This window comes from Rousettus aegyptiacus, unplaced genomic scaffold, assembly GCF_014176215.1.
Source record: "Rousettus aegyptiacus isolate mRouAeg1 unplaced genomic scaffold, mRouAeg1.p scaffold_m13_p_10, whole genome shotgun sequence".
Taxonomy (NCBI): Eukaryota; Metazoa; Chordata; class Mammalia; order Chiroptera; family Pteropodidae; genus Rousettus; species Rousettus aegyptiacus.
This window is the reverse complement of record NW_023416285.1, coordinates 27,220,961-27,487,544: the sequence shown is the minus strand read 5'-3', so window position 1 is coordinate 27,487,544 and position 266,584 is coordinate 27,220,961. Positions and strand designations below refer to the sequence as shown.

The window sequence follows — 266,584 nt, the reverse complement described above, 5'->3', positions numbered from 1 at the left end:
CTTTTGACTGTGCACACTGATCTCATTTGCAAAAACCAAATTTGCTTGTGAGATCTTGGGCAAGGTATTAAACTTCTCCAGCCTCAGTTTCCTCATTTGTAAAGGCGTGGTGGGGGCGACCTATCCCCCAAAATTAGTGAGCAGGTTAAGCGAGTCACAGTGTTTAAAGCAGCCAGTGTGGTACCTAGCCTATTACAAACTGGGAAACATGGTCCCGGCTGGTTAGAAACACAGGCTTGGGAGCTCAGGCTGACCAGGGCACCAATCTTGCCTGTTTCCTACCTTCTCTCTAAAATGAGGATAATCATTCATTTATTTACCATATATATATGTTTGTGTGTGTGTGTACATATATATACATATATATATATAATTTGTATTCACCACATATATATGTGTGTGTATATATATATTTGGTCTCTAGTCTGGACCATATGCTGAGATAATGCTGAGTTACAACTATAAACAGATAATAGTCTCTATTATCTTGGAAATTATAATTCAGTAGGGAGACAGAGACAAAAACAGATTATGATATGGCATGTGAAGTTCTAGGAGAAGCGCAGGGTGCAATGAAATGCATGGGAGTTAGAGTCAGCCTGTGCTCGAGGTGTCAGGGCAGGCTCCCTGGAGGAAAGACTTCTAAGGTGAGCACTGTCCATGAGTGGGAGTGATCCAGGTTGAAGAGGCATGGGCGAACAGGCAGGGGAAAGAGTACTCGGGTCTCAGAGTGTTGGAAAGGTTAAATACAACAATGAATGTGAATTGTAGCAATTTATGTGGTAGTGATTTCCTTATTTTAGAACACTTAAAAGATGTGTATTTTTCCATTTGCATTTCCAGCTTCAGAATGAATGTTCCCGATTAACTCACAAGTGGTTTTCTGAGTCTCACCAGCATGATTTTATAGATGATCTTCTCAAGAACCATGATCCTGCTCTGACTGAAGCCCTCGAGCAGCAGCGCAAAGGATGCTGTCCTGCCCTTCCCTGTAGATGGTAAGTGGCAAGGCCTCAGCAAGTGAAGGCAACAGAGGCTGGCAGTTTGCTGAGCCTGCAACAACACATTCAGAGCTCCCTTCGCTAGCGGTTCCATTACTTTTCAGTTCATCTGAAAAAAAGAGAAAACCTATTATTTCATTATAGTTAAGTGGTCAGATCATGTTCACCTTGCAGACAAAGACTGGTGGTGCCATGTCTCGCTTCTGCTGCCGCTCTCTTGGCAAGTAGCCCGTCTCTCGACATTTCTCTGTGATGCTTCAGAATAATTTCTCTTTGAACCTGATTCTCCACACGTACCCAGACATTAGGGGAAAATGGTATTCAGTGCTAGGAATAACATTTTAAGAGAGGTAGGAACAAAATGAAGTATGTGCTCAGGAGAAGGGCCCAGACCGTGAAGAGGCTTGAACCACGTTAAATGAAACCCAGTCCTGGGCCACTTTGTCACTTGTATAGAAGGAGGCAGTAGTTGGCTCTGCCAGGCTATGTGGGAAGGGTATACAGTGAGGATTTCACACTAAGCCTCACAGTCTTGTTTCATTAACAGTTAAGGTGGAAGCTTTTGGAAAAATCAAATCTGAAATTGGAAAGTATTATAAAATACTGTTTGTGAGGATATAGAACCATGGTGTTCTCATCCACTGCTGGGGGAAGTATAAATTGGCACAATTCCTTTGAAAAAAATGGATTGTTTAGTAGACGTGAAGATAAATCGTCCCTGCATCCCAGCAATCCTTCTTGAGAAATTCATGCCCTAAAGTATATATACATATACATGAATGCTCGGAGCAGCATTGTTTCTAATTACCCAATGCTGGAACCAACCCACATGTTCACTGAAAACAGAATAGATAAATAAGTTTTGCTGGAGTTATATGATGGAACATTATACAGCAATGAGAAAAAAATATTGTTATAGGCAACAGTGTGGATTCTATAAATATAATATACAAAAGAATCAAATTCAAAATAATACATATCGTGTGATTGCATTTCTATAAAGTCCAAAACTAAGGCAGACTAAATTATTATTTTAGGGATACCTAAATACGTAAGCAGTGAAACTGTAACAAAAAGCAGGGAAGTACTTATAACGGAAGTTGGGAGAGTGGGGAGGGAGGGCATTGTAATTGGGAAGAGACACCTGGAAGCTTCTGGGTCTGGCAGTCAATATTCTATTGCTTGACCTGGGAGAGGTCTGTTATGTGGGTGTTTGCTTTATAATTATTTGTTAATTTTATATTTCTGTTTTATCCACATTTCTGTGTGTAAAACAATGCAAAAAAAAAAAAAAAACACCTATGATCTTTTAAACAGTGACCAGTAGAGTAAATCATTAATAAAATCATTCTCTAATGGACTTCCAGAGTGAAAAACTTTCTCAAAGGGCCTCTGTTAGGTGTCTAATTTATCTCTAAATTCAAGACCTTTGGATACACTGGCTGTGCTATAACCAGGAAGGGCTTCTTTCCGGAGACCTCAGATAATCTGGCTCTGCCTCTGAAAAAACATGTTGGAGGGCTGGAGGGAAGATTTTTCCTCTTTGATAACCTGCTGCTGGTGAACTAAGTGAACTGTTGGGATCTGGTGTAGAGCAGAAAGCCAGTGTGTTTCTGAAATGAGGAGACTTGTTTCTAGAGAAACTTGGAAACATTAATCAGAGTCCCAGGGGAGGGCTGCCCGACAAATTGTTTTTGCTTCTTGTGCAGAAGAAGAATAAAACCTGAAATGTGACTTGAGTTTCATTCTTGTCTACATTTCAAAATCTATTAAAAAATAAAGCAAAATTAAAAACTAATTAAATGCATGTTAAGGTGGCTGCCTTTAAAAGCATTGCATGTTGTGCATTTTTTTATTACTCGTATTAAGGACCTCATGGTTTCCTTAGTCTTAGTAGATAGAAATTTTCAAGCACAGGTGATCAGATACCAGAATTATTCCTCTTGGAACCCTTTCTAAATATAGATAGATTGGCATCTTACACTTTATAACATATTCACGTTCACATACGAAGTTCATGTTTATATGACCAAAAGGCAAAGAATGACCAAGAATCAGAGCAACCATAATCAGCTCTAGCCAATCTAGATAATACTGATGGCCCCGTTCTCTATTTTTTAATTTTAGAAGAAACTTGTAAATGTCATTGCATAAGTGGATTCGACTTTTAGAAGTTGGAGACTGTAGCTCCACGCATATCTGAGCTTCTAGACAACTACAGACCCCAATGTGTCCCAGACTAAATTGGCTAAAAGGGAGCCATCCATCACTAGAGTTTCATCACTGGGGAAGAACTAACTCCTCACATCTTCAAAATCAGTACTCACCATCTGTGTTTCTATCAGTTGAACCTTGCTTTCTTTAGCAATGATGATTCCTTCTGTTTGTTTGTGTTTCAGATGAATCAACACTCATGAAAAAGCCGGAGTGTTTAGAATATGGCCCAGAGGCAGGTGAGGGCAGCTGTCTAACCAGAGGCCTAGGCCTGTTGGCAGCTGTATCAAACATTTCCAGGCCCAGGATGTTAGGATTTCCCCTACGACTGAGACACCTGCAAGTGAAAATCAGTTTGGGTTCCTATGTCCCATGATTTCAAAACTGATTCAGTGTTTATGTTGCAAAGTTCACGCTCCAGTTTGACTTTGGTTTTCTGAGGCTGAGAAAAACCCTTTGATATAAAAGTCATATCTGGGATTCTTTTAGGTCAGATGGTTGCCATGTGCCAGATCACGTTAGAGCAGACCTTGATTATCCAGAGTTTGACCAGCAGATTACTTGATAAGATATTGTTCTTATTTGACAACTTCTGGTTGTGGCTGGAGCTCCCCACTTTCCTTTCCTTGGTAGGCTTATCCCTGTGTTCTGCAGGGATCTCACACCCCTGGAGAAAATGTGTGACTATCACAAAGCTCTACCAGCTTCAGGATATATGTGTATATACACTGCAAGTTCTTGCCACAATCCTCTAAAGTTTTGTTAAGTCTCATCCAGCCCCATATGAATTGCTACATTTATGACATCTGTGCTTTGTTTCAGCATGCATTTTCACAAAGTGCAGTTTTATAAAAGGAAAGTATATGTGTGGGCTTCTAGAGCCTCCTTAAATGGGTCAACAGTAGAATTTCCCAAGTTTTCACATTTTATGGTTGGATTTCCTCTGCTATCCTGTAGACAGCGGCTCTTCACCAGGTGTATGCTGAGCCCAGCTGCACACAGCACACAGGGCATTGCTCTCAGCTGCCCTCTACCCTCACTCTCTACAAACACTTAATGAAGAGAAAACTTAATTAGAGAAAATTATTTTAGGAGCTAAGTGCTTCAATTCCCTCAAGCGTCCAGACCTAAGTAACAGTTTGTAGGAAATAAGTAGAGAAACATGTTAAACAGCACCAGGGAAAAACAATCCAGAATGTGGGCAGCTATAGATCAAACAACCTGGTTTCCTCAACAAATTGTAAGGAAAGAAAAAGAAAAAATGTAATTTATGAACCTTACTTATTTGTATCCTAATTTAAATGTATCAACTACGAAATAAAATAATAAGAGAATAAGAGAAATTTGAATTTCACCTGGATATTCAAAGATATTAAATAATTATTAATTTTTTATTTAAAACTACATTTCTTCAAGATACTATAGACCAGATTCATATTGGTTTAGACATTTACTAATTAAAAACCAAAACACACAAACAAACCTCTATGTTAAGCACTAAACTATGCCTCCTACAAATTCATATGTTGAAACCCTAACACCCTTTAGGGAGGTAAAGTTAAATGAGATCCTAAGGGTGAGGCCCTAATCTGATAGGACTGGTATCTCAAAAGGTAGTGACAGCAGAGCAGTTTCTGCCCAAGTGTATGTAGAGGGGAAAGGTCATAGGAAGATATAGCAAGAAGGTGGGAGACGAAAAGCCAAGAAGAGAGACCACAGCAGAAACTGAATTGTTTGGAACATTGACCTTGACTTCTTGCCTCCGGAATTGTGGAAAAAATAATTTGTGTTGTTTAAGGGGCCCAGACCGTGACAGTTCATCATGGCAGCATGAGCAGACTAATGCACTGTCATCTTTTTCAAGAAGCTACCGTCTTCTACATTCTATTTTTGGTGCTAATGTCTCAGGCAATGCACAGGGTTTATTTCCTTAAGTTTAATGATGCTAATCGCTGAATCCAGTTAACAAGTATAAGAACTCACTGTGTGTTGGGAATTAGTCTAGATGCTGGGACTATGGCAGTGAATAAGACAGTATCCCTGACCTTAGGGAATTTATATCCTACTGGAGAAGAAAGGAAACAGTATAAAGGAGGAGACTTTGGTGCCCCAAAGCAAGTCATATTTCTCCCTAGAGATTTAAAAGTTTTTTCCATTCAATTAAAGGAACAAATCAATGAGCATCTTTATGGACATGTTAACCAGGAACATAACCTACAGGAAGAAATCTTTATCTTTCTTTTTTTTTTAAGTGCAAAAATTTAACACAAATCTAAGTTAAATGAGATTCACAATCTACGAAAAAGCTAAATCCAACAGTTTAATCAAAACTATCTGAGCAAAAAAAGGTATTTTCAGGGAGATTATGTAACAAATATCTTCTCAGACCAACACTGGAGAAGCAACCTGGTCCTTTCATATGACAAATGGCACTCTGAGAGCCACCGCCACCACACTATAAAATCACCCTCCAAAGGAGCAGATGTGTCAAACATCACATGACCATGGTAGCATCCTGGAGGATGCCATGGTCAGAATGCATCAGTTTCCCTCTCTTCAAAACACTGAGACACAAAACAAAACCTGCAGGTCCTGCTTCAAGCATAGAACCGTGAAGTGAGTAAGCCGCGACTGTCAAGATGACCTACATCATGGCAAGACATGATGGAAAATAAAATTCTAACAATGAGCCTTGCTGAGAGTCTTTAAAAAAAGAAAAAAAAAACTGCTTTCCTTAAATGATTCCTAAGAAAAAGAGAGAAGATAGGATTCTAACCAAATGTAGCCTCATTTCCATATCTGAGATTAGTTTGAATGTGGTAAAAGCCATGATTTTTAAATCCATCCAAACCAAGAGACCAGAGATAGACATGTGATCCACAGAAAATCCCTTATGGGCTGGGCAATGTCAGAACAATTTAATTAGGGTAATTTGGCTGCTCATCTACCTGTTTGTGTTGTTCTCGGATCCATTCTGCCCCATTCTCTGTTCCAGTTTCATGAAATAGATCAGTTGCAGCTCCCGGGCTAGAATCTGGGATGGCATGGTGTACAAATACAACCTGGTATATCTTTTTCTGTTCTTCTATTTTAACCAAGTTGTGTCTTTATATTTAAAGAGGAGTTTCTGAGAGTAATATGTAGTTATCTTAACTAACAACCTCTTTCTTTGAATCGGGTTAGACAATTTAAATTTAATTCAATTATTGATATAGCAGACTTTAAATATACCAACTTGCTATTTGTTTTCTATTTTATCCATCTGTTTTTTGTTCCCCCTTTCGTTTTTTTAATCTGCCTTATTTTAGATTATTTGAGTATTTTTTATCGTTTCATTTTATGTCCTTTGGTGGTTTCTTAGCTATAACTCTTTGGGTTTTGTTGTTGTGTATGGGGTGTGTGTGTATGATACATTTGATCACAATCTAGCCTTATGTAGCATATCGCTTTATGTGTAGTATAAGAACATTACAAGAGGAAACTTCAATTTCCTTCTCCCTGCCTTTGTGCAGAGGTGTCATACGCTTTACTTCTACATATGTTATATACCCCACAATATATTGTCACTATCCTTGATCTAAAATATCTTTTAGAAGATATTTTTAAAATGAGGAAACAGTACTTTATATTTTACCCATTTATTTACCACCCAGTGCTTTGTATTCCATTCCGTAGACCCCGATTCCCATCTGGTACTGTTATCCTTTTGCCTGCACGACTCCTTTAACACATCTTACAGAGAAGGTCTGCCAACGAGACACTCTTTCAGGCTTTATATATTTTAAAAGTCCTCATTTTGCTTTTGTTTTCAGAAGACATATTCACTGGGCATGGAAAGCAATACCGCCTTTTGTCCTGCATTACTTCTAAAGATAAATCTATTGTCATTATTTGGTCCTCTGTACATAACGTCTCTTTTCTCTGGTTGCTTTTAAGGTTTTTCTCTGTACCAATGGTTTTATGCTATTTGATTCTGGTGTGCATTAGTATAGTTTTCTTCATGTTTCTTGTACTTTGGCTTGTTGAGGGTCTGTGGGTTTAGAGTTTTCACTGAATTTCAAAAAAATTGTTCATTATTTTCTCAAATGGTTTTTTGTTTCTTCTGCTTTTTGGGGGTGGGGTGGGAATCTCCAATTACAGGAAATATCAGACCACTCAGTTGAAGTTGTTATTGTTCTTTTGGTTCAGTCTTTTTTTTCTTGCTGTCTTTCATTTTAAAAAGTTTCTGTTCTTGTCATCACGGTTATTAATCTTTCACTATTCCGTGTCTAATCTGCTTTTATATGATAATGCTTCATCTTAGGTATTGCATTTGTTATCTCTAGAAGTTCAGTTTGGGTCCTTTTTAAATATCTTCCATCTCTCTCCTTAACATGCTCATGCTTTCTTGAACATATGGAATATAGTAATAAATATTTTAATTTCCTGCTGTACTGCTGTATTAATTCTATCATTGTTTCTCGGTCAGTTTCAAATTCTGATATTTCTACTTATTATGAATCATAAATTCTTTTTGCATGTCTGATAATTTTTCATTGGACACCAAACATTGTGTTTTTACCTTTTTATGGGTGCTACATATTTTTATATTTCTTTATATAATATTTGAGCTTTGTTCTAGGACTTATTTAAGTTCCTTAGAAAGAATCTGATACTTCTGAGGGAGGGCTGAATTTAAGCTTGCTAGGTAGTACCAGAGAGGTCTTTCATCCTGAATACTCTGTCCGATGCCCCATTTGCTATGAGGTTTAGCCCCTGGTTAGTGGGAACATGAACTGTTTGTCACCCTTATGAGCTGTAAGAATAGTTTCATCTGCTTCTTTCTGATACTTTTGTCTTGGCCTCTAGTAGTTTTCTCATAAGTATGTGCTAATCAGTACTTAGCCGAAGATTCCAACTGAACTTTCTTCAGGTCTTTGGAGTCCTCTCCGTGTGTAGCTCTCTCCTCTCTTCCATTCTGTCATGTGAATTCTACAACTCTTGTCTTCCCCCAATTCTGAATTCTGTCTCAAGTCAGGGAGACCACTGACAGTATCCTTCCCTGTGTCACGGCCCAGAAATTCCCTAGGAAGTAAGTTGGGGTAACAGTCCCCTTCTCTCTGTGATTGATGTCCTGCCTTATCAATTGATCAGTATCTAAAAACCTTTTTCTTTTCACATTTTGTACAGTATTTTCATCATTTGATTAGTTTCCTAGGGTTATTGAAACAAATGACCACAAATGAGGCAGCTTAAAACAACAAGTTATTCACTCACCATTCTGGAGGCCAGAAATCTGAAATCTACGTGTAAGCAGGACTACTCTCCCTCTGAAAGATCTAGTGGAGAATCCAATGCTTACTTCTTCCAGCTTTTAGTGACTGTCCTGGCATTCCTGAACTATGGTGGCTTCATTTCAATCTCTGCCTCTGTTTTTATATCACCTTTTTTTTCGTGTGTCTGTGTTAATTCTTTTTACCTCTCTCTTCTAACAAAGCTTGTGACATTTAATAATCCAGGGTAATTTCCTCATCTCAAAATCCTCATCATAATTATATCTGCAAGAACAATTTTTTTCTAAGTAAGACCATGTTTACTAGTCCAGGGATTAGGACTTAATATCTTTGGTGGTTATTATCAAACCTATTACAAGATGCAAGGGTAAATTAGGCCCTTGTTATTCCATTTTGACCAGAAGCAAAAGTCTAACAGGGAAGTATAAAATGAGACAAGAAAAAAAGTGTATGGAATGAGAAAAGAATAAATCCTGGGGATTTCCTTCACCATCATTTGTTTAACTTTTTTTTTTTTAATTGGATGCCTAATATGTGATAGAGACATAGGATTGAACAAAACATCCTTGCCCTCATGGAGCTAACATTCTAATAGGAAAAGATGCTAGTAGATGATATATATAATCTTCACACAGTGATGAGGGGTATAGAAAAAAATTAAGCAGGGGAGGGTATGAAATGGGCTCTAGGAATGAGGGAAGGATTACAATTTTAAATAGAATAGGCAGTGAAGGTGGTATTTGAGAAAAGACCTTATGGAGGTGAAGGTGTAAAGCACGTAGATACCTGGAGAAAATATTTCAGGCAAACGGAATAGTAAGTGCAAGGGTCCTGAGATGAAAGTGTGCCCGGTGGGCTTTCAGAAACCGCTAGAAAGCCAGTGTCGGCAGGAGCAGAAGGAGCCATGCTGAGAGGCCACATCAAATCGGACAGTGAAGGCTGTTTGGCTTTTACTGTGAGTGACATGGGAAGCCATTTGGAGTGTCATGATATGACTCAGACTTTAAAAGGATTCCTTCGACTGTGGTGTTGAAGATAGACTGCAGAGTCTGGGAGCAGAAAGATCTGTTAAGAGGCAACAATCCAGGATGACAGTGGCATAAATAGGATAGTGACAGTGAAGGTGTGAGAGGTCATTACATACTGGACTATCATGAAGGTAGAGCCAAAAGAACTTGCTGATGGATTACGTATGGAGTGTGAGACAAAGAAAGGCATCCAGAACAAATCTTTTAGGACCGAGCAAGGGAGGGATAAAGTTGCTCCTAGTTGAGATGGGGAACATGGCAGGAGGGGCAGGTTTAAGAGGGAAGATCAAAAGTTTCTTTATTGGATATTTAAGTTTGAGATGCCAATTAGACATCCATTTGAGATGTCAAAGAGACTATTGGATGTACTGAATCTGGCATTTAGATGACAGGTTTGTTTTGGAAATATACCTTCAGGAGTCAGTTGACAGCAAACAAAAAGGAATATAACACTATCAATTTAATTTGGGAGCTGGTAGGTATCTTCAATACTCCTTTATTCTAACCTGTGGGGTTTTGTGGAAAATGTTTCCAAGCAAATAATTGTTCTGCCCGTTCAGTGCTCACTGACAAAACTAAATTTGAAATATGAAATAGAGTACAGAATAGAATTAAGGTCTAGGAAGTGCTGTGGTTGGTGAGAGAGAGAGAATCTGAAATGTATCCTAAATTAGATGAATAAATCCTCACGAGATGGAAATACTGCCTCTATTTTATATAAGGGGAAACTGACTTTCAGAGAGGTCAAGTGAGATGCCCAAAGTCACAAAGTCAGTGAGTGTAGGGCTGGGAATGGAAGCCCGGCCTGGCTAACGCTGGAGCCCAGGTCCTTCCTATGACCCTACAAGGACTCCCAGTCAAGCAGTTAGTTTAAAGGATTGGAATTACGGCATTTTCTAGGCTCAGGGCACACTTCTATATTTATGAGGTCCAGCTATCCCAGGCAAAGACTGTTTTTCACAAAATGGGGTGAGGGAAGTCATAACTGGAAATATCCATTACTTGATAACTGTTTCCACTATTAGTCTGAAAATAAAGGGGTTGTTGTACATTTTGCTGCTAGGTTACATGAGATCGCAAATGAGTAAAATATAATTAAGGTTGATTAGGAAGAGGCACATGGAAAAGGAACCTAGTTCATTAATTAACATTACTACTATTGATACCAGGCCAGAAAGCCTTTCAGCTTAGAGGCACGTTAGCCAATTTAAATAAAGTCTCTCAAACTCTAAGCTACCTCCCCTACCTCCCGCCCCTATCACTGTGCTCTGCCAGAATATCAAGGCCGTTTGTCAGGAAGAAGTATCCTGGTGAACAGGGCAGCTCTCTGTCAACAATGAGCCTGCTTATTCTTCCTATCTCTCTTTCTTGGGTCCTCTATGAAAAGTGAAGTTGTTTATTATCTATCGTAATACCTCAGAATCAAATGTCAGCGACAACAATATGGGAGGATAAGAGGGCTCATTCAAGGTGAAATGGATGATACTGTTTGGTTTGTTTATCACACAGTACAAGGGGAGGAAGGAAGGGGAAATAGGGAAGATGGAGTTATGTCCTTTACAAAGAGACATGAGTGAGCATGCCAGAAGCCTTCCCTTTCTAGAACACCAAAGAAGCCATTGTTACCAATCTATTTTGGCCTCAGCTGGAGACACCTGATCCCGGTTTAGAAATTTATTTCCATGGCAGAACTAAAGCAATCTGTCCTGACACCCAGGAGCCTGGAGAGCACACATGCTCTGACAGCCCTGTGCTTGGGATCTGGGCTCTGCTGAGTCTCCAATACCTGTGGCGTAGGCTGTGTCCGTTGGGGTGGCCTTCGCTGGATACGGCGACTCTTGGGTTTTCAGAAGTTCACCTGGAGGTGCGACGTCGTGGCTTACTTCCTCTCTCCCTCTGGCTCCATTTCATTTAGTCGCTTTTCCAGCATTAAGATCCCCTCACTGAAATGAAGATGACAGGAAGGAGATATTTTTGGTTTGGGTTCCTGAAAGGTGGGAAGTTGGAAAGGGCCACTCGGAATGAAATAGGTCTTTGGGGCTAAAGAGATTGGAGACAAGGCCCTAAACAGATCCCGGCATTGGGACAGATTTGCGTCTTGACTTTCTTGCTACCTGGTGTAGAAAGATCAGCTGAAAATTGGTTAGGAAAGATGGCAGGCAAGATAAGGTGAGGACCCAGTGGCACAAAGCCACATGGGACAAGAAATAGTGGGCGTGGAGCCACTGACAAGAATGTTAGTAACCTTGTCTCTTGCTTCCCCGGGGGGAAGGTGATACACTCACTTGGAATCAGCACTGACGAATGCCTGGAGATTTCACTTCTACGCTGAGGGCGTCTGGGGTGAATTAATGTAACACATGATACCCCCAAAGTTACTTTTCTAGAAAAACACTCTGGGGAACAAAACGTGCAGAGACTCAGTAGCTTAAGATGTAACAATGTTCATGTTAAACTGACATCCTGGGAAGGAGGCAGCTCTATGAGATGAGCAGACGTTCAGAGTGGCTCCGGCCATGCCCTGCCGAGGAAGCAGGCCGCGAGCTTCCTGGCAGCCCCAGCCGAAGCCGTCACCAGCTCTTTTGTTCAACGAAACCGAAGGGTGCAATTAACAATTTCCATGACTTTTGGGCTTCGTTGCCTTCAAGTTACAAGAGGGTAAACAAGTAGGAAAGAAAAGGGAGACGCCAATGCTTTAGAAGTTATGACCTTCAAAGGAGGAGGAATAAGTCCAACCACAGGAAAAGTGGTCAGAAATGTGATACCCGTTTTGTGAGAGCCCAGGAGACTCCAAATTGCCAAACCACTGTATCTGAGGAAGCATTGCTGGAACTGAAGCTTCCAGAAACTTTGAATGGCTCGTTTATTTTACTGGGGCTGAAGCTGATGGGGTAATTGTCAGGGGAGGCTGTGGATTTGATTGATGCCTAAGCAAGCAGGCTTTCATTGTCAGCCAGGAAGCCCTCAGTAATTACCCACTGCAATGAGCCATACAGGATCGTGTGTGTGTGTGTGTGTGTGTGTGTGTGTGTGTGTGTGTGTGTGTGGTGTGTGCGCACGCGTATGCGCTGAGGGTGGGGCGTAGGGGGAAGGATGGCCCCTCCGGGCTTTTAAATCCAGGCCAAGATTTTTCTTTGCTTAGTGTTTATTTCAAAGAGTCATCACAGAGAGGGAGAGAGGTGAAAACATCAAAGTTTTCTACGTGCTAAACCCTGTACTAAGGACAAATTTCCATTCCTCCCATAACACCAGATTTCCCAGGCTTCCCCAGTCTAACAAGATTAGATTAATGGTACTAGCCCAAATATCTATCACAAGCTTCCCCCCAACCCACTAGAGGCACAGCCCAGAAACTCCAGCTCTATTAAGGTCTCACTCAGTTTTGGACACCCGCTGGCAGGGTCTCATGTGACCTCAGGAACAGCCTTTTTATGCTCTTCTATTCAGAGATCCCTGTCTGGGGACTCAGAAGCTTCCCTAGGGTGGCCGTGCCTCTCCTCAGCAATCATGGTTCTGGTGGTCCCCTTGACAGTCCGGATGCCTGTGTCAGAAGGGGTCGCCTTCTTCCAGGGGCCAGATCAGCAGGGCGCTAAGGAAGTGCTGCATTTTCTGGAGCTCTCCCTGGGTGAAGGCCGCCTATCTCCCCTATTCTGTCACTTTTGCTTCCTCGGTGGCCATGAACAAGCTGCCAACTCATGCATAACCTTGTGAGAACATTTCTTCATCTTCTGCCTGGAGCCCCCTCTTCTGATGTAGTGCAGATGAAAATTCAGGAGGCCGACATTTTAGACCAGTGCTTCTCAAACCTGAGTACTTATTAGTCACTTGAAGGCTCTGTTAAATCCAAGAAGGTTTTAGTAAGTCTGGAGCGGGACTCAAGATTTTATATTTCTAATGAGTTCCCAGGTGGTGCTGACGCTGCTGGTCTGGGAGCCACACTTTGAGACCCTTTGTTTTAGATCAGCGCTAAGCTACCTCAGGACCCCGTCCCAGCAATTACCTTGTTAGTGGCTCCTGCCCACCAACAGGATGAATATGCTTAGACATGCATGGACCTTGGCAGTGGGTCCAATGTGGCCCTTCCATTACCACTGTAGAAGATGAGAAAATACTGACCCTCCCAGATTTTTCTTTTAAAGCAGACATTACTTGCTTGCACTCTGGCAATTTAGGATTTGACTTAGGAACGTCAAATTTGCACATTCCCTACGTATGAACTGTTAACCAACAGCTTTCTGGGGTGGGGGTGGGGCCCCCTGAAACGCTGAAGGATGCTCATTGTGTGGCCTTTACTCTCTGACTACGGAAATCATTATATTTGGGGCTAGCAAATGTTTTTGTTCTTGGCGAACTGGTAAAGTTACTGATGGACGGGAGTTCTGGAGGGTGAGAGAAGAGGGGCTCTAAACCCAGGGGGAAAAAATGGGGGAGGAGGGGACAAAATGACGGCTTCTCACGTTCGGCCTTTGCAGAGCACTCTTGGGACTGTGGTACACCCAGTACCGTGGACCCGGGTCTGGACCCCCATAGTAAAGTGAGTATCGCTATTAAGCAAGTTGTCATCTTTTTTTTGCTGGTGGAAGGTCTTGCCTTCAATTTGTAACAGTGCAACATCTGTGAAGCACAATAAAGCTTAGCAAAATAAAATGAGCACTCCCGTAGTCTCGTCGTGGATTAAATAGGCTGTGAGCCACGGGTCTTCCTGGAAATCTAACCATGTGGAACATTTCTGTGGGAAATGTGTCACGAGAAGACACAAACTAACTTACCTTCCAAATGGAACTCAACTTGCTGCAAAGAAGAGATTCCAGTAACTTGCCAAAGGTCTTCTGTCCTAGACGAACGTTCTTTTGCTCTCCTCACTCCTCACGCGGTGCAAGAAGCCTGAGTTACATCTGACCTTTGCTAGGCCATCAAATCATCGCTGGTACAGTTGGGTTTCTCGTCTGTTCCATGGAATCACAGACATCATCATCGTAGCCTCCGCTGGATCTGAGATTGATCAAAGCTGAAGCCAGGACGGAGAAGCTAGGCTCCTGGAGACAGCTCATGTGTGGTGCGAAGTTTCGTCTTTTGGTCTGTTCCAACTTTTGAGTTTGGCTTGAGGTGACTCTTGGCAACAATGGGACAAGAGCAGAGCTCTGGGAAAGGAAAGGCGTGAGAGCTGAATCTTCCAGATTGCATCAACTCCAGGGATCTTCAAGTTAATTTCATTCAACTCTTCTGCTCTACAGATGGGAAGACTGAGGCCCAGAGAGTCGGAGTCACCACACAGCCTGAGTGTGTCCTCCTGGGATCAGCTTAGAGCTTCAGCATTAGAACTGCCTCGAGCTACCCAGCGGTCCACCCACTGGTGCTTGAGGAAGGTAGCCGGTGCTAGGTGAAATAAGGCTATGAAATACTAGGTTAATCATTAAATGGAGGGATACCTTCATAAAAGAATCTCTTTAAGCTTTAGTATGAGATAGGTATTCTGAATCTCCAAGAGGTAGGTCTTTTTTCCCTCAGAGCATTTTCTAGAAGTAACACTCCATGGAACCCTTTTCGGGGAATGCTGTATTATGGACATAGTTCTTCAAGTCTCCTGACTGGATTAGTACCCTTTAGAACACATTTGCCTAAGATCCTGGGTGGACAAGATGCACTGGGAGTAAAGTTGTCAGGTAAAATACAGAATGTCCAGTGTAATTTAATTGTTAGGTGAACAAATAATTTTTAGCATAAGTGTATCTTATGCAGTTTTTTGGGACATACTTATGTTTGAGACTAAAACGATTATTTGTAGTTTATCTGACATTTGAATTTAACTGGACATCCTATATTTCGATTTGCTAAACCTGGCAGTCTCCCCGACTGGGAGAGCCTTCACTACTGCTGCTCTGGAGATTAGAGCAGGAAGAGAGGGAAGCAAGAGCCTCCAGCGGCAGGCGGGCTGGTCCTGCTGCAGGAAGGCACAGAGCACAAGCACAGGGAGAAGACCCCCCTCCCCCGTGCTCCCTGCCGAGGAGGGAGCGCAGGGGTTCCTAACCCAGTTCCTAACCCACGCAGATGTTCTCCAACAGGAGTGGCTACTGCCTTCCGGAAATTTGTAAGGGCAGTTTTGTTGTGATCGGAAAGTCCTGCTGGCCCTTAAGGGACAGAAATGCCTGATGTCCTTAATGTGCATGGCAGTCCACTGTTCACTCCACATGCCTTTTTAGCATCCTACCAGATAGTCATATAAATGTATTCTCACCTCCCTTTAATCCAAAATTACTTATTAGAGGCAGGCGCAAGCACCTAATTGACTTCATGTCTCCTAGGGTGGTCCTGCTTCAGCATTTACATGTTGACATATTTTATTAGGAACTAAATTCCTTTTTTATCCTTTATACTCTAGTTCAGACTACATATAGTATGTTTAATTATTCATGCCAGTAGGTGATATTATCTATGATTTTAATTTCAGGTGAGTAAAACAGGTGTTAAAAAAATACAGTTAACCCTTGAACAATGCAAAGGTTAAGAGAGATGCCATCTCTGCCCCACCCCCCGCTCCCCGTGCAATGGAAAACTCATGTACAACTTTTGGCTCCCCCAAAACTTTACTGTTGATTAGAAACCTTACTGAGAGCATAAACAATGGATTAACACATATTTTATATGTTATATGTATTATATACTGTAGTCTTACAATAAAGTAAGCTAGAGAGGGAAAAATACTATTAAGAAAATTATAAGGAAGAAAAAATACATTTACAGTATTTATTGAAAAAAATCCACATATAAATGGACCCACGCAGTTCAAAGCCACTTCGTTCAAAGATCAATCGTATATGTAATAACGAGAGGACATCTGTTTGATAGAAATGAGAAGCACTAATGCGGCCACATTGCTTTTTTTGGCTTTAGTGAAGCCACGAGTTCCTGCTTCTTGTTCATCGATTGCACTAGTTAGGATTAGGTTTAAGCTGCATATAATAGAAAAATATAACCAACCAAAAACAGCGACTTAACAATATAGGTGTTTCCTACAGAAGACGCTCCGTGTTAGCCAGAGGTCGGGAGGCTTCCTCCTTCCAGGTCTCTTCTCCACGTGGTCCTTGCGCTCATCGTCAAGACGGCTGCAGGAAGGCCTCTGCCACTTGGAACTCTCCTTTCTGGAAGCCAGCCTCCATTCCGAGGAGGTCACGCAGCCACATGAAAAGGCCCGCAGGAGGGACCCAAAGGGCCCCGCCAACAGCCTCAGCGGAGCTGCCGGCCAGCAGCTTCATCCGTTGCCAGCCAGCGACTGAGGCAGCTCTCAGCCAGGACCCTGCAGCACCCCAGCCGTCAGCACGTGAAGCCGGAGGACCGCCGGGTCACCTCATAGAAATAAAACAAATAGCACGCCACCAAGTGTCATTCCCCCTGCTTGAGTTGTTAAGTCGTGATTAATAACCCAAACGACACTCCTTTATTCATCCAGCACTCTTCGAGGTGCTGAGGATCCAGGAGTAAAAGGACAAGAAGTGCCTGCCCTCACCAAGCCTACCTTCTGGCTGCCTCCTTCTCTTAAGCACGTATTTCAAATCTTTATTATTTTCTTCAAACCACAACCTCCCTCTTATTTTACAGAGAAATTGGAGACTACTAGGTATGAGTTCTTCCAACGTCTTTCTCCCACACTTACGTTCGCCCAGATTTGCACCATCTTCCCCGCCCTTCTCTGCACCCTCCTCCCCTTAGCCCGTGACAGAAGCGTCCCTTCTCCTGTCCCCTGCCAATCCGCGTGCCAGCCTTCCTCTTGTATCTCTAGCTTCTTCAGCTCCATGAACTCCATTCGCTCATGATGTAAACAGATCTTAGCTCTTCTATTAAAAAAAAAAAAACTAACAAAAAATAAAAAGCTGCTCTTTAGCCTTATGTTCTCCATCTAGCTTCTGCCTTCTCTTTTTTCCTCTTCTGGAAATTGCAGTCTTCTCACTCTCTAATTTTTTTTTCACTTTCAGCTTACTCCTTGATGCACTGCAACCAGCTTCTGTTCCACTGAAATTACTCTTAGTGAAGTCACTGTATATTTATCAGGCATCTACTATGTGCCAGATACTAAGCTAAGCACTGAAGCTAGAGAGGGCCACAAGGTAGGCTTGGCCTCTGGTCTCTTGCTGCGAGAAATCTAGTTGGGGGGACAGATTTTAGAGAAATTAACTTGGAAATAGATATACAATTATAAATTGGGGCAAGCGCTTTGAAAGAGAAAGGGGAGGGGGATGTTCTTGAATAGAATGGTTAAGGAAATTCTTTATGGGGAGGTGACATTTAAGCGGATAAAATAACCATTTCGTAATTCCTTACACGACCTGACCTTTCGGCAGCATTCGACATGCCTAACTGGCCTCACTGTTCTTTTCCTCTTCAGCTCCAGACTCTTGTTGTGCTGATCTCTTTCTCCAACCCACCCGCCCCTTTTCCCTCTTTCTCTGCGCATCTTTATTAGGTATTGTTCAGGGTTGCATCCTGTTTCCTGGTCTCACTAACCTTCTCCCCAATCGACATCATTCACATCCATAGCTTCAACCATGACCATTGTGCTGAAGCTCCCAAACCTGTATGTCCGGCCCAGATTGCTACCCAAGCCCTTAGCGCATTTATCCAGCTTCCTTTCAGACAACTAACTCCACATGGGTTTCCACCAAGCAGATCAAGCTAGAGCTGAACCCAACCTCCTCTCCCTACCAGTCCATGTCTCGGTCAGCACTGCTTCTTGCTGAGGCCTAAACCAGGGAGCCAACCTAGCTTTCTCAGTCCCCTCAGCCCCCACACATTATTTTTAAATCACTACGTCCTGTTAACTCTATACCCTTAATGTCTTCTGTCTCTGTTATTCCATTTCCATCCCCATTGTTCCTCCTCTTGTGTAAACACCTTTTCCCCATAACTGTTTTTCCTCCTCCAAGCCCCTCCCCCACAGTGACAGAAGCCTTACTGGACTCTCTGTCCTTGAGTCTTTCCTCCTTCTATCAAACATCTTCTCAGCTGCAAGAGCGACACATCTAACGTTTACAACTAATCACATCATGCTGGTGTTCAGAATTCTTTAATGGCTCCTGCTCTGGGTCTTACTCTATGCTTTAGTTTGTGCCCCTGCACCCTTAGTCCTCTTCTGGCCACACCATGGAGAATGTGCATAATTTGAACTTGTAACCCCTAGACCCTGATCCAGGAATCCAGAGCGCTGGGATTCTTTGTGCACACGATGCAGAAAAAGAATCTCCATCTGCATTCTTGCCCAGGCCAGGGAGGTGCCCAGGGCAGGCAGGCTGCCCCGCCTACGTTCTCCACTCCTTCTATCATCCCAAGTTCGCAAGTAAGGAGAAGTTAAGACTGGAGGGGGTAAGGTCCTTGAGTGGAGGAGGGAGGGGAGGGAGGGAGGAGGGAGGGAGGGAGGGAGGGGGAGGGAGGGAGGGAGGGAGGGAGGGAGGGAGGAGGGAGGAGGAAGGAAGGAAGGAAGGGAAGGAAGGAAGGAAGGAAGGAGGGGGGGAGGGAGGGAGGGAGGGAGGAGGGAGGGAGGGCGGGAGGGGAGGGAGGGAGGGGAGGGGAGGGAGGGAGGAAGGAAGGAGGAGAGGACAGGAAGGATAGGAAGAAGGAAGACGGAAGGGAAGGAGGAAGAAGAGAAGAGAGAGAGAGGGAGGGGAGGAGGGAGGGAGGGAGGGAGGGAGGGAGGGAGGGAGGGGAGGGAGGGAGGGAGGGAGGGAGGGCTGGAGTGAGGGGAGAGTGAGGTCTTGTGGGGTATGGAGGGAGGGAGGTTTCTTTCTTTCTGCTTTTTTCTTGATTTTCTCTCTTCTTCTCTCTCTCTCTCTCTCTCTCTCTCTCTCTCTCTCTCTCTCTTTTCCTACCCACAATGCCCTCTACTTCTAGCTATCAGGGTAAAACTGCTATTTCTCATTAGGTTTCAGAAAAAGGGTCTCCCTGCCCCCCAACAAACCCAGCAGTGTTCTGCATTCTTGCTGCATTTGGACTCATCTCTGGCTGGCCATGAGTGAATTTCCCCAGGACACTGCTGGCAGCTTTTCCATTTTCCTTGTATTTCCTGGTCCATCCTTGGCTTGTGGACACCATGAACAACAACAAAAAATTACCTCTAGTAGCCAAAAAATCCATTTTGCTTGCCCAATTTCACCATCGCTTACATTTCAATGGCAGAAGAATTTAGAAAAAGGACACACCAGCATGAGCATGTGGCATCTTTTATTATTAATAACATTAGCTACCCCAGGTATTGCGCCAGGCTGATAAGTAACATCATCACATTTTGATAAGTTAATCTCATCCAGAAACACCCTCCCAGACACACCTGGGACAATGTTTGACCAAACATCTGGACACGTTCCTTGTAGCTCAGTAAAGTTGACACAGAAGATAAACCATCACATCTGCCTGATAATTAAGTGTAGCCTTAAAACAATGTTCTAGAACAAGACCAATCAGATTAGCATTCCCTCCTTCTGTGGGGCGGAACAAGGAAGAAGAACAGGCCAAATGGGTGGGGTCCCTCTTCCCCGTGTCCATGACTCTTTCCCCTCTCTAGATTTCTTTGAGGATAAGATGAGTAGCATTTTCATTTCACTCTCACAGAAACTAGCACACCGTCCATACAGAAGTGGGCTTCAGTGAGTGTTTATTGAATGAAGAGAATCGCTGTTCACAACATAAAAAAACATCAGTCAGCAATGATTGACACCAGGTATGTGCCAACACCCGGGATCTGCAGTGGATGATATTAAAGAGATAGTTGATGGTCCATATTATAAGTGTTGGCACATACAAAGGAATTTTAAAAGAGAACAGTATCATATCTATGTGGTTCAGGCTGCAAATGTCCTGTGTGCTCAGCAAAAGCTGGGCTCAGTACCACCCTGTTAGCAAGGGCTGTCCCAAATGAGACCACTTCTCATGGCGGGGGGACTTTAGTGTTTTGGAGTTAATCACTTTACCACTTACTGAATTGTGACCTTGGACATGTAGTTCTGCTTCCTTCAGCCTGTTTCCTTATCTGTTAAACAGGAGATTGATCAATGCCTCCTTTTCAGGCTAGGTATGAGGAGTAAGGATAAAAATGGTTGTAAGGCATGCAATAGTTAGCACAGAGAACATGTAAAAAAAAAAAAAGGTAGCTATTTTTATACTTTTTATTGTTAACCTACCAGAGGAGAGCTTTTCACCGTATTATTAGTTCACCCTTAATGTCTCCTTGCCCGAGGTCTTTTTCCACCCACTATGTGGGAATTAACTAGCCAAGACATAAAAGTGCTAAGGCTTGCAGTGGGCATGATGTAGGGCCAGAGAGGAAGAAGGAAAGAGGGCCCTTCCCAGCGTTGGTTTACCCTAAAATGAGGGCTGTAGGGAGGGCTGCTTGTGCTAAACAGCCATGAGCTGCATGCTATGGAACTCTGTGCAATTCTCGCTGATCTCTGGGGAGATAGCCCCTGTTTGCCAAAGTTATTTGCCAGATGTCCTGAGAGCCATCAGGCGTTTGCATACTGGAGACACAGCAGTGGCCAGTGGCTGCTGCTACACCACTGAACCTTTACAGAAAATCAATTCTATGACTGTGATGAGCTGTGCAATCTTGCCTTGATAAACTACCCCACGGGCTCATACCTGATCCCATGAATCCTCAGAGTTAAAATAATAAATTATTACCAATATCAATAATTAAGCAGCAGAAAAAAGATTTATCATAGCGCATTTGTGCTCAGCAGCCTCGAAATCAGTGCAAGATCAAGTTCTCTTGGAGACGCCTGGGGAGACATGCTGTTACTACCTGCAGCGGAATTAACTCCCTGTGCTTCCAGGAAATGGATAATCAGTGTAGATTAAGGGCAAAGGCAAGAGAACATGCTGGCAACAGGCAAAAGCTAAGAGGGAATTTCAGCTTGCTGCTTCTTATAATGACTCAAAATAGGATCTTTGAAATTATAAAGTCAGAGCTGGTGTGGGTAGCTTATCAAGGCAAGATTGCACAGCTCACTTTTATGTCTTGGCTGAGTAAAGCAGACGGCCCTCCCCAGTGTGGTGGGCCCATCCAGTCGGCTGATGACTTATGGAACAAAAAGGCTGACCAAGCAAGAGAGAATTCTTCCGGCATGATGGCCTTCAGAATGGGGACATTGGCCTTTTCCTGCCTTTGGACTTGAACTGAGGCGCCAGCTCTTCCTGGGTCTCAAACTTGCTGGCCTTTAGACTGGAATTACATCAGTTCTGCTGCCGCTCCAGCTTGCTACTTCACCCTTCAGACCTTGGGGCTGCCAGCCTCCATAACTGTGTAAGAAGCCAGTTCCGTGTATATGTGTGTGTGTGTGTGTGTGTGTGTGTGTACGCGCACTGGAAAATGAAATTCCAAGATTTAGATTCTGCCCTGGAGCACAGAATATACTCCATAGGCCTTGAGTCTAAGCTATGGGCTTTAACTCAGCTTTAAAAAAGCTCTGAACTGGGGAGTAGTAAGTAGTCCTTGGCCCAGCCATAAATTAGCATTTTGGTTTGCACTTGGCTTTTATTCTTGGTATGTAAATTTCATTTGGGAGCTTAGGCGAGAGAAGGGGAATTGGCAAGGAATTTTAGGTCCCTGGCTTTATTACCAAAAACAAAGAACAATAATAACAACAAAACTACCAAAACTACTATCTGACATAACCTACTAGCTATATCACAGAGGCAGAGCAAAGCATTATCATGGAAGCACAAGCCATAACCTATGGGCCCTCAGGAAAGCACACTTTTGACTTGAGGGCATTGAGGAATGTATGTGTTTTTAGGTCTCTTTTCCAACAGTAATTTAAAAAATGCCCTTGGAATATAAAGAACATTAAGAGCTAAGAAATGCATATGATAGGACGTAGTTAGACTGTGTCATCACTGTTTAAAATGAGACTGATACACAACCTGAGAAGCAAAGCCAGAAACTCTGGTCATATCTGCAGGAAAAAATCACTTCTATTTATCTGTATAGAAATAGATCTCCATCCACTCATTTATCGATGCTCTTTATTAATCATAATCCTTAAAGTCTACTAAATTCAAAGAACTTCTCAGATATCTATTAGAGAATGTGATAAACCACATATATAGTTTTGTACCCAATGAGTCTAGACATAGCTTTACAAAAAAAAAAAAAAAAAAAAAAAGAAAAAGAAAAAGAAAACAGGGTCACATTCAATACCTCTCTAAATTTATACTCCAAACACTAGTACTCCAATACGCTACTTATTAAAATATTTGTGTCATAATGTGATTCAACCTGTTTAAAATGGGCACCACTCTCTCCATACACTGATTTTGGGTATATAATCAATTGACTTCTCCCCTCCACAAGGAAAAAATGGCTGTGGATCTCACACAGATGCTATGAGTAGAATGACCTTCAGCAGGCAGGAGATAAACAAGAGCTGCTTTTCATCTCCCGACCATTGATTTTCTGCATGGCACAAAGCTGCTTTGAAGTCCAGGAGAGAGCTGCAAAGGAAAAGGGAGATAAAACTGAAGGAAAGGGCGGATTTGAAATAAAATTAATCTCTATCATCTAGGTGTAGATGGCTATTGGTAAAGCTGAAATGGCCAGGTTTTATCCAGAGAATTAAGATTATTGTAAAAAGAGGGTGTTTTAAGTTGGTAAAATTGTGTTAGGTGGTGTGCGAAACAAAGAGAAATCTGAAAGGATCTTGGATAAAAATTTTAGTTCATCAGAAATAGTTGCTTTTAATTAAACATTAGCAAGCGTGCAGTGTACAATCTCAATACTGCTCACGAAGTCTTTCCTTTTGTTTATGTTGATGCAACATAATAGAATTTTATATATGGATTGTAAAAGTAACTTTTTTATGTTGATTTCTTTAAAAACAACATAACCAATAAAAATTTTGGCTCGATGGTTTTACAGAATGGCAATGACTTCTATGGAAATTATAGACATAATATATTTAAATAATACATTTACAAAATCCTTTCTATGAGCTTCAACACAAGCCTGGGGGATGGGCTGGGTAAATGCTATTATCCCCATTTTGTACACGAGAAAGTAGAGCCTTCGAGAACACATGCGAATTGCACAGGGATACACTGAGAGTAACAGTGAAGAAGCCAGAAGGATCCAGGTTCTCCGATTCTTGGTCTCCTTCTCTTCCTGCAGTCTCCCTCTATTTTGTGATTCTCTGAGAGGAAAACTCTCTTATGTCTCCTCTTTCTGAAACATGTATTGTTTTCTCAAGGTGGTCTTTTGACAATGTACTCTTAATGTGATACTACTGGGATCCTGAAACACACTTATTCTCAAGATGTCTGGGGAGTACATTCTGACGTGGGAAATGGGGAGGGCTTGCTCTGAAGACAGCCACAGTAGAGATTGAGCTTCCTAAATGTTGCTACAAGAAGCAGATTTCCCATAATTCTGGTGGGCTTAAGAGTACTTAGTGTTGTGAAGTGAAGGATGCTTGAGAAAGTTCAACCCCTCTCAGCCATGAACACTAAACAATTGCCAGCCAACCTGAAACCCCAGGCCAGTTCTTCCTCATTCCAGCCTTCTAAGATCTGGGTAAACGACAATACACATGCCATTTGAGGAGAGAGGCGTCATGCAGGAGTTAAGGTTTCACCCAGCCTGAGTAGCGGAATCACTCATGTGCTCTCACAGGGCAACAAAACATGACCTGGGGCCAAGACAGGTTAGGAAGGGGGTCCATGTTGGGAATGCCAGCCACCGAGGTTGTCAGTGGGAGCCTCTTGCAATTTACTGATTTCATGTGGTTATTTTTAAATAACTGATTTGTACCAGATGTTTAATTTAGCATTTTGTTCAGATTCTAAAAGTTACCTTTTTGTTCTAGCTGGTAATAAAGTATACACCTAATAGTACACTCACAAAATTTCAATCAGGTTTTACAATAAATGCCTAGCAGCTTTTTAAGGTCCTGGGTAGGACAAGCTAAATAAAAGTTCTAAATAATTGGAACAAATAATATCCTATTAATTTATTGTTTTTGATTTAATAGAATTAATTTGGCTGACAATAATGAACTTTAATATGAATTTTTATATTACTTCACTTAGTCAAAAGGAAGTCTTATTAAATTTATTTCAGAGTGTCATACAATTATTTATAGGGTATTTAATATAGTCAGCTTCTGTTTGAGCTATTGTCATCTTTTGGGATAGTTTCTGTACAAGTATATAACACCTTGTGTATGTAAGTTTTATAAGTCATCACTGAAATTTTAAATAGTTGTTACATTGCTGCATGAAATTCATGTTAAAAATGACATTTACAGAATTTATATTGAATGAGTGGGTTAAAATGCAAATTATTTATTAAAATCATATAATTATTTCATTCGCATATATATATACAGTTTTTAAAAATATGTGATTTATAAGTAGACATTATCTTGGAATACGTGCTTAAATGCCCTATCAGCACATTATATTTGATAGATTTTATAAAATATTAACCAGCAACCAGATAAATATCTACAAGTACATTTACTTCTGAAATCTGAACTAGTCCTTGTCCATTCCCTGGGATGTTGTTAGACTTAATCTGCTTAGAATGCATATTAATTAAAGTAATGTAAAAGGAGGAGTGGTATTTAAAAAAATTACCTTGTTACCAGGAAAATACTCAACTCATACTACTTTTAAGTGCCAAATGTTGGTATAAATCAAAATGATTATTCAACATTAACAAGGCACGTTGATATTTTAAAAATATTGTTACAAAATAAACATAGATAAATCACAATTTAGGGGGACTATACAGCATTGAGTTGTAGTAGCCTCAAAGTAGGGTTGAAAAATTTTTAACACTGATCAATCTGTCCAAATAATTTGGAAAATAAGTAACTGAAACTAACCTCCTAGCTCTGAATCAGTATTTTGTGATAGCATTTGTTTTTTGTTTGTTTGTTTGTTCGTTTTTTAGCTATTCGGAGGTAAATGGATAAATCTCTGGAAATGGATTCTGCCTATTTACACCAGTTGCTCAGAGTGAGCCTGCATTCCAAGCGAATCTCAGAAAGGCCCGTGCAGAACAGTCATAATGACCTGTCATCTTGTGCTGACATACATTATTAATAATAATGTGTGAGTGCAAAGATTGTTTTTAAATCTCGCTACCCATTTAAAAAAATCAAAGATTCTCCTTCGTGGTTGCACATCACTATGCAAATTACCCTCTGCATCATTTGGCCTCAATCCAGTAGCCTTATCCTCACATGCCTTTTAGATCTTCAGTGACTGATCCTATATGGAGTCCATGGTGATGATGCAGCACACATGGAATTATTAATGATATTAAAGATAATTTTAGAAAAGACATGCTATCCGACAAGTAATAAATTATCAGGATAGCTTACCTCAGAGCATAACGTAATTTAAGTTAGCAAATGACCTAAATTACCTCTATTTCTTCTTTCTTATGATAAATAAACCTAGAAACTACTTACCCCTCTCCTACCTTGGCTTTTCACACATGACCGGAAAGCTGATACGAGGACCTTCCCAATTCTTTGAGCCTAGTCCCTAGTTAAAACAGAGAAGACAAAGCTTAAAGGCCAACTTTGACCCCACATCTCAACGATTTGACTTGAAGAAAGAGACACCATGTTCTTCACCTGGGGTGTGTTTTCTGGATAATGTTGTCTTGGAGGTAAAGAGGTAATTCAGTGCATAGCAAGAATTCCTGAGAACAGTGGTTCTCCCCTTATGCTGGATACTTAACTGCATTGTTCTTTTGGAAATCTTTATGGGTAAATATGGTAGAGGTGATGAGAGTGCTATCTGCTGGGAACTAATATTAAGTGGTACTTCTACATCATAGAGCCAACAATGAGCTTAATTAACATTTTCGGTGCTTCATCTTTGTATCCCACACGTCATAGAATACAGGGACCAACTTAAAGTTGACTTGTAGTAAATGTGTAATGAGTTGAAACTGGTGTCATTTAACTTCTCTATCTGTATGTGGTAAGCAGAGAAATGGATTAGGAATCGGGAAAGCAGAATTGTAATTTTGGATCTTTTACTAGCTAAGTGAGTTTTGAAAAATCATTTTACTTTTCTTATTGTTTGAAATAAGAACTTTAAAAATTCCTTTTATCATTATGATTTGTAATCTTCATGTAGTATAATGATCATAGGTTAAAACCAGTGTTTTGCTGATAAATAGTATAGATTGGCTTTCTAAATAGATAGAAAGCTGTGATTTGTGATGTTTGCCTGTATTAATGGTGTAAACACTCCTGCTCTGGCCAATTTTAACCTATTAATGTGAGATCACTGAACATGGAGTTGGAAAGACATGGGTGCATTTAGTTCTTTCAAGCCTCTAGGAGCCGGTTCCAGTGCACCATAAGCCTTAAAATACTAAATAATTCTACCCTAAAGGACTGAAAGGTATGTTAATATAATTGAGAAAAATTAATAACAATGGGAAACAAAAATAAATTTCCAGGGTTAATGAGAAAATTAACACATGGATTGTCTCAGGTTTTAATGCTTTAACTAGTATTCCCAGTATTACAGTTTTTAAGGATAGTAGGCCATGTACTGTTTTTAAAAAAAGTCACAGATATAAAGACTGTAATATTTTCCAAAGTTTAATCTTTTAATGTGGCAGAAAGCAATATTTAGAATCCCATCTAATGCTTTAAATGCATTTGTTATAGCTCTTAGATTAGTCTTAAGCCAAGAAAGGGCAGTGTTTTGACCTCCACTGCCCAGGGGATTATTACATTATATCTAAGACTGTCGGCAATACAGTGCCTTGGTACCCACCCATGCACTGTTCATTGGTCACAGTGAGCATTAGAACATAACGGTATTATTGAAATGCAGACAATGTAACCTAAAAATGGGTCTTCTGAAAGGTGTGGATACTAAAGAATATCAATTCAAGTGGAGACATTAGGCCTGAAAGACATAGAAGTTACAAATATCACAATCTATCTATAGAACCCTGAATTTGCCAAGATCCTAATTTACACTTCATGTGACACTTTTCACAAGATAATAGGAAAATTACTCAGAAAAGATATAATTCATACTTTTAAAAAAATACAGCTAAACTTTTAAATAGCTTATTAACAATGTGTACTATTCTAATATTAAATGAGACAATAAAACTGGAATACGAAACCTAAAGGTTGTGTGAGATCAACTGCATATACTAAATTTCTAGTGTCAGGCAGTCAAGGTTTGTAATGTTTCCCTGTTATTTTTTTCACATAAAATCTAAGATGGTAGTTGTGATCAAATACCCAAACAAAAATGTATTATAAATATTATCGTTTTGTTTCCACTCTTCGGCTTAATGAATGTTTATCCAGAAAAATGTGCTATTTGGTTAACAATAGGTATATATAAAGCCAGCATGTATATGACTGAGAGGACTGATTTTGATAGAGTGAAACATCTACCGACTCGAAGGCTGTTAAAGCAGCAGTCTTCTTTCCTCATAGTGGATTTCACCAGGAGAGACCATTGCATAAGATACTTTTGAGACACTGTACCACGCTATTGATATCAACCCCTAAAGAAATATTCTTTAAAAGAACTATTTGGAGGTGGGAACAGAGAAGTTAAACAAAGATCTAGCACTATCTATGATTTCCAAAAGTTTGATGTAATTTGTTGCTCTTATTTTTAAATAGTCAGGTGAACACAAGCTCTACAGCCTGTTCTAATTTGGGGACTTACCCCAGCCTTTCCGTTGAACACCTTTATCTGTCTACAACGGATTAGTCTTCCTTCACTCCGAAAACCAGGCCATTACAATCTCCCCTGCAGCTTTCCTGATTGGGTCAGAAGTTATTCCTAGTCATTTCATGGAGCAGAGTTCTTTGAGACTGTCACTTTGTAGTCTTAATACCATCTCCCTACCAGAAGGCTCAACTGTGTCTTCCATTCGCATGTTAAAACCTCTGTCCCTAGGGCCTTTCTTGATACGTGATATCCCATGGGCCTGATAGTGTTTCAGTTCCTTTTCACATCTGATATCAAGGAACTTTTGTTTATTCTTTTCAGTTTTGGTAAAGTATTAGATATTTTTAATATCCTTTGTTAATCTAGCATTTCTGTGAAATTAGAAATTAGGAAAGGGATCCAATTACCTTAGCTTACCCTGTTGGAAGGTATCTGTTCCAACTTCTAGGATTATAAAACTTTAAGAGCTGGCTGGTATATTAGAGATCCTTTCTTTACTCAGTAAATTGAGATTTCAATTTATTTACATCATTAGGTACCAGGTAAGTTTGGCACTTGAAAATAAATTACCTGGGCTGTTTTAATTTTTTTCTATTCATATAGATTATAAAATCCCTAAGCTAGATATTCAATTCACTTTTATTTTATCAATCCTCTCCAGTGCAGTGGGTTGCTGAAGATAACAAGAGGTATAAATTATAAATTATGGTCTCTGACCTTAAAGGGGCTCATATTTTAATATGGGGCCCAAATGTGAACAGACAGTTGCTGTAGTAAATGATGTAGTAAGTCTATTACAACACGCATGAACGAAATGCTTTGTTAGATTTGAGGCTCTTAATGCAGCATGGGGAAGTCAGAGACTGAAGGAGATGCTACTGGTGTGTTGGATTATGAAGACTTTATTAGTGTACGTGTGTGTGTGTGTGTGTGTGTGTGTGTGTCTATGGGGCTGGTAGTGGTACTAAGGGCATTCCAGGAAGAGGAAAGCGACTGCTGATGCCAGAAATAAACAATGCCGATACTGATAGTTTAGGAGTCAAGTAACATAATTAAAAGGACATCTACAAATCATGGGTTACACAGGTTTAATTCAACGAATAGTTGTTGACGTCAACTTTCTTGAAACTACCTGCCATCAAATAACATATTTTGCATGTAAACATGGCAGTGATTGTATGTTCTTTCTTTTGCTATTGAGAATATTAAATATTATTCATAATTTCAATGTCTAAAAAGCTGCCAGTTTTTCAAAAGTCTAAACATATCAGGTTTTAAGGAAGATTAAATACAAAACTGTGATGCAGGTTGGCTACTTTATCTTCTCACATCACTCAGGTCTTCATCCTCTCCCAAGACCTACCACCCTGTTCCATCCATTTCCCCTCCTCTCCAACCTTCTTCGCTTCCTCAGAAAGGCAAAGTTAAAACTCAGAACCACTCCTTCCAAAGTGCTGCATCATGACTTTAAAATAAGAGAAGTCATCAAAGATTGACAGAAAGAACAGGAGAAATTGATACTTCCCTAAACAGGGTAGATGAGGATCCAAAAAGGATGTTAGAGAAATTGTAAAATTTTGTTTTCTCATTCTCATGTTTTCTTCGTATATAACACAGGGGTCGCAGAATGATGTAACTATTGATTATGTCTGTGTCTTACACATAGTAGGTAATCAAAACATGTTTGCTGGATGACTATAACTTAGTTGAGCAAAACAAACAAAATGACATGGTCCCTGGCAACTTGATATTCACATGCAAGAATGGAGTTGTACACCTATCTCCAAATACAAAAACTAAATCAAAGACCTTGGGAGGGGTGAATGGGGAATACTCATAGGTCCAAGATTTCTTTTTTGGGTGATAAAAATGTTCTGGAATTAGAATGATGATTGCACAATTTTGTAAATATACTAAAATACACTGAATCGTACATTTTAAAAGGTGAGTTTTAAAGTATGTTAATTATATATAAAAAAAAATAGATGCAAAATCCTCAAACAAACAATAAAACCATAGTTCAGAAAATTGAAATGAGGCTCTTACTGAGGTGTTCTACCCAGGTAGACTTAACACTGAAGAAGAATATAAGTTAAAGGTAAAAGAACATGCTTTAGTTAAAATAAAGTGAAGACAATCAAAGGTGTACTCTATTTCATTAATTCTAAGATGCACTTTTTTTTTTCACATTTATGAAATAGGAATGCATCTTAGAATTGATGTGTCACAGTTTATTTGGCTGCATTATTTTTCCTTCATGGTACATAAAATGTGGTGTGTCTTAGATTCAATGAAGTATAGGATTTAATTTTTAGAATAATGTGGCAGAGCTTGCTACCTGCTACCTGTGTTCTCTTCCCACACAGTAATAAATTTCTTTTTTAGCTGGGTAAATGGCCACCCAGTCAAAGACCATCTTCCTAGTTTTCATTATAGCCAGGTGTAGCCATATGTCTAAGTTCTGGCCAATGGTTTGTAAGCAGAAGTAATGTGTGCAACTTCTGGTTTGTACCCTTATAACCTCTTTCTTTCCTTCTTTTTCTTCCACACTCCCTCCTCCTTCATGCCCTTCTTTCTAAATTGGAGATATAAGGGTGGGAGCTGAGCAGTCATCGTGATCTGTGAGACAGAAACTATGTGTTGAGGGAGGTAAAGCAATGAGGAAAGATATCTGAGTTCTTCATGATGATGAAACCAACATACTAGCCCTAGACTGACCATGCAGACTTTTAACTCAGAAATAACATTCTAGGTTGTTTAAGTCACACTTAAAGTCACACACTAGGTTGTTTAAGTCAACTCTGCTACGGGAGTTGAACAAATATTCAATCTAATATGAATGATTTCACATTTTAATTTTTCTGGAAGTAGATTATGATCATTTTCTTTTCCCTCTAAGCGCGCGCGCACACACACACACACACACACACACACACACACACATGCACACACGCACACACACGCACGCTGTCGGGACCAAAAATGAGTTACCAAATGTAGCATTTACTTATATGGAATGTACTGTGAATAGCTTTTCACTTTTCATTATCATGGAAAGATGATTTCAGCCCACATTCAATCTATATTCCTAAATAATACCTTTGTTAGGACTATCTGTGCAGTGCAGTGGAAGACAGCTTCTTCAGTGCACATGAGGTTTCTTGATAATGCTAAATCTGCTTTGTCAGCTAAATTCCTCTGGCTTTTTGTCACAGTGTGCTAAAAATACATGATCAGATTTCACTGTTAAGAAAATTCTTTCAGCAATACATGTACAGTCAAGTTTCTATTCTAGCTGAACATTTGGGTCATGTGGTTTAAAAAAATGTCTCACGACAAAACTTTATGAAAATGCGACAATCCGGAAGTCTAGCTCTCAGAGTGGCAAGGCTGCGAAGCACTGCGCCACTGTAGGTCTGTCCTTTTGACAATCGTACTCTTGGTTCTTCATATTTGAGGAGACGGAACAGTGAGCAGACCTGTTGGCTTGATCTTATTAATGCCACCATCTAGAATACAGATTCGTGGATATTTCATCTTCACAAGATGAGCTGCAAACTGAAAAAAAAAAAAAAAAAAAAGGGCCAAATTTATAGAGGATATATGAAATTTGTATTTCTTCCATCCCATTTTTTCTCAGGAAGTCAAGAATGAAACACCTCTTAACAATACTACTGCTGCCACTGTTGCATCAGTGAATCATTGAGTTGGTTTTAAAAATAAATTAAATCACTCAAATGTTGACCATTTGTTATACTACACAATTAATGTGACCCTTTAGTTCTGTTTTAAACTTGTTTGAAAAGGCAACAGATATACATGGTAAACAAGTCAAATAGTATAAAAGGGTGTACAGTGAGAAGTAAATTCCTCCTACCTCTCTTCTCAGTCTCACTCTCGACGGGTCATTGATATTCTTATTTTTCATGTATCCTTCCAGTGACAGTCAAAACATTTTCAAAACCATATTGAACAATTTTTGATATCATTGCCAACTTATTAGTTATTGCAATTCCATGCACAATGTTCCAGAGAGGGCCTATAAACTGATTGTAACATGGTTTTGGAATAACCAATGAACAATTTGAGACCATAAACATAAATTTGAAAGACTGATCCAAGAAGTCTTCTAGATGTCTAGCAAAACAGGACTGTGAGAAGCTATCAGGACACACAAATCTCCCTGACCTGGCCCAGGTCTACCTGTGTAGGGTCACTGATTATCTTTCTCCGTTCCTTATGTTTTATGATGAAGCTGTCTTAAACTGCCCGAGTCCCCTGATAGACAAGATAGCTTTAGAGTTCAGAGCCTTTGGTTGCACAGGTCACCCTCTCTTGGGAACATGCTACATTCCCCCAGCTCTTGCCCCTCTTCTGTCCCTCCTCAAAAGCTCCCCACCCCCAGCCCCATCTGCCCAATTTCTACTTATTTCCCTACTCAAGCACTTCTTTCTCTGGGAGGCAAGTCTCTACTAGGAGCCTTTCTTCTCAGCCTCCAAAATCTCTACTGCAAATACCTATCTTTGGCTTACTACACTTATTTAAATTGCTCATTTAAGGGCCTGTTTCCTCCACTGAGCTGTAAGCTCCCCTAGGACTGTGTTCTGTCTCTTTTTATCCCTAAGTACCTGGCATATGACCGGGGCTCAATATATGCTCGTTGGACCGAACTAAATTAACCTGGGACAAAAGGATGAAGTAAGGAAGGTTTTCCTCGACACTCTGACCATTTTTTCTCTCTTCCCTCCACTTGGTAGTGTCCCATTCCTCCCCTTACATATTTGTGTCCTCATGTTCTTTTCAACTCTTTCATTATAATCTGCTTTCAGACCCTGCAAGAAAAATGACTAATATCTGTTCACAGTGCTATTGCTTCTTGGGAATATTTGGAGCTTAATCGATGGTGAAGTCTCAAGCCTGTAGTCTAGACTTTATGGTTCAAAAGGATAAACTGAGTGGTTTAGTCAGGATTAGCTCAAGGCCTTACCCTCAGAGATTCTGCTTTATTGTTCTGAGGCTAAGGAATGTGGTATTTGTTTTGTTTTTCACAAACACCACCAGATGATTCTAAAGCAGGTATTTTGTGGACAATATTTTGAAAAATACTATCCTAAACCAAAGGGATAAAGGTATCAGTATGTAGGTGAAATAGATGTTGCTGGACTGGGATCTTAGCAACCTTCAAAACAACTAACATAACTAGATCTCAATACTGCTGAGTCCACTTTCTTCTCCATCATTGTCTACAGTACCTTTACAGAGATTTAAATGGCTGTTCACATTTCTTTTAGAGCCATAGAGGATATCTTTAGTAGTAATTAATGTTGAAAAAAATCAGTGCACCTGTATTTCAAAAGGTTATCAAGGGACTAGAATACGAATGTGAGCTCTCCTTTATCCTGTTCTTCTCACTTATTTCTCTTTGAAACACTACCCCCTCCCACCCCCGCCACCATCCCTAAGAACAGAGGCACCAAGTTCATCCACCCTGAGTCATGTGCAGGCAGCACAGTGTCTGGGACCACATAATTACTGAAACATCTTGGCTTCGTTCTCCCACATGCGGCAATACAATTACCATTTAGGCCGGAATTCTAAGATAAACATACCATCATTCAAAAAGTTTGTGTGGATAAGCAGTGTTAGCATTAGTATTTTTCAAAACACTATAGAAGTCAGAACATGAGTAAGTAAGGACTTACTGTACATTTATCTAATCTCTCTTAAACTATGCTATGAAGCTGGAAAGAGTTCCCACTGTTCCTGTAAGGAGGGACAGAACAACTAGGCTGCTGCGGAGCTGGAAAATGGTAAAGACAAAGCGGGCAGAACAGAGTTTCTCGGAAAAATCGAGATGCTGCTACGTGGGAGGTCGAAGAAGAAAAGCAGAAATAGAGTACGACAACATGAAAACAGTTTGGGTGCCTTGAAAGAAAAGGCAAGGCTGTGCTTAAGAAAAAGAGCACATGTTGAGTTTTCAGGTTAAGACTGTGAATTCTGTCTTTGACCCTCCGCTTGTGGTTCCAATTATCTACGTTAAATATTGGCCTCAAACAGTGAGGTCATCACTTCATCTTTTCCACTCCTATCATGGAAACAGGCCCTCCCCTCCCCCTATTTATTCATTTGTTCATTCATTTATCAAGCAAACATTTCACTGAGCACCTACTAAGTACCAGGCACTGTTCCAGTTTTTGCAGTCCTTATAGTTCAGCAGAGGAGATAGTAACACGCAATATCAAATAGCATGGATAGCTAGTACAAAAGCAGTTCAGGGTACCTCTGAATGTGACAGGGGTTGGGGGACATGTTCCACTCCCTCCATCCTCTTTCAGGACTGAATCCAGGTGTGATGGCCACAGTTGTTACATTGATCAGGTAGTGTTCTCTGTGGCTATAGTTTCACAGGTTAGGGAGTAAGGAAGGGCTGTGAATGTAAAGGGGTGGTTGCCACCTGTGAAAAAAGCCACATCACGCATGGAGAAGATATGTGGCAGAACAGGGGAAAACCAGGCATGCGGAGCTTGGGGTTTTGTCCATCTTTACACTCTACCTGGCAGGGCTTTGGCAGCTTTAGTGAGTGTACATACAGGGTATTGGACTTTGTTAATTAAGGGCCTGTTGTAGACGGCAAGCTGCAGCTTTGGGAGAGGCCTGGCTTCAAGTGGAGACCGCAAACCTAGACCTACTGAGCAATGCCCTTGGAAGTGGCAGGATAGCATATTGGCCAATGGTTATGAAGCCGTCAGAATCATCTGGCTGATTTTAGTAAACAGTGATACCCAGGCCCACTCCAGACATGTAATACAAGTGGAGTATCTTCGGATTGAGCTCAGGTTTTTTTTTGTTTGTTTGTTTTTTCAGCCTCCCAGGTGATTCTATTGCATAACCAGCATTGAGAGTCATTTTATTAAATAATGAGGTTCATTTGATCAGGTTTGTCTGGGACCTCAAAATGCAATTTTTTTAAAGTATAGTCCTGTGTGGAGAGCAAGTTACTTTGTACCAAAAACAGCTAACATGTTTGTAGGGCTGTAATGTGTGAGACTAAGTCCTATACAGAGAGAACGGGGTTTCTCGAACTGCACAACCAACTGATACAGGGCAACATCCTATGTGGAGCTGGCAGGATCTGGTATTTGCTGGGATAGGATTTCGGGACTCGCAGCCTGCAGGGGCAGCTGCATTCCTGGTGGGTGGGACTCCCATGTGGAGAGGCAAAGCTCTTGGATTGTTGTCATTCCTCTGGTTAGTAGGGTTTGGGGGCGGTGTTCATTTCTAGGGCTTGGGTCGGCATACCTCAAAGCAGCACTGTCTGGAAGTGGCAGGACACCGCATCTTGTTTTCTCTCTTTATCTGGTATCTCAGTTCGATCTAAGAGGCTGGGCTGTTTGTCCAGAGAAAGTCAAGATCTGCCGTAGCAGAAGAATGAGTGGAGGAAAGGGATTTTTGATCTGGCACAGCACAGTGCAGGTTAACTGAGGTCAAGAAATTAAGGTGACAGTAGTTAAGGTTTAAGAGAAGCAAAGAACAGGCTTATGTTTATGTTGTTTCTCACTGGGTGTCCTGGGACACAAGTTTGGGTAGAACCCACAGTAGCAGCAGGAACTTAAGAAAACTGGGCTTTTGCAAGGTATCTGCAAGGAGCGCGCGCACACACATACACACACAATGGAATACCAGTCAACTTCGAAAAAGGAAATCTTCCATTGTGACACATGGGTGAACTTGGAGGACATTATGCTAAATAAAAAAGGCCAGGCACATAAAGACAAATACTATATGATTTCCCTAATATGTGGAATCAAAAATAGTCAAACTTACAGAAGCAGAGTAGAATGGTGATTGCCAGGAATGAGGGGATGCGGGGAGGAAATGGGCAGATGTTGGTCAAAGGGTACTAAGTTTCAGCCATGGAAGATGAAAATGTTCTAGAGATCTAAGGTACAACATGGGGACTACGGTTACTGCATTTAACAAATATAACAATACTGTTGAAATTTGCTAAGAAAAAAAAGAAAATGGTAACTGCGAGGTGAGGAATATGGTAATTAGTGTGCTTGTGGTGATCATTTCACAATGTGTATACGTATCAAAACATAAAGTTGTACACTTTTAATATATAATTCCTATGTGTCAATTTACCTCATTAACGCTGGGAAAAAAAAGTGCTACATGAAGTGTGAGACCACTTTTCGTAGTAATAATACCTAATAACAATACTTTCTTATTTCACTCACAGGAGTAAAGGTAGCAGCAGCAGGGCAAAACCAAGAAGGTGAACACAAGGTCGGCGATCATCTTGTACCCTAACACAGGCACTTGTGATGAGTAAGGAACAGGGCAGGTAATATCAGGATGTTATATACTGAAAAATGGTTAATTATGTGAAAAGAAAAAAAAAATGAGAAAGTTTACAAAACAGCTACTACATGGTCTAGACTTTCTGATCCATGTTTATTTTAAGGATAACTATTCTAATGGTGTCTGGGATAGTCAGAATCCATGCTATAGTGTTCATTAGTCTTCTGTTCTTGGAACCAATCTTTGGGATTAGGAAATTTGATAGTGTTAAGATTTTATCTTAAAAAACATTTTAAATAGTTTGTGTTATATAAGGGAATATATAAATAATTGTAGGGCACCAACTCAATGTGTTTTCTTGTTTTAATTTTCTATTGCCTATAGTTTATGTCTATGTTTCATCTCTTCCCATTTTCTGTCTCTTTTTGTTAATAAAAATGTAAAAGAATATATAAACACAGACAAGAATGGCATAAAGAGCCCTTAGGTAACTAACCCCCAGCTTCAAAAATTGTAACTCATAGCCAATTTCCTTTATTTCTCCTACCAACTCCTCTCAACTACATTTATTGTTTTCATATAAATCCCATATATCATTTAGTACATAAATATGTATCTCTGAAATAAAAAGCTTTATAAAAATATATCCACAGTACCATTATCACACCTAGAAAACGTTAACAATAATCCCTTAATAGAATTAAATATTCGGTAAGTGCTCGCATTTTTAATTACTTCATAAATGTCATCTATTCATCCATCCATCCATCATCCAATTATCTATATTTGCATCGAGATCCAAACAAGGTCCACACACTAATAAATGTCTTAAATCTCCTTTAATCTTTAGATTTGTGCTTTTTATCTCTTTTCATTTCTTTGCAGGAAGCCTATTCCCTCTTGATCCACTCCAATTAGACTTCTGTCTCCATCACTCCCCCAAAATACTTTTATAAAGGTCAGCAATAATCTCTACTTTGTCACATTGTCAAATCCAGTTTTTAAGACTCAACTTGAATCTGACTTGACCCATGAGCATCACCTTACACATTTGATCATACCCTCCTCTTTTCCAAACTCTCTTCCATTAGCCTTCAGTATACCAATCTCTCCTAGTTCTCTTATCTTACTACCTTTGGTGGATTTTCCTTATCTTCCTGACTTCTGTCCCATGTCTGTCTTCTGGCTTCTTCCCTTTATTTACATGTATCCCCGAAGTGATTTCAGCTAGACCCATGGCCGTAAGTCCCATCTATACATTGATGACTTTAAATCTATGACTTCAGCTTCTTTCCTGAACTCCGAATTTGCAAATCTGGTTCCTTAATATCTCCACTTAGATATCTAATAAGCTTCTCAAACCTATCAGTTTCAAAGGAGAACACTTGATTCTTACCCTATTTCTACCTCCAAACCAGTTCCTCCTATAGTCTTCCCCAACCTAGGAAATAGCAACTCCATTCTTCCAGTTGTTTAATCAGCAAATCTGCATATACATTTGTTTCTTTTTTTTCTTCTACTAATGTACCATGTCATCTTTAACTTTCAAAACATACTCAGAATCTAATCACTTCTCATCACCTCTCCTACTATTCTACTAGCCCATGCAACCATTGTAGATTATTCCATGTATTATCCTAACTGGTCTCTCTTGCTTCCATGCTTGCTCCAATGATCTAATCACCACACAATGTAAGCGATCTTTTTAAAATGTAAGTCAGATCATATAATCTCTCTTTTCAAAGTATATCAATGGGGTCTCATTTTATTCAGAATAAAATCTAAAGGTTTTACCATGGTCTACGAGGTCTTACAAGATTTGCAAATCTAAAAACCCTTCCTCCAGCCTTAGTTTCTCTAATCTCATCTCGTAGTCCAGGCTACCATCACCTCTTAGATAATTTAATAACTTCTTGTCTAATTGCTTTCGTCCTTGCTCTCTACAGTATTCCTCTACGTGGCAACCAGAATGATTCTCTTAAAAGTCAGATCATATAAAACTCTTCGTTCCCTGTGTTCTAGTGGCTTTTCATCACACTCAGAATGAGGGCTTCTCTGATCACCTTATAAAGAAAATAAGCTACCAGTACTCTTTTCCTTCATCCTGCCTTATTTTTCATTTCAGCATTTATAACCATGCAATATGTGTGTATTTATTGACTGCCTCTCTCAATATATTGTAAGCTCCACAAACTAGGGACTTCGTTTTACTTATTACTGTTTCTACAAAGCCTGGAATAATACCTAATACATTGCACTTTCTCTAATACCCGCTGAATACTTTTTGAGCATTTACTGTATCAGGCACTGTGGCAGGCACTGATTCAGCTGCCTTACCGCCAGAGGAGGAGGTAGAAAGGACTTCAGGGCAAAGTAAGGAAACTGTCTAGTTGGTTCTGGTAAGAGCCAATGTTATTTTCTTTTATCCTTTACTAACAGGGCCTTCACTCAACTCAACTAAAAGAAGTAGATGAGTTTTAAAAATGTTTTTTTAAATCATCTATAAAAAACACATTTATGCAAAAAAGTATTGATGATGAAGTTTATAAAGACAAGTAATAAGAATAATAAAGTGTGACAATTTTAATGTAGATGTCCACAGAGAAGTCAGATAAGAGACAATATCCTCAGTTCATTTCCACAGTTAAGCAACTGAAGTAGCTGAAAGAATTGGAAAAGGATACAAACAAACTTTCACTCTATACTCTTGGGCTCCATGCTTACTTCTTAGCCCCCGTTCTCTCAATAAGTTTTGCAATTTTTAATGATATTCGAACCAGTCAGGAGGTATGTGAACAAAAGTTAATATTTTTATGTGTAATTATAAATTTCCTTTTTGTGTCTTCTATTTTACTGTTATGTGTAATTCTAACAAAATCTCTTCTAACTTCTACTCTATTGTTAGCTTTGTTGAAGTCCCAATAATAGATTTTTTTTCCTTATGTGTCAAAAATGGTGTTTTCCTTTCCTTCCTCTTCTATTTTCCTTTGATCTCATTTTCTTTGTTGATCTCCTCTACCAAACACTTACACTAAAGCATTTTTTCCTTACTTATAAGCTAGTTTAAAATGGACACAATGTGTTTTTACAATTTACTGGAACAGATGTAAATTATATTTTTTAATGGTCTTTCTACAATCTCTTGTTGACACTATCACCAGGAATTTGTCTTCCTTTCTGGATAATGCATTTACAGGCTTTTGAATTTAATTATAAGAAAGAAAGACCCTACATCATTTTTCTGTATTGTAGAATACTGTTTATTTCATAAGTAAAGAATTCTATATATATATATACCTAGTTTTTACTCTCCTTTGAATTCTAGTCTGAACTTCTAAATGCCAGCAGCAAATGAATAGGACAAACAGAGACTCATTGACTGATATTTTATACTGATCTCTCATTAGCACTTCCAATTCAGTATGTCCAAAATTTATCACATTCCCTATAAATCTACTTTATTTTTCTCTTCCTTATCTCTGTTAACTCTATCAGCATGTACTTAGTCACATAGCTGTGTCAGTTCCTTCTGCGATTTGTCTGGGATCCATCCTTTCTTTTCTATTCCTCTGCTCCGACTCCATCTTTGATCCCAGTTACTCCTGAATTAGTTCCCAAGCAGTTTTTCCTTTTCCATTTTACCATTGGCACTCTGCTGCCTACATGGTAACATTATGGAAGACCCTCAAGAAATCCCGAGATCCCAGTCACTACTGTATACTTTTTCCTTCCTATGTCATTAAGCAAGGTGAGTCAAGATCTGCAGATTCCTTCCAAAGAACAGCTTGCTTATCTACAGTCATTGAGGACAATATGTAGTACCTAAAAGCTCTTACTGAAAGTTTCGTTTTGATAATGTTAAGTCTAAAGTGTCTTTGCATTTTGAGGGCAACAGAAACTCTTTTCTAGACTTATGGTTGCTTATTTTTATATAAATACAGCACTATAATGGTTAATGAGAAGGTTGTCCTTTAGTGTCTCAAATAAGGTAAGAGAAGGTAGTGACAGGACATTACTAGATGCCTTGAATCACACAATAAAAAGAGTGAGGCCATTTCCTGAATCTCATTTTGAAAGTTGCAGAGCTTTGGCTATCAGTCTCAGACAAACCCCCTCTGCTGTCTTTTCCCCAAAGCCACCTGAGCTTTGCTAACTCTCAGGGCTTAGTAACTATTTAGATGGAAATCGCAAGCTTGAAACAGAAGGTCAACATAAAGGTAGAATGTGGGGCAAATATGGCATTGAAATGAACTGGGAGTATAAAAAGAGAGAAATTCTTTAACTGGCCTATGGTTACTGGTATTTTAAAATTTCTATTTCAGTGGGATCGAGGGCAAAAGAGAGGGAAGAAGACACTTTAAAAGTAATTTTCCAAATGACTTTCTAAAATGCAGCTGGTTTTCACTTTGTTTCTTCAAGACCTTTACTATATCCCTTATGCTTAAATATGAACTCCTTAGTGTGGCATTCAAGGCTCCCTATAACCAGACTCTCTCCCTATCCAGAAACAGCCTTATCTGCAGCTAAAATGTTCTTCAGAGAAATCCTGTGCTTTCCAGTCAGCCTGTGCTATTTCTCTCCTGACTATGGTGCTCCTCCCAAAACTTTTCTTCACTGAAATTCTACCCATAATTCAAGATCCAGGTCTATTAACACCTTCTCCTTGAAGATATAGGAATCCCTCATTTAACTGGAAGAAATTTCTTCCTTTTAACTGACTTTCTAGAACTTCAATTATAAATCTTTTATAGTACACGCCACATTCTGCTTTGAGTTTTAATTAGTTGTATACATGTCTTATTTTCCTAAGGAGATTGAAAGTTTTATGAAGGCAAGAGACTATGCCCTTTTCATTTGTTTCCTCATAATAGATTCTATCATGTAGGCACTCAATATTTGTTGTCCTGAATTAAACTACTAGTTAATATTACTATTTTTTTTCTTTTGCCTTCTTCTTTTTTTTTTTTAATCAATTTCTGCAAAGGCACAGTTGATTGCAAACTATTGTTTTTCATGTGTTCATTCATTAACTTAGTCATTAATTCGACCATCAAATATTTATTGAATGCTTCCTATTTGAAAGGAACTATGCTAGGGCCTGGGGGTATAACAATGAATACAATATAATCTCTGTCCTTAGTGAGCATGGAGTTTAGTTGGAGATGCAGATAAGTGAACAGGCAATTACAATGGCATTTGATAAATGCTACACAGAACCATCATTCATGGTTGTGCAAATTATGTTTTGCATGAGAGAACGTGGAAAAGGGGTAAGTGGAGCATGACATGTAGCCAATCATCTCCCCAAGCTTTGTGCCCTTACATGGTGCTATATGCTTCTAAAGAAAGGATGGGATTTTATCTAATGTACACAGAAACTCTATATATCACAGTAGTCTCAATGCCACTATAAGAGTAAGTAAAAGATTTTCTATGAGCACTTGGAAAAGGCACTTAGTTCCAGACTTGAGGAGTTAAGAAAGAGTTCCATGAAGAAATGGCCTTTTAAGACCAATAGGAGTTACCCAGGTGAATAGAAGTGAGAAGAATGCTTCAAACAGAGAAAAGTACAAAAAGATAGTATATAAGGAACTACAAGTAGTTAATAATGGCTAAAATCTAAGGGGGTGAGGGAAGCCCAGTGACAGATGAGTTTGAGAAAAAAAGGCACAGTCCAGATCATGAAGGACTCTATAAACCATGATTAGGGCTTGACTTTTATTTTGAAGGCAACAGGAAGTCATAGACGCATTTTGACAATGATCAGATTTACTTTTCAAAAAGTTCACTCTGATTATAGGGCAGAAATGGGGGAAGGAAGGAGACCACAGACAGGGACATTGCAAAGTTGCAGTTAAGTCAGGCATGAGAAATTAGTGATCTGAGTGAAGACAGATGGGTAGAAGAGAGAATTTCAGACTTAGTGAATAGGGTGGTAAGACAAATAATGATTTTTCCATATAATTTGTTGCTACTAGTCAAGAAAGTGAGAGAATTTACTATTTTAATCAAACAGCCTGGGTAGTATGGAGGAAATATAGGAACTCTGTAGTTAGACAGCACAGGGCTTGCATCAGGGCTCTGTCACTGGTTCACTGTGGGATCTTGCATAAGTCACTTCACCTTTTGGCCTCAGTTTCTTTACTTGTTAAATGTGTAATAATAATATACTTGAATGGTACTTTTAAAGTGCTGTTGGGAGAAATAAAGTCAATATTGTATGTGGAAGTGCCTGACTCACAGTAAATACTTACTATAAGCTAATTTCCTTTTTTTCCTCTTTCTTCCTTTCTTTTCTCCAATAGATCCTTTAATAGGAGAGCCATTTGCAAGGACAGCTTTGAAATTGTATAGATTTAAACTTAAAAGGCAGTTTTGTCCCCAATGGGATGTAAAGTAGGGCTTTACAGTGTTCATGGTGAACTATTTATAATGGAGAAGTAATATATACTAGTAACTCTTATAGTTTACTAGATCACATATACTTTTGGCAATCAGATGAAAGGTATACATCAATTCTCTGCAAAAAAAAAAAAAAGACAAATATGGACAATACTTTACATAGAATTTCAATTAGTTCAAAGACCTTCTAAAACTCATGATGGACTCAAGGTTAAAAAAGTTTCCCTTTATACTAATTCATTTAATATTAAAATTTATGTTAGTTGATAGTGACCTAGTGTTTATGTATATGGCAATTGGGATTTTCCTGTAGCTTTATAGATCAGTGTTTAAAAATAGCTTATCCTGTCATACAAGTCCTGCCAGCAATGGCTACCTGGAAATTTTTTTAAGTTGACATTAAAAAAAAAATATGAGAAAACAATTTTAGCTGTGACAAAAAACAATTTGTTTGGAAACAGTTCTTATTGAAAAAAAAAAAGTATACTGGCTCATATTAGAGGAAAGTATCTTCTGACAAAATTCCATCATCTAATACCATCATCTATCAGGGTCTAAAGACCCTGTGGTACATTTTCCTTTGATCTGCAATACTTGGGACTAGAATTTCAGCAACAATCATTCATTAACTTATATTTACACAAGACAATTGAGAACAGTAAACTCATACTGTGTCCAAGCCACTAGTCATATTACATGGGTATACTATTCTCTGAAAAGAATGTACACAGTAAAAACTCAGATCCAAAACAGTTAGGGCTGTGATGGATCACTGCCAAGTTCCAACCTCTGTAGGCCAAGCAGGAGGGTAATTCTGGTTCGTTTTTATTGAGCCACAAACATTCCTGGGGTGAGGAGTAATTAATTAAATGGTGGGCTGTGGAGGGCAGGGTGGGTATGTAGAATAACACATATTGAGACAAAATAACTTTATCCTATGACAGGCCATGAATATAGGTGCCAGAGATCACAGATTCAAATGATGACTTGGCAGTTTTTCTGGGAAATTAGAAATGAGCTCCCTCTGTCTTTTTAAAAACTGCTTGTATACAAAATACATCTAATAAACATGTTAAAAAGCAGACAACCAAAGTCTAGATTAGGTGTTTAAAAGTTTCTTTTACTACAACTCCTACCTTGCTGTTCACTTCACATAACTTTTGAAAAGTTATGAGGATAGGGGACTCTGCGACCAGTTTTAGTTCATAGGTCTTTTAAAGTAAGTTATCTTCCATCACTTAACAAATGCAGAGTTATATAGGATAATTTTCACAAGCCTCATATAATGTTTACTGTGCTCAAGTTGCATTAAAATATAAAATGTTTTCTACAATCTGACATAAATCCACAGACTAAAACACTTGCTGACAAAAACGCAGAAAAAAAGTTAAGAAGAAAGCCAAGTTTAACCACAGCCAATGCTTGTAGGTCTAACAAGACCAAGAAAGAACTTCCTTGCATATTCGGAACTCATAAAGGAGATTCACTTCCCATCCTTTATCAAAATTCTGAAGGTACAATTATGAAAAGGCCAATTATAAGACAGGTAAAAAGATCTCATACAAAGTAGTTTAAAATGATCATATTAATCTGAAGAACTAGGTAGATACTAGCTAGAGCCAGAGAAAGTAATTATAGAGACAATACATATATTAACTTGGTTTAAAGTGTTTCAGAGTCATTTGGTCACCTGAGCATGTACCTGGAGTAGGATAATCTCTGATGCTTGGGACCAAAGACTAGAAGAGGGCTTGCGCAGAGAGGAAGAAGAAAAAAAGGACTGGCAAACGGTAAGTGCTACCAGTAATTATCACAGTATCTTAAAATTGGTTTAGTTTGGTTAAGAGATCCAGGAAGCAATGGGGTAGGATGAGAGTATGGAAGCCTCATATTACTGCACAACAAATTAACTTCCCACCTAACATCCAAAGACCAAATAACCTTGGCGTCTAGGGGAGTGTAAGTGAACACAATTGGAATATTATCTTTAAAAACAGCTGTAACAGTATGCTTTGCTTATTACAAATCTGATTATTTTCAGTTGAAAACAGATGCCATATTTTAAATTTAACCTTTACGTGCCACATGTAGAAAGCATGATTCACTTGTACTGTTTAGTCACAGAATCTCCACAAAAATTGTCTCATCTAGGTTTCTGAGTCTAATGTTAATCAGACATACATATGTTTTGCTCTTTTCTATTTTGGGGGGGGGAGTTGCTTTTTTTCTGTTTTAAAGAAAAGAACAATAGCACATATGGTTATTACTTGCCCGTGGCTCTTATGTTTTCAAATAAGTATTTCTTTTGATGGCAAAAGAGCACTGATTTAATGCAAGGAATATAACTTGGAAGGGTAAAATCAGCTGTTCCTAATATTTTCCAAAGGGTTGACAAGACAAAGTGAAATTCGAATATTCCTTTAATTTCTTTCTTAGATAGCCTATTGAATGTGATACACTGGCAGGGATGAAAACTTGGTTCCATAATCACAAAATATAATCTCGATAGAGAGTAATAATTTCTAAAGTCTTATGAGTTTCAGTGACTAACAGCAATCCAGTTTTTCTTAAGGACTCACTAAAGGTAGAGAAGCACCAATTGGAATTTCATTTTGTTCTAGTCTATGTTGGCCACTTTCCAATCTGAGACCCGTTACTAGCTCTAGAGATGAACCCCAGTACATTAGTTTCTCACAGGGGAGAAAAAATAACCCAATAACACATTAAAGCATGCTATGGTGCTAAGTCACTATTCTTGCTACACATTATAATTTACTTCGAGGGAAGAGGCGGATGTATGACGGTGTTTTGTCAAGCCAAGACTTTGACCTTAGGCTTGGGAGTAGAGTAGTGTGAGTAATGGTTGGTAGAGTATCAAAACAAACCACATATTTCCCCCTAGATAATATTTGATTAATTTTAAAACTCAAATTTTCTTTAAATCTGAGTAATATGCTCAAGAATATAACAATGACTCTTCCTATGGGTTCAGTTAATCAATGACATGGATAGTCGACCAGGTTTGCCTCCCCCATTGATTTGAATACTTACTGCCTTACTTCCCAGATTTATACACTTGCTTTCTGAGATTAAGTTAGCACATTTCAGTCTTGTAAGCAGTATCTCTTATGGGACTTTCCATATATATCACGCTGGCATGTTTTCCTTCTATGCCCAGGAAATCAAATTCTAGTTAGCAATCAAAGATGCAATTTCTCATGTGAGTTTTAAAAAGATTATTGTTTGTAATAAGACAAAAGTGAGCCCTGCCATGTTTTCATTTAAAAATGTGACACAAAACTTGAATTGATTTTACCCTTGTTTTGATATATAGATCTTCCTACTCCCATCAACACTACCAACAGATGAAGTCTGTGTTTGGCTTGTCAAATTAAACTTGGCCACACAGTAGCAAGGATCAGCACAAAAATCTGATCTACTTGTGGGCAGTAGCTCCATTTCAGAGACTCAGGACTCAACTTCATTCACTGTCTGACTTTCCTTGGTGCTGACATGGCTTTGTTCACAAAATATCTGAAAATGCTTGATTATATAATAGCTCACTACTATATTTAACCTTTTGGGGAAGGTGAATTAAAGATTAACTGACAAATTATATTTAGTAGGACTTAATTCTGGCACAGAGAAGCATCTACATGGGACTCTAATTAAACTAAGGTCTTTGTAGTTCTCCTTTTTTGCCTTATTCTGAGGAAAAGCAATATTTTATCTCAGTAAGAAATGGCACATTGTAAAGGTTTTCTGCTGTATTTAATGTAGAAGATAGGCCAAATACAAACATCTTATGAAGTGGTAACTGTAAAGAAATTACCTCATAGCAATAAGTTGCTAATCAATTGTAATTATACAAAATAGTTAATGAGTACATAATTAAAATGATACCATATATCTTCTGATTATAGTTATTCAGGTATATGAATAAATAGTATTTACCAGATCTGTTCTGTCTCCTATGTGATTTTAGACAATATATTCAATACATCTGGTCATTTAATTCCTTCATATTTGCATTACAAAAGATGTTCTGGTCCTAATTTGTATGTCAAATGGGTCATTTAGTACTATCATATACTAGACAAATGGTTCATTTCCTCTTTCTTGCAATCATTCAATGATATTTTGCAACTTGTTAAATTCAATATTGACAGGCTTTTTCTTTTATTGAGTTATACTTTATTTAATATTTTCACGAGTTGGATTTTCAGTCTAGCTCTTTTACCAGGTCTTAACAGAAGATGTAAAACTAGAAAAATTACAATCAGTGCCTACTGTTTTGCAAACAAAAAAACCTCCCAACTCTAAATATGAGTTTGACATAAAAATCATAAACATTTGCAAAGAAAATCTGTAACTGTGCTGACGAGAATTGGCGCCTCTGCTTTCTTTCACAGCATTCAACTGTGGCTTTCTTATTCTTTTCAAAGTAAGACCACCAGCTGCCACCTGCCAGCTGCAGTGCACTGATTCGACTTAGAAAAAAACTGCTGCTTGTTTGGAAATCACTTCTTCTTCCTCTTCTTTTTCTTTTTAATACCCATCCGGGAAGAAGATGAGATCTGATCAGAACAGCTCTTAATGAAAATTTTCCACTGGTGTCTGACCAAAAATTGTAGGGCTCAGATGAACCAGGGACAGTGGAGTAACCTACATACATCAAACCTTAGAACTTTTTAAAAATTGAGGTAAAGTATACGTGACATAAAACCTGCGATTTTAACAATTTTAGGTATACAATTCAGTGGCATTAAGTCCTCTTACAATGTTTTACAACCAACGCCATTGGTTATTTCCTAAATTTATCATCCTAAACAGAAACTCTGCACCCATTAAACAAAAACTACTGTTCCACCTTCTCCAAGACCCGAGCAGCAATAATCTGTTTTCTGTCCCCATGAATTTGCCTACTTGAGATATTTTATATAAGTGGATTCATAGAATATCTGTCCTTTGTGTTTGGCTTATTTCACAGTTTATCTATGTCGAAGCATATATCAAAACTTCACTCCTTTTTATGGCTGAATAATACTATATTGTATGTATATACCACATTTTGCTTATTCATTCATCTGTTGATAGACACAGATTGTTTCCACCTTCTGACTACTGTAAATAATGATGTTGTGCATATCGGCATACAAATATCCAGTTGAGCCCTTGTTTTCAATTCTCTTGGATATTTACCTAGAAGTAAAATTGCTGGCTGTATGATAATTCTGTTTGCACTTGAAAGAACTGCCAAACTATAACACTATTTTCTACAGAAGTTGCATCTTTTACATCTCTCCCAGCCATGTACCTGGGGTTTCTAATTTCTCCACACCTTTGCCAACATTTGGGTGTGAAGTGGCATCTCATTGTAGTTTTGATTTGCATTGCCCTAATGACTTATGATGTCCGATAGCTTTCAATGTAATTTTTGGCCATTTGTATATCTTCAAGAAATTACTAAAATGTCTAAAAAGCTGTGTATTTAAAAATTTGTTGCAGGAGTTGTTAATGAGTATATATACATAACTGATATTTGTGTAGTGATTTTGTATGCTGATATTAAATTCTTATCAGATATGTAATTTACAAATATTTTTTCCCACTTTGTGGGCCACAAAGATTGCTGGCCACCACCAGAAGCTGGGAAAAGACTAGGAAAGAGTCCACCAGAGTTGCAGGAGGACATGGCCCTGCTGGCACCTCGATTTCAGACTGAGAGCTTCCAGAATAATGAGAGAATAAATTTCTGCTTTAAGTCACCCAGTTTGTGTTACTTTTTACTGCGGCCCTGGGAAATTAACACATATTCCAATTTTGATTTCTTTTCTTCTTTTTCTTGCCTAATTGCTCTGGCTAGAATTAACAAATCAAAAAAGAGGGAACACTTCCTAACTCATGCTATGAGACCAGCATTATTCTTTACCAAAGCCAGACATAGATACAAGAAAATAAAACTATAGAAAAATACCCCTGATAAATATTAATCCAAAAATCCTCTTCAAACTACTAGCGAACTGAATTTAGGAACATATTAAAAGGATTTACACCATGACTAAGTGGAATTTACGCTAGGAATGCAAGAGTAATTAAATGGATGACAAACAATCAATACAATATGCCACATTCATAGAAAGAAGGGGAAAAAATCACATTATCATCTAAATTGATACAGAAAAGGCATTTGACAAAATTCAGCACCACTCCATGATAAAAACATTCAATAAACTAAGAGGAGAAAAAGGATTTCCTCGGCATGACAAAAGGTATATATGAAAAAATCCAACTAACAATACTCAATAGTGAAAGACTAAAAGCTTTCCTCTAAGGTCAGGAAGAGGACAAGGATGCTTTCTTTTGAAACTTTTATTCAACATAGTACAGTTTATACTTGTTTTCAATGTTTCTGTGGATGAACCAGATAGTCCAGCTGCCTATCCTGCCATTCTGCTGATGTTACTCCCAAATTCTGACCTTTTATACTATCATCATATATAAAACAGTACTTAAAATTCACATATACACAAATAATATCCTGGAAAATTATTATTTAACATTTTAGTTCTAAAATGTTCTCATTTACTTAAAATTGCACATTTACTAATTTACTATATTCACTTTCCCTGAAATAGGTGTATTTAGATTGTTCCCTGTCAGGTGCTAGATATAGTCACATAAAAGAGGAAAGAGGGATTTATGAATAATAATATCCACTCAGATATTTAATTAATATGGTCAATTAAACTTCATCATCCAGGGTGACCTTTATTTAGTGTCAAAAGCCAATGTTACCATTAGTTCTACACTTCTGAGACAAGGAATACTGGATGCTTAAAATGGCCTTTGGCTAAAAGTATTAAAGTCTTCATTTGACTATATTTCTGGTGATCACATTTCTGGATTATTTTTTTTATGCAGACATAAAGGAATGTACATATTACTGGGGAATATTTTATCTCCACTGCTGATTTCTTTGAGGAGAAAATTTTTCTAAGTATGTTATTGACATTTCTTTTTGTCTCTCTATTTGCTTTACCCTGAAGTGATTTATTTGATTGGTAAATTTGGGAAGGCTCAGTGCTGCTCTTCTTGGGAATAAGCTGCCTGAAGGGAGAAAGCTACCTGTGCTGCGTTTCTAGGAGCACATTCTTTCCTCCCTTTAGAAAAAAAGCTGTCTTAGTTGCATATTGCCTAAATCTAGATATGTTCTCTAATTCTGGGGGATTTGTGAGCAAGCTCATTTGGCTCCCAAACTAAACTATATTCTCCAATTTGTCTCTTATAAAAAAAAAAGGATGATTTTTTGATGTCCAAATGCTACTATTTTATTTATCAAATTTTCTTAGAATATAGCCAGGGAGAGGGAAGCCAATTTATTGTGTCATATACTCCTATCTATACATTGACATCTTTCCTGAATTGTCTATCATCAAAAAGCTTTGAGCCTATAGTAAACAAAACTCCCAAATTCAACAAATTCCATCATGACCAGCTTTCAGAGCCTCTCTGATCAAGCCCCAATGTTTTTCTCAGATAGGAGGAATTGAAGTTATTTCTTTGCAATTTCAGAAAGCAGTTTTAAAAATAAAAAAAATACCTGAGGCTATTAGGCTATTATTTGGGTTTTTCTAAGCTTACTAATGATCCTAAGGCAGTACACAGGAAGAAAGCTTGAATCCTTTTACTGGGAAAAGGTGGAGAAACTCTTCGGTGTAAAAACGTAGACAGATCTGCAAGGCTCATTTGATCTATGACCAACTCCTGAAGGAATACACTTTTAGAAAATCTGTTATAATAGGCAAGTAAATAACTCATTATTATGTGCATATGACATTTCTGAATGTACTTACCTCTGCTGTGTGCTTTGCCACATGCCCCACGACAACAATGACCTTCCCTTTGAAGCTCTGGAGCATAGCAGTGTAAGGGCTCTGGGTGAGCTCCCCTTCTGCAGTGAATGCAGTGCTGAATGGAATGTTGATGCTGCCTGAAATGTGACCCCGAATAAAACTGAGAAGGAAAGTTAAGGAAACCATTTGTGTGTAGATTTAAGTGCAAGAAATTCACAGAGGTAATTGGTTCGCAGAAGATAGTACTATTGAAATCAAACACAAATGAAGACCAGACTTGAAAATTCCCCAAACAGAAAAAAACAGTTTAGTCATACAAGTAAAGCTTAATTTAGCCTATCTTCCAAGACAAGCAAGGCTAATTTAACCTGGATCGCTTCTTGCTTATGCCTCTGAAAATCATATGCAAAACTTAATTGTTCCCCCAAATTTATAAGAGGTAACCACTAACCAATTCCCTTTCATGTAAGAAAATTGTAATACTGTGACCAATCAATGGAAACTAGTCACTGCTTCCACACTATATAAGCTGCTTTATAACAATATCCTTCTGAGCCTCAGCCCAGGTTTGGTTTGAGTGCTCTTGGTTTGCAAATGTCTTTTTGGTATGTGCACAATAAACTTTTACTAATCACTGCATCAACGATTCATTGGTTTTATTTTATTTTATTTTTTTTCTAAACTTTTGACTTCTAGACATTTTCCATGCTCGCGTTATTTTATCTAAATAAGGTGCCCCTAAGGAAAAAAAAAGTTAAATCTTAAAATGTAATGAAAAAGAGAAAGAAAGCAGACTGGCCGGAGATGTAATGAAGGCTTTCCTGATTAAAGGGAGCACTGTGAAAGTGGTCAGCATGCAGCAAATCAATGGCAATCGCATGGGTTGCACAATATTCACGCTTTTCTGTTCATTACTATGATTATTTTAAAACTTTAAAAATAATATAGCCAAGTCTCAGATATAATTTGATACTGCAAAAGCCTATCTACTTTGGACAAACAATTAGTAAATGGGACTCAGAATCGTTAGAGGTCATCAGCACTGGTCGGAAACCCTGGTTGTCACTTTATTTCTCAAGGAAATTTAGCTGACATTTTTATTCTTTTCAATGTTATGGTCTCTAAAAGGAATTTTTTTTTTAATTTATAAATTTGCACTTTAAAAGGGTTCTGACAGTTTCATTGACTATTACTTTTAATTTTGGAATGAAAAGCATATATTAGCTTATTTAGAAATATCTTAAGATCTTAAAGAAAAAAAAATACGTCCCTCCCACCCCAAATAATTAAAAAGTACAATTAAAAAGATGACAGCACTCTGATACATGCTAGTAAACATGGTTTTTCTCTGGTAACTGGGGACCTTACCCTGTCTTGCAGCAAGTTGTTCCCCTCCCCTAAAACATACTCGGCCCAACATTCCATTTGGCAGATATTACCAAAAGCATTCAAGTATGTGCTTATAACAAAAATAAAAACAAAATTTGACACCTCAATGTAAAAACAGATCAGAAAAAGTACATTAAAAATTTTTTGTGTTACAAGTTGGATTATTAGAACCGTATTAACAGGTAAGGATAATGTGCGTTATCTTCTAGGTTTCTAAAATATGAAGACTTTCTTGACATAATGATATTTCCAGTACATGCACCATACTTTAATCAAGCAGATAAAAGAAGTGTCAGTACTAAGAACAATATAGGTACATTGTATAGGTAAATTACATAGGTAAATATTCATATTTCAGAAAGATTCTTTACAAAAAGATTTTAAAATTCCTTTAAAATATCTGACGGCTCAAAATTGAACACAGAAGTAATCTCATATTTTTCTAAATCCTAAAAGAACACAGCATTTTTGTTGCATACCACACTTAGTGACATCATACCTCTATATACAAAGTACACCAGCATTTCACCAGACCACTATGAAGTTGCCACACCTTTTACGCTGGCCTGTTAGTTTACTACGTTAACTAATTATAATTAGTGAAATACAGCCAGCACAAAGAAAAGGCTGAGTCTTTAGAATGTCAATAGCCACAGGGAATATAGAATTAAAACCACGGTTTCCTCATATATAATGTAATAAATAGCATTAACTGTTAAATAGTGCAGCTTTCTTTGAATGGCATCACCATCCCCCCCGCCCCCCATCAGCCTAAGACTTCATTGTTGACATCTCATCAGTGGCAACGTCCAGCATTCAACTGCACTAATAAATCCCATCCTCGCATCTCTATTCCCATCACCACTTGCCCATTTCAGACACTCGTTACCATGAGCTTAGACTATGGCAGCTGCTTTCTGTTTTCTCCAACTCTCATCTTTTCCTTTGGAAATCCATTTTAGTCACAATATTGTTAGATTAAAATTTTAAAAGAAGTTCTGATTATAACATTCCTGTTAAGAAACTTTCTGTGGTTGCCTATAGGACAAAGCCCAAATTTCTCAGTTTAGTCCTCATGAATAGGACTTAACTACTTTAATTCCAGACAAACTGAATCACATACTATTTCCGGTATATGTTCTGTTTGACTCCTATAGTTTTCTCTGCTTAAATATGTTTTCTCCATATTTTTGAGTGTTTAAATATTATCCATCCTTCAAGTGTTTCCTCCATAAAAGTTTCTCTTCCCACAGTATCTGTATATCTCTCACATTGGCAATTTGATCTTGTATAAAATATACTAATGTACATGACTTACATCAACACTTAAAACAGTTTATAGGAAGGATCTATATTTATCGCATCTATGAAACTCATAATGCTTAATGTAGTGCCTAGAATACATCTTACATATTTGTTAAGTAATGGACTTCAGAATTGTGCCAAACCTGGAGTAACTTGTGTCAGTGACAAACAGGTTAAATGACTGGCCTTCCTAGCTAGACCACCACTACCTCAATATAGAATTCTCTTTTGTCAATACACAGTATAAGAAAAAAGAAATGGCAACAAAAGTAATTTCTCCAGATTACTCCAGCATAGGTACTGGCCCAAAAGACCCAGTAAAACTAGTTTATTTTAGGGCAAATCCAGAGACCTCACACTTTGTGAATCTAACTATGGAGAGATGTTTATGCGCATTTAATTTCCGGGTGATTCCACCCTTCTAGCCTTGCCGTACCATTACCACCACTCTCATCTCTCCCCCACGCTGCATTGATCTCTCAAATCAAATCTGAGCATGCCACTTAACCTGACTGAAATTCTTTAATATTTTCTCATGGCCTTTGGAATAAAATCCAAGCCTGTCAGCATGTTATGCAACATTCTCCATGAAGCTGCCTTTGCCTACTTTAGTTTCATTTCCCCCCTCACATATTCCAGCTACGCACATCCAGAGTACTTGTAATTCCCTGACTGTGTCCTCCTCATCTTTTCTGTGTACCCAAACAGTATGTCCTCTCTTTCAATCTGAAATATCCTCTTTATCTTCATTGCTGGGATAACTTCTATGTGTCTTTTAAGATCTATGTCAGGCATCACCTGGCCTAGGTAACTATCCTTATAGTTCATGGCCTTGTGGGTATGCCTCAGATATAGATTATTTCACACCATATTATAATTATCTATTTAATGTGTCTGTTCTAGCCACAAGACTGTGAGCTCCTGGTGAGGAGGTGCTCTGATTTAACTCTAATTTCCCAAAGCAGATCCTCAAACAAGAATGACTGGCTGATTGAATGAGACTCTATGGCACTCAGGACCTGTGGGTACCGATGGATCTCAGAGTAAATAGGAGCTCTTCAACAGTTAATGCGCTCCTCACATCTAACTATTAATCCAGACAGAGGAGACATTCCTTGGCAGTGGCTATTGTGTACTCCATTCAGACATAGGAATACAACTCGATGGAAATTTTAATTCTAGTAGTTTAAATGTAGATCTAAAAGGGATAAAAAAAAAAAACAGTAACAACAAAAAACAAAACCCTACTAAACTTCTTTATTATCTATCCCGCTCCAAACACAAGTATCTCTATATTATTTTGAAGAAATTTTTAGAAAGTAATTCTTCTGGACAGACAAGAGCAATATTAGCATTTGCTAATGATGAAAAACAGGATATAATAATAATAAAAACTGAGTATGTGTTTTTAAAATTTAAAAATTAAAGCCTGATGTTCTTTCCTATAGCTTCTAATATTAAAAAGGAAAAAAAGTAAATAATTCTCTTTGCCAAAATTTTATCTATAGCAAGAATGACTCAAATGCCCTCAAGAACAGCAATACACACTAGAGAAACACAAAAACCAATAACTACCCTAATATTCTGGTTTTGTTTGGAAATGTTTGGAAAACATTTTAAGGTCTCTGGTATGTAATGTTATCTTATGAAACATTATGTAAGTCTACTCTGGCATCCAGTTTGAGAGTTACTTAGCTATTTGAATTCAGAAAAATCCCAGATATGTTTTTTTTTTTAAAATACCAAACACTCTAAATCAAAAGGAAGCAATAGGAATAAGGCAGTACCACTTTTCACAACACATGTGCAAAGGATACTCTTCACTATTCCGGATGTCAACGACCAGGAGCTTTGGTTTACTGGACTTTGTCTTCTTGGTAGGTGTTTTAAAGTGGCCTGTCACTGTGAGCTCACACAAGTCAATCAGGTCCTCTGCTGAAATCCGGGGTGAAACTTCTGACTTTAGGTCATTTAATGGGATGGATTCTCTTGACTGAAAGAAATGTACCATAACACAAATATTGAGAACATAATAAAGTGACAAATTATAGTTAGTATAAAATATCTCCAGGATTTTTATATCAATCATTATAGCATATGGGGAACAGGAAACTATCTTGCAGTCTACTGTGTAACTGTATTCCTTACTACATAGGTTTACTTTTTCATTAGTCACACGTATAGGAAAGCATTATTCTTTTGCCTACCATAAGCTCCTGGCTTAAACGTGATAGGAACAGGTGAACAAGATTTTTCCTTACAAGAGCACTGTGTATCTTTAAAAGTGGCTCTTTTAAATACATTTCACTTTTCTTCAAGTATAATTACTCTTGTTAGGAGCACATTAAATACACTCGGCTAATATGAGAAATTGCACTGCAACTCAGTATACATACTAATTAAAGAAATGGTTGTAATATACGTATTGGACTTCTATAACATAATTTATGTTATATATGAATGGTTGAGTGGAAATTAGATTGTCAGAGATGGATGAAGAGCAACATAATGCTCTCTTTGATAGTAAGCTAAATTGACAATGTAGCTTAAATTGTGAAGGAGGTAAAATAAGACTCCAGACTATCAAACCAGTACATTGGTATCTGTTATATGGCAAAATACTGATTCAGACTAAGGGCTATTTACAATTAACTCCATGTTATTTAGGAGAGAGAAAGATCCCCTCCCCCCCCCAATTAAAGATTAATGCAACATAACTTAACATAAATTTATTAAGCACCAGTAGTCACTCTTGAAAACTTATTTAACATAACTTGAGAATTTAAAAACTTTCAAAATTCACTTCATTGAAAACATGGGGATTCAAAAGAAAAAAATATATATTTAATAAGCTTTTATAATTGAGTCTATCTCATTTACTCATTTTTTTTTGCTTTTCTCAATTTCATTGTGGGATTCCACATTTAGAATTTTCAATTTAGAATTTCAGGGCAGGAGAGAATAAAGCATATGAATCACTCATCAGACACACATTTTGGAGTGTGAATGTCACCTCTCGTCCCTTGGGTTTCCCTATGTCATAAATTCTTTGGTGGCAAAGCACTTGTTCTCTCACTTCATTACCTTTAAGCAGAAATGGAAATTGCTAAGCTTTATGGGGTTTTGGCTCTTAATAAAAAAGAGGCATTAGGAATTTTAATTTTTTAATATTAAGAATTAAAGCTATTTAAACATTTTGGAATTAAAAGTGCTCCAGAAAGATGAAAGCGCTTTCAAATTAGCAAGCCATACAATTAATGCTCCTGTCCTTTTTTTTTTTTTATTAAATTGCAGTCTCTATAGGTATTTTTCCCAGAACTTCAAAGTCATACATTTATAAAGATAAAAAAGAACTTCTGATTACCCTAGCTCTGCTTTTAGTCATTCAGTTATGAATGTGGCATTTCAAACACAGGTTTCATTTGAACAAAAAGTGTGCCCTGGTTGACGAAGAGGATTTAACTAAAGTATTCTCTATGAAGAACTGACTGATTTAAGAAAGATCTGACTTTGGCATTAGTTCCAATCAAATGCATCATATATGAAGGGTTTTTCAAAAGAAAGAGCAATTGCTATATAAAATGATAAGAACAGAAGGAGGGTGTAATCATTGAAAAATCCATATCTTCTCCAAATTTTATAGGTATATATTAGTAAAGAACTTTAATGTAATACATGCAAGATCCTCTGCAAATTAATTTTAGGAGATTAGTAAATTAGATTTAGGACAAATTATACTACTTTGCTTTTTGAAGAAATAATGTTAGTACAGAATGTAGTTTTTCTTTTATTAGACAGTTTTATATGCAATTTGACTATTCATTGTATAATTTCCACTTAGAGGCATAAAAATAAAACTTTCTCTGTACAACTTTTGTCTAATTTAATATCACTGATATTATTAGCATTGTCCTGTGTGGGGTTTTAAAATCATGGGACTTTATGGATAATGCAGAAGAATTTAAAATAACTATAGAACAACTCTGGAAACATCTATTAATTTATCAATTCTGCCCAAGAACTAGTATATACCATGCATATTAAGCTTAGATGTCCAAGTATTAGAAACCAATTTATCTGAAAACCACTTTAAAAAAATTCATATTTGATTGGCAACCCATTCAGTGGTCATACTGACAAAAACCATCTTTTAGTAGAGTAGGCTCTTTGAATGGCTATATTAATGATATATTAATGATAATACTAACCAAGCAAGCAAAATTTGGTAACAAGACAGGCATTTTGTTGTGTCCACAATTAAACTATTGGGAGAATAACTCTATCATGATTCATTGGAGTCTGAAATTGTAGACCTAAGTGAGAGTATGCCTATATACCCTTATGCTGCATATGTAACTAGCAACCGTAAGGGCATAACTTTATATGCTTATATTTCATATGTAAAATCTCCTAAATAACTACAGAGGCATTTTAACTATGAGAATGCAGAGCTGGCATCTAGAACACTTTCCCTGTATTTTCTGTCATGGATCCTGGCACAAACTTCAACCAAGCTACCCAAGACAGAAATCTGGAAATCATCATAGACTCTTCATCTTTCTTCATTCCTCATTCCCTTCTAACATACCCCCAAGTGCCACCAAAATCTCCCTCAAATCTCTTCCCTGAATCGTTGCTCTATCTCAGGGCTTCATCATCTCTTACATGGGCTAAGAAGTTGTCTGCCTCTCTCTTCATCCCCTTTCTTTGCTTCCCTCTTCACCTAAAGTCATTCCTCTTAATTCACCTTTCAAATATCATTTGAAGTAAAAACAAAACTTTGACCATGTAACTTTTATAATTAAAAACCTCTCAGTGGCTTCTAGACAATGATAGAATGAAATTCAAATTCCTTAGTTTAGCACATAAAGCCCTTTATGTAATGATCTCTGTCTAGAGTAGGCAGGAGACCATAGACTTTGGAGTTAGACTACCTGGATCCAAATCTTGGCCACTCTACTTATTGGTGACTTTGAGTATTATATTTAACCTCTCTGCCTGAACTCTCCTGGGTTATGTTAAGTATTAAATGAGTTAATCTATAGAAAACATTTAGAATGGTGTTTCATACACTTTAGGAGTTCAATAACTGTTTGCTACCTTTGAACTCTTTTCTTACCCCTCGCCACCTTGTATTTTATGCTTCGGCATTAGCAGACTATTTGCCTTTTTGTACCACCATCTCTTTGTACATGTTTCCTCTGCTTAGAATGCAACACCTTGCCCATCTAATGAATCCCTGATCACCTTTCAAGTATCGGCTCAGACATTACTATCTCTGTGAAGAAAGTCTGTTTTTAACTCCTGACAAACTTATTTACTCTTCTGTATCCCTATAGGTATCTGGTACACATGTTTATTAAATTGGGATTATTCACTTCCCATTAGACTGAAAGCTCCCCGAGGATAAGGAAAATGGCTTTTACACCTATTTCTTCACTAGAAGCCAGCATATTACCAGACATATAAAATGTATTAAAACATATTTGTTGAATATAATGAATAAAATAATATTTATAAATCTTTTATTACTTTTCCTGAGTAACTGTGGTATGAAGTATGTATATGTTCCCAAAATGACATGTATTGACTTTCATCATAGTAATTATTATATTTGTGATATATTGTCTGTTTCTCCACTTGACTTACAATATCCTTGAATGCAGGTTACATGTCTTTTCATGTTTTTATCTTCAAAAGCTAGCACAATGTCTGGCATACAGAACTCAATAGCTATTTAAATAAATAAGTGAGTAAATAAAATGAATGAATGAGTGAATAAAAGTATGATTAAAAACTCTCCAGAGCACAATCTATTCTTATGTCTGGATTACTAGACTAAGTCTTCAGAGAAGGCAAAACATCAGATTCTTTGTTGCCTTAGGGCACTGTGATGGCTAATCAAGAACACTAAATCCTATATCTACCTCAGTAGTTTCTCACAGTCATCTGCCCATTCCTTAACTGAAAAAATTGAAGATGACAGTTGCTACTACATAAGCCTTGTAAAATATGCTCTAATTAGTTGAAAGAAGCTAGTGAATATAAAGAAGGCAAAAATTAAACAAACACAAAAACACACCATCCTTAATGGGCAAAATAAGTCCATGATATTAAAACATTAATGAAGGAAAAAATAGACAAATACTAGAGCTGATGTTTTGGGGAAAACCAATAAAACTAGAACATCTGTATGTGAACTATATGTGTGCATTTGTGTTTTTATATTTTTTCATTTCTAATGTATAAATAAAAATATTAAGAATGGAAATATTTGAAAATAATACAATATTATGTACCAATCGATATTATTAAATTATTAAAATATTGATCCTATATATTATTCCCCAAAAAGCAGAGAATTGGAATATACCGGTATATTGATTAGCCTAAGCTGAGCTGAAAAAATGATAGGTAGAAAAACAAAAAAAGAATGATATGAGGGGTGTGTGTGTGTGTGTGTTTTCAAAAGTCAAAGAAAACCTGAATAGACTTTGTAAATACAGGTACAATTTTAAAGGTTTCAAATGATTACTTAAGAGAAGATACCAAATATATTTTCCCCTCAAACAATTTTATGTCATTTTAAAAGAAAAGGTAATCCTTATGATATATTAATTGTTCTAAGGCAAAGATGACATTGAAATAGTCTCAGGCCATTTTTATGAAACTACCTTAATACTTTAATCTGATAAAGATAGCATGAAACACACACACATACACATACCAATATTCCATATGAATATAGATTTTTAAAGAACCTCAAAAGTAGAAAAGTGAATGCAGTAGAAATTTATAAGGATGACATACTATTATAAAGTAGGGCATATTCCAGGAATGAAGGATGGTTCAGTATTAGGACAATTTTAAAAGTAATTCATCATCTTTAATTAGTCAAAAGATACAAAGTATATAATTGTCACTATAGATGTAAAGCCATATATAATAAAACTTCACGTTTATTACCAATTTTAGAAGAAGAAAAACTCACGGTAAACACAAATCTGAAGGAAAGTTAATTAGAATGGTAAAGGATATTCTTTAATACAGATTTTCTTTATCTCAAATATTTGACATTCTACTTAATGACGAACCACAGAGGCAGATTTATTAAAATGAAAATGCAGAAATATAGGTATTGGCATTATTATTTTTGTTATGGAAGTTGCTATAGATACAATAAGAAAAATAAGTAAGGGGGTTAAATATTGGAAAAGGAGAAAGAAAGTATTTTAGATGATATAATAGTCTTCTTCGAAAATAGTCCAAAATAATCAGAAAAACTGGTAGGAATTTGGTAAGGTTTTAGTTACAACATACATACAACAAAGTCATCAGCTTTTTTTATGGCAGCAGCAGCCAGTCAGAAAATACAATGGGCAAAAGCTTTCATTCCCAATATCAAAATATTCCTCCAAAATAAAACATTAAGATATAAGTGGATCACATTTAAAGAAAATAAAACATTTTCATGACGCACATCTGAAAAACTGAGAGACATAAGATGTTATCTGGAAAGATTCAATATTATATAAACTTTATTTTTCCTCAGAGCAATGCATTAATATGTTACAATTTTACCAAACTCTTAAAAAGGACTTTTACAATTTTGAAATGTAAATTCTAAAGTTCATTTGACAGACTAAATAGGTGAGAATGTAAAGAAAAATAAAATATGCCATTATATATTAAAACTGTACAAAACTCACACTGTATGGTACTGTACCTGATAAGACTAAAAGATTAACAGAACCTAATGGGATGCATAGAAACAGACTCAAATACACATAGGTATTTGGTAAAAGAACAAGATGCCATGTCAAATCACTGAGGGAAAGGATGTATTATTTAGACTATAGTGTTGGCATAACTTGTTAACTGGAAGAAAATAAAATTATGTTTCTATCTTACACTATATAGCAAAATGATTTATATGTGGAATAAATAATTATTTATAAAAAGTGGAATCACAAAAGGATGAGAAAAACTACTAAGGTCTAGAGATATTTATAAACATATATCGAAATATAAGCTCTTAAAGAAGAGTAATAAATGTGAAAAATAAAAATTTAAGATGCCCTTAATATATAAAGAGCTCTTTCAATCAATGAGAGAAATCAGTAAGAGAAAAATCTGTTTTGTTAAAAAAGATAGGAGGGAGATGTGAATATGTATGCAATAACAACAAAAATACAAGTAGGTAATAATGCATTTTTTTTTTTACCTAATAAACACAGAAATATAAAAACAAACAAGCGCGCGCACACACACACACGCACGCATGCGTGCACACACAAAGAGGTAAGTGTTCTAAATATCTTTTTTCCCTTCTAAATTCTCTCTCCACTGGATTCTACCTTGCTCTCTGCTCTAGGAGGCAACTTGCTTAGACTACATCAAGAGGGACCCTAGGGCCTCTGGCTCTCAAGTGGGTACAGACAGTAGGGAGACTGAAGATATTTATCCCCTTGGTTCCAGACTTGAGAAGTCACCTTGGCCTGGACATGTTCATTGACCAAAGTCTCAAGATAGCCTGCTCTTAACCTTTATGCTGTTAACCTATTTCTCTCTCATCCCTTTCGGCTTCTGGATGGAAACACGGCTGTAGCTAATATCCATAATTTACTGCATAATCTCATGAATTTTAGTACCTATTCCACTATCATTCATGTAATTATTATTATTTTTTTGGTAAAACCTTCTTGAATTATCCTCATTTGAGAGTCTTTGTTGTTGGTTGATCTCTGACAATAAGGATGTAGGGAAGAACTCTAAAATATACATGTTTTAAATGTGTTAATCAGCATAAGCCTTCTGGAGAAACAATTGGTAATATGTATTTAAAAACTTTCAAATATGCACAGCTTTCAATATAAAAATTTATTTTTAGAAATCTGTTCATGGCTATAATCACAGCCTGTAAAATGACACATAGAAAAAAATGTTTTATCAAACATTGTTTTTGTAAATTATGAAAAACTATAAATGTCAATACATAATAAAATAATAGGATAAGTGATAGAAAATTTATGTAAAGAAATATGATTGATCCATTAAAATTATATTTTAGAAAAATATTTCTTAATAGAGAAAATATTTAGGATATATTATCAAGCAGAAAAAGACCCTATAACATTATAAATTAACTATGATACCAGTTTGAAGAGGTATATCATAGTGTATACACACACACATACACAGAAACTATAAGATGTTATCTGTGAGTTAGTAGAATTAACTTGACTTAAAAATGCTTTTCTGCATTTAACTTTTATTCATTAGGTATGAACTATTTTTGAAATATAAATTTATAAAAATGTAAGATTTGTTTATAACGAGCATTATTAAACAACTATCTTAAATATTTTATATCATGAATCTAATCTGTCGGAAGACAATTCTTATCAAATGTTTACAGCAACACAAAAAATGTTTTACAAATGAGAAATCATGGCTATCGTCACCATTATAGGCAATCAGATCTGGAACTAAAAACATGTAGTGATGTTAAAGAGCAACAATCTAATCACTATTATTCTTAAATTCAGATAAAATATTAAAATTATAAAAAAGACATCAGGAAGTAGGGCAGGCATTCAAGTTTGGAAAGGTGACACACAAAAGCTAATAACAGACAATCAGATAAAAATTTTGAAGTACACTGAAATGTTTCAATGGTGAGAATTCCTCTGCATGCCCTTTGCATGAAGAAATATTTGAATAAATTGATGTTTGTCTACCTCTTTGTCAAATGTATGAAGAATTCAGAGAAAATGGCCTGTTGGCTACATAAACAATATTTAATATAATTTGCCAAACTTCTGCCACAAATGTAAATTACATCATTATCACTGAATATAGTATTTTTCCTAGTTTAATGTAAAATAGTGAAAATTATCTAGTAGATTACTGCCTAAATGGATATTTTTTCTCAGCAGCAATTTTCTTTCCTTTGAGTAATATCTTTGATCCTGCATTCAGAATGAACTCCATATGATCATACTTACAATGTATGCATATTAGCAGGTTAAAAATAAAATAACAAACACCCCTCCTTATGAATGAAAGCAGTTTTCATGTAATATATGCTTGTGTGTGAGTGTGTGTGTGTGTGTGTGTGTGTGTGTGTGTGTGTGTGTGATTAGGGGTATGTGGGAGAGATAAAATTTTAACACATAAAATTACTTTTCTAAGTCCATTTGGAAATTAAAGATTCCAAAAGATATTTACAGTACCTGGGCATAAATGAGGCTAGTGTGTTGCTTTCAGGAGAAACATTAAAAATTTGAATTTCTTGAACTTTGAAACTTAGACACAGGATGACCTCAGAATGTCTAGAATACAGTTTGTCATTTTAAAATCTCTTCACTTTGAGTTAATCTTGGTGTATGGTGACAGATAACAGTCTAGGTTCATTCCTTTGCATGTGGCTTTCCAATTTTCCCAGCACCATTTATTGAAGAATCTTTCTTTTCTCCATATTGTATAATTTTGGATCCTTTGTCAGAAACTATTTGCCCATATATATGTGGGTTTATTTCTGGGCTCTCAGTTCTGTTCTATTGGTCTGTGTGTCTGTTTTTCTACCAATACCATGTTCTTTTTATTGTTGTCGCTTTGTAGTGTAATTTGAAGTCAGGCAGTGTGATACCTTGGGCTTTGTTTGTTTTTCTCAGAATTGTACTATCAGCTACTTAGGGTCTTTTGTGATTCTATACAAATCTGATGATTTTTTTATTCTAATTCTTTAAGAAATACCATTGGAAACATTTATTTGTAAAGATACCCTGATGTTCACTGCAGCATTATTCATGGTGGCCAAGATATGGAAACAACTGTAGTCAGTGCCCTTCTGTAGATGACTGAATAAAGAAGATGCGGTACTTATATACAATGGAATATTACTCAGCAATAAGAAGAGATAAAATACTGCCATTTGTGATGACATGGATAGATCTTGAGATTATCATGCTAGGTGAAATAAGTCAGATGGAAGAAGTAGAGAACCATACATTTTCACTCATATGTGGGATATAAAACTGAAGCAACAAATTAACAAGACAAACAACAGAGACTCATGGACGCAGACAACAGTTTACTGGTTACCAGAGGGATGGGGGAGGAGGGGAGACAGATCAGAGTAAAGGGGTTCAAATTATATGGTGACAAGAGGAAATGCAATTTTGGGGGATGAACACACAATGCAATAATATACATATGATGTATTACTGAATTGTACACTTGAAACTTATATAATTTTGTTAACCGATGTCACTCCAATAAATTTAATTAGAAAATCTCCACTGTGAAAGCAAAGTAACATTTACTAAATATCTACTTTATAATGTAAGAATTTAAAATAAGGCAGCACAGAAAGTGACATACATTGTATACATTTCCTAAACAGAGAGATCTGAATTTTGAGCAAAACCATATTTTAAAAAGACTTAAATTTCACTGGATTGGGACTAGAACATTAACTGGAATACTAAATTAATTTATAAGAAAGGTGGACTATGAATAAAAAACTATAAAAAGTAAAAGTAGGTTTCCTTTGAGGCAGAGAACATCACAGGGCTAACCATGTATTAAATAATGTATGTTTCAACATAGTAAATGTATACTTTTTCTTGAGGGAGATTTGTAAAAGTAAAACTCAAAGATTTTTCTTCAAGTGACATATGATGTTTCTAGGAGAGGGGCTGGATCAATATAAACATGCACATGACAACACAGAGCCAGGTACATGAACAACTGAAATTTCTTATGTTCCTTTTATATTTCCCATATCAAGTATAATAGTGCCTTGCTTTAAAAAAGGTGCTAAAATGTTTGATAAACAATATACACACGTGCAATATTCTAGATAAACTCCATTTTAAAGTTGTTAAATCTTGAAAAATGTCTATATCCCCCTTTGGCCTAATATAACTTAATATGCAATAAAAAAGTAATCTAAGAATAGAAAAAAAATTTGATAAAGGAGTTACACACAATATTTTTTGTGGTGAGGTAAGTCCTTAAAATACTACATAGTGACTATAAAATGCACAGATATATTTCAACAATTATATACCCTATTATATGCCGGATATGCTCAAAAGTTTTGTTTTTATAGAAAAAATAAAATAGATATTCAATTGCAAAACAAGATAATAAATTTATTGGTCAAAACACATGAGGCTACTTTGATTGAAATGATAATAATGCTATAAATGGTAAGAATAGCATATGTAATCAAAAATTAACCAACAAATGACAAATGAATATATAGAGCCACATTTGGTACTAGCCTTTCAGGAAAGGTAATTTAAAATTACTTATATATTATTAGAAATAATGATCTTTCTAATCAATCAAGATGCAAAAACTTTCTTGGTATTTAAAATTTAACTAAAATTTATTTTTAATATTGATTGGTAAATTTTTGTAAGGCTTTACTGTTCTTCAAGTCTAGTCATTTTTTTTTTCTAACTCCTCAAAATTTCGGGATTGCCTAGTCCATGATTTTATGTGATACTTCCACTCAATGGTGAACAAGGACTTTAAACATAACTCTGGCTTAAACTAAAAGTTTGGCAGTTTCTGACAGGACTAATATCTTTTGCATATATAGAAATTAGGACAGAGCCTAGATTTCCACTTGGTTCCAAAAGCTGAAACATAATGAAGAGAGCTAAGGAGTCCTACTGAATATCAGTACAACACGTTGAAAAGACATTTGATAAAACTTTTAAGAAATCAATGCACTACACTTACCTCTCAAGCCAAAAGACAGCAAAACATTGAAACAATCTAAGGTAAGATAAAGATGTCCACCACTACCATTGTTATTTAGCATTGTTAAGAAGAATTAGCTGAAACAATTACATAATAGAACGACACAAAAGGTATAAAATTGAAAGAGAGGCAGAATTATAAAAAATTGCAAGTAATATATAACTGGAAAATCTGACTCAACTGAAAACTCGTTACAAATGACGAGAACAATAATGTAGCTAATAAATAATGATGATGATAATGATAATGAAAACTTAGAGTGTTTAGTATGTATCATCAGTGTTCTACATATATTAACTCAATTTAATCTTCCCAGTAATCCTATGAAGTATTTAATATTATTATCTCTATTTTATGAGCAACAAGGAAACCAATTACATAGCTGGCGTGGCAGAGCTGGGATTCAAAAATTCACATCTGTGTTCTTAATCACTACGCCAAACTGCCTGAAAAATCAACAATCTTTCCCTATATTTAATAAAACTAGAAAATAAAATGAAATAAAATGCCCAATAATAACAGCAACAGAAAGCTTAAAATAGAAATAATCCTAACAAGAATATGCAAGAGAAATAAAAAATGCCATAGAAGAGCTTAAAAAGAACATATGAATAAATAGAAAGATATACCCTATTTTGGCAAAATAAAACTCAATATATGCCAATTTCCCCAATTTAATTCAATTACACACACACACACACATATCTCAAAAGGATTCTTTAGGGAGGGGAAAAAAAGACTAATTTTACAATTAATACAAAAACATAGTGCCAAATGTACCATATAATTATAATTTAATATAATATTGCCAAATACCGGAAAGAAAATGAACTAAACATGAATACAACTAAAAACAAGAATTCAGAAATGAATATAAACACATGTGGGAATCTAGTTTATTATAGGGCATATTTAGAATCAATGGGAAGCATTTAATTTATTTAAGAAAACCAATATTAATATTAAAATAATTCAAATATCTATTTGATAAGTATAAAAGTTTAAAATCTATAACTTAATTCAAGTCCATAGGACTATACTTGCCTACTCTTTGCTAAGTTTTTTTTTTTTTTTTTTACTTAATTTCTGTAGGCTTTCTGAACAATAATGTATATTGAGATGAATGTATTTTGGAATAATTCCAGTTTAGCAATGCTTCTGATTTGCTCATTTTGGCTTTGGGGAGGAACAAAGAAAGAAATAACCTTTAGCAATGATTCCCCAGAAGATGTGTGAATGCTGCAGATAAAAGCTATTTTTTTCATTATGCACCTTTCTTCATTAAATTCTGTGTTAGCACCTGTACAAAATCGGGTTAAGAAAATGAATTTTTTTGTAGTAGGTTTATTTCTCATATAACATGACTTGTTTATTTATTTTGCACATTTTATAGGATATCCTGTGAGGAGGGCTGGAATAAACAGGACACTTATACCCTGGGATTGTGAAGGTCATTAGATTCACTGAATCCTGTATGTAACAACTGCATCTGTTGTTGCTAGCCTTTGTGCCAGAATTGTGTCAGAATCCATTTCTCTTTAAATGCCATAGAATGTCACTGATACATAAAATGACATCCCTGAACTTTGAGGTTGCATAAGGGAGATCTCAGTACAAGACCCCAGATATTCATTAGCAAGTTGGAATTGTGCTATCTGTACCCATAGCTCTTCGTGAAGAAAATATATTCTATAGACTTACTGGTGGAAAAACATTGCTACAGGAGCTGTCTCAAATCAATAATGAATTAAATCAGGCTGCAAAGGAATAAAAACTGTCACCATCATAACCTTCCTAGCACCTGCAATGTGGATATGCTAATACTGTGTCAAAGCACAGCCTGATTGTCTTTTAAAAAGTGTACATTGTCCCAGATCAGTTCAGCTGCTACCTTGGGCCTATCCTAAATAGGATACTCTACCATATATCATAAAAATTGTTATTTTCCCCAAGATGATGATAACCCATATTTATTTTCTTTTTTTGTGTTTCCCATCAAGAACTTTTCCTTAATACAACACTCTAGGCCAGGAGTCCCCAACCCCCAGGCTTCAGACTACTAACAGTTCCTGGCCTGTTAGGAACCCAGCAGGAGATGAGCGGTGGGCCAGCAAGCAAAGCTTCACGTGTATCTGCAGCCTCTCCCTAGTGCTAGCATCACCGCCTCAGCTCCACCTCTGATCACCAGGCATTAGATTCTCATGGTAATACCAGTCCCTGGTGCTGAAAGGATTAGGGACCGCTGTTCCAGACATCTTCTAGTGCTCATTCAGGCATTATTCAATTTCTGTCTGAGTTGGCATTTTTTTCTGCTTTTGTTTCACTTGCTGTGTCTATAGGACACTGTTCCATTCAGAACAGGCTTATGTATAACTGAAATTTCTACACTCAGAAAGATGGTGTTAACTAATTAGATGATTTAGAATGAGAAGACCCAGAAATTTCTATAACTCAGAAAAAGGAAGCATCTTTAACATGAAACTATAGATTTAGACTCCTATCTTTTGTAAAGAATAACTTTACAAAAAAAAAAAAATAGCGACAAGATATACAACATGTAAATGTTTCAAGCTTCACAGTGCTGCAGATAAACAATTAGATTTAAAAAAAAAGAAAAATATGAAGGTCAATGAGAAAAAGCAGTGATAAACATGCATCACTAATTTAGTTTCTTGATTTGGAAATAAAGAATTACCCTTGAGTTATTTTATGAAATTTATTTATTCATATTGTTTCACTCTACAAAAGATTTGAGATTTGAGTTCAGTTTACCCTTCAAAACAATCTAAAACATATTTTTATCATTTCTTATACATTATTTCCATCTGCCAAAATAGTTTTCTAGTGTGTTGAATTAAATTACACCCAAAATTTGGAACTGATATACTGTGGGAAAGAAAATTTATATAAAATGATAATAATTTTACTAACTCTGAACTGCAGGGACTCTGTTTTAAATAACAACTGAGACTGGAAAATGATTAGCAGGGTGGTAATGGGGGCAAGGCTGGAACATTGCTGATTTTCTTTCCCTTAAACTGAACTGAAGATATATTCCCAGACCTTAATTAGCAAGGTACAAAGATGTAGTTCACAGTACTGTGAAATGAGAACTGTGAAAACCTCTCTGTAACTGAAGTAGGTGCTCAATAAATGTTTGCTGAATGATAAAACAGTCAAAATTCTCTTAAAATGATGACGGAAAAAAAGTAAATTACCAGTTTTTTTTTTTTTAATAATTTTCTCTTGTTTTTCTTTAACTCCTACCTACATTTCTCTTGCTTCTTTACAGTTTTTCTCTTGAAGAAGCAAAATTGTTCATATTTTTGTTTTCGGGGACGGGGAGAAAGGTTTGTCACTTTCAGTTCCTGATGCTTTCCATGTTATGTGAAGACTGTGTTTACATTCATATGTACTCATATGTTAACACCCTTAATTATTACTTGGATCACTACATACATTGAGTTGATTTAATAGGGTTACCTTTCACTGATTTCAAGAGAGAAAACATCATAAAGTGTTAATAGGGAACATACGTTTTTGAGTCCTAGATGAATTTCTCACTCTAATTAATTTCTGCATGAACAGCTTTTGAAAGTCTGGTGTTGTAGGTTAGTATCTCTGATTAGGAACTGTTTTTGCAAAGCAGAACAAGAAGGGGTGGGGGAGCCAGGGAGAGAGAGATTTATGAGAGGGCAGTAAAGACAAAAGAAGAGGCTCACAGAGTGAGCAGGCTAAGATTGCTGAGTAGTGAAACAGGCTGTGACTTTGGTTCATGAAAGGAAAGTTAACTTGCTAAAAAAAGGTTATACATAAACAATTATAAACAAGTAGATTAGTATAAAAAATACACTAATTAAAAATATATGAAGATTTTTAAAAAGTAACAATATAATCATAAATATGAATGTGTTATCACTGAGTGTCCTGCTATAAATAAATATTTTTGTTTAGCTTCAAAGTCATGAGAAATTGTATGTACATATCCTGTTAAGAATGATCTTAGGACCTTAGTAAAAACAGATTCTAGGAGCCAACACTGAGAGATTGATTTAGTATATATGGTATGTTTGTAAAGTCTCAAATATGCATTCCAAACAAGCATTATAGAACATTTTGAAGACTATTTTTCAGATATATTGTTTTGTAGAATAGAGTAAAACATTAATTAGAATTAATTTTTTGTTAATTAACTCAAAAGTTTATTATTAGGCACTATTTTTTGATATGCCATGCACTATAATAGGCATTGGGGATACAGTGGAAAACAAGAGATAAACAAATAAGTGTATAGTTATAAATGTAATGCATGCTATGAGGGAAAAGTAGATAGAGTTAGTATGCATAGTTAGATGAATAAAGAGCTGTGACTATGAAACTATATGTTTTGTTCAACTGAGAGTTTAATAGTATAACCTTATTTGTGGTAATTACTTTTAACTGAATATATATATATATATATATATATATATATATATATATATATATGTATTGAAAACACAATATTTCTAGGGCACTGAATTGGGCCCTGGAGTAGGGGAGAGCATCTAGAATAAGAATGGTTCTTTCCCTAATAATACCCATAAACTATCAGGGAAGAAAATATGTTATTATTTTATTTGTCAAGAGGCTACAAAGCATCAGGCATTATGCTAGGCAATGAGAACACAAAAATGAATAAGATACAGTTCTTACTCTTCAGGAATTTAATAAAGAAAATGAAGGAATATATAAAGAACTTAAGGCAGATTATCTATCTATCTATCTATCTATCTATCTATCTATCTATCTATCATCTATCTATCTATCTACCTACCTACCTACCTATCTATCTAGCATTCCTAAAACTGAGAAATATTAAATGAATAGAAAAATCAGAAGGAAAGAGACTGATAGCAGAAGTTGGTAAGGTAGGCAGGGGAAACATTATGCAGGGCCTTGTAGGTCGTGTTAAGAATTTTGAATTTTATTGGAATGATAATGAGAGAAGTTTTGATAAAAAAATTTGGCTAAAAAAGATTATGCTAATGGTGGGCCCAAATCCAATATGTCCTTATAAAAAGGAAAATTTGGACAAAGACATCCACAGAGGGATGACAACATGAAGACACATGAGTAGAAGATGCCCATGTGACAGGAATTATGCATTTATAAGCTAAGGAATACCAAGGATAGTTGGCAAACACCAGAATGTAGAAGAAGCAAAGAGTAATTCTTCCCTTAAGCTATCAAAGAGTGCATGGCTCTGCAAACACCTTGATTTTGGACTTTTAGCCTCCAGAAGTGTAAGACTATAAATTACTATTGTTTTAAGTAAAAGAAATAAAAAAGATTATGGTAGCTAAAGTCTGAAGAATGGATTAGAGAGAAATAAGAATGGATGTAGAAAATTGTTTAGGAAAGCAGGTAAGAGATGAGGTGAACTTGACTTAAGTGATAGCATCAGTGATAGAGAGAAGTGGACAGATTTATGAATATGACCTTTTGATTGACTGAATATGCAAGGAGAGGCAAGAGTCAAGGACAAATTGAGATACTAACCTTGAATAAGTGGGGTAATGATAACGGTGGTTACCGATACGGGGAATGCTTGAGGAGCAATAGCTTTAAAGGGGAAAAGGAAATAAATTGTTTTGGACATGCTGAACTAGAGGTTGCTGGTGAAACATCCAAGTGGAGTATTGTGTAGGCACTGGATATATCGCTCTTTTAGAAATAATGAGAGAAGTTGGAGCTGGAGCCACTAACTGGAAGCCATGGCACCTGTATGATTCAAGTAGATAAGACTGTCTAATATCTGTCTTGTGGGAGAACAGAAGGCGGCCTATACAGAACCCTGAGAAATGCTATTATTTAATGACATAGAAGGACAGGTAATGACAGTGAAAGATATTGAGTGGAGGGAACAAAAACAAAAGAAGAAAACAAGGAGATTGGGATATACCAAATGCTCAGGGAAAATAATGTTTGAAAAAGAAAGAACAGGTAATTGTTCTGAAGGTTCCTAAGAGATCAAATGAGAGCATGACTGAAAAGAATGTCTACCTTTTGTTGGGGGAATGGAGAAAACAGAATACAAAGTGAAGTGAGTGAAAGAATAAGATACGTGTCCTAGAGGGTAAGATATATACATTTTGTGTGTGTGTATAAGTGTGTGTGTGTGTGTGCGCGTGCAAGGAATAGAATGATTCAGTCATGCAAATAAAAACCTACTGTAGAGTGGTGATATTCTCTATGTTTAGATTTACATGTAATTGAAACAATAATGTATTCTCGCGAGTACTTATTTTTTAAAGATGTGGGGATATTTATTACCAAGAATTTAAGAAATTTTCCTGGAAGTTTTAATGCAGCTCTCGGGTATAAATAGCTAACTGAATAATAACTGAATAATTTGGTAACCTCATGATCATGGGAAATGAATGAAAATATGACAGGCTATTATAAATAATAAACAAAAGATAAATTATATGTAAAGAAAACAATTAGCTATACTATTAAACACAAAAAAATGACATAGTATGTATTTCAAAAACAATAAGCCTTTTTCTATAAAACTTCATTTTCCTTAATGTGATATTAATAGATATAGCTTTTCCACATAACTTTTACCCAGCCAATCCTTGATGAAGTGTCTGATTCTGACGAACTACTCAATGTCAGCTGTTCACTTAACTTGAGAAACAAGTTCTCATTAATTCTCTCCAACGTAGAGGATTTCTCTCTTTGACTACTGGAAATAAAAACCTGACTTAGCTTAGAGGCAGATCAAAGATATTCTCCTCCGAGGATCATCTCTGCTTAGAAATGACTGTTCACAGCAAGATTCCCTTTTTAACGTCAGCCATACTTCAGAAATCTTGTTGTTGTACTTATTGTCCTTTCAACCAAGCAAGGCATCACTTGCCATAAATTCAGAACTTCCACTAACACTCTTCTTCTCAGCATAAGGGCTCATAATTAATTAAAATACAGAATAAAATCAACTCAAGTTCATAGAGTTTAAGAATATGCTTCCCTGGCTCTGTCATTTTTTGTTTGTTTTGATAGTTTTTTTCTCCTCTCTTCTTTCAGTTACTTATATAGCCTCATCTTATAAATAAGAAGTCAAACATTTTCCTCCATGATATTTACTACAGAGTGAAATGTATTTTTGAAAACTGATCATGTAAATAAAATGTAAGAAAAATTAAATACAACTTGCACACACAATATGATGATATCACAAACAAGAAGAAAAGATCTTTGGTAGGCTTAGACTGTAGAACCCAAGAAAGGTACATTCAAAGTGAAAGATGATTAAATGCACGATTACAATAACTATATTAATTGATTTAAATTATAACTTCGGATCTGTATATTTTAGAATGCCTTAATTTTACTGTGAATAATTACAACTACCCAGCTTCTTTCAACTGTTTAAGTATTTAACATTCACAAAGTAGCAAGCTATGTGTTATCATAAAATCTTAGCCTCTGCATACCTAACACACCAGAACATTAACAGTGGAATTCCACAGTGCTGCAAGTTTCTTAATTAGCAGAGGAAATGCGATCTATTCTAGTGAATAGACTTTCTACCAAAGTACAATATGCAGGAAGAGTAAGTAAAACAAAATTAGATGAATATGCGACATCATTTTTATTTTCCATAAATCTTTTATTGGGGTAGTATTGAGATTGCTCATAATGATAAAAAAGGAATTCTTAATCTCCTTTACTTTTCTAGATCCTATCTATCATTCAAATGCTACCTGAAATAAGATGACTTGATAAGAACAATTGATAAATATATAGTGTGTGTAAGGCATTATTAAAGTGATAAGAGGAATATCTATTTTAGCTGTACCTCACAGGTTCTCATGTGTAGGCTTCTCATATTTTATTCTAGATATTTCAGAATTTTCATTTGGTACATCTTTCTTTTCTAAAGAGTTAAAAAAGAGGGCACTTATTTTACTCTATTTTTGATTTGTTTATTTTTTAATTTCTACATGGTAAGAAATTTTTAAAAATCTCTTATTATTTCCAATTTGACTAAATAATAATCTACATTATTTCCACTTCTTAATTTTTTGCAAAAGCTCCACAATCACTTGAAAATGTTTATTTCTGAGTATAGATGTATAACAATATCTTAAAAATAACAACTGTCCAATAAGTATTATATACACAGAGCAACAGTAATATCTTTTCACCAAATGTAGATGGTAGTAATTCAAAGACTTAACGAGAATTCAAGAACTAGATCAATTCTGTAAAAACTGCTAAATGATTCTATGATGTTTTAAATCTCAAAGTAAGTATGAAAGACAATAGCAAAGTATAATGTAGCTTTCACTGTCATAATACTATATACTCTCAAAAATAATCTAAATCTGATAAAAACAATAAGTAACCAAACAGAAAATAATAAATTTAATGATAAAAATAGCTTCTGGAATATGCACAGCCACCCACATTCACAACAGTTCCATTGTATTCAAAATAACTAATTTCTCTGATATACTTTTAAGTTGCTTATAATTTCTTGAAACTGAAAATTACACATACTATCCTATTGTTATTAAAGCTAATGTTGAGATTAAATCAGTAGCAGTTAATTCATCAGCATTTCAATGGTGATGATAAAGTACTGCCAGCCACCTCATTTGAATTCTAAGAATTTCTTACCTTTCTCCAAATTTTAAGGTCAAAACATTAAGTTATAATGCCCATTTCCCCTTCCAATAGTTCCACTCAGTGTTTAAAGATTTATCTGAACAGGCAGGCACAAATATACATTTATCTATTTAAATAAACACAATAGAGCCTTGGTAAATAATCTCAGAATAAGCAAAGAAAAAACAAAACAAAACTCAGCCTGGCTCAACAATGCTGTACTCTCACTTTCTCTCACTTTGGTATATATCTTCAAGTACGAATATACTGAAAAAATATGCCAAAGAACAACTAAAGAATGAAATTTGCTTTCTTAAAATGTAGATTGAGAAAAGGAAAGGAAGAAGAGGTTGGTAAAGGATCTTGACAATTATACAGATAACCCGTATGCCCTAGGGAGACATTGGTGGTGAGAGACAGAGCTTTCGTTACAAACTGAGGATCACCATGTTAGGTAGCTAGTCAGACATGAGCAACAAGGGGGAACATAGGAATAGGGGCTCAGCCTAGAGATCGCCCAGAGCACACGAATGTTAGTAGAATTCTGGGTAGGCACATGCGCACTAGGCAGAGTTATATATTGGCCAAGTGTCGATCAAAATGACCTCACTTGCCAATCACCTAGGAATGCCTTTGGAACCACCCTTCACAGTCAAAATACAAGGCAGACATTCCCACTTCTGGGTCCTTTTTGCCCTTTGGGGCTCCCCTCCCTTTTTGCCCTTTTGGGTTCTCTCTCTTTTTGGTGGCCTTTTGTGGGGTTTTTTTGCCCCTTTCTAGCCATTTTGGCCCCTTTGTGTTGGTTACAGCGCTGGAACCATGTGCCTCCTTGGAGTATACTCTGTCTTTCTCCATGGGCCTCCATGGCATTTTTTGTCTTTCTAAAATATATTTTTAATAAAACTATTAAATTTCAATGATCTGTGATTCTTCACTGCACTATCTGAGGAAAAATGCTAACTACGGATCTGCGCCATCATTATCCCTCTCCTTCTCCCCTAGTGTTGGGGCGACACCAAACTCTGATCAGGCCCAATGGTGACAGCTTTGTGTCACCAAGGGAAAAACATACTCAGCATTAATGATTTTCTATATTAGGAGAAAGCTAATTTCAATAGTTTTCTCTGCTTGTAGAGGTACAAAGTACGTATAGTTGTTAGAACAATATTAAATGTTCCCTTGAGTATGTAATTTTTTCCGTTCCTCTCTCCATCCCGATTCCCTTATGGCCTAAGCTAATTTTCAACATGATGACAAATATCACTATCCATATATTCTAAACTTAGTAGTTCACTGATTTATTATAACTAGGAGTTCTTTGCCATATCTAACCAGTAACAGTTCATTAGTGAAGATGGTTGCTACCTGTACAGAGAACAAAGTGAAAGGTGAAAAATCAGAGTCAATCTAATTTATTGATTAATTAACTTGTTGGTTGTGGATGTTAGCCAGTGTATCCCTCAATCAACTCTCTATTATATTTAAGACTATAGAAACCTCACGTTACTGCTAGAAAATTTTGCGTACTGCAATGTTAAGACGTGGTACCTTTTGCTCTTAAGAATTTGATTGCCTTTTGTGATATTTTATTTCCTTCTATTGCTTTCTGATAAAAAAAAAATCCTCTGCTTTCATGGAAGATTTGAGAGAGGTCGAACCTTATATTAGTAAAAGACATCAAGAATATAAATTTCAAAGTTCTTTCCTAAATTCTCTCTCATATGAATTAAGCAGTACATTGGATATGTAGTAAAATAAAAGAAATAAAAAGTTTTGCTGAGAAATAGAATAAGCTGCTGCTTGTCTCCTCTTGAATCAAGTATTCAACAATGCTGTCTTTCACTGTTAAAAAGAGAAAATTCTCTAAATGATGTGCATATTTTACTAGTAGGTCTGTATACAGAAAATATATAAAATATATTCTAAAACTAAATATAAATTACTTTTAGATTATATTTTAGATGAAGTTCATTTGCATAATCAATATTTTTCTCTCATTATTATATATAAAATTCAACATTGATACTATATATGTATAATCCTTTATATGTTCATATTGTCATTTAAAATGTGAAAAAATATACTATGCACAAAATACTTTTTTACGTTATTAGGCATTAATTTCATAGTTTAAAAAAAGACATTTAAAATACAATATTATGTACAAGTATTCTGCTATTTGGCTAACCATCTGATTATTTACAAGGGTTTAATTTATCAACATAACTTTTGATAGGGTGATTAGAATTCTTAATGAATTCCTTAAGATGTCTGTCTAGGAATTTTCTTTTCTAATTCTCTAAACTTGGACTACTGGAGAAAAATTCATGTTTTAATCAAGGAAATCAAGTTCTTTTGATAGACTATCACTAAATCCAACTGCTCATTTTCTTATGCTGAAATATTTTCAACTTACTTTTGGGCCAAGGTTGGGTGTTAAAAATATACACATTATGGAAAAAACAAATTTCAAAAGATAGTATTTTCTATCAAACTTCTTTATTTTACTTACCTTCTATAGGGCTGACCAATTTTGTCCTATATTTAATTACAAGTTTCCAATCTTCATTGTTCATTAAAACTGTGCCCATTGCTCTAAAGTTCCAGACTGCTTATAAAGACATCATTAGATAATGATATTACAATATAAGCAATAAAGAAAATAGATGCAAGGCTAAACTTTTTGTTCTTGATTGATCTAGTGCTCTGAATAATTGTTTAGGGACAAATAAAATAATGTACTTGAGTACCTGACCATTACAAAGCACTGTGGTGTTATTTTTAACTATTCAAGGTATAAAAAGCAGTGGTGTTGTTATTAAGATGAAACTGTAGACTGACATTTATATTAGACTTTTAGAACTTAAAGTATGAAAATATATTTAAAGTTTTTATCTACACTAAACTCATCCTTAATCCCCATTTAAAGTACAGCTGTAAATTGAGCATAATTCAATGACTGCTTTGCTTACTTTATGACAACACTATATGCGAGTAGTTAACACCACACAAATAAAATAAAATAAAATTTATTTAATAAAATTTCAGGCTAGTATATGTGTTCATAATCAAGAACTTAATAATTCTTACTTATTCAAAGCATAAATGTAGCTAACTAATTATACCAGTCCTCAATAAATTAATATAGTGATTAAAGGTTAACAAAGAGTTAAAGAATTTCATAGATTTTTTTCCAAAATATATTCAATTTAAAGAAACCCAATTCATTGTATTCATCAGTTATATAAATATGTGTGTGTGTGTGTGTGTGTGTGTGTATACACACACACACACACACACATATTTATATTATATATATATATATTTTTTGGTCAAGCAGAGTCTTAGCTATTTAAGGAAAAATAGATTGGAAAGACATTGGCATAAGATTAAATAATTCTTCTGTCAATTCTTTAGTGGCTTCAGGATCAAAATAGTATTGAAACTAAGTCGTAAAGATCAAAGTAAAACCTTAAGCTGAAATTACTAAGGTAAAAGTTCCAGAAAGATTCCTGCTCTGGAGAGCCAGCCTCCCTTTCCCTTACTCCCCTTACTGTTTGTAGTGACTGCGAAATGTAAAGTGATAGTAATAAAGCTAGCACAGCTGAGGGGAAATAGAAGAATATCAGAACATCTCTTTTTTTGTACAAATTATTTAGATATAAAAGAATGTCATAAAAATTCTTGACTAATTTTCAAAGTTGAAACATTTAACCTTTAATTACTAAAAAAGGAATACTGATTATTACCATTTTTGAGTGCTTATTATATATTAGACACTGAATTAAGTGCTTTACATTTATTTTTCTTAAAATAGCCCTGCAAGGTAGGAATTATAATTATGATCACTTTTACAAACAGGGAACAAGAGAGGTTATGCAAATTACTTAAGATTATAAAGCCAAATAGGAGCAGAGTTGGTATTTAGAAACAAGCCTAAGAGCAAAGCTCATGCTTTTTCTACCACAATGATCTTCTTCAGGGAATAAATGATAGATGCATGTATAAATTAAAATTAACTGGAGTTTTCCTCTCATAGCTGTTTTCAAGCTTTCATTCTACTAGTCACAGAGTGTAATTTATGTTTCAATTTAGAAAAGCTGTTTTTTATCTGTTATAGAATCTGACATATAAATATATACTATATAAATCAGGATGATAATTATCCTAAATTTAATAAATATGCTGTTATAGGGCATGCAATTATTTTTGTATTTACTTTCTATTATACTAACATTTAAATACAAACCAAGACTTCGAATAAACAATTTTACAAAATTTCAGATTAAAATGTAAAAATTTTAAAATATTTATATAAAAATATATGAACATAAAAATTAGGTAGAAATTTTAAAATAATATTTTGATAAAATAAGCATGGTGATTAAATAATTTTTAAAAACCTATAAACTTATAAAAATTTACTCAAGCTCAGATGTTTTATAAACAAATTTTACTCAACCTGTAAGAAACATTATTCCTATACAAACTGACTACACAGTCAAAAAAAGGAGAGGCAAATATAATCTTATAATTGAAGAATGAGAAGGACAGGAAAGAAAAATTACAGATTGACCTTACCTATGAATATTGATGAAGAAATTCAATACTAGCACATACTAGCAAACTGAATACAGCCCTTAGTTTTTTTTTAGTGACCTAGTAGAGTTTATCTCAGGAATGTAAGAACCATTTGGTATCATAAATTTTAATAATGTAATATTTTATCAAATTAAAGGAGGAAAAATGATCGTAATCAATCTTTATTAACATAATAAATATTTGACAATATTCAACACCTAATCATGATAAGCACTCTTAGCAATATAGAAAAATAAGGGACATTCATTACTCAAGAAAGAGTATTTATCCAAAACATCAAATGTATTGAAATCCAATTTCATGGAAATAAGATATTATAGTACTATTAAAATATATGCAATATATTAATTATCATAACTAAAACCTTAGTTGACCATTAATAAAGCCCTATGTTTAGAGAGAAGAACAATGTTGAAAAACCTGAATGGCAGAGTTTTCCAAAATGCGATTTCTTTTGTAAACCAACAAAAAGTGCACATTCTTATTCTATTATCAACTCTCAGTCTTTCTCTATAATTCTTTGCTTCAGTAGTTCTCTCTGTATGTAACAAGTCAATCCAAAAAAAGATATATTTACATAGAAAAAAAGTAAAACTTGTTATTTGAAAGAATATGTCGAAACAATCTTCCTAATTGTATAACTAAATAAACAAAAAGGTTTTCTGAAAGAGTTTCATGAAAACAATCACATTTAGAAAATAGCTTTGTTAAAAGGACATAAGTGGTAATATTATTATGAGTAATAATGATATCAAAATATACTAATTTAAAAATTCATTTTCTTTTAGAGTTTATAAATGAAATCTGTAAATACATACCAGATCTGTTTTTAGAATATCTGGACACTCCATAGAGAAATAAGGTGTCGAACTTTTGAAACCACTGTTATCAGAAGCTGGCTTTGGAGGCTGAGCATGCTGTCTGTAAGTAGCACTTTTAGGAGTCCAACAAAACAGGTTGATTGATTCTCGCACGCAACGTTCAATGTCAATTTCTAGATAGAAAATTTAAAAAATATATATATAAAGAATTTGAATTGCTATGTTTATGAAAAAAATCTTTTCTAAAAGCATATATTCAAATATAGCAGGGATGATAATTAGAAAAGATGTCAGTAAAAAAAATAATGTCAATATTAATTAACATTTTAATGAATGGGAAGGTGGGGATAATTTGTATTATTATATATATACATATGCATACATTTATGTATGTAAGCATATGCATATATTCTGTTTTATTTATTATTATCTACATATATACATACATATATAGTATATATGTTTGTAGTATTTAAACATCATGGATATAACATCTACTTAAGAATCTACTTCATTTACTCTGATAATATTTTCACTTTTTTGAAATAAAATAAAATATGTTATTTCTTACATAATATCTAAAACAGAGTTAAACATGTTTTGAGACATGGGTCTATTTATTTGAGCAATGGCTAATCTAGTGAAATGTATTTTTTAAAAAGCTCTATGACATTATGCACTTGGTATTCTACAGAAAGAAGAACACAGACATCAACTAGAAGAAAAATCAAAGTTTAAGACAGGTTCCTCTACTCTGCTTAAGAAGAGAGACACTCACTTCATTTTAGAAAATTTCCAATTAATATGGTTAAAATAAAAATTTGTAGCAAAAGAGAGAAAATGCTGTCTAAATAGTTTATCTTTTTCATACTGTTTATTTAATTTCCAAAAGGTAAATAATTTTGGCCTCCCGATATTTGTAAACACTGCTCGACTCAGTTTGACACACATTTGTCACCCAGTAAAAGATTGAAGTCGAATCAATGGTCCAGATCAGAGGTTGTAGTTCAGTCCTTAAGTCACTGGCAATGGAAAAGTCACTTGCATCTGCTTCCATAACACCCTACTGACACCATAAAATGTTTACAGTGAATCTTAAAAATTTACTGGAATCCACCCAATTCCACCCTGATTATCAGTACTGGCAGATATCTCATTCTCCATTTACTTAACCCATATCACCTCTTAACTCAAAATCTTTCCAAAGCACTTTATCATTACCAAAATATTATGCAAAACTACTTTGTAAACTGTACATTAAATATGCTATTAGTCTTAGAAAGTAATCTCATGCTAGGGCATGACTGTTTTCTCTCTTGCATCATAATTTTGATATAATGCATTGTGAATAAGGCATGTATCCTGGATTATGGTTTCCCAGTTTTAATTCCAAGATCCATGAAGTACTTGTGACTCTGGTAGAAATAATGTCTCTAAATTTTGGTTTCTTTATTCTCATCCATTACTATCCTATCTCTCAGAAATACTGAACTATTTTCAAAATGATAAAACACATGTCATCATGTTTCATTTGGGTGGGAAAAGGTGGAAAAGCTATCTCTCCTGAAGCCCTCTATTCTCTTGTTTCAGTGGCTGTGAACTGCTTCCTAGATTAGTGAGCAGCTGTTGTCCACTTCTCTTTACAATCACCTAATTATCTTCGGCTCTCCCCTATATCTAATTCCCAATTTTGGTAAGACATTATTTATTCTTTCTTGATTTACTCCATAATTTTGGTGGAATACATTTTCCAGAAGCTTCTAAGAAAGAGTTCACAGAAGGCAAAGTATTTTGGAATCTTCCGTGTGTTTTAACATATTTATTCTGTCCTGGACTGATAGTTGGACTAGTCATAGCATTTTGGGTTGAATTTGAGTTAGGAAAAACATAACTCTTCTTCCGCCAAGTCTGATATAATTCTGATTTGAGATCATCTGTATGTGATTTCTCCTTTTCTGTATACTTTTAGGATCCCTGGTATTCTGAAATTTCATAATGATATACATAAGTATATATCGTTTCAATGTAGTAGGCATCTGATGGTACTTTTGCAATCCTTCAGTTACAGAAAAAGTTGATGTTTGTGACAATCTCTTTTTCAACGTTCTCTTCTTCTATTAGAAAAATTTTGATATACTACATTAATTTTCTAATAATTTTGCTGTTTCTTATTACTTTTATATGTATTTCTGTTCTATCCTCAAAGAGATTTCCTAAATTTTATCATCCAACTCTTTTATTGTAAAGCTCATTGAATTTGTACATTATTTTTTAATTTCCAGTAAATCTTTTTTCTATGTTACTTAAAAGAAAATCTGATTTTTCATAGTTGTAATATCTTCTCATAATTATGTTTCTGAAGATTGTTTTTTAATTCAGTTGTGCTGGTCTGTGTATTTTAGTGGAAGGCCTTCCTTATAGGTTTGGTGATCTATGACTCTATGTATTTAAAAAAACAGCACTAAAAATATTGGAAGTTTTGTATATGTGGGCGGGACTTGGTGACTGGTAGATTTACTATACGGTAACTCAGTTTTCTGCATCTCTTTTCTCAAACATAAAAGAGGGTTGATGTTACTTAATTCTTGGTATAAATAAGACTATGCCAGCACATAGTAGGAACCCAAGGTTTTACAAACTTACAGATATATAAAACACATGAAATATTTTAGCACCTCCATTAAATTTTTTTTTTTTTTCAGCATAAGCCTTAAATCCCAATTAGCCTGCTCTCTTGTGTTAAACACACTTGGAGTATAGGCTAATTTTCTATTCTGCACTTGGTAAATTTCTCTTTAGAAAGAGATTATCTTTTTAAAAAATAATTTTTACCTTTCAAAATCCAAGGACTTGTTATATTCAGCAATAAAAAGAAATGAGCTATAAAGCTATGAGCAGATATGGAGGAAAAAGTCTGAAATGGCTACATATTCTATGACTCTGCTTATATGACATTCAGGAAAAGGCACTACTATAAAGACAATAAAAAAATCACTGGTTGCCAGAGGTTCAGGGGATGAAGGACAGGAGGAATGAACAGATTAAATACAGAGGATTTTTAGGGGGCTGAAACTGTTCTGTAAAATACTGTAAGGGTGAATACATGGCATTAAGCATTTGTCAAAACCTACAGAACCGTTCAACACAAAGAGTGAGACAGTGTAAACTACAGACCTTAGTTAATAATAATGTATTGTATTGGTTCAATGAATATAAAGCATTAAGGCAAGATGCTAAATATAGGGGAAATTATGAACAGGGAAGGGGGAAATATGGGAGTTCTCTGTACTATCTGCTCCACTTTTCTGTAAACTTAAAACTGCCTTAAAATAATTCTATTCGTTAAAGAAACAAAAAACAGGGAAAGGAGCAACATTAGGAAAAATGACAGAATAATTAGCTCTAAGGTACTTGTTTCAAAAAACTTTTTTTTTCTTTCTTAAAAAACTAATGAAAGAATTTTAAAATCTGTAATTATGTCATCCCTCTATTAACTGGGGTAACAAATTACAGCTTCTCATCCACATGCAAAGAAATACCATTGTCAAAAAATATTATCATTTTAAAAAAAAATTCCCACTGGATTTTACTGGACATAATTCGAAAACTGGATTTGCAAGAATTAAAATATTTATAATTTTATCCTAATTCTGTAATCACATGATAATAGGAGTCATTGAAGATATTTTGAAATATCTTATTTTACACAAGGCATTTAACATATTGCTCAATTTGACTAAAACATATCCATTTCCATCCAAAACATCAATCTGTAGTCTACAATAGTATGATTATTGTTTCATACAGCCCTCTGAGATAATAAACTCATGGTTGTTCCTGTGAGGCAGTTGGGGAATAAGTAGCCAGGAGAACTGCTAAGGAAAGAAAGTAAATGATTTTGTATATCAAACCAAAACCATGAACTATGAATTGCTTTAGAGAAGATAAGTTGTAGAGATAATGTCTTGTATTTCAAATGAATTAATTTTTTAAAAAATCAACTTTTTATTTGCTGTTCACTAAGAAAGGACTCACACATGTGGAAAAAAAAGAAATGGCTTATATGTTACTTGAAGGTTTTATCTAACATCAGGGTACTGTAATTTCTGTAGATAAAAATAAGCTTTCTAGGAAGTCAGATCTGGACTGATGAAGCTACCGGACTGAATCATTTAAAACTGCTCATATGGAACTGTTTGACCTACAAAAACTTACTTTTGTAAACAAATGGCATGTTTTCCTATATAGTAAAACATACTGGATTTGGACTGCAAATGCTAGTTACTAACTTATATAATAATGAGCATTTCACAAAATCACTATGTCTGTTATTTCAAGAGCAAAATGGAGATAAGAAAATCTACTTAACATAGTTGTGATATTTATACCAGATAAAAAATTTAAAAATCTTTGTAAACTCTAAAAGTGATTAAAAGTTGTTATAGAGATTTTCTACATTGGCCAAATTTTCTGTCCATAATCCAGCTTCAAAATAAAGCTTACAATAGGAGAGTTAGCAATGTACAAACTTAGGTTTTGGTCTAAATAATATTTCCTTGTGCCAATGTGTCCATAAAAGCCACCCTAGTGTTTATGTAATTGAATTGAACTAATAATGAGTTCTAACTATATTCAAGGAATGATATTAAGTGCTGAGGGACCATAAAGATGAATGATTGTTGAGAGATGTTGAAGCTTGGTTAAGGCTAAGAGAGATTCCCACTGAGCACCTTGGGTATCCAGCTAAAGACCTCAACAAGCCACATTCTTAGATTAAGTCAAAAATTAAGAGACTCAACTTAACAAATAATGAAACCAAATTCACACAAACAAAAAGACCTGCCAGTTATTTAACTATCTAGCAAAACAAAACACAACACTCTTTAAAGATGATAAAATCCAGAATCCTTACAATGTATCTTTATCAATATCTACTATATAATAAACAATAACTAGAAACACAAAGCAGAGAAATGTGACCTATAATGAAGAAAAATATAAGACAATAAAAATAGACCCACAAGATGATTGAGAATTGGAAGTAGCAGACAAGGACTTTAAAGTAAATAGAGAAATGCAAACAAAAAAAGAACCAAATCGAAATCTTAGAAAAGTATATATTTGAAGTGGAAAGTTACTGAAAGGTCTTAAAAGCAAGATAAATGCAAAGAGATCTACACTGGAGCACAACATAGTCAACCTGCTAAAACCCAAAAATATAGAGGAGACGAATCTACAGGAGAGAATAAAGAGTACTAATTATGGAAAAATATGGTGGTAAATATAAAAGATTATCTTTTTGCTTTTCCTAATATGTTTTAGAGACAACTAGCCAAAATAACAGCATTATATTGTGAAATATAATACAAATATAGATGTAAAATATATAGCAACAATGTTACAAGATATGGAAGGTAATGAATCACACTTCTGCAAAAGTTCTTACATTTTCTATAAAACTATACAATACTGACTCTGTGAAAGCTGTGATAAATTCAAAATGCAGATTATAGTTCCTAGAGCAATAACCAATATAATTCAAAAGGCACAACTAAAAGTAAAAAAAAGATATTAAGAAGAATGTTAAAAATATTTAATTAACCCAAAGAAGCCAGAAGAAGAAGAGACAGAACAGATGGGAAAATTAGAAATAAACCCAAGCATATGAATAATCATATTGAAGGTAAATGGACTAAACATTCTATTTAAAAGGGAGTAATTATTAGATTGGATAAACAGAATAAGAAATATCTATATGCTTAAATTATATGTCTAATTCTATGTCTTGACAACTATGTCTGAAAGTAATACATTATATTTTATTTTTTAAAAAAACATTTATTTTGTATAATAATCCTATTCGAGACCTAGAAATCTAATCTTTTAAAGTTATCTATTTTAAAAACATGATTTCTAAAGGAAAATGATTTAAAGAATACATGCCTAAAATAAAAAATATTCTGTTGCCAGAGCTTTTTATCTTAAATAAAACATATGGCATTTTTTTTCCTATTAGTTTTTCTATTTACATTTAATGTTAGTTTAAATTATTATTGTTTTCAAGTGTTTCCAATATATCTTTGTTAATTAAGAATATCTTTTATATTCATTTTTTAAATTCCAAGGGTGTTGCTTTATTTCAATGTATATGCATTATTAAGTATTACATATTTAATTTTAAATTAACAATACAAATAAATATTTAAAATATTTTATTTTTTGCTTTTTAAAAATTTATTTTTCTATTATACTTGATATGCAATATTATATTCGTTTTCGGTGTACAACATAGTGATTAGACATTCATACATCTTACGAAGTGATCATTCTAGGTGTACTACTCATGGTACCATACATAATTATTACAATATTATTGACTATATTCTGTATGCTGTACTTCACATTCCTGTGACACTTTTTATAACTGGCAATTTGTAATTCTTAATCTCTTTCTCTTTTTCTATCATCCCTCTAATACTCCCCGTCTTATCTAGTGACCACCAACTTGTTCTCTGTATCCATGAGTTTCTGTTTGTTTGTTTCACCAATTTTTATCACCACCATCCACTCCAAGCATCTCTCTCACCTACTCTGTGGCCACCCTATTAGCATCTTACTTACATTCAGATGGTTATGCAGTTGCACACTTCTGTGTCATCCTTATGCTGTTTTCTAAGTCTCCAGTGCTTTCTTCCCATCCTCCTACAGGGCTGGTCCTATGTCTTATCTTTAAGGCCCCGTGCATAGTATTGTGTCTGTTATATAATTGAGTTTATTAAATATGTGTTGAATGAATAAACTGATTTATCCTAAGGTCTCATAGAAACTGACCGAATTTTTTGACAACTAGTTCATCTACTTTAGGTGATTCACAGCTCAAAAACAATGCAAAGTTGGTGAGTCTTATTAACAAATATCATTAAATGTTTTCCCCAAATAAATCTTTGCTTCCTTTGCCCTTTTGTCTTAATCGTGGTATTTTTCATAAGCTTACATTTATTGGGGTTTAGCCTTACTGACACTATTATTAAATGATATTATATTTTTTGGATGATTCGTCCTTGTTACGATGCTCCTTTTCAGATTCCTAGTTCAATTCATGCTTTAAACATCATAAAGGTCACACACAAAAAAATTTTCTTGTGCTTCTAGCAGGTAAAATGGAAAAGTAGCCATTTTAAAATATGCCCAGAGAATTCTGTTCTCCTTAACAAAGTCTTCCCTCAAGGGAAACTATTTTACCGGAGCCTAAGTGACCTAGGGGAAAGGAAATACTCAGCTCTAGCCCCTTATAGGCTGTTACATAGGGAAATAAAAATACCCAACTCCAGCCCCCTCTAGCCTTCCTGACTCACCTAAGAGGGGCAGACACTGAGAAGCACTTGTGAAGGTCACAACACAGGGGCACAGACTTGATTAAATACTGAGACCTAATCAAAGGTCTACAGAACACTTGCCCTGCCCTACACGTTACCTACACATCAGTAGGGGTCCTGCATAATAGGGGAATACAAATGAAAGAACTGCATGTCTCAGACCTAATTTAAGAAGGAGTCTCCCCAAAGATAACAGAGGAGACCAAAAGAAGGATATCAGAAGAAAATTTAGTCTCTGACTAACTTTCAAATTGTACTGGTCATTTTGTCACTCAAAATCTCTAATAGTGCCTCAGTTCTCAATCTAGGTGCCCATGGACATATTAAGCACATATCTAAAACTTTACTCTTTCCTAGTACCATGCCTACTCACCCATTCTCTTATGTGCTCCCACTACTTATCTTAGTTAAGGTACAAAAATACATCTTCATGCCTAACATTCCACTGGATTCCAAATCTTATTGATTCTACAGAGCAATTTTGAGAGGGAACTTGAATTCTTTCACTGAAAAAATTAGAAACTAACGTACAAGTCAATCAAGTAACTCACTGAAACCAGGAGGTAATATCGCATGTGATTAAGATAACCCAAGTTAGAAGTATCAGCCACAGTTACAGGAAACCAATGGATCCTCTTTAAATAATTATCAATGCTCTGGGTCAGTACAGAATATGATAACCCAGTAATAAGATTAATTATTAATTATACACATACATACATATACACTTATTACACACAGATTCCTTGTATGAAGTAAATTAATATTTGTTTAATGAACAGACATTTTCAACAACACAATTTTGGTTATGTAGTCTAAAGGGAGAATGATAATATGTAACTGGCTCCTACTTTAATTCGCTCAGCCTTTCAAATCCATGATATGTGCATGCCATTACTGGCACAATTTGCTAAGCATCTATCATCTCTACTGCTTAATGCCTTCGATGAAGTGAGAAATAAATAGGAAATGCAATAAACATTACTGATATATGGATACTTAAACAGTTTTCTATTTTTAACATAATGGTCTTCATCATTTAGCAGCTGAGTGGATAGATACAATGATGCAAAGCAGCTGGTGTTGATAACCACACACAGCAACTTCAGAAAAAAAGAACAGTGCAGCAGCTTGAAAGATTTAGCACCAGGTCAGTAGCAGCCATTGTTTTCTTTTTCTTTTACACTTAATGGTGAATCAGAAATAAAACAGGAGTCTGATTTATTTAGACAACTAAAACCTTGTAATCAAGTTCAATAGTATTTTTAATGTGACTGATAAATGTTTGTATTGAAGGACTGAAATGGTTTGAAGTTTTCGAATTCAAAACCTTGCAATAAAAGAAAATTCTAGTTATTTGCTTTACATTATATAATATTTAATAACTAATCAATAATAATACTGACATAGTCTTCTTCTTTTTCTCTATTAGTTTGTTTTTATTTGTTTTGACTCAGCACACTCACTGCCCATTTAGAATGGACACGTGTTATTTTTCATTTTATCGAAAATCACCATTTAAGCAGCACACCAGATTACTTTCATTTTTTGAGTAAACATATAGGGCTAGGTAGAGGAAGAAGAAGAAATGGTACCCATGAGTATTATATATTATTAAAATATGAACCATATATGGACAATATATGTTAAATGTCACTTTTGGGTATGATACATTTTAGTCCTTACATGATCCATCAGCAATATATATAGGGAAATTTTCTGACTTTTAAAAGTTTTTGCATTTGATTACCTTTAATATACTTCAAAAGTGAAACATTTTTGTATATTTTAAGTGTTTTTCAAAGCCAAGATACATATAAACCCTCAAGAAATTTTGAACTGCTAAAAAAAAAGTTCAGAAAGCAGAAACCTTTGTCAATTATAAAGCAAATAACTCTTCTATGAAGAGCCTTCCTATTAGATTATTGAAAACTTAAGACCAGGTTTAAGATGTATTAGTACTCTAACCTACTCTCAATTTTCAAGGCAAACAGAAAATTCCAATCAACCCTGATCTTACTTTTCATTATAGTTGCCAGTACATAAAAAGTCTTTATTTCCCCTCGTTTATTTTTTTAAAGTCTTTAAAAAAAAAAAAACTGGTTAGACATTTATAAATTTTTTTCTGAAGTGATCCCCCTGATTATCTAGCAGGCACCTGGCACTACACACAACCATCATGATAATATTGACTATATACTCTATGCAACACTCTAAGTCCCTGTTTTGTAACTACTAATTTATACTTCGTTAAAGACTAAAAAGAAGTCTTTCTTTTAACTTTATAAACTATTTACATATTGCAAAATTAGTGGTATGCTTCAAGATCAACAACTAGATCAGTGTTATGAGAATTCTTCCAGCTTCCTAAAATTATCTTACAACTTGAGACTTTACCAGTCATTCCACTGACTTTGTTTTCCATGAACATTTATTTTCAGCTTAGAAGTCATGTATTCTAACATCTGTTTTGAAAATTTCTCCTTTTCTGTAAAATAATGCAGCATCCCCATCTATTGCCCCAAACAAGGCTGATATAACCTAATGAGAAAATATATTTTCAGTTTTTATTCCAGTGACTATACAATCATGGTAATAAGATGAAGTTAACTACTCTCTCATTTATCCTTAACCAATTTTAAACTATTAATTATTTAATACTTGGTGGTGAAAAGGAAGACCATAGCTAAAATCTCTATAATTTAATTTCTGTAATGACTGTCCTTTTGCAATTCCATGAAAATGCACTTAGAAATAGATATGCATTAACATCATATAGGTACGAACAGAAAACGTGAATAATTAGTGGATGCTCAGATTCAGGAAAATGGTATCAAATCTCACTGGGATGAAAACACAAAACCTTTCTGGAACAACTGTACTACTATTGCTCTATTCCTCACCAAATCGGTTCTCCATTCTATATCTGGCTAAGGGCAGAAGAAAGGAATCATGGATAACTATTGGGGCACTTATGTTAAGAATCCTTTGCTTTTGCTTGTGATAGAGTTCCTTGAAAGGAATGTACAGAGACCAGAATGCTTAACAAATATCTATACAGCATTTGTATTTTGGTACTTGGTGTTATTTTCGGTGACATTTTTCATTCAAAAACATTGAAAAGAAAGAAAATACCTCTACAAATCTATTTTTTAAATTGTCCTAATGTGGCCTACAAGATCCTGCATGATTATTCTTTGTCTAGCTCTTCTTTCTCTTTTCCAGTCATGTTTCCTTTTGCTCTAAGTACTCTGTTCCAATTCTTTGAGTTGTCTGGTGGTTTTTGAACATTTTCTTCCCTCTGTCTAGAAGGTTCTCCCCTTTCTCCACTTCCCACACCCCAGTGTCAATTAATTCCCTAAGTAACATCACTTACGTAGGGAAGGTTTCCTAACTCTTCCAGACTTGGTAGCAGCCCTGTTATACATTTCTATTGCTTTCTGTAGCACTCATCACCATTAGAACTATTTATTTAATACAGGGGTCAAATTATAGTCTACTGGATACAATCAGTTATATTTGGCTCCAGTTTTACAGTTTTTAAAAATCTGAGCCACTGTTTATAATTGGGAGATTACACATATAGATTATGGTAACCCTATTCATTTATATCTACCCCTAAACAAAAGCAAACGAACCTGTTAATTAAAAACTCAGATCAATTCTCAATGCTCTTCTTTTCCTCTTTGTCACCCCAAGGATTATCAGAAGTACCTTCAAAAACCTATGGAATTTCATAAATTGAATTAAACTTCCTCCTTACTCATCAATTTCCAGTTCCATCTTGAAGATAAATAAAGAAATAATGTGACATGCCTGTAAAGAGTTTGCATATTTTAGTACTTTGCTTTATTTCTGAGATTTTATACTTTGATTCATTTTGTTTCAGTCCCAATGTATTTCTATGTTACTTAAAAAAAAAAAAAAGCCTGGATTTACTATAGATCTTAGGCAACCTGGCACATAAGCGTGTTGCTCAAAAAATGTATTGCTTTCAAGAAATATTCCATGCTATGCTACGTAATGAGAAAGACTGCATTATAAAAGTGCAGTCAGAACAGTTAAGTAACTGTTATTGCATTAGTGCCTAGTTACTCAAGGCACTAATGCAATATTTTTGAGGAACCAGTAAAGTATTACATAATAGTGAGATGCTACCAGTATTTTTCATGTATGTTAAAAATGAATCCTATTGTATAGTATACAGGTGATACTGAAATAAAATTTTCTAAAATTTTATTTAAAACATTTCCTTTCAATTAAGCTTCTATATTAAAACATATATTACACAACTCGGATTTTTCAACCAAATGCTAATTTCTTCCTGCAAACAGAATATGAAACTTCTCTTATGCTGAAGTCCCTTCACTATACTCAGTATTTTCTTCTAAAATAGTTTATAGATACATATTTCTTTTTCTTAGTATTAAGTAACTATTTTAATCTATAATAGTAAATTAAGTGTTTTCCCACATAGATTTCCCAATTTCTTTCTATAGGTTCTCTAAGAAAAACTTCTTTCCTACTTTTAAATATTCTTATCTTTGAAGATGCTCAGGGATACAATTATATGCATTCTAAGAATTCATTTCAACCATATATAATGGTATAAATGTTTTAATTAATTTTCAACTGTACAAAGGAAATGTACCAACAAAACAAAACAAAAAAGCATTTAAACATTTCAGCCATGATAAACTCACTCTAAAATTATTACCATTTTGATTTTATTCAGATTATCAGATTCTTCTTGAAAACTGCTTGGATATAGCCTCGAAAATCTTTTTTAAAAGTCAGTCACATGAACACTGTAGCAGAATAAAATCAGAGAGAGCAGGCTGATGGATCACAGACCTCATCCTGTAATGGGCTTGAAGGGTGGTAACCTTGGAAACTGTTCTAACACCAGTGGCCAACATCCAATATTGGATGGCGCTATGAAAAACTCAGTATTTCTTCCAAAATACCCTGCCACTATTTTTAGATTGAGCAATGCCAAGTGTACTGCTCTCATAGTTATTTCCTCTAGTATTAAAATGACACACATACCAATACATGTCAGTAGTTTTAACAACATTTTCTAGCACCACTTGTACTTCCTTGGAATGTAACATCACATATATCATCTGCCACAAGGGAACAGAAGTTGGGAATAATTTTTGGCAAAAATAATAATGCCTTTACTATTTGTTCTTCAAGAATTAAAGGGTTAGTATAAAGTGAAAAAAAAAAGGAAAAAGGAGAGAGGGCTTACAAAGATTGAATGTTACGTATTCTTTACAGATTTAAAATATTAAATACATGTACTTAAAAAAATAGTTATTCATACTTGGTACTGGGTTTTGTCAGGTACATTATGTGTATTATCTTTAGTACTCACCATTAACACTAAAGTAGATATTATTATCTCTCTCATACTGAAACTTTCATAATATATAAAATGCTTTCCAATGAGATTAAAAACTTGTCCAAGTCCACAAAGCTACTATATTCCAGAGCTGGAATGTGAACTCGTATCTATGCCACTCTACAGACCACTTTTTTAGCAGAACAACACTGAAAGTTTCCCGATCCACACAAGTGGCGGTGCTAGGACTCAAACCCTTATCTGTCTTGACTCCAAAGTCTGTGCTCTCTATCCACTATGCTATTCTGTCTCCGAGTAGTGAAAAGAGAGATTTTTCTTAGTCATAATCTACACTTAACAATGAAGGCTTACTTGACTTCTTATGTAATTCCTCAATTGCTTTTGCTAACAAGGAAATCTATATGACTGGAAATCTACCTGTTTCAATAATTTATAGCAAAAGCCAAATGGGTGATTGCTGCCTCGGCTCCACCTCAGGTCATTGGGCATTAGATTCTTATTAGAGCACTGGTCCCTGGTGCCAAAAAGGTTGGGGACCACTGCTAGGCTACGAGGCCTATCTTTGTAGAAAGAAACAACTAGAAATGACTACTTTTTAAAAAGCAAACCTATTTTGTTCACAAGGTTATCAACAGGATGGTGCTGCCATCATATTACTGTCAATAAATGCTTTGAACAGTGAATTTGAAGTGAATTCTTCAGCAAAGAATCTAAATTTGTTCTGATTGCTTACTTATGCCTTTAAACTCAGTAAAGTGGGGATTTCAATAAAGTACAACATATTTAGTGAATTGATGTTAATTCTAACCTATCTTTCTAACCTACCTTATCTACAAAGACTGCCTCAAGAATTAAAATCAAATATAGAGTTTATATATCAATCCTTTTTTGTAGACTTAAAAAAAATTAGCTTCTACATTTCAAATTGTATTTTAAGCATATACCACGTAATGCTTTGCTTAGAAAATGTGCACTCAATATGTTTGTGTGTGTATTAATCTGGATTCACTTTTTAGGACTTTCCATGACCACTTCTCAGTTCCTTAGAGGACTCAACATGATGAAACACACATCTCTAGATCTGTTTAGGAAAGACATCCCAAATAAATGTGCTCTGATTAAAAATAAAACAAAACACAGGTGAACTTAAGGGCAAAGTTTGCATTTAAACTCGTTTTTTTTTTTAAGTCACATTTTTCTTACAAACTTTTTTCTTCCCTAACATAAATCACATATATTGACCAAGAGTTATCACTAATCTGTCTATACAATATGAAAACAGATTTCTTTGCCAGTGTTTAACTGAAGCATTTATGTACAAAGTTAAAAAGGCACTATATTTGCTAGACTTGAAAACAAAAAATCAGCTTTCCTAATATATATGTTTTTAGAATTGACCAGAAAAATTCTTTTAATACTAATTAATCATCTTGTTTACTTTGACATGTTGGATATAACAGGAAAAAATCTTCCAGGTACAGATAATTTTCCTAGTTCGAAAAACTAACTTTTCTGTTAATATTCAACACCAAAAGAAAAATAAAACATTAACTTGATTTTCATAAAGATCTCCAAGAAAAAAGTAATATAAGAACTAAACTACTATTTATTCATATAAGAATAATTTAATTAAAATTTAATAAGTTAGAAAGCTGATGGTGATATTTTTAACTTTGAAAGAATAAGGAAGGAGAAGTTTTAAATAAACCTAAGAAATTTTGTTATTTTCTCAAAGAGGATGATTTTTACCAATGGAGAAGTGGTGAAATACCAGGTACAGATAATCTACTAAAAATAAAAATCGAAGTACGCAGCAGGTTTATTATTCTTCTTGAGAGTGCTTAATAAATAATGTACCTTTCTTTTATTCTTTGGGTTTTAGGCAAAATTATCTTTTGAATAACTTCATTATGAGCAGTCACTTGTGCCTGCCTGAAAATATAGAGAACAGCAATAAACTCAGAGGAAGGGCTAGAGCCAACGAAATGCTATTTGAAGAAAATGGAATTCTTCTGCTTGAAAAACATCTTGGCTTCTGTAAAATGTAGTTTAGTTTTTTATTCCATAGATTGTTATATCCTAGGTAACCATGTTACTTTCATCTTTTCAACCATAGCGTCAAAGCTTAGATCATAGTTGCATTCCATATTTCAATCTGAAGCATTCAACTCCCAGATTTACAAATTCCTCACTTGTGAATACAATATTTAGCCTGGCTTATTACCCTGCACTGCATCATGTGGAGTTTCCCTGGTGTGTGATTTGCCCTCCCAAGAGGATAGTGTTTCCTTTTCTCAAACTGTCAAATTGTTAGCAAGAAGCTATGGATAGGAGAGAGTAAAGAAAGTTCCATGTCAATTAAAACTGTATGAACATAGATTCTCAAACCTCCTCCCAACTGGCTTTTATTTTCTGTCTATCAGCTGAAGATTATAGATCTGTCCTAAGCAAAAAGGCAAATATGGTGTTGCCATCAGCTCTTATACCCTTTTGGTGGCATCACTGACATGAAAGTAAACCATAGTGAGCTAGAATGACCCTGTTTTGTATCTACAATGATGGGCCAGCAGAAGAGGCAGTATTCAAGGGAGAGAATCCCAGAGAGGGATGATGAGGCTCAAACAGAAGAGATTCTGAGGGCTTAGATGATTATTTGTATAAACTGTTATAAGAATGTCTCATTATCTTATAATTAAATTTCATTTAGTGATTCCATTTACATCTATACCTGGTAAATCCGAGAAGAGAAGAATGCACTCATTAAAACCGTTAGCCAAAAGCCGGTCCCGCAGCTGCTGAAGAATTGCTACTCCGATACAGAATGGAAAAGAGGAATTCCCAAGTAGCAAGGTATCCCAGAGGTGGAAAATTTTGTGCAGTGGAAATACATCTGTAAAATGATAAAATATAAATAAATTATAATAAAAAATAAAATAACAAAAATTGAAACAATAACAAGCTGCTTTACTAGACACATGACATTTACCTTCTGCTCAAAACTATTATTTAAAAACAAATGTAACCAAATTGTTTTTATAAAACACTTATTTGGCTTTGTAAATTTATTGCAAACTGATAATCAGCTTGGTCAAATAGATGACTTTTCTAACCTTTGTTATAAATCTTGGTATAGATGCTCCATACATTACATTTCTTCCTAGAATTTTCCAGTTACACTATTCTAAGTTTATTTGTCTAGAAGAACTTTAGTACTGTTTTAGATTCAGTATTGTTGTACTTCTATTATGCACTCCAAATAATTGTTTTATTAAATTCACATAAAAAATCCAATTAACAATTTTATATTTTTTGAAACTTTTTTTTTCATTTAACAATACTGTAGGTATCTTTCCAGACCAATGCATACAGATCTACTTCAAATATTGTATTCTATTTAGCATGTGTATATATTTAAGCAGAATAAGTACTTTATTAATATTTATAACTGACTAAAGTATTACACGTTCACATATCTGTTTCATTTCTAGTGGAATTCTAGTTTAGGAAATAACAAAAGTATTACTTATTAGAAAATCTCTAAAAATTAAGCCTGATTTGGTTGTAAATGTTACCTTCCAAAACTTTATGTAACTATTATAGTTAATGTTAATTTCTTTTTCAATAGAGGGCAGAGATTTTATGAATGCCACAACATATAAGAAAGGTTTTCATCCTATACAATACTCTTTAATATTCAGCAGTCAGCACAATTGAAATTATTTTCTACTCAACTCTATTACATTAGAATCATATAAGAATGCTTATGTAATTAAATCTGCTGATGCTATTGTAAATATAATATACTGGGGAAGAATGGAGCTGTCTTTTTGCTAACACAGTATCAAAAGGAAAGGGAAAATGATACTTACGAGTAAACATGGTGAGAAACCAAGGAATGGCATAGAGCTGTGAGTGGAAAAAGAAAGGAGTATAGAGAATGGATGGATAGAAGGAAGATAAAAGAAATAATTAGAATGATTATCAATAAATTGAATGGTAAAGAAAGTTCTACATTTAGGTCTGCTACATTGATTAAAATATAAGAGACTATTATAATTATTACCATATATATTCTATTAGGTGATGATATCTATTACAAATGCTGCAGATGACAAGGGTTATTCAACAGAATGTCTTCATTTTAGCAAAAGATACACTCAAGACTATGCCTAATCCCAATACGATACTAGTATGCTAATTTCAAGTGTAATTTTCAGATTGTATAAAAAATATTCTTGAGATTTAAAGTGGTCCTCATTAGTGCTGGGTTATCCTTACTGAGTATTTTTGAGACTATATGAGATGATACTTAATAAATATCCAAAATGTCTCAAAAAAGGTGTAATGAAGCATATTCTTTCTGAATAGGAAGCTTCATAACAGACTAAAAGCAGTAAGATCAAAAAATGAAATAATTTGGTCCTTTAGCTGAGTAACAAATTTATTTTCCTAAGTTTGCTGTGTAGGCATAAACACACAATATACACACACATTTAATTTTGTGAAATTCTGGAAGAAATCATTTTTAACTTCTAAAAGTAGAGTAAAAATCTTTGTCAATAGCAAGTATCAAAAATCTATAATAACTTATGGAAAAAGATAAAAAGCTCTAATTTTATTTTACTTTCTGCATCAATATAGGCTTCTATTAAAAAAGGATTTCTGTACTACCCATCAGGTTTAAACAAATACTCTTTTAGAACCTATTAGTTATAAATTTATGAATTCCATATGTCTTTGCATTGCACATAATTTAGTATTTATGCCATCAAAATGCCAGTCAAGAAATGTAAGTATAAATATACACGATATTCAATCCTAAGTACTATATGTGAAATAAAGCCCATTGCTCTACACAAGATCATCATTTATAGATGTTGACACATAGACAGTCTTTTTAAGTGACATTACAAATGGGAGAACTGAGGAGTACAAAGATATGTGATTTCACTGTAAAAAGTATGAACTATAGAAAACAATAAAATATAACAAAATTGAAACTCTTTGGCATAATTTAAGTTTAAAAACAAAGGCGGTAGAAATTAGTTTCATCATTAATATTCAACTTTTATTTCTTTTAAGGACATAATATATTTCATATTTCCCTCTACACTTCTGATCAAAGCCTATTGTTTGTCATTAGAAGTCTCTCGGAATTACTTCAGCAAATAGCTAACAATCCATTTTTCCACATACTGAAGAGGGTATGTATATGAGGACACTACACAACACAGAGAAAGAACCACTTGAAAGAATCAGAGGGAAAACTCACCAGACTCACACAAAGTCAGGAACAATTCATCATACCGACATCCAGAATGAAAAAATAAATAAATAAAAATAAACAGAACAAAACAAAAAAACCCAGTAATAAACAAGGTATTAGCATATTCAAAGAATATTGCCTTAGCAATGGGGCAACATTATGCTCCCAAATTATATTGCCCTGGTCTCACTTAATAAACTTTAAAAGCAAACCCTTGAATGGATCAAACATTTTCAAAGTTACTTAACTGTACCCCAGAATAAAGCTAAAGAATACTTACAAGAATATAAAAATATCCAATACTCAACAATGTAGATTTAACAATAAACTAGAATCCAGTAAAACATACCAGTAGTGCAAAGCAACAGAAAGAAAAAAAAATCCATAATGAGGACCAATATCATTCAACCAAAATGGGGGCAGAACTGACATATATATTTGTAATTGTAGGCAAGGACATTAAAATACTTTTTATATCTACATTCCATATATTCAAAAAGCTAAGGAATGATCAAACACATTAAGTAGAGACATAGCAGATACAAAATAAGAATCAAATCATACTTCTACAGGTGAAAAGTGTAATGTATGAGATAAAAATACACTGAATGGGATTAACAGCAGATCGCACATTGCAGAAGATTGATGAACTTGAAAACAAAGCAATAGAAAGTATCCAAAATAAAACAAACATGAAAGGAAAAAAGAAAAGAAAAGAAAAAAACCCAACGGGTCCTATGCATCAGCGAAGAACATCAAGTCGCTGAATATATGTTATTGGAGACTCCAAAGGAGAGAAGATGGGAGAGGGAACCAAAAGTATATTTGAAAAAAATAGTAGCTGAGCATTTTCCAAATTTGATAAAAACTATATACAAGAACTCCAAATCTCAAGAACATAAAGAAAACTGCACTAAGGTATGTAATGCTCAAATTTCTCAAAATCAGTGGTAAAGAGAAAAATCTTACAATGTAGCCACAGGAAAAAAGATATCAATGAGAAGAATATTTTCTTGTCAAAAACAGTGTACAACAAATGACAGTAGAGAAAAAATTTTAAAGTATTAAAAAAAGAACCAAACCTTTTGACTTAGAATTATATGCCTTAGCAAAACTATTTTCAAAGACAAAGGTAAAATAAAGACTCTTTTGCACACACAGAAGCTGAAAGAATTCATTACTAGCAGTTCCACACAACAAGAAATGCTGAAGGAAGTCCTGCGGGCAGAAAGAATATTATACGAGATGAAAATCTGGATCTACGCAGAAGAATGAAGACCCAGGAATTATAAATATGTGGTTAAAGACAAAATACTTTTATTTTTAAAAATCTTTTAAAAATTGAATTTTTAAAGCAAAAAATATAATTTATTGTGGGGCTTATAACAAACACATGTAGATATAAAACGAGGAACAACAATAACATAAATGCCAGGAGGGGGAAATGAAGGTATACTGTTGTATTTATACTTTATGAGAAGTGGTATAATATTACTTGAAAGCAGACTGTTATGAGTTGAAGTACAGTATAAACTAGAATTTCTTAACCTTACAACTATTCACACTTTGGGTTGGAGAACTCTTTCTGGCAGGAAAGTCATTGTACTTTGCATTTTAATATTTTTGCAGCAACCCAGCCTCTACCCACTAGATGCCAGGAGTACTCAGGTAGTTTTGTCAAAAATGTCTTTTCAGGAATTGCCAAAAATCCCCTGAAAGGCAAAACCACCCCCTCCCCCTATTCAAAGACCACTGTATAAACCCTTCAGAAATCAATAAGAAAACACAATGAAGAGGTGTAGCTAATATTCTAACAAAGGAGATAAAACAGAATCACACACATACAAAACATCCAATGAATCCAAAGAAGGCAGGTAACAAAGGAAAAAGAGAACAACGAACTGATAGGATCAATAGGATAAAAATAACCAATGGTAGATTTAAAGGCAATGATATTAATAACCACAATAGTTCTGTGATGGTTAATTTTATGTGTCAACATGGCTGAGCCAGGGGGTGCCCAGATATTTAGTTATCTGGGTGTGCCTGTGAGAGTGTTTCTAGATGAAATCACATGTCAATCAGTAGATTGAGTAAAGCAGATTGCCCCCTAGTGTGAGTGGGCTTCATGCAATTTGGTGGAAATCTGTATATAATAAAACATGGAGCAAGAAATTCACTCTCTCTGCCTGATTGGATATAGCGGTGAACAAAGCATAGTTCCAGCCTGTAAGGGGCTTACACTTCATTAAGAGCAGTAGATGTGCATTATATACTCTCAATCCACTCCAATTAAGTTCTTGCCTCTATCTCACCATCAAGACTGCTCTTATCTTGGTCATCAAAGATGTCTGTGTTGCTACATCTAATTCTCATTCTCAAACTTTTTTTACCAATTAGTGGAGTTTGACATAATTGACTACTTTCACTTTCTCAAAACATGGTTTACTGTCAGTCGGCATCTGACTGTTCTTTCTCCATTTCCTTTGTTGGTTTCTCTTACCTCCCTGACTTAAATATTGGTGTGCCCCATGTTCAGTGCTTGGACCTTTTCTTTTTTTCTCCAAATGATTATATACAGTGTAAGAATCCCCATATTTATAGCTCCACCTAGACCTCTCCCCTGAATTGTAAACTCATATGTCCAAATGCCTACCTGACATCGTCACTTGTGTATCTGACAGATATCCATGTCTCAAACTGAGCTCCTGAGATGTCTTCTAAAATCTGTGCCTTCAAGTAGAGTCTTCCAAATCCCAGTTAATTGCAACTCTATTTTTCCAATTGCTCAGGTAAAAAACTCTAGAATCATTCTTGACATCTCTTTTTCCTTCTTTGTACATTTGTCACCAGTAGTCCTGCTGGCTCTACTTTCAAAATATATCTAGAATATGAAACTTCTCACCACTCCTACCCTCAATTTTCTGATTCATGCCACTATCTTCTCTTGCCTAGATTATTTTACAATAGTTCATGATTTAGTCTTCTAGATTCCATCCTTGCCCTCCTTGGCTTTCTCTTGACACAGCAGCCAGAGTGATCTTGTTATGCTAGATCAAAACATTTCACTCCTCTCTCTGATCAACAGCATCCAGAGGCTTTCTGCCACTGCCGCTATAAACTAAAGTCCTAACTCTGACCTCTAAGACTATGTAATCCGGCCCTCCAATTACTCTTTGGTCTCATTTCCTTATTCAATGGGCTCCAGTCACATCATCTCCTGGCTGCTCCCTTCACATCCTTGGCTTACTTCTACCTCAGGGTTGTAGCACTTGCTGTTGCTTCTGCTTGGATTGCTCTTTCCCTCAGTCCCTTAAGGCATTTATTCAAAAGTCACTTTCCTGTGAAGATTTCCTAGGTTACCCTTATTTAAAATTCAATTCCTCTCACCTGAACACGTAACATCTACCTCACTGCTTTAGTTTTTTTTTGCCCTTAGTACTTACCACTACCTAACATAATTTATCTTCTTTATTATCTGTCCCCCACTAGATTATAAATTCAACAAGAATAGAGATTTTGTATTTTTTTTTTTCACTGATGTACCTGGAGTCTAGGAAAATGCCTGGCACATTATAGGTACTCAAATATTTATTGAAAGAGTGAATGAATTATATAATGAAGATAACCAAAAAGGATAGATTAAAAGATCCAGAGTCATGAGCTATACGCTTCCTCAAGGAGTTTTCAAAAAATATCAAATTATGAGAAAACTAGTTAAACTTCCTTAGTTAACACATTAAAAAAAAATCTTTCATATTAGTCAAAAGTATTGAAAAAAACTTGAAATTTTAAATTATATACCAGTACTTTGATAATTATGAAAAGTTATTACAAATAAGTGAAATGAAGGATATTCAATGATATGCAAATAATTCAAATTGAATTAAATTCCTTATTATATAACAATTCCTAGGTGCTCACCAACACCAGTCACCTCTTACCAACTAAATTAAAATCAGATGAATAATAGATAATATAGTCTGTGAGACCGTAATGCCTGTTATTTATTCTTTCTATATTTTCCCTTTTAAAATCTTAACTGATATTTTTATCTTAAATAATTTATTAGGATATTGGTACATTTCATAATACGGTCTTATACACAAAATGACAGAAAATAACATTGAATACTAGGCTGGTTTGGGTTTTAATTTTTAAAACAGCAATTAAATAATGAAATATTTTATTACAAATATAAAAATATATAAAATTAATTTTATCAAGTTAGAAAACATTCTCAGCTATTTTGTGATTTAAAGTTGGAAATTGAAATCCAAGGAAAAGAAATCATACATGCTTTGATTATTTTCTCCAGATCATGAAATTATGTACCCTTGATTTGCCATAGTACTAGTCTGCTAAAAGAGTCAGCTTAGTAAATACTGCCCCCTAGCAATATCAAGAAGAAATAATGATATTTAGCATATCATGAGGTTTTTCCATATGGGCTGGTAGTGTCAAAATTAGAAATATCAATAGGTAAAACAAAGGCAGGGGGCTCATTAATTTGATTTTGAAGAGCAGAAAATTATGGCTCAAAAACTTGAAAATCTATAAAAATAAAAAATATTTAAAAAGGAAATATTTCTTATAAGTAATCTTATGAACCTTTTGTCAAACAGATTTTTATTGACAAACATGCTCTCTCTCTCTCTCTCTCTCTATATATATATATATATATATATATAATTATATATATATAATTATTACAGAAGGGAGTTCTTCTGATTGACTTTCTTAATCAACCTTCTTATGTCCATACCATATTTTGTTTACCTCAAGTCAGACATTATTTTTATATTTAAATTACTATAAGCCATTTATTCTTATATTTAAATTATTATAACCCATTTATTTACTGTAAAATACATATCGACCATTAATTTGATGCCTTGCAATGATTTCCTGCATTAGGGAAATGCAGAAAAGGATGCCTACAAACCAGCAGGTTTTCAAAGTGATAGAGACTATTGTATATTTTCTTAAAATCTTGAAACTCTGGACTTTGTGATCTGGTAGTTACATATCTCTTTGATAGTTGCGAAGATTAGTTAATGGATCTAAAACACCTGACAAAGTATGTGGCATATATCAGACATTGGTACAGGAGTTACAGTCATCATTAATAACAATATGGAAGCTTCTGTAATAGGTAATCTCATGAAGCCATCTAACAAAAGATATACAAGTTTTGTTAGAATAAGGAGGGTAGGGCTAGAAGGTAAAAAGAAGAGAATCCTAAGCTTGAGAAATTGCAGATGTTATTTTACAGATGGAGGTAAACTCATTTAAAGCTAGGCATAGCCTAAGAAGGCTGAAGTATATACCTCCTTTGGCTCTCATAATCAACATTCTTCAATTCCATTTCAGTTCTCCGAGTTTAAAATATTTCAAATATTTTTACGTAAAATCTTTTTCTACTTTCCAAATTCTCTAAAAGATCCTTTTATGTTGTCTAGATCTGACTACTGTCCTTTTACCTACATATAGTATAATATGGCTTGAACAAAAAATTCACAAAATCAAGAAAATACATGATTTGTATTCTAATTTACTTATTTCCAAAGACCATTATGTTTTTCAACAATGAATAAAGATGATAGCTTATGCTAAATAAGGATAAATTCAGTGGAATGGGAAAGGGTTTCATGTAAATAAAAAAATATGCAAAAGCAGTAATACAAAGCTCTCCTTAGTTAACAGTATTCCCAGTCTTCTACTTTTTGGAATCTTGAGGAAACACCCTCAAGTACAAAACCTGTCTTTATTTCCATAACCAGCAATAAGGCCCCAATAGTCATTAAGTGAGAATTATAAATCTATAAGACAACGAAGTAATTCACAGAACCATTTAGAATATTTTAAATAGAAAAAAATTTATGTTCTGATATTTTCGTGAACCAGTAATCCTGAAGCAAAGATCATCTGTTGTTAAAGCATCCAATACTACTGTATTCTTATATAAAAACTATGATGCTAGGTGCTATGGGAGATGTAAAGCACTATGAACACTTGATTCATAGTATGAAAAGACAATTGAAATAAAGGAGTCTAGAACAGACTGCCTGGCACATTAATGACTATATTGACTCAATACCATCTATACTTTTCCAGGGTCAAGTTTATAGACACTCAGAAATTTTCATATATGTCTAAATCACCTGGCATTCTACAGATTACTAATCATAGATCTCCCAATGATATTGTAAGTTTTTGCTTTTTTTTATACTCTGGTGATATGTTTGGTTTAAGACTTGAAACTTAGATCTAAGTCTTTCCTTATCTAATTTGTGCTCATATTACATCACCACCATTTTTTATAAAATATTTTTATTTATTTCAACTTATCTGAGGTTCACAAGAGTCCTGTGAGCAGTCAAGGTAAGTACTATTTATTTTTCCTAATTTATTCATGAACCACCCGAGGCTCGACGTAGGTCACTATGTCCAAGGTCACAGGTATTATATGTTATAAAGCGGGCACTAGAATCCAGAACTTCTCACTGCTACTCTATTGTTCTTTACACAACATAAGGATAGCAGAGAAGATGGAAATGAGTTATATTTTTCTATATTACCTGTTAATATTTTACAATACACTCTATACTGTGGGTAAATTACCTCGCACACATACTTAGTGTGAACACACCCAAAAAGCCTGCTTTGTAATTTTATTCTTGGATCATTCCAGAGGAGTACTGTTATAGAACTTCCTATGATGAAGGAAATGTAAAAAAGAAAAAAAGAAAAAAAGGACAAAGAAAAAGAAAAAAGTAAAATAAAAAAGAAACCATTTAAAAAATCCTCAGTCCTAACACCCTCAAATTATATGTGCTGAACATTACTCTTCATATATTTCTGTGCATATAAAGCTAAAATTTTAGATAAAGTTTATAGAAAACATAACCTTGCTATATTACATTTGCTATTTTTTAGAAGTACTAAATATAATGATACTTAAGAAAAAACAAAAAGTAAAATTTCTGTTATTTTACCATAAGCTATATTAGTTTCTGAAGGTCAGTTAAAGTTGAACTACATTTTCAAGCTTAAGTATTATCTAGTAATTACCAATTTTGAAAGATGAAAAAATTAGTATAGTACATTTATACTTTCTATCCCTTCTCTGATTTCTAATACCACAAATTTTATATACTACTTTTACATCATTAAGGTTTATAACATTTACATTCTATGCTATAACATAATTAGCACAGCTGTTTAGTATTAGTCCTATATTTAAATGGTTTAATGATCTACCCTGTCCTTTTAACCAGTTCCTTGGGTTTAAATGGTTTAATGATCTACCCTGTCCTTTTAACCAGTTTTACTCAACATCTTCTTGCTTGAATTTCATCATCTGTTTTTATTTTTATATTCTTTAAAATAAGCTACTAAGGGTTGTATTGCCTAAACTCTTGCATGTTTTAGAATGCCTACTTGCCACATTTATGTTTGAAAGACAACTTGGCTATTATGCATTCTTCAGTCTACTTTATCTCAAAAATTTATACACCATTCTCCATGAATGTTGCTGTGAAATCTTACCTGAAATCCTCTTTGCAATTATTTAAGTATATTTATCCTTTCCATCTTATTCTGTATGATATCCTCAAAACTATTCACTATGTCATTGACTGGGTGTATAATTTTATTCTGGTTTTACTGTTTTAATGAGACTACTAATATATTTTAAAATTTCTCTGGGCTTTATCAGTTTACTTTTCATCTCCTTTTGTTGACCTGAAATCTATTTTTTGAACTCTTTTTTCTTTGGTGAGCTCATTTTTTAAAGTAAGATCATGTCTGTTATTTCTGTGAGATAACAGAATACTGTTTTTTATTTGTTTTTTTTTTTAAGTGGTTATTTTATTTGTTTCCCTTTCTCTCTCTCTCTTTTTCATTATTTATTTTCAAATGAGTCCAGCTTTCTGTTAAAAAATAAATGTTAGTGTGGTAGAGGGACAGAAGTTGGGGAAGGCGGTTTACAATAATCATTCAACACAGTTGCCTATACTGTATCTTGTTAACCTGCAGGGTACCTTGAACTCACTTTTAGATTTTGAGATTCTTTTTTGAGCAGTTCTAACTATTTGTGAGGATTGATATTTCATGATTTTTAAAGAAGAACAAAAAAATAATGAGAAAATTTACCTATTCTTTTGAGGAAAAGATTAAAATTTATTCTATGATTACCATATAGTTCTATTGGATACTTGTCTAACTCTATAATACATTATTAAAATCTTGGTGATCTTATATTTCTTATATCATGAAATATTTTGTTCTATTATCAAAGGAAAAATTATTCATCATTACTCATCAGCTACTCCCAACTATACTAAAAAAGACTAAAAGACTAAAGTAATAATAATAAAAAAAAAACAGAATGATGGAATTGCATAAAAGGATGGTATGGTATTAAAATAAATCATCGCTATTATATAATCTTTCATTTTCCTTATTGTGTATTACATTGTCTTTCAAGAAGATATAAAAATGTATGGAGATACCATTATTACTGCCTATAAAGTTTTTAATGAACACAGAAGAGAATTCAGAATTTTTCATTTTCCACCATTACTAGCAAAGAAAAGAAAACTGACAGAGGATAATACCTCACAATTATTAGGCCAACCAGAAGATTAGTAGTTGTATTCTAGACTCTAGTAAACTAGTAATATTGGTCATATAAGTGAAATTTCAAAGTGTAAGCACTCTGGTGATGAAATCTTAGATGAAATGCCTTAAACACAAGAACAGAGCAAACAGTAAGTTAGCCATTCATTGGGAAAGAAAGACCTCATCACATAGTATTTTGCAACATCAACCTGAACCATCCTATTTTTCTAAAAAGATGTGTGAGAGCAATCATTAAATAATATTTCTGCAACAATATTTGATATGATTTAAGTGGACAAGTGCAAAAGGTAGATGTGTTTACAATGTGACTAGAAGAAAACATATGATTAGAAAGAAAAATAAAACTTTAGATTTATCATTCTAATTTGTGCTCATAAATCTAAAAATGAAAATATTTTATAATTATGGGACAAAAAAAGATAGCTGTTTTTCAACCAAGTTATGAACTCTGTCAATGTTTTGTCTTGATAATTGTGTTTTGACCATGCAAGCATTAGAGAATCAGAAATAAGCCAGAATCTATTAGAGATGTATTTAAAATCTGGAATCGATCTTACAAGATGAATATGCTTCATCCAGGTTCATGCATGACATGAGCAGAAAGTTCAAAGGTTATTACACATTTCATATATATATATATATATGAAACAAACAAATAAAAACAAGTTAAAATTCAGACATATATATATATATATATATATATATATATATATTTTTTTTTTTTTTTCCAAAAGAGGAATACGAAGAATAAAATTTGGGTGTTGCTATATTTAAATTTTTACTAAAATTTTTAATAAAGTTATTTTGTACTATGCCTTTTTTCTACTGCTGCAAATTATTCAAAAAATGACTTAAACATACACAAATAATTAAAAAGATCCATTGGTCCAGATGGCAAATGGTTAATTTTCTTTTCTGTGTATAACAAAGATTACATTAGTTACATCTTTTGCAAATAATGATTTCCCTAAAAGAAAAAGAATCAAATAAAAAATAAGTTAACTGCAAAAACATATCTATTTTATTCTTACTTGACTGAACTGAAAAACTATACAGTAGATTAATAATAAAATCATTTGGACGATTTGATGATTCTGTGATCTACACTATCATTTTGGGGAAGGATTAGCTATACTTCCAGAGTATCTTTCAATCATCTCATTGAGTCTAAAAATTTTTTTCAAGGAAAATTAAATTCAATTTACTTTGCAAAAAAGACTTTAAAAGACTGTGAAAATGCCATGCAGTGCTTTTGGGGAGATATAAAGTACCTTAAAAACAAACAAATAAAGACAAGTTAAAATTCAAAATCATAAGTGGCAATCTCACTAATTCAGAAAAACAAGAAAGTTTTTGTTATTAGTTTTTATTGTTATCGTATCTCCTCAGGCAAAGTATTCATTAACTGAGGCAGCAAAATAATATGCCCATTATAGCTTGTGATAATGCTTGTCTAAATGTAAATTATATAAATATAACCAAAGAAATAGTGCAACATGATCAGACTCTAATAAATAAAATTACATCAATAACAGTTAACCCATTAACACTTACTGTGTACCTGGAACTGTGTAGAAAAGGTTCTATGTATCATCTCATCTAATCATCACAATAATTCAATGAGGGAAAATTTATTATAATCAACATTAACAATAAGAGGACTGTGAATAAGAAACTAACGTAAGTATTTAGCTAGTAAACTGAAGAATCAGGATGAGAATCCTGGCACATTTGACACCAGCATATGAGTGCTTAGTCTCTACACTTGCTTTCTCAAATCGTGGTCACAGATCCCTGGAGATGCTCAAGACCCTTCAGAGGTCCATGAATGCAAAGCTATTTTTGTAATAATACTAAGATTTTTTTTTGGTCTTTATTACTAAATAAACATTTGTGCTAATGGTGCAAAACCACTGGTGGATAAAACTGCTGCCACCTTATCGGAAATCAAGATAGTGGCACTAAAGTCATATCCTTATGAAGTAAAAATTATTTCATTAACATATTTTTAATGTTTCATGAAACAAAATGGGAAGGATGCATAAAGCACTTGTGCTGTGTACTGAAGTACAATGGTTATCTTGAGAAAAAGTGCTTGGACAATCATTTGACCTGTAGGTCAATGCAGGTGTTTTTTTTCAAGAAATAGCATTTTTTTACTTGAAAGAATGACATATAAACAATGATATTTTTTTTTCAAGCTTGAATATTTAGCAGACATTTCTTAAAAAAATGAATGACCGGAGCCTGTCACTTCAAGAAAAATTTCTAGCTTGTCAGATGAAGATTGGAAGTTTGGAAAAACACATCTGCCATTCTGAGCTTGGCAGCTTCCCAATACTTAAAGACTTTTTGGATGACATCAGTAGTGATATTAATAAACGTGATTTTTTTGTTGTATAATGACATGTTTCATAGTTCAAAGATATGCATAATTCAGTGAACCAATTATTTACCAAATGATCAACGCAAAGCATTACAAATGTTGCATGGGTGAAAGAGCCATTCAAAGTGCAAGATAAAGCGATGTAAAGGTATAAAAATTTCATTGATATGACTTTAGATTCTACATTGCAAATAAGCTCTAAGAAATTACCACTGTCTGAAAAGGCCCTATGAAACTACATGTCTGAATAAGCCCAGATTTTCTTTATATACTTCAACCAAAGCAATCTATCAGAACAGATTAAATTCAGAAACAGATATGAGAATCCAGATTTCTTCTATTTAAGTATAGATTGCAAAAATATTATACAATATCGCTTGTCCCTTTTGTTTTGTTTCGTTTTGAAAAACAATTATTTTTCAGAAAAACGTTATTTTTGGTTAGCATGCAATGGTTTTGTTCTTGCCACTTTTAATAAACTAATACATAAATATTTTTAAATGTCTCAGTAAGTATTCAGATATAACCCACATGAAAAAACACTCCCTGTGATCCTTGATAATTTTAAAAATGTACAGGGGTCCTGAGACTAAAAAGTTTGAGAACCACCATTATACTTCCTTTCACATGACTCTCGACCAGTATAAGGATATATTAAGTTGGACAGTATGGGGATTCAAGTGAGGATTTACTAAATTAGAAAACTTGCTGAATATTTAACTTGTATATATGTGTTCTTAGAAAGAAGAAGTTACCAATATAGTACTTTATCGTCTCTATGGAATCGATAGGCCTTTGTTTTCTAAGATATGGCCCTTTCTGAAAGCTAATTAAGCTCTATAAGAAAAAGAGCTCAATAAGCCTTATGTACTCAAGGGCCTTAGAGAATCCAAGTTCAATAGAATGGAGTTAGGACTAATGTCAGGGACATCACAGCAGTAGCCAAACAAAAGGATATCCTAGCACACCACAGATATACTAGGACAGGTTAGTGGAGATTCTTGTTATGGAAGGTTCTGAATAAGGTTCATTTCCTTATTTATCCTGCAACATCTTGATAAAATCTAAAAACTTCATTGTCAGTAGTCTCCTCTTTAGATTAAAATCTAAAATTTCTTTATTTAACAATAACACAAAGACCAGCAATGAAAGAACAACTGAACAAATGAATAAAGAAAACAAATAAATATATAAATATTTCTGAGCAATCCTTTCACATTTTCTGTTAGTACAAACTCAGCTGAATATAAATTCTGAAAATGATAGTGATCAGCTTTTATAGAAGGAGAACATCAGTAGCAGCACAGGCATCTATTAAAATTGCAGTTAAAGGACAATGATTTTGCCAGTGTACTTGCTTATCACTGAATTTGTAAGATTTATCTTTAGCAGTGACAGTAGGTTCAAAAAACACATAAAGAACTAAGATACAGTATCATTTCTCTTTACAACTTTTCATAATTTGCAAGTTGAATGCTATTCATAGCACTTCAGGAAAACAGTTTCTTTAAGAATAAAGAAGCATACTTTCCTGTTCTCAACGCGAAGGCCTGGTATATTTTCAGAAGCAGAAACATATACCAAGACAAAAATGATAAAAATCACCCTGGCCTCAATTTTTCCAAATACACATTACTCACCCTATTTATATGTAAATCATAGAACTACCATGACATAGATAATCTAAGCATCACATCAGTACACAATATTCCTAACTATTCAAGCTTTAGCAGTGTTCAGTATTCAGAGTTCTGCGACCAAGGCAAATGCAAAGCCAGAAATCATAATCTTTCCTGCAACGGAAGCCTGCATTTCAATGATGGGAGACTAATGAGGGCTTACTTTGATAGAATTAGTTATTGAACAGGAGACTCAGTTTGGGATCTTATTACCAAAGTGACCACCTTTCCCATTGAGGAATCATCACTTGTATTGACAGAGACACAGAAAGTGCCCTAAAAAATTAAAGGTAGAACAATGAAGACAATAATTCAAGAGGGGAAAAAAGAAACACTGCAGAAACTAATGAGATGTAACTAAAAATAAGTGATTATAGAGTAAGAAAAATGTTAGAAAAATTCTCCGTTTCATTACACCCCCTCATACAAATATTTGTCAATAACCTCTACATTAAAAACATGAAATCTGTTTTCAAAGTTAAATTTAAAAATAGTTTCAACATTTTCATATTGTCCACAGACTTAAGAAACAGGCCAACAAAACAATAAAACAAAAAAAACAAACATAAAAAAAAACAGGATAAAAGACTTCAAAAAACAATCTTCCTATTAACAATTTAATTTTCTTTTTTAAATACCTTTTGTCCATTCCCTATGACAAGAGACAGTGGTAGAACCATTCCCCAGAGTGTAATTGGAAATACATGCAGAGTCATTTTTCAGAAATACATGCAAGCATTTCATTGTTACAATGATTTTAGGGTTACTGCAGGTGATCAGTAACAGGGGGATAAGGATGCTCAGCATTTGTTATGTACTGAACATTCTCATCCCACAAGCAATTGTCCCTCATCCTGCAGGACTTATGAATGTCTCTTAAGACTAAGCACACTACATATAAGAATAATATTATTTTCATAGTAATACTGGTATTGAGAAGTTTTTATAAGGAGTTACACAAAAATGCCCCAGTAATTATAAGAGGGGATCATAACAGAAAGGGAAGCATAAATAGGATAACGATATTCTGTCAAAATTATTTAATTAACTCACACTGTGTTAGCAGAACATTTAACAGATATCAATGTACTCTCCACCCAGAATTAATATTTTGCCATGACTGCTTCAAAAAATTTAAAATCAAAATAATATTATCAATAGAATGGAAGTCTCCTTTGTAGCACTTCTCAATTCACATTCTCTCTTTTTAAAATTTATGTTGCACTTTCTATAACTTTTATAAGAATTCCTTTCAATATGGAAATTATAAATATGACATTCCAAATATAGATCTTCTAGTCAATCTAGAGTTTACTTTTATGTATGGTGTGGGGTTGAGCTTTGATTCTCATCTCTTCTCCATATAGTTACCTAATTATATCAGGGCTATTTATTCAATAATCTTTCCTTTTCTAATTGATTAATAAAGTCATCTCTGTCACATACTAAATTCCATACATGAGATCTGTTTTGTGCTTTCTTTTCTGTTTTACTGGTTTATGTTAATATCACTACATTAATTTTCTTTTGGTTAATATTTGCCCGATATATGTTTATCTCTTTTTTGGCAAATATCTTTATATTTTTATGTTTATCTTTTATAAATAGATATATAGATGGATTTTTAAAATTATCTGAAAATTTCCTTTATCAGGTAATCTAAATAGCTTATGTTCTTTCTATGTTCTTTGTTTTCACACAATTGGTTGGCTTTTCATTGTTCCGCACATACCCCTTTAATTGACTTAAAACTTATATGTTCTCTTTCTATTCTTTTAGTGATTACCATTAAAATTTTAATATGCATTCTTGTACTTCTGTATTTTTTGTGAACAGAGGCAGTGACTACCCTTTGTCCTAGATTATCATTTCAAATATGATTGTATAAAAATAACCTTGGAAAACAGAAATAGTCCCTATGCAGCAAAGGACAGATTTTCCAATAGCCTTGGAAGAAAAAGATAGTTTTTTTCTGTCTTCAGAGCAAAGAATGGGTATGCTTACTCTTAATTTTTTAAAAATTCAAATTCCCTAAGATCAAGATTTCTCTCCTATAAAGTAATACACTGCACATGCAGGTATCATCTGAACCCTTTACTTTATCTCAGTGGGATTTGGGGGCAAGGAGAACCAACAGAAATATGCTAATGTTCATGCTGCTTGCTATGCTTTGAGTGATAAAGTCCTTTGTCTCTGACCCCAGGAGTCTTGTGTATCCTGCCAGTACCCATGAAACAGTAAGTGGCTCAGTTACTAGATTTTAAATGAGGCAAAATCAAGTCCCAGATCTGACAGAATCCCTGACTTGATGTCTAATTATAATAAGCATATTTATTTTACTCTAGAACAATGAAAAAAACATTAGAAAACTAGTTTATGCTAAAGTCTCACCAACTCTTAAACCTTTCATACCATTGTCATCTAGAATTTTATTTCCATCTTGCTGTTAGCTTTTTCCAAATTAATTTTACATATAAACATTTAATAGTCATTGTTTGATTAGATTCACAGACTTGTGAGGATTAGATGAAAGGTGTTTAAAGAGAGTGGAGCAGCTCTTGGTGCACAGTAAACACTTAATAGGTGTTCAATTATGCTTTTACAATGTTTTCTGCTCACCATTGCTTCTTGCACCATTCAGACTTCAATTTTTCTAAATAACTAAAGCAAAGATAAATGACTTTTTCTTTTGTGATTCCTTTCTTAATATCGTCTATATTCATGAATATGTCTAAGGATTTAACAGACTTTCATAATTCTATATTTTTTATTATAAATGGTTCCCTCAATCTATAACACTGACTGAAACAATGTACTTTGCTGTTCAGCATTGAGCACAATTAGATGCTTTCGAAAAAATTTCCGAATGTAATTATCTCTTCTTTTAGTCTGTTCTTAGTTATTAATATTTTTTCCCTCAAAATCTAACACCATTACCGACTCAGTAGTCAGCACCTCTATAATTTCTTCAATTCTAGCCATAAGATTTAATATAATATTGTTTTGTATTAGACCTCACATTTATCATGTAGAACAAGAAAGTTGGAGCTATATAAAAATGAATACTTAATATAAAAATACATATACTGGTTAATTTTTTATAAAGTTTTTCACTTGTATCCATATTATAATTGGGCATGTCCTTATTTTATATCTGTTTGTTTTATAATCTGTGCATATTCTTTTTGGAGCCCTCATTGAGTAAACCATGCATTCAACTAAAAGGTATTTCTCCATAACCCTAGAAACAAATGACAATATATATGTTAAGGATAGTTACTGTAGGCCTGATGATCACATCACAGTAATGAGTAATGAACTAGAAGTAAGTACACCTATGTTTTAGTCTCCATTCTCCCAGTGGAAGATGAACTAGACTGGGGCCAGAGGGTTGTCAAATGATGTAAATTAAATTTTTAGTTCTGTGACTAGTTTTCTTACCTTCTCAAACAATAAATTTCTTATTAATTAAACATCTGAAGTTATTTGTTTCCATACACCTTACAGATTGGTTTGGAGAATCAAATGAAATAACATTTATGAAAGTATTTTTAACTTCGAAGCACTCTGCAACTATTACACTATAAGTATTACTCTTAACAATTTAAATGTATTAATGGAATAATAATATAAACATTTTTTTCACTCCTTATCTTGACCATTTATATTGGTCTCCAGAAATAAGCCTTAAGAGGAAGGGAATGATGAAGAAACCAAGGTTAAGAAAGAATAAGGAGCTCTCTACCTCAAAAAGCATTTTTGAGGTATACAAAAACATGTGATACTATATTCCAACTTCCTCTTAAAAGAGGCTTGGTTCCACGTCACACACCGCAGATGAATATCAGGCTAAGCCACACCCAAGTCGACTCTGACTTTTAGCTTAATATGAACTACTGAGAAGCTAATGAAGTAAGCCAACATCTGGCAAAGCTCTCAAGGTAACATATCAAGCAAAACAAAGAAGAAGCTACTAAAGAATTCACTAAGTTCAAATTTCCTACTTCTTCAAAAAATAGGCCCAAATATCATAAAATCCAAGTAAAAATCCATAGCACAGTTTAAAATAACACTACCACTAAAGGGTTTTTCAAAATAATTTGATAGTATCAAGTATGTTAAGGAAAATAAGACACTTCCCCTTAAAGAGAGAATATGGAAGGTAACCACACAGACTTTATAACAGAAGGCTATAATTAGTAACAGAAACTTGTTAAACTATGGACCTCTGATAACAAAACTAAAAACAGAACTCTTTTGTACTGTCAATTTCTTCTTTATCTTTTACCTCATATTAATTGATGCACCAAGTACTTACATCTGGAATAAATCCAATCTCATTGAGATGATTGCTCAGCTCTGGATCATGGAAAGCAATCATCTGAGAGAACACAGTCAGATATTCTGAAAAGACAATAAAGTTTAAGATAATCATTTTTAGAGTACCTCAAATAAATATTAAATTCACATAAGTTATGATTTTATCTACATTTTGAATGAAATTTAACTTCATGAAGAAAACAAGTTTTAATAGATAATTTTGTTTTGTTACCACTTTAATCACTTACTGCTAATTATCAAATACACCAAAAAATTATGATGTAACTTACTTTCTATCTTCAGAACTATCATTTCTCAAATTACAAATTGTACACATGATGAACAATGCTTTCCTATTAAGTTTTACAAATACATTTTCTCTAGTAATATTAAATGTCTCACATTTATTTTATGATCAGATGGTATAACAGATAAATAAGAAAAAACACTTTATTAGCAGTAACAAATAGAATAATTATGCCTCAGATTTGTTTATATATATATACATATATAGGCATTTGTTCCAGTTCTAATTTCTTACCATTCAAGACTCGGCATTTGACATATTAGGAATAAGAATTAACATGATGTTAATCAGAAAACAGGCACACAGTCAGTAATTATGGGGTTGAAGTGGACTATGAAAAATATTTTTTTATTTTTTTCCATTCTTTCAACACTTTACTATTATTGCTGATTTACTCATTATATACTAAAGAACATACTTGTAATAAGCTACTCAAAGACAAGTAACCATAATTTTTTACATATTAAAACATATTGCAAAAAGCTCAACTTTTTTCTTTTTGAGATTGAAATGACAATAACTCAATGAAAATCTTCCCTTAATAATTTCAACTCCTTTCTTTAATAAAGTTATAGCTCTATTTTTCAAAAAAATTATTTGGTGAAAATAAGCTCCAAATATGTCTGCCTTTTTGGTCAGTTTTTTAAATTCTTTTTTTAAAAAATATATTTCAAGAAATAGTACAAAATCCTTGACAATCTGTTAGTACAAGTAGCTTTCCTCTATTTTTCTCAATTAAAACTTTGCTTCTAATGACCGCAATGTATTTTGTAATTATTTACCTATAAGCAACATCACATATTTTATGAACAGGAGCATTAAGATCAAAAAAAAAAAAAAAAAAAAGGTGAAGTGGTAGTGTGTTCAATACCATGATAGAGCTAAATTCCATATCTAATGTGAATTTTTACCCATGGGTGCTGGATAAAGAATATGTATTTGATTAATAATTTTTCATGATGTGATGTTCACTCTAATGCAACAAAAATCTTTCTATCTATTCATTGTCTCACATTTACCTCTGAAACAAAAAAAAAGGTACAATTCATACCAGCTTCAAGTGTTATAGATTAAAATAAAGATCTAGGACATATCCCAAGGTCCCAGAAAACTTTGGGGTTTAACTTTAACTACTTTTTATCTCCTTCCAATTAGCAAAGATATGTTTATAGTTCTAATTTACCTAGTAGCCAGAGGTATGTAAGATGAACAATCATATAAATTCAACTGCATGTTGATGAAAGAGTGTAGTTATTAACTTTTTAAACACATGCTTGATTTTAAAACAAAAAGTCATGTCTCAGGCAATTTTTCATAGCTATCCTCCAGTTTATTAAGTAACATTCTTATTTGAGCCTGATAAAAGATAATTACTAGGTGAGATTACATGACTAATTCAGGATCCACTGAGGAATCCTAGCCTGTCATGAAAACATTTTCCTCGTGTTCTGCCGAACATTCATGGCTGGGTTTAAATATATGTTATAAATAATACACACAAATAAATATGTGTAAACATTTACATTATGTGTAATTATATATCATATTATTTAATATATGTATATATAAGCTAAAAGACTAGCACAAGTTTTGGTTGCTCAGGGCAGGCTTTAGAATAATTTATAGTATGGCCTGTTATAATAAAAAAAAATTCTACTTTAAAGGGGGGATAAGATAGAACCAATGAAATTAGCACTATGTCATATTTCATGGTCATTTCAAAACTGTATTTTAAAGGTCCCTTGAGTAAGTTGAAAAAATTGAAATGCATATGCCCCTTGATTTGTAAACCAACTTGATAGAATTTAAAGGTAGCTAAAGAAAGAAAGGCTAGTAGTCAGAATAAAACAAAGAATTCTAGAAATATTATACTGACTCTTAAAATGTTCACAAACACTCTAATTGTGATCTATAATATGGAAGATACATATCTAGAGCCATAAAATAACCCCCCAAACAATATTTTCTGATAGATGACCTATGTAAGTTTAAATGCTATTTAACAATAAAAAAAATCAAGGTATTTATGAAATTTCCCCTATCTACAATGTAGACACATGGAGCTATGAACATGTCTGTAAACACAAACAAAATTTTTAAAAAGTTTTAATTATTTTTCTCTATACTTCAATATATATGATGATGAAAAGGTTAATTTTTTATGTGTTGAGCTATTTATTCATATTTTTTTACTCCTAGTTTCAGCCTCTTTATCTTTTTAATTTATATTTCAATTTCTACTTTCTATTGTCGCATTATGTTGACCTCTGATACTCTAATTTTATACTCATTTCTAAGTAAAAATATTGCTAATTCAGACCACACTTATTCAGAATGTTTGATAAATTGGACATAGCCTGTAGTTTTCCTGCTTCATCTATTCAAACCATAATGATATAAAATTTAATAGAATTAATGATATATATGTATATATATATAGTCTAAATGAAGGCGGTATCTGAAAAGCATCATCAAATTGGTAAATGAAGAGACTATAAGACCAGTTTTGTCTGTTCTTAAAGAAATACAAAAGTATAAGAAATTTCCCTGCCCTTAATGTATTTAGATTCTTGTTGAAGATAAAATATATAAAACAATATATAATGCCATGATAATAATGATATTAGCAAAACAACTATAATAGCCATAAAATAGAAATAATAATAATAAAATAATAACAATTATTGTTACTGAAAGTTTCTATGTACCATGCATTTACATATTTTATTATATTAAATCTTTATAAAAATCTTTAATTTAGATATGTGGAAAATTATACCTAGCAAACTTAAGTTATTTGCCCAAGATCACAAAATAAGTAACAAAGCTTAAATCTGAAACAAAGCCTGATTCAAAAGTGTTTATTATCAACTTTTATTGCACTACTCCCAAAATAGGGGTTCAGAAAATTATATTAAAAGTTTGACTGTGGCTAAAGTGTCTCGAAGGACACAAATGGCTTATATTATGACTCAGACTCTGAAGGAGGAGGCATATTTTAGGAAAGTAGAAGATGGATAAGAATATTTTGGATGTTCAAGCATGGGGAATGAGATGAATGAGAAGTATTTTCAATATTCTATTTATTTAGGCAATTAAACATTGTTTAAACTTTTGACTAAGTCATAATACACTTGCTCCGCAGTGAAGTTTTTTGCAGGCAATTTTAATTGTGAGAGGCAAATAGCAGGACTTTCATTTTCTTAAACTAGCACATCTAAATTTATACTAAACTGAGATCAGATATTAGAAAAATACCATAATTCTTTATGGACGTGGAGAAAGACTAAATTTAATGATATCTTCATTGGTTTTAGTGAGGATGATCACCTGATACTGAGTCAAAATCATAAATTCGATTGAGTATTGATTACTTGACATAAGTACTTTTCCCTTAAAAAGACAAGAAAAGACATTTGCTCACCTTGTATTACATGTGAGTTGTCCTTCAAGAAGAAGTTATATAGATATTTGGGAATAAAAGCAGACATACAAGCATAAGCCAAAGCTAAGAAAGAATAAGGCAAAGACATATAACAAATTAGTTAATGGGGAAAATTATCAGTGACTTATACATTCTTGAATAACTGAAAACACAAATTAGGGGTGAAAAATCCCTCTGCTCTTTAAAACATAATATTTTGGACAACATAAGATAATCACCTACAAACTTTCTAATTTTAAACTACTACAGAAATCTTTATCCCACAATAATAAAAACCTTTATTATCTGAACTAAAACTAATTTCTAAAGAAGTCAAATTTTTTCCCAATGTTTCATATTAGAACACCAATAGGTCACCAATGCAGATGAAAGTATTGGAATAATCCATCATATTCTCCCTAAATCTCTAACCATTGCCTGGTCACAACTGAAACGCTCCCATAATAAATTAATTCTTCACATCCTCTAAAATTAATCTAACAGATTTCACAGAAATTTATGGTATCTCCTAGAAAGAAAGCAAGAACCTTATAACAAAAACAAAGCCTTTCACACTTAAGTAAAATAGTTTAGAGTGATACGCATCATGGTTATTTAAATGATGAATAGGCTTACCTTCATTATTGAAATTTAAATAGAGGAATGGAGCACAAAGTGAGTCAAGACCTGATAGGAGGGATTGTAGAAAAGAATTCAAATAAATAAAATTCAGTAGAATTGTAAATATATATTTTATTCAGTTCTTTGCTCCTCTGCAAAGATTAAGCATTAAAAATAGTACTCAACCAGAAATATATTACCTTATGGGTTACTGTGGGGAGTAACTGATAGTGACTAGTACAAAGTACATGCCTAATACAAATCATCTATTATTAGTAGTAGTATTATTATGAATTGAAGAGAAAAAATATACTACTAGGAAAATGTAAAAATGATAGGAGGCTTAAGACATATTTCCATCTCTGACCCTGTGCATTCTTGTCAATCACTTAACACCTCCAGGAGTGTTTCCTCATCAGGGAGAAGGAGATTTGTCTTACATGTTTCTTTGGTATCACGAAAAAAATCCTTTAAAAATTGTGAAGTGAAATACAAATATATGACATATTTCTTTTATTGATAATAATGCTGCCCATATATTGTCATGTTCAAAGAATGTACATAAATCTATCCATAACTGTTAGGAAGATATAGAACTCTTCTAAAATGGACAGAGCTAAGAAAAATAACAGCTTCATTTTAAGTTTGCCCAGTAATTGCAAATTAAAATATTTTTAAAAATACTGTTCATTATAACAAATTTAAATATAGGACTTGGTGGAATGGGTTCTCATTTATGAATTTCTCAATGACTGCGACAATAATAATGAGAAAAGTAAAAGTCAAGGATATGAAACATTAAAGATATTTTTTAAAAAAATAAAGTAAATAGTTTAGGGTGCTATCCTATTCCCCAATTCTTAATAAATATGTTAAGCATAAATCATAAGTCATTAAATAGTAGGAATACTAATTTGCCCCAACTTATTTACATATGAAATTGTTTTATTATTTTCATAAGCACTGACAAAATGTACCCACAAAGATCACAATTGCACAAAATATTCTTTCTACTTTTCTAATCGACATGATGGCAAATTACATATCATGCATTTAAATGATATCTACTTGTTTAAAAAAGAAGTTAAAAAAAAGTTCTCATATAAAAAGTGGATCATAGCTTTAGTATTGACTTTTCTGAAAGTCAAGGATGTTTTAATATTTTGTTCTAATTTTTTAAATTTTCAGTCATGCAACATGCTCCTAATACTTCAAAAAAACATCTTAAAAATATGGAAGGAAAGTTACCTTGCCAATATACAAGATCAGGATGGGATACTACCCAGGCTTTTAATACACGCCTAAATTTTGCATGACCTTCTGGTGATGATAACAATTCATCATACTGATGACAACGAGGAATATCCACTTCAATCTGTAAAATAGCAAAACAATAAGGTGGAACTGTAATAGAGTGATCTCCAATTAACCACAAGGCAAGAAAATGGAGAGATTATATTAGAAATTTCAGAATAGATCGCCTACATAATTCTGGTGTTTTATATTAATACTCTGCAAACAACGAAAAGGTTGTATATTTAAATAAAGAAAACAGACCATTTATTTCGAAAAAGTATGTATTATTATAGTTTCCAAAACAATCTTCTTTGACAACCTAGTCTAAATAAAGGGAAGAGTTCCTCAGATAAAAAAGTATAATTATTAAGAAAAGATACTTGACTTAAACTCCTTTAAGGAACAGTACTAACACGCTAACTTATGAAAACATACTATGCATATAATAGTTGCTGAGTACCTATAATGAAAAGGAATTAAGTTCCTCTTGCCTTTCTAAAATTTAAAAATTCAGTCAAATTATCTTAGGTTATTTAAGAAACTCTAAACCATACTTGTCTATCTGTAGGAATTGGAGTATCTTTATCGATTGCATCATACTTGGCATGAATAGCCCCCTGCAAAAAATAAGAGAGGATACTATTAATTCATTATATCCTTGATAAATTATTAATTAGACAAAATATACTTATAAACATCTATCTTTGAAAATCTACCCAATTACTGATAGGCACATTAAAATCCAAAGTATACCTCTTAAAAAAACCCTCAACATTTTTGATAATCAGTGATGAAAATCTGTGATAATTTGCCTTTTTGTTGAGGAACATCTGAATTATATACACCAGAAGAAAAATGCCCTGGCTGAGTCATTTACCTAATGAGTATGCTTTGCAAAATCACATAGCCTCCACAACACAGCACAGCCTTATTGCTCTCTATTATTATCTCAAACATAGTAAGTTTCATGAAGAAATTTTTAAAAATTGGGGAGGAGGGAGGGCTGTCCCATAAGAAATTTTCCTGCTAAAGTTAATAATGAAAGCAAAAATAATATGGGACTCTTTAAAGGTGTGGTAGGTAAGCACCAGGAAGCAAAATTTAAAATAAATTAAAGAGTAGAATATCATGTAGTTATGGAATCATTACGAGACTAAAGAAATCTTTTACATTTTTCAGTTATATCATTACAGAAGGAATAACTGAATAAACCACTTCAAATTTTAGTCATATTTCATAAGGTCAAGCATGGAACAATTATTACTCTGGTTTACTGCAATGGTATAGAAAGAGCCAGGAATTTGGGGTTCACACTATGACATTACTTGCTGCATCAATTTTTCTGGTATATCTATAGAATGACAGATTTGAACAACCTGACCTCAGAAGTCCTTTTGAACTTAAGCATTATATGGTTCTATAATTCTAGCTATTGACGTATGGTATGTATGACAGGCATTCTTCTAAAGCAATCACCCAAACTAAAAGAACTTTGTAGATACTCATCAGAGGAATCAGAAATAAAGAAAATTATTTTAATAGGGAGTTGAAAAGGATTACAAATAGTTGAGGGGATTCAGGAAAAAAATGAATGATAAATATACATAAAAGATTGATAAGAGACTATATGAAGGCAAAATGACAAAGAAATTGACTGGAAATGAAAAAATCTGGCAAGGATTTGGCCCAATATCATGACTGCTGTCACCAGAGTTCTCCGTTAGTACTGTAAGTCACCCCAGTAATTTTGTAACACTTGTCCTTCCTCACTGCCACAGATTAGGTGTTGTAACAGAAAAAGTAGCTATTTGTCTTAGCAGTATGGTTCTTATGTGAGAGATGTGCCAAACAGCACTAAATTATGTTAAATGATTTTGGACAAGGTTCAAACTGAAGTAGAAGATTTCTCTAAACTTAGACAGAACTACTTATAAATAGGCAATTCTTCTTTAAAGAAACATACTTTATAGGCAGGATAATAAACTTCTAACTTATTTATATGTTCTTAAAATATTTTGATTTGGAAAATAATCAAGATAATTTTGATAAACCTCATTCCATATTAAATAATATAAATCTAACGAGTCTTCAATTATATTTTCCTATTCTAGTCTATTCTATTCCTTTAGTTCTTTCATTTAACATTGCCAAATATTCTCCCCTCCCTCTTTAATTTCCTCCTACACTTCCACCCCTGACCTACGGATGTTGCCATTTTTCCCTTAAGAACGGGATCTCTGAAGGTGGGGCGTCTCCTCCCACACGCTCGCCACGTGCACCCGGGGCCTGGCGCACCCAGGGCCTGGTCCGTGCCTCCACCTGGGGAGCGAACCCAGGTACTTCTGCTTGTAAAGCAGACATGCTAACCACTAAACTATGGAGCCACCACTTCCCCACAAAAAAATTGCCAAATATTCTTAATGCCCCTATTTTACGACACAATTTTCTAACTTGAAAAATATATATTTGGAAAGCACCTTTCTCTTCTTCCTTCTTCCCAAGCACTAGTATGACCAATTTCTAACCTTCACTTTTCTTTCTTACCTCAACTCCCAGAAGAGCAGCCCAGGTTAAACCTCTCATAAGTGGAGGAATGTCAACTCTTGCTTCTTTCCAGATTTGATTTTTTTTATATGGATAAGCCTACGGATGAAAAAAGATATGAAAAACGTCTCAAATTATCAAGTAGACCATTTAGCCTAAAAAATCCTGAATAACTACCACTGATGAAGTTGAAAGTGATCTTCAATAAATTTCTAAGTATCTTTAATTACTTTGGTGTTAGTAATATTTAAAAGTTAGCAGTGAAATTGTTCCCTATATTCTGTAAATTTTGTATAATAAGATCAAAGAGAGCAGCTGATTCTACAATTTTTAATTATTTCTCTCTATTTTGTGCTCTGAGAGAATTATGAATGAGTCATGTGGAGAAAAGTATTAATAGCTCATATGAATTAAATAATGTATATACAGCACTTTGTAAAATATCTGGTGATATAGAACATAGTCAATAAATATGTTGTTATTATATGGCTACTTCTATATTCTTGCATGTAAAACTGTCCTTTTGTAAATTTGTATTTTAGAGTGAGTTCTAGAAAAGAATTATTGGAAAAAAGGATATGGATGCTATTACAGCCCTTGATATATACGTTCAAATTATTTTACGCAATGTTTCAAATGATTTCCACTTATTCCGAAGGAATGAAAGTTTTAATCTTAATACATCTTTGCTCCCTTTACTAATTTGGTAATCAAAAAAAAAAAAAAAGCCTACTTAATTTTTTTTTCACTCCCAGCGAAGATAAATATTTTGAATAAATTTACTGGGTAGTTGTATTTCTATTATGTTCATTATCCATTTCTCTGTTTTAATATTAGTGCTTTTTCCTGTTGATTTTTAAGTGTTTTTTAAATAGTAAGGATATTAATCTTTTGTCTAATACGATTTTGCATATATCCCTGCATGTTGCTTTTACATTTTAATTTTATGTACTATGAACACATATGTATCATTTTTATAATTAAACATAAATCAGAAAACATAGGTCTGAAGAATTAGTCTTCTCATGGCATCAAGATTCCCAAAGAATTACCAATGAAATAAAAAATAAAAATTGTATATGGGCTCTTATAACCCTTTACGTTTTAGAATCCCTACCTTTAGCAGCCTGTCAAAGAGAATGATTCTATTTAGTTGGTACTCAGTGTCCCTCTCTCGGATGATTAAAGGGAGAGTGGCAGCTGCAGACAACTCATTATTGCTGTTTGAATGAGGTAAATTAGACTGGCTGTAAAAGAGAAACAAAAGCAGTAAAATTGACAAAAGGTATAAAATTTAAAAAAATCAAAATACCATATTCTGTGTTCTTTTTACAAAATACTTTTCAAAGAAAATATTTAAGCTTCTTACCAATCTAATATGAAAAGAAAAGTAAAATAAGTGTAAAAAGAGACTATATACACTCACTCATCTTCAAGTAGTGGGTAAAATGCTTCTCCACCAACATCTTTTAATCTCTGTCAATTTAAAAAGAAAATATTTATGTATGAGGATTTGAGACAGATATGCTGATCTGTATTTAAAAGGAAAAAGAATATAAAAATTATGAATTTATGAAAGTACTAAGAGAAGTATAAAATACAATTTAAAATCAATCCCTATCATAAACATGCAGATATATTATGCCTCTAGTAATTAAGTTTATCTGTGAAGAATAGTTCTTTGTATTTTGAATTTTTTTTTACCTGCAGGTGTCTCTTGAAAATGTTAGACACCTACTATAATATTTTCCAAACACAATTCAGAATTACTAAAATTAGTATAAAATTTAATAAATGAATAAAATATTTTTAAATTGTACGAACTGTTATTAAATGCATATCGCTTAACTTAAAGCTCAAGTAAGATTTATTTTATTTTGACATTAATACAAACTAAGACAAAAGTAATGTACTAATAAAAAGGACTCAAAAGAATTTCTCATAATCATACTTTGAACATGTATAATTCAAATTCCTAATAAATCAACTGAAAAAAAATTCAATTCTCTTAATTACTTTTTCCAGAAAGTCATTATATTAATGTTGCTCCAATAAAAACATTATAGGTATTCCTCAAAAACATAAGAAGGCAGGCAGTAGTAAAGTAAAATCTTAGACACAACCTAAGGAGGGTAATTAAAGTTAATGCCACCTTGCCTGCTGCTCTGCTCTTCAGTTCAACCTCCAACCTGAAGGCGGAGTATCTGTTCCTGTGGGGACTGAGAAAGCAGTTTAAGCTCTGTGTGCAGCCAGTACTGATCTTCTATTGATTAGAGTTGTGCACTCCTCCCTGGGTGTTAGTCCCAGAGTTTTTAAAAGCCAAAGATAAATTTTTTACCCAACATTGAGAATCTGGCAAATACTGGATTTATGCTTGGCTTCTCTCTAAAATGTCACATGTCATGTACTTATCCTATTTTGCCTTTAAACTCTTAGGTAGTTCTTTCTTGAATTAAAATTCTAAGTAGAAAAATTAGATTTCCCCAAGTTTCAGTGCATTATTAATACACACACACACACACACACACACACACATATACTTTTTTAAGTTTGAGTTTTACTGTCTTGAAAGTCATATATATTAATTTTAAGTATCTTTTCTGTTTTTACTAATTAAAATTTTAGTATATCAGTGGCAAAAAAGCAAAAAAAATTTATACAAAAAATTATTAGGTAAAAATTATTCAGTTTCTATATTATCTTTAAAATCAGCAACATTAATAATTTTCTTAATATTTATAGAAAAATATTTTAAATTTCTAAAGTGAAAACGTTAAGAAAATTGAGGAAGTTAAATCAAAGACTTGGATTCATTTAACTTGTACTCATATGATTTGGAATATATTTAAGTTAAAGAAAAAGTTAAGGGTAAAATTAAATCATGAAAACCACATATTTTTGATGTAGTTTATTGGTTTTTGCCTTGTATTGCTATTTATTTTGTCCACTATACACATTCTTTCTCTTAAAAGAGATTATAAGTTCAGTGTATTATGTAGCAATAATTATGTATTTTAATTTTCTGTTCCTATGACAGATTAGAGATCCTACTATTTAACACATGAAATATCAAATGACAGGAAAAGCCTTAAAAAGTAAGAAAAATACAGTGATATGAGACCCTATGCTGGGTTTAGAAAGGAGTTAAACTAGCACTAAAGTACACTGATGACTGTGGCCCAAGGTTTTAGGGCACAATGGGAAAAGTCTTGGGCATCTGATTAACAGGTAGCCAGACAGGCGAAGACCATGGTAATCCGAGGAAAGGAAGAAATGTATGTGTGTTGCAGGCGGCTGGGGGAGGCTGCCAGCCTAGAGACAGACATTTTAGCTGTAGGTACAGATTATTAAGATAAAAAGGCTGGGAGTTTTGGTTTCCAGTCCAACATTCAAACAGCTTAGAAGTCATCCTTCCTGCTCTGAAAACAAAACAAAAAACAAAAAATCAACACTTTTTACATCCATCAGAATTAGGGCAAAATGCTGTCTGGTTTTAAAACTAGAGTAACAAGCAAATATAGAGAATCACAGCGAAGCTGAAATAGGAGCCTCTGCTGGAGCCTGGTACGAACTACTAACGGGCCACTAACTGCTGTAGACTTAGCAAAGACTAACTTGGGAGATAAAAATTGAAAGCCCAGCCATAGAGCAACCCACACTTTCATGAGTTTCACCTCTACAAGTACCAACAGGTTCTCAGGGTGAAAATCTAAGAAAAATCCTCTGTGTCCTTGACAAGGAGGGGGAAAGTAACCATTTCGAAACAGCTGCCAGAAAGTACTTTGTTCTCATCAATAAAGACCTGCTCTCAAGAAAAACTATTCTGCAGCGTCTAAATGACCAGGAAAAAGGGAAATAACCAACTCTAGCCCCTGCAAGTCTTTGATGTATAGACGAGATATACCCAATTTCAGCTCCCTCTAGCCTTCCTGAAGAGGAGGGAGGGAGGGAACTGTGAAATACATGAAAAGGAGAAAGGGAGGGAAAGGAGAAATACATGTGAAGGTCACAGCCCAGAGACAGGGGCTCCCTAAAAGGCTGAGACTTAATTAAAAGATTAAGTAACACTTTGCCTCCTCTACATTATCTCCATATCAACAAGGCCCCTGTATAATAGCAGGGGATTACAGCTGAAAGAACTGCAAGCCTCAGACCCTATTTACAGATGTCTAGGGAAACCCAAAGACAACAGGGGAGGAAAAAAACAGGGACACTGGAGGAAAATTTGGCCTTTGACACAAAAGCTACACAAATACTAAACAGCTAGGTAAACAGAAAATCTTGCACTAGAGGCCTATTTACCAGTCCCTTTTATTGACACGTCATGTCCGATTTCCAACAAAAATTACAAGGCATGCTAAAATTCAAAAGAAGACACTCTAAAGAGACAAAGCAAGCTTTAGAACCAGACTCAGATAAGGCAGAGATTTTTGAATTATCAGATTAGGAACATAAAATAGGTATGATTAATATGCAAAGGAAAAAAAGTAGAACACATCTAAGAACAAGTGGGTAATGTAAGCAGAGAGAGATGAGAATCCCAAGAAAATTGAAAAGAAATACCAGAAGTAAAAAAAAAAAAAAAAAAAAAGTAACAAACATGAAGAATCTCTCTGATAGACTCATCAGTACATGAGATATACTAAGGAAAGAGTCAGTGAGTTTGAAGATATATTAATAGAAACTTTCCAAACTGAAATGCAAAGAGGAAAAGGAATGAAAAAGACATAAAAGAATATCCAAGAAGATGAAACACTCAAAAAAGATGTAACCTATGTGTAACAGGAATACCAGGAGAAGAAAGAAAGGAACAGAAAAAATATTTGAAGAAATACTTAAAGTAATAACAACAAAAATCTTCAAAATTAAACAGATACCAAGTGACAAAAATCCAAGGAGCTCAGAGAACACCAGGCAGGATAAACACTCAAACGAATAAATAAACAAAACCTCCAAACCTAGGCATATCATATTTAAACTGCAGAAACTCAAAGACAAAGAGAAAATCTCGAAAAGTAAGGGTTGGCAAGGTGGGGTGGTGGGGTCGACCTTACCTTAGATGAACAAGGGTACAAATTACATTGGACTGCTCTTCAGAAACCGTGTAAGCAGGAAGAGAGTAGTCTAAAGGTTTAAAATATTGAAGGAAAAAAACAGCCAAACTACAATTCTGTATCCAGCAAAATTATCCTTCAAAGGTGAGAAAATAAATTATTTGTTAGACAAATAAAAATGGAGGGAATTTGTTGCCAGTAGAGCTAACTTGAGAAATATGTTAAAAGTTATTCACAGAGAAGGGAAAAACATATAGATCAGAAACTTGAATCTACATAAAAAATATTACAGAAAGAATAGATGAAAGATATATCTTTTATTTCTCTTATTCTTAATTGATATAAAAAATAAAAGTTTGTTCAAAATAATAGATCAATGTACTTGGAGAAAAGCCTATGGATAAGTGAAATGACTGACAGCAATGTAATAAGGGTTGGGAAAAACGATAAGAGAATACACTGTTACAAAACACCTGTCCTGCATTACCTGGGATTAGTACAGTGTTATTTAAAAGTGAACTTTTATTAGTTGTGTATATTGTAATACATATATTGCAAACTTTAAGGTAACCAATAAAAAAAAATTTTAAAGTATAATTGCTATGGTAAGAGAGCAGAGAGAATAGAATCATATAAAATGGTCAATTAAAACCAGAGAAGTCAGAAAAAGAAATGAAAGACACAGAGAGAAAGAAAAGATTGGGGTGGAGAAAGAGAGAGAGAAATAGAGGGAGGGAGGGGAAGAAAGAGAGCAAGAAAGAGAGAAGGGGAGAGAGGGGGAAGGAGAGAGAGACAGAGAGAGTGACAGAGACAGAGACATCGACAGACAACAAGGCGGGCAAGGAATACTGAACAGTTACACGTATGGCAGATACCAATCCAACTATATCAATAATCATTTTAAATGTGAATGGTCTAAATCTACCAAAAAAGACAGAAACTGTCAGTGTGAATAACAATAATGATAATAAAGCCCCAACTCGATATTGTCTGTAATAAATGCACTTTAAACATAAAGACATCGATTAAAGGCAAGGGGACAGAGAAAGACAAACCACGGTGATACTAATAAAAAAGAGTGGAAATAGCTATGCTAATTTCAAACAAAACTGACTCAAGAGCAAGAAATATCATGTGCACACATATACACATACTATTTACAAGAGTAACAATAAAATATTTTAGGAATAAATTAGATAACTGATATATAGATATCAAAAAGGAAACTGTGGTATAAAATAAAGTGGTATTTCTATACCATGTTCAAGAAATAGAACTCCATATGTTAAAGATATCAATTCTCCACATTTAATCTATAAATTCAACATATTTCCAATCAAAATCCTATAATTTTTTAAAGAAACTTAATAAGATGATTATAAAAAGCATATAGAGCAACATGTTAGAGAGCTCCTACTCTATTTTAAGAAGAACAAATTAGAGATATTTCCTTACTAGACATCAAGACCTCTCATAAAACTACGTACTAGGAGAGACTGTTATTGGCTAAGGTTAGACAAATAGGTCAAAGATCAGAATAGAAAGCCCAGAATCATATCCATGTATACAAAGAGATGACATTATGAATCAAAACGACTAAAGAGCAAATTATTTAGTATACAGTGCTGAGACAACGAATTATTTCTTATGAGTAAAATAAGATACTGGATACCTACTTCACATCTAACTAAAAAATATTCCAGGTGGATTATGGACTAAATATGAATGAAAAAAAAAACTTTAAATATTGCAGAAGAAAATATATAAAAACATTATACAAAATATATGTATAATTTTGGTATAACTTTAAATAAGTTATAATAAGCAAAATATATCACATAAAACATATTTAACCATAAGGAAAGAGCCGTTGAAATTCCGAATTCTATTCATTAAAAGACATCTCAAAAAGTTAAAGGAAAATCACAGATTTGAAGATATTTGTGCGTCAAACAGCCAACAAAGATTCCATATCTGGACTGCCATTTTAAAAGTCCTCAAATGAGTAAGAAATCTCTCAATAGAAAAATTGTCAAAAGATATGAACTAGTCAATGTATAAAAAAGGTAAGCAAGCAGTCAAAAAAACATGAAAGGACTCATAGCTGTACTATAATCAGGGAATTAAAAATTAGTATCATAGCAGAATACCATTCCACACCCTTCAGAGTAATAATTTTTTAAAAATTTGATGATACCATGCATTACTAAGTATGTGGAAAAATGAGAACCCTTCTCTAATAATGGTAAAAAATATAATAAAATAATAAAACCACTTTGTGAACAATCAGAGAATATATACTTGGAAAAAAAAAAAGATCTGAAGCAAATTTGCCAAAATACCATTCTTACATTTCGTAGCTGGCATAATGACAATGTCACAGTCGTATCATCTAATAGTGAGCTTCTATCTCGACCTTGTCCAAAGCTTTCACCATCTTCAAAGAGAAAACTGAAAAAAGATTTTAAAAATATTATTTTAATAAACAAACAAAATCTGATAGTTTCTTCTAGAAATAATGTTTTTTCTAAATCATTAATCCCTTATTAAAGAAAGAAATTTCAGATTAAATGAGTTAATAAAAAATATATAAGTGCTAGTTGAAAATTCTCTAAACAATTCTCATTTTTAAATATATGGTAAATTGGTAAGAGTATAGTATATAAAACATTTTAGAAATACAACAGTAGAATTTACACTCTTTGTTCAAGCAAGTTCAATATTAAAATTACTCTCCTAACACTGTAAATGTGATCCTGAGAAGTTTATATCAGTAAAAAACAATAAAGCGAGGAAGAAAAAAACATAAGATGGTAACTTCACTGGAAAAAGAATATTGAATGATAAATGTAAAAATTTGCTTAGAATTTCAGAAAATTACTTTCAAGAATTTATATATCCTTCAAATTATTTATTCTTGGAATTTCCATCATCTTATTTCCCAATTTTCTACTAAATTCAATATATGAGCAGTATAATTGAAGTTAATATTTAAAAATTATTTTAAGAGGGAAATAGAGAACCAATGAACTATTGAAATAATTAACCTAAGTATTTAGCATATGAAGAAAAAAATGATCAGCAGATGATTTCTCTAGTTACCTACAATGATCAAAGCTAATGTGAAAATCTAAAATTAAAATTTTAAAGCATTGGTGGAATCTCAAGATTCATGTTCACTTGTTTGTGAAAACAATATAAAGAATAATGGAACGGGAATAACTCTGGCCCTTACGGTTGTATTGTTATTTAATACCCAGTCTAATTTACGGGATGGTGTCCCGGAACTTATGCAGTTCTATAGAGTTTTCTTAACGGCGACTTAGCTCCATAATCTCTGAGACAAGCATTGTACATTTACAAGTGTAATTGGAAATAGAATATGGTTTCTTTTAATAGGCACACTAGTTGATTAACTCTCTTGAATATTACTATTCTTTCTGACCTGTACATTTTTCAGTATTAAACATTAATTATTATAAGATATTCCATGATGCTAATTTTACTTCAAATAAAGGATAAAGCAAATTATAAAAAATATTTATTAAAAGTAATAAAAATGTTAATGGGAACTGTGCAATTAGATACTTCAGCCACAAAAATAAAGTATCGGCTTGCAATTGCTTTCATAATCACTTAGTTGGAATGTCTACAAAAAATTTTAAAAACAATTTTATTTTTATTTATTTTATTTTTTTCATTTCCAACATTTTTTTTTCTTACTTGGGAAGTGTACAGATAGGTGGTTTGGATCGAATGATTTCCTTGTTGATAAGTTCTTTCTCCAAGTCACCTCCAGCTAAACACCAAAGGTAATACACTTCTTCAATAGATCTTTCTGCCAGGTAATCGCTGTTTATATCTATTAATGGCAAATTAAAGAAAATCATAGCTATCTCATTTTCTGTTTTTATTAAAAGGCAAGAGACAATTATAATTGATGCTCTAAAAAAGTAAAAACTGAAAAACATAGTAAGATATCCTTTCAAATATTCATAGTATAAAATGCACAGAGAATGAAATGCAGATATATATATATTGAATGTACATTCAATCTCTTTGAACGAAAGTGGAAATTTTACCTTCTAGATCAGAGATATCTATATCTATATCAAATATACTGAGCTCTGTGGGAAAGATTTCGCCATTTTGAATAAATATTACTTGAAGATAGAGTGTTAAGAACATACTAGGAACACAACAAATATTTGATTGAATGAGTATTTAGAAACTATTTTCTGCCATAACTTACCTCAGGGTAACTTTTTGGTATAAGCGTAACTTACTGGTGCCACTAAAATACACATTCTGAGAGTTATAATCTCCACAGAGAAATAAAAGGAGAAAAGTTGATATTCTCTTTAAATGCAGAATGTAATAGTATATACTTCCAATCAATGATACGATTTTTTAAGATCATTTACAATAAATTACATGGAATATAATAAAAATATTGATGTAGTGAAAATTCCATTGGGAATCAGAAGACCTGACTTTAGCATTAAGGTTTGAAATGCTGATAGAACTTTCCTTTAACATAATAATTATTTTTTGTGTTAAGTGCTGCTTCCTCTCCTTGACTCTTAAAGTTCTTTCTCCAAAGTAATTTAAATTTAAAGGTTTAAATGTTAGCTTAGTTATATTTTAAGAACATCTAAAATTGTCTTTTAATTCCAAGATAAGTGTCTGTAAAGTCTCACTAATATATTATACCTTGTTGATAAATTCTAAACTGAAACTAGGAAAAGATTACTCTCTTTAAAAACAAGACTTTATATCACTGCCTATCTCATATGTATCATTACCTTTACACAGCTGACTGATATCCTCAGGCAGAGTTAAATCAGCACATCTCAGAGAAGATGAAAACAGACTGGCAGGTTGTTTAAAGGGGGTGTATAAAGGTGACACTTCACTGAACACTTTGTCCTGCATTAAATCATCTGGGGTTGGCCTTGAGAAACACATTTAAAATTCAGAGCATGAATGAAAGTCATTAAAAATTTCCTAGAAAAATAATACACATTCAAGGGGAGAGTTGAAAGTCTTAAATACATCCTTAGCACAGAATATAAAAACACTCTCCTTGCTAGAGTCTAGAAGTATATCTTTATATCACTGTAAGTAGTAAATGCTGAATTTTTTACCTTTGTTGTGCTTTTTGCATCTTATGATCTATCAAAAGTATTACATATGAGCATCTTAATTTTTTACTTTTAGTTTGACTACCATGTACCCGCTTTATTAAATATCTTAAATAACAAAATTGTGACAATGACATCTCTTGGTTTTCTTCCTATTCTCTTAGTTTAATGTAGCATATTTACCCAAAACTATGCTTTTAATATCATTCCTTTCTTCCTAACATGTCTTGATAAAGATGTTTGTCTAAAGACAAACTAGAATACATTATCTTCAAATATTATATACCTAAGGGAGTTTAGAGACAACTGTATGGCTAACAGTGACATCGTCAAATAAAAAAAATAAATAAAACTTCTAAGAAATCCTTTTATATAATCAATAATTGTTAGCTTACTTCACCATTTATCCAAGTTCTTTGCTAAAATACATATTACCCAAAACTTGTTCTTATTTCTCTTGTATCATTTGAGTCTGGAAATATCTAAATCCCATAGTTGAGCTGACTTTTGCATTGGAGGCTGGGAAATGAAGTAGTAACTTTTTTTTGGTATATTCCAGTTTTCTCACCATGGTTTAATTTTTTTTTTCTTTTTCATCTTTTATTAACATATGTTAAAGCTATAACTATCGATTATGATACTGATGTCAGTTATGTATTAATTTATATATTATTTAATCCATTAGTATTATAACTAATAATAAAAAAATCAGGTACTTATATGTTAAAGATCCCAGTGTAATCCCAGACTCTTAATAATACCAACCTCTTGGAAGGGTGGAAAGTGAGGCACTTCTTCAAAAGATCTATCACATTTTCAGGAAGCTCCTGGTAAATAAAGAGAGAAGAGAACTACTTAAAGTGATCCATTCTAAATATATATTTTACTCAAATGTTTGCTAATCTAAGATGTTACAATTTTTTAAAAAGTCTTTATTAGGACTTTATCCAAATGATTAGTTTGTCATTCTGAAAAAGCAAATGTCTAAACAGGCATAAACATAGCTTTAAAATAGGTTGCTAATGGATCCCAAACATTGAAAATAAACAAATTTGCAATAACAGATTAATGACAAACCTTTATAATGTCCAGACAACCATGCTCTTCAGCCAGAACTATTAGAGTGTCATCTACACAGTCTATAAAACAAAAAATTATATGAATTAATGCTGCTTTTCTAATTTATCAGACTGAGTACTGAACTTGAATTTTTTAATCGTGTAATGTAGTTTTGGAACTCTGATAATTGAAAAGCTTGTGACTTTTTAAGCTTTCCTCACATATTTTGATAAAGACTTTGACACTAAATATTAATTGAATCACAGATACTGAAAGGTAGCTTAAATATAAGTGAGATAAAGCAGTGATTCTAGGAGGTAAAGGTGCTTGCTTGTTCTTTCACTCTCTAATGAATATACACATATTACTCATTTAAATAATTTATTACTTTTTGATGATTATAAGACTAATTTGTTTTATTATATACAATTTTCAGAATGTACACATATTTCTCTAGGGATTTAAACTATAAGTTTAGGCTGTAGACCACATTTAGAAATCTCTGAGACTCTTTAAGAGCTATATTATCAATCTTTATAATTAAATGTAGCAAAGAGTAAAATTTTATGCAATTTTATTTATAATTCATTATTTAACATTTATTAATACATTCTATACACATCCTTATTTGTAAACCCTATTAACCTGTACACCAATCTGTCATTCTCTTACATGAAGTGCTCTATCACTTTTTTTTTGTCCTTTTTTACCACACACGCTTAATTTATTTCACTATGAAGTAGGTAACACAAATTTTTATAAATTTTAACTATGAGTATTCAGATATAATATACGTGTAAAATATATAACCTTATTATATGGGAAAATAAACATTTTTCTTCAGTCATAGTCACACAAATCATAGAACAGAAAGCTCAAAAGTTAAGATAAATTGCTAAAGGTAAACTGCTATAGAGAAGTATAATTTCATATTCTCATATTTTGATTTCACAAATTATTTTACTTGGCTAGATCATGAAGCTAATTTTATACTTCACATCTATCCACATTATAATTCCTTAGTGAATAAGGAAAGCTCTACTGTAATAACTTCAGAAGGCACTTCTTTAGCTGTCTTGTTAATACTTAAAACTAATTATGAGAAATTGAAGAAAGCGAGGACATTTCAGTGTATCACTATTTTAGATGAATACATCTTCAGTGCATATAATTACTGGCAGTCATTAAAAAATAGATTTATAGCTGAACGATAAATCATTGACACTTACCCAATGTAAGCAAAAACTTTAGTCTTTCAGAAATATCAAAACTCTGAAATAATTTTCTTCCCTAAACAAAATGAGAAAAGAATTCAAGTTAACATATGCATTTTTCTTTTCTAGGGTGGTCTTTTTTTTTTTTTTTTTATCAGAGTTGAAAATGGTTTTATCAGGTACTTCTACTTCTCTCCAGAAGTTTTATCAGATTTCAAAAGTAAGTTCCACTAAGAAAAAATTATTGGTGACACAATGTTCTTTACATTGTTGCATAATATTTAACATTTCATATATCTAAGGATTATTACATTCTAGTTTGACCTCAGTCTACCTGCTTACTATTTATCTACACTGTGATGAACACAGCATACACACGATGCAGTTAAATTTGAATACTTGCAATATAGTGAACACACTCTGCCTATTCAGGTCTATAGACTGGCTCATGTTATGTCCCTACCAGCAACTTTTTCTTCATGTCTATCAAAATTCCATATATCCATTATTTCATTTTCACTCCTGAATGTTAATTTTGTGAGTCAAAGAATTCAAAATTTAAAACTACTTTCTCTCAGCACTTTAATGGCGTTGTTTCACTGTTTTCTTGCTTCCACACTGCTTTAAGTGTCAGTTTAATTTTCACCCTTTTGGCAATATGTCTTTTGTTTCTGACAGGGTTTAAGATTTTCTCATCTACACTGATGAATACATCAGACTTAATAAAGACAGTTTAGTGTTTTGATTAGAGTACAGCTTTAAATGCATAGTGATGGGTGCAAATTTGCTCAATTACTTACTATTATCTAAGTAGGACAAGTTGATTAATCTTTCTATACCTAAATTTACTAATCTGTAAAAAATAATAATAATAATAATTAGGTAAACTTCATAAGACTGGTGTGAGAATTAATTAATAGATGTTAAAGAGACTGGAAAAATACCTGCCTCTTGATAAGTGCTGAATAAATCTTGCCTATTATTTCATTACTGGTTATCTTCTAAGAGCTTATTTTTTTGTTGTTGTTCATATTGTTTTTCTATTCCTCTTATTATAAATGGATATTAGGAAATCTGAATCTATCTTCTCTGTATTTTAAAATTTATTTCATATTTTTGATCTCTTTATCTCTTTGTGTCATATTTTGGAAGAATTACTCAATTTCATCTTCTATTTTCAGTCTGGCCAGTTTCCAATGATCAATCTTTTTCTTTATTTCAATAATTATACTTTTTTTCCCTTAAAACTCTTAGCTGGTTCTTTTTTTTTTTTGACTAAATATTCTTGATTCATAGTTTCTATAATTATTTCATGAATAGTATTGTTTCTTCTATCTCTTAAAGAACACATTTATTTATTTTTAAAGTCTTTTCAGTAGTATAAATTCTTCTACTGTTTCTTTTTTATTGTAGAGGTCATCTTTAGATGTTTGATGTTTCTTAGGTATATTCTCATTTTTGAAAATACAGAATTCTATACATCTTTTGGACTATGGAAACTTCTGGGTGGCAGAGTGGCTGTACTAACTTTCTGGTGATATTGTAAGAGTTCTTAGCAAAATGGTCTTGGTATAGCTTCTCATCTTTTTCCTTAGAATTTCTAGTGGACCCAAAGTTCCCTCCGTTAGTTGTTGGTATGTTATTAATTTATATCCTAATATTTTATACCAAATCTAAGGGTTTGATGAGGCAAAAGAAGATTTAAGCTTATGTTCAGTTTGTCATCCTTAAACTAGACTATCTAAACTTTGAGTATCACTTAAAATGTCATGAAGCCCATATGATGGAGCTAATATTCCCTCCCTTGGTATTCACACAGCTCTCTGAGTTTATCTTCAAAGTTTATGGATTTGAATTAAATTATAAGCCCTTTCACAATGTGTCTTAATCACAGTTTATCCCTTGTTGCATTTGTCATGATGCTATACATACAGTAAATACTCATCAACATTTGTTGAATTGAATTACTCATATAAGACATACCCAGATTATTAGTAAAGAGTTTAGATACACAGGTGATGGTAATAAAAAGGAAAAGCTGTATATTTCACATTTACATTTAGGTATACTTCACATTCATATTCTAATATACTTTTTCATTTAGGCTATGATTGTAAACAAAAATGAGATTTACTATCATTTCATACCAATGAAAAGTAAGATGGTTTAGACAAAGAATAGGAAAGAATCAGAAAATCTGGAATTTTTCCTTAGAAAAAACAGTGCCAATATGTAAACAACAAATGTTATTGAATATTTTAATATTAATAATAAAAGATAACATTTATAAACTGTTTGCTATGTAACATCCTATACTAAGTATTTTAGATACATTATTTTATTAATTTTCCCAACAACTTTATAACATAGACATTATTATTATTTATAGAAGTGGAACCCAAGCCTTGAGAAGTTAGGTTTGCTACCTGAAGTCACACAGCTATACTTTACAGCATCAGAATTCAAACCCAATTTTCTCTGACTACTGAAGCTTGTCTCTTAACTATTATGCTTTACTACCTCTGCTGTTGAATTATTTCTTAAATATACAAAATGAAGAAAATACTGTCTACCTAATTTGTAGATAGAAAAAAAATCAATGAGTTAATATTCAGAAAACCCTTGGAAGACAGAAATAAGAGCTAAATAATAAAAATTTCTATCTCAAAAGATGTCATAGTCCAAGTAGACAAATTTGACAAATGTTATAATAGAAGACAAGAACAAAGAAGATAAAGATCCAAGGCTGGCAGGTATTTGGAGGTATGATCAACAGATCATTAGTTGTCTCTCCAAAATTATTGCCATCTTGGACATGAAAGATTGTCAGTTGTCCCTCCAAATCCATTCTCAACATTCTTTCCAAATATTTAAGTGTCCAGCTGAAGATTACATTTCCTAGTCTCTCTTCTATCTCTATGTGGCCACATGAGTAAATTGTCACCAGTGAAAAGTACAGAGTTGATCATTATAACTTTTAGATCATATTCTCAAAGACAGTTATCATAAATTCACTCCTCTCCTTTCTTTATAGCTAAAAAAAAAGTTTAAAAAGGAGAACTTTGGAAACCAGTTGTTGAGAATGGTGGAGCCATCCCTGGTTTCTGCATGACATTGTGAAATAAAGCCCACCCTACCCTCACTGAACTATTACCAGTACACAAGGGAGAAAAACATCTATGTTCTATAAGTTATTGAATTTTTAATTCCTTGTTCTTAATAGCAGTTTAGTCTTTACCCAAATAAATATAGAGGATATCTGGGGAAGGCCTCATAAAAAGCCAAAGTACAAAGTAAGTTTTATAGGAAACAGACAGTAGGAGAGAAGTTATTTAAGAAGAAAGACTACCACAGAAGGGAGAGAGCATGAACATATTGAAGAATACAAGCAGTTTTAGTGTAAACATTTCTAAAAAACGTTTAATTGTTAACATTTTGTACAATGTAAATTTTTTATGCTTACTACAAGTGTAAACATTTCCGGAGATACCAAAATGATATTTACACTTAGTAAAATGTACATTTACAATTGGTTAAAGTGTAAATATTTCTAGAGATACCAAAATAATAAGCAAATTAATTGTTAAACAGGATTTTGTAAAAAGTCAAATTGAAAATTAAGCTGTTTCTCCTCAAATCTAGTCAACTAGCAAAGCAAAAACATATTATTACTAGTTTCCCCATCCACAAAGATTATTCTAGTAAATATATAATTTCCTTTTATTAGTTTAATATTTCTTTATACATACCACACAAAGCTCAAATAAAATGATTCCAAGAGACCATATATCTGCTTTGGGGCCAGAAGGCAATGGTTTTTCACTTGGCACGTGATCAGAGGTTTTGAAAATTCCTTGTGCAATTACCTCAGGTGCCAAGTATGATGGATACCTATAATGATATATTAAAACAAAATGAATAATTACTATGAACTACAAAGGAGGAAAGAAAAGTATATTTTACCTCTGAAAACAGTATTTATTACTCTGAGTAGCAGCAATGTCAAAATCTATAAAAATATATAAATTGAAAAGACCCTCTCCCATTTCTGTACTCTAGTCACTCATACATGCATAATGTATATATAAACTTGACCACCCATCACCACTGTTTCAGAAGGCAGCGTACTGTACACATTACTCCATACCTCTTTTTTTCACTTAAAAATATATTTTAGAGATCATTCTATAAAAATAAGTATAGCTTTGCCTTATTCTTTTTGAAAATTGCCAATGATTTTATTGTATTGATATACTTCATTTATTTGACCAAAATTTGCGGAACAACATTTTGGAAGTTCCATTCTTTTACTATTACAAACAATACTGAAAAAATATATTATAAAATTTCGTTTATGACAAATGTATGTATAACTGATAGACAAATAACTAGATGTGGCATTCAAAGGTCACAAGGTATATGAATTTTATTTTTTTATCGTCTCCAAAAGAAATGTGTTTCTCTTTTTATTTTATTAACTTTATTGGGGTGACATTGTTTGATATATTTATATAGGTTTCAAGTGTACAATTCAATAACACGTCATATTTATATTGTATTGTATGTTCACCACTCACAGTTGAATTTCCAGGGGGGAGGGGCAGGTAGATAAGCATAAAGGGGGTCAAATATAAGGTATATGTATTACCAAGTTGCCCTTTCGCGTTGTATCAATTTATAGTCTCATAAGTAATATATGACAGTGACTATTTCCTTTTACCTTCACCAACATAGTAAGTTTTTCAAATTATTTTAGTAAATAATGAGTAAATACGAAAGACAGACTATGAAATATGAATAAGGTATGAAGAATAAAGCCTCAATGAACACTCGTTGTACCAAACAGCTTAAGTAAAGAACACCTTACTATTCCTAAAGGTCCATCTCTGTTTCTCCTTAAACGTGTCTCCCTGGTATCTCCAAAAGGAACAGACAGTTGGAATTTCTATATTTATATTTCCCTTCCATTTCATTGTAGTCGTACCACATTTGTATCCCTAAAAAGTACATCATTTAATCAAAAATATTTCTCAACTTTATATCATCAGACAGTATACTTCTGTGATTTGAGTCATCCATATTGTTGCGTATAGCTGTAAGTCAACTTTTACTTCATTTTTTGAATATTTCATTGTCCATTCTAATGTCAATTGTTATTTGTTTGCTATTTGTTTATAATATAAACAGTATTGCTCAGAAAACTGGGTATGGTACATCTGCAAAAGTTTCCCCAAGGGTACAAATCTAACATTAAACTTCCAAGTCATAGGACAGGTGCACTTTTAACTTTATGATATCATGCCAAAGTTTTTTTTTTAAAAAAATGTACCAATTTATATTCCCACTAGTTGTATGACATTCCTATCCCTTACTTCTCCAATATTTGATACTGACAGATTTCTAATATTTGACAATCTGGGATGTGAGACCCATATATCGTTATGGTTTAAATTTATATTTCCTTGAAAATTAAAGAGACTGAGGCATATTTTCATATGTTTATTAACCATTCAGTTTTGCTATTGTGAGACGTGCCTGTTCAAGTCTTTTATCCATTTTTCTGGTAGGTTGTTGTGTTGGGGTCCCCAAGACAACCCCCACATTTAGAGATTCACTAGGCTTCATGGAACTTAGAACGTAGATGTACTCACAGCCAAGCTTTATCACAATAATAGCTGGATTGCAAGGATAAGCACTAGTCTTGATATTATAATACCTATGTTCTAAATTCAGTCCTAGTGCTTATTCTATATAGATATAATTTGGGTTCCTTAATCTATAAAATAGAAATACTAATGCCTACCTCATAAAACTGTTATAGATAATAGTGAATACATAGACTTCTAATAAAATGAAAAATATGACACAAATGCAATGCTTACTTTTATCATCACCATGATATAACCAGAAGACAAACCATTCATTTTCAATCCTGGTTTCTAGCACATCTAACCCCAAAAATGAGAGTATGGGTAGTGAAAAGTCAAGTAATACTATGGGTAAATTGTTATATCTAAAACTTAATCATAGAGGTGACCCTTGCTTCAAAAATTCTAATTTCCTGTTCAATCAATGAATGATTAAATTAACTAAAACAAGAAGCTCTAGGATTGTTTTTTAATGTAGGTTATCTCCTTTTATCAAATATCTCTTATTTAGCATAACATTTTAACACTCAAAGAAAATTACCAGAACCTTGCTATATGACTGGTTAGGTAAATAAATATAAGTGACTTTCATCATCTGTTTGATGTTTTAACAGGGTATTAAGCTACTGGCCAGCTAAAACAAATGTCCAATTTCTAACTCTTTACAATATTTTGAAACAGATGTTAACATTTTACTTTGTTGTTCTTTAATATTTGTCTTTTGAATCAATTGCAAGCTTCTTTTAGTGTAAATATTTTCTTTCATGCCCTAGCTGTTTGATCACTTTATTTTTCCTGGCTAATGTTTCACATTTTGCTCTTTAATACTTTCTGGTCAGACCCTTTAGGTCTAAGACTTCAAAGTAAATCAAACCAAATGGCAACATAAGACCAATTCTATCCAAGTATTTTAAATTGAAATGTAGTTCTTCAAAAATGCCTGATGTGCTTTAAGAAAAATCACTTCCTTTCTCCTAGTCATCACTAAAATCCTAAAGCACCTTTAAGTGAAAGGGAAAAATTAAAGTAATTCTTGTTTATATCTCTGGAGTTCTTGCTCACACAAATTGATTTAGACAAAATGAAAGCAGCAGCAGCAATCACATTTATTACAGCCCCTTAAAAGCCACTTCAAAAAGCAACTGTCACCTACATGATGAAGATACTAGAGCTTTACTATAAACTTTTCATCATATTCTAAAGTTTTTCCAAAGCAAATGATATAGGCTATTTTTTATAAAATATTGTTTTAATGTTTATAAAAACAATTGTTTGTGGCCTATGACCACCAGGTTTGGATATGCGAAACTTCAAGATTATTAATTTATGTACCGAAATAAGTAGGCTACCAAAACAGAAAAATTATTTCCCATTAAACGTGAGCTTCTTAAGAATAGTAACCTATCTTATTGATTTTTGTCTATTCAGCAGCCAGAAGAGAAGGTGCTCAATAAATGTTTTCTTAATAAATAAAGGAAGTAATGACTAAACACTTCAAGATTAGCTATGTCCTAACAAATGAAAATTTTAGGTAAGAAACCTATAATCTAATTTCTAAAGATAAAAAGGGAATGTATAAAAGAAGGCTTTTAAAATATCTCATTAAGTTTTTAAGCAATGTTCTGCTGTAGAAACACACTCCATGACTCCAAAACACAATTCTCAGGAATGGAGTGAAAGAACTTCTTTTAGACAGCTCAAACAGCAAAACACAAATGGATACTACTAAAAAAACAACCACACAACAATTGAAAAATATGATTAAAGGCTCTAGATTATACAATGCTATTGTATAAGTTTTAATTTCCTGATTTTGATCACTGTTTTGTGGTTATGTAAAAAAATTCCTTACTTTAGGAAATATAATAATTTAGGGGTAAAGGCTATTATAGGTCCTAATTACTTCTTAAATGAGTCGAAAATTATATTTATACACACACATGTATATATATGTAAGAGAAAAGAAAGATAAGGCAAATGTAGTAAAATGTTAACATTTGGGGAATCTGAGTGAAGGGTATACAGGAATTCTGTACTATTTTGTAACTTCTACGTATTTAAAATAATGTCAAAATTAAACACTCAAAAAATAAAGCGTCATATTGTTAATCCATTTCTTGTTTAGAAAAAAAAAAGTGCAACTCACTACCAGCATTAATTTAATTTTATATAAACATGCTCTTTAAGGTTGAACAAATCTGGTTTTCAATGTAAAAATAAAATATAAAAACTGTTGTTGGAGTTATTTCTAAACAGAACTTGTCTCTAATCCTAATGTAACAGAAATGTGTACATAACTCAGACTCATATAATGAATCTTTCACTAACAATTCTTTGAGAACAATGTTAAAATCACACATAGGAATGATATATCTAGGATTTGAAATTTTCAGCAATCGAGAATTACTACATTTTGTAAATGGAAATACCACTACTAAAAACATAATGTAATAAATGGAATGATGTCATTTGTTTCCAAAGACTATCAATATACTAGAGAGATGAGAAAATAATAATGAAAGTGAAATATTTCATGGCAAACTTTGGGGGTAAGGTCAGGACTTTAATCTGAGAGTTACCTAGGGGTAAATGCTGCAGCAGCAAGCGCTGCAGGCGGGTATTCTCAGGGCAAAAGAGAAATAAGTTAAAATGTTTAAAAAGCAACCACATGATAAATATAGCACAAAAATCTATATAAAAGCATATTATTGAATACAGGATGAAAAAAACTTTCATTCCTTTCTTGGAGGCCAACATAAACCAGGATTTCTATATCAGGAATGATCAAATCTCTCAAACGCAAACACAGGCTTTCAGGTACAGAATCTATCCCATTACTTCTGAAATCTACAGTGACTCAGCTTGAGTCTTAATATACAATTATACCTTAGAGAATAGGGAGTTAAACTATGAAACAAAGAAAAATAATATGACAGCAATTTTTCTCAGTTTTCTGAAGAACACTCATCAAGTGAGAATCTGGTCAGACTTCTAGCTTCACATTTACCTAATTCTGAATGAAATATAATTACTTAGTAAGCCATATAGGTGAACAAGGTCAATAATCTTTTACCCTCTCTGCCAATTTAACAAAAGATCGACATCAGAGAACTTCTGGATGCTGGGAAAAATTCACTGTCTCCTCTTTTAAAAGCATTAGAAAAGTAAGGTATGTTAATAAAACATAGTTGTATGTCAAAAAATAATATCACTAATAATTGATAAACATACACTTTATCAAAGATTACAAAGTTTAAGACAGAGAACTCAGAAAAACAAACAAATGAAAAAAACATATTCTTACCCAATTGGGAAATCAACATCATCACCATGAGCTGTCATGTGATAAAGTCCAAATTTAGCCAATTTAACATGTCCCTACAAAAATAATGGGAAAAAATCACTATGAAATATTTTAATATTACTGGCAGGAATAATTATCATTGTATATTTTATAAGTAAAGAAACCATCACAGAGTCAGGTACATTAAAATGTATTTACCATAATATTATTGTAAACTATTTGCCAATATTTAAAGTCTGCTTTATACTTATTATAGATAGGTACGTATAGATATATGTATATATATATGTACATAAACATAAAAAATTTTGTTTTTTTTTCTCAAGCTTTTTGATAAAGCAAAAAAGCAAAAGTATTCACATTTGCATTGAACTCTTGCTAAGATATTTGTGGTAATATTCACTGAATAATTTTTTTGAGGGGACTGCAAGTTCATTCATAATGTTATAATTTAATCCTGACATGAGATTTCTTAACTTGAAAAGATCAGTTCCCAAATCAAGATACAATGAACATGCTAAATTTCCAACAATTTTTGATATTGTTCAAGAATAACCATAATTGTCACAAATGTGAGGTTCTTAATAAAAGGCAAGTATAAATTTCATATCTCTTAAGTTTTTCCCTTTTTAGATATTTGACTAGAAATATTAAGTTGATTTTAAGGTTGGTTTGTTTTCTTTTTCTCTAAACTTTATTTCTCAGCATTATAAAACATTTATATTTTAAAGCAATTCAGATTGGTTACTCTACTGCCATAAATATGAAATTAATGAGTACCAATTTTTCTTTTGTGATTTTTAATACCATAGTGTAACTGTACGAAAAGTTGGAAGAGAATCAGAGGAAAAGAGTAATCCTACAAACAGAAAATAATTCCCCAGAAAATAGTCTCAAATATTTTATATGCCCATGAAAAAGAATAAAATTATGATTATTCTTGAAAATATACAACCTTGCTACCTACAATTCTCTTCGAAGTATTGACTAGCTTCTTATTAATCATGTGTAAGATTTCCAAGTAGAGAAGCAGCACTCAAAAAAAGGGAGGGGAGCTAAGTATGAATGGCTGGTAAAGAAGATAAATGGGGAAAGAATAAAGAAGAGGAAATAAGGAAGAATAATAAAGAAGAGAAAATACAATGCAGTTGAACGATGAGACAAAAATTCTATGCAAATAGAGAAGCTTTTTTAAGATGAAAGCAAATTCTGAGGAAGCATAGATTAAGAAACTACAATGCATATCTTTTAGAAAATGAGTAAAAGAAAAACCAAAACATGATGTTAGCAAATGACTTGGGGAAAAAATAATAATGCTTGTAAAAAAAATACATGGATTTATATAATGTAAAGATACTTTTCCAAACAACCACAAGTATATCACTTTTATATATAGTCTTTTCATCATGAATATTCTTAAAACATATTCTTATCCTATAGTCCCTCTGATTAACTGAGTGGGCCCAATTTCAGTAGTTTTCAACCTCAAATAACAGACAAATATTTAGCATGTTACTTGGCAATTACCTTTCGGTCCAAAAGGATATTATGAGGAGATAGTGCTCGATGTACTATACCATGTTTGTTCATATATTGCAAACCCTGGAGCACCTCAAATGCTATACACATAACCTTTGAAGAGCTACAAAGAAAACAACATATCACAGATCAATAAGTCAATTATAAAGCAGATATAAAACTTATTTTAATGAATTAATAAGGTTATATGACAAAATTCAATGTTATATTTTTTATTGTTCTTCCTCTACTCAGAGAAAATAGTCTATATTATAATTTTCTAAAATATCCACTTGTACACATTTTGGATTTTATGATTGCAACAGAATTAATCTGACAAAGATTCCACAGTTTCTTAAAGGCTACTCTAACAGTATATTTGTTCTTTGTAAGAAGAGAGTTTAATTTTGGTGGTATGCAACTGACCTTCTGCAGATTTGGCTTTGCCAAATTATCAGGAAAATTTTGGCTATATGTGGACCTAAGTCAATGAAAACTACCCATCTTGCTCAAGAAAAAAATATCTAATTCCTTGAAAAATAGCTACAATATATTTTTATGGTACACAGACATGATCTTTGTTTCTACATCCATCCACAAGGCAAATTTTAATAATTTATAATTTATCAGACATTTCTCTTTAACTCTTATCCTATTCCCTTCTAAGCCGTCTTCCACAGGGATTCCCAGCTTCTCTCTTGCCTTCTCTTTCTTGCTTTCCCTCTCCCTCTCTCTTCATTTTTTAAAAAATCAGCATTCATGTAAGGTGTTATAAATAATACGCAGAAAAGTACAGGAGAACTATTCATATTCAATCCCCCACCCACCAATATTAACATTTTGGGATAGATTTCTTTCTTATCCCTTTTTGACATATTAAATTAAGACTTTTAAAAAGTAAGCTAATATCTACAGGTTAACTATTAAGGTAATTTTTAAAGACATATAAATAACAAGCCAACAGTGGAGATAAAATGGAATTACTAAAATATAGTCAATTCAAGGGCAGGGAGAACAAAAGAACGAATAAAAGAACAAAAAACAAATGGAGCAGCTAGAAAACAACTAACATTTAATTCAGATGTATCAGCTTTTATATTAAATGTAAGTTATATAAACACACCAATTAAAAGATAATGATTATCAGAAGGTCTAAGAATTAAAACTCATTTATATTCAGACTAAAAGAAATTCACACTAAATAAAAGACATAAATTAAGAGTGAAAAACTGGAATAACAGATAACTAATCGTCATGGGCTTGGGTAGGGGGATGCGTTGACTCAAAGGAATATGAGGGAATTATACATGAGAAAACTGTTCTATTCTTGATTCTGATGTGTACATGATTGCATTTGTGCAACTGACCTTCTGCAGGTTTATTTTTTGTTTTTATTTTTTTTTAGGCAAAGCAACCCTTGGTTGATCTCAGAGATTGCAAGGACCTTGTCAGCTTACAATCCCTTATTTATTTTATTTATTTTTTTATTTTTTATGCCTACAGCACCTGGTTTTCCTAGGTGGTCTCCCATCAGAGTACTAATCAGGCCCGACCCTGCTTAGCTTCCTATGCAAGTTTAAACTGTATAATAAAAGGATAAATTTTAAGGCATATAAATTAAACTTCAATGAACCTGATGTTAAAAAAATAGGCTAAATTAATTAATTAATTTTTTAAAAGTAGCCTGGACATTTTTTTAAAGAGTTGCAATTAATATTAAATTCTTATTTAATAGTAATTGATAATAAATATTATTATCAAATTTTTAAGTGAGATAAGAGAAACCTGAACTCCTTTCTTGAGGGCTAAGCAAATGAACAAGTAAATATATATAATATGACATACAGTGATTAAGTGCTAAGGAGAAAAAGTAGAGAATAGAGAATGTGGGATAGGTTTCCTATTACATATATAGTGCGATCCAATCAGGCCTCACTGAGAAAGTAGTATTTGTGCAGACATCTAAAGAAGAAAAAAGACATGCAGCTCTCTGGGAAATGTGTGATTCAGGTAGAGGATGCAGTAAGCAAGTCCTCAAGGGGGAGAATGTGCAGCAGTTCAAAAGAGCACATTGAGGCCACTGTACATGCAGCAGAGTAAGCAAAGGGTAAGGTGGTAGGAAATGAGGCCCAAGACATAATAGGTGTCAGATGACTTAAGCCACCTAGGCCACTTAGACCACTGTAAAACCTTTGGCTTTTACACTGAGATAGACGGGGAGTGATTAGCACATTGCTGTATTACAATTAGAAAAAAATCATTGTAGAACTAAGAATAAAATATAATCCTAAGACACTTAACCCATAGCTTTCAAAAGAAAATGTCTCAGTGATCAGGATTTATGGATAATCTAACTTTATAACTATGCATGAAGGTTATCATCAGCTACCATGATTTTTTATACCTCATATTATTTTAGTATTTCTTTTTTATTTAGCTAGAATACATCCATGAGAACATTTTTCATAGAGGGCAATGAGTAGGGCATTTTAAAGTACAGCATGTTTCGAATGTCTTATTCTTACTCTTAAACTTGGAAAGAATTTCTCCATTGTTCTTTGAGTGTTTATTAATGGCAAACAATCTAATAGCAGTCTGATTGTAATTTTGTTGAAGATACTATGTTATTCCTCTCTGGAAACTTTCAAATTTGTTTTTTGCTTTATCCACAGACACACATTTTTTGCCCAATATATCAATAGAGTGGGCATTTGTGTTAGTAAGCATTAGGTGTGCCCTTTTAGGACTCATGTTCCATTAACATGAACATTAACAAGGAAAAGTTGATTTGTTATGGCTTTCATTACTTTCTCTTCTACTTTATCTTTTAGTTGGAACTCTTGGCAGGCAGATGAAATTTGAACTATTCTCTATATCAACTTTGTCTTATTTCCTATGATCATAATCTTTAGCTCTACATATTCTATTATTTAATTTCCAGGATCTCTCTTCTGTTCTCTACTTGCTCCTTTTTAATAGGTCCTCTTCTTTGGTTATGGCTAGGTTCTCATTTTGAGTTTCTTGAAGAATAGTTATTAGAACTATTTCAATTCTGGAAGCAAAAAAGTGAGTGATCTTTAGTTTCTCTGGGTAAGTTTTCTTTTTCCTCCCTTGGTTCTCTTTCTCTCAGATTGTTTTTTTCCTCAATTGTCTGGTAATCCCTGATTATCAGCCATATTTTACAATAAAGCAATAAATTGATATTCTCCATAAAGTGTATAAACAAGAAACAATAAAGTTACTATTCATAAAAAAATGCATATTTAAACTGACCTGTTACTATTCATTAAAAAATACATATTTAAACTGACCTATAAATTATTTCTCTTTATCAAATAGTTTCTCCCATATTGAAGTGCCACAACAGCCAGTCTTAAGCAAACAGAGAATGTGTAAGACAAGAACAATTTGGAATTAACAGAGTTTTCATTAAGATTGTCAAAAAGATAAATCAGTTATGCAAAGGAAAAAATTTCCAACTTAAAACCAACTATAATTACATTGATAAAAATGTGGATATGAGACTATAAACCCCTTCCCTTTTAAAAACAAAGAAAACTTTACTTGACTTTAACAAATAAAACATAAACAGTTTTATTAGCTGATTTGGCTCTATGCTATGAGTCGGCTCTAAAGCATTAATCTCACTTGTCCTTGCCTATCTGTCACACACACACACACACACACACACACACACACACACACACACTCTCACAAAATCTTAAAAGCTAATGTCATATTCTGCTGTGACACTAGAGGGCCTCAGTTGCACACTACTTCAATGTAGATGTCTTATAAAAATTAAAACAAAACCTTCAGTGATTATTCCATCAAACCAGTCCTGAAACTGCTAAACACAGATTACATGTTTACCTTCTCTGTTTCTGATTATAAGATATAATTGGAAAATACTTGCATGTCATAAAGTACATGTATGCTACTACTGAGATGATCGAACATATTGCAATTATCTTTAAAAATTCAAGCATAAAGCTGAAGCTGATGACATGTCTTTTCTTAGCTATTACCCAAGACTACATATAAATCAGAGTTAACGGGCTTAGTACTCTTCAGTTCAAATCAGACAGTAAATCATATTTGCTCTCTGTCCTTTTGTACTTTTAATGTTTAAATGTAAATTTTATTTTAAAATATAAGATATAAAGAAGAAAAAAGATAATGTTATTTTCCACAATGAGAAAGAATCAGTATTTATGGAAATTTGCATACTTATTTGTTTTTAAAGCTGTATTCTTTAATACTGCAAAGAATTTATGAAATAATTTTTTAAATTATTTTGAAGTAGCTAATTCAATTTAATACAACAGCAAGGTAAAAGAATCATATGCCCAGTAATAGTTAGTATGTTTCAGTTTAATTGAAAACGGGCTCTAGAAGGAAAGTCAGGTTAAGAGAATGTGATTCGTACAATTTAAAAAAAAATATATGTTGGCAGGGGACAACATGACTTTGTCCTGCATAATTCACAAGTCAGTCTTATTAATAGAGAAATCCATCACTAACCTGGAAAACATAAATTAAACTTCAAGTCATAAAATATTCTCCTCATTTCAAACTTTCAGTTACTATTGTTACTCCCAGCGACTAGGACGGTAGATAGCATTTACTTTGTTCACTGTCCTTCCTTGACAGTCTGAAGTTTAATGAGCATAAGAATCCTTGGTGATTATAAATCCATAAATACCACCAAAAGTTAGCTTTCAATATAATATGATTAATAATTTCTAATAATTTTAAGGTACTTTCATTTACACTCAAACACATCAATTAAGTGGCTATTAGCAGCTTAGTACTGCATTTTTCAGTCCCATGTATTTTTAGGCTCCATGGATACAAACAGGAAGAATTGATCTCCACAATCAAAAAGCCTATGGTATAGCTGAAAAGGCAGATTTATAAACTGATAATAGTAACACAATTAAATACAACAGAATTTCAATAGTTAAAATTCCATAATTAAATTAGCAGATGAGAATTAATCATTTTTTCCTCTGCCTTATGAGGGAAGGAAAACATTAAAAAGTATTTATTACATTGGTGAGAACAAAATAGACCTACAAAAATCATAAATTTTGGGAAAGATTAAAAACATCAGTACTGTCACCATCAGCAGAAAGAACAAATGTTGATAATTCCTAGGCATGAGTATTTGGTGTTCTATTTGTGTTTGTATTTGGATTGTGAACCATAGCTTGATAATTGAAATCTATTAGGTTAGTACAATACCAAGTATATTTTGTTTATCTCTTATGGATTTCAAAGGAAATTTACACTGTGTGCTTCTTATAGAATCATCCCTAAATTATCTGCAGCTGTTTAGCTTGCTTGGTTAAAACATCCTAAGCCAAGGACACGGGTTTAATGTCTATAAAGTTCATAGGCACACATTTTCATCCAACTCCAGCAATTAGCTTCATATCTATACTGTCACAATGAGATACTGCTCAATCTCTCTTTACTTAAAACATCCTGATTTTCAGCTAGTTAAAACGTCCTGTCTTTCTCCATTCCTGAGGACTTGCCCTTTATTTCATCAAGACCTTGAGACCCCTGCTCTGTGAGCCTCCTCTGTTATCTCAACCAAAAAAAAAAAAAAAAAAAACCAAACAAACAAAAAAGTGTGTATGTTTCCATGTTTACACACACACACACACACACACACACACATTCACACACACACACCCTAGGATCCTTAATGAATTTTCATCCAATGTCTCTACCCCTGGTAGAACTGCACTTCTCTGTATTCCGACAGTTAACAGTTGATGGGTTTATTAATTTTATGGTAATAATTTCTGTATAATTTTTTCTCACTGTACCTTGAGGTACATACTACTTTATTCAAGTTGGACCCCCTATGCCCATCATGGTGCCTATAAGATAGGTGTTCAATAAATATGTATCAAATAATAAGTGTTCAGTAAATTTATTTAGAATGAATTACATTATAGTGCAAGAGGCTGCAAATAATAAGATTAAATCCTTTACCTCTAATAAAATAACAGCTCAAAAGTATATTACACTACAATGAATCAAAAGTGTTAACTTCATCTATAAGAGAGTGGACAAGCCTTCAGGAAGTCAAGAAAACATAAATTGCTTAAGTTCACATAATGGCTACCTAAACCAGTACTATTCATTTGTTGAAACTATACCTCTCCTTATAGCCTCTCTTTTATACCTAATGAAGAATGAACCACCATATAATGAATAAAAAGATAATCTCATTAACATCTAGCTAAAACTGTGAATTAGACTAAGTTGTTAAAAGATTCCTGCAATTTTTCTAGGTTAAAAATACCAGTTATTTGTTAGTATTTGGTATACGATTTGTGTTTGTATTAAATCTGTATATTATATAGTAAGACTTAACATCTTTATGAATTTGAGTTTTTCTAACCAAGGAAAAGGAATGTATTTCCATTTGTTCAAGTCTGTTTTAGTGTCCTTCAGAAGTTTTTATTATTTTTTAAATAGCTTTATTGAGATACACTTGACATACAAAAAACTGCACATATTTAACATATACAATTTGATGAATTTGGACATATGCATACATTTGTGAAACTACAATCACAATCAAGGTAGAAGACATATCCATCACCTCCAAAAATTTCCTTGTGTCCATTTTTTGTGTGTTGTAAGATAATGAATATTGCAAATATATATATATATATATATATATATAAATACTACGAAAAATCAATGAAGAGGACTAATTCTGTTAGATTTAAAACACACCATATAGCTTCTCTTTTACAACCTAAATGTCTATCAGCAAATAGAAAAAGAAAATATGATATGTGTGTGTGTATGTACACACACACAATAGAATCTTATTCAGCCTTGGAAAAGGAAAGAAAATTCTACCATTTGCAACAACATGGATGAACCCAGGAGACATTATGCTAAGTGAAATAAGACAGACACGGAAGGCCAAATACTGCATGATTCCACTTACATGATTACCTAAAAGAGTCAAACTTACAGAAGGAGAGAATAGAAAAGTGGTTACCAGGGGCTGGGGAGAGAAGAAAATGTGAGTTATTCAACTGGTATAGAGTTTTAGTTACACAAGATGAACGAGTTCTAGAGATTTGTTATACAACATAGTACCTATAGATAATAATAGTGCATTATGAACTTACAAATTCGTTAAGAGGGCAGGTCTCGTGTTAAGTGGTCTTATCACATGCAAAGATAAAAATGACATGAGGAAACGTTTGGAGGTGATGAATATGGCTATCATCTTGATTGTGGTGATGCTTTCATAGGTGTATGCATACTTACAAACTCATCAAATGTATACATTAAATACTTACAGTTTTCTTGTACATCCATTATATCTCAAGAAAGATGTTAACAGAAAATAACAAGAAATTTCTATCAGCCTCAAACTATCAGTTCTTTTGGCATTTACCACATTTCCAAGAGATGTTATTCATATTGCAAAATATAGAAGCCAAGAAAGAATGAGAGGTCATGGTTGCTGAGATAGATTTGGAATTCATTCATGTATAGGTGGTAACTAAAACCACACATGCTATTTCCTCAGATCTGTAATCCATGATATTTCTAAGGGCCACTCTACGATCCAAAATACCCATAATATCAGCAAACCAAGGGGGAAAACACACTTCTGGATTCTATGAATTCAAGATGTTCTTTCACCTTATAAAACCTGACCACTCCCATAGAAATTTTCCTTTTGTTCTAAAACTTTCCTTACGTGGTATCAGCCCAAGGTAAAATGTTAAGGGAGAGGAAACACAGATGAAATATAGTTAGCTACTGTGTGACTGAAGAAATGGAGAGAAAAAATAAAATATTAATGATTAATGTTCAGATAATAATACAACCATATAACTCTTATCTTTATTAAAAATTTTTGTGGTGGCATTAATGAAATCAAATAAGTTTCAAGTGTATAATTCAACAGTATGTCATATATATATATTGCAGTGTGTTCACCACCCAAAGTCAGATTTCCTTCTGTCACCCAATATTTGACCCCTTTTATCTTCCTAACCCCCCTTCCCTCTGGTAACCACTAATCCACTGTCCGTGTCCATTAGTCTGTTTGTCATGTTTGTTTGTTGCTTTCAGTTTTATAACTCACATGAATAAAATCATATGGTTTTCAAATTTTTCTGTTTAACTTATTCTGCTTAGCATGATTATTTCAAGTGTTTTCTTTAACTTAAACTCTCCTCTATAACTTCAAGACAAAAGAGCTCGATTAGCATATAACTTTTAATGATCCCATCATTCCAAAATTTGGAGAGAGGGTATTTTCAGTGATACACTAATATCTTTGAGACTCTTAATTTGCCACTTACCACTTACTAAATGTTGTTCAAAATATCACAATATTTAACTGAGTAATTTTTCTAAAAGATAAGAAGAACAAGAAAGTTTTTAGAATTGAAAAAGGAAATAACTCATTTCACTATTAGGTACACATGTTTTAGCCTGAAAGGACATCTACCCATGCTAAATCTAAGAATTTATTTACTTCAGATTTGGACATTGTGTAACAGACGTTGCACTGATTAACTGCTTACCTAAAGGTTATTTTGTAATAAGTCTTAAAAAAAAATGTGCATCTGTCCCTAAGTTGTGAAATTAGGCATATTTTACAATTCGATTCTTACTTCAAAATAACTAAAGTTGAAAGCTATAAGTCTGGAATGTGACTAATTCTCAATGGGATATAATAAATTGGGTAATTAACTTCCCAACTTGAATACTAGATAACTTTCCTTTCTCAGCAGAAAATTAATTTGATAAGATTGAAATACATATGGAAAGCATAGTCTAGTGGTTTGAGGTTCAGACATAAAGCCAAGAGACTCTGTCACTGATTTTCTATGCTTGGGAAACATTCCAACTTCATCCTGCCTCAATTTTCAAATTTATAGAGTAGGAAATATAACACCAAGCGGGGGCTACATGGAGATCAATGAGCTGTTGGCTGTGCACAGAATCCAAATCAGCTTAAAAGCAAAACAAAACAATCAAAAAGTTCAAGTACCCTTAAAGAAGACAGGGTCTTTTAATAAACTATGTAATACAGTAAGTCCTCAATTAACATCATCAATAGGTTATTGGAAATGTGACTATATGCAAAACAATGTAATAAAACCAGTTTCCCCACAGGCTAACTGATCTAAACAAGAGTTAAATCCCTGTCATAGTTCTAATCACAAAAACATCACCAAACTTCTAAATAAAGACCCCAAAATACTTCTAATACTAATATCTAATATAAAATAAACGTGAGCTGTGCATCCATTTAAGAAAAATTAATAAAAACAATTATTTTCCAGTGCACTTATTCCAGTTCAGGGTCGCAGGTGGCCAGAGCCTATCTCAGCAGCTCAGGGTGTAAGCAAGGCAGGAACCGGTCCTGGACAGGACGCCCTACCATCAGCCTCATTTTCCAATTTCTCTGTGAGAATATAATCACCCTGTGCTAAGCAGGATTGGAGGATCCCGGGGTGAGCTGGATACTTCTGCCTAATCAATGTTTTCTTTTCCCAAGCAACTTTACTATCCTGGCACAGAAACTTCAAAACCATTTCTTTACCACAGTTACTGATACTGGTAGTGCAAACACACTGGGTAGTAAGTCCCACTTCTCATGTCCGAGTAGCATTTGGTATGACATAAGGCTGTAACTTTTCTCTAAGACAGAAACTATGATGGCTCATATTTAATTGGATCTGTACCCTAGCACATTCCAATTTCTTAAATTAACATTTATATATTACTGTGTGAACAAAGAATGAATAATTACTATTACTGTTCAGAATTTTTATTTGAGACCGATTCCCATTTGTTTAGGGAGACCGACATTTTACATGTTTTAGGCAATCTGTTACTCTGTCCCCAACCCAACACGGCAGACATTGAGTGCGAGGGCCTGTATTTTATTCACTTGTTTAGTACATTGTCTGCAAAACAGAATAACACAAACAAAAGTTTGTCAATGGAAATGTTCACTCAATAATGTGATCTATCTTAAGCAAATTATAAGAAATATAATTTATGAAAATTCCCTATTTATAGTTTCTACTCTATTTATAAAAGTTACGGGACACAATGATCATATTTTGGTCAAAGAATTCAAAAATATTCAAATTCTGTTAACTAATTCTATTGGTCTTGTAAGATTCCTATGATATATACGCACAGAAGGCAAAATGGGCAAGATGACACTTTTAATAGCTGGAGTTTTGTCCCCAAACTTAATGTAGAACTCTAGGGAGTTTTGTTTTTCTACAGAGTTACTTTTTTCCTACATCAGATCACTTGCATGATTCAGTTCTGTCTGTTCCTTGTAACCTTCGAGTTATAGGTCTTAAGAGTATGATTTAAGGAATATCAAACTCATTCCAGTAAGCTGTAGAAGAGAGTAAGAAAAAACTTTTACCCATAGAATTCCATAATGACACCAGAATGCTGTTTAAAATATAAGGGACAGTTATCCTTTATGAAGTCACAGAAAACTATGTTAATGAATGATATTAGTTGATGTAGTGTACTTGGTGGCTCCCTTCAAATAAGTCCACATCCTAATCTTCGCACCCAATGAAGGCACTTTATTTGAAAATAGGGTTCTTGAATATAAAGAGATTATCATGGATTATATCCAGGTGGGCACAAAATCCAATGTCAAACGTCCTTATAAGCGAGAGACACAGAGGAGAAGGAAATGTAGAGACTGAGGCAGAGATTGAAGTGGTGTGACCACAAGCCAAGGAACACTGACAGCTACCAAAAGCTGAAAAGAGCAAGAAAGAATTCTTCCCAGGACCCTCTAAAGGGAATGGGCCCTGCCAACACCTCGATTTCTGACTTCTGGTCTCGAGAGCAGGAAGAGAATAAATTTCTGTTGTTTTAAGCCACTCAATTTGTGGTAATTTGTTGCAGTAGCCATAAGAAACTAGTATAGTTGGTTAATGAATCAAGGTGGCTTGTTTTTCTCCATGATGACATAATTATAACAGAGCAATTCCTCCTTCATCCTTTTTTAAAAATTATCTTTATTTAGATATGAATTATGCACAATAAAATGTACTCATTTTAAATGTATTTTTATAAGAGTTTCGACAAATATATACACAAGTATAAGTACTGCCATGACAAAGACACTGAACATTTCCATCATCCCCAAAAAATTCCCTTCCCAGCCATCTCCATGTTCTACCCCTTGCTTCAAGCAATCACTGATTGGTTCCTATCATTATAGATTAAATCTGTATTTTCAAGAGTTTCAAATAAATGGAATGATACAGCATTATTTTATATCTACCCTTTTTTATTCAGCATGATGTTCTGGAGATTCATCCGTGTTGTTGCCTATATTATCAGTTGTTTTTTTTTTTTTTTTTTTTTTTTGCTGAGCAATATTTCACTAAATAGATATACTGTAATTTGTTTATACATTCATCTGTTGAAGGATGTTTTCTCCTTCAGACTTTTAATAGTTAGTCACAGTACAAGATAGCTGTGGATACATTTAAATTAAAATGGCCAAAGGAAATAAAGAAAAATACAGAGTCCCAGATTCTGAGGAGTGTTGCATCCTTAAAACTGTCATGATGGGTATAAACTAATAAGGAAGTACATATCAATGTAATGGCTAGGAATAGAGCAAGAAGAGTGAACAATCAGGGGGATTGTTTCATAAACTATAAATGTCTAACCAATGTACTGTATACTTGAAACTAATAATAAAATAAAATTTTTAAAGACATGATAATCAGGATCCAGTTTTTGTCTAAAGTATACGTAGCAGATTTGGGAATGTCCAGTCATTACCAGGATGATTTTAAAGCGTGCTGAATGCAGACTTGACACTGAGGTATCTGAGAGTTAGTTTTGCTATTTTGACAAGTTCACTGAGCAGATTTCTCAGATTTTAAAATTTTAATGGGGACATGTTTGGCTTAATCTATGACAGAGAAGGACATTTGACAATTTCCATTCTCAATTCTGTTTTCAAACAGAGATAAATTTTCCCATGTTTTATTTTTATAAGAGTTTTGACAAATGTATATACAAGTATAAATCCTACCATGACAAAGACACTGAACTGGGGCTTAAAGCAAGTACTTTTTCAAACAATTGGCCAGATACAATCTTTTCTCAGAAAAGTTCTGATTTTGCTAAGAATTATGGTTGCAGCCTGTATCTGTGCAGAGATAGGATCATCTTCCATTCAGGCAAAAATATACTTTTGATTAAAACATTTTTAAAAAGTATTTATCATCCTTGAAAACTATTGGTTGTATTGGTTTCCCAGCTATCTCACCTCAGATAACCACTAGACAGAAATTGTCAAGTCACCTTTCTGTAGCACAAGCCTCCAGTTTGGTGATTTCTGGTACCTTGTCCACCTAACACAATTTCATATCTAAGTCTTAGGGACTACAAGCTGGTGAATCCACTCTAGACCTTAATATTACTCAAAGATGCTAAGCGGTTTGAGTGATTCTGCTATATAAGCAACATACTCTAGCATTTTATTGCTGATGTTTTTATATTGGCCTTTTTTTCTGTGACCTCGCTAAATTCTCTTATTAATTCAAGGAGTTCTTTTTCAGATTCCTTTGGGTTTTCTTTTTTCTTGAGTGTATCATGGATTTTCTCATAAACGACCATATCATCATCGACTAAAAATAAGTGTGCAACTCCTTCTCCTCTTCCCTCTTCCTCTTCTTATTCTTCCTCCTCCTCTTCCTTCTTTCCTTCTCTCCCTTCTTATAATCTTTATGTCTTGTGTTTCTTTTTCTTGACCTATTTCATTGTATTCTTATATACTACATGCATATGATGCTTGCATTTTTATATACTAGCAGCAAACAATTAGAAAATAAAACACAATTTTATCTACAATCATACCAAAACATAAGATACTTAGAAATAAATTTAACAAAAGAGCAAGAATTTTACATTGTAAGCTAAAAAATATTGCTTAGAGAAATTAAAGAAGACTTAAAAATATGAAAGAAACAACATGTTCATTGATTGGAAGACAATATTGTTAAGATGTTAGCTGTTTTAAAATTGGTCTATAGATGCAATGCAATTCCAAGCAGAATAGCAACAAATATTTTTAGAAACTGAGAAGCTTATTATAAAATTTATGTGTATATGCAAACAACCAAGGATAGCTAAAGCAATCTTGAAACAATGAGCAGCACTGGAAAACATATTTCCTGACCAAGATTTACAATAAAGCTATAGTAATTAAGAAAGTATGGCACTGGCATAAGTTTATAGATAAGTAAAACAAAACAGAAGGCCAGACACAGACTAAATGTATGTGGCCATTTAATTTTCAATAAAAGCACCAAAGCAATCTAATGGGAAAAGCAAAGTCCTTTGAATAAATAGAGCTGGAACAACTGTATAGCCATAAAGCAATAACTGAACATGAGCAACATACACAAATATTACATTGAGGGAAATCAAAGATCTAAAATAAAATACAAAACTATAATACTTCTAGAAAAAAAATATAAGAATATTTTCATGACTTGGGAAGAGGAAAGTTCCTCAGAAATGATATAAAAAACAATAACTATAAAAGAAAAGAATTGAACTTTATCATAAATAATAAGTCCTGCTCATCAAGATTACCTTAAAAAATGAACAGACAAGCCAGAACGGCAAAAAATATTTGTAAAATATATCTAGCAAAGTATATGTATGAAGAACATAAAGGATATATAAATAAAGCCTATAAATTAATAATAAAAATATAACCTACTTAAAAATGGGACCAAAATTTGAACAGATAAGAATGTCATGATATGAATACCCAATAACTACATGAAAAGCACTTAACATCTTTAGTCGTCATAGAAATGCAAATTAAATCTTCAATAAGTTACTACAATGTACTCATTACAGTGGCTAAAAGAATAAAAACATCAACTTCTGATGAGAAAATGGAGGAACTAGAACTCTCACACATTGTTAGTAGTAATGTCAAAAGTACGATAATTTGGAAAAAAGGTCTGGTGGTTTCTAATATTAATCATATGCCTACCCTAAAAGTTATCAATTCTACTGCTACCTATTTACCCAGGGATATGAAAACATCTGCCCTACCTACTGCACCCCCCACAAAAAAATTTTAATAGCCAAAATCCTGGAAATGTCTGAGTCCATAAACAGAAAACTGCTACACAAACTGGCACATTCATAAAATGGAATACATCTTAGCAATAAAAAAGAATAAGCTATAACACATGAAACAATAAAGACGACTTCTAGAAATATTAGGAGGAGTGAAAAAAGCCTTACACAAAAGGGTATATATTGACTGTATAATTCTAATTCTATAAAGTGATAGAATAAGCAAAACAAATCTAAAATGAAAAATTAAGAAAAGTAGTTACTTCTGGAAGTTGAGGGACAGGTAAATGATAAAGATTTACTGAGAAAACTGAGGAAAACTTCTAGAATGGTAGTGGTGATCTAATTTTGATGTGTATTGGAGTTATACAAGTATATAATATACATTTGTCAAAATTCATCAAATGATACACAAGTTGTTTGTACTTCACTGAATATAATTTTTACCTTAAAAAATGTAAACACATATTGAATTCTAGTTAATGATATATGGTATGAAAGATTTAGGGATGCTATATCTATAACTTACTTTGAAATGCATCAACAAGACAGGTTAATGACCAAATAGCGAGAAGGACAGATATGTGATAAAGTCAAAGTTGGCAGAATGTTAATTGTAGAATATATATATTTTTTATAGTACAGTCCTTTCAACTTGACTTTGTGTGAATTTTTTAATAAAATGCTAACCAAGAAAAAAGTTAAGATGACATGAAGAGATTTTCACATGGCCCAAATCTGTAAGAATTTGTCAGCATCAGACATGCACTAAAAGAAATGGTAAAGGAAGTTTTTCGGGCCGAAGGAAAATGATACCAGATAGAAACCTGGATCAAAACAAAGTATAAAGAGCTCAGGAAATGGTAAATACTTAAATGCAAAGTTTTTTTTCCTCATTACTCCAGGTATTTAAAAAAATTGTTTAAAGCAAAAAATCGACAACAATGTATAGCCAGATTTATAAAATATATAAAAGTAAATGTAAATTGTAAAATGTATGAACAATACCCAAAAGATGGGAGGAGGGTAACAGAAGTATATTGTTATAAGATCATGATATTATATGTGAATTGGCATAATATTAATTCAAGGAAGACTGTGATAAACTAAGGAATGATATTGTAATCCCTGTTGCAACTAAAAGAAGGAGAGAACAAAAAATGTGTAGCTAAAAATGAAGACAAAGACAAAACAAAAAAAAGAAACACACTGAGCCTCTTGTAGCTTGACTCCTATTGCTTACTTAGTTGCGGCTCTTTTATGTGTTGACATCTTATAATTTATCATCTCAGTAGTTTCTGCTTTCAAACATTTCCTAATAGAAAATTGTACTGATTAATTTCATTACTATTTCATCCCTCTTTTGACTTTATGGATTATAGATAATACCCCAGAATAAAATTCAAAGTGTTCTCTTGAAGTCAGTGCAAATTCTAAGCACAAATCTCCCATCTTAATTTACTAAAATGTTCTAATTTATTAGCTGAGGAAATTGATTTGTTTAATAGGAAGGCAAAATAATGAGTAAATGAAAAAGTTGCTGTGACACTTGACTCAAGGCTATATGCAGATGATTTTTTCAAATAGAAAGTTTTCATAGGTGAAAATACCTTTCAACACAGACATCCCCTATCATTCTCAGATTATTCTAAAAAAAAAAAAAAAGTCTTTCAAAAGTATATAATTTCTTACCTCACTAGTAAAATTATAAAATGCAGATATTTCACCCTTTAAAGATAAAGATATGGGGCCATGAGCCAGGGAATGCTGGTGGTTTCCCAAAGCTAAAACCACTCCTGGCCAACAGCCGGCAAGGAAATGGGGATTTCAGTCCTATTCCCATGGAACCAAATTCTACCACAAACCAGAATAAGCCTGGAAATGGGTTCTCCCCTGGTGCCTCCAGAGGAAATGCTTACACCTTGATTTTCGCTTTGTCAGACCTAAAGCAGAGAAACCTTCTAAGCCCAATACGCTTCTGACCCATAGAAGCAGGAGATAATAAATTTGTGTTGTTTTAAGCTGCTGAATTTGTTGTAATACGTTATAATAGCAATAGAAAACTAATACTTTGTTGACAAATGATAAAGACAGTCTTTAGGCAAATCCTAACTGCATAGGACTAGCAACGATTAGTTTGTAAAGTCATAAGGAACTGACTATAAAATCTACTTTAATACCTCCTCGAAAAAAATCTCATGAGTTTCAAACCTTGCACATTACCCAAAAGTGCTTATTGTCCTCATTGGCCTTTTGTGGGCTCCTGGAAACTGTGCTCTGGGAATGTTCTGATAAGAGGGTTTGAGACTTTGAACCACTCTAGCTTGTCTAGTTTGCAGAAACAGTGGGATATGTTGAACAGCTGTTTCCTTTTGGGGGGTCTGCAGTGTCAGTAACTGCAGTCAGCACATACAGGAACTATGTGCCTTTGTAATCGAGCCCCAACAAAAACACTCAACTCCTAGGCTCAGGAGAGTTTCTCTAAAAGTCAACACTTCACACATGTTATCACAATTAGTTGCTGGAGGAATTAAAAGCATCTTCTCCTAATCTCCTGGGAGAAGACTCTGGAATGCTTCTTGCCTGCTTTCCTCCATACTTTGCCCGACTGTTTTCCGTTGGTTGATTTTGCTTTGTACCCTTTCGCTATAATAAGTACAATGGAACCATTAGTATAATGACTTCTGAGTTCTGTGAGTGCTTCTAGTGAATCACTGAAGCTGGGGGTGCTTTGTTAACACAGCACACTGCAATTCCCAGCAGCTCGGCCACAATTTTATTAATTCAAACAAGAACACCAAATATCACATTTGCTAAAGACCAAAAACTTTTCCCAAATTTTGACTAACCAAATTGTGGTAGGCAGATTCTAAGATAGTTAACATGACCTGTAATCCCTGATGTATGCCTTTTATTAGGAACTATTAATATGATGTATTTTATTCCCATGATCACATTATGCTTTATGGCACCACTGACCTAAAGGGGGATTGTCTAAGTGAGACTGACCTTATCACATGAGTCCTTGAAATCTGGATCTAGACAGTGGAAATAAGAGATTCCTGGCATGAAGGAAATGTGTTATTAGGGAGATTCTCCACTGGAGATGGAGAAGGCTTTGGAGCTACAGAAGGCCTCTAGGAGTTAAGAATAGCCCCTGATTGATAGTAATCAAGAAAATAGGGACATCAGTCCTACAACTACAAGGAACAGAAATCTGCCAAAAACCTAAATGAGCTTAGAAGTGGATTCTTTCCTAGAGCCCTAAGAAGGAAAATGGACAATTTGTTTCTTCTAATCGTTATATTAAAAAAAAAAAAAAAATTTCCAAGACATTAAGTAACAAATTACCAAGACAACATTGTATACTTTCACCAAAAATCATTTATTTTTCTGGGAAATAAAATTATGGCACATGATTTAAAGGAAGATAATAGGAAAATAGAATTCAAACTGCATGAATAAACTAAAAATATAATTAGTTCATTCAATAGTTGATTTACAATACATTAACTATATGCAAACTCATGCTAACAACTTTAGGAGACAGAAAAATGAAAAATTACACTATACATGTGAAAAAAGTATGGTTAATAAGGGAAAGTGAATCATACCTTCCTTAATTCTATAATTGCAGGCAAACAATTATAAGCTAGAAGGGGAAAGTTACAACCAGAGAGATACACTATAACAAAGGAATTTGGAGAAGAAAAATATAATTCTTGCTTTGGTTCAGTGGTATGCCGATAGAAGGACAGAGCTAAGTGAATTACTTAAAGAAGTGTTCTACATTGTGCCAGTGAATGGAGATACACTGTTGGGCAAAAAGATAGGGCAGCCTTCATGGTATAGTTTAATTTTCTGATACTCAATCTCCTCAACTATATATTGATTACAATAAAAAACTATTTGTACAATTTAGCCACTATTTGGAAATAATTTAGAGTTAAATTGAAGTTATATATTATGACTGTAAAATACATTTTCTTCACACACACACACACACACACACACACAAATGGAGAGTCACCAAATATTTTTGAGCAGGGAATGGTCTGATTTTTAAAAATACCAATGTAGAAGTAAAAAGTAGTAGTAATTGGAATATGGAAAGACTAAAGGCAGGAAGACCAGTTAGGAGAATGCTGCTAGGCAATAATCAAGCTGTTTGTTAATGAAGGTCTGAACTAAAGAATGTAGAGGACAGCAGAGATGAGAGAAATATCAGCAAGAATGTGTTACAATACTTGACAAGTAATAGGATACAGGGGACAGGAGAGAGAGAAAGCAAAGATATCTGCAAGATTCCAAGCCTGAGTAAAGAGCATTTTTGTTATTATTTTCCATCTTTAAACAAAACAAACAAAATAGGAAGAAAAATATACATCATTTATATAAATCTCTAAGTTACTTGACTACACTTTAATAACTTTAAATGCACTTTGAAACTCGGGCCCTTGAAGGCAGAAAATGTATGAGTGCCTTAACTTCCAACATCAGGTTATATTCTAAAATAAGAATACTACTGTCTATTTCTGATGACTATGACCTGTGGCTCATTATCTAACATTGGACTGCATTCTACAATGTGTCCAAAATTCTTTAGAATATCTAATTCAGTGAGTAGACAATCTTTTAATTGGGGCAAATAAAACTTACTCATCCAAGTTAAGTCAGATCATGTTTTCCACCAAGCGAGTGAACAGCTGCAGACATAGCCTGTTTCCTATCAAAGTCTCCAAGTATAATCTCTGCAATGCTGATCATTCTCTGGTAAATTTTCAAAACCATAACCCTAAAAACATATGACAAACTACATTTTATTAAAGAAATATGTCTGTACTACTCATCCCATCTTCACCTGCAAATTTAAGGACAATGAAGAAACTTTACTGCATGCGCTAAAATTTTGCCAAATATCTATGTCTATGAACTATATACTTGCTGGCATTTTTATAGATGAGGCAAAAGTATATGTTCTGAATAACACTAACACAAAAGGAAAATACTTTCCAAATGGCATATAGACTTACAATTTCCTCAAGCTTGTTTTAATAGGAATCATGAAGGTGTAAACCCTTTTTTAACATTCTGTGGAAAACATTTCAGAAAAGAGTTGAGATTTCAATTTCTCTACTTTTAAGCCTCTTGAATCTGGCTTTAGGGTAGCAGTTAAGCAAATTCACAAGGCACCACTATTAGATGATTTCAAACACATCTTCTAAACACTCTACTTTTTTTCTTAAAACCTACTAGTTATAGGAGTTTAATTGAATTCCATGCCTCTATGTTTCCAACAAATAATTTTGATCATTTAACTGAAACTGGAAATATTGGCAAGACTGAACTCTGGCATAAGTAACATATAAAAACCACTAAAAGGAGAACAGCATTCTCCAAAAATTAACTCCTCATATTTGAGCTTGAACAAACAAACAAACAACAAAAAAAGTGAGGTGTTTTTTCTCTTTTAAACCAAGTTAGAAAATTATCCACACACATAACTTTATAAAAGAATGACTCAATAATACCTCCAGGTCATACATAATACAAAATTATTATTCTGTTTGGATAACATGAATCCTCAAAAGGGTTTTATGGCCATTAAAATTATAAAAAGAGAGAGTGCCTAATTTGTTAGTAAGGTCTGAAACCGCAAGATAGTCTTAAGCAATAATATATTTGTAATACAAATTACCACTATTATGCTTTAGTACAATATTGCTTAGTTTAATGATATTAAATTTGTTATAAAAAAGTTCGTGAGTAAATTGACATAAAGACTCCTCTAACTTGCTAGTCTCCATTCCTCCATTCCTCTACTCCCCTACCAAATCCTACCAATTTTGCAAGAGATTTAAAATTTTCTTCAAAATGTTATAAATCCAATAAGATATATATCTGAATGGTGTTTAAGTTCAGGCAATCAACTGCAAATAACTACCAGACAACTAGCAGCTTAGCGTTTGCAACAGTTAAAGACAGATGGACAAGCAAAAACCATGGGTCTCAAATTGCAAACCCATTGAAAATAGATTTCCTGTTTACTTTGCATTAGTCTTTCTTACAGGTGCAGGGTGCTTACTTTTGGCAGTAGGGGAAAGAACTGATTTATAAACCATAAGGACACCTTCTCATTTTCCGTAAACAGGTTATAGAATTAATTAAAGTTGTAGCACATCAAATCAGCATATGAAACTTGCTCTGTTATTGGAGACTAATGTAATCCAAACACATGGAAAGTCAAATAGTTTTCCACAAAGTTAATTTAGATGAATGGATCAGATAAAAACTTAGAATTGAACCTGACAGAATCGTTTTTACTCAAAGACTGTTTAAGTGCTGAATGTTATATTTCAAAATGAATAAATATTGAATTTTAGTCTATTACCAGAATGATGAAAAAAAGCACTTTACAAAAATGTTTATATATATCTTACTTGTATATATACATATATGTGTGTATGTGTGTGTATAATATAGAACAAAGACCCATAAAAGCTACTGTATGTTCTAATTTAAATAAAAGACCATTAAAAATGATAAATGGCATAATATGAAATTTGCATTTAATCCTATTTATGTTCATCTATTTGTTCAAAAAATATGCTTCCATCAGTAACATTTTCTCCTCATGAAGACATATACAAAGGCACTGAAGACAAGTGGCTTATTTACACCTTTACACTATTGAAACTATTGATGTTCATTACTATGAGATTTATTATCTCTAAAACAAGGATAAAGGATGACAAGCACAGAAAAATAAACCATTTCACGGGCTGATAGATTTAATCTTATTGGCAAAGCAATATCAACTTTATCCTAATATAGTAAATTAAAAGTAAAAAAAAAAAAATCACATAATAGAGTTGAGGTAAAATAATGAGAATGGAAATTTGTCCTCTGAATTACCAGTTTCCCTTTTCTGCCTCAGTCCTTTTAATAAGTCAAGAAAGGATGATATGGACAGAGAGGGAAATGTGGAGATCAAAACAAACATTTTACAGTTATACATTCTGATGACCAGAAAACTACTCCAGTTGTGGCTTATAGAGTCCTTTAGAATGGCTGGGAACACCAGAGCATGGGTAACATCAACTTTTAGGATGTAGAGCAATTCCAATAGCGTAGCTATGTCTGTGAAGACCCTTTTACACCTCTAATACTTCTTGATATTCCCCTAATGTTCAACCCTCTCTTCCTTCATAAACTCCTTCTTCTGCCCCAAATGCCCAGAATAAATACTAAATAATTTTAAGAATGTATTTCTTATAAGAAAACCTAGCAGTTATTTTTCAGCTAGTGTTAATGTTGATTATTTCACTCCTATTTTTTTTTAAGTACTTGATGATCTCAAAAATTTCTGTGATGGCCAGCCTCTAAGAAGATCCTCAATGACCCCTGACTCCTGGAATTTGCATTCTTGTTAGTCCCCTCCCACACCAAATAGGGTTAATGGCTGACCTCCAAGTCCCATAGAATATTGCATAAATGGTACTGTGCTAGTATGTACCTCAGGAACATACTGGTTTCTAAGACTAGGTAATAAAATGCATTGCAACTTCCACATTTGCTTCTTTTCTCTCAGAGGCTGCACACTCTGAGAAGCTAAGCAACTATGCTGTGAGGACAGCAAAAAGGCTTGTGGAAGGGCCTTCAAGTCACGGAAAAACTAAATCCTCCTGTCAACAACTGTCACAGAATGTCTGAGCTATCTTATAAACAGATCATCCAGCCCCAGTCAAGTTTTCAAATGACTACAGCCTTAGCTGACTACAACCTTATAAGATCCTGAGCTAGAACAACTCAGCTAAACTAATTCCTGCTCAGACAAATTATGTGAAATGATAAGTGTTTATCATTGTATGCCACTAAGTGTTAGGGTTATTTAAGAAGCAATAACTAATTCCCACTATTACTTCTTATAGAAACAAAGAAATACAAAGAAACATGTCACTCACTCAAACATCCTCATTAACACCATAATATTGTTATATGAGGGATTCACAACTGAAGCAAAGTAAATAACTCAATAGGCTTAAAAAAAAAATGAAGGTATAATTTACATAGGTGAAATGCACATACCTTAAGTGTCTATTTCCGTGAGCTTTGAAAAGTTTTGCAAGAATATGTACCCTGATCAAGATGTAAAAAACTTACATTACCCCACGCAGGTCCCTCAAGGCTATTTTGAATTAGTTCTTGTATTACCCATCCCCATAACAGAGTCAAGCACTGTTGTTATATCTACCACCATGAATGATGAGTTATGATTGTTCTAGATTGTCACATAAATAGATGAATATAATCTTTTGTGTCTAGCTTCTTTTGCTCAGAATAATTTTAAGGTGGCTCATGGTATTGTCCACATCAGTACTGCTGATTTATATACTCTGATTTGTTTATCCATTCTCCCACTGATGGTCATCTGAGTTCTTCCCAGTTTGGGGTTACTATGAAAAATGTTTCTGGGAATATTCTTGTGCAAATATTTTGAAGGACATTTATTTTTGTTTTCTTTTGGTTAAATACCAAGGCAGGGTTGGACTAGAGTAAGACAAATGAGGTACCGAGGGATAAATAATTTAGCAAGTCCTCTAATACTGGGATTTTTGGATCATAAAATACATGTTTCTATAACAATTTAGCCTTTTAAATTACAGCATTGTAATTTTACACTTATCATGGATTCTACTGTCAAGAAATCTACCATTTAAATAAAAGGCAATAATAGGTTTATATATTAGTATAAGAAAACATAAAAATATATACTTATAAAGGCTATTGGTCAATATTATATTATCAAATGTAATGCATATTAAATAAAGTATAAAGTTCACAATAACTGCCTTTAGAATAATCCTAGACCAAATAAAACTCCTTGTTTTACAGATAAGGAAAATGATTAAGAGAATTATCCAAGGTTGCCTAGCAGTTAGTGGCTTTTTTGTCATACATACTGAACTGTAAATGTTTTTACAAATTTAACCCATGTTCAGCTAAAATTCCTAGATGAAGACATGGCTATAATTTGTTCCCAATCTTTATACAAATTTAACCCAGGCTGAATTAAAATCAACTGTTGTTTTGTTGTTGTTGTTGTTGTTGTTGTTGTTTCATAAAGATGTGGCTAGAATTGCTTTTCAATTTTAATGTCAACTAGCTTTAACAGAAAATTGTTTGTAGTACCAGGGGCCTATAAGGTATAAATTTAAATTGGTGAACAAAGAGTAATACATTCTTAAAATATAAAGTCAAAGATTTGTGACATACAAAAATTATAAAAACATATTCACTATATAAGGTTAAGCTATTTCTAAATATATAGAAAAATAAGGCAATGAATGGTATACTTGATATCCTCATCTTTCATTTCGGAGACTACTTAAAACCAAATCGTTTAAAGTAGTAAGGAAAGTACTTTTGTTCAATTTGTTTTGCTTCTATTACATTACTACTATTTAGTAATATACATTTTTTTCTCCCTTGAAAGAGATTTATTTTCTTCTAGAATATAGCACTGATTAAAAAGTATTGACCAACAAGAATATTTCTTTAAACAAGAATAGATAATTATAATCCTGTAAAGACCCCTGGGAAGTACTTTTCATTGGTTTGTACAACATTTTTTAATTCATTAAAGAAATATTTTTGACGATTTTAATATGATTTCAGAAAATATTTGAAGAAGCTCATTTAATAGAATATTTATAATGAAATTTAGAAAACATTCTCCTCTTGTCAAGCATGCCTTAAATACAAAATAAATTTACTGGCTCATTGAATTAACCGAATTTAAACTGTATGATTAAATTCCACCCAAGCCATCATAATTATTTTTCACCACTCTTCAGCATGGCCTTTACTTAAAACAGTTACTGTGTCGCTAGGAATACCAGTATCCCTCTTAAGAAATTTTCAAATATATTTCCCGTAGGAATTTTTCTCAAGTACTTTGGAGAATGCCTACCTAACAACAGCTGAACACTGGATAATGTCAAAGACGAATTTCTAAGAGGCCCGTGAATTAAATTTCCTAAAATGAAAATTTGCACCTGTATTTTATCATTAAACAAGTAACAGAAGAAACTAAAACCCTGAAGTTTCTATTTAAAATGTATTTGTTTGCAAATTTCTGCTTTTCATTTAAATTTCCTGACGTTACACAGTACCTCACAGGTTTCCTTTCTCGAAGTAAGTCTTCTAGACTCTGTTCACAGTGTTCGGCCACCACCACCAGTCTCTCTGAGTAAAACAAAACACATCCACTTCATATTTGATTATCACATTTTTAATAGCAAAATAATATATACCGCTAAAGATATTAACAAATAGTACAAATGGTATTTTAAAAGAATCAAACTCTATATTGACTACATAATTACCAAATATACAGAACAGGATCAACATATAAAACAATACATTAAATAACAATTTCTTTTCATCTTGTGTTTTTCTCTAGAGTTTTTCCCCTGTGCATCAGAAAAAACAGACGGAAAGGCTTACCTTTGGGAAAAAAGAAGTGATACTTCTTCTGACACAGGCTAGAAGAAGGAAAAGTTTGGATGAAGATAGAAATTTTGAAGGGAAGGGGAAATTGGGAGTTAGGGACAGATTGTCTTGACAGCGTGGGACCAACACAAGATCTGTGAAATTGAGTTCAGAAACTCAAGAAAAGCAGAAATGTTCTGAATCATGACTATGGAGAAAGACAGAAAGCATACTGGGATTGTTTGTAACATCCTAGGGTCTTCTAAAATTAAGTAATAAAATTTTGGTAGACAAAATCACTATTATGATGTAATTTTTATTTCCCAACAGATCAGTTGTCTATGAATAAGAGTGCACAGTTCTGAGTGTCAGTCTATAATTTATTTTTATTCATTAGTTATCCCTAGTGATTAACACATTGTCTGACACAGTAACAGATATATATATGTATATGTATATGTATATATATGTGCATATGTATGTATGTATGTGTATATATACAGCATGGGTTACAACTTAGAAGCTCAAACTGTCTAAGGTGGTGGCATTATACATAATGATCTGAAACACTAAAATTAAAAATGCTTGAAAAAAAGCTATCATTTTTAGATGAAAGACTCCAAGTGATCTAAACAGGAACTTAAAGGAAAGAACATTTATGGAAAAAAGGAAAAAGGGAACAGGGAAGAAAATCATGAAATAAAAAAATCTGTTCTTCAATTCAATAAAGGAAAAAGCATGCAAAGTTGAACTCCAAGCAACTTAGTACAACCGTGAAGTTCTAGAAAGAAAAAGCAAATAATACCATTGGAAAACCAAAATGAGAAGCTACATTTCTTTGCTTTCCATCTTATCATGTTTTCCAAGTTTTCCTTATAGCTATCTGGCTACCTCTCCTGTCTCCTCTATAGAATGGCATCATTTCAACCCTAATTTAAATATTTCTAGTTCCTACACCTTTGATTTTGGGTATTCATATTGTGTTTTCTCCTCACTTACTCCCAAGGTTGAAAAATTCTCAAATTTTATTCCAAGCCCAGGACTCTCTTCTGAACTCCAGCTTTTATAGACAAATTTTCAGTTTAATATAAAAGTCACCTCAAACTCAACAGAACCCAAACTGAACATATAGTTTGTTCCTTAAGCTTGTTAATATTTCAGTAGATGGTACTACTATCCCAGTGGCTGCTGTAGCTGGAAACTTAGGAGAAATCTCCCTTTCTCAAATCCAAACAAAATATCCTGACATTTCTATCTTCCAACAGTTTACAGAATCTGTACAATTTGCTCCAATTGCTACAATTGAGTCCAAACTAGCATCATCTCTTATTAGATTACTATAACAATCTCTTAAAGGATCTTCACATTCTCATTCCCTTCCAATATATTTTCATACCAAAGTCTAAGTGATAAAATAATAAATCTGAATATGTAATCCCTCTCTAGCTTTATGTTTTGTTATATTACCTCTTGCTCACTAACTTCCAATCACATTGGACTTCCTTCCCCTTTTGTGCCTTAAGGTAATAGCATGAGGATTCCCATCGCCTAAAATGATCTTCCTTATTCCCTTCTCCCAATTAATGCCTATCATGAAACAAAGTGGTTAAGAGCAGAGACTATTCTAACTGGACTCAAATCTCAAGTTTAATACTTTGAGGAAGTTTGCTAACCTCTCTATGCCACAGCTTCCTCTTCTGTAAAATGAAGAAAATAACATTTATTTCATAAAGTTGTTCTGAGTTTGAAATTAGTATATAATAAGACCCTAGAATAGCGCCTGATATATAGCAATCATGATCTAAGTGTTATTATTATTTTTCATTCTTCAGCTAAATGTGACTTCCTCAAGGAACACTTTTCTGCCCCACTCCAATTAATTTGCTCCACCTATACTGTAATCTATTCTACAATTTATTTTTCTTTTGTAGCATTTATTTCAGCTCTAAAGATTTATATAGATTTTTATTTAATGACTGTTCTCCACTAGATAATACCTTTCATGATGGTAGGAACAATATTGGTCTAGTTCAAAATGTATCTCCATTGTCCAGAATAGCACTATAGCTATAAACATCAAATATAAAAATACTTGTTAAATGAGTTAATTCGAGTAAAGCCATAATGTGGCCATTAGAAATGAATAAGTCTCATATGGTAACAATCATTACCTAAATAGAAATCTGTTCTATGTAGAAAGTATATGTGTATGTTCCAAATTAGGCATAATAATACCTCAATAGCACTAATTTTAAAACAAAAACATCAGAATTTATTAAAATGTATATACTCCATTAATTAATAATTTTAAATTATACAATTTAAGTCTCAATATCTATGAGAGATTTCCAAAGTGTGTGGCATTAGCCTAAAATTTGCCAGGCTTAAAATGATTTAGAAAAATATTTTTGTCAGGCTTCTTCTGGAAGCTCCTTCAAAATATCATAAACCACAGTTTGCCAAAGCTTCAGAATCCCATGGCATATTGAAGGATTATTTTAACACAGTAGAGCCATGATGGTTGGTAGAATATCAAAGTTTCTCCCAGAGGTAACAAAATGTATACCAAAACAATGTTTCCAATACAAACTAGTTTTTTTCAAGAAATTATTAGAGAGTCTTCTTCATACTGAAATTCTGAACCACTGTTTAAAAATAACTTCCGTTTATTATAAAAAACGATATAGTTTCACAGAATAAATATGACAAAAATATTTAAGAATCATAATATGCCAGATATGTCAACAATGTAGTGGCATTATTTATAAAAAACAAATGTGACATTAAAATGAACTTTAAAGAATGGAACATATAAGACTGTAAAATAATCTAACATCTGATGAATGTCAAGTATCACTGTAGTATACATACAGCTTGAATTGTATGTTTTAATTTAATGCTAAGAAATTAAAGAGAGCATAATATGGAGCATAAAAGATAACAAAGGATAAGGAAAGAGATTTAAAAAAAAGATTAAATATTTTTTAACAGAAAATTTGTGAATGTGTTAAAATGATCTGAAAGATTATTAGCATACTGCATCATTATTTTGTTATTCACAGTAAAAGTTCAGACTAGCTCATCACCTTTTAAATATAATATTTAAATAAATATTTTTATAGTAAAACTAACAAAGAAAAATTCTGTGCTTAAAAAACAGTATTGTTACTAGGTCACCGTGATAGTCAATTTTATGAGTTAATGTGGCTAGGCTCTAGCCTCCAGTTATTACAACACTAATCTAGGTTTTACTGCAAAGGTATTTTATAAGTGATTAAAATCTATAATCAGCTTACTTTAAGTAAGAGATATAGTCTTAGATAATCTTGGTGATCCTGATTCAATCAGTTGTAAAGGCCTTAAGAACAGAATTGAAACTTCTCTGAAGAAGAAACTCTACCCAGGGACTGTAGCTCAGCTCTTATCCAAGACTTCAGTGTCCTCCTTGGCGTCGTGCTTATGGCTTTCAGATTTGCCTATTCAGCCTCCACTATAACATAAACTAATTACTAATAATTAATAATTATATATATCCTACTGGTTCTATTTCTCTGATGGAACTCTGAAATGATATAAACACTTAGGTTGAAATTATATACAGCTAGAGATATAGAATGAATTATCTTACAGGTACTTAACAATTCTATTATTCTGTACTTGAATTTCAAATCTATCAGTTAAAATAATTTTGTTCTTAATTTCACTAGCAATAACAAAAAGATTTCTGGGTAATCAATACCAAATAAAACGGTATTACAATTTAAAACCTTCTCTCTGCTTCTAAACACTGCTGAGATTTACAGCTCAAAATAAAAAGATTAAATTTATTAACTAGTTTCATGCTTTATTTGCTTTATTCATTTTAAAGATATTTTCCTTAACTTTTTTTTTAAAACCAAGATCTCAAATTCTAATAAAATCTCCACTATTTTTGAGAATAACTACTTCACCCTACTGAGTTAGCCAGAAACTAATATAGTCTTGAATCAGTTTTGAATTATCTATAGAAATCAGTGAAATCTTGATTTCTGAGCTAACTCAACATTTGAAAACATGTTACTAAAAGCAACCACAAGTCACACTTAACTCTAAATAGGAAGGGAAGATGGGAGTGGGGAATAATAGTGGCAAAATGTAAATAATCTGTATGGTAAGAACAGAATAATGAGGGAAAAGGAAATAAAATCAAAATTCTTTGAGAAGACAATTAAGTGGAGTCCAAACCCAAATTATGTGTTGTTACATCATTGATAAGTATGTGTTCAGTAAGGAGACCATTGAGTAGAAACTTCAAATTTAGTCTGAAAAAGTAAGACTAAATGCAACTGAAAAGATTAAGATGCTGTGGAACAAAGAGATGTTTACATAAACATGTTCTCTAATTCAGTTATTTATTCCTTATGCATACAACTTTTCAAGACAATGAGTACTGCCAACATAAATAAGATAATCAAATTCCTTGACTTTTTATAATCACTGATATTTTCATTCCAAGCAGCCAAACTTAATCTATATGAATTTTAAATATACCTATGACCTCTGTTACCCTAAAAGAGAGGGTTGCTGAGATCTAGCAGGGCAAGCAGGAGAAGCAGAATAACTAGCAACATTGTGGACAAGCTTTAAAAAACTACCCAGATTCTTAAGGTGTCTTCAACACTAACAGAGTCTTACAGTATCTTAGGGGATCGGTTCTTATCTGACATTGATAACTAAAAAGATTCCTGTGCAAAGTCACCAACAGTGTTCCCCATAGGGATTATATTATATATAAAGTTTTTCCTGGTTCAGTGTTTACAGGGGCTCATTTAGGTAGAGGGAGAAAAAAAAAGGACCTCAAGAAATATCTAGGACTACTGAGTCAATTATCCTAAGAAAAGAAAGCCTATAGGGAAAACTGAAAAGAGATATAACTTGGAAGACAGGCATACTTCAAATTTGCAGATGTAAAACAGCAAGACTAATTATAGTCACCAGCTATGGATGATAATGAGTCTCTACTGTATTTCCAAGTTTTGTCTAGAGTGGTTTTGGAACTGGACAAACCAGACAATTGAAAATTTGTAATTGAATGGGGGGAGACTGGCAATACCAGTTACTTTTTCAGTGATACAAAAACTCCAAATTATTTCTATCATTTTTAAACATTTAGTTAAAGTAATCAAAGCTACTTAACAAATAAAAACTTCAGCAAAAAGTTTCATCTTTTTTATTTAACAACAAAACAACCTTGCCAAAAGTTCCTGGATTAGTTACTTAATTGTTCTGTGCCTAAATTCCCTTATCTGTGAAATGAAAATAACAGGACCTCAATATTCAGAGAATTAATTAAAATATATAAAGCACTTAGAATGCTGCCTAATACATAATAAGCACTCAATAAATATTAGCAATTGATAATATTACCCAAAACATTTTCTACTCAAAGCCTATAGAACTTCCATAGCAAATATTTTTAAGACATAACCCAGACTACTTGAAAGTATCATTTAACCCATTTTTCAGCAAAACAATAAAGAAAATATAGTTTGCCTTTTTGAGAACCTTTCATATTAGGTCAAATACATGAAAATGTCATTTTTATAGAAAAAAACAGTTCAATATCAGCAAGTATATAGGATTAACTTTTACAAATTATTTTGAAATATATGTCTGAAAAATTAAATACATTTCACTGAAATACATTTAAAATGTAAGAAAAAAATGAAACCTCAGCATGCAATTAAGCTTCCAAAAATAATTTTTAAATAATTACAATATTGCCACCATAAACATTTTTAGGGACTCTATAGATTGAACATCTGTGTCACCCGCAAAACCATATGTTGACAACTAATCCCCAACGTGATGGTATTTGGGGGTGAGGCCTTTGAAAGGTGATTGGGTCATGAGTACAGAGCCTTCAAATTTTGATTAATGCTCTTATAAAAGAGGCCTGGGCGAACTCTCTTGACCCTCCCACTGTATGAGGTTATTAAGAGAAGATGGCTATCAATGAAGAAGTAGGCCTCGCTAGACATGGAATCTTCTGGTGCTTTGATTTTAGACTTCCCATCCTCCAGAACTGTGAGAAATAAATGTTTGTTGTTCATAAGCTGCTCAGTTTATGACATTTTGTTACAGCAACCTGAATGGTCCAAGACATGGGACATAGAAAAACCTGACTATATTACTGAAAGGGCAGTAAACATCCTCTTGGTGAAACACTGACTTTTTAACCAATTGGGTTCAACTTTTCTCCTTTAGTTCTCTAAATGGAATCCTATATGCAGCTCAAAAAAAAAAAAAAATTAGTAGCTCTCTTTTTATTTGAAGAGATTTAGTCGAAATTATTACATTCAATCATAAAATATAATCCTACAGAGAATTCCAAAGTTTCTAACATTAAAACTTTCATTTCCTTCTTATAGAGTGGAAGAAATATGTTTAAGAATAGGTGGTTTCCCTAAGAGAGAAAACTAAAAGTCCTGATTCTCAGATCTGAGAAACATGAATCATTCAAATGTAGCCAAGAAAGTTCAAATGACTAGTTTTGGCTGGAGTGAAAGGTGAAGGCACACATGCACACACATACAGATTTCATATATTCATTATATATTTGTAACCTAATCAGGGTAACAGTAGAGAACACACAATGGAGAAAACAACAACTCACCATGCTTCCCCCTAGAAATATCCACATACTGGCACAGTCTGGGATGAGTGATAGTCTTAAGAATTTGAAAGCGTCCTAAAATTTTGATGGAATTTGGTGTGAGAGGCAGCCCGTTGCTTCCACAAACATCATGCGGCAGAGCCGAGGCAAAGAAGGTAAAAGCACCCATTTCAGCATCCTTCAAGGGAAACATCTTGGAGTCCTAGATCTTCCAAGATATCTGGAAAAGGAGAGTTTTGGGCAGATCAACCAAAGATTAAGCCAGCGTTTTCTCAATTTAACTTGGAGGAAATGCTAATCTGAACACTTCAAAGTAAAAAAATATATCATTTTAAAATTTCAAGATAATATGAAACAGGAAAAACCACACAATCATAAATTTATATCACAGCTCTAAAACAAAAGCAAAGATTTTCAATGGTATATAAAGGAAAAGATGGAACATTTCTCCTTTGATGACACATGACATTTATAGGAGTTTAGAGGAAGTTTGTTATTTGAATATTCATATCAATAAGGTTCTTCTCTTTACCTAAAACTTAACCCACAGACTATCGCTAACTTTTCCTTTTCAGAGTGAGGGAAATCAGAAAGAGGAAATGTAGACACCAACAAGAAACTTTACTCAAGGACTATTAATAGTAGGCACTACAATGTTACTTAAATGACTAATCAATTTTTGTTTTTGTGCTAGGTATTTTGCATGTGATCTGTTTTTAATTCTCTCAAGAATCTTGATAGATGTTATTGTTTCAAGGTTAGAGATAGATGGTCCATGTGTAGATCCTGAGGGGTCCTATTAGCATGGATTCCAAAGCAAATGGTCCCCCAGAATTGTGTAACAGAACAGCTTGGAGATTAAGAAACCTGATCCAAAATCAATCTCATTCAATCAACAAAAAAGGTCCCTGACAAAAAATCCCTCTCTTGCCCAGGTATACCACTAAAAAGACATTCCATTGGTCAAGCGCTGCATTCTTTCCTTCTCAGCTTCCACAATAAAAATCTAGAATTCTAAATTAAGGTAATAGGACACTTTTCATATACCTGCCTAGAAAACTCATTAAAAACATTAAAATGTTTTAAAATGTATAAACTCATAACGAAGAACAGAAAAGGGCCATGAGTTGATGAAAGATTTCAAGAAACTACTGTAAATCATTTTGCGTGCACGTGTGCGTACACGCTACAAAGTCAAGAGGTTTGCCCAGCCACTTTAAGATCCAAAGGCTTCAGATAGAAAAGGTGAAAACAATGGTGAACGGGAGCCAGAAGAGGGTTTGAAATGAGAAAAATAATTTGAAGGGCTGAAGAATAGAAAAGTCACCTCAGCCACCAGCACCCAATTATCAATTATTTATCCAAGCAAAAAAAAGTAAGTTTCTTCCATAAAGAAATTAAACAAATTGTGTGCAAATCACAATAAGTAGCTGCTAGTCACTGGTAACAAAAGCAAACTCCTCTTAATTCTGTAATTTGTAGGAGCCCTGTTAAGATGTGGCTGTCTACTCGGCTATCCTAAAACAGAGTATGCTCATCAACAAGCCTGTCCATATGTACAAAGCTCCTAGACAGCTTTCTTAACTCTTAAGTAATGAACTGTCAGGAATCATTGGATAATCCAAATAATTGAGGAAAGACTATATAGCATAAAGGGCAAGGAAAGGTGGGAGTGGATTTGGTTTCTACAGTGGTAAAGGAACAGGTAGAATCACTACTTTCCTCATTTTATCAAGAATGGAGCCAAAATATATTACTAACCAATATGAAAACTAAAAATTGTGATAACGGTTCAAAAATATGGAGAAGAGAGATTGTGGATGGTGCAGACTATCTTAAAAAGTCAATTTAAAAAAGAATTATCAGTTTAACTTATTATACAACATACAGATCTAAAATTAAATAAGGTTAAAAGTGGTTATCTCTGAAGAACAGGACTGAGGGGGAGAAAGGGAGACAGTGAACTGTTAAGCTTTATTATGCACATCTACTACACTATACTATTGATTTAAATTAGCGGTATCTATCTCTTAGACAACTAACAATCAAATAACCAAATAAAGAAAATGCAAATGATTCAGAAAGATCCAACACTAGCTAGCATAAACATCAGTGTCCTGATTCAGCTACCTCTTAGGCAGGTGCACATATAAAGGCTCATGCATAAAAAATACACACAGATAGATTTGTTCACTTGGAGAGCGGCACAGATATAGCTTAAAAAAAAAACCGCTGAGGTGAGAAATTAGAGGAAAAACAACAATGTAAACAATTAGGTTTGGAAATTTATCCAACAAATTCTCTTGAGGATTCCATTTTAAGATGGATGTTTTTCCATTGGCTAGGCTAATGACAGTGAAGACACAATCTGTACCCTCAAAGAACTTGGAGGTGAAACGACTCAAGTGGGGGGAGGAGTCAAAAATGGGCAAAAGCTGCTGATTTCATCATGAATAAAAAAGTCTGCACACTTCAACAGGAGAATAAAACTAGTTGATTTATATATTTTCCCTCAAAGAGTGTCTTTCTGTCTCAGTGAAAACAGGATGAAAAAGTAACCAGTGATAATTACAAAGTAACTTCCACTTGTTCACTTTCTTCCACTCCAGTGGGAAATTACATTTCAACAGCTGACTAAACCTTTGCTAACCAAAAACAAACCAAAGCACGAGTTCGCATCTGCGGTGAGTGATGGGAGAGCCAATTCCACATTCCCTAATCTACTCTTTAAGTCTTCCTTTGAAGCAGTGTTGCAGTGGTTTCTTTCAGAGGACTCGGGTAAACACGTGTAGGCGGAAGGGAGGCTGCAGCTAGGGATGGGGACAGTACGGAGCAGCAAGCAGCTCCATAGGTCGGCTCTACCTCTCGCTGAGATCAGGCGGGGCTGCTCACTGCACCTGCCTTTCCTTTACCTCCCACTAGCCCCACTCACTACGACAAATACAAGTGGAAAACCCAAATACCTGCCTCTGAGTCTGGGGATGCAGGCGGACACAAAGACAAGGGGATGAAGCTTCTATACAGGGCCCCAGGGCTGTCGTTGTGGCTGCTGTCGCCGCTACTGCTTAGTGCACCAGTCCCTGCATTTCAGGTGCTGCTACAAAAGAGGCTGCTCCCGGAGCGTGCGGAGCTCCGAAACTGCCCTTTGCCTGCAAACTAAGTCAGCCGAGGTCCCAGCTCGGAACCCTGCCAGGATCGCGAGCCCGGCCCTCTCCACTGACAGTTCCCAGCTCTCCCCCCGCCACCCTCCACTGCGTCTAGTCGTTTCCTCTGACCTCAAAGCCTCCGCGCCACAACACTGAGGAAAGACCCCGACGTCCGGCGTCTTGCCCTTTGCCCAACCTGGCTACGAAATGTTGCGACAGAGGAAGTACAGGGGATTGGCGTTATTGACAAAGAATGGAAGACGGGAAGCGCGGTGCGGCTGCGAATAGAAAGGGGTGCCGTAGTTGGAGCTGAATCTGTGGAGCGCTCAGGCGTTTGGTGCGGACACCTCGCGGTGTCCTTTCGCACTGCCGTCTTGTGCGGGAGGCTTGTCCCTCCCTACCTGCTCCAGGCTGAGGCTGCCCTAAGTGCATCTGTACGCCAATTCATGTGAGTGACGTCGCGGAGGGTCCCAGGGTAGGCAGATTGCTATCGTAAGAGTCCCCCTTCCCTTACTTGCCCTCAGGAGATCAGACCTGGCCTGCGGATACGAGTGAGAACGCAGCTCATACCAGCACCAACCTGGGCATGAGGCACTAGGGAAGAGCTTTGGACCTTTTGAAGGAGTCACGTTTGAGAAACTGGATACGGAGCCGAGAGATAGGATGCTGCTGGGGAAAATGTATTAACAAACATGTTTACGTGTGTGTGCGAGAGAGAAAGAGAAAGAGAAAGGAAACGAAGAAGGAAGGAAGGAGGGAGGGAGGGGAAAAAAAAGAAACTGAACAGCGATGGAGGTGGGGAGACAAGAATTCATTTCTCAAGTAGTTATTAAGCACCCACTGCGTTCCTGGCACTGTTTCAGGCACGGGGAAAAGAGCAATGAATAAAACACCCAAATGCCTGCCTCTCTGTAGTTCACATTTTATTGAGGAAGGCACATACTAAACAAAGTTAAGAAATACCATATTTTAGGTCGTAACGAGTGTTGAAGAGAAAAGTAATAAAGCAGGGAAGGAGGATATAGGTTGAAATTTTCGTGTTGCCAGGGAAGGCTTCACTGAAAAGATGACTTTCGAGTAGAGAGCCGACAGTAGTGAGAGAACCCTACAGATTTCTTGGGGAAGTACAGTGGACAGAGTGGAAGAAAGACCAGTTAGGCTTTTGCAGTAATCCAGAGGAGACAGGACCGTGCCTTGACTAGGGGTGGGTAAGAAGTGGACAGTCAAGATTTCCTAGTGTACTTAGTTTTGATATGTAAGTGTATTTATTACTGGATGATGGATTAATTTTCTTTAATTAGGTTTGGGAGTTTAAAAGTGAACTGTAATGTGAGGTTTGGAGTGGCGAGTTAAAATTATGGCTCTGCCGTTTAATATTCGAATGAATTTAGACGAGTCACATAATTTCCCTGAGTTTATAAAATGCAATATCTCACCAGGTTGTAAAGGTTAAATGAAAATGTATGTACTGTTCCTGGCTCATTAAAGTAATGGCTATTATTAACTGTGTTTTTGAATAAGAAATAAGAGAGTGATGAGTGCACCTGTGGGTGGAAAGGGATGGTTAAATTCTATTGAAGAAACTTTGAACCAGGTAGAAGATGACCCTGGTGTGTGTTAAGAGGGCATAGGAGACCTAGACATACCCCTTTTAAAATTTTATGCATATTTCGCTGGACAGGAAGGTTTTCTATGTTAATAGCCATAGTACCTGAAATATATGAACCAACCTCCTCTCATTGCCATTCTTTAAAACCTGCAGGACCCTCATTATGAAGGGAAAGAAGGCGTCTGGTGATAAAAGGAAAGCAATCAAGAATAAATACAAATTTCTAGTTACAAAATGGTTAAGTCATGATTAGGTACAACATGGTGACTATAGTTAATAATACCATATTGCATATTTGAAAGTAGGAGAATGGATCTTGAAGATTTACATTAAAAATGTGTATATGTGATGAAGGATATTAACTGGACTATTGTTATTATTTTACAATATACTGTATATAAATATTGAATCGTGTTCTACATCTGAAACAAATATGGTGTTATATGTCAATTATACCTAAATAAAAAATTAAAAGTTAAAATTTATTGTTAAAAGGCATACAGCCAATGAGTGGCAGAGTTAGACTTTGAATTAATTCTCTGACCACCCACGAAATAAATAAATAAATAAATAAATAAATAAATAAATAAATAAATAGGAACTTTCACAAAAAACATAGTTTTACATCTTCCTGCATTTTGGCAAAGGTTGCTAAAAGACCCCTGGAATTACTGACAGTTGCCAGTACTATATGTTTTGAGCGTCTCTGGGTTGCATCGTTCTCAGAATATTTAATTTTGTTTGCCTTTAATTTTATTATTTACCTTTTGACTTTTGATTCATTTTAAATCCTAGCATGAGTTTTAATCTAGTTCTAAAAAGTACCATATTGTGTAGCAGTGTAATAAAGATGTTCTAACTTGGCAATTAGATTATGAAATAAATGGAGGAAAGGGGTTTGGAAAGTGGGAATAGGGATGGGTAGGAGAAGAGAGAAAAAAGTGATTAAAATGCTGTGATTTATCAGTTCTGATAAACATTTTTTTCATATTTACAACTCTGAAATATGGTAATTTTATAGTCGACATCTTAAAAATCTCTAGACTAAGTGGCAGTTATGACTAGTTGTCAGGTTTCACACTTGTGCAAAGTTGGTCATAACTGTTAATATTGTCATCAGTTTGGTTGACTTATGTGTACTGTTAGTATGTACTTGTTGAGTTTAAATTTCATTTTAAATATTTTTAAGATGCATTAGCATTAAAATGAAAAGTTATTGTGTATGCAGAAATACAGGGAAACAAAAGAGTGATATAAGGTAAAAATAGCACTAAATTTAAAGGCAGTTTTTCAATAAATGATATAGGGTATGACTAGGTAATAAGAAAGCATCAGGTTAGTTAACCAACAGTGTTTTTTTCTTAATGGTCCATAAAATAATAGAGCATCTTGTTATTGGGGCCATTTTACAATTGATAGCATCTTAGATTTGATGAAATATGGTACTAGAGTATCTAAGAAGAATATAAATTTTTACCTAATTGCAATTCTGAAACAGCGAAATCCTATGTTTTGGAAAGTAGAGAAACATTTACAAATTCTATAGAGTTCCTAGTCTATAAAATAAAAATTTAAATCTGCTCCAAAACTTTCATTTCAAACCAATAGCTTATTTGTTTATATTTGGTTCCAACATTGAGAGCCTGGGGCAGGGGATTTGTTATTTAAAAGAAATTACTGGCAATTTAGAATCATTGTGAAGAATACTATTGAGGTTGATTAGGTACAAGGGAAACCATTTAGAAATTATAGGAATTTCAGAAATAATTTTTTATATGTGTTCTAATGATTAAGATGTAATCTAAATTCACATATTTAATAAAACCAGCTTCAACTTTTATGAAGTTTTTATGATTAGAAGCATCTTAACAGCAGTGGTGTTTTAAGCTTGGTGAAATATGAACATTGAGAAAAACAATGTGAAGCGGCAGTATAATTTAGATAATACTTTTCAAAAACTTATAAAAATTTGTTTCATTCTTTTTTAATTTAGTAAAGAAAAAATTCTTGACTCTGACTATCCAAGAACAATTAATATACCCATGTACTGTTTTCTGTCTTATTTTCTCTCTTTATAAGTTTTATATTTGTAATTACTGTATCATACCTATTTTAATGTCATAGTTTTTTTTTTTTTTTAATTTTAGCACAGACTAAGCCAGCATTCCCATACTGTTTTAAAGAATACTAGTTTCCAATAACAATTAATAGATGTTATTTGGTTAGGATTCTGTGGTTAAGTACATTAGGGAATGCTTTATAATTATATCCTTTAAAGAAATTATGGCTTGGGCATTAAAACAGGTAACTCCGGAATCAGACAGACCTGTTTCAGTTCTCATTAACTTACTAGCCATGTGACCTGGGCAAATTAATTTTAATTCAGTATTCTTCTTGTATAATGAAGATAATTCCAGTATTCATAGGTGATCTGTGTAAAGCATTTAGCTAGGCCATAATAATAAGTGCTTCACAAATGTTACCTGTTATTATTATTAACGTAATCCTATAATAATGAGAAATTCTGTGTATATAAACATTAAGAGCTCTGAGGAGACCAAGGAAACTTAAAGTTTTGAAATTCGGTGAGCACCCAACGTTAAATTGAAAATCATCGTGAAGAAATTGACATAAAATAGTTAATGAGCAGAGTTGAAGGTAAAAGACTTACCTGTGCTTTAAGCAATGTCATTGTTAAACTAGTGCAGATGCCTTAAACATAAACTCATTTTTAAAAAGTTGTCCAATTTACTGTTTCCCCATGTATTTGAAAGCTTAGTAAGTACAAAGAACATTTTAAATTTGCTGTCTACTATAAACCCCACACATGGCTCAAAATCAGGGACTATAAGTAAAACTGAGGTCATGAACTTTATGGGGACTTGGCAGGTACAGATTCAGACTACAGGGAGTGATGAAGTTTGTTTGCCTTGTTTAAAGGCATTTGCATTCAATTACAAACACTGTTAAGGGCATCCCTGATCTGCGTGATGACGTTTGTATAATCTCCAGAATAGACTAGAGGTCAGGAACAAACCCTGAAGAACATCAACATAAAGTAGAGATTAAGAAAATGGAGCCATAAAAGAAGATGCCAAGGAAGTAGGCAAAATCAGATGATAAGTATCCTCATTTCATAAATTAAGACAATGACGCATAGAGAAATTAAATAACTTTACCAAGGTGTCACAGCCTGTTAAGTATGTGATTCAACCAAGACTTGTTGACTGTAACTTTTTTAAAAAACTACACTCTTCTGCCAGTGCCAGTGATCATTACCTGCATATTACTAGAAAACGTTGACATATATTTGTGCATCCTAGTTATATTTTTGAAAAATCTGACAGTCAATCAAGTACTAAAAAACCTGTTTTCAGAACTTCTAAAATCAGTAAATAATTCTTAGTATTTGAGAAAAGCTTTGTCAATGCATAAACCTGACTAGAAACTAATCCAAAATATCTCACAAGAATTATTTTTAATACTGGAATCATGAATAATATTGTTAAGGTAACCAGTTATTTAGGTGTAGAGAAAAAGTTGACACTAGTTAGTAGCTAATGTATTTTATAGTCATTCTTAAGCTTTCTTTTGCCACGAAAACTTGATTATTGCCTGAGAAATGGCAATTCTATGATATTTACTCTCCTCTTTTAATGAGACTTTTGTAGTATTGTTGATAGTGTAGCAGTTAAAACAGTTTAACCTAATATATCACTGTATAATGTAAAGCACAAAGAATGATTTGAAACTATTGGAAAATTAATTATTGCAAAACCAAATGAGAACTTTGTTCATCAAAATTAGAATGCAGAGCATTTTCAAGTTTAAATTCACATGATCTTAAGTTTATGGTTCAGTGAACTTTTTAAAATAGATTTTAGTTTTTATAGCAGTCTTAGGTTCACAGCAAAATTGAGCAAAAGGCATTTGGTGATTTTGTTTTTCCTTCCCGTAAACCAGAACAATTTACATGATTCTCGTAAAACAATTTTTCTCTTGGTATTCTTGGTCAATTCTGTGCATTTGGCAAATTGATATACGTGGCTTATCCTGGATTGCTTTGCATTCTGAGCTAGAGCTGAAAATTGTTCTGCCAGTTCTTAGAAGACCTTCACAAGGCGTTCAAACTGAAATCTGTTGTATGCATTTGAGTGTTTCTTTTTTGTATACCATTTATTTAAATAATCTCGTCTGTTATCTTTTTAGTTTCCAGTTATGACAGTATCTATTTGTAGGGAAAAGTATGCAGATATTTTCAATTAGCTGTTGTTTTATTGTATTCCTGAGGACAAGCATCCATAGATATATTTTACATGTTATAAATACAACATTAGAATTAATGTAAATATATTAATATTTATCACCCCCATGGACTATATATACTACTCACAAAAAAAATTAACATTAGCTTAGCCAAATTAGGTACATTTTAATGTCAGACTTTGTAATTTATATTGTTTATATTCTTAACCCTTAGGATAACAAACAAAAAAGGTATCTAGTGATCTAGAAATTATCATGACACAGGTAACCCACTATACTGTGAGCTTCTTGAAGGTGGAAATTGTATATATAGCCTATCTTCTTTTGTTCCCAAAATTTTGTAGTGCCTGACATATATTAGCTATGTGCCGGAAACCCTAATTATTACTCATGGCGTCTCATTTTGTCCCACATCAACACTGTGAGATAAATAAAATTATCTCTATTTTACAAATGAGAAAACTGAGTCTCAGAGAGGTTAAGGAATTCATTGAAGTTCACACAGCTGTTAAGTCGCAGAGGGGTAAAGGATATATTTGATCCAAGGTCTTAATATTCTAAGTAAAGAGAAGGAATGAGAATGTTATGTACCTCATGGTGTTGTGATGATTAAATAAGTTAATACTAAAACGCTTAGAAAAAGACCTGGCAAATACTAAAGATAATGTAAACATTGGCTGTTATTACCTAATAATTCCTATCAGGAAATTTGAAATGGCTTCTAATAATAATAATTTTGTATATGAATAGTTGAATAGGATCACTTATCCTTCTCTATTCTCAATGTATTAAAACTTGATGGCCTAAATGTTTTCCACTAACATTTCTCTTTGTTACTAACATGTTATCTTTTTCTTTCTTCATCTCATATTTTGTCTAATCATTTGGTTAGAAAGCATTTTTACCGAACATTTCAGATGATAATACATTTCTCAGTCCTGGTTTTATTTGCCAATTTGCAATTTAAAACTAGAATTTAATCTAAGCAAGTATTTGTAAACTTATAGCCAAGTATATAAATTATACTTATTTTATACTATATTTATAGTTATAATTAAATATATAAAATATACATATATATACCATATTAGTGCCCTGCAGTATTTAAAGCATAATAACTATCCTGAAATTAGATAATTTTTACGATTTTTTTTGTATTTGTGTGATATATATGTTTGAATTACTATCCAAATTATAAATTGTTACACTTTCATCTATATAATCAGATAAAAAAGAGTAATTCCTGGTATCGTTCATGATTAACCCTATCTTTTGTTAATGTGAAATATTTGGCAGTTTAAATTTTAACATGAATTAATCAGAATATTTGCTTATATGCATTTTCCGCACATGACAGCATGTTTTCTATGAATTATTATAAAATTAAAATTCTAATAATTTTCATTTACAAACGTCACAGTATATTTACTGACATTTCTGAGTAGACACATAATTAATATTGGTATTTTCCTAATTGTTCTTTTTCTTTTACTATTTCTTTTCTAATCATGTGTTTCTTAAAATTGTACATATTTAAAACAGTAGAAATATCTAAAATACAAAAGTAACATATGAAGAAGGAATTCAGCACTTCTTTACTTTGGAACTCAGTTATTATAGCTTAAAGCTATTTCTCTGAATGTTCCTATCTTGTGTCATAATATTCAGCAATATTTTAAAGCTTTCTTTAAAAACTTTCCAATCTAGAATGTGGTTAAATAGCATGTTTTCCACATTTAGGAAAACAATTGATTTCCTATTTCAGAGTCAGGAATTAGTTAATTTAATATTTCTGCCTTTGGATTGGTCTGTAGGAAAATATGTTTTTCTAACATAGAAAATATGTTTCTATGCTTTTCTAACATATTGATGTTACAGTAGAAAATGTTTTTCTTTTCAGACTGCTTGTTCACATTATCTATCCTGTACAAGAAATATATTCCTTCTACAGTATAATTTATCACTTTTATCTTTTAGGATTTTCTGTCGTTTCTTGGCAAAAATGGCAAACAATGATGCTATTCTGAAAAGACTGGAACAGAAAGGTGCAGAGGCAGATCAAATTATTGAATATCTTAAGCAGCAAGTTGCTCTTCTTAAGGAGAAAGCAGGTAAGATACTTAAAATTAATTCTTATATTGACACACCAAAAAAATGAAAAACATATTTACCACATAAATTATTACTTCATCATCTTGATGACAACTTTTAGTCTTTTAATATTTAAAGAGATTATAGTCTAAGATTAAGATAAATTAGAATTAATATATACTAAATGTATGATATGTAGAGAAAACAATGTTTTATTTTAAGACCCTGAAGGAAAATTAACGTTTAATGTAAGTTAGTATAAAATCAAATTAGGAAAATTGGGTGAAAACAAATATAAACTGAAATATCGCCTCTAATGTTATATGGAAGAGAATGTAGGTTTTATATTACTCTCTACTAAGGTATCTTCTGAAATGATTTTTAAATTTTTTCTGATACTGTTAAGTTTTACTTAGAAATTGCTGTGATCAAATGTATAAAAATGTCAAATCTGAATTTCTGCTTTCAGGATTTAGGTTGATTTAAGTATATTTTATTTTCCAGTAGCTAATATTAGTTCATAATGAAAATTTCAAAATCTTTTACCATCATCAATAAAACTACTTTTCTCTACCACATTGCACTGTGAATGTCTTATAGAATCCTACATTTTTATTATCCAAATTTTTTTCCTTTTATCAATTCTTTTTTCTTGACTTTCTAATAATTTTATTTCTCTTTTATCATGTTTGATAATCATTTTTCCTTATTATTTTTCCTAAGTTTTTTAAAGAACTTTTAAATTTTTTTCTTAAAATTCTTAATATTTCTTTCCATTAAGAAGATGAAATTAGAGATGATCAGTGCTTCTGTGTGATGTAATGTATGTTATAAACTGAATTTTTTTCTTAGATGGATGGCCACTTCTTAGCATCTTGATTGGCATTTCAGTTTTGCTAATTAAAAAAAAAGAACCTTTCTATACTCGTTACATGTTTAGTCTTCACCTTTATCATTATTCTCTTTTGTCAGCCTATCTTGGTGAGTCTCAGCCCTATTCCTCCTGTTTTAAAATAAATACTTTCTAAAATCTCTTTTAATATCTTATAAAAAACATATTTCTTAGATAAAAATTCACATATACTCATAATTTCAAAACATACATTAACCCAGTATGTAATATAGAGGAGAATTAAAAAGTAGTTTACCAAAACAATAATTCGTAAAGATCTATGCACCCCTATAATCATGGCAGCACAATTTACAACAGCCAAGATATGGAAGCAACCTAAATACTCATCACTAGACAATTGGATAAAGACGTTATTGTTCATATATACAATGGAATATTATTCAGTCATTAAAAAGTGAAATCCTACCATTTGCAATGACCTGGATGGACCTAGAGGTTATTATGCTGAGTGAAATAAGTCAGACAAAGAAAGATAAATACCATATGATTTCACGTATATGTGGAATCTAAGGAACAAAAAGAGCAAACTAATAAAAAACAGGCTTACAAATATAGAAGACAATCTGGTGACGGCCTGAGGGGAGGGAGGTTATAATGGGGGCTAGGAGAAAGGGGTGAAGGGTTAAAGAAATACAAATTAGTAGTAGATAGATGGTCACAGTGATGGAGAACACAGCACAGAAAATGTAGTTAGCATTAGTGTAGTGGTTCAGTGGAGAGCCAGAGGAAAGAACAATTAGGGAGATCACTTTATAAATTATATAAATGTCTAACCAATGTATTATATATTTGAAACTAATAATTTTTTTAAAAAAGTAGTTCATAGTAGTAATAATAAAAATATGTACTTAAATAAATAATTAAGACGATATATGTAGGATTATTTTGTGTTTATATATAAAAAATAGTTAGAATCTAGGCTCAAATAATTAACAGTATTTTAACCTGTACAAATATACAATAGGTCACTAGAAGATTCTTTAGGGCGTGTGACAGTTCTTCATTTTGCAGGAATAGCTAGCATATTAGAGGACATCTAGCATCCTTGGCCCCTACCCATTAAATGCCAGTAATGACTTCTGTTATTTGTGACAAACAAAAATACTCCCTTAGAGTTTCAAAATCCCACCTAGGGAGCAGTACCAAGCCCACCGAGAATCACTGTTTTTCTTCTATATTTTTGTATCCCTGTTGCCTACCTTTAACACACATACTTGAGTAAATCTTTGACGTTATTTTACTCGTTGAATGTTTGACCAGCTTAACTTCTAACATTATGAATGTTATTTTTACAAGGTAATGACTAAAAAAAGTGAGAATAGTTATTTATTGTTTGGTATCATTATTAGATCTCAGATTTTTTTAAAAAAATAAATTAATATATCTAATATCTGTCTTTATCACAGTTTTATGTTATTGACACTTCGAACCACATTCTTACCTTGTTATAATCCTCTTTAGAGATGCTAGGAAAATGATTAATAAATAAAACCTTTTATGTTCCACTGTTATTTCATAGATATATTCTCTCTCTTAAAAATCATATCGTTTTGGCCAAACATTTGCTTATTGGTATTCTAGCTATGTTTATATTGGATATGCTCTCTTTTCAGGTAGCATTCATAACAAAACTTTTAGAAGACACAGCTATACTTAACTGGATTTTCTTCTAGTTTTGCAGGCAACTTTGAGAGAAGAGAAGAAACTTCGAGTTGAAAATGCTAAGTTGAAGAAAGAAATTGAAGAGTTGAAGCAAGAACTAATTCAGGCAGAAATTAAAAATGGAGGTGATTAAATGTAGAAATGATACATTATCATTACTAATTATGTTTCATTTAATGTTTATTAAGTTAGGTATTATGCTTGGTTTCTCAGCTTATGCTCACAGCAGCCCTTCTGGTGCCTTCTTCCCCTTTTACAGAGGAGAAAATGGAGTCATTAAAAAGCAGATGATCTTGCCTGAGGTTATGCAAAAAGTGGCAAAGCTAGAGTTCAAAAACCTATGCTTTTAATTTCTGTACAGTATTTTAACTTTATCATCCCTGTTCCCTATTGAATAGTTATTGAAAATAAACTCTAGTAACATTTAGTTAACATTTATTGTTACTCTATGACAGACACTGTGTGCCGAGTGCTTTACACACATTATATATTTTCTCTCTAAAACTATATATATACAAATACTCTTGTTTTGTACATGATAAATTTGAAGCTTAAGAGATTTAAAGTAATTCGCATGAAATTGTACAATTTTTCAATTATCCAAGTCAGCAGATAATTGTCATTTTAACTATTATGTTGTAGATTAATTTTTTTTTAATTTGAAGGCATCCAGATAATTTTGCATTATTTTAAGACATTAATAATAATAGTTCTATTACAATTTCAAAATATCATGCAGAAAGACATTTGATTGTATTGTATAAAATTCTTCCTAGATGAGTTAGGGAGGCCCAGGTAAACTTACTACTTCCTTTGGCCATTATTCTATCATTGAATTGTTTTGAATGCTGTAGTATGAATTCTACCCTTAGTGAGCTAAATAAAAGTACGGAAAAATCAATATAAATACTTAATAACTGTCAACTAGAGAAAATATCACTTGTTGATGGAAAATTAGTGGCTAATTGATGTTTTCCAAGACTAGGGGATTTAGAATTACAAGTATAGAACTAAATAAACAGTTACAATATTAGCAGAATTAAAATGCTTTTCATTTCTCCCAGTTCTATAAGATTGTCCTGAAATATTAAACTTTTCAACTCTAATCTTTTTGAGATGCTAAAACAAATCAGCAGTTTGAATTGAAATATTCTGTCTAATCGTGAAACAAAGTAGGAATAGATGGAGTTTTATATTACTGAAAAAAACAGTAGTCTCCAGAGAAATTTAAAAATCCCCCAGAAAAAGTTGTCTAAATATTGGTCAGCATCTAAGCCACGTCAAAAACCCTTATAAGATTACATTTTTCCATGTTCACAAGGCCGTAAGTATGTTTTTAACATTGCTGAAGGAATTTTTCCTTCTTTAAAACGTTGATTTTTGAAATAGAATTATGGACAAGTAATGCTGTCTTTCCATTAATTCTGATATAGAAGTGACTATTAATAGACACCTTCCCAGTTGATTGTTTAATATAAAAGAAAACTTGAGTGAAAAACATGCCATCTTGCCAAACCATGAGAGTATAGTCTCTGGAGACAGTCTGCCTGAGTATGAATTCTTATTTCCCCACTCCTTATGTGTGTTGTGGGCCAGTTTCTTAACTTCTGTATGGCTCAGGTTGATCATTATAAATGGGGATTTGAATAGAACTTACTGCTTAGGATATTAATGAGAATTACATGAGTAGATTCAAATAAAGCATTTGAAAAGTGTCTGAGACATAGTAAGTTCATAATAAATATTAGTTGTTATCTGTAATTTTCCCTGATTAGTCATTAGTGATTAAATGAGAATCATGTATTTATTCTTTTATCATAGTTAAAATAAACTTAATTTCTTGACAACCTTTTTTTACAATTTTAGACAGTAGAGACTTGATAATTATATACAGTGAATTTATCTTTTAAAAAGAGTTTGTATTTGTGATTCACAATTTTATGGTTTTCCTCTTGTGTGTTATTTAATGTAAATGACATCTATTTCATTTTCTGTATCAGTGAAACAAATACCATTTCCATCTGGTACTCCACTGCAAGCTAATTCCACGGTTTCTGAAAATGTGATGCAGTCTGTACTATTAACAACCATGTCTTCTGGTGCCAAAGAACAGATAAAAGGAGAAGGAGAAGAAACAAAGAAGATGAAAGAGAAAATTGAAAAGAAAGGTATTTTATTTTAAGGTTATTTGGCTCTTGAGTGGTTTATTGGATCTGAGCAGTTTAGATAATAATAGTGATGCCAAAAAGAAAGTTTAAACTTTACGAACAAGAATAAAATTAGGAACAATATGGTATTGGAACCTAGAAGCTGGACCCTTAAGGATGTTGAAGGTTGGCCGGGTCAACAGGTATGTGGCATTTGAGGTAGAAGGACCAGCATAACTAAAGACATAGAAAGTAGAGGTTAAATGTAGAGGCCTGTGTGTAGTTTGATATAACTAAATTTTAATGTCTATTCGAGGAATAATTTCAGAGAAGTCACAGGTAAAAAGTTAGCTTAGGGCCAGTTGCGAAGATAGGAAAAGGATATTCTAGTTAAAGCAGAATGTCTAAACTAAGGCATGGAGGTGTTAAAGTTTTAGGAACACATAAGAACTAAGGTAGACAGTATATCATCATCTACTTAGGCAACCAGACTAGAAAGCCTAGAGTCAACAGTAACCTGTCCCATTCCCTTTATTTTCATATATAATTGGCCACCAAAACCTAAATCCTTATCACTGAAACATATCTAGAACCCAGCTCTGTGTCTCCATTTTGTTAGGTGCTATCTTAGTTCAGGTTCTCATGATCACTTACCTGAATTAATGTTAAACTCTCATCTTTTCTAGCTTATCCTTACTACTAAAGCTATTTTTTTAATCATAAATTTGATTCTCTTTTTTAACCCATTCTACTTTACTCCTTTCTAGAATTCATTTTCACAGATATAGCTAAAAAAGTGCTTTTATAATTCATTATCCACACCTTTCATAATATATATATTCATCAAAAAAAATTTTGGAAGATATAAAATGTCTGAGGGATTTGTGAACTCTAATCCAAGCTAATTCCTTTTGGTAAGCCAGTTCCTTTTGGTAAACATTTGTAGCCTCTATTAGTTAGAAGTATCTCGGGGCCATACGTCTGTCTCTCCAGCTAACTTCATCACTAGGCGGTATGGTGCCAATGAAATAAGTGAGACTAATTCTTCCACTTTGTAAAATTTATTAACGATTATGCAGCCTGTGCTAAGTTTGGCGAAGTCTGTACTCAAAGAAGATTCGTTATTGTGACTATAGGATTAGTCAGCTGTCCAGTCAAATGAGACAGCAAAGTCCTCCTTTGTGGAAGGAGGAAGCACCCAAGACTAAATGGAACACTTCTGTCCAAGGGAACTTTCTGTGATGATGGAAATGCTCTAAAGCTACGTTATCCAACACAGTATCCAATAGCCACACCTAGGTCTTGGACATTTTAAATGTGTCTTCTGTGACTAAAGGACTGAATTTTTATTTTTTTTTAATTTAAGTGTAAATATCTACATGTAGTTGGTAGCTACCACAGTGAACAGTGCCGGAATAGAGGACTATCCCATAAGTGTTTTGCTGCTAGGATTGCCAGATTTCAAAATTCTGCTCATGCAAGGGCTGTGGTGCCCATATAATCTTTCGAGACTGCCACATGTAAGCATCACTCATTTGTCAATGAAATATTTCTAAAAGCCCTTTTGATAACTAACAAAGTTCTTGGTATAGATTTTAATCTTTGTGATCACCTCTGGAATGTGCATTCCTGACAAAGGGATTACAAATGCTTAGAAAATAGATTAAAATTAAAAAATATATGTGGATATAGATACACTGTTATACTGCAGTATTTCAAAGTGAATACATAGTTTATTACTCAAAGATAACTACTATTAAAATTTTTGTTATATGTTCTCATAATTTTGTATATATATTTGATATAACATTTGAGTTTTTACCATTGAAAAAACTTTGCTAATATGTTACATAGAAAATGATATCTTTAATAATTTCTAATAAGATTAAAAATTGTCCATTATTTTGAATCAGCTCTACCTCTTCTTTTGTCAACTGTTTTGGTATAAACTGTGAATGTCATTTATACAAAATCATCTTTTCCTACACCAGGCAGAATTATTCTCTGCTTCCGTATTTCTTTGTGTATGTAATGTTTATCACATATTGATTGATACATCTGTCTTCTTTAAAATTGATTTTCGATAGCATGAGCCACTCATCTTACTATTTTAGGGCCTTAGATCTCAGTAAATATTTGTTCAAAGATTAAACAAAGATATAGTTGAAAGTAAATGCTTCCAGACCACAATAGCTTATCTCTACCCTGCAGATTCGAAGGTAAGTTTTTATTGTTTTATGCTTTTTTTCTGCCAGAGAAGCTAAACATAAACTCTTTGCAGGTTACATTTTGATTCAGTGACTAAAGTAATCATATACTAATAAGAGTTAGATTATGAGCACATAAATAAAAGAATTTTAAAAATGCAATTGGAATAAAATACTCTCTTTTGCTCAAACAGTTGCTATGGATAAACCTAAAGCCCTAATAAGTTTTCAGGGAAAAGTAAGAAATGGAGAAATTCATAGTATATTTATTGCTGTGTTTAACCGATTAGAGGAACATTTTATCAGTGAAACTATATTTGATCGTAGTTCAGTTCATCAGTTGACTGCGGATTGTGATGCTCATTCTAAATACAGAATCTATCACTTTCTAAAGAATCACAGTAAAATTTTTAAAGGATTTTCTATAGATCTATTTTAGGAAAAGACAGACTCTCTTTGCAAAAGACCATTTGGTAAATAGTTAAGTTTTCAACTCTACTGTAGTGCAAAAGTATCCATAGACAATATGTAAATGAACAAACGTCGTTGTGCTGTAAATAAAACTTTGACAGAAACAGTATGTGCTGCATTTGGCCCACGGGCCGTACATAGTTTACCAACCTGTACTCTATGTCCTTAGAGATATAACCTGTTATTTAACAGAGAAATAGCTAAAATAGGAATCAACATTCTGTGACTTGCATAATTCCATTGTTACTTAAATGAAAGTAGGAAATCAACACTTTTTTTTCCTTTAAACTCATCAATATTGATGCTTTGGAGTTTTTCCATAGTGTATTTTTTATGTACTTTTGATATTTACCCATTTATAAATATTTTTAGGAGAGAAAAAGGAGAAGAAACCTCAATCAGTAGCAGGAAGTGCTGACTCTAAGCCAATAGATGTTTCCCGTCTGGATCTTCGCATTGGTTGTATCATCACTGCCAAAAAACATCCTGATGCAGATTCTTTGTATGTAGAAGAAATAGACGTTGGAGAAGCTGCCCCAAGAACAGTTGTCAGTGGCCTGGTGAACCATGTTCCTCTTGAACAGGTAATTTGCGCAACTAAAATTACTTCCGCAAATACGTGTCACTCTTATTTCCTTTTTCTTTGATGTTTTTCCATATAATTTTGTATCAGACAACCAAACATGAGTCAATATTGATTAGTTCACTTGATTAATTTGAATGTGATGAATTCCACAAAAAAAGTGCATAAAACTACCAAAGCCTTGCAAAAGATTTATATATTAGAATTGAATCCATGGGGATAAAAGAAGAGATGTATTATTTTTTCTCAATTAAAAATGTTTTTAGTTTAGTATTTAATATATATTTTTCATCGTTGTTCCATGATGGGATTTTATTATTCCTTGATTTTTTAAAGTCAGTGTAATATAAACCCCAATTGTATCAATCTAAAAGTAAGAGGACAAGTTTTATTTCTTTGTAACTACAGAAATATTTTTACACTTTAAGAAAAAAGAAAAGAGAGGGTCACGAGATTTAAATGCAATTTTTAATGGTATTTTTTTAGTTAAAAATTAGATGTTTGTACTTTGTTATTACTTAGGTATTTAAAAATATAAAAATACGTATATATGTATGTGTGTATGTAAGAAATACATATGTATTTTCTAATGACAGTGGAAAGAATTTATGGCAGTAATAGCTTTTAATTTGTTCTTTCAAGATGTCTTCTATGGTAATTTGAGTCACCTACCTATATTTCCTCTGCCCCATGATACTTCAGTTATTGCAAAGACAGTAGACTTAAGAACTGCTTCTATTGATTGCCAGCTCTGTTGTTTATTGGCTTTGTGAACTTGGACAGATCTCTACATTTATTTTTTAATATTTCTAGGTACAAATATTTATTGACTACCTGTGGTATACCAGCAACTATTCTAGACAGTTGAATTAAGATGATAGCTTCGTTTTAAAAAAAAAAAAAAAAAAAAAAAAGGCCCTGCTTTTTGTGAAGCTTACATTCCTATGAGGTAGTCAGAAAATCATAATATATAGTATGTTAAATTGTGATAAGTATCAAGAAAAAAAAATTAGGGAAGAATTCAAGAAGTATCAAGACTAGGATGATGATATCATTTTATATAAAGTAGTCTGGGAAGGCCTCATAAAGTGACATTTAAGTAAAAGTATAGAAAACGAAGAAAACAAGTCCTGTGTATATTTGGTAGAAGAGCATTTCAGGCAGCTGAGTCAGATGTATGCCTGAGATGTTCATAGAATAGCCAGAGGCAATGTCATTATAGCACAGTAAGTAAGGAAGAATATCATATGAAATAAAATCAGAGATATTTACTAAATAACATAGGGTCTTATAGATCATTGTAAAGACGTTGGCTTTTATTCTGAGTGAGATGAAAGGTATTAGAGGATTTTTGAGCTAAGGAGTACCAAAGTCTGTCTTTTATTAATAGGATCACCTGGCTGCTCTGGTGGGAGGAAAGATGGAATTAAGGGGATCAATGGCATTTCTCCTAGCTGTGAAAAAAATATGTAGATTTGGCACATATATGTGTTTTTTTGTTTTCTTTTTTAACATTCATCTTGTATAGGACCAGGACTTACTCATAACTGCTTATGAAGGTAGGTTTATAAGGAGCCTTGACAAAAAGAACCAACCAATCTTAAGCTAGTTAAATTTATATACCTAAAGAAGCGATCACTATGGTAAGTCCAGCAACCACCTGACACTGTACAATGCTATCACAGTGTTATTGATTATATTCCCTATACTATATATTACATCTCCATGATTTGTTTTATGCCTGGAAATTTGAACCTTTTATTCTGCTTCATCTTGTATGTGAATAGTCCCTCTTGCTGCGCCTTCAAGAGTCTTTCTTTATTTTCAACTTTTGCCATTATAATTATAGTATGTTTGGTGTGGGTCTCTTTGAGTCCGTCTTATTTGAAACTGTGCTTCCTGGACATGAATATCTTTTCCTTCCCCAGATTAGGAAAGTTTTCAGCCATTATTTCTTCAGATAAGCTTTCTGCCCTTTTTATTTCTCTCTTCTCTTTCTGGGATTCCTATAATGAGAATGTTAATATGTTCGCTGTTGTTTCGGAGGTTCTTTTTTTTCTTAACTCTGTTATTTTTTAAAATATTTATCTTAAAAGCTTTGCCTCTAGTCTTTAAACTATAATTCATTGTCAGATTGTAGATATTTTTTTCATGTTTGTGTAAGGCCTTATAACAACAATAAAAGATAACAATATACCAAGATGCATTTAAAAAAATAGAACATGTGATATTTAGCATATTATGTGTACCTTACTGAATTCTAGGCATTATTATTCCAGATTCTATACATCTTAATCATTGATTTGTGGTCCACACAGATGCAAAATCGGATGGTGATTTTACTTTGTAACCTGAAACCTGCAAAGATGAGGGGAGTACTCTCTCAAGCAATGCTGATGTGTGCTAGTTCACCAGAGAAAGTTGAAATCTTGACACCTCCTAATGGGTCTGTTCCTGGAGACAGAATTACTTTTGATGCTTTTCCTGGTAAGTATTAATCATCATTTAAAATAGTTTGGAAATTGTTATTCTCAAAGTGATGTTTGTGATATCTAAGCTTAAAATCAATCCTGTGTATGAATCAGTCCTATTTATGACTCTTGTTATTGAGGTCATTATCATTGAGATAATTGCAATTAGCTCAAGGTGGCATATTAAGCAAAGTCATCTAACCATCCCCCTCTCCACGAATGTACAAATTATATTAAAGACCAGAGAGAGTTTTTGCCTTAGATAAAATACTAAATATATAATCTCTACATAGCATAAAGCAAATTAATGTGCTACAAAATCATCTTGGCTATAGATTATCTCAATGTAATACAGAAATACACACATGAAAAATTCAGACGGGGAAAATATATAATTCTCAGTTCATCTAATATACTTGCATATGCTTTTACTTGACTCATGGGTTAGAAAAAATCTGTTAAAACTCATGTATTTTAATACATGAGTTTCATACTGCTTGTTTTCAGTAAAATGCTTCTGAAACAGATGAAGCTTCATAGTATATGAGAAAGTTTCTTCAAATGATTCTTTGAAACAGAAGAGAAAGAATGCTTGGTAGATGTAGAATAAATATTTATTTCATAAAAGAGGAAAGACCTCATAAGAGGAAAGACAGTTAGCAATTAAAAGACTGCATTTATTTAAAGGATATTCATTTGACTAGAATAATGGGGAAAGCAGAAAGCAATTAGGATAACAAGTAGAATTAGGTTTAAATATCATAATTGATTTGGAGATATATTTGCTGAAAACAGCTGAATTTTAATGTAATAGCAAGGCTGATGTGATTATATAGGCCTGTTTTTTTATCCTGTATTGTGTTTGATGAAATATTAGGATATGAAGAATTTTAATATTGAAATAAGATAGAAAATGTGAATGAAAGCATAGGTTGATTTCCTTGAAACTCAGCTCTCCACTCCTAATCAAAAGAAGACTAATTTAAAAAACATAGGCTTATTTGACAAGTGTCTGTGACCTTGAATGCATGTGTATGTCTTGAACCTTGGTAGATTTGAAACCGTAATTGTCTGTGCTTTATTGATTGATTGATTGTAAATTGGGTTTTGGGAAAATCCTAGTCTGAATCATTTCTCAAAGCAATATAATGGCTTTAGGTCCTAAGAGCATATGATCACCACTCTTTTACCACAATATCAAAACACTTCCCAAAACCTCACATTTTGGGGTAAGCGATCATGTATATACCAGACAAACCTGAAATTCTATTTAGAAGTCTTATTCACTAAATTGGAATATAGCAATAAAAGTGATCTTTTTCTTTAAGAATCAACATGCATTGATAAAGCATAATCAAATCATGGTTTACCCTTCCAGATTAACATTTACCTTTTTATTTACATACATATTTAAAATTTAAAGTAATTAAAATTATGTTTTACTTTTTAATGTAAATTATAGAGTCACATATTTAGAAATAGACTAAATCTACTTAACCCACGTTTTACAGATTTGGAAACTGAGGCCTGACAAAATTTAGTGCTTTAAGATTATGTTGTCAGTAGAAGGATCAAGCAGTAGATGTGCATGAATCTAATACTTTAGCATTTTCATTTTTTGTTTGTTGCTTGCTATGAATTATATGGACTATTTCATTGATAAAGGCATGTAGTTCTTTTATATGAGACAACTTTAATTCCATTACCTTATGGAATTAGCAAGTAAATATTTCAGCAGTTGAGTCAGTTATCTGGATGTTTCTGTTGAGTAAATTGAACAGAAAGTTTTTTTTTAGTTACTGAGTGATTTAGCATTAGAGATGATAAAAGCCCCATATGGATTTCTTTCCTTTACTTTATTCTTTAGTCTCTCAGTTTGGCTTTTTCTGTGTTTATATTTACATTGTTCCAAAGTCTGATGTTTCTTCCAAATTCATAGTTTTCCCTTGTGCCTTAGCACATGAATATGTGAAGGTACAAAAAATGCTTGTAAAGTGAAAAAAGAGAAAACCTAATTTTAAAATAAATGGTCCATGAAGTTGCTTGAATTATTTTATCACTTAAAATAGGCTTAACCAAACTGAATAGCATTAAATAATTCATAAATTATTTACATGAAGGCCATAAATATTCATCTTGCTTATACTTCCACATCAGTCACTGCTTCTGTAGCAGTTAATCTGAAAGGAAATAACAGTTAATACTATACAACACACCATTAGTCTTACTGTTTTTTTTCTTTTTCCAGAGAGAGCCGTGATATCAGCTCTTTATTTTTCTTCATCTGTTTTACATTTTAAAGCTTCAGGTGTCTGCTGGTACATTTTGATGTTCTCTTGATGTGCTCAGTGTCTAGAGATTTACATTTCATGATGTATATATATTAAGTGTGGTATAGAAATAGGGATTGGGGCTCAAAACTTTGAATTGCTTTTTGGCTTTGGAAAGGCTTTTACACTTAATGTTTTTTCCCCAACTACAGAACTAAAAATTTCTATAGAGTTTAGAAGATGCCAAATAATATTTGATAACAATGGCTAAAAATCATCCCCACCTAATACTTTTTTTAATCTTAAATGTGTGAGGTTATAAAATTTAGTATTTAAATGTGGTAACTAGTCCCTAAGGCACCAAGCAAAAATAAATCAAAAATAATATTATAGCTAGGAGACAAAGCAATGTTTTTTTGTTTGTTTGTTTTCCTATTTTTTTTCTTTTGGAAAATGCACTAATTTTGCTCTAAAAATAAATGAGAATTTGCATTCAGACTTTTAACTTCTAAGACTATGTTCATTTCTACTGATAATGAGTTTTAGTAAGAAATATAAATTAATGATTAGTCACAAAGCATATGTGATATGCAATAGTGTTTCACTTTTGGATCCATTTATTCTTTAACCTTTTTCAAGTTTAGGGGGAAAAAAGTGCAGCTCTTTGCCTGCGTTCATTTAACTTCACTCGTAGGAATGCTACATCTTCTGGAATTTGACATTTTCAGTGATCGAACTACTAAGAAACAGAATGCTGTAAATAGAATGACATCATTTGTTTCCAAAGACTATCAATATACTAGAGCGATGCAGAAATAGTAATAAAAGCGAGATATATCATGGCAGACTTTGGGGGTAAGGTTAGGACTGTCATCCAAGAGTTATATCAAGGTAAACACTGCAGCTGCAAGCGCCACCACCAGCAAGTATTCTCTGGGCAAACACGAAATGGGTTAAAAAAAACAAAACAAAAAATTGTCTGTTTGATTCTTCTCTCTAAAAACCATTTCAATAAGTTTTCTCTCCACTGTTCAACAAGGACTGCTCTGGTCAAGATGGTTAGGTCTCAGTCCTTTTCTTAATTTTCTTAGTTAACTTCACTGCCAGGATTTCACTTTCCTAGTGATCTTACTGCTTCACTGGCTGCCCTTTTCACTTCCTTGGCTGATTCTTCTTCACCTCCCTGACTTCTGTTAAAGAGTGCCTCAGCCCTAGACTGCTTCTCTTTTTCTTTCCCCAGTTGGCCTCTTTCATTCTTTCTCCCCTTCCCCCTCCCCTCCTTTTCTCATCCTTTCTCTCCCTCGCCCTCTCCCTCTCTCTTTTTCCACATTATTCTATTGGCTGTTTTATCTAGTCACTTATCTAGCTGCCTACTAGACTTCACTAATGTCCCAAGGGAGAATACATATCCCTATCTTCCCGCTAGAATTCCCTTTTCCACAGTGTTTTCTAGCTCATCTGACCAGAACTGTATTCTCCCAGCTACTATTTATTTTCTTATGTAGCTTCTCTTCCAGAAAATCATAGTGATTGTACCTTCTGAACATACCCGGAATCATTGTCACCATCTCCACCACCACCACTTTGGTCCTGGAGCCAGCATCCCTTATCTAGATTATTGCAAGAGCCTTCTAGCTGATCTTTCTTTTGCTCTTGACTTTCTTCTATTTTCAGTTAGAGTAGGCAGAGTGATGTAGGTCAAAGCATACATATATCTTCCTAGACCTGAGAAGCTTAATTTTCTGCTGCACCACAGCTTTTTGCACTTGGGGGTTTATGTTTGTATTCAGCAGGAATTTACCACATAATTTATGCTTCTGATAAGAAGCTTTTAGACCAATCTGAGACAGTCTGCTACTTGAATTAACTCATCATCAGTTAGGCAACATCATTTTTGGTGGGGACGGTGGAGATTCAGAGTTAGTACTCCAACTTTCAAACAGTAAATATCTCAGCCTCCAGCTTTTCAGAGTTCTGGTATCCCCACTTCCGCACATGTTCTGTGTACAAGCAAGGTAGGATTATACTCTTAGACTGGGAATGGTTTAGAAACCAAAATTAAGAATCTTGTAGATACTTTATATATTGGTAGTGTTTTTCCTATTCTGTTTGTTAATTAATAATCAATTCAACATTCTTAAAGGAATAAGAGAAACTCTCACTTAACTCTAGTTGGTCTTTTAGTTTCATTGCATGTTCTACTGCAAATACATTATTCAGAACTCTTCTGTCATCTCTGAAAACCTGCATAGCAGAGGACAGTTTTATATGTTCTAACCTGTATCATGGCAGTTTCTGAAGGGCCAATAAAGAACAAAGCCGCCATGGCCAACCAATTAGTTTTGTTATCTCCATGTATGTATGAGTGGAGAGTAAATGGTAGATAGTAAGATGTAATTAGAATATAGAATATAATTAGTTCCAGTAATGTTTAAATAATTATTTTTAAATAATTTCAAGAGAGTTCAACTTGAAGGTCAGTTAAAAAAAATCTAGAAAGTCATATTTCTATCATTACTGAATTATATTTTAGTAATATTCTTTTTATTGCCTCCAAGAAAATCATCTTTCATTTAAAGTAAATGCTTAAGAGGTATATTACTATTTTTCATTGTTTCTTGAACTGATTCTTCATTCCAAATGTTTTTTAATATCCCCAACTACTAAAATGCTATTGTATTAAACTTCACTTTCTACTTCCTTACCATTCATTAAATAGTGAGTTTGCTTGGTATTTTGGTAGTCTTTAAACTTAGATGGATATATTCTACAGTGCATTTTTCTTTTATTGATTGTAAACTTTATAGCACGAGTTACTACAAAGAGAGGGGATGGGGCATTATCCACATGTTGTTTTCTGAAGCATAGTTTATCAGGAGGTGAGGTACCATGTTAACAGAACAAAGGTTTTGGTGTCAAATCCTGACTCCACTTGTTGATTGTATGACTTTCAACAACTTTTCTCCTCTGAGCCCCATTTTCTTTATATTTAAAATTAGAGTCAGTGTTGTATGAATTACATGCAACAACATACAGTTTGGGTTCTTAGAAAATGCTAGTCCTTGTCTTCTTACTAGTCTTTTCTGTCTCTTCCCATCTCACCAAATGGAATGGGCAGCAGATGAAACCCAAAGTGGTTATATTTAGGTAGATGGTCCCAACATTTAAGCCATTTTTTTAGTATTTATAAGAAATCTTTAAGTACTGTGGCAGTAATCTAGTCATTTATTTTGTATGTCGAAACATAGTAAAGCATAAGCTGCTTTTGCCGCAGGTGAAAGTACAACATGTCAAATTAGGTTCTCATCTCTTCACACTTTTTCTTTATGAGTATCTTATATTTTTATTTTAATAATTTGGGGAATAAATTTGTAGAGCCGTATTACCTGCAAAAACATTTATTATAAGGGAAAAATAATATCTTTAGTGTTTATAAAAAAATGACAATATTTTACCAATCAAGATTATAAACTGCTGACATCATAAAAATAAATATTAAAAGTAAATGTCAAAATTCTGATCATGTCTAAAGATCAGAAAGTACTCCCGAGATAATTCTCTAGAAATGTCTGTGGGCAATTTATATAATATGTTAGCTATGTGATTTTATTTTTCCCCAATAGGAGAGCCTGATAAAGAGCTGAATCCTAAGAAGAAGATTTGGGAGCAGATCCAGCCTGATCTTTACACTAATGATGAGTGTGTGGCTACATACAAAGGAGCTCCCTTTGAGGTGAAAGGGAAGGGAGTGTGTAGGGCTCAAACTATGACGAACAGTGGAATAAAATAAAATAAAATTAGAATGCTTTAGTTACTGAAATACATTGGAAAAAACTTCAATAACAATAAAAAGAAAAACATTTGTCACTTATACCTAAAATATAACTGGCTCATCTTTGTCTTCTAGACTTACTAGTCTTTTACCTGGTGTATATTATTTGCAGTTGATTAGAAAAACACTGCATTCTTACCTATGATTTTTGATCCTTTAAAATGTAGGGAGGAAATGGCCTATGTTTTGTGATGATTTATTTTTTAGCAGGGATGTTGGTTAGCAGTTTGTTTTTCCTTTATACAGTTTTAGATAACTTGAACGAGATTCGTATTTAGTTTCTTATTTGTAGGCACATGACACATGAAATTTCAGCCCTTAAGTTTTTAGTATATTGTGTATCTGTATTATAAATCTCTCTTCCTTTTCAAAAATGATGAGTTGGAATTTTTGTAAGGTTTATCACCTAGTCATATTGTAATAATATTAGAATAACTTGATTCTTGAGAGCTAAACATCATAAAAGCTAGGAGACATGGCATTTGAACATTATTGTTATTGCTTGCCAAAGTAACCCAGACTTGTATTTTTAAGGCAACTTTTTTGAAAGACTGAAATTTCCAACTGTGTATTGAACTTTACTTTCCGTTTAGTGAAGTAATTAGTAATAAATTTTGAGTGACTCTGAAGCATAAACACATTGCAAAGTGTTGTCAATGGAGCTTCCAATAAATGGACCGTAAAAACAGCAGTCTGTTTTTTTATTCTAACTTGCTTTAAAGATTGTGAGGTACCTAATAATAAATTATTTATAGCTTGTTACCTTTAGAAGAGCATTTAAGATTTATATATTTTGCTTTTTCATGTACCATCATACTGTCAATATATTTTAAGAAATGGTAGCCAAAAACTTACACACTAAGATGTCCAAAGTCTGTTTTCTCTCATCTTTCAGATATTCTAGTAACAATGAAAATTAACTTAAGAATTATTAACTTCGAGTTCATGATGACTGATAATTTAAGTACCAAAAAAGAAATGCATCTGTGGAGATAGGAGTATAGATATTTTTTGAAGGAAAAATCTCACAAAATTGTAGCACTGTAGATATTTAGCCTTCAATAAGAAGGAGAGGCAAAACAAAAAAATTCGAAACAACCTTGCATACCAACTTAATAAAAGGTGAACTTTCACTTTTTTAAGTCCATGGAATTCTAGTAGGCCAGGACATGATACTGTAAAAATTTGATCTTTTTTCTGAAAAACTGTATATTAACAGAGTATTGTTAACATATGTTGATAACTAAACACAAATGAATTTCCTTTCCAAGTTATTTTGTACTCAAAGTCCATTATTCTTTTGGGAATAAAGACTCTGTGACAAAGTCTTTTGTGATTCTGTATTTTCTAATTTTTCCCAATTATATAAAATTTCTTTAAATAATTCTAATATAATTTAAAGAATATATCAACTTCTTAGGTAGTTGAAATATTGATTGCCAATTCTTCAAGTTATGTAAAAGCATTTCTCAAGTTATCGATTTAGCTCCTTTCAGTTGTTATTTTTTAAGAAAACTTAATTCTGTCTTATTTGCATTATTGGGAAGAGAGCCCTCTTATGGAATCAACAACAAGAAAACATGGCTTTGTTAATGAACCTGGCCTTTGAAATATAGTCAGCTCTTTAAGGATTTTAACAGTAGGAGATAGTGTGAGATGACAGGCTACACAGTTAGTGCCTCTTGACATCTGTTTATATATTGCAAACTAAAGCAGAACAAAGAGCTCACCCTCCCCCAATATACTTCCTCATCAAGGTTGGCCCACCATCGTACGTGAATATTGGGAGTACTAACTTTTCTTATATTTAGAAATTCTGTATATTCTTTTGAGATGAGTCATTTTCGGGACATATTGACTTCAATATCAGCAATTTTTTCCTTTCCTTGCTTTTACTAAGAACATTAAATACTCTAGAGTTACAAGAATTTTAAATGCTTATAAAACTAATCTGTTGTTGCTTTTTGAAATTATGTAAATTATCATTTGGACTATTTAAAAAATATTCAAAGTAACTCATGGAAATTTAACAGGAAGCATATCAGCAGATAGAAGATGTGGGTAGGTCCCCATAGAGCAATATTACTTAGGTTAACCAAGTCCCAGTGTCTGGGCCTTAGCTTTGCAGGTCCAGAAACCTGCATTTGTAGTTAAGAAATCCATGGAGCCCAGCAGGATGGGATTCGAGGCCATATTCCCTAGTGCTGATTCCTGGCCCTACAACTTAACTGCCTGTGTGACCTTGGACCACTGTTCAGCTTCTGTACACCTGACTTCCCTCTGTAAGATGAGTGTAACAGTACTCACCTTGTAGAGTTGTGAAGATTGCCTGAGTCAGTGCCCACAGAGTACTTAAAACAATGCCAGGAATATAATAGGTATATGTTATGTTGATATGAGTCTATGATAGGATATTCCTTTCCAAAAACTAGTGTTCTTACCTCTCCCATCCCCTTTCCTGCTATCACATTGCCTGAGAATTTGAATCCTTGTTGAGGAGATAATTGGTTTACATGAAATAAACAGTGTCTTAGGGAATATTTCATATAGGCTGTGACCCTGTCTTTTAACAGATTGTTCCTCTATACCAGATGCAGTATCTCTTCCTTTGCTGGACAGTTCATCCCAAGAGCCAGCCTATAAAGGAAGTCACAAAATTGCAGATGGGAGGGAGGAAGGGAGAGAGAGGGAGAAGATAGATAGAAGATAGATAGATAGATAGATAGATAGATAGATAGATAGATAGATGATTAGATAGATAGATAGATAGATAGATAGATAGATAGATAGATAGATATAGGTAGATATAATTTTAACCAGGAACAACTCTTTACAGTTAATACCCCATTTGTAGTACTACTTGGATGATAACCATAAAATTTGCAATAATGAAAATGTTAGTTGCTGATGGCTAATATGCCTCTATACAGAAATGGATCTTTAAATAGCAACTTGTTGGAATGGAAAAGGGTTATTCACTTATACATTCTTGCATATCATACTTTTTACAGTTATAGTTTTTCCTTTAGATAAATCTTAACAAATAATTCATAGGAGTATAACTCCAAAAAACAATTGGAGAAAAGACACAGAACAATGAAATAATCATTGGTTTCAAAGTGATCCATCTGGAATTTCAGTGCGAATTAATTACTGAATATTATATATTTTCACCCTTGTGTATTCCTGTTTTTTTTTTTTTTCCCTTCTGCCTTACTCCCACCCCCCTCCTAAGGCACACTATACCCAGTTCTCTAAATGTTTTAGTAAAATATGGTGCGCTATTTTATATCTATCAACATTTCCTTACTATCGGGCCATTATCCTTAGCAACAGCAGTAGAAACAAGCCTGGATCTCAATAATTGTCAAGGAAAAAAATAATAATCCACTCTAATGAAGGGGCTAACCCCTCTTCTTGCCTTTCCTATTGTAATGTAATACCTACTGAATTGTTCAAATAGCAATTATTAATGTCTGCTCATTTCCACAATGACATTTATGTGATGACCCTTCATACCAAGGCTGCTCTGACAAAGTTTTACATGTTTTTGTAAATTGCTTCATTAGAATATCATATCTCAGTAGAAAAATGCTCTCAGTATGTGCATCCACTTAACCTTTCAGCCCTAAGATTACATATTTGGCTGATACTTGTTAATTTAAAACCCACTCAACTTTTCACACCTGGGGAACTTGGAAAGAACAGTGCATGAGTCAACCAAAACTACAATTTGATTTCTCTTTGAAAAAGAGTCATGAGAAAGGCAAACTAAAAGTCACTTTCTGTAAGTTTAGCAAAAGAGAATGATTTGGGTAGATATAACTTTTTTTTCACAGCCTTCAGCTTTTATATTAAAAGTACATTTTTTGTTAAAACAACACATGAACTGAAAACAAAAACTTCAGATGCTTGTGAAAAAAAAAAACCTTATTTTTAAAATAAAGTTTGAGAATGTAGAAAACAAATACTGCTTATAACATTAGCTTTTTGCAAAAAAATTTCGATACGATAAGTCTGAGATTGCTAATCGAGGTAATATAACTAGAAGAATAAACCTGGTAAGGGTCAGACCTGGTAGCAGTTGAGGTGAATCACTAATGCCCCAAGATGATATGTGCTTAAGACTCTAACCCTAGCTGCACAAAAATACCAAGTATGCTATCTTCCAATACTTTATTCAAAAACACTTTAAAATATAAAGTTCAGTAGAAATTTTTGTCTTCCAGGTGAGAATAGCATACAGATTGCACATCCAAAGGGACATGAGGGAAGATTGCAAATTCTAGACTAATGGAAAAGGTGACAAGATACCAAAGATGAATATTCTCCACCTTTGTTTTTCCCAGAGCTAATTCTGGGCACATGGGTCTTTTGTTGCAAGTCGTAATTGTCTCCAATAATGGTTTATCCAGTGGATACACATGGACTGTCATCCAGAAAAAGCTGAACAACTCAGCTTTGGCTTGAGCACAGCACAACATGTTCACGTCAGTGCCTCACCGTTCTTATGATTCAACTATTCCATTATTGACGATAACGAATGAATTCCTTACATCCACTATGCTGATTATTATGAGTAGCTCAGATTGCTCTTGTATAATGGGACATGAAAGAGCATATTCAATGCCTCTTGGATATTACGCTAGAATTCATAGTATATTAGGAAAATACACTGACCAGAAAGATAGGGGAAGATGAAGAGAGAAAACAGTGGTGAGGAATGGACTTACTCATATTTATATAATAAGTTATAAGAGATAATGATAAACTATCAGGCACACTCGATGTAAATGCTAGAAGAGGACCTTTGAAACAGGGCAATCTGTAAATGGAAATCGAATTGTTAACTATCTTAGCAAAATCTGGTAATATGGGAAAACAAAGCATTCCAAGGAACTCTTCCCTAGGGAGGATGAGGGAAAGAGAAAGGACAGGGAAGAGACGAAAGTGTTCTAAAGGTTTTATTTTAATAGTTGAGGGGATGATGCAGTCAGGAGCAAAAGTTCTTGATTAGGGAAATATTTGCTACCTTGCTACCAAACAGTAATAGGAAAGTATGCATTTGATTCTGAATTCAGGAACAAGGAAATAATCCTAAATGGATGTGAATTAGAATAGAACATCCAAATTATCAAGGAGCTAAATTGAGTTATGACAACTTTATCAACTCAAAACTAAGGAAAAAATGCAAGAAATACAGTAGTAATAACTATATGATGGAGAAACATGCTGTCCACAAATGTCATTTGTGATTCAAAAAATACACTATAAAATAACTTTTTGAAATTATATATATATAATTTCAGACCATATACACATATGCCTGAGAGTAGCCAGAAAATAGGATGAATTATTTAATAAATAGAGCAAATACAATTGGTTGCATATCTGAAAGGAAATGAAACTAAAACTCTGTCCTTTATCACGTGCATAGAAACATCTGACTATAAGGAAATTCACGAATTTAGTTTGGCAGTAATTACCACAAAGTTAAATACTAGAATTAAAGAAAATCGCATCGTGAAGGACAGATAGAGGAGCTAATATCTACAATATGCATAGAGCTCTTCCAATTTGCCAAGCAGGAAGTGTCGAAGAAAAAATATTCAGTGACACTTGTTTAAAATGGTAAGGCAGACCTGATGGTAGTTCAGTTCTATCAAGATAGGTGTAGGAACCACTGCAATGGGATTTTACAATGGGTAGAGAGATTGGGCCCAACTCCAAATACAGCATGGGCAAGTGGGAATTTATAGCCAAGGAGCAGGGTGGGGATCTGTGCATGGAAAATTGCTAAGCGGAAGCATCAAGGGTCAGGGAGAGTCTGGCTAAACTGACCTAACAGGATCTTGGCTGAAGACAGGCTAGGGTCATCAGACATCACCTGGAGAGATAATAGAGGATGAGAAACCCAATTAGAATAATGAGGATTAAATTTACGTAGCAGGGATCTTGCTAAATTAGATTTTACAAGGTACAAATGGGCCTAGGGGAAGATTTAAGAGCCTGTCTGAAAAGTTTAGTCAAGGAAAAATCTTCATGATAAATAATCCAATAGAAAAATGACAAAAAGGACAAAATGTGAATGAGCAATTCATAGAAGAGCAAGTCTTAATGCCCAACACACTTTTAAAAAAATGCTTCTATTCAGTAGTAATCTAGGAAGTGCACGTTAAGGTAACAGTAAGATATGAGTTTACATTTATCAAACTGATATTAACAATAGATGTTTAAGATGATAACACTGATGGCAAGAATATAGGAAAAAGGTACTCAAATGTTTAATATCAGTTTGTTACAATACATATGTAGCATGTACTCATGTTTGACTTCTTTCAACATTATATTCGGGCAGTTCATTGATATTGTTACATGCAGTTGTAGATCGTTCATTCTCATTACTGGAGAGCATTCTATTGTGTGAATATACCACAATTTGCTTATCCATTCTACTGTGAATGGACCTTTGGGTGATTTCTAAAGTGGTTTTACCAGTGTACACTCTCACTGACAGGATATGGGAATTCTCACTATCCACATTCACTCTTACAAAGGCACTTTTGAAACCAGGTTTCCGACATTAAAACCCATTGCTATTTTCCTTTTATCTGAATTTTCTATAAAGGTAAGAAGTCGGTAACAATTTTCTCATAACTTGCATAATTCTGAGATTATTTTTCTTTATTAAGTGACTTTTCTTTTTTATACTGGAAAATACATCTCTGCTGAATAGAATTTAATAGGGTTGGCAGTGTATCAGGGACCTGATGTAAGTATTCATCTTCATTGAACCCAGACTCTTCTATTTTTTTTGCATGGATTAAAAGGATGGCCATATAATTCTCCCAAGCATGTCCCAGAAGTTCCTGAGAGAAGTTAAGTGGCTATTTTCTTGGACTATATTTCTCAAAAATGAGCAAAGAAGTTATTTTGATCCAACATAGACAGTCAACAGATCTGTATGTCATTGTGTTTCTAAAAGCTGATATATGTAATGGGAAGTGAAGATGGAGTCAAATAATATAAGCGAATGTAGAAATGTGGACTTTCTTTTTTAAAAAAAGGCTTTAGTTCTTCACTTTATTTTGCCGTTACAATTTTTGTATACACAAACTCAAAATTGCATATTATCAGTGCTGCATATTATATACAGTAGTCCCCTGTTATCTGCGGTTTTGCCTTCCGTGGTTTCAGCTACCTGCAGTCAACACTGGTTGTTCGGAAAAGGTCTGTGTCATTCACCTCATGTGGGTCTTGTATCATCTCACATCACAAAAAGAAAGGTGACTACAATAGAGTACATTTTGAGAGAAAAACCACATTCACATTACTGTTTATTATAGGATATTATTATGATTGTTCTATTTTATTAGTAGATAATTTCTTATTGTGCCTAATTTACGAATTAAACTTTATCATATGTATATATGTGTAGAAAAAAACATGGTATATATGAGATTCGGAACTCATGGTTTCAGGCACCCACTGGGGGTCTTGGAATATATCCCCCACGATTGCGGAAGGACTAATGTATTTACATTTACAACATTCCTCAATCATTTATATTTGCCTGTCTACCTGAATCTGTTAGAACTGCTGAAATCTTTCGAGTCAAAGAAACTTGGCCAAGGGAATTGTCATATCTTTTTTTTTTCTTTTGTAGGAATGATGTATTATCACTAAAAGCATCTTCTAAGGATTTATAATTACATAATTGGGTTACAATTTATTTTTAATCAGATAACGTGTAATGGAAAAAACTAAGATCAAAATACATTTGGTTATTTGGAACAACTACAAAATATTACTGTGATTCGAATCCCCTTTACTAGACAGTCAAACAATTTATCAGATGACTTCCTCTAATGTGGTTGAAAAACACTGAAGACTGGTGTTCCTTTGTTTAGTAATATGCAGAAGTTGGTTATGTAATAAATTCTTTTTTGATTGGTGAAAATAAGCTGATATAAAGCAGAAGTAACAGCATGTGGCAAATTGGTCATGCAATATGAAAGGCATCTAGAAATAATCATTTAACTTTTGAATATTTCCGGTTATATGAAATCATGACAATATGACAGTAAAATAACATTCCCTCCATTCCAAATACTCTCATTACCAAAATATTTCCAAAGCTGCTACAGTTTTGAAAAATATGAAATGCTAAGGAATAAACCAGGGCCTCCAATAATCAGAAGAAAGAAAGATAAACTAATATTTAGTGCCAGATATTATAGTAAGCACTTTACATCTTTATCTCTTTTGAAGCTCACCATGATGCTTTGTGGGAGATAACTATTGTTATCTCCATTATGATATGAAGAATCCGATGCATTGAGAGGTTGAATACAAACCCATAGAGAGAGGTATTAGTATAAACTCTGGTCTTAAAAAATCTTGAAAAAATTGAAAGATAATTTGGGAAACTTTTCAATGTATATAATGAATATATGATTATTATTTATGATATTGAAAAACTGAAAATCATGAAAGAAAGGGAGGGAAAGAGGGAGAAAGGGAGGGAGAAAAAAGGGAAGGGAGGAAGAATTAGGACATGTAATTTAATATGAAAATACAGGAATTGTAGGATAATATATTTAAAATTAGAAACATCTTGAGATAGTGGTTACCAATTATAACTCCTAATACGGTCTGGCTTTTTATTTTTTATTTTGTATTTTATCAGAGCTTTTTATTTACACATCCATCTCTATAACTTGACCATGAGCTCTTCGAAGGCAGAATCTATACCTTTATATATCAAAGCTTCTAGCACATTGTAAATTCAATATCTTTTGCATTAATTTTGAATTTAGACCCTTACCATTATCGCAAATAGAAGATTTAGAGTTTTATTTGATTTTAGTCTTCAGTTTTGAAACTTAATCTTTGGTACACCAAATTGTACTTTTCTGTAAAACTTCTGTTTTCTTCTATAGCTCATTTTCATGGATTTGCTTGTATTCTGCACTTTCTATTTTGTATTTGAGGGACTCTCTCAAGGAATAGCTCCAAAAGTTTTCCTCATACCTGTTAAAAATTTGTCAGTGCCATAGAATAATTTCTAATTCTAAAAATGCCCTCCTTTCAAGAAAATCTGAATTGAAATTCCAAGATTAGTATATGAGAATAATTATTTCAACAGAAAGACTATAATCTTCACAAGACTTTCTCAAAGAGATGCTTTAATTGGTATATTTTTATATACCTTTAAAACATAAATTAGCAAAACTTTAACCCAACTTTTAAAAAATATACCTTTTGTGTAAATCTCATTATACATATAATGTCAATATCACATTTTAGCTAATAATAACAGTGAAATTAGCAGACCTCTTCAGAGTTTATCATATATTCAGTATATTGTAACACATTTTTTATGAGAGAGGAGTCAGAGGGTTGTTGCAGATGTAATTAGTTCAGATAAGGACATAGGGTGGGCCTCTAATTCATTATGAACAGAAATTTGGACAAAGGCATGAATACAGGGAGAACACCATGTGACTATCAAGATGGCCATCCATAAACCAAGGAGAGAATCCTTGGACAGATCCATCACTCACAGCCCTCAGAAGGAGATAACCCTGCTAATATCTATCTGTTCCAGGCTTCCGGCCTTCAGAACTGAGAGACAATAAAGTTCTGTAGCTTAAGCCACCCAGTTAGTGGTACTTAGTTATGGCAACCCTAGCAAATTAATACAAATTGTTGAAAAATTAATGAAGCGTGAAATATATCAGATCTAGGTTCTATGAATAAATTAATTCTTGAGCTATTTACAAATTCAGAGCTAGATCTGATATTCACCCATTATTGATGTGTTTATATTGATTGTCATAATATTGAAACATCAAATACAAGTTAACAAATAGTTACTGCCCTTAACCATTTGAGTGCTACCCCAAAATCCAACCTCTCAGGATTGGTGGATGCATGGGCCATATTTATCATTAAATATTTTAAAAACATCACTATAATAAAAATTTGTGCAAAATAAACTGTTCAGCTCAAGTGGTCCTTCCATAAGTTGTATATTTAACATAGAATTCTTCTCTTGCTAGGTTAGTACTTATTGCTTTATTGTTATAACTTTCACAATATGTCTTTAGTACCTGGTTTTCTATATTGTAACAGTAATACATTCTCTGTATATCTCCAACATGCACTTTAAAGTATAATATGATTCAGGGAAAATTAAGCACTTAAGGATAATAGATTTGTAAGCTCAACACCACTTACTAGTCCATGTGTTCAGCCATTGGGAAGTTTTTACATGTTGATAATTATTTATGAAAGGATGCTCATGTCCTGAACTGTGAGAGAAATTGCACTTTTGAATAACTGCCAAAAATGGAACAGAATGGTTGATTTAGCTTATAATCTTTAGGTTGATTTTTGGCCGGAAAATAGTTGAATATTTGAAAGTTGTGTCGCTTGGTGTATAGTCATCATGTTAGTGGCCAAACGTGTTCTCTATAGACCTAGAGAAAGAATAATCACAGTTGATTGATACCTCACATAAAAATCCAAGAACAAGATAAGTTAATGTAAGTTATCTGATGTTAATAATTTAAATACAGTACTAAGCTAGATGGAAAATTTACAATCAATCATGAATTGTTTGGTTTCAGACTGCTAATGGGTATGAGTCCATCTAGTCCTTTTGGGACAACTAGTTAGGATATAAACTTTGTTTTCCAGGAATTATGTTCATTTTCCCAGGACCTCACCAGCCCTGCCCCATTTGTTTGTGGTTGATGAAATCATAGCATCTGGACTTTTTAGGGGGAAACTTTTAAAAAAGCCAACGATTACATCAACTGAGAAAAAAAATTATCATGGAGCAGGAGGACAATAAGGACCATTCTTTATATTTTATGCTATTCCCTTACTTTCTTCCCACTTAAAACACCACATTTTCCTTCTCAGAGAGCCAAAGCTGAATGATAAAGCCTCATTAGATCAGATTCACAGAATTTTCAAACTTAGAGATCATCTGTCCAAATTGCCTTATTTTACAGATGATGATATTGAGGCCTTGTGATGTTAAATGGCTTGGCCAAAGCCACATAGTTAGCTGATTGTTGGCAGGCCTGGGCCTGTAACTGAGGTCCCTGGACTGCCAGGCCCATGTCCTTCCCACTAAATTGGGGCTTCTCAGTTTAACTTTACTGAGCCAGGGAATTTTCTTCCCAGGTTTTATTCTGAATTAACAAGGAAGTTCTTATAGTTATAAATGTAAATCAGGGCCACGTAAGTTAGATTTCACTCTTACTCTCTTCTGAAGCCTTGCAAAATAATCTCAAAGAAGGCTATAAATAATATGTCCTAATTTTAGGATAAGACAGATTCTAACAATAAAATAATAATGGCCATAGCAAATATTTAGTGTTAATGTGCTTGTCATGTGCCAATGCCTGAGTTAATTTACTATTATGTGAACATGGCATTAATCCAAAAAGTAACCCAGTAGACACTATTATCTTTCCCAATTTGCCAACGAGGAGATTGAAGTTACTCACCCGAGGTCACAAAGCAAGTAAGTTGCTAAGTAGGGACTTGAACACAGGTATAATTACTCCAGAACCTATGCTCTTAACCTCTGTAACATGTTGCGTATGTCTAGGAGGCCATTTGAATGGTACTCATCACAATCTGGGTAGGGATGATAACAATAAAAACAATAACGATAGCAGTAATTTTCTGTGAACCCACTGTGAATCCACCATAAGCCATGCACAATATTACATTTATTAAATATAACCCTCAGGACTCTTTTACATAAGTAAAATTATCTCTGTTCTATAAGTGAGGAACTGAAGCCAAGAAAGTCTTAGTAACATTTATAGTCATATACCTAGAATTGTAACAAGGCTTATTTTTTAACCAAATTCTGTCAAACAACTAAGCTGCTGATGATCTTTGTTTAGTATTTTCAGGCCTTGTATTGGCCTTTCTGAGTCTTGTGGATACACGTCCACCTATAACATCAACAGTTAAATTGTTTATTCTCAATCAAAAACTACATGTTTGAAGCCTCATTGTATACAGTAAAAATACATGATACCATGATAGTAGAAAGAATAAGGACTTTCATCAATTGCTGGATTCAATTCTTAGTATCATTTGGCTGTATGCTAGCACTTTCTTAAGGTGACTTTATTATATCTACTCTGAGCCATTTGTGGATTTTTTAAACATTTAAATGGCATACAGATAACATTCAGATGAATCATTCCCTTTATTTCCCAATTTGGGGGCGTGACTCACTGACATCTCTACCATTTTGCTGTAAATTAATGAAGGCCTAACATAAATAAAGAAAAAAGGATCACTTAGGAAAGAGTTTCAGTTGTCACAGCTGGCAGCCTATAATGCCTCTGTAAAATATTAGAACACAAATTGAGAGATTCAGAGACAACGGGGAAGTACAGGAAAGAAGAGGTCACTTGTCTAGCATTGACCTTACAGACTCCTTCCATGGCAGGCATCAGCGCCCCCAGAAAAGTGGAAAGGAAGAGGATGAAGGCAGATGTTCTGTTTCCCATTTTGCACAAGCCAGGGGGAAAAAAATCCAGGGCGTGTCTGCAACAAGAGGACTTTAACAACCCCTTGCTCCTTCCTAACAGCTGTGGGTCTTGTTGAATATTCAGACATTCTGCAGCTGCTCTCAATCTGTGAGAACATCCAGATGGCTGCCACCAGTATCTGAGTCACCTTCAGGAAGAAGGTCATAAACAGCCCGCCTGTGCTTAGGTGATCTTCAACCAAAGGTCATAGCAGAAGCCCAAAATAGGTCTGCAGTGCCTCCCTGGGGTTTTGGCCCCCTCAGGTTACTAAGCCTTGGCCACTGAGTTCTCTTTGCAGAGAAGTTATTTGCATTCAAAAAAAAAAAAATTATAGATCTGAGTTTGGCCCTAGCCCATCTCCTCATTGCCTTCAACTCCTGAATTGGACACTGCCCTAAGGAAGGCAGACTTAAGAGAAAGCTGTATGCCAGATACCATTTAAAAAGATCAGAGACATATATGAATCAAACTCACATTTCTATAACAAGAAATTAGGAAATTGCAATATTGTTCTAAATCTTAAAACTGGAAAAATCTGTTTTCAAAATGTATGCCATTTACATACTCTTTGTGGTTCAGGATAGGACCAGCATAGAGAAAAATTTAGAGACAAAAGAAAGTCAAGTTAGTTTTGAGAAATATTTGTTAATGCGTTTACTAAATTTACTGAATTACATTTATCTATATAGCTTAAGCTAAATGTTTATTTAATAGTAGCTTTAAATGAATTTTTAAAACTATTTAAAAATTATACTGATGGAAATCTACATGTTTCCCTTGATTTCTCACCAGAAATATTGTTGAACTGCAGACTTTAATAGTTTGGGGAAGGTTTATGGACTTTCTTAGATTCCACATTGTTTCTTAATTGCAATCATCTCTTTTTCTTTGCTTTTATACAGCATGTCCTTGATTTTTCAGGAGTTGGATGATGAGGATTATTTTTTATACTCTTGTCACCCTAATTTTTCCACTAGTTTCTTATGATTACATGTATGTTTCTTTCCATTTTTAGAAACATGCACAATTACTAAAAAAAAAAAAAAAAAGTGGATCTGTCATTTAGAGCAATCTTATGCCTTTACTAGTGAAAGGAAAACACATTTTTTCTTTAAAGCAAAGTATACTATCTTTCCAAGTATAACAGATTCTGCATCAGCATGATCAGAGATTGGACCCAAAAGAGAGTAGCATTTATACAAATTCATCTTGCAAGAAAAATGTTTGTTGTCTATTCTCCTTGTAGTTTACTTACTTATGAAGCTTCTAATAGAGATAACTTCTCTGAGCTCAGTGATTCAACAAGGCTACAGAGTAATAATAGTCAAGTCCAGCAGTTAAATTTGAGTGGCCCCAGACTAGAGAATCAAGAAATTAAATAGAATGGAGCAGCTCAATGAGTAGTTTCCAGGAATTGTTGGTTGTATGTGGGCCTTGCTCATATATGCCTGTAGGTATTACTTTCTCCATCTTGTAGCCGTGGCCATACCTGGACCTTTCCCCTCTCCCCACCTTCTCTTCTAGACTACTAGCCGAATAAGCCTCCAACTGAGCGACTTATAGTAAATTAACAGACAACAGAGATGGACCACTAGACAAAGGTGGCACAGGTCTCTGTGGTCTTCTCATGGCTAGAATGGAGCACTTTCTGACCCTACAGCTGATGAGGCAAACAAAGCTTCTGAAATTCCTGATTTCTTTCCTGTAAATAAAGCATAGGTCTCTCCTAAATGTTTGCCATGATGTAAGTTACAGTGCTGTCTCATTTCCCCCAGTCATATATCACACTACTTTGCCACTTAATGCATTGTCTTATACTTGTTGATCTATTTGTCTCTCTTAGACTCAAGCTTTTTGATGTCAGGACTCAAATATTATTCACCAATCACTAAGCTCTGTGCAGGTTTTCAATGCAGTGATCAATGACTGAATCAGTATTGGTGAACTATAAAAGATTGTCTCCTTAATGTTGAATGGATGCAAGTCAGTATTTTAGTTCAGTGGTTCTAGAACCTGACTTTTTAAGAAATATATGGAAAGTTAATGCAAATGCAGATATGTAGGCTCAGCTCTTAAGACTGTTTCAGTAGGGCTTGAATGAATCTTCACTTTTAAGGGGCCTTGTTTATTCTGATGCAGATAATCTGGGGACCACATTTACAAACTTATTCAGGTTTACAGCTCTTAGGAGTTCGAGACTTAGTTAACCTCAAAAGGTTAGTATCTTATTTTTTTCAATGACTTAGTTATAAAATGACTAAATTCCTCTAAAAAATTTGTAAAAAATGACTATTCATGGGAAAATCAAGTAATTTTTACCAACTACTTCTGTGTGACCAGCACTTGTTTTAAATGACTTGTTTTAAATATGCTTTCAACTACTCTTTTAACCAGCTTTTTCATGGTTATTTTTTATTAGGATAATTTTCTATTAGGAATGTCTTCCAAATGGGAATAATGGCATTAGTGTAATAGGCTTTTTATATTACCTGGATCTCCTGGACTGGGGAAGACACCTCCTGTTCACAAAGAGGCATGCATGTCTGCTCTCTGGACCAGCAGTGCAAGATGGAGACCCTCTTGCGCAAAGTGATGTGCCAGGGCTTTCTTGACCTCCTGTTTCACATGCTTCTTGCTCAGCCTGTTGTGTGGATAACCTGGAGTGTCCAGCACCTGGACCTGCAGGGTTATCTCTTGCCCCCTTGACGCATGAAGCCATGGAGGTGACAACTGCAGCCCAGACTACAGTTTTTGGTCACAGAACATGGAGCAAAGCTGCTATGAAAGTCAGTGCTTCTCAGACTCATGTTCCCAGCAGAACTTATTCTACTCTGAGTCATGCCAAAGAGAGCCAAGGTGACGATCATCTGTTTGGAGTCCATCATGGCTGTGGGTAAACAAAAGCTCAACATAAGCAGGTAGGCGTCCTTGTTCACCTCATTTAAAGCTTCTTACCTGGCCTGGAACATTCCAGCAGTACCGTTAATTTGCTTCCCCCTCATTCATAGTGACTAATTGTAGAGGAGTATTTCACTAAAGGGGAGACACCCCAGGGACAGAGGAAAGATTGAAATAATATCAGTAGTTTGCAATGGAAGAGGAGAGAGATGTCAAATACAGATAAGAAAGGGAGGAGGAAGCAAGAATTGCAGAAAAATGAAAGAGAAAAAAAATTACATGAAGATAATGTAAACCATATTTAGGAGGAATATGTTAACTTATCAGAGTGGTAGGTGAGTTGGTTTAGGAATGGGTGCTGAGGTTCCTGAGTTCAAAGTTAGCAGCAGTACCTGAAAATTATTCACCTTCAGAGGAGAAGTAGGAACAGAAAAAGGACAGTGGGAGAAATAGCCCTTCCTACATTTTAAACAACATCCCATCTCCTGCCTCCACTCCACTTGAATACTCAAGTGGCATCTGCAAAAAATCATCTATCCTGACTTCTTGAATGCTTCTCTCCTATGAAATATAAATAAATAATGTTAAAGAAGGCTTCTGTTTCTACTTACTGGTTTTTGTTTGTTTGGTTTTTGTTTTTGTTTTTTGTTTTACAACCAAGAAACATTCTAATGAAAATGAGAACTACTTAGTCTACAGTCATGCCACCCTTAATAAGCCAGATCCTGTCTGGTCTCAGAAGCTAAGCAGGGTTGGGCCTGGTTAGTACTTGGATGGGAGACCACCTAGGAGGGGATTGTAAACTACAAGATCCTTGCTATCTGTGAGGTCAACCAAGGGTTGCCCCACCTAAAAAAATTTTTCAAAAAATAAAAAGAAAATGAGAACTATTTATAATTTCTATTTTGAAATAATTAATAAATCATCTCTTTGGCCTACAATGTAAAGTATTGGCTCTTGAATGAGGAAAGTAAATTCCAACATGTCGTGCAGCTCAGTTAGGAGGGAAGAGAACTCTGGGAGACTCTATTCTATTTTTAACACCCTAGAATTGTAGTTGATCCTTTGTGCAGAACATAAGCTTCTTATAGCATTATGAGGTCATCGATCATTTTTGTTCCATCAATAAAGCAGTGCTACTGGCCAATTTCTAAAAGTGCTCAACTACTAATTCAGAAATAAAGACATTTCAGATTGCATACTTGTTACTTTTGCTTACCACTGTGCTTCTATTATATAGTTTCATGCACCTCTGGCCTTCCTTGCCTTCTAACACCCCCCCACCCCAATCTCCCCACACCTTAACATGAACACTTTGAAAGAACCTCATACCCCCATATAAAATACTCATTTCTGGAGTCCCTCAAGGTGACCCCAGCTCACCTACTTCACTCGGCTGTGTTGGTTGCACCTTAGTCACTCAGATTTATTTTTACCCCTGAATCACACGAATGATTTTCTTTTTGGAAACTATGAAATCCCAGTCCGTATGCTATATGTCATGAACCTTTTCCAATGTTAAAAATACTTTTTCCACAGACTCCCCTCAAGCTTGTACAGTTATTCTTTGGTATGAACTTTAGCCTTTTGATGTTGTATGAGTCTGGGGCTGATACTGTACGTGTCTTATTTAGTTAATCTGTTACCAGAATGCTCTACATAAATGATTAATTGTCATTCTCTAATCAGCACTAATTTTTTTTATGTCACCTGAAAGACCTTTAATTTCATTAGATTCTTCCTGGAACGTCTATTTATAGGATTCAATTCTTTGTTTTAGGACATTGCTAGATAACAATTTATCTATAAGAGAAAGTTATGCAATATTGGCAAATGTTCAACAGAAACTAGACTTTCAAAAGCAATGGTCACATTTTTTTCCATTGTAATTGATGAATAACATATCATTACTTTATGAAAAGTTTCATGTATATGTAATATATATGAAATATATATATATATATATATATATATATATATATATAGACTTCACAGCAACATTTAGTTCATAAATTCAAAAAGTCTCTAAGAAAATACCCGTGGCTATTTCCATACAATTGAAATTTATTATCTTTTGATGTAATCACTAGCATTAGTATACCAGCACAGGCGTTGTCCATATCAATTGATGATAGCATATTTAAGGAGTACAATTAAATATAACTTGAAGCTAAACAAATTTTGCTTAAACATAGGGATTTTATTTTGTTATTGAAAGCATAAATTTGATTTTTTTCACTTCCTAGTATATAACACATACTTCCCAAAATATTTTCTTGTGTATAAGATGTAAACACCTTTATAGGGCTATATTCTGGTTCATCTCCCCATGTACCTCTCAAAATGTCTGTGAAGTATGTATTTCTGTGCGAAGGAATCTTGAGGACATCTGGAATGCCTTATGATTTCATGGGCAGAAAGTTAAAGAGTCTTCTTCGTCTTCTTCCTGTGTGGGTATGACAAGGAAAACACGAACCGATGCTTTCATCTGACAAACACATTGGCTTTTTTTTTTTTTTTTTTTTGAATGAAGCAGAAAGAACTTCCCCCAGGTGGCAGTAGCAGCCTGTTTCCTAAGAAGTGATTTTGAACCAGAATTTATTTTCATTTTCTTCCTCAAACCATAAACTAACGGTCTTCAACTAGGCAATCTGCATCAACACATTAATTGTATAGAAGATCTTTTGAATAAAGGCAAACTAAACCCCCTTCCTGATGTCCCTTATGGGAAGTGGCACAGGTAGAAGCTTCTTAGTTTTCAAATCCTTCATTTTGAAATCATAGTTTCTATCATTTGCTGAATGCAACAGTTGACTTTAAAAATTAACATTCAGAGTTCATATGTGTGAGCAATATTCCAATGAGACTGAAAATTTTTAAAATAATTTCCAAGAGGTTTAATGGAGATTTTAGATCTGAGTCCACTTAGAAGTCATACAGAAGGGTACTGTATAAATATTAGATGATTTTAAATGACTAATGTTAATTATTTTTGTATCAAGGTGAAAATAAAACAACTTGGAAAATTACCTCTTTCCTTTCAGTTATTTAGCTGAACATAATGTAGCCGGGGTAAAACTGGATAACTTTAACAGCTGGTTCCAGGTTTTCCCCGAGAAAGGGGACTTTCTCTGAGGAAATAGTTTGATTAACTATTTCAGGTAGATTGGAGGTCCTGAGAACAGGAACACAATGCACAAAAAGTAGATAGCCAAACTTCCAGGGATTGAGGAGAGAGCCAAGAACAGAATGGATACGATCAGGGTGTGTACAGGAGAGAAGAGGGGAGAGGAGCCAGAGTAGGGGGAAAGCGGGGGAGGAGGGAAAGTGGGGTAGACTCCCACTGGTCAGAATGACTAAGGGGCTGTGTTAGAGCACAAATAGCTAACATTCAATTTTAAGTTCTTTACATTTCTGGGATATAAAGTCTGCCATGTTCACAGTTACCTTGTATGAAGGTGAATTCTTATTTTTGTTTTGTTTTTGGATGTCGTTAACATTTTATTTTATGTTCTTTTATTTTGATGGAAATTAATGGAAAGAACTGAGATCCACCCTAGGTTAGCACCAGACAGGGACCACAAAAGTTGGAGACTGTGCAATGACTTCTGAACTGAAGTAATTTGGGAGAGGGAGGAGGTTGACCCTAGAAGGACACTTGTCTCTAGGAACTTGCAAGAATCTTTGAGAGGATGTTCAACTTTTCATAATTGTCAGGTGCCATAACAAAGTATCATAGACTGGGAGGCTTAAACAACAGAAATTAATTTTCTTAGAGTTCTAGAGGCTAGAGCTCTGAGACCAGGTGTCAGTGGAATTGGTTTCTCCTGAAGCCTTTTTCCTTGGCTTGTGGATGGTGATATTCTGCCTGTGTCTTCACATGGTTTTCCTGCTTATGTCTGTGTCTGTACTCACAACCTTCCTTTAACTTAATTACCTCTTTAAAGGCCTAATCTCCAAATACATTCTGAGGTCCTGGGGGTTAGGACTTCAAAATATGAATTTTGGAGGGGCATATTTCAGCTCAGAGCACACACATACAATATAAAAATTATATAAATCTTATGTCACTATACTTAGTAAAATTTTTCTTTATACTCCATAAAATTGAGTTTTAATACAAATAGTTCTTGACTTTCAGCAATTTGATTTAAAAGTGCTCTTACAGTTTTTTAATACAAATTCCAATTTGCATTGGCTTGAACCGTGAACCCCTTGCTTGCATGTTTTCTTTCCATAAAGATGGCCCTTAGAGTAATAACCAGAATCTATATTTATGATGTCTAAATGACCTTAATCTTGGCCAACACTGCTCCAAGTCAAAGGGAACACTGATAAGCTGTTTGAAGTTGGTGGTGAGTTGATTGGCTCAGTCTGAGGTGGTCTTAGAATAAGGCATCAGACCTCACCTTTCAAACAATTTTTGAGAGCACTAGTCAGTAGGTTACACTTGAGGGACAGATGGTCTTCATTTGAAATGCAATTTAAAGATTTTTGGAGCAACGAATAATGCCTAGGTCTGGGCAGGAATATTGATGGGAATAGGAAAGGTTTCAGTCTAAACTTGGTTGGTTTCATATTTTAAAGACTCCGCTAGTCCCATCCCTGCATGGGAACACTTATGATGTTGTTTTCGTTTGATGATGTGGCTGTTGGTTTTGTTTGTTTGCTATTTTTTTCTTTCTAAGTATTTCTAATTAATTTTTTTAAATTATAAATGAAATATGTGTATTTCAAAGCATTGAGGAAGAAAAGAACAGAGAGGAAAATAGAATCATTTTTAAATCTTTATTTCCTGGGTTTGATGGGACAGTGGCTCCTCTTGGTGACTGACACGTTAAGTACATTTCTTGTTCCAAACTATCCATTTCCTCTCCCTCTTTACTTCCCTTCTTTAATAACCACTGCAGTAATGAGAGGCATTACTAATGGGATTTTGTTTAGGATGTGAACTGTGTGGAGTCAAGAATAATTGTTGGCAATCAGGATATGGTATTTTGCTATGTTACTGCACTCAATTTTCTAAGATTTATCTATAATTTCAACAACTTTAAAATAGTGAGCTTGGTTTATAGTTTTCTATTTTTATCCTATACTTGTCAGGTTTTCAGATCAGGAATATGCTAACCTCTTAAAATGAACTAGGAAAATTTCTTTCTTTTATAGTGTTTTGCAATAATACCTTGACAAATATACATCCCTAGAAAATTTGAAGAAACTTTCATGAAAACAGCTAGGCCTGAAAACTTCCTGGAAGTCATTCTAGTACAACTTAAAATTTTTCTATTATAGTAATTGGACTCTTCTTATGTCAATTTTGATTTATAGTATAAATTAATATGTATTTTAAATTTTTAAAAATATAATCACCTATATTTCTGACATTACATTCCCTTTCTTGTTCTGAGATGGCCTACGTAATAGGTTTGGCTTTATATAATTAGTATGTGCGTGTGCGGGCACGTGTGTGTATGTAATTAACTTTTGTACTTTTGTAGTTGGAAGTGTATTTCCATGAACATAAACAAAACTTATAATATGATGCCTCTAGGATATAATGATTCAACTTACAAAGCTAAACTTTTGGCCACCAAATCTGAGCCATTATTTAAGAAATGAACACAGCCTCAAAAGCAAGAGAAAAATCAGTGAAGTTTTAATTTTATACTTACTAAAGGAAAATTAAATTTTGAGGAAAAATTTCAGCATGACAAAGATGCTTATTTCAGATTCTCAAAATGTGTCAAATGACCTTAAATTTCCCAAGCCTTATTGAACAACTTATGCTATTTTATTACCCTAATTTAGATCCTCTTTGATAAAAGACCTTTTTTTACTCACTTTGAGAAATAAGATAGACTGTAATACAAAATGTCATTGAAGATATAATAATAAAAAAAAATCATATGTCAAAGATTTTATGTTTTATTTCTCTTACCAGGAAATAACATGCACTGAACCACTATGGACAAATTTATTAGCCAAATGCACAAAAGCTAAGGGTCTCATAATGATTAATAAAGCTATAACCCCTTAGACTCTGAGATAAGACACTAGGCTGGTTTCAACTCCTTAGAGACTCTAATTATATCATGAATATTATCCACTTTCAAACATTTGTGTTATAAATTCTTCCAATAATGTCCTGGGAAGTGCTAGAAACTTCCTTATCATGTTATAAAGCATTACAAACGCCATGAACAATAGTGAGAAGACACCACATCTGATTCCTCCTACACTTGATGCCACAAAATCCTTCATTTTATGAGAAGTACTTTATTTTTCTTTTTTTCACAATAATTGAGAATCTCAAATTAACAAAAATAGACCTACATAATAATAACTATAACTTATCTAATGTATTTATAATCTTCCTATGAACCTAGTTTTTCTTTTCCAAGAAAATGTAATCATGTTTTCCCCTAGTATTAGTTGTGGTATGGAACCAACTTCCCAGCTACTGTCACTAAAACTTGCTAATACCAAAATGTCTGGAACACTGGGACCAACAAAAGATACTACTAATTACAGAAAGGTCAAAAATCCTCTAACTCTCTTAGTATTTTTCCATCTGGTATTGAGGTTAGGTAGAGCATGTGTGTGTGTGTATGCGTGTGTGTGTGTGTGTGCGTTTGTGTTGTTTACCCACTGATGGACCGTAATCATCAACTAAGCTATGCAAAAGACATCATTCATGGCAATAGGACAATTTTATCAGGCTCATATTAAAGAGTGTCAGCCATATGGGTGGTGTAGTTACTAGTATTAATTTCGAATCTTCAGTGTTTACAGGGATAAAAATATTGTATGACAAACTCTACTATATAGCAGCCCTTTAGTTAACCTTAAAAGATAAAACGACATATGAATACTGAATGTACTTTTGTGACCTAAAACAAGAATTCGAGATATCTAAATTCCTAACAATGCTGAGGAGTAACTGAAATACTGAGCAAAGGAGAATCAAATAAGTGCCATCCATTGTAGATTTCTATGCATTTCTATTCAGTCTTAAGAACACATCGTAGAAATGTAGTTAGTGATGCAGAAAAAGAAATGTCAGTTTTGTGTTTGTGTGCATGTGTGTGTACATGCAACACTGTATATGAGTTCAGCATACTATAATAGAAAGCTAACACTTTTATGGCACATGTATCAAGCATTGTTCTAGATACTTTAATATATTAACTCCCACAACCCTCTGAGGTAGGTAGTATTATCAACACTATTTTAAAGGACTTTCAGGCACAGAGGGGTTAAGTGATTTGCTCATGATCATATGGTTAGTAAATAGCAGAGCTGGGATTACTCTTTTTTTTGTCAGAGTGTAGTTGTTGGTACTCATATGTTCAACTAGTTACTGTTTGGATTCTATACCAGAGTGTAGAGGGGAGAAAGGATCCCTGGAAGAAGACAAAGGGGCAGGCACTGAGGAGTACAATTTACCAATATATGTAAACTTGTATTTCATTTTCATGCTCCTTTCCATAAAAATGGTTTAGAAAAACATTTAAAACATAAAATCAAGAAATAATGGATTTTCTAAGGGAAAAGTTAAAGTTATCCAAAGTTAGTTGAAGTTTGGCAATAATGTGCTTTGTTTCTGTTTTGGGCTTAATCTTGTAGATCTAGGCCATTTTAATCATAAAAACTCTCCCCCTAAAAAACCAGCCATGACAGAAACAATAGTAATAAAAATAGCAACTGTACTTTATGGGCAATTACTGTGAAGCCGACATGTGCTAAGTGATTTATGTGAATTGTTTCATGTAATTCTTATAACAAGTCTGTGTTGTAGACACAATTATTGTCACTTTCTCAATGTAGAAACTGAGGCTAAAGAGAAGATCCTCTCAAGACCACACAGCTTAGAAGTAGCAGAGGGGGAACTCCAACTCAGGTCTACCTGAGTCCAGAGAGACCTTATGCTTATTTATTATACCATAAAATGAATATAAATATAAAAGTGTTAAGTGCTCTGCACAATTCTTTTGCTCATGTTCTACTTAATTCTGGTCAAACCCAATGACTTTCATAAATAACCACATTGTTAAAATCTTATACTGATCTTGTATTGTACCTCTGTGATCATGACCCCGCACAGTACATTGCATCCAGCTTGTCAGCCAAGTCTCCACAGAAATTAACAAGCATGATTTAAAAGTCAGTGGCAGAGGAGGCAAGAGAGTGGGTGGTAAGTTTTAAGAATGGCTTTCAGGTGCTCACCACATGAGCTAAGTGCAAAAAAGACAAATGCTAAGGTCAATACGTTGTGTGGTCTATCAGAGATGAGATCAGTAATGTAACACTATAGTGGTAAATTTCGAAAAGAGACATATGATATTTACATAATTCCTTAAAGGTGAAATTAAATGGGTCTGGATAAGAGCCACTATCTGTGCCAAGCATGATTATATGAAATTGAAGTCATCACTTTACAGTATTGCTATAAAATTGCTGGGCTAAAAAACAAACTGTAGGCCCGCAGTCTTTGGAGACACTCATTTGAAACACATTGTTGTAAGCTTAGATGTGGTGGAAAAGTTGAATTTGTTCTTCTGGCCAATTTGGGAAGGTATACAGGATATTACAAAATAGAATAAAGATCATGTTTACATAGTTCAATAATAAGCTTAATTTGGCAAAAGAAATGGCAAGAAGTAGATTGCATATGTAAGTGGCAAAATAGCTTTATGGCCCAAGGTGGTCCTTCGTATGACACTAATTTTACTTTCAGTCCTGTTTTACAATGCTTTTGTTTTAAAGGTCTAAGCCAGATATTCTCTAAAGCAATTTCTAAATTCAGTGGTATGCATGAATTTACATTATAATCAAAAGGCAAAAGATAACATTTAGAGATGGTGCTATGCTAAATAAATACACAGATGGCATCTGGTGTGACAATAAAGTATCATAAACAGTATTTCCTCTTCTATAAAATGGAATCAATAACACCTTGTGGGGCTAGTGATATAATGCATATAAAGTGAATGGAATATTGTATGTAAAACAGTTAGTGCTTGACATATAGAAAATATTCATGAATATTCAATGTGTCGCAAATGGAAATGATTATATTTGCTCTAACTCAACCCTTCTCTTGTGTTCTCTAGCTTGATGAGTAGCACTCTTCAGTAGAAACCTGGAAGTCATGAATAATTTTTTCCCTCAATTTCAACCTAAACTCATCCAACTGGTGAAGAAATAGTACTGATTTTTTCCTTTTAAACATCTGTCCAATACATCCATCCCTCTACTCTGGACCCATTGTATGTATGGTCTTTCTTTAAGCTCTTTTGACTGACTGCTTGGATATAATGATATAATTTCTGAAACGATGTCTCTGCCTTCCTTTTAGACTTCCAGTTTATTCTTCATATTTCTGCTAGAAAGACCTTTCCAGAGCCAAATATAGTTATGTGTAAAAGTATTCAAAAGCTCCACATGTCTACAGGGTAAAAGTCAAATTTCTTAGTCCTGCACTTTACCTCTCTTTCACCCTTACTATGCTCCATAACTGTAAATGCTGTAACCAAAGCCCACTCCTTGTTTTTCCCCAATGCGCGGTCATGGTATTCTTATACATGTCTACTCATGCCAGTATCTCTGTCTGGAATGCTCTCTGCACCCACTCCCACCTCACTTGAACCCTTTTGTCTTGGTTGGTGAATATCTGTTCACCTTTCAAGGCTCACAAATATTTATGGCAAGAGGATAAACATATAAAACTATGGAATAGAATTAAGATTGCAGAAATAAATTCTTACATTTTTGGTAATATAGTTTTCTATGAAGTGCTAAGACATTTTAAAAGGGAAAGGACTAATCTATTATTGACAAACTGTTCTAGAACAACTGGATATCTACATTAAGAAAATGGAATTGGAACCCTACCTCACATCATATACAAAAATTAACTTAAAGTGGATCATAGAGTAAATTAAATAGCTAAAATTTTTCAAATCTTAGAAGAAAACAGAGAAGTAAATCTTTATGAATTTGGCTTAGGCATAGTTGCTTTAGATATGACACCAAAAGCCTAAGTAACAAGAAAAGGATATATAAATTGGACATTATGAAAATTAAAAACCTTCATGCTTTAAGGAACATCATCAAGAAAGTGAAAAGATCACTCACAGAATGTGAAAAAACATTTGCAACTCATAGCTAACAAAATACAACTATAATATATGAAAAAGCTTTTAGAACTCAATAATAGGACAACACAATTGAATGATGGGCAAAGGATTTGAATAAACATTTCTCCAAAGAAGATATACAAATCACCAATAAACACATGAAAAATGCTTGACATCATTAATCATTAGGGAAATGCGAACCAAATCCAAAATGAGATACCATTTCGAACCTACATTGGTTGCCAAAATAGGGAATAACAAGTGTTATTGAGGATGTAAAAAATTTAGAACGTTCATATATTTTTGGTGATGCAGCCACTTTGGCAGTTTCTTAAAAAGTGTTCTTAAAATATATAGAGTTACCATATGACTCCAAAATTCTACTTGTTGAGAGTTCAACTAAGCTACTCCATGGTACCTCTGTCTCAGTATTCATTTTGTTTGGCCAAGTGGCCCACAGGGACCTTAATCTGACACTAGTTCCCTTGTGCAAGTGCATACCCTAGATAACAGCCTGCAGAGTCACAAGTAAATGTAAGTTTCTGATATGACTTTCTTAACAGCCTTTGTTATTGTCTCCCATGCCTGTCAGGTCCTTCGCTTTGTGCATCTCTTAGATAAGACCCCTGTGAGACTTACCAAAACCCCATTCTTTTGATTTGGATCAACCAATCTGGCCTTAGCCCAAGAGTCCCATAGCACTCCATCAACGGACCCTAATAAAGGCCTGTACCCTACATCCTCTCTCTCTCTTTCTCTCTTTCTCTCTTTCTTTGCACTCTGCCTTGATCTCACTGTGTGGCCCCTTGAGGCATGCCAGGTACCTCTTCAGGGAGCTGTGAGTAACAAACTTCTCTCTTTTAATTTTTCTTATAGTCTGTTATTGAACTGCGACTCCCCATGTAGCATCCTGTGCTCCATTTAACAAGTGTTAATTTGACAGATCCATAACACCACTCCTAGACATACACTCATGAGGAAGGAAAACATATGTCCACACAAAAACTTGTACATAGTTGTTTATAGTAACATTATTCATAATAACCAAAAAGTGTAAACAGCCCAAATGTCATCAACTAATTATTAGATAAATAAAATGTGACATATTCATACAGAAAAGTACTATTTGACAATAAAAGCACATGAAGTAGTGACACATGCTACAGCATGAATGAGTCTTGAAAACCTTATGCTAAGTGAAAGAAGCCAGTAACACAGAATCACGCACTGTATGAGTCTCTTTATACGAAATGCCCAAAGTAAGCAAATCCACAGAATTAGAGAGTAGGTTAGTACCTTCCAAGAGGTAGAATGAGTGGGGAAATAGGGTACTAATAAGTACTAATAAGTATGGGGTTTCTTTTGGCATGATGAAAATATTTTAAAACTAGATAGTGATAATGGCGGCAAAGTTCTATGAACATACCAAAAAACATGTAATTGCACACTTTAAAAAGGTGAGTTTAATGGGATATGAATTATATCTCCATTAATCTGTTATTTAAAAATATAAGCTTTAGGAAAAAATCATTTTTTTTTCCTATTTACTTCAGTAGTCAACTCTAGTTACCTCCTCAGCGGAGCCATTCCTACGTCCCTCCCAACCGTTAATGACAACTGTGTTTTCTGTGTGTCTTCACTATGCCTGGTGAAATTTTAATTTCCTTTAGAATAACAATGTTTTTTATACATCTGCATCTGTGTTTGACTTTAAGTTCTTTGAAGGTAATGTAATTATAATTTTTTTATACTCCTATTGTTGAGCTCGGGGCCTAGCACCTCATGAGGGCACTGGATAAATGTTTGCTAAATAAATGGAAATATTAAATATTAATTCCAATACTTCCTTTTCCCTTTCACCTCACTATTAATCAATCTTTTTCTTATGTCCTTGAGTATATTTAATCATTTATTATGGACTTTTATTCTGTTAAATAACTATGCTTTTTAAACTTGTTTTTTTAGTATACGTAATGGGTATTTGCTGGTCTGTCTTTTGTGATCATCGGTGATGGTATGTACATGAGAGTGTAATGAATTTTAAAGAGTTTTGCCTTGAGAATGGAAACCCTGTACTTGAGTGATAATTCTGCCACTTACAAGCTCTGGCATTTTGAGCAATGCATATAACATTCTTCAAAACTTGGTTTTCTTACCTATGAAGTAGGAATAATAATAATAAATGGTATATATTTTATTTTATTGTATTATGGCAGTTGAATAAGTATATTATGGAAAGCACTTAGTGGCTTTATACATGTGTTCATAAATGTTTAAAAATATTCTTTTGGGTTTATTACATACCCACACATGCCATATTTGATAATATTCCTTGAGGGCAAGTGGACATAAATACCAACAGACACATGTATACATATGTATTTGCACACTGGCCATTTGTATTATTTTTTTAATTATAAGCTAGGGAATATACCTTTGCAGTTTTATATAATACCTCAGTTTTAACTTTTTAAAAATTATTTTACTTAATTTACAAGCTGCATAAAAATATTATCCACAACAAGGTTGCTTTAGTTTTATTTCCTTTTTAAAGTTCACTTAGGAAAACTGGGGACTGTGGTTCTACAGTTAAATTAGTTATTACAAACAATAATGCAATGAGTAGAATGAATGCAGTACAGCAATGTTTCATGCTGCAGTCAGCTTTTTTTCATTTTTAGCAAAGAGATGTGTTACATTTCTGTTTAAATGCAAATGCTGCTGCTAGAACGTTATCTGTAAATCAGTACTGCCAACTAGTCAGTTAGTCCTTAAGCAAGACCATGAAAACCTGAATGGTATGCACGGGAAATCCATTGTGCAATACAGTGGAGTTTAACCAGATCTTCCACTGTGTGCGTCTTTCCCTATGTCATCTCCATCCCTCATCCTGTGACCTGGAGATATAAATAGATTGTTTAACCTGACCTCTATGAGAAAGAACTTCTCAGGTTTGTTTTGTTCCTTTGTTGCTTGTTTATTTATTTCAAGTTGCACCTAAGATGGTAGAATGATGCCAGGAGCTGAATGTACAATTCATTGTTCAGCCACTGAAAAACGTGCTCTAAATCTTAGCATCTGTACGATAACAGAGATAATTCTAAAAATGTTGCCTTTTGTCTGGTATTTTAACCACCTCATAATCTAGTCTGGGACTTTTTACGTTCCTGGAATGATTAGAAACACTGGTGTCCAAGAAACAGGAGAGAGAAAAAGACAAATTCTAAGAAAGCTTTTTTGAGAAAGATTCCGAGATCCTATCAGAGTTCAGAGAGAGCAGATACCACAATCAATTATTGATGTTTGCAATGTCTGTGGTGACAAGAGGGCAGAGGCATTTGAGCCATTTCTTTATTTTTCATCTTAAGAGGTAGGCCTTAGTTCTTCTTATAAAATTGATGCCTTTGGAATTAACTAATTCCAAGAGTTGGAATGAAGGGAATGGGAAAGAAATTTGCATCTATTAAACATCTATTATGTGCCAGGCACTTTTAAGGCATTTCATATCTGATCCTAACCATAACCTTTTGGTGGAAGTATTATTATCCCATTTACAACAGCTCTTATTTAACTTATGCCTCAGTTTAGTCGGTAAGTTTTTATTTGTACCTTTGGTTTATATTCAAAATGCCATGTTTTTTTCTACTTAATTAGATCAGAGTCCAGCTAGAAATAGATTACATATACAGATGTGATAATTAACTGAAGAGAGTTAATAACTGGATTATTTATAAAGGTGTGGCCATTGAAGAGAGAAACTAAGAAAGATGAGATGGTACCCTGGGGCTAGCATGAGTGAGAGGCTACCTCCCTGGGGGCGTCAAGACAGGAAGTAGTCATTAGAGAGTGGGTGTTGCCTGATAGGAACTATGACTTCCAGGTGAAGGATGAAGAAAATCTCAAGCCATGGAAGGGAGACTAGGGAGTAAGTATCCATCTTCACTCTCTTCCACCTTCTTCTCTATTGCTGGTGACTCCCACTTCCTGAAACAAACTGGAAATCTGAGGACAAGAGAGTCTGTTGAGGCCATCTATAAAGGCCAGTCTTTTCGCAAATAGAGAAGGATAGAGTAGAAGGGTGAGAGAATCTACAAGACAAACAAACTATATAGCACTATATATATCCCATTGTTCACAACATAAACAGTGTTAAGTAGTGGATACTAAGTGCTTTCTTTGGGCTCTCATACTGGCAAAATAATTGATCCACAAAACCTAATGTGATTGAATAAATAAATAAATAAATAAATAAAATAATGAAACTCAACCAGCAGCAGCCAAGAACTAAAGCCATTTAATTATTTTGTATTTGCAAAAGTCTGGATGTCAGGAGTCGAGGGTTTATTCAACAGCTCAGTGATGTCACAAAGAACATCATTTCTCTGTCTTTTCTCTCTGCAATTCCCATTGTGTTGGTTCTTCCTATTTGTGGCTTATCATTGCCAGGTTATAATGTGCTCACCATAGCCCCAGATCACAGAAATGTATTTATAGGAAGTCTGAAGCAAAGGTTTTTTCTCTGTATGAAGCTTTGTCTTCCACACATGAAACAAAATCTTGACCAGAACCCTCAGGAAGACACATCCTTACATCTTATTGGTCAGAATTGGTCATATGCACACCCTTACTGCAATGGGATTTGAGAAAGCAAGTGTATGACAAAGGGAAATTGCAGCCCTTATTATCAGCCTTGGGCCTCAGCAACTGAAGGATCATAGAAAATATCCTACTCACCATTCTCTCACACATGTTTCATAAATAAAAAAGATAGGCTCAGAGACGGAAGCAACTGGTCCAGATTCAACTTCTCATAATTTGTAATGTCTTAATTTTTAAGCCCACATGATTAGTAATTAAAAGAATTAGGGTTTCAATCCTATACTCTCTGACTTAAAAGCCTATGACTGAACCTCATTTTACATCAGTATTTCAAGGAGTTCTCTCCATGAGAATGTAAAGAAAACACAGTAGAGGACTGAGGGCTTTGGTATATCTCACAAATACTCAATATTCCTTCTCTCCAGTTTGTCCTGTTCCATTGGCTAAACTATTCATTTAGATTGCCTTGATCTCAAGACACTGAGAACTATGAACAATGGGAGTTTAAGAGTGAAGCAAAGCATCTTACAAACTTTTTACATGAATTTCTTTAAAAAACAATGTGTAGTCATTCACTCTTCAATAAATCTGAGATGTGCGTGAGACATTTCCATTTTCCAGCAGAAGAAGCTGAGACATTGAATAACGCTGAGATCGTCATGCAGACTGGAAATCAGTCACAGTGTCTGTAAGAACTGAACTTCTTTAAAAAAAAGTCTCTAAGGCCAATCCCCCAAGAGCCACCTGTGACATTTTGAATGCATTGCCTCTACATTCTACATATACCTATCAATTTTATAAATTTTCAGAAACCCACTTTTTTCTAGAACCAGTAAGAATTCTAATTTCAAAATCATTTAGTTTTTTTTTTTTCTTTAGCTTTATAAAGTACTTTTTTCCTCTTGGGAAAAAAATATTGCTCTATTTGCTTCTAGATACACTTACATCTGTCTTTCTGGAAGCCATGTTTTGTATGTCCTAATTTGAAGAACTCATTGAGAAGAAAAATAGAAAAAAAGAAACTATCAGTAACTGATTACAGTCAACGTTTCATAATTTATAATGTCATAATTTTTAATCCCACTATAGAAGAAAATAGTACTTTCTGTCTCAAATGTGGATGATTGAATCGTGACTTAATGTGCCAATTGACAGTGACTGTCAAAAAAGTTTTCGTAATGTTAATGATTACAATAACAAGGGTCAACTTTTAATTTAATCTCTCCTTTGCAAACTCTGCCAATCATACTAGCTTTTTCTGATTTCCCCAGAAAATGCTGCCCATTTTCCCATTGTTTGTTTTAAGTAAAGTAAGTCTTTATCATGGAAAGAGTTCCAAGAGGATATTTTTAAACCTTTTATGATGCCCTAAAATCATATGAATCATGATTAATGTTTGTGTATACTTATAATTCCTGCTATTTTAGCTACGTCATCACTTAATAGATCTTACTAAAGCAAATAATAACTAAGTACTGTTGGAATACCCACTAGTAAGCATTGTAAGCTCTGTTCTTAAATTAATTTTTCAAAGCCAAAGTGGTCATTTTCTTCAGTTTTATATTGTAGCAAATGCCAGAAGTCCTGGATTCTAGCCCTGGTGTTGCTACTAACATGCTCTGTAAACCAAGGCAAATCAGCTGACTTTTCTGGATTTGATTTTCCCTAATAAGGAACTTGAGTAAGGTGGACTAGATATTTCTAAAGTTATTTAAAGCTTTAGAATTACAATTCTAGTATTAGAGAGAGAGTAATTATCCAGATTGAGGCTCAGAAATTACCAGAGTTGGGCTGGTTTTAGCTGTAATAAATTTCAGTGTCTAAGATTAATGAGCATGTATCTAGAGTAGGTATGTGGAGGAAATCCTGATTCCCAGAAGAATGCAACTTAGACTCTAAGTTTATACCAATGCCTATTAAGTAGAGGGGAAAGGGAGATGTCTTTCTCCATATTTGAAAGTGATGGAGGAGACGGAATCTATAAACTGTTTCTTGGGTTTTCTCCACTCTCCTCTATTTGGATCCTTTCCCCCACCCACCTCCTATCAGCACCCTGCTGATGTAAGAGAACTGTCAGCTGCTGGGAGTTAGTGGTGAGGCTGGGGTTTTGCACATGACCTCACCTTGTTTTGAATTTCTGTTTTTCATCTGCTTTTGGCAAACACTGCTGCATTTTTAATAAGTCAATCTACTTTTAATATAATTGATGAGCATTCTATTCTCTTTCCAGTGCAATACTGAGACTATTTTACATTTAGGAACAAGGAAGCCTGGCTTCCTTTCCCATAAGGTCCCCCTGGTCCCTGCTGCCATTCATAAAAGAATTTAGTAATTTACTTTCTCCTTTATCCCCCCACTTTCCCTGGTTTGCAGAATACTTCTTTCCTCCCCTTCCACTCTCCCCTCCTTCTCTATTTCTGGTCTTTGCTATAGAATCAAAGATGTATTTGAGCCATGGAGCCCTCACCAGTTCTCTCCTAAAGAGCCCAGATTGTACAGGGGACTGTCATGGACCAAGTGCAGTCAATCCTCTCATTTGAGGATCTTCCTGTCTCCTCTCCTGCTCTTCCTGGAGTTAGGAGAGAGAACTGGTTACAGTCGTGATCTCAGAGATTCTCGGGGTGTGTGTGTGTGTGTGTGTGTGTGTGTGTGTGTTGAGGGGCGGAAGGTAGAGGGTACTGGAAGCTCCGACTTTCCAATCATGTGGTTGCTCCACTGAAAACCAGCCAATCTTTAGGTGAGATAGAAAAGTCACCTTATAACATAACAAAAATCATCTTTATCTCCCTCTCCACTTAGGATATTTTAAGGGCTTTAAGATCCCATGGAAGAAATGGGACAAAGGCCAAAAATAAATCTCTTATTATAAATCACAATATCGCAATTGCACTTGCTTTTAGAAGATCTTGCTGTACTCCATCTCCATAACTCCACACTAACTGAAAGGTTTTAAGAACAATGATCGTATTTTTTTTTGTTGTTTTTTTTTTTTTTAGGGGCTACCTAATGTTTGGCCTGGCAAATAGAAAGTGTAGTAAAGTTACACATATATGTAAAATGAGATTGATTTCTCCTTATCTAGCCTTCTTGCCCATCATCTCCCACGTCTGACTAGAAAGTGCTGTTTCACTTTCTAATCTCTCTCAAATCTTTCCATACTTCTTCCTGCAGCCTGAAGCCTTCCTTTCTCTTCTGTCTGATAAAATCCCACTTATCCTTCAAGTAATCTCTGCTGAGAATAGTTTGCTTGCAACTTTTTGCCTTTACTACAAACCAGGTGAAGTTACTTCCTTTCCTGAGTACTTCTATCAAACTCTGGGCGTAGACTACTTCAGGCTCTGCTATTGATTTTCCTGTCTAGCTCTCTCTCATATCCTGAGTTCCTTGAAGGCAGACATACAGCACTTGGCAATATAGTAGACATTCAAGTGGTTTTTGAATGAATGAATAAAATGATCCTATATTAAGAGGTAGAACCATGAAAAACTCAGATATTTTATTACTCAGAGTGTATCCAAGACAAAATTCTGTTATGTGCTGCATTATGGGCCTGGCAGTTTATTGATAACATTTCAAGTTAAATAACAAAATGTTTCCCTAGACAATGCACTGACATGGTTTGATTACTTCACATTCGATTTTCATTATCACTCTTGCCTTTATTCAAAAGATCATTCCTTTTTTCCTCCAGAGAGCATGCAATGAGTAACTTTATGCCATTCTGATAAAGTTAAACAGTTTACAGGAAGAAAATTCTAGTTGGAAATTTAAGAAGCCAAAAACAAGAATTTCATAACTCACAAGGATAAAATTTCTCAGAGAGAATAGGGTAGATTTCGGTGTATTGATTAATTTTTCTGCTCTGAAGAAAATTGTTTGCTCTGACTGGTGATTAGTTTTCATAAAATCATTTGCATAGAAATGGAATGAAAAACACACATAAGAAAAGCAAAGAAGACCTGAGAAGCATTCCCTCCTCTCTATATTAAAATATTGCTATTTTAATCACTGTCTTCATGAAAGTTTCGCTTTACACATGATCTTATTTTGAGCCTATGTTAGAAATTACTTAGTTGAATAACATGAATATTTAAAGGCAAAACATACGCTGAAGAAAAATTAAAACAATCTTTTGTATGTGTTTGTACTTTTAGTTTCTTGCTCCTGTAAAGTGAGCAAGTGAAACCAGTTGGGAAAAATTAACAGTAAACAAAAAAAAATTTATATATATTTATACATATATATATATATATATATATATATATATATGTTTCAGCCTTTGCTATGGGTTCATAGGATGTTTTTTTTTTCTTCTTAATTGGGCTTGGATTTAAACAAACCACTTTCGGTGTACATAAAAATCACTTACTTGTGCTTGAAGAATTTTTACTTCCTCATGTTTTCTTTATTGGAAATAAAAATAATGAGATTGCTCATTTATATTTTACATATAAATGAGTGACATTTACATGTAAGTTAGTCACATATAAAAATGTGACATCTAACCTCAAATAAATCTCATACAAAGTTATTTCGAATGACTTTAGATTCCCTTTTGCTATGCCCTCATATAAAACCTAACATGACACATGCTTTATTGTAGTTTGAATTTTATTTCTGCTTAAATTCCAATGCTAATCTACCATAGAAATGCTCTTAGAAAAATTATTAATGCTAAAATACATGAGAGAAAAAATATATTTTTTCATTATTGTAAAATACACCAAAAATAGTTTAAAATTATGGTAAAATACACTTCAGTGAGATTTAGTATATTTGTATTGTTATGAAACCATTGCCACCATCTATCTCCAGAATTCTTTTTATCTTGCAAAACAAAAGCTCAACACTCATTAAAACATAACTCGCCACTTTTTTTTCCCTGGCCCTGGCAACAACCATTTTATTTCTGTTTACGATTTTGACTACTCTAGGTACCTTGAATAAGTGGACTCATACAGTATTTGTCTATTTGTGATCAGCTTATTTCACTTAGGATAATGTCCTTAAGGTTCATCCATGTTGTAGTACTGTCATATTCTCCTTCTGCTTTAAGGATAAATAACATTCTATATCTATTCCATATGTATATGCATATATATGTATGTGTGTGTGTATACACACACACACACACACACACATATCACTCTTGGTTTATCCATTCATCATTCATCTATCAATGAGCACTAGGGTTGCTTCCACATTTTAGCTATCATTAATAATGCTGCTGTGAACACGAGTGTACAATATATCTTTGAGATCCACTTTAATTTCTTTTAAATATTTAATTTTTAGTAGTGAAACGTTTTAATTGCCTTTTCATGTCCTTTTATGTATATTCTACAACCATTTTCTTTGTGATTGCTTTAGGGCTTATGGCCTAAAGTTACAACACTTTAATTTGAATTTATACCAGTTTAACTTCAATAATATACAAAAAATGTATTGACTGGCAAATCCTTCCCCATTTTTTCAATTACTGATGTTATAAAATTATGTTTGTACACTGTGTTCAAAATTATAAACTAATAATTGTTTTAATGCATTTGTCTCTTAAATTATGAAAAAAATAGTTAAAAATTATTACAATTATTTGTAATTAAAATATTATAATACATACTATTTGGAATTTATTGAACTTTTTGGATGTTTATACTCATGTTTTTCACAAATTTGATGTTTTTCAGCTATTATTCTCTCAAATATTCCTCCCTCCCCCACCTTCTGGGGCTCCCACAATGCACATGTTGATTTGATTGATGGTATCCCAGAAGTTGCTTGTATTGTTTACTTTTCTTCAATATTTTTCCTTTCATTTCTTCTACTAGCATTAAAAAACAAAAGAGACAGTTATTTAACCAGCAAAATGGCTCCATTTCGGACTAGCAGAGGAATTGTAATTTGAGACAAGCAAGCTGGGGTGAACTATTGGAAAGTCCAAAGAACAGAGGAGAGGGGCTCACTCTTATAGGGGACAAGGAGAAAGTTGGGAGGGGCTGTTTTGAGGAATTCAGGGTGGTAATGGCTTCTTACTGGTTGAGTGTGACAGTTTATTATTGGCTGAGCTACAACCAGCTAAAAAGGTTCAGATGATGATAGAGAGAGGCAGAGATATTTTGCTGGGCAAGAAGGAATTTTTCTTTCTTCTTGCTGTGATATGTCCTCCTGCTGTGAAATGTCCTCCTGCTTGCAGTCTGAATAGTAGTGCGTGAGACTTCCCCCTTGGGGGATTCCCAACTCCACTTTCATGCAGTTTTCTTTTTTTATTTTTAACAATTCCCCTTTTCAGTGATCAAGAGTCAAACTTATTTCACATTTAGTGGTTTCATCCCTTGATGTCAAGAAGGACCTTTCCTAGTTATTGTGTTTGACGGCAAGAATTGCAAACAGTCGAGGCCACATTTGAGTAACAAGAACAGGGGCTATGGGTACTCCCTGTGCCAGAGCTATGCACAGCTTTTGGGAAGCTGTTTTCCAAAGCATGTACGGAAAACGGCCTGTCTTTCCTACAAGATCTGTGAGCAACTGGGCTTTCTTTTTATAAAATTCACCATATGTATATATGCATATATATATGCATATATGTATATATATGCATATATATATGGGAGTTTTGGCAAAACACACTCCATTCACATCAATTTCAAGCTCCCATTGGAGATTTCTGGAAATTTCTCACTTGCGGCAATGCATAGGCTTCCCCAAGGCCTGGGGGATATGTAGGTATTGTTCAGTCATCTGCGGTCGGTGGCTACAGAACTTTGAGAAACTCTCACTGACACATTGGGCTCCTCGGGGTCCAAAGTATGTCCCATTGCTCTCTGCATCCTCACAGCAGATTCAAGGCCAGCCACAGCGGGTGTGCCCAGGCATGCTTTGGCCCACTCTTGCATCGTCCCAACATGCATCCATCCTTGTCAAAGAAAAAGCAAACTGGCAGCCTCAAACTGGTGGAAAGAGGTCATTTTTGGCAGACTTGAGACAGCTGTGGGTGTGATTTCTGATTCTGTCACTTATTACCTATGTAAATACCTCTCTGAGGCTCAGTTTTTCATCTGAGATGCATATGAAAGGACCACAATGATGAGCTCAGACACTAAGGTGAGAGAGTGAGAGGTGTCTGCCCTGCAGACTTGTGACTTCAGATGAGGAGTCAAGGAAGGAACTGAGGCTGCAGAGAGAAGGCTCTGGGCCCTTGGCATGAGAAGAATCCACATGCCATTGTGGCTCTGGAGCCCCTGCGTGCACACTCCGCCCAGACGGTGTACAGTCCAGAGGCCGACTTGGGTGGCGTGACAGAAGGATCCGATGTGTACCATACACCGCGGATCTCCGATCAGATGTGCTGGCTTCCTCATGTGTGCCATTGAGCCTTGGAAAAGCCCAGCTCATGGCAAGGGTCCTCTGGAAGATTGGGGTCGAGTCGAAGCTGACTGCTTACAAACCCTGTGACCCTGCACAAGTGTGTTCTCCATAGCCCCTTTACCCTGATCTTAGCCTGGAGGAAAACAACAAGTTCACTGCCTCTTGCTTCCCAAAAGGGGCTATGGATACGCCCTGGGCCAGAGCTATGCACAGCTTTTGGGAAGCTGTTTTCCAAAGCATATACGGAAAATGGCCTGTCTTTCCTACAAGATCTGTGGGCAACTGGGCCTTCTTTTTATAAAATCCACCATACATGTCTATGCATATATATTTACACACACACACACACACACACACACACACACACACACACAGACATATATGGGAGCTCCAGAAAATCACACTCCATTTACTTCAATTTCAAGCTCCCATTGGAGATTTCTGAGAAATTTCTCACTTGCAGCAAATGCGTAGGCTTCTCCAAGGCCAGGGGGATATGCAGGGAATATTCAGTCATCTGCTGTCGGTCGCTATAGAACTTTGAGAAGCTCTCGCTGGGAAGGGTCGGAAAAAGAACTCTCAGGCATTTTTCATTTGACATAAATATTGGATATCATCTTGGAGTTCTGACCTAACATTTCCCTGTTAGCTGCATCATTTCAGAAATTTGACAGACAATAGGTACAATGTTTAGCAGAACAAGGACCCTAGTTTGGATCTCTTATTATAGTGAAATAATTTTTTAAACAACAAGCATTAATTGCTTATTTTTAATAGAAATGAATAAATTAATGAGTGAGTGTATAAATAAAAATTCTGTGTACAGTACTAAATTTAGTTTATAAAATGTCTATTAGACTGAATTCTAATGTGTGGAAAATAAGATTAGGCATTACCTCTGGAAGAACTTCTAATTAAACTTTAGATCCAAAGTTATATTTTGGAGAAGACATGAAATTCTGAAGATGATAGTCCTTTGTATTAAGCCAATAAATGTAATTGCATTAATGATTCCTGCCAATAGGATGATATCTATAAATATATGTATCTCCACAAAATTTTAGATTGTTAGATTTGAAACCTAAAACTTTAAAAATGTTCAGTCTGCTGTTTCAATACTTTTTTGGAATGCTAAAATACAGACTGGTGTTAGAGCAACACATTTCTTCTTGAACTCTGAATTTAATTTATTTGACTAAAGTCTCTAAAATAAAGGAAAATTTTTAATTAGCAGTTGTGAAAAGTTATGTAATGGGACTGTATTAAATCAATGTAGCCATGCTTCAGTGTAAAGAATGGTAATGCATAGCACTCTGAACCATTTATGCAAATTATAACGTATTTTGGGAAATCATGGGGAGATTAATAAAAAGGATGAGTAAATTATTTGGGGTTTGCAGCCATAGTTGATCCCTGAGTGTAAGAGAGTTAATAAATATATTTAAAATTTTTATTCATAGGTTCCTAAAACACTGTAGGGTGAACTTAATAAGATCAGCCATTGTCTAAATAATCACTTAGACAATATCCTTAAAAGAGGATTACCCATGACAGCCTTTTTTTTTCTTACATTGATCCAAAAACTGCTTCTGTGTAATTTTCATTGATAAGGAATTTCATGAGTTTGGAAGAGTTTGAAATGAACATTGGTTACTTTCTTCCTGGTATAAACTATGTAAAGATAACATCTGAAATCTGTCATTAATTTACCTTCTTCTAAAATGAAAAACTATGACTCACAATAAGTTGTTGTCTCATTGAGCTCTTGTGCCTGCATGTGTTAAACCCATAAGACAGGAGAAATGTTCCCTGAGACTTGGAGTTGTGCTGGGACAATAATTTAAATACAAGTACCTGGCCTTCCAGGGATGGGAAGCAGAGATATGTGAGTCAGTCATAGGGTGTTTTGTGTCTCCTCCTGATCCCAGCTCTTGCCTGTCATCTTGCTTTCCACTGGTAACATGCATGGTATAGGCTAATAAACCAAATCCAGTCACATTTTTACTCTCATCATTACAAAAGTCTTTCACGTTGCTATCTTATATTCCCCCACTATAATTTAAGAACATTTTAAACCAATTTCCTCTTGTTTGGTTCTCAGAAGAGAAAAATAGCTAATTAAAACTTCATGTGCAACAATTCATTAAATTTCCTTTTCCATGGTAAATAATAGAGTGCGACTTTGTTTTCATTTATGTCTTGACCAACAGGAATTTCCTGCCTATTTCATAAGGATGTTGAAAGCATTCATCAATTAGTGTACATGAGATTCTTTAAGCTCCATAAAAGAAAGTTATTACACATAAACATAAAATTTCACTAGGAATGGAAATTAAGAAGAAAATATCTTTTTACTGTGCCTCCACTGGTAATTTTAGATGTCAAAGTTATGGGCTCTACTTTTATTTTTCTGAATAGGGCTTCCTAGAAAATAGAAATGGTGGATTAAGCAAGAGTGAGATAAAGCCTGTATTTCTCTGTGCCCTCAATGGGTAATATTCATATCTATTTCAATATTTTAAATGATGTATAAATTTTTTCCTTCTCAGTCATAATGCATTTCTTGATTATCATAAGAAATGTTATCTCAAATACACAAAATCGGAAACATATGCTTTAGGGCTAATAGTATTGGTATTCTATAAGGTCAGCTCCAAAAACTCTACATAAAGCTTGGTTAATTTAAAATGAAATGGAAGCAGCTGTTGTAAGGAATGCAGTATATAAGCTCTCATCTAAGGTTATATTGCATTTCCTTTATTAATTTTAATTGTGTGTTTTGAGAGAAAGAATTTATTAAAGATATAAAATAAAACCTAGTTTTATTTTATATAAAACTAGGTTTTGTAACCATACTAAAATAGACAGTGAATGAAATCATAAAACTTAATTGTAGTATTTTTCTCTCCCCTTTACAAAAAAGAGCATGGTGAGATTCCCTCCCCCATGCCTCATGATAAGGGTTATTATAAAATTATTTTTTCTTTACAGTAGATTACAAAAAGAATTAAATACTAAGAACTATATTTCCAACCCTAAGACTTCAAGATTGCTTTGACGAATAGGAGGAAGCTAAATCATTTTTTAATCAGGTTCTGCGCACTCTTCCCCACTCCATGCAGCTCTGAGCTTAATTACAATCACACTACAGAAATGGACTGGTGGCACATTATTTAGACAACTCTTCAACCAGAGCTCTGTTTTCTTTACTTAAAGTTAAACTCTGTCTTAGAGCCTTCCTTTTTCCATTTTTTTCTTTGTCCTCATTTCTTTAAAAAAACTATCTCGATGTACTGATGTTGTATGACTTTGGTGTAATATATAAAACCCAGATATCGACTTCAAAATTTTTTTTAGAATTTTTCCACAATGAGGAGATATTTCTTTGATAACTAGAAAAAGTAACTATTAATACAACTGCTATAAATATATAGAAAATCCAGTTTAAAAGCGTTCGTGTGTGTGTGTGTGTGTGTGTGTGTGAATCATTTAATTTTTATGAGGAGACTCAAGAATTGGGCTAGTTATATATGCATGATCAACTTTAATATTTTGAAGAATATTTTCTAATATATGAATGGTGATCTAAAGCAGAGCATTATTATTATATTCTATATTTATTGTATGATTATCTATGATATACTTAACTTGTGCTAATAACTGATTCCTTCTAGATAATATTTTGAAGATTGTAAATTCTCAAGTAAAGAGTGAATCAATAACAAATGGAGAACACTTTATTACCTTATTTGACCTGTTCTGTTTAGAAATATAATCCAATTTGGAAGGTGGTCTGTGGTTCACCCTAGATTGCTTAAATGCTCATGCAATGACAGTGTGTTCCAATCTAGAAGCGAATATCAAAACATGAGTTAGAATATATTACAGCGATTATGTAGAGTAAATAATTATGTCTTGAGTCAAATCAAGGTGTGCAGACAAATAAGTTCACTCAAATAATATTTTAATAGTTCCAGGATGGATTGTTGTATACAATTATTGAAGCTACAACTAAGTATGTTAGTTTTCATGACCTTATTCCATTTTTGGTATCTACGATGCCCACATTCCTAGTATAAAGCACTGGGGTGTAGTCAAAAGAGCAATAATAGGTATGATCTCTCCTTATTCGCTTCTCCCTGATCTTAGGAGGAATATCACCATTCACTCTGCTCTTGATTGCTTGATTACTTAGGTGCCAGTAATCAGTCCATCTTGGTTGCCTTTTCGGTTTTTATGGTTGTAGTAAACTCTCCCCTAAAAAATGGCATTGAACCAAGTCATTGAATATAGATGAAGCCTATTTGGCAGGAATTTGGACTTTAAGGGTGTTTAGATTGATTTTTGAAATAAGATGGTAACTTTAGTTTCATATCTTCATAAGAAAAATATATTTCAAATATCTTATTTTAAATCGTTAAAACATATAGTATTCACTTACTGTATATCATACACTGTTCTGGGTACTAGGAAATTTAACAGTGAACAAAATTGATGAAAATATCTGCTTGCGTACTAGTAGGGGATAAATAGGACTAAAGTTTAGGTCAATAAGCAAGGCAGCAAGGCAGTTAATATGGAAATATGTAAAGGGGATAATATTAAAATTTGGATGACCAGGTTACAATTTTTTTAAAAATTTATTTTATTATCAGTTTCAAATATATAATACATTGGTTAGGCATTTATATAGTTTATAAAATGATTCTCCTAATTGCTCTTTCTCTCCTCTGGCTCTCCACCTAGCCAATACATTAATGCTAACTGCATTCCCTCTGCTGTACTCCCCATCCCCATGACCACCTATCAACTAATAATTTGTACTTCTTTAACCCTTCACTCTTTTCTTCCAGTCCGCCAATACCCCACCCCTCAGGCTATTACCAGATTGTTCTCTATATTTGTGAGTCTGTTTTTGATTAGTTTGTTCTTTTTGTTCCTCAGATTTTACATAGAAGTGAAATCATATAGTATTTATCTTTCTCTGTCTGACTTATATCACTCAGCATAATAACCTCTAGGTTCATCCATGTTATTGAAAATGGTAGGATTTCATTTGTTTAATGGCTAAGTAATATTCCATTGTATATATGAACCATAACTTCTTTGTCCAATCATTTGTTGATGGACATTTAGGTTGCTTCCATGCCTTGGCTATTGTAAATTGTGCTTCCAGGAAAATTGGGGCGCATAAAACTTTACAAATTATTATTTTGTTTTCTTTGGATAAATATCCAGAAGTGCAATTGCTGGGTCAAAAGGTATAATAATTTTTAATTTTTTGAGATACCTCCAGACTCTTTTCCATAGCACTGTACCAATTTGCAATCCCACCAACAATGTGTGAGGGCTCCCTTTTCTCTGCATCCTGGCCGACACTTGTTGTTCTTTGATTTATTGATGGTAGGCATTTTGGCAGGTGTGAGGTGATACGTCATTGTGGTTTTAATTTGCATTTCTCTGATGACTTACGTATCAACAACCAAAAAAAAAGCCGAACATATTTATACTCTTCTGGGTACTCTGAGACTTTGCCTTTTATTGATCTTCGGTCTTTTAGTTAGCCCCTAACCAAAAAAGAAAAGCAAAATTCGTCATTTAATCTTGCATCTCTAATGCACAAATGCCCATCACTTCTCATTCTATATTTTTCTTCTTCACTTTCAGCTTCCACCTCCTTTGAAAATACGCAGTTCTTAACCCATTGAATTCTCATTCGTTTCAACTATGAACTTAATCCAGTTTTTTTTAAGAATCTGGTAGGCTTGAAATAAATATTAAATTGTTTTTCTTAATGTGCATTATTCAATTTCTGTCAGATGTAAATAAGTATACCTTTTTCCTTAATTTTTGTCTTTCTTGTCATTGTTCTTTTCTTCTATAAATACTATGACTTAGTATATTTTTTCTAATTCTCTTATTCTGTCAGTTTCTAAAAACATTATCTCCCAGAGGGACTTACGATTTACGGTGATTTTAAATATTACTTTCTCGGGAACTAATATAACCAATAATAACAATACTTTATAGTTCTCATGGTTTGAAGAATGAAGTATGATGAGAGAGAATTAACTGAAGACTATTTAGACGGCTTTAGATTTTCCATAGAAATTAACCTAAAAGTGAACCCAAGACAGAGAAATGAAATGTTTTCTATCACACAAAAGGAAGAGGCCTAGGCCATCTGAGGGCGTTTCATGTTTAACTATACATTGTTTTGGAAATCTTCCCCTTTCTACTCTCCCCCTAGTCATCTCCGTAAAATACTGTTGCCCGGGTGCTGCATCTCTCATTCCTTCCCTAGGTAGCTGCTAAACCCATTAAAGGCAATTGGAATCTCTCAGTCTTTTGGTATCTTTTCTGTGACAATTTGCATAGCCACCAGCATCTGCTGACTGTCAATAGCTTTCTTCTCCACATAATTTACTTACTGAGACTCCACAGAGAAAGAGTGGAAATTCAGGTTTGTTTTGCAACAATAGAAAAGTAGAAGAGAATTGGGTAATATGGTTGAGATGCTTCCATAACAAAACCTAACACGTATGATACTGGTTTTGGGGTCATGCAGCGGGCAGAAACGTAATGAGCCTCAGCAATGGGAAGTTTCAAAGGAAAATTGAAAGAAAAAATATTATTGGAAGTTGAGGTTACAGTAACCTTTGTTATATAGTAGCAGAAAGTTTAGCAACACTATCATCAATGGTAATATGGAAAATAGAAAAAGTACCAAATAAACTCAATGGTCTAACTATGAAAATTTTCTGGTTTCTGCTCACTGTTCATGATAAAATTTTGGAGGAGATAGATAATTTAAAGAAAAAAACTTTTCAGTTTCAAATAGAATTTTAAGGATATATATGGGGCTAGGGAAGCCTTTCCAGCTAGGAAAAGATTTTCGAAGTAATAGATATCCTCAGGATAAATATCAAATAAATTCAGAGTATTGCTAGCAAAACATGGCCTCTAAGGAGCCAGAGTATAGTTGGAAGATCACAGAAAGATTTAGAGCAAATCTCAAAAAGCTTCTCAGTTTAATAAAAAAGCAACTTAGAATCTAAAGTTATGCCTTGTTGACCCACTTGGCTAGACAACAGTGCTTCTAAACTCTTAACAGCATTGTCCCACTACTTTCTTACAGGGATCAAAGGTAGAGAAGGCTTATCTTCAAAGAATTTGTGGGTGTGAATTCTATCTAATGTAGTATAAGCTGATAAGTAAGAAATTAATAAAATTTTTAAAGAAATAATGTCAGCTTTAAGGAAAAGAGACAGAGAGAAGTCAAAGTGAAAAAGAGGTGTTTGAATTTCTAAATTTCTGCACACACAGAAAAGTAGTCTAAAAAGTATCTAATTCCAACCAGGAGCTACTTTCGAAAGAAACAATAGTGTGAATCAGTAAGGAATATTAAGAACATAGCAATTAAAATTTAGAGCCATAGAAAAATATTGCTAGAGACTGGGCCCTTATCAAGGTATTGGCATATATATTTCAGAACTGCTAAGGACTGAATACCTACTTCCCTGCTCCCATCTTTCCAAATGAGAAAACAGTGTCTATTAAAGTTATCCTACTCTGATCACCATTGTATGCTGAATGTATGTGGGGCAGATATTTTAACTCTTTTGTTCTTAGAAATAAGAATAACAACATCCAAGTAACTATACCAAAGATGAACATCTCTGTCATGCCCTCTCTAAATTTTGTATCCCTGAATCCATGAACATAATCTCATAATTTTTGCTATATGTCACTAAGTTCTTGGCACATTTGTTATGAAGCAATTTTTATAAAACAGCCACATATCTTCTCTACTATTTTCAGATTTCCTCCAGTATCATGGAAGAAGAGGATAGGAGAAGGCAGAAGAAAATAGATTTTGATAGGCAATGTGGATAAAAGGCACTTACAGAAAAATTCATTTGGCATTTCAAGACTGGTAAACCAGATCAGAAACAAAGAACTAGTGTGGGTAAGGTAAATAATATTTTTTTTTAAGTAAAGTTTTCATTTAAGGTAGTCTATAGTTTCGACAACTTGCAGAAAAGTTGCAAAAATCAAACTGGTGAGAAACCAAGCAGCACTCAGAGAATTGGAGAACTCAGATTTATTATGCCAGTGGTCCCAGAAGAGCTAACTAGCACTTTGAAGATCTGGGTCTGGAGCTCAGTTGCAATATTCCTTATTTGGCATGAGCTGATTGGTTAATTTGTTCTCGGATGGTTACAAAGTGTGAGAGTTGCTATGGGTTGCAGGCAGTTACATTTGTTGCTTAGAATAAGCAAAAGGGAAGATGAGTCTTTAATTTCGAGTACTGCCTATGCAGCAAGCATATCTACAGAAGCAGAACAAAGAGCCGATTAGCCTTTTGAGTGAAAATTCCTCTTCAGAATGACATATAAGCAAACCAAATTTAAAATAGGCTAATTGATATAAAGAAGAGTTAAATTTTTACGGTATCTTAATGTTATAAAAAAAATGACAAAATGACTTGAACAAAACAATGTTATTTGAGGACTTGTGGTCCATAATAAATATTGATGCTTTAAATTACTTGTCATTAATTAACAACTCTGAGAGAGAGACATTAAGTTTCCCCATTACCAAAGAGGGAGCAGAGGTTTGTAGAAGTGATAAGTCAGGGTTCTACTCCAGGTGTGTTTGACCATAAAGTTTTGACTACTCCATTTCACCAAAATATTAACATCCAGGTGGCAGCTTGTCTAAGACATCATAGAATCTGTGGGAATTCTGTGTCAGTAAGAAAATTGAACCTCCTAAAAAAAAAAAAAAATCCCTCTTACCAGTCAACACGGAGAGGTAGCTTAGGGAGAAATAACTCAAGGGTGACAAACCTGGAACCTTTTAAAAATATGGTTCCCAGAATACTTCATACATAGAGGTAGAAGAAAGTGACCATATAAAATTATAAATGGGAAAAGCCTCTGATTTCGTTCTTGAGGTAATAAAGTGGGACTGCTTCTAGTTGTTGTTTCTTTATCCTTCACGATTTAACACAGTGTTTATTAAAGGCATATCTTAGAGGCAATTATCGGGTTATAGTTTTGTAGCTCAGTTCTTGGGCCCTTTCATCCATTATTATTTTTTTTTAATCATGAAATAACCATTATACTATATTTTTTAAAAATTACATTCCTTTTACTTATAAAACAGGATATGTTTTTAAAAGAGACTGTGTGGTGGTATGTGGTATGTGGTAAATGTGGTCTGTGCTATGCAACACAATGATTATAACAGTAATATGAATAGGCATGAATCCATTTTTCCAACTGAATAATGAATAAAATCACCATCTTCATTGATAAGTAGGGTTATGTTATTTTGAAATAGAAAAAAATCCATTTCAAAATAACTATGGAAAATTAAATAAAATTTCCTCCAAAGTATGAGGGACCTTAAGGTTGTATGAATACCACTAAAAAATATATATATATATAATATATATTTATATTTGTATATATTTTAAATATATTTTAAGAAATGTTTAAAATGACTCCTTATGCACCCTCAGGCAAAGGCCAAAGTCTATATAAATAGATGATTTATCAGAATGTTTCTTACCTTTCTATAGTGCATACTGTATCAAAACTCTAAACAAGATTATTTTATGTACTCTTCATGAGTATCCAAGGTTGGGTTCACCAGAAAGATATCTGTGAGAAGCTTGGAGTACCAGAAGCTCATCAGCAAGTACTTCTGACATCAGAACTGCTTCGGGGCATGGAGGAATGAGATTAGGATTAGGAGGAGCTCAAACTATTGTGCAGGCCCCAGTGACAGCCTCAATAGACCCTATAGAAAGCTCAAGAGTTAAAATATCCCATTGGAAATGTTGCGCTTAGGATGCAATTGAAAATATGAGGATTTTATCCTCTGTCTGTGGAGTAAGTGGCCCCCAGGAGAGTGACCCTGAGAAGAGCATGTCTGTACAGTTGAGGCAATCTCTGAACACCCAATGGAAGTTGTTTGCTGACTGTAAGCCCAGTTACTAGGATAATGTGTTCTTCCTTAAAGAATGAAGTGTCTCTGGATAAAAATGCAGCTTCTGCCAGTGCCAGAGCTGAGGAACTGAGGAATGATTTGAATAAAGTATCAGAGATTTCAAGCAGTAAAATCTTGGATAAACAGCTGTTCTGATCTTTCTCAATCTCTCCCACTTCAGTGGACAGTAACTTATTCATGACAGAGACAGATCCAGGCCCAAAAGATTATTTTTTTAATATTGCAAAGCAGTTCTTGCTTTGCTTAGAAACATGCTATGTATCTTAGATTCTGAGTTTTAAATTTAAAATATGTCTGTTATTTTCCTTCTTTTTTTCTGAGGTTTCCAGACAGTCCAATTAAGTTTGGTTAAAGTAGACTATAAATCTATGTGATTCTGGGCCTATTAAAAATTCCAAGGCTTAAAAGAGATTTTATCGTGATGGAGCTGTCCGCATTGAAATGATCATAGAAAAGTCAGCTATATCAACTCTTATACAAGAGTCTTAAATTTAAAGCAGTTGGAACATTTAAATTTGAAGACGATTTAAGGCTGCTAATGGAGATATGGTCTTTTTGTGCAGTGAATGTCAAGTAATAATTAACTCAAAGTGTAATTACATAAAATTATGTAATCATCCAGACTAACCAAAGCCCTTGTTACATAGGATCTAAAATGATATTTGAAGAAGTATCTAAAATGGTGTGTGAAAAAAATAAAGTACATCTTGCACAGTTTGATCTCAATATTCATCCCAGAGGACATAACATATGTATTTTTTACATATTGACTCATAGTTATTAAATAATTTTAAGTGAATAAAATCCCTGAACAATAAATAGCATGATAGTTACTTACTTTCTCATGAAATGATTTTATTTTATATGATGTTAGCTAATGCTAATAAAAAATTAATGCATCAGATAAATTGAAAATAAGACAAAACACCTTTTGTTCACAAAATAAATTTGACAAAATATTCTTAGTTAAAAAGTTGATTTTCAGAGAATGTAAAACCCGTGTAAATGCTGACATTTCTAATGTGGTCCACATTAAAGAGCCTATACATGTGTGGGTACATGTGTACATATCTCTGTGTATTGTGGGATATAGGTAGGCTGATCATCAGTGATTGTTACCAAATGGTCAGATTCTCTCCAGCTCAGGGTACTTGGTAGGACTGTACTTGCTGACTAGTTCTGACCAATGAGATATGTCACTTCTAGCTAGAGGGGTTAGGGGTAAGTGTGAGGCCCTCCAAGACAAGACCTCTCTTTTCTCTGTGATGGTAACAGGAAATGTTGGAGATGGTGGCTTCTCCATTAGCCTGTGTCCCTCAGTCACTACAATGAGCACTATACTGTCATCTGGTAACAGACATGTGAATAGATCTGGACATAGATGGGCCTCTATTACATTAAGCCATTGAAATTTGGAGGTTATTATTTACCATAGCATAACCTGGTTCAATTATTGAGAGAAAGGCCTTAGAAGATAGGTAAAGTTTAAAAATTGATACAGTGGCTTGCTAGCACAAACAAGAATAGAAAATACTAGGATGCAATTGTTAGTTAAAAAAAATGAAGATAACCTTTTGCAAGAGGGGAATTTGGAATAGTTTGTATCATAGACTGTGAATAAAGACATGAGTTTCCAGAATTTGACATATGTATAAAATAGGTTCCCAGAGCCTCATCGATTCTGTGGCAATATAGTTACATTGTCTCAGATTTGCTCCTTGGAAGCAACCCCACAAACAAATAAGGACTGGCAAAAGGCTGCAGACCTCTCCGGGTGCACTCAATGACTGACTCTAGAGTGTTGGGTCATTAAAGGCGGGAGGGTACAGCTAGGTCAATGAAAAAAGAGTGCTTATGAGACACTCATAGAACTAAATCATTCATAGAACTTATTTAATCTGCTAGAAAAAAATACAGTAAAGCCATTTTGTTTCTGACATACTATATTCCAAGCTACTGAAAATATGATAAAATTGTTATTGAGGGATCTTCATATCTATTTCAACTTTTCCAGTTATATTATTATTATGATGATGATGATGATGATGTTGCAGTTCTGGAGACATAACTAAATTATTGTTCAATTTACTTATATGCTTATTTGTCTAGAGCTTATAAAGCTATTAAAATAACCAGATTTATTCAGGATTTACATCTGTTCACATGCTGATATGGCAAGATGGGGGAGTAATTACTGTCTTCTAGAAAAGTACACATTTCCTCCACCCTCCCTCCACCCCCCAATACACAAGATCAAAAAACAAAACTGAAAATTTTACTCTACTGGGCATTTTGCTCAATGTGGATGCCTATTCTCAATTCCTGCTCGAACACATTCCATGTAAATTTGGAGCTGGATTCCATGTAAATTTGGAAGTAAGACTCCATGGTAAATTTGGAGTTTGCAGGCAGAGGTGCGGTTCTGAATCTGGCATAATCCTAAACCTAACTTTATCAAACTGAAGAGTGGGACTACTGAAAATGGATGTTAGAGATTGTGTGATCATATTTATTAAGGCATTTATACGAGTTCATATAAAAGTCAAAACTGTCATCTATAAACATGCAACTATAAAAAATATGGTACAGACATTATACTGAAAGTGCTCCCATATTACATATAATATGAAAAATTATAAACATTGAAATCAATGTCTGAAAAAATTTTGAAATATTTTTAAAGTACTAATATCACACTACATATTTTTTTCAGTAGTGTATTTTTAATGGAAATTTCTGAACTTGCACGAAACAGAGAAATTAATATAATAATTCCTTAGGTACACTTCAATAAGCCTCAGTAGTTACTATTTTGCTATTCTTATCTCATTCATCTCACACATTTTCTTACCCTTTGTCTCTTTCATTTTCCTCTCTCTCTCTGTCTTTTACCTATCAGAGTATTTTAGAGTAAGTGCAAACTTAATCAAAAAATTTCAATTTTACATAAGCAATATGTAACTAATGCAACTAAATTAGCAATACTTCCTAAATTTTAGCTACTGTTTCCAAATTTTCTTGATTGGCCTGAGAGTTGATTTCTAAAATTATTTAATAAGAATCAGTATTCCAACAACATCCACACACAGCATTTGGTTGATATGCTTTTTAAATCTCTTTAATTTGTAACCATTAACCTACTGCCTCTTTCTTGTTTATGTAATGAATAAGAAACCCAGTCATTTATCCTCTAGAATTTTCCACATTATAATTTGAATTGATTGTATTCTTGTACTACTTAATTGTTCCTCTGCCTTATGCATTCCTTGTAAATTAGATTCAGAAGCTTAGATTCCATTCATATTCGATTAGGTGTTATTTTCTACTATCTAAATCATCATACCTAGAGGGACATAATGTGTACTTTCTCTCCTCAATGGAGTGACCAGTGGCCTTCTGATATTATTGGTCCAATTCCTTCATTATAAAATAGCATCAATTTTCTATTTCATAATTTTTGGAGATAGTAATGATTGTTTCCTGGATTCATTATTTATTTAGAGGTTACAGGATGATAATTGAATATTATTTTTCTATGTCTCTCAAACAAAATTACTTTATAAAGTCAAAATTTCCCTCATCAACACTTTTAGACATTAAAAGATATCACATACAGGAAATCCAGTATAAATAATTAGTACTTTTTCCTTTTTAAATCAATTTCAAGGCAATGATTTGGTGCCTTAGCAATATCCAATATCCAATGACCAATTATATTTTTAAAACATTATTTTGAAATTGTGCACCTTAATAGTGATCTCCACCCTTCCTTTATTGATGAGAAAACTCCAATATAGTTAATCCTGTATACCTCCATCTTTCCCTTACTCCAATAACCTTAGTTTTCCCATTGGATTTAAGGGTAAACATTATGTTTTATCTGCTTGTGAGAATTCTGAGTGGTCAGAAGCCACTGAGGACCTCAGGAATATTTATGATGAGTTTTCTGATTTACCAAGGGGCACTCTTAATGACTAATGCACTAGAGTCATTTCTCTTAGAGATCATAACCCAAACTATGAGAGAGAACATCTTTATCCACAAATATAGATGTTAGGAAAATTTATTAGTAGCTAAAGTTTGCTGAGATGGTGAATAGTATTGTAACCAGTAGGCGTAGTCAATGATAAAGTGAGAATAATGAGAATATTGGCAGGCAACTTTTAAAACATTAAAACCTATCATCTGGCAGTAAATGACTTGAATGGTATCATATAAAACAAGTTTCGATTAACTGATATAGAGCGAAATTTAAGATCATGTTAAATGCTCTTTTTTTAAATTCCTCGTCTTGAAATAAATTAAGTGTTGAAAACTTGAATCAGTTTATTTTAACGCGTTAAAATTATGTATGTAACTTGTAATTAAATATCTCTAAAGTTTGTTCATAGAGCTTAAATACATTAGGATCTTATAATTTAGAAAAGTGAAATAACTAGCATTTGGAATAACTAAAATTCTTAACGAGGTTATATTCTAGAATCCTTTTGTCAAGACCATTCAAAGCTACTTCCCCTCTGTTTTGAGTGCAGGATTTCTTACATCACTGTATAACATAAATGCCAAACAACTGACGTACTTTACTCAGCATTTTATTTCCCTTATCACATTTTTAGGTTTATTTTTAAATGCAGTTTATTCTCTTCCCTTTATCCATAGTAGTCAGCAATTCATACATTCTTCTGACTCAAAAATATTCATCAGCACTTCTAGCTTCCTCAGGGACCAAGTATAATGAGAAAAAGGACATTTTTATCAACTGAAGGCTACTCAAAAATATAAACATTTCAGTTGGTATTTTTGTTTCATTTCATATTTTGGCATGGGGAGATGTGTTAGCAAAAATTGTAAGATGTCAAAGGTATATCTGGATAATTGAAAGGGAAAAAATTCTTATTATACATTTGTACAATTTTTATGGCTCAATCAAAACAAAGGGAGGAAGTTTAAAAATAATTTCCAAAATCTGACCCTTTCTCCTACTGCCAAGATATTTTTTAAAAATGTTAAGAAGTCTTCTCTTTGATTTGATATTAGACAATTTTATATTTGTCAATGCTAAAAATGTGTTTTAAAAGTAAGTGATTCAATCATTATATTTCTGCCTTGAAAAAACCTAAATGCTTTTTTTGATAGTAAAACTTATTTTTTCTGTTTACATTACCTTTAGTTTGTGAGAATCCTGCCCCCTCTTCCACCTGAAATTCCATCAAATTGGGGCACTTTATTATTTTGTAACTCTATGCCAATATTATTCTGAGAAACTTGCTCAGGAGCCATATATTATCACATAATAAAAGGCAATGCTTTTCTTTAGATATATACTACACAGTTGGGTGGCGTGCTTTATCATTAAACCTATTTAAAATTATTTATTATAGTTTTCTGTTAATCAAGATAAAGTAACATATTAATGCAATTCTGTTTTTTTCTTTAACTTTGAAAATAAATGAAAGGAGCAGAGAGCGGGTTCATGCTAAATGGAGCCATTTACATACTAAGCTGTTAAGTATAGAAATTTAATGAGAAGCCAGATGAATGTGGTCCACTATCAAACTCACCATTGCTGGGTATACTTCCATTTTTGTGGTCATTCCATGGCATCTTGATTAGCAAATGTTTTGGGAGATAGGATTGAATAATACTTACAAAAGTTACTTTAGCACATCACTTTGCATTAAATCAAAGGCTTGCTCTTCCATTATAGAGCATTTGTTTTTATATTTTTGAAGCACTATGAAAGGTAATATTTCTGTAGTTTGTCTAGTAAAAGCAATACTACTTTCAGGGTATACATAGAGATATAAAGACTCATGTGCACAAAAGCACGTGCATGCACACGCACTCATAACTGCCACTCTATTTTTAAAACAGGCACCGTAAGTCGACTTATTTTTGCTTTTGGTTCCCAGAAATGATGTACATACCTCATTATATATTGACTCTTGATTTTTGTTCGTGTTTGTCTCACCTTTAAAGAATTTCAAAATCTCCTCCTATGAGTTTTCTTTAATGTTGCAACAAATGCAGTGCCAAGAATGCTAACAATTTGGCCATGCTATTTTCCATAATTGAAAAATTGAAAAATGACAAATGATCACCTCTAAGGGTTGAGACTGTATCTATAATCTACTTTATTGTAACAGTATTGCAAACAATGGAGTATATTTTATTACCAAGTCCATTTTATTAACATGTCTTAAAATTAATATTGACAATAAATGCTAAGATTTATTATTCCTCATTTGTATGGGTAATTTAATGTATTATACTATATAATAATATATGAGTAAGTTAATCAGCAATGTTCATATTCCTTGGTAATGTACCTATTAATTAAAAGTAAAATAATAATTTATATTATCTTAATTTTCCAATAAAAAATTGAGAGAATTATTATTTAACTTAGGAGATTACTAGAAATTACAAGTAGAATGATTTGTTCAGAATATTTCTTTACTAAATCTTTAAAGAGAAAAATAATAATTTACTATATGATTACTTAAAGGCAATAAATAATCCAATTACACAGTGCTGATTTGGGACATAATTTGGCATCTTTAAAACAACTATTAACGGAAGAGATCTATGAGAATGCAATGTCTGAGAATTCTTCCTGGCAAATTCACAAGTCCTTTTGGAGTCAGAGAAACAAAAAACTTAGCAAAGGGTTACAACCATGCTACATGCAATTCAAAATCAGACTCACAACTCTGTGAATGCCACCAAAATGTACCAATCCAACATATATGATAAGTTAAAAAAAAAAAGTCAGTAGGCAATAAATATTTTGATGACAGCTATGACTACTCCCCAAGCAACTATGATTAATTTAATTTAGCAAATTAGTATCCTCATTTTGAAGTTATTACATTTTATTATGTTGAATAATGAAGACTGATTATGTTGTGTCCTTATTAAAAAGATTTTTATTAGATATTTCTATTTTACATAATTCTGAAAAAATAACTTGCTATAAGCCAACACAAATCAGCATTATTAAAAAATAAATACCAAAAAATTTTAAATACATTTAATTAAATTGAAGAAACAAAATACATTATCTAGACTACTAGACTAGCATAATTAACTTAAGAATGTCTCATAAAAAAATAGCATTTCCTAAGTAAAATTTATTTTTCAGTGAAATATTTATAGATTGATAAATTAGCTATTTTATATATAGGTATACTGATATACTCACATATATAAAGATTATTAAGTAGTTAATGTGAACAAGATAATAGCAAACAGTTATACTTATTAGTGTGCATTGTTTAACACTATTTTCATAAAAATAGTTTCAGCAGACTAAATATGTTACTTACAAAACAACAATATTATTCTGTAAGAAAGTTACCATAAACAGTAGACTCATAAAATGTTAAAACATCTTGTTCTGGACAATTTTTTCTAATGGATTAAAATTAAATATGGTGAAGGTAATTTTGCAAATATTTCGAAGGTGAAGTTGGATGAGATTTGAAAAATGCATAGGGCTTGCAACTATTACTTCAAATAAGATATAAACTTACTATCGCCCAAAAAGTTGCCTTGTGTTTCTTTCCAGTAATCAGCCCTTCCCAACCACCTTCATATGCAACAACTAATACATTTTCAATCACAGTAGATGTTTTGCCTGTTTTCAAATTTTATGTAAGTAAAACCATACAGCAAGTACTCTTTTTGGTCTGTCTACTTTTTGCTCAACCTAATTACTTTGAGTATATCAGCAAACTTTTTCTTTTTTGTTACTAATATTTCATTTTATGGATATTAAACAACTTGTCTGTCCATTATTCATTGGTGGATATTTGAATGGTTTCCATTCTGGAGTAATTATGAATAAAACTGCTATAAACATTCATTTACTAATCTGTTGTTAGACATAAATTATTATGTTTCTTGGTAAATATGTAGAAATGTAATTGTTGTAACAAATATTAAATCTATACCTTAAAAGAAAGTGGCAAGTTACATTTCAAAGTTTTATAAGTTTACAGTCCTATAACAATAAATATAAATTCCAATTGCTCTGCTTCCAGGCCAATATTGTGTGTTCTCAGATTAATTCTGGCCATTCTAGTGGACTTCGTAGTTTTTAATTTGCCTTTATCAAGTGACTAATGGTTTTGAGCACCACTTCAAATAATTTTGTATATCTTTTTAGATAAAATATCTATTCAAATCTTATACATATATTTTATAGAATGGTTCTCATTTTATTGGCTTGTATGTATATATTCTTTATATAGTCTGTATACAAGATTCACTATACTAGTATGAAAAATGTTTTCTACCAGTTTGGTGACTGCTTTTCATTTTCTTAATATATTTTTATTTGCTTGGGAGTATAATATAAGTACTGCTAAGAAGAATAATCTAAATACAATAAAATACAGAGGTCTTACATGCTCATTTCAATTATTTCTAAATGTGTATACTGTATAACCAATGCACAGAATGAGATAGTGTTGCCATTATCCAAAACACAACTACTGTGATTTTTTCTAGTCCTTTCATATGTCTGCAGAGACAACACTTTTCATTTCTGTGACCACGAATCAGGTTATATTGTTCTAGAATTTTATATAAAGTCATATAGTATATTGCTTTTGGTCCAACTTTCACGCAATCTAATGTTAGTGAAATTGTGGTGTAACTTTTTAACATATTTCTTTAGTATGGTGATTAAAATGTATCCACAAATATCAAAACTTAAACCAAACAGCTAAAAATTGATATGATATTAGTTTTGATCTATGAGTAATAATGCCAAGCTTTTCCCTTTTTAACAGTGTATTTGAGTATAAATATGAAGCAGCCATAGAGAAACAATTTACTAAACATGATATAAATTACAATTTAAAAAATTTTCTCATTATGAAGGAGACAATGTTAATATCTTCAAAGCGCGCGCGCACACACACACACACACACACTTGTTATCTATACTTTTACGCTCAGCTAAACTATGATTTAACTATAAGAACAATGTTAATACAAGAGTGGGAGGATGGCAGACTAATTAAAAGCAGGGTTCACCTCCTCCTAGGTCTGCACTGAAATTACAACCAAATTATAAAATAATCAATCTGGAGAATTATATGTATTTCAGATGATCTAACACCTATCTCTGTAATGTAAAAGAGCTACATCAAAACCAGTAGGAGGGAAAAAGTCACAGTACTGGCTGGACCCTCACACGCGGGTGGTGGAGGATTGCCAGGAGGGAGAATGAGACCGCAGAGGCTCTCCTGAAGAAGAGGGGCCTGGTCTCATTTGGGGGTTCCCCGCCCCAGGGCCCTAGCCCAGGGAAGAGGAGATTCCAATAACTCTGACCACAAAAACCAGAGGGGATTCGGGCCATCTGGGAGAGAGAGAAGGAGACTTAAACTCTTGATGCTCCTTTGAAGGACTCACACACAGGCTTTTTGACCTGCTGAAACTCACCCAGGACACCAGCAGTGGGTCAGAGGCTCGCATGGGATTCATACTGAGAAAGTGTGCATTACCTGGTGCCAGAATGAGGGCTAGAAAGGTGGACACCATTATGCCTTAGTACACCTCCTCCCCCACCTGGCAATCTACAGACTATGCCAGTTTAATGCAGAGCCCTTCTTCGGAGCCATTAGGAAGCACTGCCCTCTGGGGATCAGCCTACCCCACCCAATCTGCAAATTGACTGGGGCTTTTGTTGCTGGATGGCTATCACATGGTGCACTGATTCAGGGACAAACATTCTCAGCTGTCATGTTTCAAGACAGTTTCAGGCAGAACACTCCTGTCAACGTGAACTTGGGTGGATAACAGATCAGTAGGCAAATCCCAGACAGTAGCTGGTCTTGTTGTGATCTGGGACTTCTGCGGGGAAGTCCAAAGGGTTACCCAAGTTGCAGCAAGACTGAGGCTGTATTGATCTGACTGCCATTGTCTGTCTGAGACCTCACCCCACCCTACCCACTAATTGCCCCAGGTGGTTCATTGACAGTGAACCACCACCGCTGCTCTGCCCTTCCCCCCAAGGTCTCCTAATTCACAGGGACAACAAACTTTGGGTAGCACAAAGAGGGCACTGCGTGGAAATGACTTGCAGCCAGACCTCTGCTGCCTACAAAAGTTGAAATATTGTGTCCTGGGAGCTCAGGAGTCTGTGGGACCACTCCAGACAGCAGCTGGTCTCACCGTGATCTGTGACTATAGTGGGAACACCCTGACACAGAAGTTGCAACAAAACTGGTGCCGTATTGGCTGGATGGACCTTGTCTCCCTGAGAACCCCCTTCACTCAATCCACCAAGTGCCTGCAGCCCATTGACAGGCAGCCTCCTGTGCCCTTCTTGGTTCTGGGGTTGTGCAGTTTGCACAGGCAACACACCTTGGCTAGCACAGTGAGTGCATTTCAGGAAAAACAGTTGTGGACAGACCACTGCTGCCTGTACAAGCTGCAGTATCTCTTGAGTAAATTGCAGGGGTCTATATTGTTCTGACAGCCCTTAACTCCCTGGTCCTCGATCTCATTCAATAAACAAAGTGCCCATTACACATTAATAGGCAGCTGTTCTGGCCCTGGGGTGGCACATTCAGGCCCAAGGTGGGCAGCAGCTGACGTTGCTATGAGTAGAAACTTGTATAGGAGCCACAGACTGGGCCAGGGGAGGGAGGCAACAATTGGCAGAATCGTTTTTGACATATATAGATGTCTAACCGATGTACTACATACTTGAAACTAAATAGAATTAATAAATATTTTTTTTAAAAAAGAAAAGCTTCTCTAAAAGTGAAAAAAAAGAAAAAACTGTTGTGCTAGCATAAAGACAGCTACATAATTTACTGGAACAATATTGAGAATACAGAAATAAACCCTCACATATACGGCCAACTAATTGTTAACAGAGGTGCCAAGACCATCTTAATAGGGGAAGGAATCATTTTTTCAATAAATGGCAATCGGAAAACTGAATAGCTACAGACAAATTAATGAAATTGGATATTTTTCTCACATCGTCTACAGAAATCAACTCGCAATGTATTGCAGACCTAAATTAAGAGTAAAACCTATTAAACTGTTAGAAGGATACATGAGGCTAAATCTTCATGACTTTGGATTTGCCAAAGGCTTTTTAGATTTGATGCCAAAAGCACAAGCAACCACAAACAGATAAGTTGGCCTTTATCAAAACTGAGAACTTTTGTACTTCAAAGGATATCATCAAGAATGTGAAAAAACAACACATACGTGGGAGAAAATATTTGTATTCACATGTATGTCTGAAAAGGAACTAGTATCTAGAATATATAAAGGATGCTTACAACTTGATAATGGAAATAAATATCTTAATTAAAATTGACCAGGGGGATTGTTTTATAAACTATATAAATGTCTAACCAATGTACTGTATACTCGAAATTAGTAATTTTTTTTTAATTGACAAACTATTTTGTATTGGTCAGCTCAGGCTGCCATAACAAAATACCGCAGACTGGGTATTTTAAACAAGACATTTATTACTCACATTTCTGGAGGCTGAGAAGTCCCAGGTCAAGGTGCCAGCAGATTCACTTTCTGGTGAGGGCCCGCTGCCTGGCTCGTGGACAGCTGCCTTTTCATTGTGTCCTCACACGGTGGACAGAGAGAACAAGAAAACTGGTCTCTCTCGTCTCCCAATAAGGACACTGATCTCATCATGGAAGCCTACCCTAATGACCTCATCTACACCTAATTATCTTTCAAAGTCTTCACCTCAAAAGACCATCAGATTTAGGGGGGAAGACTCCGACATTGAAGTTTGAGGGACACCTATTTAGTCTATAACAGATCCAGATAGACATTTCTCCACAGAAGATATGCAGATGGTAAATAAGTCCACGAAGAGATATTCAACATCATTAGAGAAATATAGGTCAAAATCACAGAGATACCACTTCATACTCAGTAGTAGAGCAAGAATCCAAAAGTCAGATAAATGTTAGCAAGATGTGGAAAAGTTGGAACCCTCACGCACTGCTGGTGGGAATATGAAGTAGTGCAGCCACTTTGGAAAACAGTCTGGCAGTTCCTGAAATGATTAAATACAGTTATCATAGAACCCAGCAATTCCACTCCTAGGTAAATACCCAACAACAACAACAAAAACATATGTCCACACAGAAATTTGTAACTGAATATTTTTAGCAGCATTGTTTGTAATAACCAAAAGATGGAAACGACTCAATTATCTATGAATATGCGAATGGATAAACAAAATATGATATATATTACTCAGCCATGTTAAGGAATGAAGCACTAATATATGCTACAACATAGACGAACCTTGAAGACATTATGCTGAGTGAAACAAGCCAGTCACAAAAGACCACATGCTATAGGATTCCATTCCTATGAAAGTCCAGAAAAGGGAAATCTATAGAGATTGAAAGTCGATCAGTGGTTGCCTCGGGCTGGGGGAGAGGGATGTGGCAGACGGAAATGACAGTTAAGAGTAAGGAGTTTTTTAAGGTGATGGAAATGTTCTAAAATGGACTCTGGTGATGGTTGCACGTACCTGTGCATATAATGAAAACCATTGCATCACACAGGTCTGTTTGTTTTCTTTTCTTGTCTTGTTTTTTCATGGAGTATACAGTTTATTATAAGACTTGGGGAAAACCAAGTACTTTGATAAGAACCACCCCCTTCCTCACAAATATGGAAGAAGAGAGGAGCAGAGGCAGGGAGAAGGGCCCCAGGAAAAACAGTCCAGGCTCTGAAGTTTCACCCAGGTGGGGGTCCAGGAGTAGATCTCCAGTGAGGGCCCTCTCCTCTTGTCCCTCGGAGAGCTCCAGGCCATCCTCCAAGCTCACCAGGGTATGATGCTGCTGCAGGCCACGAAGATGCCCGACACCATGCTGATTTCACTCCCGTGCACAGAACGCTGACAGAGTTCGCACACCTCCATCGTCCTGTGAATATAATGAAAACCATTGCGTCACACAGTTTTGTTTGTTTTCTTTTCTTATTTTTTTTTTTTCATGGAGCATACAGTTTATTATAAGACCTGGGGAAACCCAAGTACTTTAATGAGAACCACCCCCTTCCTCATGAACATGGAAGAAGAGAGGAGCAGAGGCGGGGACAAGGGCCCCAGGTGGGTGTCCACATGTAGATCTCAAGTGAGGGTCCTCTCCTCTTGTCCCTCAGAGAGATCCAGGCTATCCTCCAAACTCACCAGGGTACGATGCTCCTGAAGGCCATGCCACGGAGATGCCCGACACCGTGCTGATTTCACTCCCGTGCACAGAACGCTGACACAGTTTGCACACCTCCATCGTCCTGTGAATATAATGAAAACCATTGCATCGCACAGTTTTGTTTGTTTTCTTTCTTTCTTTCTTTCTTTCTTTCTTTCTTTCTTTCTTTCTTTCTTTCTTTCTTTTTTTTTTTTTTTTGTGGAGCATACAGTTTATTATAAGACCTGGAGAAACACAAGTACTTTGATA

At 33.8% G+C, this 266,584-nt stretch overlaps 3 protein-coding genes across 5 annotated transcripts; 1 reads left to right on the top strand and 2 right to left on the bottom strand.

Annotated features, from left to right (window-relative positions):
* Positions 1-27,112: 27,112 nt before the first annotated feature.
* TBCK (TBC1 domain containing kinase) lies at positions 27,113-181,112 on the bottom strand. 2 transcript variants are annotated; one of them, XM_016160823.2, is made up of 26 exons: positions 180,809-181,112; positions 177,846-178,065; positions 170,872-170,944; positions 146,534-146,648; positions 145,007-145,080; positions 139,804-139,945; positions 136,070-136,130; positions 134,859-134,920; positions 134,547-134,608; positions 133,443-133,591; positions 132,361-132,499; positions 130,989-131,088; positions 125,010-125,059; positions 124,701-124,830; positions 123,584-123,682; positions 121,594-121,656; positions 120,992-121,118; positions 119,759-119,809; positions 119,123-119,206; positions 115,390-115,475; positions 96,964-97,000; positions 95,823-95,984; positions 80,348-80,523; positions 55,304-55,479; positions 50,793-50,952; positions 27,113-31,788 (listed from the first exon to the last, which is right to left on the bottom strand). In XM_016160823.2, the coding sequence occupies exons 2-26, from the start codon at positions 178,036-178,038 to the stop codon at positions 31,678-31,680; spliced, it is 2,682 nt and encodes an 893-aa protein (XP_016016309.2). In that variant the 5' UTR covers positions 178,039-178,065; positions 180,809-181,112; the 3' UTR covers positions 27,113-31,677. The 2 variants fall into 2 exon arrangements, with proteins under 2 accessions (XP_016016309.2, XP_016016308.2); XM_016160822.2 differs by having other exon boundaries at positions 180,813-181,112.
* A 106-nt stretch (positions 181,113-181,218) lies between these two features.
* Positions 181,219-205,491, top strand: AIMP1 (aminoacyl tRNA synthetase complex interacting multifunctional protein 1). 2 transcript variants are annotated; one of them, XM_016160824.2, is made up of 7 exons: positions 181,219-181,466; positions 188,844-188,977; positions 191,544-191,657; positions 193,533-193,700; positions 196,730-196,941; positions 199,259-199,427; positions 205,305-205,491. In XM_016160824.2, the coding sequence occupies exons 2-7, from the start codon at positions 188,869-188,871 to the stop codon at positions 205,469-205,471; spliced, it is 939 nt and encodes a 312-aa protein (XP_016016310.2). In that variant the 5' UTR covers positions 181,219-181,466; positions 188,844-188,868; the 3' UTR covers positions 205,472-205,491. The 2 variants fall into 2 exon arrangements, with proteins under 2 accessions (XP_016016310.2, XP_016016311.2); XM_016160825.2 differs by having other exon boundaries at positions 181,221-181,439.
* A 6,696-nt stretch (positions 205,492-212,187) lies between these two features.
* On the bottom strand, positions 212,188-221,006 carry GIMD1 (GIMAP family P-loop NTPase domain containing 1). Its single transcript, XM_016160826.2, is given in 4 exon segments — positions 212,188-212,382; positions 220,575-220,625; positions 220,627-220,781; positions 220,784-221,006. Coding segments are annotated over 4 exon segments (615 nt in total). The 5' UTR covers positions 220,998-221,006.
* Between the last annotated feature and the right edge of the window lie 45,578 nt (positions 221,007-266,584).

Bases quoted from the DNA above. Each gene is read 5' to 3' on its own strand.
- TBCK (XM_016160823.2), bottom strand. From the start codon at position 178,038: ATGTTTCCCTTGAAGGATGCTGAAATGGGTGCTTTTACCTTCTTTGCC. The intron at 132,500-133,442 runs GTAATGATACAT...TGCCATTAATAG, and splicing joins TATCAGTCAGCTGTGTAAAG to ATATAAACAGCGATTACCTG. The intron at 55,480-80,347 runs GTATGTATTTAC...CATTTCTTTCAG, and splicing joins ATATTCTAAAAACAGATCTG to TCAAGAGAATCCATCCCATT.
- AIMP1 (XM_016160825.2), top strand. The intron at 193,701-196,729 runs GTATTTTATTTT...AAATATTTTTAG, and splicing joins AGAGAAAATTGAAAAGAAAG to GAGAGAAAAAGGAGAAGAAA. The intron at 196,942-199,258 runs GTAATTTGCGCA...TGGTCCACACAG, and splicing joins ACCATGTTCCTCTTGAACAG to ATGCAAAATCGGATGGTGAT.